General features: G+C 46.9%; 8 protein-coding genes across 11 annotated transcripts; 3 read left to right on the top strand and 5 right to left on the bottom strand.

Moving 5' to 3' along the window:
• Window positions 1-23,708: 23,708 nt before the first annotated feature.
• On the bottom strand, window positions 23,709-40,812 carry IGF2 (insulin like growth factor 2). The gene is made up of 4 exons (XM_066320884.1): window positions 40,291-40,812; window positions 32,553-32,715; window positions 25,633-25,799; window positions 23,709-25,185 (listed from the first exon to the last, which is right to left on the bottom strand). Exons 1-4 carry the CDS (start codon window positions 40,390-40,392, stop codon window positions 24,940-24,942), a joined length of 678 nt encoding a protein of 225 aa, XP_066176981.1. The 5' UTR covers window positions 40,393-40,812; the 3' UTR covers window positions 23,709-24,939.
• A 19,378-nt stretch (window positions 40,813-60,190) lies between these two features.
• INS (insulin) lies at window positions 60,191-62,888 on the bottom strand. The gene is made up of 2 exons (XM_066322256.1): window positions 62,692-62,888; window positions 60,191-60,430 (listed from the first exon to the last, which is right to left on the bottom strand). Exons 1-2 carry the CDS (start codon window positions 62,876-62,878, stop codon window positions 60,294-60,296), a joined length of 324 nt encoding a protein of 107 aa, XP_066178353.1. The 5' UTR covers window positions 62,879-62,888; the 3' UTR covers window positions 60,191-60,293.
• A 15,239-nt stretch (window positions 62,889-78,127) lies between these two features.
• TH (tyrosine hydroxylase) lies at window positions 78,128-94,367 on the bottom strand. Its single transcript, XM_066320896.1, has 13 exons — window positions 94,269-94,367; window positions 89,679-89,882; window positions 86,716-86,890; window positions 85,852-85,940; window positions 85,565-85,632; window positions 83,769-83,819; window positions 82,906-83,051; window positions 82,467-82,602; window positions 82,274-82,343; window positions 81,922-81,978; window positions 81,238-81,333; window positions 80,941-81,074; window positions 78,128-78,644 (listed from the first exon to the last, which is right to left on the bottom strand). The coding sequence occupies exons 1-13, from the start codon at window positions 94,356-94,358 to the stop codon at window positions 78,485-78,487; spliced, it is 1,476 nt and encodes a 491-aa protein (XP_066176993.1). The 5' UTR covers window positions 94,359-94,367; the 3' UTR covers window positions 78,128-78,484.
• Window positions 94,368-150,225: 55,858 nt separating this feature from the next.
• Window positions 150,226-151,258, bottom strand: ASCL2 (achaete-scute family bHLH transcription factor 2). Its single transcript, XM_066322254.1, has 2 exons — window positions 150,642-151,258; window positions 150,226-150,542 (listed from the first exon to the last, which is right to left on the bottom strand). The coding sequence occupies exon 1, from the start codon at window positions 151,169-151,171 to the stop codon at window positions 150,653-150,655; it is 519 nt and encodes a 172-aa protein (XP_066178351.1). The 5' UTR covers window positions 151,172-151,258; the 3' UTR covers window positions 150,226-150,542; window positions 150,642-150,652.
• A 7,901-nt stretch (window positions 151,259-159,159) lies between these two features.
• TSPAN32 (tetraspanin 32) lies at window positions 159,160-190,168 on the top strand. The gene is made up of 8 exons (XM_066320882.1): window positions 159,160-159,311; window positions 161,237-161,351; window positions 162,609-162,706; window positions 169,259-169,333; window positions 181,883-181,984; window positions 183,467-183,559; window positions 185,659-185,742; window positions 187,883-190,168. Exons 1-8 carry the CDS (start codon window positions 159,246-159,248, stop codon window positions 187,976-187,978), a joined length of 729 nt encoding a protein of 242 aa, XP_066176979.1. The 5' UTR covers window positions 159,160-159,245; the 3' UTR covers window positions 187,979-190,168.
• A 6,365-nt stretch (window positions 190,169-196,533) lies between these two features.
• On the top strand, window positions 196,534-232,059 carry CD81 (CD81 molecule). Of its 2 annotated transcripts, none has more exons than XM_066320939.1 (8): window positions 196,534-196,552; window positions 208,812-208,926; window positions 220,857-220,954; window positions 223,798-223,872; window positions 226,798-226,905; window positions 227,481-227,576; window positions 227,914-228,003; window positions 228,664-232,059. In XM_066320939.1, the coding sequence occupies exons 3-8, from the start codon at window positions 220,889-220,891 to the stop codon at window positions 228,724-228,726; spliced, it is 498 nt and encodes a 165-aa protein (XP_066177036.1). In that variant the 5' UTR covers window positions 196,534-196,552; window positions 208,812-208,926; window positions 220,857-220,888; the 3' UTR covers window positions 228,727-232,059. The 2 variants fall into 2 exon arrangements, with proteins under 2 accessions (XP_066177036.1, XP_066177035.1); XM_066320938.1 differs by lacking the exon at window positions 196,534-196,552 and adding an exon at window positions 198,554-198,711.
• Window positions 232,060-238,801: 6,742 nt separating this feature from the next.
• On the top strand, window positions 238,802-243,268 carry TSSC4 (tumor suppressing subtransferable candidate 4). 3 transcript variants are annotated; one of them, XM_066320902.1, is made up of 4 exons: window positions 238,802-238,922; window positions 239,334-239,463; window positions 240,289-240,361; window positions 241,420-243,268. In XM_066320902.1, the coding sequence occupies exon 4, from the start codon at window positions 241,508-241,510 to the stop codon at window positions 242,546-242,548; it is 1,041 nt and encodes a 346-aa protein (XP_066176999.1). In that variant the 5' UTR covers window positions 238,802-238,922; window positions 239,334-239,463; window positions 240,289-240,361; window positions 241,420-241,507; the 3' UTR covers window positions 242,549-243,268. The 3 variants fall into 3 exon arrangements, with proteins under 3 accessions (XP_066176999.1, XP_066177001.1, XP_066177000.1); XM_066320903.1 differs by lacking the exon at window positions 238,802-238,922 and adding an exon at window positions 238,958-238,974; XM_066320904.1 differs by lacking the exon at window positions 240,289-240,361.
• A 2,221-nt stretch (window positions 243,269-245,489) lies between these two features.
• TRPM5 (transient receptor potential cation channel subfamily M member 5) lies at window positions 245,490-281,401 on the bottom strand. Its single transcript, XM_066320881.1, has 24 exons — window positions 281,285-281,401; window positions 280,139-280,319; window positions 278,916-279,082; window positions 275,977-276,157; window positions 273,516-273,580; window positions 271,408-271,599; window positions 269,995-270,097; window positions 269,017-269,135; window positions 268,029-268,379; window positions 265,823-265,954; window positions 264,553-264,676; window positions 262,929-263,074; window positions 262,080-262,192; window positions 260,607-260,702; window positions 258,068-258,326; window positions 256,792-256,910; window positions 256,254-256,386; window positions 253,655-253,829; window positions 251,516-251,684; window positions 250,636-250,814; window positions 250,074-250,206; window positions 248,189-248,261; window positions 247,265-247,355; window positions 245,490-246,220 (listed from the first exon to the last, which is right to left on the bottom strand). The coding sequence occupies exons 1-24, from the start codon at window positions 281,399-281,401 to the stop codon at window positions 246,120-246,122; spliced, it is 3,519 nt and encodes a 1,172-aa protein (XP_066176978.1). The 3' UTR covers window positions 245,490-246,119.
• Window positions 281,402-282,504: the final 1,103 nt, after the last annotated feature.

Genomic DNA, 282,504 nt, shown 5'->3' with positions numbered 1-282,504 from the left:
GTCTTTTATTTGCTTGGCCACAGCACCAAATTGGAAGCGGTGGGGCCATCTCAAAAATCAGAGGGGATTTTGACTTTGCACATCAAAGTTTGGGGACTGAGGGTTATGAAACATCAGATGACTAAACTGATCTCATGGGATATTGCCTTCCCTTGGGTGAACATGCTCCCAAGGGTTTGTTTCATTCATGCATTAAATTGAGTGACTTCACTCTTGTTAACTGCAAAAATACAATTTTTCTGTGCTTACTACAATAGCTCAGCCACAGCCTGGGAGTTTTGGTAAAGAAGAAATTACTCTTCACTTTAGGGTCAGTCAGAAAAGCTTCTTTGACACCAGCTTTCTTCTTTTTCTTTTCCCAGTTTTTCACCTTGAACCCATTGAAGACCAGGAACCCCAGTTACAGAATGCTTTTGGCATCAGTGGACTCCTCCTTGCCACGCATTGTGCAACCCTGCAGCAGCATGGCAGCTCTGCATCCTGGCACAATCAACTGTGAAGGCATAGGGACATCAAGGAAAGCAAACTGCATGTTCCTCCCCCTTGGCTCGCCTCTCCTAGCACTGCAAGACACAGAAGTTGAAAGTTAAGCTTTTGAGTTACCAGCAATTTCCACTTTGGTGCATTATTGACTTTGCTGCAGTGCTTTTATAAGCCTGTTTATAAGACAATAGACAATGGGAGAAGTTGCTGAGGCTCCCAGTGGACATATGTTGACAATAATCCCCTGTAACAGAGGTCAAATGTGTGTTCTCAGAATAGCAGAGGGTAACTTGCTGCCTGAGGAGCGTCACACTGCAAAGGAACCGATACAGAAGAGAAGTCTGATTGTCTGGGCCACTGAGTCAGCTTGGCCCAAGAAGACTAATTTTCCAGGAGATCTGATCTCTTCACTTACTGCAAGGACGTGACAACATGTCTCTCCCACTGGCAATGCTTATGTGTACGCAAAGGTCCCTGTAGTCATAGATATAAAGCTGTTTGAAATGATTTGAAGTGTAAAGCGGCAGCACCACCCTGAACGTCATGTTCTTGACCAGGTGCCCCCGTTGGTGGAAAGCCTCTCTCCAAGTGAGACATGAGAGTGAATCAGACAACAGTTTCATGTGGGTGGGGTGGCTCTGCACAGTATTGGGGGAGTGAAGAAAATATAAAATGCTGTGTCCTATTTTTAAGAAGTTGTAACTTAGCTTTACTTTTCCCTCCAATGAAGTCTCCTTGGGCGGGAAAGCATTTTTAACACGTGGTTTGCAGAAAGAAAAAAAAATTACTGACCTAGTGGAGATTTCATCTTTTGCTGGCCACTCCAGCTCCTTGCAGCTGCTGAAAATAATTCAGAGCTTCATTTTTTCAGTGGCTGCAGATACACTGAATGTGCACTGATAGCCAGAGGATGGTAGGATGGCTGACTGAAGAGGACAACCCACAGTCATTTGTGTCAAAGACTAATTGCTGGCAGGCAGGCTGCTCAGATTTGGTTTCATGTTTTGAGAGCCTGTCACACCAAGTTCTCCCTGGTCCTACAGGAGCTGTGCTGTCTTCAAGGTGTTTTGAGTAGCAATGTGAGCACATATGTGAGCACTGGGGCAGACAGGATGGTCTGCACAGGCTCCAGAAGCATTTTTACAAACAGAAACTCTCTCCTTGAAAAAACATGGGTGTCAATCTAGTGAAAATACATCCATCTACAAAGTGATCCAAAACTGGCTGTGGGACAATCCAAGTCTCCACCATGTGCCATCTCCACAGCAGCAGGGAAGTGGAGTTGCTAACGTGCAGTGACAACAATTGTCCTATGTTTAATGCTTATTTTTACTCTTCTTGCCTCAATTTTTCCTGGCACATGAATGGCTGAAAGCAAAGGCACCGCACCCTGGTGTGGTGAGGGATATTACAGTGGGAACACATGCCAGGGTTGCAATTAGATTCTGAGTCTCCCTTGATTGGCATCACAATGATTTTGTGACAAAACTTTGTGAACATCCAAAGCTCTGGGCCAAAAAACAGGTGTTGGTTTCTTTCCATTCTGGAGCCCTTTAGTGAGCAGCAAGCAGTGGAGACTGGAAGCAGCTGCACTGTATAGGTCATGTTGGTGGGCTAAATACATTTTCTTTTTCAGCAGATTGTGTTGCTAAAGCCGGTGGAGTCACTTAAAGACCTTGAGACGTGTAAACTAGGACCACATGGCCAAGCTAGCAGAGGACATTGCATCCTGGCCAATCCCTCATGCTGCTGCACAGCTATGTGCCATTCAACTCACAGACTTGGCCTCCAGTTCAAACGGAGATGGACTGGGGTGTGAAGAGTGACAGGGTTAATGATACCTAGCAGAAAAACTGGACAGGTAGTGTTTCCAACGAAGTGTGTGACTTCAGTATTTCCCAACCAAAATATTGGTTCTTCTTGGTTATTGAATTTCTGCAGCCAAATTCACAGCTCAGCCATCCAGCGCAGTACGCTCACGTCTTCACAGCAACTGGCTCATTTTGAGCAAAGTTCCTTGAGGGGCTTTTTTTATTATTATTATTTTCAACTGTCTGGCCTAGAATATATAGGTGGTAAAATAATTATTGGATCACTGGAAAGATGTATTTTTTTGTGGAAATCCTCTTCTACCTTCATAAGTTCCACTGCTAGTTGTAAGTTTTGCCTACAAAAAAGGAAACTAGCAGTGACGATCATGACCTGGACACCCCTTTGCTGATATAGTAACACCTTGAAGGTCTTGCTGAAGGAATGATTTATTTAGGTCTTTTAAATTATCTGCATATCTGTTTGATGGGGACATTCACTTACTTGAAAGTTTTGCTGTCCAGCCACATAAGACGCATCTCCAGTCTGTGCAAGCCATGGGAGAGGAAAAGATTTACCTCGCCATGCAGTCTAATTATAGCAGGTAGTTGATGTGTCTTTGTATGCTCCTTAGTTTTTATGTCAAACCCTTCATAAAAATGCCAGAATTCTAGGAGGAGTGGGAAAAGTACCTGTACAAAGTAAGCAAATCAGCATAGAAAGTAAATACCATCTGAAGACCCTACTAAAACACTGTCCTAAAAAGGGGTTACCCATCTTCATCTTGTCTGAGTTGGAAATAATATTGAGATGTTTCTTCTCCATTCCGTTGTAGACAGGTAACAATGAAAAGATTTTGCAGGTATTTAGACATGTATAACCTAGGGAATAGTAGAATTGTAGAATGGTTTGGGTTGAAAGAGACCTTAAAGATCATCTAGTTCCAAACCTCCCTGCTGTAGACAGGGACTCCTTCCACTAGAGCAGCTTGCTCAGAATCCATCCAACCTAGCCTTAAACACTTCTAGAGATGGGGCTGGAAGTGAAGCCCCATCAACAACTTCTCCACAACTTCCCTGTGCAACCTGTTCCAGTGCCTCCAAGTAAAAAAAAAAAAAAAAAAAAAAAAAAAAAAAAAAAAAAAAAAAAAAAAAAAAAAATTGTTAATATATCATGTAAACCTTCTCTCTTTAAGTTTGAAGCCCCTGGTCTTCTTCTAGAAAGTCTTCTAGAAGAGTTCTAGAAAGTCTGTTTCCATCTCTCCTGTAGGCTCCCTTCAAGTACTGGAAGGCTGAAATTAGTTCAACCCAAAGCCTTTTCTTTTCAGGTTGAACAACCCAAATGTTCTCAGCCTTTCCTCATAGGAGAGGTGCTCCATCCCTCTAATTAACATGGTGATGCTCCTTTGGACTTGTTCCAGTAAGTCCATGTCTTTCCTCTGCTGGGGATCCCACAGCTGGATGCAGCACTCCAGGTGGGACATCGCCAGAGTGGAGGAGAAGAATCACCTTCCTCAACCTCCTGGCCACGATTCTCTTGAATCCCAGAATGCGATCCCTTCACTTGCATCATTAATGAGGATATTAAATAACACTTATCCCCATACAGACCCCTCAGGGACATTACTTGCCACTGTGTCCATTTGGACTCTGAGCCATTGATGTGACCAAGCAATCATCTTCTTATCCATCTAACAGCCCTTCATCAAATCCATCTCTCTCCAGTTTAAAGAGAAGGATGTTGTGGGGGACCATGTCAAAGGCTTTAGAGAAGTCCAGATAAATGACACCTGTATCCCTTCCCTTGCCCACTGCACTCCATCATAGAGGGCCACTATGTTGGTCAGGCAGGGCTTCCCCTTGGAGAAGCTGTGCTGGCTGTCTTGAATCACCTCCATGTTCTCCAGGTGCCTTAGCATTTTCAGCAAAGAGTTTGGAATTTCTTTGCAACCATCTTGGAGGGGAGGGATGAGCAAAGAAAAAAAAATCCTTAGAGTTGGCACTGCATCCTATACTTTAGCTACAAGCATTACACTCACAGGTCTCTCTTCTCACATCTGAAATGGACTCCACAGATATTTTTGTTTCTGGGACACTGCTATGGGGAGCAAGTGTCCCACCAAAGCCACTGATTCAGTTGCCTTGTCAGCTGAGCTGTCCTGTAAATGAGAAAAGCAAAATTTTCCTCCACCCTACCAATGCTTTAAGAAGTTGCTCAGAAAAATTTGAAATGCAAGAGGCAGCAGCAGTCTCATGTTAACTCACAGACTCCAGATATTATACAACCTGAAGCTTTCCTTGCTGCCTACACTCACACATCCAAACACTGTTGCACACGTGCAAAAATCCGTGGTGATTTAACCTTTATTTTATCAAAACGGAATGTTTGATTTACAATCAGCCAGGAAAAAAGTACTTGCTCCTGACAGTAGCAATTACTTCAAACCTAGATCATGAGACTCTGATATTCAGCCTCTTGGAGAAGAGGCAGAGGGGCCTGGTGTTGGTGGACACTTTGCTGAAAAACAACTTTGTCCACTGGTCAAGACTCTATGTAAGGATGCCACTTAGCAGTGAACAGTGACTTCACCTTCAGCTGTCTATTGAATTTTGCTTAAGAAAACAAAATCCTTGGCTTGCTCATCTTAGACACTCCATTACTTTTAATGTAAGTTAGCTGATTTGTACTCATCTATGGCATATTATCCCAAAGCCTCTGTAACTGGTCATGATAAGGTGATCCCTCCCAAGTGATCAGACTACACTGTTCCTCTTTTCTTCTCCTCTATTAGTAGTGGAGAAAGTGAGGAAGACAATGGGTAAGGCTTTTTTACACTTATCAAGTGAATATGAGATATTATTTCTTGAGATATTTTGCAGTTATTTTGAATCTCCCAAGTTCTGGCCTAGGCTAGTTCTGCATTGCCTGTCATGGGAACAGCTAAACCTTGGTTAAAGAAGATTCTCCTTCCAGGAAACTGAGCTGGCAGCAAGGTTTTAACAGATGGAAACTGGAATGCTTCATGGTCCATGAGCCATGAGATATTTGGGTGAACTGGTTCCTACTGGTTCTTTTGCTGCTGTCTCAAAATCATCTAGTTGCCTGCTGTGTTACTCACCATGTGGCTGAAGGCATCAGCCCCTCCATTCTGTCCTCACCTGCATCTCACCATTGCCTGTTGGAAGTTATTATCCTTTTTGATGTCTGAACTGCCTGGGCGGTTGCCTTCTGAGCTACTTTCAGTTCTTTGCCAACCAATCTGAAGGGGCAGCATCCTGCAGCAGGAGAGTGGTTCAAGATAGTAAGTTGTCCAGCTGGCTCAGTTGCTTTTGGAAGATGTGTGATCATGCTGTAAATAGAACCATTTCCTGTGCTTTTCTTCCCAGACTTTATCTTGTTTATTCATGTGAAAGGTACCTGGGGAATAGCTGCGCCTGGCCTTGGTTTTAATTTGTCTGTATTTCAGCAGCGTCATGTCATTACATTGGTGCAACATCAGAGTTGGAGGAAATTCATGTGGGTGACCTATTCTTGATAGCCCTTTAAGTGTGGCCAGATGGAGCGTGACCCGCTGGTGGCCACACATTGCACAGTGAGGAGCAGAAGTTACTGTGCCTGGCCGGGAATATATCAGACCTCTCATCACAGCTTGCTTAATAGATGGGATTTTTCCATGAAGCATAAGACAGAGCAACCAGCTAAAAAGCTGTAGAATGTTCCTTGGAGGTCTCTGGCATGCTGATCAAGCGAGGAGCTGCTCTCTGGCTCCTTTCTTCCAGAGATGTTTGGGGAGCCTTAGGTTAAGCAGATGAGTTGCAAGCATGACCCTCTATGGAAGAATCTGCAGTGTGACTGCATGTGCATGGGATTTCTGCTCTTGTCCCCAGTCATTGTAGCTTGGGAAAACTGCATTTCACTGTGCCAATTCCCCATGTGTCACCCGTAGCACTTGGAGCAAGAAGCAGCTTTGTACAGCCATATCTAAGGCACTGACTTCATTAGCATCTTTCCTGCAAGGATCTCAAAACTCTTAATTCAGGGAAATTTTCTCAGGTTTTGCCAAAGGGCTGCCTAGAGCCAAAGGACAAAGTGATCTTTGCAGGAGCACTTTCAAACCAATCTTCCTGAATGCTTTTCCAGGACCTGTTAAGGAATAGTGCTTGTATCCATCAGTCTCATATATTTCTGGTTTTTCTGGCCACTAAATATTTTTTTCAGTGTGTGACTGAGAACCCTCCACTTTAGGACTCAGGGGAGCACTTAACTCATGACTGCTTCCATGCCACCATGTACCACCATTAAGTCAAGACAGTACAGGAAGGAAATGTTCTGAGCCACTCAGATGGTAACTGGGAAGCTTCACCAAATATTTCACCGGGGCAATCCTAAGAGCCAAAGGATGGCCACCACCCACTTTGGGAGGCAGCAGTGGGGTGGTGAAATGCTCAGGGCTCTTGAAGTGTGCCCCAGTATTGAGGCAGTCAGGAATCCCTTCACCTTCACCCAATATTAGAGGCTCAGGGTTAGAAGCAAGCTGGTTTATGGGAGTGGTCCTTCTGAGCATGAGGCACGAGATAGCCTTAGATCACTATTTCCCATTTCATTACCACCTCATATAAAAGGTTTTAAAGAAAACCTTGGTTTCTCACAGCCATTTAAAAAAGCTGTAGAAAGGAAGATAGAGTCCTGCAGCATGTTGGGGAGGTGGGATTAGCTGATATTCAACCACTCCAGCAGTGCACTTGGCTCAACACCCCTCACAGCCTTCCACGATTTCCAGGGCCTGAAGATCTCCTGCAGCTGGACCTATCACAGTGGTTTGTCCCAGGTGATCGTAACAAAACACAACTTCACTTTCTAGGATTAAACTCCATTATTTCCTTGCTCTTAAGCAAGTTGCAGCTCTCTGGGGTCAGCAACAAGTCGGCCAGATCCTGCTTTCAATTGCATACAGATGTAAAATGCAGGGTAACGTGGTGCTCTGCTATTCCCCCTGGGCTGAGCTACTCTGCTGGATGCTGTACCTTTCCCCACCCATTGGGAGGCCAGACAGATCCCCTCAAAACAGCACAGTGACCCACTCCCCAGTGTTGCATTGGGACATTGTGCGCCTCCATGCTGTCTGGCCCTTCCACGGCTGGGAAAGGCTTTGGATGGAATTCATTCATTGCAATCAAAACCCAACAAGTACTGGAAGAAAGTTCAAATGTATGTGAAATAGCTTGTCCAAAAAGCTGGCAAAGGCAGCTTATTTTTCCTGTCTTACAAGAAGTTATGCAATCAAGTGATTAATTACCCGTGGCACAGTCTGAGGGGTGAAAGATTAATACTCCTGGAGACTGCTGCTGTTGACCTTGTGTTATACCCAGCATGGGAATAGCCTGAGCTTCCCAGAAGAATAAACCTTGCCCAATGGTGAGATTGTCTTCTTACTATAGTTGAGTGAAGAGGTTAAAGTTTTATTTTTCTTCTAAATTCTGTCCATCCAGCAGGAAATAGTACCATCAAAAGTCTCCCGCCCATCTCCTGGAGAAAAAATAAAGCTCAAGTCTTTTATAAATCCAGGGCTGTGCCTCAGCCAGCTGCGGCAGTGGAGTGGGAGCCCAGCCTTGGACATGGGCGCAGTTGGGAACTGCTGTAGCAGCATTGTATGTGTTAACTGGTTTCCAAACAACACTGGGAACCATTGCAACTGGTTGCAGTTAGTCCTGGGGGGATGAACCTCAAATTCAGTCACAATTGTAAACATTGGTTCTTGCCTGCACAGAATGCTCATTAATGCACATTGTAATATTATTTCTTTCCTGGGGGAAGAAATCCTGGGGTGTGACAGAAGTTAAATCTGTGTGTGGTTGCGGCACTCATTCATTCATGCTGCTTGTCATGTGCAGCCCAAGGGTGCCACGTTTCTGTGGCGTAGGAGGATGTGCCTTCTCCAGCACATTGCTCATTCTACCTTTCTTCCTCTAAGCAAGCCCAAGTGCAGCAATTACTTTCTGGTGGAAATTCTGCACTGGCTTGCTGTCGTCAATCTTCGCTTACACCAAAAGTTATCTGGTACTTTTCCTGAAAGGTTGCTTTTCAGTAGCTTTTGACTTTGCCAAACTAAGTGTTCACTTCAAGATGAAGCTATTTAGCCAGGGAGGGGTGAAGTAAATCGTCAGTCATTCTAGTCACGTGACGTGCAAGGAAAAAAGTGTAGCTTTCCCTACATATAAAACTTTGTCCACTTTGTTATTAAGTGTTTTCAACACTGTTCTTTGGAGTGTATCTTATCATATCCTGCTTCTCATGGCTCAATTTGCAGTGCTAAATACTCTTATAAGAAAACAAATGCTCATTATTCAATTTTAAGCTATACTCAGTATAGAAAGAGGGACTAGAAGAAAGAGCTTGTACAATTTTTCTTTCTCAAGTAGTGGTTTCCATCAAAGCGACTTGGCATGTGAAAGCTCCTAGTGAAGGAGAGAACCAAACATAAGAAAGAAACCAGAAAAAACAGGGCGGGGGGCAAGGGGTTACTTCATGTGCATTAAATAAAACCTCTCATAATCTTTGGTCTTGTGAAAAGATCTATAGTGCTGGTGCCAAATAATTCCTCCCAGCAGGAAGACTGGACAGCAGAGAGGCTTCCGGGGCCAGTGGGAGCCTCTCAGCTAAAACAAATGGAAGGGATGGGGCCAAAACAGTGAGATGGTGAATGGGGGCTGGGTGGAGGGCATAGAAATGGACAGCGTTTACAGCCTCCAAAAATGCTGCAACAGACCTGACTTGGTGCAAAGTGGAGCCCACAGCTCCTCACGTAGTCAAGGATGGCATTGGTGGCATGACTTGTGTCTCACTGTCAGTCTAGAAGAGCTTGTGCCCATGGCCTCTTATCCTGCCACTGAGCATCACTGGGAAGAGTCTGTTTCCATCTTTCCTCACCCATCAGATATTTATACGCAGTGTTAAGATTCCCCTGAGCTCTCTCTCCTCTGGGGTCAGCAGTCACAGGTCTCCCAGTCCATACTTCTGTCTGAGATTATTCTTCTCCACGTTCAGGACATCACATTCCCCCTTAAACATTGTGAGATTCCTGTTGACCCACAGCCTCCTGAAGTCCCTCTGAATGGCACCACAACCATGTGCTGTTTCCATAATTTCCCAAGGGTATCCTCAGACCCGTCTTCCAGGTCATTAATGGGGAAGTTTAACAGTGCCAGCCTCAGTATCTGTCCCTGGGGTGCACCACCAGTGACTGGCCTACAGATGGGCTACATGCCACTGACCACAGCCTTTGATTCCAGCACTTCACACAGATTTCAGGCCACCTCACTATCCATTTATGTCATCCATATTCCATCAGTTTGTCTGTAAGGATGTTATAGGAGACAGCGTTGAAAACCTTGTTAAAATTGGCATAAATAACATTCACTGCACACTGAGCCACTCATCTCATTGTGGAAAGCTGTCATGATGGCCAGGAATGATTTCAGCATATCAAATTCACCAGAGCATGAGGTTTTGAGAAACTGGAGAAAGGGAACCGCACCTCATCTCCCTCCGGCCTCAGTTTTCATAATAGTTGGAGGGAAATTGGTGTTTTAGCTTTTGTTGTAACTAAGAATGTCTGTCTCCCTTCTGGGGAGTTTTGTAGGAAAGGCAGAATTTACTGTAAAAGCTTAGTTATGTGTGCTAGAATTTTAGTCTCTGCTTTGGCATGGATTTAGAGAAATAATAATCATTTAAAAATAAACCTAGCTATTGTATTTAACCTTGGCCCATGCAGCCAGTGATATTTTGTAAGACGTTCCAGCTATCCAAAGATTCTTTTCACCGAAGCTTCCCTTCAGGAAACAAAATAAATTAATGATACAAACAGGAAGCAGCTGTCTTTTCCTAAATAATAATTAAAATGGAGTCCCCTTAGCAGTGAGAGGAATAAATGGGAGGGGAAAAACCTGAAGTATTGTTGGTTTAATTTTGACCAACCTTCAGAGGACAGACTTAGAATAATGACACAACTTATGAGGCTGGGAGGACCTATTTTCTTATGAGCCATTTTTGGATTTGAAAAACAGATAAAGGTCTTCACAAGGGGCAGATGAACAAGACAAAGGAATGTTGCTCTCTCAAGGCACACAGTCTGTCCTCTTTCAGTAGTACTCACATGGAAAGAAACATTAATCATCGTAATCATCGATGCTGTTCTTCAGCGGCTTTCATCTGCTATCAGCAATCACTAGGAAATTCCAGGGTGTTCCTGGATGTGCTTTTTTTGTTGTTTTGGTTTTTTTATTGTTTTTTGGGGTTTTTTTTGTCTTTGTCCCAGACTGTTGACTTGACACAGTTTCTTGAAATTCCACTTTAAGAAGGAAGAAGGACAAGAGAGATGGAAATTCTCATCTCCTTCCAGCTGGCTGGGAGGAGGAGGTGGTGGCAAAGAGTGTGGTGGCTCCTGCTGTGGCCCCAGAGCTTGGTCTGGTCAGGGCTTCCAGATGTGGAGGGCTCTTGCCCCTGTGGGCTTAGCAGCTGAGCCTGTGGGTGACCGCAGAAACATATTGGCCAGGGGCGAGGAAACCATGGGAGAAAACTATGGCCAGCAAAAGCCACAAGCAGCACACAAACTGCCACATTTTATCTGTCATCACCACTGGGTGAAGCAGTACGTTGATACACCATGGCAGTGTTGGAGGAGGTGCATTTCTTAACAAGGTGAAATCACAATTTATTTAAAATTAGGTTTGAGTTTGCTCCATCTCAGGAAAAAATGTCGGTGTTTAACCGTATGACAGGGCCCTGAGAGATGACTTGGGATACATCTGCAGTTGGAGTTCTGCCATTTGCTTGAGTAGGTGGGGCTGGGTGACAAGTGGCACTGGTTATAAAAGGAGTGGCTTAATGTTGGTTTTTATGACTGCAACCAGAGAAACAATGCAGAAAAATCTGTGCCATAAGCCCAATGCGTTATCCAGTGTCACCCCCAAAATACTGAGTTGGTGGAATAGACAAACCTTGAGATTTATTTATAAGATTTCATGAAAAGAGCCTTCTGTCCACTCCCAAACATATCAGGGTGGATGTGGCATGGATTTACGGGTGAAAAAGAAGATGGCAGAAAAATGGGTGGCATACCTTATGACTCCTTCTGGTATTTGAGGGTACCATCAGATTATTTTAGATCTTTAGAGGCATGGAAACTAAAGAAAGGCCCCATGCCAGAGGCATTTGTCCACAAATCAGAGTTGGCACTAATTTTGACTTAAATTTTTTAAGAACTGTTTGCTCGTAAATAGAAGGGCAATAAGACATCTGGACCTGAGGAAGATTTTGACATGGTCTGTTAAAATCTCACTGTGCACTCAGCAACCCTAATATCTATACAACTTTTCTTCCATCTTTTCCTCATTGTATCTTGTCCAAAAAGCTGGTATTCTCTGAGTGAAGTGAGCAGTAATATATGTTCATTTTTAACTGGGCACAGCAGTCTCCTGCCAGTCACATGTCTTTAGCACTAAGGGGACAGAGCTAATCTTGTGGCAAAACTGCAAAGGCTTCTTTTAGCAGCACAGAACTCAAAAGTGTAAGAAAGTTCAGCCAGGACTGTCCGAGACACTTAACAGCTTTCACTAGGTCACAGGGAAAACTTTTCCATGGAAAATTTTATCTCGAGTTACTTTCAGATAAAGATGGTGTACTCACTGTGACCAGGGAAATTCCCATTGATGTTCCCTCTGTGAGAAGGGAAACCTGTTATGGGCCTCTGAAGGAAAACATCACATTTCAGCTTGAGGTTTTTGCAATTCTCTAATGGAAGTACAGTCCTGTCCCTGCTGCAATATCCCATAGTAGTTAAGATACAGACTCTGCATCTTTCCTGCCATGAGGCACACTGCAAGAATAACACAAGCCAGGGATGGTCATTCAGATGCTCAGAAGGAAGACAGGTGAGCTGATGTGTTAAGGGCAAGCACAGCTGTCAAGACAGAAAACTTCAAGGACAACAAAAGAAGGAGTTAATATTTCCCTATTGGTATGGAAGTGCCTCCACAGGGTCCCAAGAAACTGAACAGCTGGCAACGTGGTTTTGCATGTGCTTGCACATGGCACTTGCACAGGTGAGGTTCCTAGTAGTGATAAACCTCTGAAACTTGGGAGAAAATTTCAAGAAAAGACATTTTAATCAATGTTTAGATTCACAAAGCACATAAACCCAAAAAAGAATAGTATTAAAAGGGAGACATATGTCATTTGAGGCCTCTTGACTCCTGACAGTACATGTGCCCTCATTTTTAGTTTCAACTAAATTAATCTATTAAGGTACAGGAAACCTAATTTCATATCTGACTCTTCTCAGGCAGACACTGGAATACCAAAAAAGGGAGCTAGGTCTTTCTTACAATGTACAATTCAAGGGAAGTGAGAGGTATTATTCATGTGGGTGTGACCTGATGGCCATGCTGATTCACTCACCCACTCCAAAGCCCTCCCTGTCCTTCCTAAGCCTTGCAGTTCTTGGCGCCTGCCTTTACAAGGGTCCTTATTTGGTGAAGAGGGCTACATATTTTGGCCTACTCTCTTTCCTCCCTGCTACAAGTTATTGTTGTGGAAATGGATCGCAGACGGGTGGGGTTTTGCCTTTTTTTTCTTTTCTTTTTTTTTTTTTTTTTTTTTTTTCTTAAATAAGGGTCCAAGCTTCTAAGAATAGCTTCTACCATTATTTGAGCAGCACCAAAAAGTAATAGGAGTATCAATAATGCTCATGTCACCTGAGGCATGTCACCCATTGTGACAGTAGTCCACTTTTGGAGATCTCTGAGTGGTGCTCGGCTAATTTTGAAACTTCCTCAGTGGGAATCCACAGCTGGTGTGACAAAAAGAATGGCAAAGTTAGGACCATAATTCTGCATCAAGTAATCACTGCAGTGCTGCAAATATGCTGATACTTGGACATCATTGGCCCCAGTTTTGAATGGCAAGAGAGCTAGGGATTTTGTTTCCACAACAGATGGCTTGCTATGATATCCCAAAAATCTTCATATATTCATCTCAGAAGATAGTTCTTGCTGCAGCCATGCATGCTTCTCCCTCTAACTGTCTGGGAGAGAGAAGAGGGTAGAAAGCTACAGGTATATGTATTTTCTCATGTTCTTTCTTTTTTTCCAGACCATTTTTTCCTACATCTCCTTCAGAGGTCACTGCCATTCTTCTTGCTTTTAGTAACAGCAGTTTCTCAAAGCCATAGTGAGAGACCCAGGACAGGAGAGCAGCTGAGAAGAGGTGAAGGGAAGGCTAACAAGGCCACTTGGTTGTTATTCAAAGACTCATCTTTCAAATACTGTTTTTCAGGGAAGAGAGGGGTGAGAAAGGCTCTGAATGTTGTTGCTACAAATAAAGCCTTTACAACATATCCCAAGCAGGATGAATAAAGTCCCAAAGCAGTTCATCTGAGATATGTGCAGATTTACACGTCTTGGCAGCTTCAGCAATTTTTAACACAGATGTCAATGAGGACTCAATTTCCATAGCCAAGCCTGGTACCAAGTGTTTGACCAGAGCAGAATTGTAATTCACTGCAAACAAACAGTTGGGTTCAGAATAATTTTGAAACTCTTTGCTAAGATGGGAACAAATAGGGCATCAAGGAGGTGCGAGAGGTAGCGGTGACTGACATTAATATTATTGCCAAACACTTGATAGCATCAAACCCTAAGAGCAAGTGTATTTCAGTCATACAAGCCTTAAGCTGTTAAAAAAAAATCTCTCTGCCAGCAGTCAGGATCTTCAGCTGCTCAGTCAAATGCAGCCTTAAAAAAGGTGTGCACCTTGAGCTATGGTGAACAGTGGGTGAGGGTGGTGAGCTTTGGGAAGGAACCATGCAAGAAACCATCTTTTCTATATATGAAGTTACATAAGGGCATAAAAACAGCTCCACTGGGTCAGACTAAAGACTGTCTAACCTAACATCCAGACCCCAACAGAGCCGGTGGGTAGAAGCCTAGGGAGACTAAGAACAAGGGCAAGCATATACAACACTTCTCCTCAGTGCTCTCCCAGACTCCAACTATTTTCAGCTCAGGACCTTCCTGAGCCAGAGTTTCTATGTATTTAGTAATTCTCAGAGGATTTCTCTTCCATGACCTCTCCTTGAATCCATGCAAGCTTCTCATATCCACAGCATCCTTCGGTGAGTAGATTCACAGATCTACTGCCTGTTGCATGAAGAGCCATCTCCTCCTGTTTGCTTTTCAGCCTGTCTCCTACTAACTTCATGAAATACTGCCTGCTCTTGTACAGGAAGAGACAGCAAAGCTTGAACCATCCTTGCTTCCAGGCCACTCACAAGCTCAGAAACCTCTCTCATATATCCCCTAGTCGTTCCTGTTCCAGCCTGAAGATACCTGGCTGAGTTGAGAAGGATGATAAACCATAAGGTGCGACTTGTGAAGGACTTGGGCCATTTTATTGTCCAGCCTCCTTTGCCTTCAGACTCCAAAGGGTCTTTTGCATCTTGCACATGTGAATGAAAGCCTCCAAATTCCTCGGGGTTTGAGTTCTAGCACTAATGCTTCAAGCACCATGCATTGGCAGAGCTTTGAGAATATAAATAATAGCCTGCACTCAAATTCCAGGCAGGAACAGTTCCTAACCATGCACAAGCCATTCCTGGAAGTTTTCCATGATCCCATCCTCCCTTACACCTCCCCAGTTTTTCCAGCAACCCATACTCCCAGATTCTCTTCCAGGGGTCTTGTGAGGTTATTCATGTCTACAGGCTGCACTTTGTAGACAAAATTGTGGCATTTCTGGCTATGACCAGTAACTTATCCTTTTCTGTCACTGTGCTGGCATGTAAATCCATGGTGAGTGTCCAGGGAAACCAAGAGCCTGCCACCTGCATAAACATTAAAGAGCACCTACCAAAAGCATAGCGTGCTCTCCCCTCTGTGTGTGTGTGTCACAGTGACCTCTGAACAAACCATCTAAAATAGCCCCATGCATGGAACCAAGAATAGAAAGAAAGGAAGGATGCATTTTATATAAATGTAGTCAGAAGGTCTGCAAGACAAATTGCATTAAGTGGTTCGAAATATGAAGAAATATGACTCACTTCCAGAAGGAACTGTTTTTGCTGGGCTGGACTGAGAGTAGCATTGTGGCTTAGGCATGTACATGGTTGCTGTTGAGGCTTTACTGACATCCACAGGGATAGGCTGGACACCTAGGAAACTGTGTGATGGGCATGCAGAGCAGGAGTGCTTCATCAACATGAACGTGAGGGAGCTCTGCAAGCAGAGGATGCACTTGTTTATCTGCACTGCAGACTTACACATAATATTTCCAACCAGTGGTATACTAACATAAGGATTCTTGTCATGCTCTTGACAGAAAAAATTCTGCAAAGCACCTTTTCTAAGCAAGCAGAAACCGCCTGAATGGTTCAGAGCAGTGCTGTATTTAATTAAACACTGTAGAGGATGAGGTAAACGTGTTCAGAGACTAACAAGCCGCTAGCAGAAGTCTCCTCTGCCCCCCAAGTTATCATCACTTAGCTCCTCCGAAGCATGAGGGTTTAGTGTTGTTTATCAACACTTCCCCTGCGAAACACAGCTCTGTGTACCCTTATTTGTCACACAGGCAGCATTCTCTTCCCAGTGTTTTTCTTTCACTAACTCCTTGCAGCAACGAGCGATTTCACTGAATTAATCTGTGGCTGTTGACGACATTGAGTATTTTATTTCAGACCATCTTTCCTCTCCATGCGTCACTGCCTGCTGAAACCAGGGTTGCTGTTGCATGTAGGAGAGCTGAGAGATGTTCTTCGTGTGCAGCTCCATGGCACGTCCCTGCCCCACTGTGCCAAGGGGACAGCAGGGGACAGGTCCTTCTGCCCTGGCCAGGTATGCAGTCCTGGAAGCCTGTTGTGGTCCAGCTGAGCAGGACCCAGCTATCATTAACTGCCGGCTGCCTTGAAACTGAGCAGAGTCTGAATTTTCCAAAGCCCTGCTTCCATCCACATCTACTGAGGACAGGAATGCAAGTTCACCTGGAAACCGCCTCTCCCTTTTAAGTGAGCACATTTTTGAGCTGGTTAGGTATTTCCCATCTCTAGATGTCACATTTTTTCCACTGACTCCGCAGGCAGCGCCAGGAGTTTCAGCGAAAGCCTAAAATCCATCAGCGCACCAGGAAGTGCAGGAAGCCAAACACCGAAGCTTCGCATCCCATTTTCAGCAGAGGGGTCAGAGCTGTGTCTGCCCTGTGGCGCGACGGCCGATTTACCGCCATCCCTTCAGCGCCGGGACAGGAAAGCGCTCACAGACGCGCTCCATCCCCGGCGCCCCCAGCCCTCGCAGGATCCCCGCCCTGGCGCGGGCGCAGCCTCTCCGAGCGCGGGGGCTTTTTCCTGTCCCTCTTCCCTCTGCCACCTCTGAAGATGATGGGTGAGCCAGGCTCTCCCGCACATGCCGAGGCCGGTGGCAGGGTGGCACAAAGCCGGCATTGTGCACGCTCGCCGCCCTGAGAGGCGAGCTAATTGTCTTTCCTTGCTCGGAGGAACAATTTGCTGGCAGCCAGACTTGTGCCATTATATAACGGGAGATAGTCCGACTTGTAAACGGATCTCCAGAACATGTCTCTCTTCCCTTATTTTGGAAAAACAATAAACTCGGGGCTGGCTGACACCTTGATGCAGCTTGCAAGGTCTCTCCCTTAAAGGAAGAAACTCGCCCAGAGTATCACCTCCTCTTATCCGAAGCAATGGGAAGTCAGCAGGGGAATCCCAGGAAAGGCAGGAGCTTTAAAAATAAACCTGGAGATCTGCAGGGCTCCTTCAACTGCACCTCATGCAATGCAGCAGGCTTTGCTCTGACTGGGAAAGGAGCTGTGCAGGAAGGCTTTCGATAAAAAACCCGGAGGAGCCCAGAGAGCTAAGGAGGAGGAATTTGATTTCCATTCTCACTTTCCCTCCTCCCCCTGCACAGCTCTATCCTATGCTAACCTGCCATAAGCAGGTGAGAGAAAGACAAAAGCCATCCTCACCTACTTTCATTTGCATTTCCATGCATGACTTCCAGGATGGTGAGAGATGCCCAAAGGCATCTTCTCCCGGTGATTGCCAGAGTTGAAGCTGAAGGGCGTCATGGTGTCACGATCGCTTGTGCTCCTTAGGCAGCTTTTCCCCTCCCCATTCTGATTGCTCTAGATTGCCCATTCTGGATTGAACTAGTGCCTGTATCCTCCTTGGGAAAGAAAAGAAACAGCTCTCCCTTTCCGAGTTTCATATTTCTGTAATTTTGCACATGGTAGTATTAGTGGACAAAATTTATACTTTGAATAACTGCTTCTCACTGACTGCAGGAGGCAAATTAATCTTCAAGTTAACTTCAGTGCTGGGCTCCCCAAACAGCCGTTTTGCTGACTGAGGCTGAAACAGGGAGCGAGGATGGGGTGTCATTATTTATTAGGCTGGAAACTCTGAATTTTCAGTGTGAAGACTAAAAAGGCTGAGAGGCAAGGACTGCTAGAGCCTGGTCAGAGCCTGCCTGACAGCAGGTGTCTGCATAAGGACTGCACCTTAGTATCCCAGCACCAAAATGAGCTATATACCTTGTAATGATTCCTCCTTATCTCATCTTTCTTCTGCTCTCAATGCTAAGCCTGTCTCTACTGTTTCTCTTCCCTGCCTCACTTTCCTGGGGCCTCCAAAGCTCTGATCATCGCATCCCTCCCCCAGAAAGAAGATAGAAAAAAAAACTGGGAGACTGCTGCTCTATTATAACTTGGCAGCTGCTAGCTCTGCGCGTCCATCTTCCTCCACTCCTCTCTCCCCCACTGTTTGATTCCATTTCATAAATAAATACCCTGCGTATTGACGTCAGTGTAGGCCTTGAGAAATAATACTCCTGCCGCTTTCTCTGCCATGCACGGGGAACGGAGGGGACAGGGAGGAGGAACAGAGGCAACAACATCTTGGAAGATGAAGTCTTAATATTCTCTTAATTGTCTTCCTCCCTTCTCAGCTATGCCCCAGCTGCAAAGAAAACAAAGATTACCATTATCAGTGTGCCCTTCTGGCTTGAGACAGGACAATCAAGTATCCAAAATTCCTGTTCCTCGCGATTTTTTCTTTTTAGTGAGGAGGGAAAATGGGGAGAAGTCTGTCCTAGAACCTGGAGGGGTAAACACCATCAGTCTCTGTGGTCCTGACATGGAGCTTAAGAAAAGTGTCCCCAAAATGCTGTCACCTTGGTGAAATGAAGGAGTTGGTTCCTCCATCCAGAGACAGAAGACAAAGACAGGGTTGCCATTGGAATAGGTGTGATCATAGGTGGCTTCATCTGGTATTTAGGAAGTGGTTTCTACCAACCAGAAGTGATAAGTCACCATGGGCCTGCCAGTAGAAGCAATGAGACGAGAAACTTGGATGCTTTGGGAGAAGATATCTAATAATAGTTTCTTTAGATAACATTTGTTTGCAATGACAAGCTTTGTAATAAGCTCCCTGGCTCTTGAGTGATTTTCTAAATCAGTTCCTTTCAAGTTCGACACAGCTGAAGGATGTGGTCTTGTACACAAGGAGCATGACCTTCATTTAAACAAGCTGTTGGGGGGACAGAGAGGCACAGAGACTGTGCCAGTACTTCTCCCGTGGAAAGGCATGCAAATACATTGTTTTACATTGTAATCATAGGTATCATTTCACCTCACGGACTTAAAATTGTGAACTACGATCTTTCTAAAGCTGGCCAACAAAGAAGCACAAGCATGTTTAAGAACAAGATGTGATAGCATTGAAAAGTTAGCATCAGCTGAATTAATTCCTAGTAAATTTGAAAAATGAAACAGGTATTTTACTGCTGGTGAAAGGGTACAGGTTTTGCACTTACCTCAGTTGCTCTACCTGTGAGTTACTCAGGTATTTGAATAGTGTCTTTTTCCATCTAAAATTGTGATATGCTTAATACTTTCTGTCAAAGCTGTGTGTCATGTCGCCCTTTGCAGAACACACGCGAAGACGAATGTTCTGCCATGGGGCTCTCCTCTGATCACCGTTGCATGCTGTGCCTGTCCTGGAAACCCCAACCCAGGGCTGCAAGCAGCCAGATGAAGACCAGAACACCCCATTTTGCATGTCAAGTTTGACTTGCCATGCTGCCCAAGTCAAAAACCACCCTAGTGTTCAGAAATTTCCTGCCTTCAGCCTATTGCTGGTCCCTGAGCCAGACCCTGGCAGGTTGAAAACCTCAGCTTTCAGTCTGCTGTTGGCAGGTACACGAAGAAGGCAAGGAAAGAGGCTCTCGCAGGGCTCTCTGCAAACTCTGACATGATTTTAATGAGCAAGTGCATTCCTTGGGTCGTGCACAGCTGGGAGCGCAGCAGCAAAGCAGGCCAAGATTCCTGTGAGGACTTGTGCCTTTCCAGCAGGTTGAAGTTATGTCTGCCACTGCACACTGCCTGCTGAGAGTCAGAGCATCCTTCAGCAACCTGGGGGAAGGAGAGCCAATGCTGGCACCTTGGTGGGTACAACAGACCTCTCCTAGGACATGAGATCTATTTATCTTTGAAAACCAGACTTCCACCTTTGTCTGCGCTGGGAGCAGTGGAATTGCTGTGCTACCCCTGCCTCGGGGTAATTTATGACTCACCTGCTCTTTAGAAAATAAAGTGGAAGGGGGAAAGTTATCAGCTGCCAGGAGATTGTTCGAAGTCCTTTGCTTTATTGATGATTTATTTTCATTTATTTTATCAGTGGAAAGCACAAAAGGTGCAGAAAGCACCTGAGTCTTGCCTACTGCTGAGCACATGGGTGAAATAATCCATGGTACAACAGTCCCTTTTTCAGGTCTCCTCACAGTCACATAAACAATCAGTGGACAATTATAGATGCAATAAAGAAATCAGGTGATTTTAAAAAACAACAAACACAGTTTTTCCCCTTCACCTGGTGCAGCTAGGTCCTTCATTTAGTGCAGTGAGGTACATCACTGAAAGGCTTTTGAGAACTGGCAGGATTGAAGGGATGAAGCTGCTCTGAGATACAGAGGAACCAGTCTGGAGGCTCAGTCTATTGTGATAGCACTAGTACAAAACACTGAAAGCTAGGTAACAGCTCAACTGCAATCTGGATAAAAAAATTAAAAATGCTAAGAAATAGTGTAAAATGTGGAAGAAAAGGGAAAAGTATCTGTTGCTTAGTGGTGGTTTTTTTTCTTCTGTGTGTCCCTGTGTCCAGACAAATCCAGACACTGATTTTTATACCTTGAAAATACTGTGGCCACTTCCACACAGCAAGTTGGACCTTCTCTCTTTCCCAGTATACCCCTCTGCATATCACCTGGGAAAATGCCCTCCAAAGAGATGTTTAATGCAAAAAACCACTTGCCTTTTGCTGCCCGCAGAGCTACATGATAAAGCTGAGACCCAAGGGCCAGAGTTGGGGCTGGGCTAGGATGAAGCATTAGCTTTTCTTGCTGTTCCTGGGTCTCTAAGCAGCATTTAGGACTTCTCTGCTGAAACTATCCTTTGTCTCCTCATCCTCTTGCATGTCAGCAGAGCAGTGGGTGGAGGTCCCTGGACCAGCTGGTCTGGATGTGGAGGTGCATTAAAGCTCAGGCATGCCAGCTGTGCCTCCCCAGGGATCACTGCCTGTCACTGCTGCAGCCTCCCATGCTCCTGCAATCCAGCAGCTGAGCACTCAGAGCTGTGCCTGCACATACAGGCATCATCACAAAAATCAGAGCTAGTTCTGACATGGCAGGCTTGGGTTTGTTCTCAAGCCTGCTCTCTGAGATTCCCAGGCTAAGCCCATGACTTAGCTGCCACCTTGCAAAGAGCCTTTGCAGGCAGCAGAAGATACTTGAGACAAAGCAAAGGTCCGGTTTCATCCAGACCCTCACCCTCTGGCCAGGATGATGCTCAGAAGCATGTCCTGCCTCTCCTTGCCAATAAAGGCAGCCCTTGACAAGCCAAAAGGCAAGATTGCACATTTTGAAATCTCTTGATATCCAAAGAAATGAGCTGTTCTGGTCTGGCCCCTAAGCCTGACAGGATAAGGCAAAAAAGGGTTTTGGAAGAGTCGTGTTTGGAAGCATCATCATCACCCTTATGGTGCTTCCAGCTTTGCTGCTTTCCTTCCTGGGAAATTCAGCAAGGTATCTGGCTGAAGGTTTTCTTGCTTTTTAATCAGCTCTAACCACCACCCATGACAGTGGCATACACAACAAAGAGCAGAAAAGAAGCCACAAAAAAATCAGTCCTCTCTCTTCATAGAGGCACATTTTAATGTGAAGGAAACCTGGGCCAGGTCCTGGAACATGGTCAGAAAGCCAGACACATCCTTTCTCTACCTGCAATAAAGTACATGTCCAGAGGAAGCAGTCAGCCCTACATCTGTACAAAACCCTCCCTGACCACCTGCAAAAATCTCAAAAGGAAAAACTATGTGAAAATTTTTTGTTGCTGTTGTTTATTACAAATTTTGAAAAGAAACTGGTTTAAAAAATGTATTTCCAAAGGTCAAAATGAGCAACTCCAATTTTGAGATGGAAAATCTTTTCCAGTCCAAGTAATCTATGGGAGGAGGTTGGCCTTGGCAAGGTCCTTCCCCACACCATGAGAGAGATCTTGGCCATGACAGTGGGGCTGCACAATCAATGTGGTGTCAGACTGATTTACCAGATGCTTGGGCACTGTTTTACCCACAGCTGCTCTACTACCAAACTGGAACTGCAGTGCTTTACCTCCTACTTGCAGTGGTTCATGATGGTTGTATGTGATGAAAAGCAGATCTTTGGGATTCGTAAAAACAAAAAGAGAAGCTGTATCTATCCCAAGAAACCAGAGAAACTCCATCAAGGAGTTTTCCATCAGGAAACCCAACCTAGACACAACATTTCTTTGCTCTCTTTTTGCCAGCCATCTTCAGTTCCCATCCAGCTTTCAGGTCCCTGGGAAGAGCCCTAACTGGTAAAAGCCAAGTAAATCCCAACAGCTGCCGGGAAACAACCCCAAATCTCACCAAGAAACACTGGGCAGACAATTCAGGGTTTCAAGGAGGCATCTGCCACAGGATTGAGGTTTCATGCTTGTGTTTAAGGGTATCACAGGCTCTCTCGCAGTTTTGAGCTCAAAAAGAGGAGCTGCAGTGTGCTCTGTTCCTCCACAGGGAGCAGCTCTTGGCATGGCCTTCTTCCCACCCAACTCTCACCCAGAAGCAAAAATAAATGAAAAGTAAAAGAAAAAAGTCAGGCTTCATATTCTGGATGGATATTTATTTGCTTAACAGGTTTTCTTTTTTTTTTTTTTTTTTTTTAATTTTTTTCTTTTTTGGTACAAAGCATCCAGGAAAGCTTTTACTTCTCTTTTTAAAAAATAAAAACTAAGTTTTTTTAAAAAAAGACACATGAAAAGGAAAAAAAAAAGTCAATTATTTGCAATTTCTCTGTTTTTATTCTGCCTTCCCACCCCACCCACTTCCCTTCCCCCCTCCCTAATTTGGACTGATTTTCATTCTTTTCCACATATATTTAATAAAATAAATAAAGGATTTTCTTTGTCGTGTATTGCAGTGCCATTTTTTTAAACAAAGGCTTCATGGCTCAACATTGCAAGGTAATAACAAACAAAAGGATTATACATTAAAATCCTCCCCCTCTCAAGACTCCCCCTAGCCCTCCCCTCCAAACCACGAAATAGAATACAATTCAAGTAGTCTTTTTTTTTTTATGTTTTAAATGTATGGATATATAAGACAAAGCAAGTACAGAACTGGTTAAACAGAGTGTCCCCATTTTATTAGCAAGTGAGAGTATATTAGGGAGATGTAATTGATTCCCCCCCTTTTATGGTTCCTAGACAGATAATATATATTATTTTAAACCCAACCTATTTTACAGCCCTCTGCCCACCTCTCAAACCCATCCGCTCACCGAGTCCTGAGCCTCAGGCCAGAGACTTGCCTGTCCCCCATCCCGTGCAGCATCCCCAGCCCTGCAGCCACCCCGGGGCAGGTGCAGCCCATCCTCCCGGGCCCCCGGCAGGGCGGCGAGGGGACGAGGGCAGGGGCCGCGGGGCAGGGACGCCAGGGGCCGGCGAGAAGGACGCAAAGGGCAAGAGAAGGAAAAGGAGATGGCAGGGCGTGGAACTGCTGCTTGTGCGGGGGCTCGGTGTGAGGGCTGCCTGCTCACTGGACCGCCGGCACTCGAGCGAGGACAGGGAAGAGCAAGATTCCCCGTGGTTGGGGAAGCCAAGCTCCAGGGAGTCCAGTGGGGTCTACACGGCCAGGGGGGTCCGTGCAGAAGCAGGTTCTTGAGTTCTAACTGGCAACACCTTCACCATTCAAAATAGTTTGTCTCCAGAACAGTTCCCTTTTAGTCTAAGTTGCGGTGGTTGTGTTGTTTTTGTTTTTCTTAAACAAAAAAAAAAAAAAAAAAAAAAAAAAAAAAAAGGATGCGTGTCGATGTATTCTGTGTGTGCGTGCATCTGTGTACATGAGTAACAGCCAACTAGCTCATATGGTCATGACCAAGCTATATTTCAGAAGAGAAAAGAAACACATTTATCACACTTTTCCTAAAACGAAAAGCTAAAATTTCAAGTTCAGTATTCGCTATCTTGTCCTTCCCTCCCCACCCTCCCTTGCTATTTCTGGGTTTTTTCCCTTCCAACTTACTTTAGCACCATAACACATTTTAAACATTACAATCCCTCTTCAGATACTACACAAAATGTCCCATAAAAATAGTGCTTTTTTGCCAAAAAAGTTATATAATATATTATATATATAAATCAACTAAATCCGTGGCAAATGTGCAATGCAGACGCCTCTTCCATTTAAAGTGAGCATCAGCTCACTTTTTTTCTTTTTTTCTTCTTTCCCCTTTCCTTTTCCTTCTCTCTTTCTTGATTTCTCTCTCCTCTTCCTCTCTTTCTCCCGTCATCGGTGATTTCAAAAAAGGTGCAAGTCGATTTGGAATCTTGTAATGAAGCACACACACAAAAACGCAGATGGGGGCTCCTCGGAACTTCTTCTCAGGTACATTTTTCTTTTAAAGGTGCAAAAGAAAGTTATAAAAATAAGAAAAACCAAAAGAAAAAAAAATAAAAAAGAAGAAAAAAAGTGGGGTGGGAATGAGGCAAAAAAATTTTATCCCTCAATGTTTCTCCCCGTTCTATTGGGTTTTTTTCACTTTATTGTCAAGAAAGACACGGAATGGACACTTCTCGAGAAAAAAAAGATTAAAAAAAAGAATTTAACCTCATATCCTTTTTTCCTCTTGCTCTTTCTTTTGTCTTCTGGTGTTGGCACCGGGGATGTCACGCAGCACCCGGCAGCAAAAAGTTCAAGTGCCAAACTGTCCCTTTGCAAGTACAGGTTTGGAAATACTGGGGGCGCGGGGGAACGAAACAGGTGTGGGAAACGAAACAACCCTCCCCCCCACCCCAAAAGGAAGATGCCGTGGGAGCGGTGCCACTGGCCACTGCCGCCGCCATCCCCTCCTCACTGTGTCAGTTGTTTGGTTGGGGCCGGAGCGGCGTGAGGGTGCCCCGCCGCCCCGCTCCTCGGCTCAGCGGCCCCGGGGACGGAGGGGCTTGGGGGGGCGGGAATCGCCAGTCCTCCTGCCCTCCCCCAGGAGATCAAAAATTGAGACAGCTGGTCAGGGTTCATTTCTGGGGGCCAGCCGTTTCTGGGGAGGCTCGTGCCGCCGCTGGGGGCCTCTGGCTGGGCAGGGAGATGAGGGGACGGTGCAGCGCCTTGGCTTCCTCGGCCGCCTGCAGCCCCTCCGCCTGCCACCGGTACCGGCGGGCCCGCAGGATGTTGGGCGCGTCCCGCTGCCGCCGCTGGGAGCTCTTCTTCTGCCACACGTCGTACTTGGAGTACTTGCCGTGCGAGGGCTTCTGGAAGCTCTCCTGCAAGGAGAAGGGATAGTAATATTAGCCTCCGCTCAAGCCTGCCCACTCTCCAGATGGGGATTCCCTTCTTGGACCTCCATCCCTCCCATGGAAATATTGCCTCATCCCTGGGAACAGTCACAGAAAGGTTGGACAGGGCTCTGAGCAACCTGATCCAGTTGATGCTTATTGCAGGGCAGTTGCACTAGATGACCTTTAAAGGTCACTTCCAACCCAAACCATGCTGTGACTCTGTGACCCACCCGTGGTTCCCCACCTTACTAAGAGCTGACTTTTGGCAGGCTATTTGGCACAACTTGCCAATGGTGGCTGTCTCTCAAAAGCTCTGCAGAAACATCAGACCTTGCAGCTGGGGTTTGTTTTCTCCACCCATGGCCTTCCTGTCTTTTCTCTCTCTGTTTATTTCAGAGGAGGGCCACCACCATCCCTGCGCAGCCTCCTCACCTTGCTGAGCGCTGGCAGGCCCGCCAGGGAGGTGGCAGAGAGGTCACGCTCTGACTTGACAGATTTGGCGCAGTACGTTTCCAGCAGAGCCAGGTCGCAGCTCCGGAAGCAGCACTCCTCCACGATCCCCCGGTTGATCCGCCGGTTATTTCGTCCCACTGGTCTACCTGCAAGAGCAGAGACCCTGGCATTAGCCACCAACCTGGGCTGGACCCTCTCCCCAGCTCCATGTAGGCATCCCCGCCACCAGAGACTGGTGGGCTCCACATCCTTCACACACAGCAGCGCTTCTCCCAGACCAGCTGACACGCGCCCGCAAACCAGCCAAGCCTCACGTTGAGACTTTCCCAGACAAATGCTACTGATGCCAACATGTGCCTCCAGCAGCAGTTTAAAGGCACTGTGAAATGATGGAGGTTTATCTCCCTCCTGTATCTCTGGCACGGGTGGCCTTCTCAGGCATAGCTGAGGCAAGGAAGCCCAAGCCCAGCCTGACCGCCAGCGCTACACTGATTACTGCGACCGTCTCCGATGTTGATCCTGGCAAGCGAATTTTATTAGAAAGAAGCAGCACAGTGTTGTGGCTGCCAACCTCCCTCCGCCGGATCAACACTCAGGCAGGTGAAGCGAACCAAGGCAGTTAAATTTTACCAGATGGGACAGCTCTGAGACAGCTGCAGAAAGAATACAGGCTCCCACACCCGCCAAGACAAGCTATTAAACTTAATCTTTTAATAAGGGTTCCTCTCCCATTTCTGCCTGCAGAAGGATGCAAAAGGCCATGTCTGGTGCAGCAATGACCAAGTGCATTTCATATCACTGCTTAACGATGGCCAAAGTGCTGCAGAGGAAAAGCTTACACCAGTTTTACTGTGTTTCCTCCCCGTCTTGAAATAAAAGAGATGGGTAAAGTTGAATTTCTGGTGCAAAGCAAATTTGCTTGGGGATTGTAACCTCCAGAATGTAAACTGGCCCCAAACAAAAGGATTTTCTCCATGCTTTTTGCACATAGCATGTTATGCTCTTTTGCTGTTGTGGGGTTTGCAGCCAGACTTTTGCACACTGCCATGAGCACCTCTCCCACGGGCAAGGTGCTCTGAGGGAGGGAAACAGAGGCCAGCAACAGTGGGGCTTGCAAACAGGAGCCAGTTCCACATCCCAGCCAGGAGATTTTGGGCATAGGGAGGACTGAGAGTGAGTGGTGTAAGTGTGAGGTCCAACACTGCTCACTATGGCGTGCTGAGCCCTCACCTCCCAGCTGGCCTGCAGGAACACAGGCGACTGTCCACATTGGCCCTGTGCATGACCCGTGATCCTCATCCCTTGCACTCCTGATGAAGCAGGCACTCAAGTCATAGGCTTTGGCAAAGACCTAAGGCTGACTTATATGGAGCTGACCACTTTCCCTGGAGAGTATCCCATCCTAGATGTCCACCCAAAGTGCCTTGGGACAAAGCGCAAAGCAGAGTTCTCTGCATACAGGGCAACCCCACGTGTGAGAAGCAGCCCCAGACGTGCGATACAGATGTCCATGTGGGATGCAGTCCTGTGCATTCAATGCAACCCCACATGTGCAATACAGACACACATATTCCTCCATGCATAGTCCTCCATGCACAACAGAGCACCATGTGCACAATGTTGACATGCAAAACACCAGGAAAATGCCTCACTGCTGCCACTCTAAGAGCCCTGGCAGGAGAGCACCTGCTTTCTGTCAAAATCAGTTGTGTTACCATAGGCCAGGAGCCCTCTGGCCCATGCTGGTACATCTCCAACATGCTCAGAGGTCACACAAACAAACACAGCAGCAGTGTGCTGGCTGATGGGGCAGCTGACCCATACCTGCCTTTGGGAGTCATTTCAAACACTTTGTTTTCCATATTCGTCCCCCTTGTGCCATCACCTTCCTTTTCTTTTTCTCTAGAAGGATTTTAGGCATGACCTTTAACGAGCCCCATAGGGAGATGAGAAGGATGGCTCCTCCTTGGCAAAGGTTCATTGAAGGGAACTCTGCTAGGAGTTTAATTTTCTCTCTCGTGGTCAATAAACACCCTGGATTGGGCCCTCCTCCCAGAAAGGCAGGGCAGATGTGTTGGTGCCCACAGCTCAAGTGATGCCAGAGTAGGCAACCTGGGTGGTGATGACCAAAGGAGACAGGGACAGCAGCCAGCTCAGGGCTGGCTGCATGTATTCTTTGTGCATGCAATGCCCAGTGAGATCCGTGGGAGAGGTGCACTCCACCAACACCCTGCATTGCACATGGCCCCTGCTCAGCTCCTATCAATTCCAGTGCCCAATTCAATCCATGGCAGGCTGCTGAAGCATTAAGCTGCTCCACAAAGGCATCCTGATATGGACAGAAGGAGTGTTTAGAAGGGAAAGAAAAAAAATTCAAGTCTCCCCCTCTTGCTAGCACATCCCCTAAGGGCTACATTCACACTCCCGCTGAACAGAAGGTTGCACAAGTGATGACACACATGGTTTGAGGAGAAGTTGAGGTTTTCAAAGGTTACATATCTCCTCTCAAAAACAGAAGTTTCCCACTTGCAGTTATGTGTTTGTTTGGAAAGAAGAGGGGAGGAGAAAAACAATGAGGAAAGCGGACTATCTTCACCGCTGTACCTTCAAGGGCAATTTCTGGCCTGGGTACGCACAGGAAGATCATGTCAGCATGTGTTTGCAAGTGCCCAGGTGTGGCACCACCAGGGTGGGCTCCCAGCAGGGACCACCACAGTGACACAGCCTCTTCGTCCCTGATTGCTGCCCCTGCCTGGCCATCAGGCACTCGTGTGGCCCCCAGCCCCAATGTGCTGCTCTTCTCTCCTGCATAAAGCTGCTGCAAGCCGTTCCCCTTGCCGGCACCACTGCCAGCTTCACCATGACTCTCCAATAGGGCACGTTTCCCATTACATAATTGTCCGTACAGACCTTGCCAAATGCCACTACAATCCTCCGGGGGGAGTTACTTTAGGAAAAAAATAAGCAAACATAACAAACAGAGATTTAGTCCCAGAAAGTACCTGGACACAACAGCACATTGCTGGCTAACAGCAATATTGCTGCTGACCTGGATTGGGAAGAGCGTTTGTTCTGTAACATGATTTACACAAGGACCAAAGGCTGAATTTCCTGGCTTTTGCCCATGGGTGGTATCTCACTGTACTGCCACTGCCAAGCCCAGAGAGGGTTTTGCCGCTCTGTCCCTTGCCCACAGGGGAGAACTGTGTGGGCAGCAGGCTGTGGCTTCGCTGGGGCACGCGAGCCACTTCCCATCACAGCAGCAACCGCTTCCTCCTGAGGAAACATGCTTCCTCTCGGCCTTCAATGAATGGCTAGGCTCCCTTCTTCCCAAAACTGGGCTTCACCAAAACACTCTACAGCACTGCTGAGGGGACAAGCCCTGAGATGCAAGCGCAGCTACACAAAGCCCAGCAGTGTGAAGCCCTCCAGCTGTCTGGGGTTATTCCTACCTAGGTATGGGCCATCCTGACCAGCATCCCAGAAGCAGCACAAAGCCAGACCCATTGCTCGGGGAACGCAGAGGCCACATACCTGCGGCTCAGCTATGCCACTGTGCCAGAGGCAGTGGCACTGCCACTGCCATGGGGAGCAGGAGGGTCTCTTCTCTAGCATAAAGACCTCACTGCTCCTGGCTCCCCACCCTCACTAGGGCCGAACAGATGCTGCGGGGAGGGGTTCACGGTGCTGGTGCCACCCTGGCTGGGTCCCCTCTCCTCCGGTCAATCAGGCGGTCAGCCGAGTGGAAGGGGACTTTGGGTGTAAACAGTCCCCGTGCCCCTGTCGCAGGAATGTTGGGAGCAACAAGGGGGCCTTTGTGCAGCACCGGGCCCCGTCCCAGTGCCCCCGGCCTGGCCCTCCCCCACCCCGGCACCGCACTTTCCCCCCTGCTTTTTCCTAGTATTATTCGGGAGCGGCGGGTGCGCAAGAATGTGCCCCGTCAGCACAAGCGGCTGCAAAGAGCTAAATTCTTATCAGCTGTTGGAAAGGAGGAAACAGGAGCTGTTGTTTACAGAGAAGTCGGCCGCCTCTCCCCCTGCAGCCCCTTCTCCCTCCCTGCCAGCGCTGCATGACAGCAACTTCAGGGCTGAGGCTTCCTCTCGACCTGCCCTGCTTTTCACTCCTCACTGCTGAGGCTGGACTCAGCATCCCTCCGTGGGCAGTGCCGCTGTCCCTGGGTGCTGGGGAGCAGAGGTACCAACCCTGCCACAGTGCCATGGCAAGAAGCCACCACCTTGACAGCAGCTGCCAGCCAAGCCAAAAGACTTAAAAGTCTCAGAGAGGAGGCATCACCAGTGCAGAGCAAAGCATGCTCAGATTCAGTTGTAGCTTGCCCATGCATGCCTGGGATAGATACAGAGCTGGCATAACCATGTCCACCATGTTCCATGGCTAGGTAACCTCAGCACTGCCGGCCCTGCGCCTGTTAGTGAAGATCTTCTTTAACCCCAGCTCTTGGAGGCAGCTTCAACACTCTCGGCCCAAAACACCTGCTAGCCGTGGTGCCTCCCAGGACACCATCACTACATGCATCCCCCTTGCACTGATGCAAAGATCACTGTATCTCACAGCCAAACAAAAATGGTATGAAAATCCATTATTGTTTTTTTCCAATATTATCAGTTGGATGCTTCAAATACCCTTGTCCAGGAAGCAGGCCCTCTGGTACACACAGGACAAGGCTCCCCAAGTCATTTATTTCCCATGTGAACAGCTGCTTTAGCACAGGCTGCTCATCAGGTCACACATCCCGTGCTGTGAGGTGCTCAATACAAACTCAGGCCCAGTTTTAAGATGTAAACCCACAATGGTGCAACAAAATTGTGCCCTATTGCATCTACATGATGACAACAGTGTAACCATGTGGGTTTAGGAGTGAAGATGAACATGGTCAGAAACAATCTCTTATGAGGCCAACTAATGGAGGTAGAGAGGGAAAAATTAAATGAAGTGGGGATGTCCAAAACCTTCATCAAGTGGAGGCGTTGCCCAAATGTCTTCAGCCTTGCATGGCACAGGCTGATCAGATCCTGAAAGGATTAAAATATTGGACTGTGCCTCATCCTCAGTACCTGGGCTCACCAGAAATATTCAAAAAGGGGAAGTGGGGAAGGGGGACAGGAGAGGACAAAAAGAAATAAAGCAAGAACCCCCTTGTGAGCACCCGACTGGCCACTTGGCACCAAGAGACTTGTCTGCCTTCAAAAGTATTTTTATTTTGGCCTGGGCAGCTGGGTTACTTGAGGTGAAAGGAGGTCAGTTTGACCTTAAAACAAAAGCCCCATTCCCTTTCATCCCCAGAGAGAGGGGAGGAGGGAAGAAAAAGCAGGGAGAGAGACAGATGCTCCTCTACATATAGAGGGAGAAGAAGAGCTGTGAGAACAGGAGAGGCACTTGCCTCCTTGCCATGCTGGTCGGGGAAGGGGGGATGAAAAGAGGAAGGGCAGCTGACACACAAACCCTTGCTGCTTGGCTCCATCACAGCAAGGAAGTGCACCCAGAGCACCTCAAAAGTGTCCCCTTCCCACAGTGCCCAGGGAGCCATGAGAAGATCCTGCTGCCCAGCTGGAATGGGGCAGGGGATTGTCCCCAGAGAGCTGCAAAGCCACCTGCAGCCCAACCACCTGCCCAAAACTGAACCTGAATCCCTTCCCAACCTGAGCCGTGCTGTGGCTGGGTGTACGGTCCCTGTGTCTCTCTCTACCCAACATCAGGAGGCAGCAGGAGACAAGTCTGGTAAAGCATCCAGGTTGAGAAGGGACATCCAGGTTGGGAATGGACATCCAAAGTCCCTTCCTAACTTTGCAGCACCCCGTTGTTCCCTGCACAGGCAGACTGGAACAAGAGGGAGGCTGGTTCTCAACTCCACTCCTCAAAAACACACCCTGTTTACTTGAAAGTGACTTTTTAATTCCTTTTCCCAAGGCAGAGGCAAGACTGCCAAATGCACCATGTGCAGCTGGTATCTCCATCCTCTTCCCCATTTGGCTTTGCATCTTTCCTGTAGTCAGTCACCCTTTGGCTCAGTCCCCAGTGGGGAGCAAGACACAGTGTCTTCCCTCTCCCATGCAGAGCAGGGGACCAAAACACCAGAACAAAGTATCACACTCCAGGCACCTTTGCCCATAGATTACTGAGCATCCATTGTCACTGGTTTAGTCTTCATCCTCCCTGTTTACACCAGCTAATCCATTGTACTGTAAGTGGCCCAAAGACCCAAAGCATCCTGGTGGAAAGCCCGCTGCAGCCAGCTGGTCTGAAGCCATCTGTATGCTGCACATAACAGCAGTGCTGCATTTTATTTTTTTTTTTTTTTTTTTGCATTAGCTGCACTGCAAAGGGGTAAGACATCACTCTTCAGCAACAAGTTCACCAGAGGTAGCTGCGAGGTCACGAAGCTACGCCACAGAGTTTTGGGAGCAGCTTAGAAGGTGCTGGCTATATCCAAGCAAAGCCTACCCGGGAGGGGAGAGCGCCCAGTTTCCTGCCTGCTGTCAGGAGGCAACGCTTAGGCAGCAAAGTTTCAAAATAAACCAGGACCCAAGCTCAGCAGAGCACTGGCTGCAGACATCCCTCGTTATTGTAATGACTTGCCCTTAGCACTGGCGAACCAGCCACATAAGGTTCCCCAGGGACATTTGACTTTCCCGAGCATCATATGCGGGACCCAGCTTCCCCATGGTACCAGACAGTCCCCAAATCCAATGTCAAGTTGATGCGTGTCACCCTGACCATGCCCATTTTCTTGCTCCTCTCCTGGCCTACTGCCACACACAAGGAAATCATGAAAAGCTCCAGCCTGGGAAACCCCTCCTTTCCCTCCCGGCCCGGCTCTGCTGAGGCAAGGCGTGGGGTGGGGGCAGCACCCTGCCCGCTGCTGGCGGCTGCCCAGCACTTACTGAAGTAGAAGCCCCTGTCCCCGCAGACGAACTGCAGCGTGTCCACCAGCTCCCCGCCGCAGAGGGTCTCCGCCGTGCCGTAGGCGGCGGCCGAGTCCAGCGCGTAGGCCAGGAAAGCCAGGAGCAGCAGCAGCATCCGCCTGGCCGCGCACATCCTCGGCACCTGGGGACAGAGGCACAGCGTTAGCACCAAGCGCGGGGCAGACCCCTCTCTGCCACCTCCCCGCCAGCCCGTGCCCCCCCGCCCACAGCACGCCGGGGGGTTGATGCCCAGACATGTCGGGATGCTGCTGCTGCAGGAAGGACGGGCAGCGCTGCGACAGACGGCCGCTGGGGTGAGGCCAGCTCCCCGCGCTCGGCCCGCCGGGCAGCGGCTACGGGCAGACAAGGCTTGCATTGAAGCAGTTTTTCCATTGAAAAATCCCACTTCAGCCTACCTCTAAAAGGTTTTTATTTCCCCTGCTCTTTCAACAGTGTGATTTTATTTTTTTAATTTTCCTCCTTTATAAAAGGGAATTAGTTCAAATTATTATCAGTAGATGGGGTTTTTCTTCCGCTTCTGATGACAGGTTTTCATGCTGTGCATGAAAACATGTCCAAACGAAGTGAAATCAAGTGAAGCTTCAACCTGTCCCAGAGCTGCTTTTGAGGAAAGCTGGGAAGAGCAGCTTTTGTCCTGGGCATAAGAGAGAGATGAGGCTCAGGCAATCAAGAGGCTGATTGCACAAGCTGTGTTTGCTGACAAGCGTTGGGACTGAGAAGACATCCCTCAGGAATAATGTGGTCCCATGGGAAACACACCTGAGGCATCACTAGGGAGGCGCAAGGCAGTGTCAGACAGCGCAGAGCATTAAAGAAACCTCCCTGAACATTTGCTAACTAGCCCAAAGGCTCGACTCCAGCAAACAGCTTTGCCTCCGTATCAGCTTCTGCAGGTGTAAAGCAAGGGTGCTATCGCCCCACTGGATGGGGCAAAACCCATGAATGGTTCAAGGCATTATAGTCCCTCAGTGATGAGCCTCATGATACACATACAGCCAAATAACGCTGGGTTTTGACCAGACAGGCAAGCTCAAAATGAAGAGAAGCATATCAAAATAGCAGACGGTGGGTGGCAACCCTAATCTCAAGCAGAGCATCCCCTCTCTCCTTGCCAATATTCAACCAAGACACTGGGTTTCACATCCAGCTTTCATCACCATAGCGTCTGAGCAACTCGAGAATAATATCAGTTAATGAATATTACCTCACCCCCCCGGGATGCTCGGAGATGGAGCCGAAGCCCAGGATAGATTAAATGACTCGCCCAAGGTCACAGGGGAAGTCTGCAGCGCAGCCAGGAAATTAGCCCAGGTCCCCCGAGGCCTCGATACAGTCCTGCCAGCAATAAAGACACCCTTGCTCCCGAATTTTTAGTAGCACGTAGCTCAGATTGTCACCACTGAAATGCATCATGCTTACAAGCAGTGAGCTCTACTGAGCAGCAGGAGGGACAGGAATCAGCAGCAGGAAAACCAAAACAGAGGTTTCAACGTCTGGGTGGGCTGTGGGGGACGTTCCCCCTGCTTGAGTTTTGATGGCCTTAGTATTGCTCAGCCTGTGCTAGGAGAGATCAGAAAGACTGGCAGAAGCCCTTCAAAGCTCTGGACAAGAGAGGCAGCAGCTCTGGGAACAAATGGTCTCAAATCAGCAAGTGATGGGACCAGGACCAGCTTTTCCAGTAGCAATGGTCCCTTCAGCAGACTGCAGGGGCTTTGTTCTGTTACACAGTCGGAGTAGAGGGATGTCACCAAGATCTGACACCATGCTGCCAAGCTGCAGTGTTTTACCAGCAGCACCTTTTCACCTCGATTTGTTTAATCAAGTGGCCCACAGGTGTTTAGTGGGCCTCTCCAACATGAACATAGCATCACTTTCACCGCTGGAGTCATGCTCCTGGTGCTACAACATCTGGAGCCAGATCTCCAGCTGACAACAGACCAACCCCCTTGCTCCTGTCCCTTTTTCAGCCCTTTTTTAACATGCAAATCCCAGTCGTTGGGTGTCCCCAGGTCTCAGGTAGTGCCAGCCCTCATTGCTGGGGTGATGGATTTGCCACCAGCCAGTGTTGCCATTGAAGGCACTCATAGGGGATCAGGACACCCACATGCTCCCGTGTCCCCAGTTAGGCTCATGCTGGCTGTGGGCACTGTGGCTAGTGAGCAGGCTGCATGCTGGCCTCCCCAGGCCAGAGCCAGCTCTGACACAAAGGGGTTGACTGGTGGCACAGGTAACAAACACCATTTTTCCTCCACATTCAGTCTAAAGAAAAGGGTGAAATGCTCTGAAGCAAGGGGAGAGTAAGATTTTGTCAGTGGGTGATATTTGATGCTGGGGAGACCTGATACCTTCTGTGGAAAAACACTTGTGCTCCTCAGAAAGTACCCACTCCTGCACAAGCCATACTGCAAGCCCCTGGCAGCCTTTCCTGCCTCCACTGCAAGCTCCTTCCAGGTGCCCACACACCCTGGAACTCCGGCCAAGAAACACCCCTGAAAAAGCAGGAACAGGGAGAGCCCCAGAGCCATCCAGAGCACGGCTAATGTGGAGGTGTGAAATGCAACTAAGTCCACCTTTGCCCACGCACCAGCCACCAGCCCTTCCCTCTGCTGTCACCTTGGTGTCTCCCTGCTCCTTCCAGTAGCTGTGTAATGAGAAACCAGTCAGCAAAGAGCATCATTATTTACTACCCAGTATTGCAGTTTCTCTCCAGCTTGATGGAGCTGCAAGCCCTTCCCTTTCCCTTTGGCCCTACTGGCTCTGCTAATGAAAAGCCCCCAGACGTCACACAAAGGCTACAGGCACTCCCAGGGTGCCATCACTGGCTCAACAGCCACCTTTCCATTGATCCTTCCCCTCCCTCACAAGCAGGGATGAGCAGACCCATGCAGGAGAGCTTGCACCCACCTCGCCATGGCTGCCAGAGCAGGTGCTGCTGCCCATAACAGGGGTCATGGCATAGCTGGGTACCTGCAGACCACGACCTGATTGGTGCAAGCACGATTCCAGCTGCACAGGTTGCAGGAACTGAATGACTGCTCAGCATGATGAGTCTAAGCCATGTGAATACCTCCAAGATTTCATTCTGGAAACCTGGGACAGCACAGCTTTTGGTCTCTAAGCATCAGGACAGGCATAGTCTTCTCAGCTGTTCAACAGGAGCAAGTTCATACCAATGGTTGGAAGAACATTCATATTTTATTAGAAAGCCTCTCTTACATGAAATGGAACAGGAATAAGGCAGCACAAGGGAAGTGGGCCACTTCCCTACAGGACAAGGTCTTGTCTCTGCTAGAAGAGAGGCTACAGCTACCACTGTCCCACTCTTGCCAAAGCAGCTTTAACCAGTCATGTTCACTGCTGTTGTTCCTCATGTGCCCAGATAGAGCTTAAAGGTTTTGGATGCAATGGGAATGGCAAGGTGAGACATGCCAGATGCCCAACAACCTGAGCAACAAACTCCTTCTAAGGAGGGCTTGGACCCCACACAGTGTGCAAGAAGGTGATGCAAGAGAATTTCTTGGTTGCACAGGTGACCTGTACCATCCTAGGAATCACACCTGGAGCTCCTCTGAATAACCCACACCTGAAGCAGCATTATCAGTTGCAGAATAGGCTCACACAATGTATCTGCACACACTGCTGGTCTCTCCCTCCCTCTCTGGAAGAGGGTCTGCTTTGCTCTCCATCCTTCATGCCCCTCTCATGCCTTTCCTGGCATCCCCAGCACCCCACACAAAACCAGGCTGCCACTGGAACCAACTCAGTCACAAGCTGCCGTGTGCAGGATGGTCCTGCCTTGGAACTCCTGTGTATTCCTGCCTTCCAGCACACATCACCGCACCCATGTCCGGGGACCCCCAAACATCCCTTGGCAGGCCTCAGCCAGCAGAGAGGTCCAGCAGAGAGGGTTCTCTCAGAGTGGCTGTGGTGTGCTGGGAGAAAGCCCGAGGGCAGGTCTGCAGTGGAGTCACCCTCCCACCCGAGACTGTTAAAGGATTTTTTCAGGATCTGCTGCTGAATCAGCTGGATCGACAGTTTCTGTCCAGCTGCTGGGGAGTCGGGGGCCAAGAGGCCACAATGTGCTAAAAGGCCCAGTTGCCAAGTCTCAGAGTACAGCTCAGGCATCCCTTGCATCCAGGCTTGTGCTGAGCAAACCAAACCACGATGCCTCTTGGGCAACAAATATCTCCCCGAAAACAGAGACAAAACCTCCTGTCTGACCTAATTCCTTCTTCAGTCTGGCCTTCATTGCAATTTAATATGAACAGAACAACGTAGGAGGGAATTGACAGATGGCCCAGTCTGTAAAATTTGGATTTGGACAGCAAAAAGAAAAAAATAAAAAATTCTTGCTTCTTTGCGGAGCAGTGCAGCATTTAAAATGGACCATGGCAAAAGAAAAGTCATCAGCCCAAACCCAGTGGCACATGCCAGAGGGGAAAAACCCAGTTTACACATCTCAGCATCCCTCACACTCCACCCCTCCAAAAAAAAAAAAAAAAAGGCAGACTGATGTTTCACTACTCTGATTGCCTGTGAGAGATGCTGAACATCTGCCTCTCTGCATTACTCCTCTCCATGGACAGCCCCAGGAGAGTGGGGAGCTGACCCGGTTCTGAGCGAGGCAGTCCCAAAGGAGCAGGATGTGGGCATGTGCCAACCTCACAAGTGCCAAGTGAATGCTGCTCCTGCCCATAGGGCAACCCAACCTCACCCAGGGCGCTGGGCCATGAAGCCCCGAGGTGCCAAGGAGCAAAGGGATAATGGAAGCCAGTGTGAGAGGCAGGTGCTTTGGCAGATGAAAACTACCCAGGAGCTGCATCTTGGGCAGAGGCACTGGGGTGAGGTGCCCAGCAGTACCTGAAGGCAGAGGAATCACCTCATGTTATGCCACAGAAGAGCCTCCCTTTTCACCTGAAAGAGAAAGGAGATTTACAACCACCCACAGCTTGGAAGAAGCAAGCTTGAAAACGCAAAACTTTTGACCCTGAGTTGTCAGGCGAATAAAAACAACTCAGGAGAACCAGAGGTTTTGCTGTCTAGCTCAGGCTTGAAAAAAATAAAATACCTTCTGCTTCTTGGCACCTGGCTCGCATGACATTCATATGGCTGAGGCTGGCAATACTGCTGCTATTTTTAGCCCTCACTTTTTTTGTCTTCACTGCTCGTCCCCATCAGCAGCCCACTCTGCCCCACACCGGGGGTCACCTTTCTGCCTTCCATCCCGTGAGCCCAGAGAGGCACCTGCCTCGTCTGCCTGTGGGACAGGGGCTGGGGCAGGGAAGCACTGCCTGCACCCCATGTCTATACGTGCTGCAGGAGAACTACTGTGCCTGTGGAAAAATCAAGCTGAAAGAGGTGAATGGGGTATTCAGTACCATTTACTCACCCCACTGGGGAGTAAGAGCGTATTGCATAAATTTTGGTATGCAGCCCAGAAATATTTGATTTATTGTATTAAAAAAAAAAAAAGGAAATGCAATCTTGCTTAACTCTTCTAAAGACAGCTGGCAGGACCCAGTGAAGGGATTTAAGTCTGTTTTAGTAGCCTCACTTAACTCCTTTCTTTATTGTTCCTCTCTCCTTTCTGCATTCCCTTCCAAAACCTGGAGTATATCAGGGAAAGTTAACAGCAAGTTAAGCTGTTAAATCAGGAACTGTGGTGACTGGAGTCTACTGGCAAGTGATATTCCCACAACACGTTGAACTTGCTTTATGTCTTGGCAGAGCAACTTTAACCCTTTCAGAGCCAGGCTATAACACCAAGGCAGACTTCCTCTCCTGGTGCCCCCCACCTCTACTGACCCCTCACACAACCATGCCGAGGGAGGCCGGTATCGCTTTCCCCACTAAGACACTCATCAGCTTTTAAAAGCAAAGACAATCCAAAGAAGGATCGGAGAGGTCAGCCCCAGGACACGAGCTGGGAGAGGGTGGGCCACTTACAGTGCTCGTATGCACTGCTGGAAACACACCAACTCCTCGGTCCCTCTAAAAATAAGACCTCACCTGCTGTGTTTGCTTTATTTAAAAAAAGAAAAGTACAGAAATGCTTTTCTCTGGTGCTCCGTGAGGCAAGCTGGGCTCGTGCTGAAGCCTATAGGAATCAAGGGGAAGACACGCACTGACAACTCCGGGTTGAGTGGTCAAAGCAGCAGCCCTCCAGCCAGGCTGAAAAAAAGATCACCTGTCAGAAAGAGTGCTGGGACACACACGCAGACACATTTTGGGTCTCAAATTTCATGCAGCGGTAGGAGGGGATCCGCGGTGTCAAATCTTTTATCCCTTAATGAATTTTCACAGGAGCTGGGATAGCCCCTTTGAAAGGCTGAGTGAACTTGTGTGGGTGTCAACAACACGGAGCAAGATTTACAGCTCTGACCCATTCACCCCCACCAAAATTGTCAAGTTGGGTCCAAAACAGCACAGTGGAACTCAAATCAGAAGTGTCAGTCAGTTTTATATCTCCAGATGTCCTTAGCACAAAGTCATCCTTAACAAAACCCCACGACCCAGGCTCCTCAACTCCACTCTAAATCAAGGCAAGAGGAGGAATAAAAATCACAACACGTTGAACTCTGCAAAGTAAAAGGGAAAAAAAAAAAAAAAGCCACCCACATACACACACAACCTGACAATAAACAAACCCAAAGAAAAACAGGCCTCAGTCTCCCAAGCACATCCCAGCATTTGGAAGAAAACTACAGATTTTGTATAGGAAGCCTGGGTTGAAAGCAGAGGCTCTCCCTTGGTGTCTGTTTAAAACCACCCACACAAACCTTGTTTTTACACTTGATTGCTCCACACCACCCTGGCGAGACCTGGCGTATCAGCAACCCTGCTGAAGCACCCCTGGCTGGAGGCGAGGCAGCCACATCTGCTGGTACAGTTACGCTAAATCCGAGTTCCCTCATGTGCCCCAATTCCCTACTGCTCAACTGAGTGCTAAAACCTTTCCAAGTTGCGCTCTTAAAACAATTACTGTAGGGAAAAGCAATTGGGAAGGAAGCGGGAGAAGAAAAAAACAAATTTAAAAAAAAAAAAATCACAGAAAGTCGAAGGCTGCACGCCAACCATTAACTTTCACTCCATTTTGGCTTCGCTTTCTTGTTTTTCCTCTCTGTATTTTTATCCCTCCCGAGACCAAACACACCGCAGTGTTTTGCAGAAGAGAGTTTAATAATCTCGCCGGTCTCCGGAGCCGGAGAACCGCCGCTCCCCTCCCCGCGCGTCTCCGGGCTCCCGCAGCCTCCCGGCGCGGAGGGAGCGCGGCGGGCAGCCGGGGGCCGCGCAGCCCTGCGTGACCTCGCATAGCCCCGGCCCGGCCCCCGCACGGCCGCGGCCGCCCGCACACGCGCGCTGCCGCCCCTCCGCCGCTCCCCACGCGGGACCGCGCCTCCGCCCGGGCGGCAGCATCCCCGGCGGCAGCATCCCCGGCGGCAGCATCCCCGGCGGCGGGCGCGGGCGGCACCCCGGGGATACCCCGCGCACCCCACCGCAGCGGGGCCGCCCCGCCGGCCGCGGCTGGGCCGGCGCTCGGGGTCCCTCTAGTGACACGCGTGGGGACGGCGGGCAGCGGGGCCGGCGCGGCTCCGCTCGGGATGGCTCAGCGGTGCCCGGGGCGGCTCGGCTCGGAGCGGCGCGGGGAATCCCACCGTGCTCTGCCCGCCGAGGAGCAGCGCGGAGCGGCGCTTACCTTGGCACTGCCGCTGCTACTCTCAACTTCTTGCGGCGGCGGGCCGGGGAGGAAGGCGGGCTGCCGGCAGCGCTCATCCGTGTGTGCCCCGGCGCTTGACATGCTGCTCTCCTGCCCTGGCAGCGATCGCGGCTTTGGCTTGCCTTCCCCGCGCCCCGGCACGTTCTCCTCGCCTTGCCTTTTTGGTATGTCAAGTCCCTGCTGGATTTTGTCTGAAGGATGTTATTTTGTTACGATCAGGTATTTTGTTAGTCTAAAGAAAGAGCGAGCGAACGCTTTCTTTTCCTCTCCTTTTTCCTTTTTTTTTTCTTTTTCTTTTTTTTTTTTTTCTGGGTTGCTTTTCGCCCTTTTTTGTTTTTCTTCCCTTCTCTTTCTCTCCTGCTTTGGCTGCCCCTTGGGTGGCTCTCACTTTTGTGTTTACTGAGTGCGTCCCTTTGGTCGGGGCGAAGGGGCCGGCTGCCTCACTGCCCGCTGCTCCCGGCTGCTGCCCCACGAGCGAGGAGACAAGCGAGGCGCTCCGGCTTTTATACCTTTTATACCCCCCCAATGGGCATGCTCTCCCGGCGAGCACCAGCCCGGCCACGCAGCCAATAATGTTGCAGAGCGGTCTAACCCCCTCTCTTCCCTCCCTCCCTTCCTTTCTTCCCTCCTTCTCCCTCGTAACCCTCCGGAGTCCAGTTCGGGAGGGAAGAGGGGACAGAAAGTTTCTGCCGCACGGTTTCTTTGCGTGCTGCTACCCGAGGTGGGGGCTTTGGCCCCTCTGCCGGCCCCGGGTGGGAGGGGGGCTACGCGCATCCGCGGCCGCCCCGCAGGTGAGGGGAAGAGCTGTGGGTCCGCACCCCGAGCCCCTGCCCAAAATCCCGGGGAGCGCCCCTTGAGCGCCTCTCGCTGCGAGGTGGCGAGCCCCGAGTCCCGGCGGGGTGGGAGAGGGGAGATCGCTCTGTCCGTCCTCTCTCGGGTCCCGCTCTAGGTGCACACGGGCACAGGTGTCTGCCGGCCGCCCAGCAGCTCTGGGGAGCTCCCCGGCGAAGGCACGGGCATTCCCGCCCGGCCCCGTGCCTGCCCCGCCGCGGGCAGCGAGCCCCCGCCGCCACCCTGCGTGTCCGTGCGGACAACATGGACGCTGCCCCTCCGCGCCCGGACCGTGCGCCTCGCACAGCACCTTCCCGCCGCGCTTCCCGCTGCCTGGGTCCCCTCTGCTTCCCGCCGGCTCCTGCGGGCGAGCACTGCCGCCTCCAAGGGACTTTTCCCAGGCTTTGCCGTGCGTGTGTGTGTGTGTGTGCAGCAGCGCGGGCAGAAGGCGCTCCCGCCGCTCTGCGCTGCTGCAAGTCAGGCACACCGGGCTGCATCGGCCGGCGCTCGCCCGCTCCCCAGGGTCTGCCTTCCAAGCCCGGCCGGGGAAGAACCCCGCTGGCTTCCAAAGGCAGTCCCCAGGCAGCCTCCGGTGCCGCACCCCTGCCCCGGAGGGTGCCCCGCTGCACGGGCGCTCACCCTTGTTGGAGCAGAGAGCAGCAGGGCTACCTGACACCTCAGTGGCAGGTTGGCCCACCTCAGGTAGCGCTCGCCGTAGCTCGTGGTGCGAAAGGGCAAGAAGGATGCAGCAGTTCTCACCACAGCACGCAATAAAAAAAAAACCGCACCTAATTTTTTTGCTTTTTTTTAAGTTTGTACTTTATTTTCCCCCCAAAGGATGGGAGGTTTGGTCCATCTCTCAGCAGTCGGAATTGTCCTAAATGTGCCCAAAAGAACGTGGGCAGGATTATCCTTTCTCACTAGGCTTTGGGCATCCTTTCCTCCCTAGCATCCTTCTGTTTGCTGTGCTGTCCTCTGGGATGTCTCGCTGCACATCACACCCAGCCATCCTGGTGTCAGGGTTGTAGGCTAAACCAAAACATCGGCACATCTGGGGGATACTGAGGATTCCGTGCACATCACAGACTCAACCACAGGCATCAATTTTTAGCTCCTACACTGATATTTAAACACGTAAAGAAGTGACCTGGCCATCAACGAGACTGAGCATCTGCCGGCATGTGCCAGAGCTCCAGATTTTTCCTTACCTTGGGCTTTTGGAGTTTCTCTTAGATGTTCAGGACATAGTAAATCCGAGTTGTGGGTCCTCACAAACTGCTCAGCAGAGGTGGTCTTAACAAAGAGCGAGCCACCTTTCCTCCCTGCAAAAGCAGAACCCCATCAAAGGAAAAGACCCAACCTTGGCAGGGGGGTCAGCAGGGCTGTAAGCTACTGTTAATAGATGAAGGAGCCCAGCTCCCTTCCCCCAGCTCGCCACAAGGACCTCCTGAGAGTAGACAAAAGAAAGCTTGGAGGGTTAATCTCCCTGAGAAAAACAAGTGATTTTCCAGTAAACAACTGCAATAGCAAACAATGGGGGTGAAAAATAGCGATCATAAAAAAGTCGGTTTGGAGGAAGAGGCGACCCAGGAAGAGAGGTGTCCCTTGGCCGGGGGAAAAACACGGGATCAGTTTGATGAAGATTCAGCAGCAGCAGAAGCAGCAGCCACAGCAAAATAAACCCCACAAGTTGCCACTGGATCTACTTGTGTTTGTGCCTTTTGATCTTTTAATTGCTTCTTAGTTATCCTTCAGTGCAAATAAATAGTGCATTGTGTCAAGAAAGAGGAGGGGGGCGGGGAAGGGAAGAAAGAGACACAAAAGAAAGAGCTGTCGCCCAGAAGAGAAAAGGAACAGGTTCTTTCTCCCCACCTTTAAAGGAGTGAATATATCCGTCTTGGGTGGGGGGGGGGAGGAAGGGGATAGGATTAGAAATCAAAGCGAAATTGGAGAGAAGCACATTAAGCCTCGGGCATCCTTACAGTAGGAAGAAAAGAGTGAGGTGGTAAAACCCTTCGGGAGTTTATTCGGTGAGTTATGAGAGGATCCACGAGTGTAATATTGTTAAAGGTCAGCCGAAACCTAATTTAAACTGGGGATGTGTGACCTCCGCCCTTCATTTAATACAGTCATAAGGAACATTACACTGCAGATAGCTGGAACAATAGCTGCCTCCACCCCAAACTCCAGCCCTTGGCTTTGCCTGCGAGGAGGGCCGGCAAGAGGGAGCAGCAGAAGGACCAATAAAGCCAAGGACGCAGCAAACCTGTGGACAGGGAGGCAGAAAGAGAGGGATAGGAAGGCCTCTAGAGCACAGCACGGACCACCAAGGGTCTTGCAAAATCCCAGGAAGCATTTTGGTTTGAAAGTGGATGGGGCTGCAGCAAAGCATCACCTGAAAACATTGAAAATACAGTAAAAATAAACCACTGCCCCTTGCACTTGTCTGACCTCCGTGGCTGTAGGTGCAGTTCAAGAGAGAAATTACAGTTGTGGGTTCCCAGTAAATTTGCAAGGAGCGAGGACGGTGTTCACAAAGCAAAGTCAACCAAAGCAAGCTGAAACTAAGTGAAGCTAAAGTGGGAGCTGAAATAAAAGCAATATCTGAAAGGTGCCCTGAAACGACCAGGGAATGTCAGGGGCTCAGAGGGAAAACCTCTGCTGCAGCAGAGGCTCGGAAGGACTGGGGCAGAGTGCAAAGCCTCCTGGCGGTAGTGCCCGTCTGAGCTGATCAAAGCGGCTCGTGGGTGGCCACCAACATGTGGCGTTGGGCCGGAAAGCTTTCCAGGGAAAGGGGGAAGAACCGGAAAGCTTGGGCCAGCCTGGACCATGCAGACAGGGATGTGAACTTCAGCAAAGGCAGAGGAATGTAAATAACTGCAGAAAGATGCCAAGATGGATGCTAGAGATGCTGCTAGGGAGGTGAGCCAAGCAGATACCTTCAGGGAAGGGAACATTTGCATGACTTTTCCCTTCCTCTCCCACCTAGAATCCAAAGAGAGAAGAGGTCACCTAATCCCAGCCCAATCAAGACATCTTGTGATGCTCATTTTGTCTATTGCACAATTACAGCCCAAATTACAAGATGGGCAGAGCAGGAATTTGCGGTGCATGGTTCAGGTGCTGTGCCTGCAGCACTACAGAGGCACCCCAGTTTGTGTTCTCATACATCCCTCTAAATTCTCCTGTGTCAACAGTGAAGACAACCAGGAGAAACCAGAGTGCTTTACTGACATGCCCCACAGATCTGGGTTGAGATGTCCAAGATGAGCTGAAAGGAAGGTGAGGGTGGGCTGTGGATCACTGAGGACTAGAAGAAGTCATCTCTAGTGAGACAAGACAGGGGTTAGCCAGAGTCCTGTATGCAGCTGTTTACTGGCTGAGGAGTGTTTGTCCCAGAGCATCTTTCAGTGGCTTTAAGAAAGTGATACCTTTTGCTTTGTACAACCCAAGAACCTGACAATAACACCGTGTCCTTGCATGCTGAGATATATTGATCCTGGGGCACACTAAACTGTTGGAACGGGAAAGATTCACTGGCAAAGGGGGATGTGATATATGGAAGGTCCCTGCAAAAAAAATTGAAGTCAAAGAACTAAGAGTGAGAGAAATAATTCACCTGGGACCCCTGGTCAACAAGGAACAAACAAAAGCAGAAGCTGGGCACGTCTGTTTTAGGACTCCTGGCACTCTTGGGTAGCAAGAACATTCTGAGGCCATGCTCCCAGCCCAGAGGGCTTCTTCTGCAGGATTGTTTTATGGGCAGTGAAAAAGCCAGTTACCCTTAGGCATCAGCAGGGCACCTTTTTTGGCATGTTCAGAGAGAAAGAGGGACTCTTATATCAACTCCTGCCCAGATCTACTGATGCTTTGGAGCACTTACTGAACTAAGGTGTTCAGGAGAGGTGTTGGCATTTGCTTCCTAAGGACCTGGAGGTTGCTGAGCAAAGCAAAAATGAAGTTATTCTGCCGTAAGTTATTGCACTGTGCCAGAGGAATTTGTGACAGTGGTAAAAGGCACTGTCAGTGAAATCAGGGTAGTGTTTTCACCCCTCTGTTTATATGGAGGACAAACTATGCATTTTTTATGGGCTGAAAAGACTTGATATTCCTGTAATGTCTTTTAAAATTCAACATCCCCAGTGACTAGAGAAAAGCTCCAGTGTGAGCAGCCTCACATGGCTCAAGAGGCTGCAGGAAGGAGTATGTGGGGTAGAGAGGTGTCCTTGTGGCCAGGTGTGAGGGAGGAATTAAAAAAGGACAAATGATGTTCAGCAAGTGAGACTGGGTGGGTCTGTTTGTAGGGATGCTGTCTGCAGCGAGGTCCAAAAGGAGGACTAGGAGCCCCAGGGTCGGATGATCCCAGAAAGTATCTCCTCTCTCCCCATCATCTGTAGAATGCAAACCAGCAAACATCTCCTGGTTATACTTGGTTGCCAAGGAGGGCTCCGGCTCAGCTAACAGCTTCCCAAAAGGAATTTTCAAGAAGGGTGGAATAGGGTAAGAAAGGAGAAATTCCTGCCCTCTCCCCAGCTTCTTTTCATTGCAGAGGGAGCAAAGAGGGCTCCAAGTTTTGTCTGATTATTTGTGTCAAAAATGTGCAACAAACAGAGTAGCAGAGAAGTAAGATGTGTCTGTGCCTACATTAACAGCTAAGCACATCACCATTTCCTGTTTTCCTTTTTTTTTTTAAGCATTGCCATCAAAATACCCATTGGAATGTCATGGGGAAGAAGTAGTCTGTGAATGTTTAATGACCAATAAAAGCTCCAGCAGGTACAATTAGTTCTTCCAAGCAGCAGGGGATGAGGTTGGCTCTTTACAGCATTGTACAAATATGGGTCTGTCTACAGAGCAAGCTCAGAGTCAAAACATCCAGCAAATGAAACGTATTACAGAAGACGGCAGGAAACCCTTTGGACTAGGATTTTTTTGGGGTGAAGACTGTGACCCATCACAGTGTCCCTGCAGGAATGGCCTGATGAGAATGTTCTGGAAAGGCAGCACTAGTAGGAAGCATCCCTGTATTTCCCAGGGAGGAGCTGAGCAGTGGGAAGGTGGTGTGCAGGGACATTACTTGCCTCTGAGCAGGAGCACACCATGTCTTCTCAGGGTGTCAGTGTCTCATCTTCCAGCAAGGCACCCTCATCCACACCACTTTCCTCTGTTTGCACTTGGAAAACTCAGGGATCATCCTTAAAAATATTTTATCCTGCTCACTGGAGTATCAGTATGAACTGGTCAGTCTGGCTGCATATTGCTGGATTCATGAGAGAAAACAAATGAGCTTTTAGTAAGGTCTTGCCCAAAAAATGAGACATCAGCTGTTTCTGAGATCCTCTCCAGCAGCTCCAACAGAACAGCCATCACTAGGCGGCTAGTGGTCGCCAGTGATGGGCTATGCCAGAGGTGATTGCAGTCCTTATATGCATCAGTTTTCCCTTGGTGCAGCTTCTTGAAGACATTTCCCTTGGCTTCATTGTACAATCAGCTCAGAAAAGCTGCCCAGGTGATCAGGGTGGGATTTCCAGCCCTTCTTCTCTATGGATGCAGCTCATGCATTTCCCATGCACCCTTGGGAGGTGCATGGTTTGAGCACCCTTTCAATGCTTTACAGAAAATCAGACACAAGAGCCAGCTGCAAATACCACCATGGGATGGATTGTTTTTCCAAGTGCCCAAGGGAGCTGATGGCATGGGGCACAGAGGGTGACACATTTTAGACAATAATTGTGGGGCCCTTATTTGCCGCAGAGAGGTGGAGTGGTGCAGATATGTCTCTGTTGTGTAATTAATGGCTTTGAAAAAAAAAACTCCGAGCCTGTTGGCTAAGCCCAAATACCTCTGAGGGGTTCTGGAATCCCAGCTATGTATCTTTCAGGCGTTTCTTCCTCTTTTTTCTTTTTTTTTTTTTTTTTTAGTTTTTTTTTTTTTTTTTTTTCTCCTTTTCTTTTTGCATTGCTGCTCTGCTTCAGTGCTGGTCTTTGCTCGCAGCTCTCATTGTCTTTGGTTGGAGGGTTGAGTGGCAGCATCTCCTCCAGGCTAGGGCTTCACACCTTATCAGGGATCACTTCTTCAGGCCAGGGCTTTTTGGGCAGGATAAAGGTGCTGCCAGGCCTGGAAACTGATGCCCTCGTGTCTGAGCTGAGCAGTGAAGACCCCAGAGTAGGATGTAGGGCTGGGGTCCCATGAGCAAGTGGCTATGGGCATGGGGACACGGGCCAGCATGGGGGGGGGTCATACAGAGCCTTCCTCTGCCACTGCATCCACACGTCACCACGTCACCTTGGGTTAGCCATTTAATTTTTCCTCTGGTTTTCATCCCCATGTACCAGTTCATGACAAGGATAAGTCTGTCCCCTGTTGCCTAGTTGTCTTTTCAGCTGAGACATCCAGCACCTACAGCTGGCTGGGGCTGTATGGGAGTTTGCAGTAACTTGCACCCTCATCTTATTCCCATTCCTGATGCAGTTAACACAGGGACATCCTATGCCCACCCATGCTGCCAGTGTCCCCTCCAGACCACACTGCCCTTACCCTGGATGATGGATGCCCAGTGGGATGGAGGAGGTGTGGACAATTTGTTTTCTCGCTTAAATAGAACTCTCTCTCATAATCATAGTGAAGGAGGGGAGGCAACAGCTCTTGGCAAAGCAACTCACACTAAGTGCACTTCACTAGAAATGTTTATATTCTGCTGCTGAAAAATTCACTGAGCGTGGCAGTAGTGTGGCGTGATGCTGGCAGAGCCAAGCTGGATATTGTGCCCTGAGCCAGGTCCCAGCCAGTGTGGGCCTGGGCATGTCACCAGCTCATAGCTATTTCACCTTCAAGGACAGGTGTATAGCTGGGGTTGGCATCTCTGAGTACTGTCACAGGGCAAATAGGTATAGCACAATCCTGTGTCATGGGGAGGAAGTCTTTTTATAGTGCCCGCTGTGTTTCAGAAAGGTTCTGGTGAGAGAAGCAAGGATTTTCCCCACAATCCCATTCCTTCTGGAGCAGGAGACCTCACACAGGGTAGGACCCCTGAGACTGCTAAACTAATTACTAATTGCTTGGAAGGTAACCCTCCCCAAAAAGCTGTGCATGTAAGCTTTCTAAAACAGCAGGTGGTATGCTTGCGTAGCACGTGCAGGCGCCCGCGTGTGTGTGTGTGTGTGTCCAAATGTATTTTTGGGCTGAGGGGGAAGCGAGTGCTTGTCTGAGTAGGTAGAGCCAAATGGCAGGTGATTCAGATGCTGCCCCCTATTTCCGGCATCACTCCGGTGGTGTCACTCGAGTCCCCCCATCTCTTCATCAGCCAGAGATAACGGGCTCCAGGGACGCCCTCTGTGGAGCCGACGTGCAAAGGGTTAACTGAATTCCCAAGGCAGGTGGGAGCTCAAGTCAGACTGGGTGATATCGCAGACATGTTATTTGAAAAGCTAAGAAATTGTGGAATTCCTCACCTAATCCAACTTCCCCACAGTTTAAAGAAAACTGCAGTGAAAGATATCACCACAGCCGAGGGAGACCCCCCACGAACCTTTCCCTGCATAATCCATGTGTGGATATAGGCTCCATCAGCCACCTCCTGTGGCACTGGGATTCTAACCTCGGTGTGTGTGTGTTCCTGGCGGAGCTCATGGGATGCACACCCTCAGTGCCTTGAGCTGGAGGTGACTCCCTGCCTGCATGTGACACTGCTCGTGTGCAAGACCCTCCCCAACCCTGTGACAGCCCCTCTGCCTTTATCTGAGCCGTGCTGCTGAGACAGTGGTAGCAGAGAGTAATTAAAACACCTGCATGAGCAAATGTTCAATGGGACAACACAAAACTTGTTGGAAATAATGCTCTTGACTTCAGCTGCTCCCAGTTCAGGGCATCCCTAGTTATGAGAGGAAGTTGTATTGAGCCCTTGTAGCTATTCAAATACCTGGACATGTCTAATGATCAGCAAGTGTAATTACAATGATGGGAATCATGTCCCTGTTCAAAATCTGCCCACTCTCCTCCCTTCACTTCTCCAGGTGGGTCCCTTGCTGAGCCATCTCAGTCCACCAGGTAGATCTTCCTGCCAAAGAAATTTTTGTTTTGCCTGAAAGTAAGTTGTAGAGCTTTTTGTTTAGATTTTTTTTTTCCGTTAAAGGCAACCATCTCAAATATGTAGAGATCACACGGGTGTTTTTTTAGTCAAAACAAGCACAGTAACCACAAGAGGTGCCAGACTGGAACAATCTCTTCTCCACGAACCTAATCCAAAGTGGAAAAAAAATAAAAAGATGCTTTCCAGAGATAGAATGAATTCCTTTGTCTCTAAAAAATTCTGCAATGGATTGCAGGCATCCCCTTTCCTTTTAGAGGAAAGTAGCTCTCCCTCCAAGAAACCTCAGTGTCTGAGGTGGGGCATTATTTCAGGCCAGACCTGCTGGGTCCCACTTGGGGCTCCAGTCATCGGGGATGATGAGTGCCTGCAACTGCTGATTCCTATGAGCTGCTTCAGTATCCCTTTCTGGGGGAACCTCACTATTTCCAGTGAGTCAGCCCAGGGGCTTGGGCTCATTTGAGCAGGCTGAGTACTACCCTCACTCACTGATTAACTTACGTGAGCATCATCTCATATTTGCCTGAATCACTGGGGTGTCTCAACATCTCCCTTGCCAATCCATTGAAACCCCACTCGTGTAGGGCAGCAGGTCCTGCCTGCCCTAAGCCAGAACTGTCTTGAGGAGGACGATATCTCTGGGGATACCCCCCTGATCCCCCCACACACAGCAGTGCAGTTGGGGTGCAAACCCACTCGGGTGGCTGATGCTTCGTGGCCGCTTTCTCCCACCCACCGCCACCCCCGCCGTTCCCAGAGACCCACATGAGAGCAGTAATAGCACTGTCGGGGTATACAAAGTAAAAGATGACTCACTGCTAAGCCTTTGCTCCCACCTTCGGGAGGCAACCAGATAGGGAGTAATCTCCTGGGGAAGGGGGGTGGAATTTAAGTCAGACCGATTTTTTTTCCCTGAAAACCTTTCATTTAGTCTAAACAACCAGCTTGGGATGTTGGCACTTGGCTTTTAAATTAAGCATGCTTTTCTGGGCATGATTCTGCCCGGATAGCAATGGCTGGAGCCACGTTCTGGTCGTCAGAGTGGAAACAGCCCCAGATCCCTGCAATAAAATGAAAAACAGCCCTTGAGCTTCAGTAACTGCTTTGAGGGGTCTGTCCTGGCTGATGGGTAACTCATGGAGGGTGAGATCCAGGGAATGGCGATAGTTTGCAAGTGGGCTACATGACCTGCCCATGGCCGCTGAGAAAGCTGGGGCTGAGGAAGACACTTCCACCACACTTGGAGGGTTTTGGTGGTGATTCCCATCTTTTGCGCTGCTCTTATCCCTGCCATTACCACGTGGCCTTTGGTTACCAACATGCCAGCTTCTATGTCCTACCTCTATCTGCCCACTGGTTTCCAGCACCAGGATTGTTCCTATGGTGCTGTTGCAAGACCATCTGATAGGGCAAGAACCTCCTGAGGTCTTATGCCCAGATGGTGGATGGAGCTCCCTTGCAAGCAGCAGCATCTCTGCATCCCAAATCCAGCTGCCCCAGGCGCAGAGTTAGCTGTGGGATGGGGGGTGGAGGTACAAGAGGCTGCAAGAGCCACTCAGACCAAACACAGTGAGCCACGTAGTGTGGGCACTTCGCTTGGTTCCACCTGGCTGTGCTCTACCTGGCTCCAATGTTCAACACCTGCCTGAGAAGACTCTGCTGACACACATTTTCCCAAACAGCATCAGCTTTCCCACCTGCCTCTTCTCTGGCATGGCCACAGCAGAGGCTGTGGGGAGCCAGCCTACCAGACACAGCCTTTTCTCATGATACAAGCTGCTCCAGGGCTCTCTGACAGACAGCCCTCTCCCCCACAGGCTGTTCCTGAACTCTGCCACCCTGCTGCCATTTGTGACTTTGTCAGGAAGGTAAAGCGAAGCGCACAAGCCAGGATCCCAGATGGAATGGGGAAGAACAGCTCTACCATGAAGCTGGGAGACCTGCAGCCCTGACAAGAGGTTTCTGTCAGGAAAGCCCTGGTGTGTTGAACCTCACTGTGCCCCAGTGAGTGCCCAAGCTGGAGCCCACATTTCTGCTAGGCTGCCCAGAGGATGCTCTTTTTGGCATTCAGATACAGTTGAATAAAATGGTTTGCAGCACCGGTTGCAGGGGCAGGGTGTGGCAATCAAGGGGAAAGGCACCACAGCAAAGCTCCTGCCACCCTGCAGAATGGAGTTTTCTTCTGCTTCTGCACCAGCCATCAGGTGTTGTCAAAAAGGGGATTTGCAGTAGCCCATGTGGAAGATATTACCGACTAAGACTGATTTTAGAGGGCTGCTTTAGGGAAACTAAAATGGATTTACTGACAGCTTGGTTGTTCTTGCTGCTTCGGAGTTAATCATAATTAAAGTCCAAATGAATCACTGCTTGAGCCATTTTGCATTGCCTTTTCTCCCTATTCCTTCATTGAACCTGTCACAGGATTGGCCCTTCTGTCTACATGAAGGCTTCCCAGTCCTGGTTTGCTGTGAATGAGACAGACTCAGCTTTTGAAGGAGTCATCCACATCACAAGCATGTGCTGCCTTGCCTCTCAGATTTATTTTGAGTAACTGTAAGCTGGAAATACCAGGCTGTCTTGGGTCAAGGCACCTCCACCTACAATCTGGGACCAACTCACAGCACCTGACAGAGGTGGGACAGACAGTATCTTCTGCTGAAGAGCTGCATGAGATTTCTCTTGACCAGGGAGGAAGATTGAATTGGAAAGTAACTGCAGGTAGGAGGGAACATTCCCTTCCTATGGGTTAGTTCTTCTCATTTGAGCCTGGCGTTGAGAAGGGAATAGTAAGACCAACAGGCTGCCTGGGCTGGTGGTAGGGTTCACTGCCACATCTCAGCTGTAATGGGGTATGGCTGCAAAACCGAGGAGTTTCAAGCAGAGACCTTCTCTGGCCTTGGCTCTATTCCGCAGAACATATGTCATCTTCCATGGATTCAAATCCTACAGATCTTCTCTGTTGACAGCTGGACTATCCCTCTGCGTAGTTGCCTCTTGCTCACCAAACACCAGTCCAGATGGGCTTAACTTCACCTTCTAGACATTAAATCTCAGAAGGCATTTGGCCACTGTGCACCATCAGGACTTTTCTCAGAACCACCATCTTGGTTGCCACCTAGTCTTTCTCAACTTTTTTTTTTTTTTTTTTTTTTTTTTTTTTTTTTTTTTTTTTTTCTTCCCCGGGTATGTGGAGCAAGCTTCCTGGCTCTCCAGTAGTAAAGCAGATTTCAGACAGGTCAGGTCATTCCTGCTGCTCTTTTCTGCTTCTTCCCCAAGCTCCCAGCTCCCTTTCATCCCTGATGTATTTAGTGGTGAAAATGTGTCCCATTGTCCTTTATCAGATTTGCAGTAGGGTTCACATGCAGTGTTAATCAGCCTGCGGTGGTGCTCACCATGCACAACACCTTCCTAACACTCAGTGCTAGGCTTTCCCCACTTAAACCTCACCCTGCAAGTGATTTAATGGAATTTATCTCATCCACATCAGAATCCTCTCATGGGCTTGTCCTAACACAATCCAGAGACACCTGACTTCTTTACATTGCTTTTAGTTATTGATCTGCTTAGAGACAAGTTGCAAAATTGCCCATTGGTGCTTGAAATGCCTTCATTTAAAAATCTGGGGAATCCACACGGCTAGGAAGGGACCAGGCATGAGTCTTTGATGGTGAGCATTAGGGAAACTAATTATATTTCTAATACTGTGTGTGAGTGGGGAGCCCCCATCACCACTGAGACTTTTAATGGAGAATAATTTAGACCCTTTCCCTAACAAAAGAGACTGTTACAGATATTGCCAGATGTTGTCTTTAATTTACTAAATTGATACAAATTGCTCTGTTTCGCCTAAAATCAAATGAAGATCTGCTTAAAATGTTTGTTTGGTGGGCAGAGCCAAGCCTAAGCTTCCCATAACTCCCAGCCTACAGACTGCCTCCTGATTCCAGCACCTATGTGAGGCACAAGGACAATTGCTTTGGAAATAAAATGCTATAGGAGCGATTCCTTACTAATTGAGATGCAGCAATACTTCATCTGGAAAACCTGAAGCCCAAAGTTAAGAGCCCAAAGCCAGAACTGAAAGAATGGGGGTGATTTCCCTTGGCAGTTTAGAACACGCTCTGCAAAATTCCTCAAGTCTAAGGGGCTCAGGCATGTCTCTCACTGTGGATCCTCATCTGTGGCTCATCTAATACCCGAGGTTTCCAGGAGGGTTCATGGCAGATCTGTTTCCCCATCCTCTCGCAGCTGAGCATCACCAGGCTGACAGCTGAGCCAGGGAGAACCTTTGTTTCGGCACCCCATCATTCCCGCCTTGGGTTTAGTACATTTTCTCGGCACTGCCCAAGCTGTCCCTGCGCGTCCTGGAGCTCTGAGCACTCCCTCTGCTGGCTGTAGCATCATTTCATAACCCTCATTAGTGCCTCATCCCCCGTGAGGAGGTGCTGTCTGGGGTAAGTGATGGCTGTCCCCAACAGCAGAAATACTCGGCAAAGTTGTATCACGGCCAAGGATGAGGACCAGGATCCCATGAAAGGTGATGTGTGGGGGTGAGGATCTGAGCACCGGCCCTGTGGTGTGGAGATGTCCCAGTCTGAAACTTTAATGTTTCCATTCAGGATATGTATCTTTGCTCCGGCAGCCCTTCAGTGCCACGGCGAGCCACAAGAGCCCAGGGTGTTGTTGCACAGGGTGTTCTTTGCAGCTGGACGTTATTGCAGACCTCAGCCTTGATCTGCTCGAAAAGGTGATTTGTGACTTGAAAACACAGGCCCGTGCAACCCAAGATGGGTCATAGGTCCCTGCTGCATCAGAGGAAATATTGGGCAGAGTGCACAGAAAGGAGGTGGACTGCAGGGTGGCAATGAGCTGGCGCTGAGGGTGCCCTGGAATGTGAGTGAAGTTGGCAGTCCCAGCTCCAAGGAGGCTCAGAAAGGCAACCAAAATCTTCCTTGAAGGAATACCACCTTTAAACAAAGAGAAGAGCAAGGGCAGCATCGGCAACCCAGCCCATCATCCCTGCAGGTCTCTGGCCATGCCAGGAGTGGCCTGTGGGTTGAGGGGCGATTTGTTTTCATTGCTCCAGCCATCTCCTTGCTGCCCTTGGTGCAAATCCTTACTCCAGCATCACATCTCTAGTGAGTTTTTTCTCCAACACGGTCTGTATTTATCCAGTTTTTCTCTCCCATTTTTGCAGGTCCCCGGTGGCCGTGCCACCGTGCCCTGCCCTCGGCGGTGGTGGCAGCAGCTGCAGGCAGGGGCGCGGGATCCAGTTGTGGGCTGACCTGCGCTCCATCCCCTGGCAGCAGCTGGGACTGCAGGAGAAGGGAAAGCTGTCGCAGGAATCTGGCTTTTAACAAATTCCCAACATTTTTGTGTTGCCCTATTTCAGTGACAGAGCCACGGATAATTGCTTTGCTCCGAACAGATATGTGAAACCTCGGGATCTTTTCCAGGTTGTGAGAACTGTGAAGCCCAACAGGAGAGGATGAATTCCTCAGGAAAGGTTCGAGAAACTAGAACTGCACACAGGCTAAAGGGAGGAATTGGGAGGTTAAAGTCTTTTTGGAGATGAAGAAGGCTGTGATGTGAGGTTAGCACGGTACAAGGCAACTGGCTTGAAAGTTGCTCCCAGTCCTGTGTTCTTAAATGGGGTGCACAGAGAAATGGGGCAGTCAAAGCAACAGCTCCACAGGGTGAGGAAGGGCAAGCATCTTGAGAATGATATCCGGGCTCTGTAGTTAAAACCATAAAGGAAAAATGGGCATGATGTCAGTGCTCAGTGCTGCTCAGTGTTCCTGGGGTGAGGTCAGGGATCTGGCAGGGCAAGGGAGCTGCTGCTGGAGGAATGCTTAACAAGAGGGACTTCAGCCTTTGGTGGTCCTGACAGGCTTAAGGCATAAGCCAGGCTGAGCCAGATGACCCCTCTGCACCCTGGATGCAGGGGCTGAAGGGTGACCTTGTCCCCTCCCTGTCACACCTGAGAGAAACACCCATGCTTTGGTGAGCCAAAACGCTGTGGGAGCACAAGGTTTGCACATTGAACACCTGCCTCAGAACATCTGCACCAGGACTAGGACTGAAAAATAACCTGTCCACATTTCATCAGAATTTCACGGGAGAAGGGTTTTTCCTTATTTGGGGTTGAAATTCATTATTTTGGGACAAGGTGCCAGCTTTTGGAAAAACGTGGCCAGGTTTAGGCTGCAGACACACTGAAAAAACAATTTCAGAAGCAGAAGAGGAGCAGACTGTGGTGTGCAACCTGGGCATGCTTTGTCTAGGTCTTGGTCCTTTTTACTTGGTGATTTCTTTTTCTTGCCACTAAAATCAGTAGAAAGCCAGGGGGCAAGACAGCATTTATTTGGGATAAGTTTAACAAATTTCCCAAAATACATAGGAAAAGCTTTGAAACTTGGGTGTGCAAGACCTGCTGGCAGGCAAGTCTGCAGAGCCGGGACCCTGCTGGGTCTCAGTCTCCAAAGTGGAGGAGGTTTCTGATAAGGGGAAAAAAGGGTAGAATTTTTTCCATTGAAACTTCCACAGAATGGTTTATCGTAAGTGTAGGGTGGGTGGTGTCATTTATATTTGATTTTCCGTTTTCTGATTAGAAAAGAGGAAGCTGCATTATTTTCTGACAAAAAGTTACATTTCAGAAGTTGGCAGTTATGTAAAACACCCCCACTGCCAAAATCCAGCATTACAAAGCCCAAAGGACAACGACCTGGAAATCAAAAGCCAAATTTATTTTTGTTATCCATTTTCTTCCAACATCTGAAAACATTTGTGAGAAATTTTAGTGTGAGCAACCACATGCATTCTGGAGATCCTGGCAATCCTGGCATGTACCAGACATGAAAATAAATACATAAAGTGGTATTTTGGCTGTCTTTTTTAGCAACAGAAAGGAGTTGGAGGAGTTCAGGAGGTTTGTCCACCTTTTCTTGACAGCCCTGAAGACGACTGAGAATGGAGGGAAAGGATTGAGGGATGGAGGGAAATTACTGAGTCTCAGATCATTTCCTTGTGTACTCCTATGGGCTTGCTTTGCTTCCCATTATTGTCCTGGATCTGCTCCTGCCTGCTCTGCCCAACAGGACTGGGGGGCATGTGAGAGCCAGCCTGGCACTGGGCTTGGAAAAAACCAGCCTCCATCCTCCCCACAGCATGCAGGAATAATTCTGCCAGAGACAATGCGCTAGCAGTGACTTTCCAGGTCAATTTATAGCCTGACCTAAAGTTTTCTTCCTGCCCAGAGGGAAAGGAGAAGGAAGAAGGACTATTTTTTGTTCAAGATAGGTGTCTTTGGTGAGGTTGGTCTAAACCAGAGTGATTTTGAGGTCTTAACACTGAATTTTCTCAGTGCATGCTTTCTAGCTCAAGTCATTGCTGCAAGTCTGTTATTAGGGATCACTCTGCAGATAAGGAGAGAGGCTGTAAGCAGGTTTAAAATTTCCTAAAATGCTGATAAGATGGTTAAAAAGAAATAAATCCCAGACTATAGTCTGACTATTTCTTAAAGTGAATCTTTTAAGTTCCCAGAGTGACAGAGAGCTCTCTATCTGTGGTTTCCCGGAAAGGAAATAATACGGTTGGATTAGCTCCGGGAAAGTGGCAGCCTTCCCTTTCTCTCCAGATAAGCTGGAGCAGCAGAGCCCATCCAGCAGCCTGGGGGACATGATCTGCCACCCCCTCACCTGGGACCCCAATGGCCAGTGCCCTGCAGAGGCTCCCCTCCATTCCCATTCCTGTGCACACCCTTCCCCTTTCCTCGAAACCATAGCGCTGCCCTTTTGGATGAGGGTTTGTGCACGTGGCAGACGGGGGCAACTTTGGTCCTTTCTTTTCTAGGCAGTGTTAACAACTCAGCAGCCCAAAGAATTTGCCTTGCAATCCCCTCTGCGGCTCAGCTTTCTATTCTCTATTCAAGCAGCATGAATGAACCGAAGCCTTTATTTGCATTCTCTTCAAATTGCCCTCCACCACGAGCATGAGACCTTTGGAAGTTTGTTGTAAGAGTAGCAGAGCCAAGATATTTTAGTCAGGCATGATGCCCCACCGCTACCGCAAAAATCACTTCAGAGCAACTGCTGAGTCAGAATAAAGGGGACTGGATGCATTTACTTCCCAAAGATCACAATGCAAAGCCTGGCAAGAGGAGAAGAAGGGAGGGAGGTCAGTGGATGCGGCATTCCCTGTCCTTGAATCATTTCTCCTGCAGGGATTCATAAGACCTGGCATCTCCCAAGCACATCTGAGAACAGGGAATGGCCTGGGCAAGGGCACAAGGATTTGAGGGAGAAGTTATAAAGAAATTCCATCCTAGACCACCATTAAAGATGTTGGGAAGGACCTAAATGACACTCACTGTTGGGTTTGTGTGGGGTAGGGGGCTAAAGGTGCCTGCCCTGCCACAGCACAGGATCAGCAAGCCAGCAGCATCACGTTTGCAAGCCAGGGAGCCTGTGCTCCATTGTGGAAAATGCATAGGGTTGCCTTTAGGCTTTTTTCCCTGGAGTTCCAGAAAAAGGGCAGAAAGTACCTTTGTTCTCCTCTGGCCTTCACCTTACTGCAACTTTTAAAAACCAAAGAACTGGCCCTTTATGTTATTTTCAGTTTGGGAAAGCAAAAGTATAGAGTTTTTTTTTCTTTTAGGCTTTCTACAGTTTTAAAATCTATGCATTATTTTTTCTCCTCCACCTCCTGGAGAGCAGTGTAGCACACCGTAGGCCACTCGTCTCCAGGACAGCTCTTGCTTTGGGGAGGAAGGAAGCAACATCACCTGTATGTGCTCTGCAGAGAGCTCAGATAGCTTGGGTCCCCAAAGTGGACATGGGGACATCCGTCCCTCCCTGACCTGAGTGGTCACCTTCTGGAATCTTTCAGTAGAAGCAAAAGCATCCACCCTTGTGTAGCCGAGAGCCTGGTGGTTGTCTTGTTGTCTTGGGCAATTGGATGCAGAGGAAGAAGAACAGGCACCTGAACCTTCTACGTCCCTTCATTCTTTCAAATCCTGTCTTGCTAAAACCAGTCCAGTCCTGCGGGGTGTGCTGATCTTGATGAATCAACATTTTCCAGCAGAAAAAGTGGCATTTGCAATTTCCCAACAAGTCTTAATTGAGAGCATTCAGAAAAAGCAAACAAACAAAGGATCAGACCAAACAATGGCAGAGGGCAGGAAATGAGCTGGGCATCTCTGAAGAGCTGTCCTCACCCGAGCAGAGCATTGCTGCCAGGGCAGGAGTGCCAGCAGATAAACAGGGCTGTGCCAGATGGAGGAACCACTATGGCTGGATGTCCTTTCCCTCAAGAACATTCGAGCAGACCTGAACATCTGCCTTGGGTGTATCTCCTGGATGTATGGGATTGCTGATGCTTGGCTGCATGCCTGAATATGTTGGTGGCCCTGCAATGAGCAATAGCTCAGCTTTTTTCTTTACTTTCTTTTTTTTTTTTTTTTTTTTTTTTTTTTTTTTTTTTTTTTTCAGTAACACTTTTCCTGGTCTCATGGTTCTCCAGGACAGGTAGGAGAATTGCTTTGAGGGAGTCCCCTCTAGAAACCACAGGGGCAATACAGTGTGAGGTTTGGTGGGAGCCAAGTAGCTCAGGAACAGAATACATCTTGCTGTGCTTTTGTAACCACATGATTTTGGCCTGAAGCTGCTTGTCACAGCTGAAAAATCTACTGCTGGGAATATTCAGTGGGGGCCAGCAGAAAGGGTGCTGGAGAGGCATGAAAAGGTGGTCAGGGGGAGCAGGACTGGCTGAGTAGCACTGCAACACTGTCGTGGCACCTGCAGGAGGAGGCCCCTCTCTTGGACTTTTGGCTGCATCAAGGGAATTTGTATGGAAGGTCACCACAGGGAATCATGAGTGCTTTTAGATTTCATTTTTTATGTCTGTATCTTCTTTTCAGCAGCTCCTCCAGCTGCTCTTCCAGCCTTTCAGTTTGTCGTGGTTTGGCCAGTTTTGTGCTTGTGATAGGATGGGGAGAAATGCATCCTGGCAGGCATGAGATGGCAGCTTCCATCTGTGCAGCTCCACTGGAGGCAGTCGGAACTGGTTTGGGAAATGAGGCTGCTAAAACCACAGGCTCCTCTCGGACCAACTTTCAAAATCTGTCACCAGCAAAATGCAGCCATGGCTGCTGCTGTCACCTCTGCCAGGCTGAGCCCATCCCACAGAGTCCCTCTGCATGGCTTTCAGTAGCCTGCCACAGGAGTCCCTCGGCAGAGGGAACACAGCCCTTCCCTACACTCTGGACACTCTGGCCTGCTGGCACTGCTGGGCAGATTTTCCTCACAGAAAGGGGCAGTTTTGGGACTGGATACTTGAAAGAGGTTTGCAGCACCAGGAGCAAGGATACTGCCCAGCACATGGCCAGGAGATTCAGACCTCTTACTGGATTAAACCCACTTTCAATACGTGGCTTGTCATATCCTTGTGAACAACAAGCACATCCCACAGCAGGGACTCTCCCTGGGCCTCCCACAAGCAGAAATAGGAACTAGACACACTTTCTGAATTGGCCATGGTGGTCATCCATGGTTTTTCTGAGTACAATGAATAGGTGACATAATTCTCTGCTTAATCTTTACTGTTTCCATTATGTAGCTGAGGAAGTTCGGTCTCCAGCTGCCTGGCTATATTTGGGCTGTGAACTGCAGGAAGTTGATCAGCAGGACATTGTTACAGATGTAATGTTTCCTTAGCAAGAGAAGTCTTGTTCAAACCTCTCTGCCTTCTCCTTCTCCAAGTGCTGGGGGTGCAGGAGATATCCCTCCATATCCCTGATCCAAAGCTGTGTAATACCTATCCCCTCCCTCACTCCCATGGAGTTCATTCGTGTGGCAGAAGGATAATCTGAAGTGATGGCTGAAAACTGCCTTACCCAAGCATGGACACCGACACTCTAAAGCAGACGAAAAGATGTGGACACAAAAAGATGAACCAGCGCAGTCCTTCCAATAGATCCACAACATTTATTCAATTGCTTTGAAGGTGCAGTAGCATAAGTGCATGTTTCTGCCCACAGCCCATGAGCTCCCCAGCGCCAGCCCTGCTGCTAATTGCAGTAGTTTTCCAGCTGGTAGAGGGAGCAGGTGTTGTGGCAGCATTGCTCAACAATCCCTCTCTTCACTTTCTCAAACTCCTCCTGCTGGAAGGGCAGCTCTCCCAACTCACCATGCAAGGGACCGCTCACTGCCAGGGAAGAAGCAGAGAAGTTGTGGGACATCACACAGCATCAGCCCCAGCTCTTGAGCCCTGCAGACACCCCCTTATCAGGCACCAGATTTTTGATCCAGCGTTGGTTGGAAAATGGGAAGGAAGTCGCACAAGTTTCCCCAGGTTGATGCTGCTTTTAGCACCTTCAGGCTCCCTGTTTCCTCTCCCAGAAAAATCCTGTGGTGTTCAGAAGATGCAAAGCTGAGTGGCTGTTGGCAGTGTGAGGGATAAAGGGATACAGGGGCTCTACTGGGGAGGCTGCGTGGAGAAGAGAAATCCTGCACCCTCCCTGGGGTGAGCAACTAGTAATTGAGATGATAAAATGGGATTGTCTGCTCTGTAGAGAAGAGTTTGGGACTGCAGAGCCCTTTAGGCAGTTACCCAGTCTTCTGGGAGCCTGGGCAGACAACTGGTATATTCATGGGATTGCGGGACAGTCCAGTTCTGAGGCTGGGTGCATTTTCCAGCTGTTCCTGAACAGCCTGATTCAGTTGGCTGCCTGGATATAGCCCCAAGCTGACAGCAAAAGCATTTGTGTGTGTCTGTGTTCACAGCTGGGGGCAAGTTTTTAGAAGCAATGATAAATTAGGGTATTTGGACACAGATAACACTCAACAGAATATCTTATTTGTGGGTGAGAACTTGAAAACTTGTGCACAGATCAGTTCAGGTTTTAGTTGCCCAATAAAAATATGGAAAATGGTAAATAAATCAGTGAGTTTTTCCTGCAGGAAGAAAACAGCCCTTAACAACAAAGAGAAAATGTCTGGAAAGTGAGAATGAGATGTGGTTTCTAGGGCAATACAAGTACAGTACGAGATGCAAAATCCCCAAGCTCCCAAAGCGGGAGGCAATGAACAAGGCACAAGAGTAACACAAAATCATTATTCTAGTGTGCTAGAAGGGAAATTTGGGAAAAATTTTGTCCAATTTAAAGTAGAAGAGGAAATAGCTAGTCAATGTTTTGTGATTTACTTGTCTTCATCCTTCAAGCCAGCTGTGAGCAGACTGTAAACATAACCAGATTGTGTGACAAAGAGGTGGTGTCTCAGGCAAAACTCCTGAAAAGAAAGAAGCCTCAAAAGAAGGATAGAAAGAAGTAGAAAATCCTCAAATACTTGGATTCTGGCTGGCACGATTAAAATTCTCTGTACAGTATTTAGGTAATTTGGCTAATGAAACCTCCAACCCATTTGTGGTGGTCTCCAGAAACGAATAATCAGATAATGGAGCCAATGACATCCCAAACAAATCATGGCAACCCCTCTGCTAGGGCATTATCTTGTTTCACCTTACAAATACCCCTAAGACTGTTTCACAGGATGGTTACATACACAGGAGAGGGAATTAGATACGGATAAAAACAGTAGGTAATGGGAAGAGAAATGGTGGGAGAGATGTACTGTAGCCAGGGGATGGTAAGAAAAGGTCAATCTTGAAACGAGAGGATTGAAATGGATGCAATTTGGGAAGGGGTCTCTCCTTCATCTATTCACCGTCTTGATTAGAAGCTTGGAAGACGGAATGTTCAGTGTGCTTCTCCAGGCCTCACCAGTCTGCAAAGATGTGGACAAATGTTTAAAGATTCAGAAAATATGACCTAGGAAGGCAGTAGGGTTGTGTAGCTGAGGAGAGGTCAAAACTAGACGTGGGAACATGACTCAAATATTTTGAAAAGCAATCATAAAGATGAAAGGACTCTTTCCCATGTCCACAATTGAGAATACAAGAAATAATTTACAGCAGGGGATAGAGGTTCAGGTTAGATATTGGGAAGAAACACTCAAGAAGAAGGTCAGTTAAGCTTGGGAAGGGCAGCCCCAGAAGGCAGAAGAAGCTTTCTCTGTAGAGGTTTTTATGAATGTGCCAGACAAACATGGCTGGGAAACACAATGGGGACAGCTGATCCTGTCTTGGGGCAGAGAGAGGCTTCTTGAGTCCCTCCCACCTTTATTTTCTATGAATACTCCCAGGCTGGTGTAACAGCCACACAAAGAAATATACAAGTTTGAGCTTTCAGGCACAATTCCTTTTGCCTCATAAATCCTTTCTCCCTTCCTGCCCTCCCGTCTGCCTTTTCAACCTGCGGAGCTTTTCCCTGGCAATGTGATGCTGCTGGTATGCCGAAGGCATTCCTGGCATTCCCCGTGAAGGACATTCCCGGTGCCACCGTCCGAGAGGGGCAGCTGCTGCATCTCTCACCACAGAGCACGGCTTTCCCCGCCAGCCCCACTCACCCAGAGGCTGCTCTAGGTCCCGCCGCGCCTTGGGCTGGTAGAAGAAGCCCCGCTCCCCACACACCAGGTAGAGAGCCTCCACCAGGTGGGAGCCGCAGAGGTGCTGGTTGACGGCCCCGTGGCTGCTCCCGGGGCCGGACAGGGCCAGGAGGGCCAGCAGGGGCAGCGACTGGATCCACAGAGCCATGGCGGGCAGGATGAGGAGACACGGGGAAGTCTAGGAGGTAAAAAATAGGTGGTAATCAAGCATCCTACGTCTTTCAGCTCCTCAGGCGTGGAAACGAGACCAAAGTAGGAGATAGGCCTTCTAGTTTGAGAAGGAAGGAGAGCTTTCTGCCACCAGGATTTACAAAGTGACATTAAATGACTGCTAACTATAACCATGAGTCCATCTCCATGCCCCATCAGTCTCAGGCTCCCTGCTGTCTTGCCTCAACAGAGCCATCCCACCAAGCTCCATAGTGTACATGCCCTTGAGACCCCTTCAGAGGGAAAACCGTCTCTGCCCATTCAGAACGGGCTGTAATGTGTGATGATGGCCCAAAACCAGCACAATGTCCTCAAAGACCTGAGGAGCCCTTTTTCTTCGGTCAACGAGCCACACTTTTCACTACCTGCTTCATCAGCTTAAGAAGACAGGTCTGCACAACAGATAGAAGGTGAAAGGCAGGCAATCCAACTTACCCAAGAGGTGGCAGCAGGAGGTGGAGAGAAGTTCACTCTGAGGGATGAAGATGGTTGATAGTAATGTCCCCGTTCCCTCTTTCCTGTTTTTATATGCTCCATGTTAGCCCAAGCAACGCAAGAGCCCCTCCTCCAAAATTTGTGTTGTGCAAATTCGTTTGCCTCGGTGTAGCAGCCGCAGGTCTTTATGCAAGTTAAGACAGAAGGACTGTTTGCACTTTTCGTCTCATTTAGTCTGCTCTCTTCACTTCTCCGAAGCTCTGTTCTAACCCATCAGTGACCCTTTTAGCAGGACATAATGGTGCTATTACAGCTGCAATGACTACTAATGACACTAATGCTGGCAATAGACACTGTTGGCATTGAGGTGGTTCAACAGCTGTTTCTAAAATGTAAAATTGAAAGCAAACATGTTAATCTGTTTGATTTATATCACCTTGGAGAGTATGCAGCAATGGGACCAAGTGGTTGATGAAATCATGCTACTGTCAGGTGTTAGGAGAAGGAAAACACATTATTGTGCTCGGGCTCACTGGCCACACTGTGCACAGAGAGGGACACGTGCCCAGAGCTTGGGCAGGGGGAGGAATAACATCTGCATTTTGCAGGAGACCTTGGGTGCTCGTTTTTGCTCAGCACAGGGCCAGAGTTTGAGCATTTGAAATTGTGTCTGTGAAAAAAAAATAAGATTTTGCCCCTTCTCCCACTGAAAGGCGGGTTCACTCCTTCACCTGTCCCTGGAAATTTCTGTTTGGGATTAAGCAAGGTAAAGGCTCAGGCTCTGCCATTTGCAGGTGGGGCCGCTGAGTATCTCAGCTCTTCTCTCTGGGGCTCTGTCCAAAACAATGCCTTCATCACCAAGAAATATTTCTGGTGAATCCCAGTGAAAAACAGGAGATATCTGATTATCTCCATTCCGGCTGGTAAGTTTGCTTTTAAAAGGATGGTGGGTTGGCAGTGGTCCACTGGCTTTTATGGTCTGATTTTGGCTACAGATCTAGCCCTTGCTCTTTTTCACAACATCCAATTTTTTAGTATCTTCGTGCTCAACTTTTCTGCCACCAATAAAGAGCTTGTACTTTTTTCTGCTTAAAGTATACTTTCTTTTTCTTTCCTCCTTTTACCTTTTTCCTGCTTAAAGTATACTTTCTTTTTCTTTTCTCCTTTTACCTTTTTTTCTGCCTGAAAAGGCCCATTCTAAATGCTGGTGATGAGATCATCTTCAAACTTCCCATTGCTCCAACTTTTGAGACTGCAAGTGCTCAGGACCACTGAGTAGGAGACATTTTCATCTGTTAGAACTGTCTTGCTTGTTTAACTTAAAATAATCCTGATTTTCCATACCCAGGACAGATCAGAAGGAAGTTCATCAAAATCAGTGCAAGGCCTTAAGATTTGAACCAGGCCTTTGATTCGTTGAATAGTCAAAGCGATTTCATCCATCAAGCTTTGGGAGGTAGGAAGTGCCATATGCCCCTGTCACGGCTTTGAGTGTGAAGTATCATATGTTTGCTAAATGACTGTGATTGCAAAAAGGCTCCTGAGAAGCTCTAAATCTCTGATGAGCACACAGGGATGGGACTCATTTGCTCAAACGGATGCAAGACAAGGTTATCAGTTACATCCCCTGCCATGTAGGTCTTTCAGCCTCCTGCTAATAAATCCAAGTTGCGATGCTCAACTACAGCTAATAGCATTTCTGCACAATGTGTAACACTATCTCTGCCTCTCTTCCCCTCAAAAAAGATATTGGATGTACTTGGATGACCTAGTGGTATACCCATGGAGAGGAGCTCAGGTTTCAGCAAGATAGGAGTTCAGAGAATTCACTTAGTGAGACCTTCTTACTACTGGGTAAAGGTGGGGAATTAGCAGCTACATAGGATGAAACCTGGCATTTTACCCCAACCGAAGTAGGTTGCCCAAGCCAGCAGCAGAAGCCTTGTGTGACTTAGGCTTCCTCCAGAGAAGGGACCTGGAATCTCACACAAAGAGGACGACCCTCGGAATTGCCCACCAGAGCCCCTTGGCAATCATTTGCCTGCAGTCATCACAGGGCTTGAGGTTCAAGAGACCTCGCTCAAGTGATTACCTTGGAAAGGCTCCTGAGCAGGGTGCTCCCCAGGTTAATCACATGCTGAGATTTAGGGCTTGCCTGCTTGCACTTCTGAATGTTACCTGAGCTCACCTGAACTCATGCTTTATTGACAGAGGGATTTTGTAAGGAGGCTCCTCCATTCACTCTTGTCTCACTTCTAGGTAGCTTCCCTGCCAGACTCTCCCCTTCCCTGAAGCTTACACCACTGATGTCACAAAAAAGCAGCTTCATTTTGCTTTGAAAGTACCATGTTCTTAGCTTGTTTCTTCTCTTACTCTTGGCGGAACCAAATCCTGGAGATAGCTTCAAAAAGCTCGTGGCATTCCTGCAGCATGCCGCAGCAGGGGAAGGGCTGACTGTACCCGAGTGTTCAGGAATTCCTCTTGGCTCACTGTAGTTTGGGTACAGAAATAAGCCAGAAGATTTATTGGAAGGAAAAAAGATATCATGCTGGCTCAATGTTCAGCACAGGCCAATTTTTTTTCTCAAAAGTTTCCTACTACGATTTTTTTCCCCTTCCAAAATATGATCACTTTGATTATTTATTGGAAAACGTATTTTCTTACCATAAATGGTCCTCTGGAATATGAAAAATGCTAGCAGTCATATAAATGGATATAAAACGGATACAAACTGCGGAAAGTTTTGTCTTAGAGGGAAAACTCCCATGTCAGCAGCAAACTGAGAGAGGGGGCCAACAAGGGAGCCCATTTCTAGATGGAAAAGCTTATTCCACAGAAAAAAAAAATCTCTGCTTACTCCTTCCAGGCTGGCTTCCCTGTGATTTTCATGTCATTAGGCAGTGATGAGCCAAGCACCCATCCATTGTTTCAGCTATGCATGCCTCCTGTGATCCCCCAGATCCTCAGGTCCACATAGGGCTCACTTGGCTGAAGGGTGGGAGTGGCTGGGTGGGAGTCGGCTGCTCCTGCCTTTGGAGCTAAAGCACCTCCAGACGTGAGTCAAAACCATCTCCCTTCCTCACATCCCCCCCAAAGCCTAAGCAGTTGCATCAGTGGGAACAAGGTTTAGGTAATCCCCAGTGTCATGTAATAGAGTTTTACAGTCCCCTGCCAGCACAATAAAATCTTTACTACTGTAGATGTCTTGCCTTTTCAAACCCTGTCCTGAAAAAATAACAAGCCTACTACGGGGGAACTAGTTAACAAGTTTGTGCAAGTTTTAGTGACAGCAAAGGTCACGACTGGAGGCAAGTGAGTTCTCAGCACCCAGGGACCCCGAAATGCCACCCACATCCCCCTTGCTGCTCTGATGTTCCGTGGTTGCTGCCACTGTCCTTCCCATGCCTGTGTGTGCCTTGTCCTAGAGAAATAGCAGGGATCCACACAGCAGCGACCATGACTCCTCTTCCCTGTGGGGTAAATTCAGTGGCTTTTGAAGCAAATAGCCCCAGTGCTCATCTGTGCTGTGTCAGCAGCCTGTGGGAACACAGCCCAAATCACCCTGAGGGGTCTGCATTCCAAGAGCAGGTTTTGGGGGTGACCAGCATCCTCGGTGCTCTCTGTTTCCACGCGGTTTCCAGCTGCTTTGTTCCCACTGACATGGCCAAGGACATGCACAGTGGCACTGGCGTGAGATGAAGGGCAGAGAGGTGAACCTGGCACTGAGGAGGGGGGATTAACCCTGAGAATACGTGCAAAGATGCCTGCAAAGGTGTGTGGCCTTGGGGAGAGAAGGGGCTGCTGTAGCAAAGGGTGGGGCCTTGGCTTATCTGGAGTCACACAATGAGAGATGCCCTTGCTTCAGAGGGGGCATTGTGCAAACAGAGCAGGGGGATGCTCACTGTGATACAAGTAATCTCTTATAGCTGCTTCCATAAACTAATCCTGGCTGCAGGCCATGTGAGCCGCCCCCACTGCCCCAAACTCAAGCAAGATGCTCCTGCTGGATTCTGGACTTCACAGTTTTCCAGGCTCTTCCAGGTCAGGAACATTGTCCTGCTGCTTAGAGCATGAAGGATGGGTTTATAAAACAGCAGGGGGTATCCCAAAGCTCAGTGTAACCAACCAGGTCTGACCCATTGGTTCCCACCAGCTCTGGGTTGGCTGTGAAGAGGAGAGAGGGCTGTGAGTACAGGCACACCCCTGGAGATGCAGCTCACTGGAAGAAGATGCTCCAGGGAGCAATTCCAAAGAGCCAGTAGCTTTCCTTAGGGAGCAAAGGAGGTTCCCAGCCGTGCTGCAGCTCTGAGAACAGCCTCCTGAGGATCAAACCCTCTGGCCACCCCTCCTGAGTACATAACACCTTTCACAGGGAAATGGCCCCCTTTGCCAAACCCAGCTCACCAGGGACCACAGAATTTGCAAATTAGTTTGGCTGCACCTTGCTCAAGCCCCCCTGGCCTCTGCAGGCTCAAACCTCTGCACAAGTGCAGCTATCCAAGTCAGCTCAACCAAATTTAATGATCTCCAGCGTAAATCTCCCAAAATCTTTCCCATCCACTTTGGGAAGGGCATATGCAAGGTTATAAATAGAGACGGAAAAAACAGCTATGCTTCTTTTAACCCTATGAAAATATTAACAGCCACATGTTTTCTGAGAAGGTAAAAAGGAAAATAGCACCTAAGAGCTGTTATTAGTTCCTAGAAACAGCTATTAGCAAACGCAGCAGAACTAATTAGTTTGTTTATCAATGAGGAGAAGATTAAATCTGTGGCTATTAATGGCCCAAAAGTAATCCTTGGTGGAGATGGAGAAACATTAGAAGAGGTGATGACACCCTGCCAGAGGACAAGTACTGAGAAACAAAAGTAACAAATAACTTCCACTGAGTGGAGGAGCACTGGAAAAGTAGCCTGATCAGCACCAATCTAAAAATACCCATTTCCAGCACTGATACCACGTCTGTCCTTTGTGTCGTCGAGTCCATGGGAACAGAGAGGATCTTGACCCAGCCCTCAGGAAGCAGCCATGAGAGAGAGAGGCCACTGAGTCTTTCAGGGAGTTTTCTCCAGTGTCCAAAATTGTAGGCACTAAAGTCTCATAGTGCCACCACCACGGTTTCCACAGCAGGTGCCATCGAGGGTATCCCTTGGACCTGGAGAAGTCTTTGGTAAAATAGAGGAGAGGATGACCTGGTCCTTGGTCACGGTGCTGGAAAGGATGGGCAGATGAAGCAGAAAATGCTGGACGCTAAAACTGGGTGCTATAAGCAGTTGAAGCAGTTGGTGGGTAAGGAGGGAAATGCCAAAAAACAAAGGAATGTTTTTTACTGGCTCACACTGGATCTGTCCCAGCTGTAAAGTGGTCTCATAGATTGAAAAGAAATCATTGTGTCACATACTTCTGTGTTTTTCATCACTGTGCATTGACCTAAACCCCCATTTTTCTCCATGACTTCTGGAGGTGCTGCTTTCTCCTTCATCCTTATGGGGTACACCTCAAGCTTCAGCTCTTCAGGTTCCTCCAGCTGGGTTGGGACCTGACACAAGGGCTGTGATTTTTTTCCTCCTTCCCCTTAGCCCTGCAGCATCATCCATGTGGCAGTTGGTGTTTTGCTGACTGGCACAGCTCTGTCTCAAAGCACCTTTCCTAACTCTGCATCTGGCAGTAAAAAGAAACTCACCATTGCTCTTGTGAGCTGTGGTTGCTCCCAGGCATCCATCTTCCTGGCATTGTCATTTGTCTCTCCCAGGATGCTCTGCTGGGGCCAGGAGGTGCCGAGGACTGGCAGCAGGGCTGGACCCCTCTGTAGAGTGTTCTGATCTCCCCTGCCACGGAACAGGAACTCCCAGGTCTGATACCATTAATTATCGCTGGGTAAGTGGATTGTTTTGAGCACTTAAAGCTACTTTAGGGATTTGGATGCACGTCGGTAACTAGTCCATAGGCTTTCCTATGGGTTCCTAGACAAGGAGGTGTAAATCCTGCTGATAAGGCTTGTTAGTGATAGGGGGCTGGGGAGGGGAAGAAGGGGGGCTGTTTGGAGCCAGGCACAGGGATCTCCGGGGCCGGGAGGGTTAAGCCCACTGCTGCAGCCCCCTCCTCCTGCTGGAGAGCCCCTGGCTGGGGGGAGGCACTGGGGTGCTGTGGGCAGTCGGGGTCAGGCTGATTTACAGCAGCAGAGGAACCGGGGCTGTTAATTCAAAGTTGCCGCTTATCGGTGTTTAGAGAGCAAGCTCCGATCTGTTGGTTAGCGATTTGGCCTTTGCTGTAAATAGAGGGGCCCCCATGCTTTGCTCTGACATTTTTGTCTTATTATCTTGTCTCAGCCTCCGAGGGAGGTGGGAGAGTTATTTAAGGCTGACCTTAGTGGAAGGAAAATGAACAACTCCCTTACCCCACCTTGTTATTCTCTCACAGTCCTGAGTAACAACTGTTGCATTGAAGATATTTAATCCTCCACCATCCCTGAAAATATTTTGTAGATCAACTCACCCTGCTGTGCCCAAAGAAAATAATCACAAAGACACCAAGTAGAACTAATGTCAGGAATAAAAAAAAAAAAAAAAAAAGGATTTTCTATCATTATTCCTCCAGAAAAATCAATGAGGATGGGCCTTGAATATATCAGAGAATGGAATTGACCACTTAGTCTGTTCAGTTTTGCATTGCTGTAGTTCAGGTTTAATTCAAATCTTTGTATCACAGGTTTGAAAAGCAGTTGCTTCTTCCCAACCAACTAAAGATAAACCTCTGAACATAATATACAGAAACACATATACAGTGGCTAGTTGGAGCTGGAGGGAGTATTTTGGATTTGGCAAAATTTAGATTGAAACCCAAACCCTCTACAGCTCTGGAGTAGAGCGTTCAGGGCATGCACAAGGAGTCTGTGTGTGTCCCATCCATCCCTGTTGTGGTGTGCATGGTTTTTGGGAGGTTTGCTGTTTACAGAAGTAAATATGTGGATGTGCTACAGTTGCCCCTGAGGGATTCACACCTTACACAAGATGTTCAAAGTGAGTTTGTTAAGACACAGCAGAAGAAATCCTCATCCATTTGGAGCACAGCACTTGCTAGACTGAAAAACATCTAATCTCCAAACGCTTGTTTTATTGACCTGTCACCGCCAACCCCACCAGCTGCACAATGAGAGTGCTGCAAGGGTACAGTAGCACATCTGGGGTGCAGACATGGGGTTTTTCAATCCCTTACCTAATCTTTGCAAACATCTCTATTCAGTTAAAAACGACAAAACCAGAACAAAACAAACAAAAAAATCACCACCCAAACCCCCCTCCTGATCAGTTTTCAAGGTATTTCAGATATCTTCTGCTTTCAGCTGTGCCAGAAAAATGTCAAAAGATCATCTTTCCACCTAGAAAACCTAGCGTTCTTCCAAACATTATTATGAACAAGTGTTGGAAAACTAAAAAACAAATTCCTGTAAATGGAAAGTGCAGTACCCATTCTTGTTCCTTGGGGAAAAAAACAAGTCTGATTTGAGCTGGATTAGCGGCACGAATGACAGCTCAGGTCAGCCGCAGCCTTATCCGAATCAATTCCCCTCTCCGGGGAGGAGGTGCGTGTGTGTGCGCATACCTTCGGCTATAGGATTTGTAAATAATTGAGTTCTTCTGATCCCCACCACCACAGCACAAGAAGAAAGATTTGGTCCTGAGGGGGCTGACAGAGGTTCAAGCCCCAGATCTGCCACTTAGACGCTTCTTCCCAAAGCTGTTTAGGCATGTAATTACTTTTCCGGCTCTGTGCCTGGTCTGAGTCTCTGATTCTCTGCCTCCTTTTATCTGTCAGCTTTTTACAGGGACAAGAGTACTCCTCTACCTCCCAAGCATGTAATGAAGATGAATTCATTACAGCTGTAACACTTTAACGAGCACTGTGAAGATACAGGGTATCCTTACAAGTCCTAAATTAGGAAACTCCCTCTCAGAGTGTGCTGGGGTGCCTGGATGCACGGCCCAGATCTGCGCCGGCAATACATTAATCCACCTCTGTGCATGATTCTGGAAGGGATTTTAACAAGAGAAAGGGTCTGGCTTTCATGTAAAAGCCAAGCTTGCAGCAGTAACTGGAATTAGTTTCCTTTAACATGAGGATAACTCCGTAGTAGGAAACACTTATGTGGGCTATCTTTTGGTCTCTGGATGTGCATCCCAATTCCTGGGTGTCCTGTACCCCATCCACTTGGATGCAGCAGGCACAGAAATAGTGAGAAATGCTGGGATAAAATCTATTTAGTGAAGCAAAGTTCCCTGGTGTTTTACTGTTTAAAAGAGACCTCCCAACTACTGTTTCATGAATAATTGTGCAATTGGTAATATCCTGCCAAAGAAAGGCTTAGATCATCTTGTCTGCAAAGCATTTTCCACCTCCAAATAAACATTTTGCACGAACACAAGTTGCAGGTCTTCCACCATGATGTGTCCCAGGCTGGATTTTGCATACTGCCCACAGGCAAGGCAGCCAACCTGAATCTGGACAGCAGAAGGATGCAAGAGTCAAACTCAGGATGCTAGACCAGAAATATATTTTTTTATTCTTAATATCATGTGAGCAGCAGCACGATTCCAAAAAGAAAAATAATTCTGTTTCATATTTCTTTACACAGAGAGACAGACAGATCCACCCACAGCAGCAGCAGCAGTGACAACAGTGAGACCGCTCAGCGAGGCACTGAGACAGGCACACACCAGAGGGGTGCTGGGGCCTGGCTCTGAGGAAGGCTCTTCCCCTTTCTTCCTCCCTTACCAGCCCATGCTCCATCTGGGGGAGGGTTTCACCTGGGCTGACCTATCACTTTGGTTTTTCCCAGTCACTTCTTGTAGGGCTTAGCAGTCACATTTGGTGAGGTCTGGGGGAATGGTGTGAAGGATCCCATGACCCACCCAAAAGACATGAGCTCGTGCTTAGCTCTAAGCAACCATCTAATCCTACAAATCTGCTCCACAGTTAGGAAAAGAGAATTCATAACATCTTTATGGTGAAAGGTGTGACTGGGTAGATCCTCAAAGTCTTTATCTCCGAGTGATCTCGAGGCCAAGCTGTATGGAGCTCTGAGTAACCTGAAGGTTCCCTGCCCGTGGCAGGGGACTGGAATCCAAACCATTCTGTGATTCTATGATCTCATTCAAGGCAACTCTACAAACCTAGCCAGCCTTGTACACAATACTTGAGGGATACCTTAAGATGAAATTGAAAGCATGGGAAAAATCCAAGACAACTCAGGAAAAAGCCTAAAACCGGGAATCCTGGAGGGCTGCAGGAAATCCCAACAATATCAGAGATTACAGCAGGGGCTGTGGGCGCCTCTCTAGCCCACAGGAAGCCGATGGGTGATAGAGACCAAATGTTTCCTGATATGAGAGTGGATGAAAAGAGACTCAAGTATTCACCGCTTCTATTAGTGGGACTGTTACGGGAAACAGCAATAATCTATACCAAGGCAACACCAGAACATCAGCTGCTTCAACGGGAAAATTGTGTTTTGAAAGGCTCTATCCAGTGACTTGAAATAAGCTTGTCTTTAGAAAAGGAATACCATCTAGTGGCCCAAAAAGGCAATAAAGATGTGCAATGATAATTAGAGAATCAGATGAATTTAAAAAAAGAGAAGGGAAAAACTACAGAAGTAAGGAGGGTGATTAACATATATAGTGCAGTGATTCGCCCTGGAGCAAGGGAGAGCTCAAAAGGGACCTGATCATAGTAAATGCAAAGCTAAAATTAGACACTTGCAAAAGCAGATTGGGATGCAAAAATTAAAAATAACTGCTGGAGCTCCAGAAAGTGGTGTAGAGAACTGGATCGGGAGCCATCACAGGAAGATGATTTCAAGGATGATATGGGCAAATGGGAAAAGAAAGTGAAGTTGAGAATAACAGCCTATCCCACAAAGACTCCAGCTGCTGTCCCGGGGTAGATGGGTATGGCAGATCAAACTGCTGTAGCTGTTAAAATGAAAAAAAAAAATGACCCCAAGGCAGGTAGCTGCAGATATGAAGCCACTGAAAGGAAGCACAACAGTACAGAAACCGCTTATATTTAGAATTAAATGGAGATTAAGTGGTAAATTGATTAGAGTTTGTGCTCCACCAGCTTTTAGCCATTGTACGTCGGGCACCTTCTTGATAAACCTTTAATCTTGCCACCAGGGACATTTAATCAAATTGCCCAGCAGGATGGTAAGAGAAGAATCCAATTGGAACAATCACTACTAGTCCATAAGCTCGAGGAAGATGGAGAGTCTTTAATAAATTTATAGGGACCTGCTCAAATGTTGTGGACATGAGCAGCAGGACATGATACCATGGGGATACCACCCACTCCCAGTGGAGCACAGGAATCTCAGCCCTGAGGCTGAGCCAGGTGCCTTGGACAGCAGATGAATTAGGAGAGGTAGTGGCACAAATGCACCCCCACGATTCACACTATGTTTCCATATGGCAAAATGCAATGGGGAAGAAGCAATTGACAGAGCTGCTTTCACATTAAGAGACAAAAAATTTACCTTTACTTGCACCCCACAGGGCCGAGCACCTGCCCTGCTGCACATGCTTGTGTGAGCAAAGGGTTTGAACGATGTGTGTGAGGGACAAAGAAAAGAGATTGCCTTATGTGATGATATTTGGGGAACAGCATCTACAGAAGAAGAGGTACCAGAGAGATGTAGCTGAGTTTTAAAATTCATAGACCAAACGGGATTTAATGTCAAATTGAATATGGCACAATTAAAACAACCTTGAGTTAAATGCCTGGACTCTGAAACTGGTGAAACAAGAAGATGGATAAATGCTAGAAAGGTTAAGCTTTCTGTGAAATAAAGACTCCCACTAATCAATCCCAACTCTGAAGAGTGCTGAGAGAATTTAATTTCTTATGGCAGCATATCTATAGCTGTGCTAGTATCTTATGGCAGTGTATCCATCTTTGCTAATAGCAGCAGAGTGTTATGGAAATGACAGGAAAAGAATCAGGGAGGGAGCTGGAGTGAAGACCAAAACAGTGCCTTATCTGACATGAAAGAAGCTGCTTGAAAAGCTTCTGCACTCAAATTCCCAGTTAAAGGAAAATTATTCATAACAAGAATTTCAACATGAGCTGATACTGTGGGAGCAGTGCTGTTACAGAGAAATAGTGGAAGAACATGGATACCAGTAGCATATGAGTCCTTCCCGTGGCTGGACCAAAATTTCCTTGGCCATGAGAAAACCTGGTCAGAGGCAGTTTGGGCTGTGATGGAGTTTGAGGCATTTCCCCTTGACAGCGCCGTTGTACCCCAGTCTGCTCCTACTCTGCCTTTACACACAAAGGGAAGAAATGGATATTAATGTGGATATCCTTTGAATGGAAACCAGGAATGAACCAAAGTACTGCACACTCATGGGAGTGCAACATTTGAACGAAGAGGAAAAATAACCCAAGACATCCCTATCAGTGGAATGAGGGAACAAATTATGGGCAAACTAGAGAAAGGATTGTGCCAAGGAACTTACAGGCTTCTACCAACATCGATCTACAGAGAGCTTCTATCTGGTAGTAGAACAAAATACTGGTTGCTTAATGGGGAGAAAAGCAATGGCAAGAATGTGATGGGACACCTATGAAGAAAACAGGAGTTCTACTTTACAATCTCAGAGGGACAGTGGGAATAAAACATACGTAAAGGAGTTAAAGTAATGTGAAGGCTACAAGCAATACTGAGAAATAATTTAGTGAGCAAGTAGGTAAACTAACTCAGACTCCGTTTACTGCAGCCCCAACCAGGCGTCAGCTAAAAAAGGTGTGGCCAGTTGGATAAGAGCATTCTACGCTTCTTTATGTAGCTCATGATGACAGTCTAAGGTAACTGACATCATGAGCTACATAAAAAATGTAGGGTACTCTGAAAAGAGTCCAAAGAGTTTATATTTGGTCTCAAATGAAGTAAGAAACATAGGACATAAATAAAAATTGCATAAGGCATGCAAAAGTGTATTAGTAAAAGAAAGCTGCCAACTCTACTGCATTGGCTAAACTAAAGACTGCGACAAATACTGCCAAGGGATCACCTCAAGAAACTGTCACAAACTAAAGAAGAGTATCAGTAAATAAATACCTTTCCTGGGCAGGCTGAGGTTCTTCCATCTAACAGGAATACAACTGCTGGAACTGTAAAAATACTGTTACAGAAAATTGTTCATAGGTGTGGAACAGCACCTGAGACAGGATAAGATGAACAGAGGGGAGGGTTGGGAAAGGGGGAGGTTTTAAGTGAAGAATTCGAGTCTTAATATCTAGCCTGGGGATTAAGCAAGGACTGTATAAACCCTACCACCTGCAATCACCCAGAATGGTAGAAAGAAATGAGGTTGGATCATTAAAAAGAATCTAAAGACAATCTTAGGACAATCTCCAAAATAATGTGCTAAAAATTTAACCTCGCTCTCAGAAGCTTTAAAGCAGGCTTGGCTTACAACTCTACCATATTTTGTTTGGATAGCCTGTCTCTTAGTGGCCCTGTGTCTAAGAGAATAAAATATTATGGCAAGATATAGAAGAAAGCAATGCTCTGGTAGAAGAAGCAACATGAGAAAAATGTGTAAAATGAGAGAGCAAGGCTCCAATTCATATAGGGCTTCTGAAAAAAGGAGCCAAGTAATGTATTTGAAAACAGATAAAAAGGAACAAGGCTTAGAGACAAAGTGAAAGGGGACCTATTAAGTTACTAATAAGATAAATCCTCTAAGATATTAAATAGGTGAGGGCAACAATAAATACAAACGGGTTCATGTTTCTCAGATGTCTCCCCAAGGGGCCAAAAATTCTGGAATCTGTCACGAATTTGTCAAGAACAGAGACATCAAAAATGGCCCAAAGAGGGCCCTCTGGCGCCTGTGCAGCCGGAGCCCCCGCACTCAGAGCCTGCCCAGCTCAGCCTCGTGTCCCAAAAGCAGGGGAGTGCAACTCTCCTGGTGCTCCCCTTCCCCCGGCTGCAGCACATCTGTTTGTGTGCTTGCATACTCACGGTGCTAGGGTACTCTGCAGGCTTTGCTGATTTTTTATTTTTGCAGGACAGCAGATTTTACTACAGTTCCTCAAAAAAGCAGCAGCTGACAGAGTCAAGGAACAGCAATGCAAACTCCAAGGCAAGGCAGAGGAGTTTAGATCTCCTGCAGTTGCAAGGATTTCTAAATTTGCTTTTCACTCCATATTAACATGTTCGGTCTTTTTACAAATTCCAGTAATTTTTGGTATTTATGAAGGCAGATAATGATTGTGAAGTGCTGTGGAGACCTAGAGATGATCTTTACAGTTCTGGAGGCCAGACCAGAAAGAAAATGCCTCCACAGAGATTCCCTGCCCGCTCCTGATCAGGAGCCTGGCATTGCTGCAGGGTTTGGAGCATCCTTACTGCTCTCACAGGCAGCAACCCAGGAGCTGGGCACTACCAAAGGAGAGCAGAAACAGCAACCTGCAGAGCAGTAAAGTGGCACTGGTCTTGTTAACAAGGTCATAACCCATGCATTAACTACACAGACTTAATTGTTACAGCTTGCCTGTTTGTTTTATATTTTGTTTATTTGTGTTTGGTTTTGTTTTTGCTTGTTTTAGACTGTTTTTACTGAAGTGACCAGTAAGATTTTCATGGCTAGATAGCTACATTATGACCTAACCTGCTCTAGTCTTGCATATCTTGATCCAGCTACTTAATCTAACAGTAATATCTGAAGAACCCAAATGAAAAATTGTTACAGCTCTTAAGGGAGTCTTGAGAGTTACAGCTCATGATCTGGATCCACCCAGATTGGGAAATCATAGCTGCAGTTTTGGAAAAAGTGCTCTAAATGACAATAACTGAATGAACTCAGTAGCTTTATCAGTTTACAGGAAAATCTGAAGAGAAGGAACAGCTTGAGGAAAAGCAGCTAGCCCTGGTGTCGAACTGCTGATTTCAGTAATGGCCTTTTAAGCAATTTAGGAGGAATTTAGGAGGAAGGGTCAAATAAGAAAAGAAACAGAAAGGAGAGATTGAAGCAGGCAGGAGACTAAGTGCTGTCAGTAGCTAAGGAGTTAAAATTTGAGAGAACTGGGGGTAAAGCACATATATGTGGAGGTCTGAAATGGGATAAAGAGTAATGGATTGTAAACTATTATGACTGAGCCACAGTAGAAGTAACACTGGAGAACAATGTTTAGCCACGTTAATAGCCATAACTTCACTGCCAAGTCTTGCAGTTCTTTAAAGAGGAAATTATAAAAATCATATATCGTGGATAAGGGTGGCAGAAGTCGACACAGAAATGTTATAAATGATCATGCAAACAACTCTGTGTAATTCTCCCCTTCGCTGTCCCCCACAGCTGTTTAGCAGCCTCCACACATCCCAAGCCCAGCTCTGATACTGCACAGCTGCATAACCTTGGGCCAAACTTCTGAGCAAACCGCTAAGTTATGAGACAGCCTGCAAGAAGATAAGAAGGGCAAAAGCAGGGGGAGGAAAACCAAGAGCTTTGGGTCAGATCAAGCCATTAATATCTACACTGGAAACTGCATAAAACTGGGTTTGAGCACACAAGCCAGATGTTTACCTTCCTTGGAAATGGCCAGCAGTAGCATTAGCCACACACCTGCGCTACATCAGGTGATACTAATATTAGGATAACTAAGAACAAGACTCATGGAGTTGCTTTGGGGATTGAAAAAAGGCAGATTATTTTTTTCTCGAATTGCAATTAAAAACTTATCTCATTTTGTTTTCTTTTAAAATAAAGTAGATTTTCTCCTCTTCCTTGCACCCAGGAACCTAGCACACAGCTCTTGACTTGAACTTTTTAGCTTGGCCATGCTTTTTGTCTCTGCTAAGCCTCTTCCAGCAGTCAATAGAAAAGCTACCCAAAAAGCCAGCAGGCCTTGGGTGCATCCCGCTGCCCTCCTCCGAGCTGGCCCTACATACAAAAGTGGAAAGCTGTTGGGGTTGCGTGGAGACAGGCAGCAGTGCCAATGTTTGGAGAGGACAGGTAGGAATTATCAGCTGGAAACTAGGTGAGGGCAGGGTGGGCACGGTGGGCTGGGCTGAGAGGGGACAGAAATGGCTCAGTTCTTGTATTAACTGATAACATTGAGCGCGTTAATCAGCGAGTGCAGCTCATCCCTCACGCTCTCCAGGGAGTGGCAGATCGTCTGAGGGCTGTCCAGGAGCTCGATGCTGTGGGTGTAGGGCTCGTATTTCACCGAGAAGGGCCGCTTGATGTGCGCCGCGTAGCTCCTGCAAGGGAAGGGTGCAGAAGGCTGGGTACAACAGATGGGTCCTGAGTCTCCCTCGTACTTACCACCATTTACCCGGGAAGATCACCACAGGTTAATGCCTCCTTTAGGCAGAGTTTTCACCTTTCCAGCCCCATTACAGCAGTAGTTGAGATCCCTTCTGTTTGTCAAGGAGCGCCATGAGTTTGACTGTGGATTTCTGTGGGCTGTACCGAATAGGAGGGGACATCAAACCGGTCACTTCCATGGCCATTGCCAGGCATCCTCGGCTGCAATTCCTCTTTCAAAAAATGCCAAGGAGATTTAGAAGCTAATTGCAGGGAAAGCCTGTGGTATTATCGTATTATATTACTAAATCCTTTCTGACATGCATTTACTGACTAATCTCTGCTTGGGGAGGGGGGAACTAGCTGTGTGGCATGTTAAGGATGGACTTGACAGGCAGTGGCTCAGACCTGATCTAGAGGATGAGCACACTGTCACCAGAACTAAGGTGCCTCAGCAAAGCTGCACTGCTGTACCCTAAGCCAATTGCAGCCTGAATCTCAGTGATGAACTTGACTTTACCTGATATCTCTCAAGAGCAAGACCTTGTTGCTGCTTTTCTAACGGAGAAATTTGTGGTCAAGTGAAAGCAAATCAAGGGTAGGCTTTCCCCAAAGTTGCCCACATTCACTTCCAGCACTGAGATTTGATTACTTGACAAGGGAGGGTTTTTTCACGTGGGGGTTGTGTGACTATGGAAAATCTGTAGTTAGGTGCTTATGGCTGCAGCCCCTTGCTGGAAAGGCTTGAGAACATGAGGAGCCAAACAGCGCTAACAGGCATGCTCCTGTCCTTTGCTGAGGCTTCACCCTTTCGCTCCTGAATTGCTTAGCTTAGGCTACCCTCTTGTGGCTACCGCGGGTTTGCTCTGGCTCTGCACAAGGGCTCGGGGAAGCGCAGCCCTTTCTCAAAGGGAGACAGATGTTCCTCTAGCCATGTACTTCATGCCTAAGCCGGAATTGGAGGGATCTGGAGGAAAACACAGCACAGAGGGCCAAGGGGAAACACGGTCCAAGGCGCAGGCTGGCGCTGCCAAGGAGCTGCTATGCCATTGCAGGAAAACAACAAAAAAAGTGTAAACAAAGGAGGTTTCTGCATACTCACATTGTCCTCCTCTTAAAAGATGTGGTTCCTCTCAGTTCTACCAGGCAAAGTCCTGCTCACCTCTCCTGTTAATGTCATCAGCCGCAGCGATGGCTCATAGCACAGCTGCTAATGGCTAGAAACCTGCTCTCCAAAATGAGTGTGCTCACTTGACACCTTTTAAAGCATATAGACAGAGCATGGCTGCTTGGAAGGGCACTGGGGGAGTGTGTCCTTCCTGAGAAAAGAGGTTTTTCTCCAGACATAACTCTGATAGTCAGGCCCATGGTGGCAGCTGCCAGTAATGCAGAAGAGATGACGCTTTAATGTTTTCACCTCACAGAGTAGCATCTGTGTGGTCTCTGAGCTCTTTAAGAGGATAATTTACAGTGCTTGTCACAGTCAAGACCCTCTAGCCTAATCTTGGCTGTGTATGTGGTGTATTTTCCCATTTTAAATGCAAGAAAATGACTCATTAGGCAGCAGTTTTGTTTTTTTTTTTTTTTAAACAGCCTAGTGTGTGTGTGTGTGACCACGGGCTCCCCCAGTGCTTGCTTTTGAGCAGCTGGACTCCAGGTTGTATGAACAGTGCAAGTGAGGGTAATAAAAGCAGAAGTTGAAATATAGCAGCCCTCACCACATTATTTATATTAAATACCCCTCTTGCAGGAACTGTAAAGTCATGTACGTCATGTTCTCCTCATCCTGTCTCTTTCCTAAGCAAAGATAAAAACGATCTAGGCAAAGTTTTCCTCTGTCAATCAAAGCAATCCAAGGACTGAGATTTCTCCTGTGGGCAATTCTGGGTATGACCAAGAAAATGCTCTTCTGAACGTGTCTGTGGGTAGAGCTGACCCTTACTGTCCTCTTTGCAGTCCCATGGGATGGGGAAACCCCATTACCATGGTGGGATGGTGTCTGGGGTCCACTAACACATGTTAACCAGCCTAGGAGGCAAAAGTTAATTTTTTTCCCCCTGGATAGATCAATTAATGTCAACCATGTTCCCTATAGGAACTGGAGAATTGCTTTACTTTGGAAGACCTGGTCAAAGCTTTCAGAGCACTTCTGAGAACTTGGACTGAAAGCAGTCATAATGTCAAACCCTAATTCAATATATAGCATCCTAATTTCCTATTGTTTGGGTCTTTCTCATTGCTCAGTCCTACCTCAATTTGTTTTTGGCATCACTGAAGCTCTCGGACACAAAATAAACAGGCTGGTAGTTCTGGTCCTGGTAGGGCTGAACAGCTGCAGCATCAGGGTCGAAGTCCCGCACCTCTGGTTCGTCTGACAAGGAGTGCTGTGGACATGGCAGGAAAAATCCAGCATGAAACTAAGGGGATTGGGGAGCACATATGGGCTAGGCAAAGGTGGAGGACAGACTGAGGAAAGTCATTGTGCAGAAGCAGAAGGTGTTTTTCTCTACAGGGTCTAGAGCAGAGGCAAGTTATGGTGGGACTTACTATGAGCTCCCCATAGGAAGAGAGGAGCCCAGCTCCATAGGCTTTAACTATTCCATTCTGTCTGCAGAGCCCAAACTCCACTGTAAACCAGTAAAGCTGTGAAAAGAAAAAGAAAAATTCCTGACGGACACAGCTCCTCATCTTCATTTCTGACATCTCTGTCATTTCTGAGCCCTTGAATCATGGCCAGGGTCTGGGGTTGTTTAAAGGAACAGGCACCTGCCTCTTTGTCCCCTCTCCACACTTTGCTTTCAGAGAAAAGTGCTAAACTAAGTTGCTGCTACACCGGGACAGAGCCTGTCTCCCTAGGCTTGTTCCATCTGCCCTGAGATGCTGTTGTTTGATGCCCTTGGAACAGGACAGGTCACCTTGCTGAGGGAGAGCCAAAGGAAGCAGATGTCATTTAATCCCATCCCAAAGAGTCCCAGCAGTGCTGCTGTTAGAAATATGATGCTTGATGATACTACTGGTGCCTGAGAAAATTGGGTTAATGTGCAAGTGAGCTCTGCTGTTTAACTGATCTCTGTTCTGCACAGTCATCATGAAAATAGCAGGGCTGGGGCAGCTTGGGTGGGAGCTCTGAGCCTGCAAATCTTGGAATACTAGGCTGGACCAGTCCCCTTGATACCACAGAAGCACTGCTGGAGATGTTGTGCCCCCCATCCAGCAAAGGGAAAAGCTTACCGTTGCTAGTTTCTCAATTTCTTCATCAGTTGCTCCCAGAGATGCCAGCCCAATGTCCTAGGAAGAAAAGGGAAGGAGCAAACATCAGGAGAGGTTTGATCTGAGTGCCTTAGACATTGATTTCTCTGTTTTATTGCCTCAAGACCACACATATTGCTGGCCTGCAATGCCAGGCATCTGCTGGGACTTCATCATGCTCAGACTAAAACCATGTTGTTGCAGAGTCAGTATTAGGGTCTTGGTCCATCACCAGAAATCTGGAACACCATGGTTAATAAGAGAAGAAAGGTTTAGGCAACAACATTGGGGTTTGGATTCTCCACCAAGGGGGAGGAAGCAGATAACACCTTACCTGAGAGAACTGGGCAAATGTCTTATCAGCCAGCATCGGGACGTGCCCCAGCAGCTCGTGACAGCAGTCCCTGCCGATGGGAGTGGGGAAAGGAGGAAAACACAGTCAGCAGCAGACAGAGCGGGTCTGTGGGGGGAGAAGGGTGACTGCTGGCCAGCTGTGGGCAGGGAGGCCATGGGGCCGGGGTACTCACGGCTCGGGGGAGTGCATGGGCGAGGAGGCGTGGCGGATGTACTGCGTGCACTGGAAGACGCGGAAGGCCAGGCTGGCCAGGAAGTCCCGTGCTGAGAGCAGGCCAGCTACCGGCCGCAGCTGGAACCCGGTCCTCTCTGAAACAGCACACACCATCTGGCAAAAGGGCTACACCAACCTAATCTATCTGCTCCTACCATGAACATCTGCTCTTCATGTGCTCGGTAGGACTGTTTGGCCATGGTCCTGCCCTTCAGTCACAGCCCGCTGTGTTTAGCTACAGTCCCCATCACTTGGGCTCTACCTCTGCTCTCTGTGGGCAATGCATGAGCCATCAGCTCTCCTCCTAATTCTCAGCTCACACACCACTCCTTTGGGTTCAGGCTGTCCATCTGCCCACTGGCAGACCCCGATCCTGGGTCCCCCAGGCTCATACCCACCTTTCAGGAAGCGGGAAACCTCCTCCAGCTGAGGGATGTTGTTCTCATTGTAGCCACAGAATTTCTCCAGTAGACTGAAAGCTTCGAGGTACTCCTTGCAGGCATGGGTGGGGTACAAGCTCTTCAGGGTGCTGTACACCTCCTTCCTTCAGGAGGAGAAGTGGCAGACATTCAGTGGTTAATGTGCCCAGTCCCTCTCCTGTGCTCTGGCTGTGCACTATCAGGGACTCATGTCTTTAGGCTCTGTGTCCTTTTGCCTTTCTCCACCCAAGTCTATGTCTCTGCACATTGATGGAGGTATGCAAACGTACAGACACACATTCAAATGAACCTGCAAAGGTAGCAGCTGTGTCTGCAGAGACCTATATAAAATACTATATAAAAGGTATTAACTGGAGTTAAAATATTCTCTGTTGGTTAACTCCTGAAGTTGCACTGTGAAGACTCAATAGAACCAGGAGATGACCTTGTTGAGAAGCCTGTGTACTCAGCTCACATGAGCTGGCCTTGTTTTCAGAAACACTCCTGCAGCAACACTCCTGTTTCCCTAAGTGAGGCCCATGAGGTACCACACCATGGGCATCATACTTCTTCCTGCAGCTGTAATAACTGCTCTTTGTTTGGAGGCTGCTACTGAGCCAGGACTCCAAATTATCTACCTTGCTCTGTGGAGAGGCTCCTTTGGAGGAAGCTCCTGTGGGCTGCAGCATGAAAGTGTTTTTTATAAGCCATTGAGTAGGATGCTTGCACTCCTGACACGTTTTTCAAAATGTCATGCCTTAAATGTTTGGGTTTTGATTGCCAGCTTCTAGTGGTGAAGCACTAACAGTAAAGTCAGCACTAATAATGGGATCAGCACTCACCAGGTAGCTGTCTCCTCTGCCGTGTACTCCACATGAGGGATTGGGTCCCCACTGCAAGGCAAAGGCACCATTACTGAGCAGAGCCCCAGCCAGGCTCCTCTCCCCTCTGAGAAGGAAGCACTTTCGAGAAGCTCTGCATGGTGGTTATCAATCTTCTTTAAAAACCAAAGAAGGGGGTGACAGGAAAGACAAAGCCTTAGAACTGGGTCATTTGTACAGGTGTAAAAAATACATAGATGCAAAGAAAAGCATGAGTCAGAGATTATAAATGAACAAGGGATGAGCAAGAGTTTAGCAGGCATAACATTTACCAGGAAAAATAATTGTTTTCGCTGGAAAAAAATTGAAAAACTTTGTGTGTGAAAATAAATTAATTTCATATGTCTGGACTTCAGGGAGCTGATGGCTCCAAGAATGAACCAGTGGCTAGGAAATAAAAGCAGATAATAAGGAAAACTAAATGCATTTGACCTGGAGGAAAATATATTGTCAGCAAGATTAAGGATTGGCAGGAAGAGAAAATCTCAACATTGATGTAAATGGGCAGTAATGAAAGAAGATTGACAATTTTGCTTTTTCTCATCATAGTTATCAATTGTATTTCCTAAATCTTTCTTTTTTGTGTTTGGACAAATGAGTATTCAAATATTGGAAAGCACAGTTCCTGAAAGGGTGCTTGGAGGGATGCTACACATAAATGCTCATGAATACGCAGGCTCATAAATGCCAACCTGCAGGTGAGATGTTAGAGAAGACCTCTTAAACTGGTGCCTCATCTTAGGACAGTATTTATCCCTGTGTCACTTGGGGCTCTTCCTCTGGCACCCTGACTGCATTTAGTATTTGAACAGGATAAAAGCATCTCTGTCCATATTCTGGGCTTCAAACTGGCAAAGAACATGAAAAACAATAGCAGAAACCCTTGCTGGGATCACACCAGTTGCAGGGATTGCTCAAACAGGTGACCCAGATAATTTCTGTAGTCTGCTTTCAGCACTTATAGTCCTGCTCAGAGAGAGAATGCTATGGTGAAAGGCGGCATCACTGAATAGGATCTGGGGAATATTTTACAAACCTGACTGAATATAGACTCTGTTTGATGCTGTAGTGAACACACTGAGTGCTATCACTGTGCACATTAGAATAGAAGTTTTAAGTAAGAGCACAAGACATGCCTTAAATCTATATAAGACAATGATAAGAACATTACTGGAATCTATTTAATTTAGCCGATAGAGTTAGGAGGTGAATCATTTAGCCTATAAATACCCTCATAGCAAAAAAAAAAAAAAAAAAAAAAAAGGCAGTATTTTATCTAGTAGATGAAAGGCATGTGTGATCCACTGGGTAATAGCTAAAGCTATTGAAGTCCAGCTTAGAAATAAAACCCACATTTTTTTCACAACTAGGATAATGAACATTTGGAACAAATTTTCTTGGCATGGGGCAGCTTTTTCAGTACTTGAAACACTGAAGCCAAAACTAGATGCCGTTCTAAAGAGATGCTGCATTTCCAGATGAAGTTTGAGGTCTGATGGATATATATATGTGGCTTTTGTTATGCAGGAGGTTTATTCTTACTATACCCTTATCAATGTAGGAATTGATGACAACAGATATTTTTTTAATTAAAGAGAGACTGGAATGCAAAGAGAGAAGAGAGACATGAAAGGAGCTGAAAAGGCTGAATGGGGAGACATAAAGGAAGAGAGGTGTCATGCAGGTAGCAGAATGACTTGCCAATAGGCTCACTGACATGTCATCATCCCCACATGAATGTTAGGAAGGAGACTTACTGCTTATAGTGAAAAGCAATCTCTGCTATTGATTTTCTTCTCTGGCGATATACTTGGTCAGAGTAGCCCTGTGGTGACAAATAGGAACAGAGACAGGACTTTTAATCAGTTACTAAAGTTTCTCACCCAGGAAAGTTCATCAGTGGCTGGAGAGGTGTCTCTCAAGGCAGCAATCCACTCCAGTCCCCTGATCAGGTGCACTAATTCCGGGAGTGTTCCCAGCTCCCTGCCTCTCAGGGATGGCTCAGGAGCTCAGCGTGAGGGGGTGCACACACAGACTGACTCACCGGATGATCCAGATCCAAGTCAGGGTCAAACTTTGTGACCAAGTGATGGCACTTGTCCAATTCACAGATTTTTCGGGGAAACCAGTGAACTGTGGAGAGAGAGAAAGTGACAGTCTGTCTGTGGAAGTGAAGATCCCCTAATGAGAAGGGGCTCTGAGGCTGAATAAGATACAGCTGATCTGGTGTACCAAATACACACATAAAACATGGCACAGCTACTTCCAGACAGTAATTTCACAATCTCAATGCTCTTTTCCTGGAGTCATGTCTAATGCCATGGTGTCATGCATTTCATGACTTCCTTGCCCATCTCTCAACAGAGTATTTTGTGACAAAATTGAAGAAGATGAAAATTAGATTTTACTGAATGGTTCACGTTAAAAAACACCCAGAGATCCGGCTAGTCATTGATCTCTAGGGATCTCTAGAGATATTCTCCTACAATATTATTCTGCAATAATCATCCTGTCTTCAGAACAGGATGGCACAGGAAGTGTCTTGTAGATTAGTGCTTGAATCTGTACACGAGGTCCTAACACATAGGTAGAAAACTACTTTGCATTTATAATATAAAATGCTGGAGTAGCAATGGAGTACTCATCAGGAGAGATGTGAACAAAGCATGAAATTCAACCTCATATTTCTATTTTTTTTTCAGTCTTTTACTAGAACAATGGGCTATGAACAATGGAGTCTGTTGAGAAAAGGGCAAAGAGGGAAATTACTTTCAGGATTCAGGTATCCCAGAGGCAGACCCTTCTGGTTTGCTAAAGTTCAGCACAGAGCAGCCCTTTCCCTTTACTTGTTTCTACAGGGGAGCTCAGCCTCTCCACACAAGTGAAAATTTTGGTGTAAGTTCCTTACATTTGTCTTCCTTAGTGGTCCTCACATCTTCTGCTACCCTCTTGATGGAGCTAATGAAAGTATTGAGGTCAGAGCTATGGACTTCACAGCGCACAAAGTATTCCAGTTCAGCGGTCCCTTCACGGGGCTTTCGGCTAAGCCTGGTCTCCAGGTGGTGAATTTTAGCTTCAAATGTCTTTTGAGACATGGAAAGGAAGGGAAAAAAACCCATTAAGCAACATTTGAAACACCTTCTTCTACTACACAAAGATGGACACAAATATGGACACAAAAATATGGAATGGTTTGGGTTGGAAGGGACCTAAAACATTGTCTCATTCTGACCTCCCTGTTATGGGCAGGGACACCTTTCACTAGTCCAGGCTGCTTGGAGCTCCATCCAACCAGACCTTTAACACTCCCAGGGATGGAGTATCCACAACCCTGGGCAACCTATTCCAGTGCCTCATCACCCTCACAGTAAACAATTTTTTCCTGCTATCTGACCTAAATCTACTCTCTTTCAATTCGAATCTGTCCCCTCTCACCTGACACTATGTGTTCTTGCAAAAGGTCTCTCCATCTTTCCCTGAGACCCCTTTTAGTTATTAGGAGGCTGCAGTTAGGTCACCAAGAAGCCTTCTCTTCTCCAGGATGAACAATCCCAGTCTGGGATGGATTCCTTCTTGTCGTTTTCTTCACGCTCCCACCTCCCTCCCATATAAACACACTTACCCCTTAATTCCACACTTTTTTCCTTCTGCACCAACACCGAGGCTGTTCAGTAACTACCACCAGAAGACTTCCACCAGGGCAGAGAAGACCAAGAGAAGCAGTGGATGCGGCAGAGCGCGGTGCGGGCCCGGCGGGTGCCGGCGGCGCGGCGCTGGCCGTGGTGCTGAACGCCGGGGCAGCCCCCGGGGTCACTACCAGCGCTGATGCCTTCGGGGCTCGCTATAGGAACTGACCCCCCTAACCCGCGGAATAAGGAGATGAAATGATGCCTGTAGTCTCCCAAGGGGCCCTGGTAGACTTGTGGGATTTTTCTTTAGCTCAGTGAAAACTGGCAGTACGAGCCCCAAGGCTCTAGGCAATGACCCAGCCTTCCCAAAGTTCCCTCAAGACCTTTGATAGAGGAAGGGACGTGATTTCTTTTGTTAATCAGAGGCAAAACGATGAGAAGGAACAGATGCAATGCCACAGGGAAATTAAGTTTAGGATGGTGTTTTTTAATGTACCTACCAACTTTACTATTACATTGTCCCCTCAACAATCGATACCTTTGCATTAATCTGACAGCCGTGATTGCATTACCTATGCTTCAGCTGCATGTAACACATACAGAAGAGTGAATCCAGCTTCCCTGCAGCCTGGTTCATGATGAGGCAAATGTCATTATGCCCGTCTGCTTTCATATCTTGTACCTGCATTGCCAGAGGGATCTGGGAAATGAATCGTCCTCTGTTGGGACTTGACATGCTTGTCTTTTTATTATATTTAAAGCTCTCTCTGTGACAAGCTCAAAGAGCTTTTTTTGCTCCAGGAAGAAACAAACAATATTTGAACATAAGCTGCCACAGCTTCTCGCTTGATGTTTTAAAATTTGTTTAAATTAGAGTTTAAATGCAGCATAACGTGAAATCTACCAAGTACAAGAGCTTACACATCTGTTTCATACCCACTGAGCAGCCTGTTGAATGTTATATTGATGGATTTGTCATGCTCTATCTGGCATCTGTGTGCTTCTGGGAAGGACACCCCAGTCATCGCAACACATGGGTTTTGTCTGAAAACTTGTCATAAAGGTTCTTTCAGTCTTGTCACAAGAACCATATATTGCCCAGAAAACAGCTTTTCTTGCAACAGTCCTTGTAGAGCAATTGTAATTGCTGAAGATCTAAATGTTTTTCATAAAATTATCAGAGGTGATACTAAATGGGCAATGAATAACTAGAATGTCCTACAGTTTCAGGGAAATACTTATCCCCCAAACACACTTTTGTATGGTCACAGTTTTAAGTAGGAGGTTTATTGTATAGTGTACCTAGCCCCAAACAACCTGCTGGGACTGGACCTGCTCTGAGCAGGAGGTTGGACCAGAGACATCCAGAGCCCTTACAAGCCATGTGACTGATTAACAGGAACAAATTGTCCTCTTCTCTCACTGCTGAAGTCAGTGAAATTAAACTACCATAGATAAAACACATCTCAGAACCTCAGCTTGCAAAACACTTTTGAATCATCCTGGATGAAAACACACTACATGAATGCAAGCTGTCATGCTTGGATTACTGTTTAAATAGGCAGACTTGTCTCAGTCTTTGCATTCATGGCACTGAGATTATATATAATGCAACATTACATTGCTGGCTAGGGGGGAAAAGCTCAGTTACTAGTTTTCCTTGGTAGTAAAAGCATAGACAGGATGCATCTCTGAGAGGAACCGTCAGAACCTTTAATATGTGAATCAGAATAATCCTTGAAGTAGAGAGGTAATTTTGAAATCAAAACGCCAGTTTTACACCCAGGGCAAAGTTGTTTCTGTAACTGTTTGGCTGAGGACCAGTGTGGTAATGACCCACAAGTGAGGTGAGTTTGTCTGTAGACAGGCAGGGGACACAGCTTGCTTTGAATGTGGGATCAGAGCCCTGTGCCTGAAGTTGAAGTACTGAGCAGTGCGGAGGCTATCAGAGTATGCTACAAGCCATAAGGTGTGAAGTGTGAAACTGAAAATAATTAAGCAAAATTAAGGCCAGAGCTTAACAAGAGAGAAAGTTTTGCCTCCTTCTTAGTGATGGCAAGTGAGGACACACTGTGGCATCAGCAAAGCATGACTTCAGAGATACCAGACAATTAACTGATAATCTGCAGTAGGCACACCTAGTCAGACTCCTCTTGATTACACTGAAGTGATGCTTCTCACAGCCCAGTCATGAAACCTTAAGGGTGTTCCTTGAGTACCACACAACAGGTTATGTACTCACCTCAAATACCTTAAGGACACGGGACAGTGGTGAAGTCTTGGCTCCCTTGAGCATGAAGAAGAGGTTCAGCATGGCTCTGCCATCCTTCTCCTCAAAAACAATGGTCTCCGTAGCCTCTGCAGCATCAGTGGCTGCAGCTGCAGCCTCTCGTTCCTTCCTGGCATCTTCAATGAGGCTTTGACGTCTTCCAATGAACCGTGGAGACTGAAGGCAGAACAGAGATAAATAGCACTGCTCACAGAGATGTAGGAGATGAGAGGCATTCCCAGTAGCTGGATGTGACTGGTGTGTGACAGCAGAGGAAGCAGGGAAAGGCTGGACTTGCCTGGCTTTGCAGAGGAAGATCTGCTCATAAGGACTGAGGTTTTAGAATTGAACTTTCAGAAATGTGCAGCTTTGGGGAAAAAAAACTGTGTAAAATATCTTTTTAGCATAACTGGAGAGTGGGCTTCTCCCCTCACCTCCCTTAGTAACAGTTTTCAATACCCTCCAAAAAAGCAAAACCCAGAAACAATCTTATGTGGTTTTCAGGTGTCTGATGAACTCAGCTGGAGAGACAACAGATAAACCTGAAGTCATCTGAGAAAAGATACTTTGTGAAGGACAGGTGAAGCTCACAGCTGTGGCCTGGCCAGGAAACATGAAGTGTTTGCAGGTGTATTAGCAGGGCAGCTTAGCAAAACTGCTCCTAGGATCCAATATGACATTTACTTTAGACATTAAGTGGATGCTTATCCACTGAAGTGTAATTGAAACCACAGCCATATACCCCAGAAAATAAATTCCTCCCACTTATCTGTAGATTTGTTTTGTCTCAACAAACTCCTGCGGATTTCCCTTGGAATTGAACCTAAAATGCAACTCTGTGCCTGAGGTCATGTTGGGACACCTGTTTATATTTATAGTGAACTGCAAACTATTTCAATCACTGCTGTTTCTTTTGTTATACAAATAGCTTATATACCAACTTATTTGTTCTTGGTCTTTTTACGACCAATTTTCTATTTCAAGGCAAAGCATCTGGTTCCAGTTTTCTGTGTTCAAGATCCAAACCAGATGACAAACCTCCAGAGCTTGTTGAAAGGAACCTGGGGCAGCACTGAAGAAGGACACCGAGTGGGACTGGCTGCAGTTTTCCCTGTGATTGCATTGAAAATATTTAGAAAAGAGACACATGCTAACTAAGCAGTGCTTTCCCTACCTTGTGAAAATTAAGACTGTTTTCCTTTTAAAAAGACAGCCTGATTGACTACTAAGTTTATTTTCTCTCTGATTTTCAAAGCCCACTATCAGTAACTTATGTTTCTTGGGAGAATCCTCTTGAATGTTTTAGTGGTATAAAGCTGACATTTTAAACACAGCCTCAAAAACTCAGCACATCGAGGCACCAGCCCATGCACCTCTATCTGGCCCTTTTTCAGCAAAGATATCCCTCTGAAATTATATTTCCTGATCCACCTCATTCCTCAGGGCACAGAAAAACACCTTTTAAGAAATAAGTGCATGCTGCTGCTTGTCTAAATTGGTGGTATTTGTGCCCAAAGAGAGCAGACATCTAACAAGTGACCTCAGTCATAACTTCAAAAATCTTGGGAGCATGTGCTCGGGTTTAAGCATGTGTTTTCCATCCCTGCAGTGTTTTAAGCTAAGCTGATGTTTACTTTAAAGTGCCTGCAATAAGCAGGGCAAACAGCCCTGTGCCAGCCACAGAAAATGAGCTCCACAGCCATCCCAAGCCAGGCAGTGCTTTACCTAAGGGTGCTTTGTCATACTGTGCCCCGAGGCACTGCGGGATTTTACTTCTGGGTTAGAGAATGGTAGAGGAGGGAAATTAGACCCCCATATTTAGGCTGTAAATCAGGTTAAAATCCAGCAGGGTGGGGTTTAAAATGCCACAGTTGGGTAAATGGAAAGCTGCACCAGGAGAAGCAGACTCGACCAGTCCCACACCTGTGCTGGGACTGGGTGGCCCTGGGAGGCAGGAGTGGGGGCTTTGGTCCCTGTCAAGGGGTCCTGGAAGTTTTTTAGCCGCATGATGGCATAGTTTAAGTGGGTAAATGGGGAAAAAAAATCAAAACAAAGCAGGAAAAGGCTGAATTTTGCTTAGGAGAAGAGGGTTGAGAGGGATCTGCCTGCCTGCTGCCTCCTCTGCTGGGTGGAGGCTGCCTGGCTGCATGTTCCCCACCTCACTGTCTTCAACTCTGCCCCTCACATTTATGATCATTGGGCTATTATCTCCTTTTGCTGGAAATTAGGAATGTGGCATACATAATAACCAAACTGATCCCATGATAAATGCCTTTCTTCCTTCCAAAGGCACCGTTATATGGCATTTCTGAATTTCCTTGCAGACTCGCTCCCTGAGTGCCTATCCAGCTACAGTGAGAACTGTAATTTGATTTTGCAAAGCATTTATTTGCTAACCAGGGCCTGACTCATCCACCTCTTCTGAAGGTTAGTTTGCACCTCTTATGAAGGATTTGTTCATTTTTCCTTCCTCGAATTTGCTGCAACTCAGAGTGCCTAGCCCACATATTGTCATTAAAAATACTGTGTTCTGAGCTATTCTGTTGCATTTTTTCCCCACCTCATTATTTGCAGCAATCAGGAAGGATTGTGAAAACATCCCACCCCTGCTTTCCTGGATGCCTTTTCCTGCTTTTTTGGCTCCAATGGCTACCTCCTGCCTGGCTCTGTAACCAAACTCTGCCCCAGCTACAGTCCCAGGGTCTCTTGCAAAAACTATTAACAGCAGAAAAACTTAATACGGAACCAAAGGTTTTTCCACTGAGTTTGATGTTTGGCTGGCCCAGCTGACATGTAAAATACCTGCTGGTAGAGGAGTTCTGGGATTGCAAAGGTCTTGATTTCCCCCCCTAGTTTGCAGTTTCCCTGTCAAGGGAACACCTCAGACCTGCTCGTGGTGATGTGATGGTAGGTGATGACTGTGTGGCAGATAACCCACAGTCACAGTGACAACGTGAGGGCCAGGGACATGACATGTCACATACAAATGCAGAGTCATGCCTCTTGCCAGGGTTGTGGAGATGTCCTGTGCTAGGTGAGAGCAAACAGAAAAGCTTTTCATGCATCCAACTCTCAGAGCAAAGGGCAGGTCAAAGTTTTAATTTTATTGTTTTCCCTTTCCTGAAAATTTTCATTCAAAACCAAACACAGGCTAAGGTTTTATGTACCCTCGAGGCTGGAGGAGCCACTCACCCCGAGCAGGTTGCCTCACTCTTGTCAGTCCACCTGTTGAACCTGAACTCCCCTGCCCCCTATGTTCAGTGGCCCATTTTTTCACAAAACACAGAGCAGCACCCCAGAGGGTGTAATAACCAAACACTCTTCACTTCTCCAGACACTGAGCATTTCAAATACTGATTTTACAAGTTGCCTTGAAAATAGCAGGTTTTCAAGGGCCACTCAAGTGTTCATTATTTCGCTGGAATGAAAAGGACTGTGTCAGAGGGAAGTCTTCCCTGATTTCCATTTATTAGAGAAAGCAAGCTTACCTCCTTGTTTCATAAATGTTTCCCTTCTTTTCCAGAAAACTCCACTTTCCAAAACACCTTTCTGCCACTGTAGTGGTTGATTTTAGTGAGGCAGAGCATTGCACAGGGTTAAGAGGAGAGTGGGTGAAAAAGGCAACAGGGAGAGAAATGGGGAGCTCTAAAAGTGACCTGCTGGAGTCACACTGCAGACATCTGCCAAACATATCTGCTACCTAACCTGTCTCTATTCCTAAGTTTCCTCCTGCCAAGCATCCTAAGGGGGTCCCCTCCTGGTGCACCCATTGCCACTGGCTGCTCTGGCTCCTGCATTGTCACCTGCTGCCTATCCACATCTTTGCCCCTCAGGACCATCCAATATTGGGAGTCTTCAAGCTCATCCTGCCTGGCAAGGTTAGAAGTTAAGAGCTGAAATGTCCCTGTCCCTACAGCAAGTCTGATGGGCTGGCCAGGCTTGGCTTTCTAAAGACACTTGACAGCTCAGGGGAAAGTTTTCTTTTCCCTTCCCTGACACATTCAGATCTCATATGTGCAGAAGCTTTCCCTGGGCTAAACACAGGGCTGAGAACACACCAAGGAGGACTGGGAACAGAAATGTGGGAAGGATGTTCTGGGGGATAAACTGGATACAACAGCCATGAACAAACAAAGTTAAACTGCCTGTTCCTTGTGTGCTGCATGAAATGACAGACCCATTATTTTTGTTATGCTAGAACAGGTGAAATCTCTGCAGTTTAATGCCTTGAAAACTGGAAATCATTAAGATCTTCAAGTTGCCTTTCACAGGGGGATTCCTTGTTATTCTTGACTTAGGTCTGTGGGTTATTCACCTTATTTTGAGGTGGTTTCATTATTTCAAGTTTTCAACCCCTTAAATGTTGTCATTTCACATGTATCAGTATGTAGAGAGAACAGCTGGAGTAATTTCCCTTTGCCAGCCTCGAGCCCTGACGTACCCGTGTTGGGGAAGTCCCACAAAGTGTTGGTCCATCTGTCCCTGCCTGCCTCTGCCTATAGCTATGGAAGAGGTTGTGATTTTTGGAGGGGGAGGGAAAGAAGTGGGGTAGGGTTGTCTTACCATGATGGCCTCGGCTTGCTTGGAGTCCAGCTCCGACACCGCCCTGCGGAAGCCTTTGGCTGCAGAGGTGGAGATGTTCGGGGTTGGCATCTTTGCTCTTCCACGAGCTCTGCTGTCTGCTTTCCAGCTCCTTGCCAGCTTTTTATAGGGCAGGGCTGACGTCAAAGACTCTTTCAAATCTTCTCTTCCCCTGCCACCTCCCCATCACCACCTCCCTCCTTTCTCCCCCTCAGGCTGAGAGGAGGAGGGGATTTGAAGGAGAGAAACGTGTCTGTCCCATTAAATCTAATCGCTACAAAGATTGCAGACACCCTGCCTTCACAGACCAGACAATCCCCCACCTGTTTTCCTGCATCCAGAAGATTTCTTCTCTGATTTACCCCTTCTCTCCTTTCCCCTTCTCCCCCACTTCAAGTTCATTCTCGATACATGTTTCAGTCCGACACATTTGCTTCCCCAGCTTGGGAGTTGCATGAAAGGATTTTGATGTGTGAAAGGATGAAACAAAAGGAAGGGAGAGATTCAGCCCTCTCCGTCCTTTTTTTTCCCCCTTGTTTGCCTTGTCATGGAGGCAGTAAAGTAATAGGAAAATAACACTGATTCCCACAAGGCAGCTGTGGGACTGGATGCAGTTCTCATGTATGCACCTCCCGGTGCCCGGCTACTGACAGTGCTGTGCCTTCCAGGGCTTCCCCACCACCTCAGAGCCTGATTTGGCCATGTCACTCTGGCAGCAGGAGGGCAGAATCTGACTCCTCAGAAAGGAAAAAGGCTTTAGAGAAAATAACCTGGAAAAACCCTCTCAGTCCTGCCTTCCTAAGTGCTTTGCTCTTCTTGCAGTAATTCCTGAGAGACCAAATGCTTCAGTACAGCTGGGGCTGTGACAGAGTGTGACAGGTCAGACCCATCCCAGGGTGTCTGCTTTGTTGTGAGTAAGACTGGCATTTTTCTCTGGTTAGATCTGCAGCAGCTGTCCCACCCAAACAAGTGCTGAAGGAATGCATGGCCGTGCTTTGTGCAAGCCACCACCATTCTGGTGACAAGCCACTGACTGGCACAAATCCCTGTGGCAAGGAAGCTGGTGGCCTTTCACCAGCTGACTGTGTGAGAGCTCACCCACAACCTTGCTGACCACGGCACTGACATCTGGTAGGGTTGGTGGCTCATCCTGCATTTTGCAGGACAGCTGAGTCCATCCCAGCATGCTGATGATTTTTGCAGTGCCAAAAGCTTTGGAGGACCAACAACCCATGGACTTCCTTGAGGATGCAAAGCTGTTGATGCTTGCCAAACACCAGGGAGCAGGCAGCAGGACCAACACTGCCAGCCCCACCAAAGCAGCTTGGGAAACTCATCAGTAGGAGTTGAAGCTGAAGTAGGCATTTGGCAGCAGCTAAAGATTGGTGCAGTATTGAGAAAAAAATTGATTTTAAGTCATGTGGAGTATCTTCTCTTATTGCAGGTGCTGAGGGCACTTGGCTGTTCAGTACAGGACAAAACAGAGGAAGGAGTTAAGCAGCCATCATGGCTCATCTATCCCCAGCTGCCGTGTCCTCCCGTGTGGAATCACCTCACACACTGAGAACAGCCCTTGCTTTTGCTTTAATTTCATCTCTAATCCCCCCTGAGTCTCCTAAAGTGTCTATTTGCTCTCTGCTAAACTCTGGATGCTCAAAACACAAGATAAAACCCCACCAAACTAACCAAGGGTAATGCTGCCCACTGGTGCAAGATTTTCTCGGAAAATGTTTTGGGAGCAGGTTCCAAGGCACTCCCCTGCCCAGAAAGTAGTCAAGGAGCACCACTGCAGGCTCAGTCACCTCCTGTCTGCTGGGGTGGCTTTGGAGACCCTCTTACTGGGGAATACAGATTAGCACAATGCTATGGTTGATTTATTTTTGTGTTGCTGGCTGAGGGTGAATCATGGTTGCTGGATAGGCTGGGATGCCAGGAACAAAACTCTGAAGACTGTAAGGAAAAAAGGACCCACTCCAAAAGAGGCCACAAAATAACACTCAAATGTCTTTTGTGGCAGGCACCAGTGAAGAGACCTCAGTGGGGATTCTGTGACACCATTAATGACAGTAAAGAGGGCAAAGGACAGGGCTCTTCCTCACGATCTAGGATGAAGTGGCAAGGATACTAAGGATGAAAGGCCATAGTTACGCAAGGTACTCCAGAAATATTCAGTTAAAACTATTCAGAGACTTTCTAGTGAAATACCCTGTTAAAAACACACATTGTCAATGAAGGGCCTTGCCAAGATTGGACCAGCTTCCCTGGGATTTCACTTGGAAAGGAGAAAGGGACTTGGGTAGGAGGAGGGTTACAAGGATTGCATTTGAATATATTTACCAAATCAAGTTTTAACTGTGGATGAATTCTTCTGGCTTGCACTTTAAAACAGCATGTAGAATATGGAATTACAACATTTTTCATTTGAGGTTTTCAGTTACATTTAAGAAGAAAGATGAAATTGAAATTAATTTATTAATTTCATCCCTTTTCTTTCATGCTGTTTTCTTACCTTAAAGTCAGAAAGAGAAATCTTTTTGCTATACCTCTTATTTTTGGAAACTCACTTAGTTTAAAGGTCTCTTTAGAGAAGTATCTGCCAGTGATGATAAACCTAAAATCAGCCATCACAGCAAGTTCCAGCTATCCAAATTTGTAATAAATTTGCTAAGAGGATAGACTTAAAATGTCAGTTCATGTAAAGAACTGAGAAAATTGGCAAAATGATAAACAAGGGAACAGAATGAGCCACTCAGTCTTCCTGCAGGCTGTAACCTATTCAGAGATCACATACGAAAACTCTTCTGACAAGCAGAGGCTTTAAAATCTGCCAATAATGTCAGACAAGTTTTCATGATTATTGTGTGACTAGATGGAATTTCTCTGAATATATCTTCTGTTTTCCTTTTATGTCATTATATGATGTTACTTCCCTTGTGAAATTCAGTACTTTATTCAAGATCATCAGCCCTTCTTCTTAGTTATCCCAAAGCCCTTGATTTTTAATCCTCTGTCTTCCCACTAATCTGCCTGCCTCATCCCTGTCTTGATGAGAGACCTGCATTGTATGGAAATGCTGTCCAGCATGGAGCCAAAGTTCTGCTTTCCATGCAGCCAAGGGCAAAATGTCCAGATTGCCATGAGGGAATTGCCATGGTAAGAAGTTCACTCTGATAAGAGTGGGAAATTCAGGTTGGTTCTCCTGTCCTGGAGGAGCTGACAGAGAAGGGAAGCTGGGAGAAACCATGTGGCAGCAGGTCCTCCTTCTGGACAGCAAAGTGGGTGGATGTCCTTCAGAGCAATTATCAGCACAGCTGCAAAAGGACAGCCTTTACTTTTTTCCCAGACAGTCCAGTGCAAAGCTGTTCAACATTTTCCACCTGTATCTTTTGCAGGCACATTCCCATCTTTTTGGAATCCAGCCACATCTTAGAATTTTTCATTTCTTCACGTGTCTACATCTCTATAAACCACCTGCCTGGGTCGATGTTTAAGTTCTGCTGACATCAGACCTGACTTTTGGGAGGTGGAAGCCTATTTGGTTAAACCAAGACAGATTTGTCTCAGCCTTTGTCATGTTTGACTAATTACCAGATTTGCTAATAGAGAAGGGGAGCCTTTAGGAAGCTCTACAAAGGAAATACGACAGATGGATGGGTCTTCTTCATGGCTTTGTTTTTTATACTCCAACCACATGACCATCCTTGAATGTGTGTGGGTGCCGTGTGTATCCAGCTGTGTGTTTTAAGGGATTAATCCGACATAAAGCAGCCACAGCAAACACGGCTGGACACTGTTTCACTGCACCAGTCTCCAGACAGAAAAGTCCCATAAACTGAGATGCTCTAACTGTGCTTCCCTCAAGAGTGAAGCAGACCCAAAAACAATCCAGGAGTGACACTGAGGTGCAAAGTACTGCTGGCCCTGTGGAGGCTCGTTTCACCTGCCACTGGATGCAAGGTTGGTGGTGCAGAGATAGAAACAAGATACTAATATCTGTGGCTGGATCCCTGCAGTCAGTTTGTGCATCCTTAAGCATTAGGAGGATATAGGTAGAATAATCTCCATTTCTGGGCACCTTGGGTATGGGGACCAAGGGGAAACTCCACCTGTCAAACATCCACTGCTAACTGTGAGGAGCTGGAGAGACCTCCACAAACCAACTGTAGTCTTGATGCAAGTCCCAGGGTGAACCAGTGGCAAAGGCATTGGGCAAGCGTGAGGGTCTCTCTGCTGGGCCAGGGAGCTGCAGGGACAGGGTTTGTGCTGTGACAGTCCCCCAGCAAGGCCCAAAGAAAAGGACAGGGTACTCTAATGTGAGGGCGAGCTGCCATCTCCCATCACAGCCCTGGTAGCCATGAGGGGTACCCAGGTCCCCTGGCTGCTCTTTCTTCCACCCACCCTCTCTCTCTGCCTCTTCCCCTCCACAGCACAAATAATTACAGCCTACTGTAATTTTGGAGCAATTATAGGGGGGTGAGCCAGTTCCATCAAGAGATGTTTTTTCCTCTTGTCCTTTCACAGCTCCATTCAACATCTCCAAGTGCCACAAAGGAGTTTAATAACCCATAATGACACCTCAGGCCTTCACATCATTGCATCCTTCCTGAGACTGGGCCAGCACTGGGAGAAAAAAAAAAAAAAAAAAAAAAAAAAAGAGAGACATAATTAAAATCCTCACCTCCCTCTTAACTTTGCAGCCTCCTATTATCTAGAAAACATGGACTTCTGTGCTCACGCTGTGTCACGAGAGATGAGCCCCGGGGAAGGGGGGCTGCAAGCAGCAGAGATGTGCTAACTGTCCAGTCAGAGCAGAGAGATGCTTTGTGCCACTCTGGGAGAAAAGCTCTGCCATTCCCTCTGCTGCAGAGGGAACCTCTGGCACATGATGTGTCTCCATCCAAGGCAAAACCAAAACAGACAACCTTGTTAAAAAAAACAAACCCAAAAGGCAAAACATGTTCAAGAGATGGTGGAGTAGGGCTATGCAACCTCCTCCAACAGCATTTTGCCTCAGTGTGTGCCAGTACATTTTCACAATGTAGTGTACAGGAGAGATCTGCTCCACAGGTGCCAACCAATGGCTTAAGGACCAAGGCCAATACCCTCAGCAGCAAAATGCAGACATCCATGTCAGAGATTCCATGTTTCAGAAGGCCAGATTAGCCTTTAGCTAAAACTGAGAGTATTCCTGCAATCCACAAAAAAATGTCCTTCTGCCCCTACTTTGAAGCATGAGGCTGGCTGGTCTCATACCTCTGTTTTCATCTCTGCACTAAGACACAAAATTCTGTACTCATATTGTTCAAATCTTGCCTCAAAACCCATTGAATCTCCACTCATTGGAAAACAGTGAAAATAGAATTCTGGGATGTTTTTGCAGCAATCAGATTTTCAGAGGAAAAGAACCTGATTTCTAGGAAAACAGTGAATTGTTTGGGGAAAGTTTTCAAAGGGACTGGAGGCTACCTGGATGAGGGGTAAAAGAGCCTCTTCCCAGGAACTGAGAATTTAGCCCTGAGTTTTCAGAAGCAAACTCAGCTCTTTCTTTTGGTAAATGGACCTGGAACAGACAAGTGAAAATTCAGAAATATCGTATTGATGATTCACCTGCCACTGCAGAATCCAAAACAACCATCTTGTCTCAGATCAATGGGGAAACACTTAGGAGCAATTTTCTCTTCGGAAATGTGGCCAGCAAGCAGAGAGTCAGGAGCAGGTGGTGGAATATAATGCTCACCTCTTGGAACATGCCATTTAGTGGTGTTGTAAAATTAATTGATGACACCTCTGGCCAACTGTTTTTCAACTTGTGGACAATTACTTTAACAAGATCGTCAGGGAATGTCATCTTTGTGCAGAAAAGTAATTTATGTGTATTGCAACAGATGTTCTGCACCACCAGTACTCCTGATTTTATATGTCTGTGACATCAAATATTTTAGTCCCAGTTCCTGGAGTTTACTTTCTTAAAAAAAAATTAAATGCAATCCTTTTGAGAAGTGAGGAAAGACTGAAGAACTCCAGAGGATGAAAAAATGGAAAAAGCTTCAGGAAACAGTAATTATCATATGGCACAAGATTTTTGAATATTGAGTTTGACAGTGAATTTGCTTTTTTGGGGGGGGAAAAAAAATTATCCAGCTAAAGAGCAGCCAGAAAGCATCCAAAATATTATGACAAGAAGAATCAAACGTCCACAGCTAATTCTATTGCCAACTATGAACACAGAAAACAGGGACTGCCTTTCTGATAGCTCAGCTCATGGCCGTGGGCAAGTCATTTGACTCACTGCTTTGTTTCCTGCCTTCTGCCACCAGGCTGGTAATTGCTGTGACCTTCAGCTGTGAAGAACCAGTTAATGGTGGGCAAGAGATGCAGAAATCAATAGAAATATTTGGCTCTCACCTCCTTTCATTCCTCTCACCTGATGCCTGATAGTCCATCAAGTCTTTGCATTGCTGAATACATGTGGAAAAGGGACTCCTGCTACTGCTTATTTTTCTCCAGACCCTTGGAAGTTCCAGCACTAAGTGGTTTGCAGTGACCTCAATTTTTCAACTCTTCCTGTAGATGAAAAAAGAAATTTAAAGATATGTCCCCATTTTATTGCCAAGTTCATTAAGTCCTGCTGTATTCATTCCTGAAAGCTGGTTTTGGGGAATTTAGTCTCTTCATGGCTGGTGACCATGGTGTCTGGCATGTTTAACCTTTTTGCTTATTCACCCATGCCATGGAGTAAGACAGAATTTATGTAACTCAAGGCAGCACCAGAAAGGAGAAAGATGAGCCTTGGTGAGGTACCAAAGCAAGTTTCCACTGCCCTTCCAGAAGGGAACCTTCCCTGTGTGTTGGACTGGTCTGACTGTGGCCAAAGCTGAAGACAGAGGACCTGAAGGGACTTCAGCCCACAGTCACCTGTGACTTAGAACCTGACTGCAAGGCTGCACTGTGTGGCTGGGATGAGTCTTGGCCCCATACCTGCTCTTGATCCCTTCCTCTGAGTGTTCTTTTCCCCTCAGTTTCCTGGCCACACATCCCTGCTGTTCCAGCTGTGGAAGCAAATGATGCTAAAAGAGGACAAGGGTTTTCCATCAGTCCTTTGTCAGTGTTTGCCCAACACACTCCCATCTTCATGAACACCTAACTTCTTTGTCACAAATATATCTTCCTCCCCCTCCTCTCACCCCTTTTCTCATCTTCTGTAACAACAGCTCAGGTCACCAAGGCAGACCAGCAAAATGTAGCTCAGTGCCACTTCCATGTGAACAGCAAATTGTCCACTTCTTACCCAGTCAGTTCTCTCTCTCCTCAGGCACTGGAAGATAAAAACCATCCACCTGTCAAACAAAAGGTCTGATGTGATTTTAGCATTACGTGTCACACAAAGGGTCTCGGACCTATGAAAATGTCACTATATTGACTTCATACAAACGTTTATTCATCGTTCTGTTTATACACAGACAGCTGTTTTGCATTCAGCATAGAACAGTGAGATTTATTACAAAGACACAACCAGTTCTCCACTAGAAATTATCACCACCATTTCACAGTGAAGTCAGTGCTTTCCTACTGATGCACATCTGCTTGGGATCTCATCTGTTATTTCTAACAGGTAGTCATCAAGTAAATAAATACATGAAAAAGAGCATGAGAAAATATTTTCCTCTCATTTTCAGAGGATGAATGTAAATGCATCATCCATGGCAAGGTTCATTCCACCCAGCAGGCTTAAGGGGATGACTCATCAAAGCTCTGTGCTTCTCTTCTGGATCTTCAAGGTGTATCAACAATGTTTTATTGATTCACAGTCATGGAAAGTAAAGAAAGAAAAGAGTCTGGGATCTCTACTGGAACAATATGTCTGACTTCAATACTTCTGCCATTAATCTGCTGGGATGACGCCACGGAAAAGCATTTATGAGATTATTTTTCCTATCCTCCCAAATGGTGGGACTGTTGGTTACACACACGGATCCCTACGGATCTTTAGATTCATACAGGTCTTAGTGGAGAAGAGAACAAAAAGATCCATAGCTGAAAGTCAGGCAAAGAAGAAAAGTTCAAGTCAGCAGCAGGACACCTGTTTTTAATAGCGATGACAAGCCAAATGGGCATCGGGAATGCCATGTTCCCCTTTGCCTGAGCTGTCCTAACCAGAACAGGTGCCTCACATGAAGGTTTTGTCTGGGACAGGACAGGGTAAGACTAATTGGGATGGACAGCCTGTGTGCTGTGCAGGAGGAAACCCAGCTGTGATGACCCACAAAGCTGGGACAGGGGTACCTACTGCCCCCAGCCAGGAAGCCCCAGGAAGGCAGAGCAGACCCCTCCCAGGACCCACTAGCCCTCCATGGCTGAGGTCTCCACCATGCACCTGGCCAAGACTGGACTCAGAAACCTTGCATTTGTCCTGACAAAAGACAGGTAAGACTACATCACCCCTGCAGTGGCAGCCTTTGGCCTTTCCCTACGTACCAGCCAGGAAAATTAATATCTCTGCGTCACGTAGTGTGGTAGATGTTACGTGGCTTGAGTGCTCATCCTTCTCGCTTTCCCTTTGGTGCTGGCAGTGCCTGCATCAGGAGGTTTAATAGTACTTTCCCTTATTTAATTTACATCAGGGACATGCTGGATGGCAATGAGGTGGGATGGTCCAGGAGGAAAAGCATTACAGAGAAGAGGCTAAAAACCGCCTGGATCTTCATTGTTCTGTCTCCCTTCTCATTCCTACTTCCGAAACATCACCAAAAGCAAATAAATACCTTTATAGGAGGAGGATGTGATTTTCTCCTCTTTCTCATATTGCTTCCCTGCCTCTCCTGTGGGTTTGCCTTCCCCCACCTCCCCCTTCGCTTCCTCCCTAGGTTTGACCTGAACAGCAGCAGAAGCCTGACCATAGCCTGAAGGGATTTGCCTTGTGCCTTTAGTGGGATGCAGTTTGGTTTTCCTTATCTGTCCCCGGTAGGGCCATGTGTTTTTTCTCTGCTCCCCCTCCCTGCAGATGCGTGTTGAGGGCAACAAGAGACAAGGGGTCCTTGTAAGTGCCTTATGATAATTGCAGAGCAGCGACTGCTCTGAAAATCTAAATTCCTCCCTGACATTTCCAGTCTAAAGCTCCCACTGACTCAGCTGCTGCTTGTGATATTTAAACAAGGATTATCTCCTTTTTTATTCTTTTCTTTTTTGATAATGGGATGGCAGAAGGTTAGTTTAACACTTTCCTAAGGTTGTTTTGGCTGTTACAGATCCCATATTCTTCAGGACTGTAACCAAACCTCTGCTTCCCAAGTCACTCATGTGGCACAACTAGGAGGATCAAAGGCTTCTGTCATAAAAAACAGGGATCTTTCTACAGACTGATATATTTTCCAAATTTTTCTCCAGAGTGATCTATAGCAAACCTGAAAATTTACCCCTTTGGGTGTAAAAGGATGTATCCCATTTGATTCAGCACAACTGCACCTAACATCCCTCCAGGTTCCCAAGCATTCCATCTTACAGCAGTTTTCTGTCCACTACAATAGATTTCATTGTATAGGGATGCTGAGAAGCATCTCCACAAAAGAACCTCAAAGAAAGCGCAGGGCACTTTTTGACTCCCAAGAGACACAAATGCAGCATCACTAGGCAGAACATGCACTAATGAGGGCTCTTCATCTGTTCAGGAATTACCCAGCAGTCAAGGGACAGCACAGCAAGTAAATAATACCCCATCCAGCCCCTCATTCCCATCCTCAAAAATGGTGTCCAAAATGCAGAAAATTGGTCCCCTCCATGACAGCACAAAAGAGACACCCAGCCCCAGCTCTTCCAAGAGTCCCCATCATCCCAAGAAAGCTCTCCATGTCCTAAAGGATGCTCTGGGGTACAGAGGCTCCAGAAGGTTGTCATGGGGATCATTCTCTTGGAGTTGCAGGAGAGCTGTAGCCTCCTCTCCAGCATTCAGAAATGGGAGCAGGATCAATATGTCTGATAACCCGTTATTAAGGCATGCACTGAGTCAGAGTCCCCTGCCACTAGCTAGAGGTTAATTCCTGAAATTGGCAGAGAAACTGGTGAGGATGAGGTGAGGAGGAACCAAAGGGAACTCAGAGGAGGTCTAGACTGGGGTGCAATCCCAGCACCACATGCAGAACCAGCTTCCTCTCCTTGTACTCGAGTTTTGCAAATAACTGAGCAAAAGATGAGCAGTCCTTTCTGCTTTTCAAAGAGATTAAGGGGTTAGGAGGTGGGGAGGGGCTTCCCCACACCCCATTGTGGAGGCTAGGGTGGGGTGGACTGGACAAATTGCAGCAGTGCAGGTGTGCTTGAAAGCATGGAAGAGATGGGCACATGGCCATGGGCTGGACCCAGTGAGGCTGAGAGTGAGGACCTGGCTTTGCACAGGCTCTCCATAGCGCTGACAGTGGCAGGGCCCTGATGTCTCTCCATGTTCCCTATCACACTGCCACAGTCAGGCAGAGCAAACATCCCTCAATGGAGCTGTCCCCACTGTGCCATCAATAAGCACTGCGGGCCAGGAGCAGGGACAACTGCCTGGTTTTCCCCCTGTTTCATGACATAGGGCTGCTTTTCAGCCCTGGCAGCTCCTGGAGAAGGCCCCTGTTGAGCCCCTGTTTAATCAGGACCAGCACTATTTGAAATGGCTCCCTGCTGCAGGAGGATGATAGCTTGGGGCATCTTAAACGAGCAAATGGTGCAGAGCTGGTGTGGCTCCTCTGTCTGTTTTGGGTCACCCCCCTCCCAAGTGCCAGACCTTTCTCAGGTGGACTCAGGGACATCACCCAGGGCAGGACCAATGCCATGCCATGCCATGCCACACCTTGGATGGGCAGAACACCTTGTCTCCCTCTCATGGTCCCCCCTCAGCTTAAGCACTTGCTTCCACTCCCAGGGTGTCTCCATGGCAATTTGCAGCTGCCAGGCAGTGGAGAGCATGGCTGAAATAAAATGCTGCTCCCTGTTTTACTCCTTGAGGATAATATTCCTGAGAAGGAGTGCTCTTCTCTTCCAGCACAGCCTGGGGACCCACCAGTGGCATATAGCTGTGCACAAGACCTCCTCTCCTGGCACTATTCTCCCTCCTAGAGAGCAGAGAACAGCCACCAAACCACAGTCAAAGAAGTGAAGCTTAGGCACAGAGAGATAATGGGGTAAGACTGGTTATCCTTAGATTATCCTTCCTAGCTTCTTGTTTTCACAAATTAACCTCTCCATCTGGTCCAGATCTATTTGAAAGGCCTTCTGTGCAAGCAGCTCTTAGAGCATGTTTGGGGCTAGTCAGGTGAGATGGAACTTCTCTGTCAAGGAAATCCATGCTCCAAAACACATTGTGGGTAGTTCCCACTGGTGTCTTTTTGGTAACCTCTACAGACCCAAAAAGGACCTGGGGACTCCTCATTCCCGAGAAAGGCTTAAAAACTAGAATAGAAATGAGGTTATCCTCCATTCCCCAGGTGACATGTGACACACTGGATGGCCAGATGGCCGTGGTGCCCTTCCAAAAGACCTTCACAGGCTGAAGAAGTTGTCAGCCCCAGCAAGTGACAGTGCAAAGTCCTGCCGCTGCAGGGGAATCATCCCATGCCCCAGCACATACTGGGAGCCAACTGGCTGGAAAGCAGCTTTGCACAGAAGGTCCTGGGGGTACTGGTGGGCCCAGCTGAACCCAGCCCCATGCAGCTGCTCTGCCTAAGCAGGGAACAGAACAGGGCAATCTTGAGATTCCTTCCAACTTCAACCACTCTGCTGTTCTGGGATCATCAATGGAGAGAATACAAATGAAAAGGAATATAGCAGTGCTTGAAAAAAAATCCTCTTCGAAAGCCCACCTGAAACAATGCCTCCCCCAAAAATTTTAAAAACCCTAAAGCAAGCAAAATAAAAGAACAAAAAAAGAAGGTCTCCTTCCCTCCAGCTGGTCAACACACTTTTCAGATTGCTGGGAAAAATTTTATATAAGGACCACTCTGTTAATAATATGACACCTCACTACCTGTTTCTGATTGCCTTGACACATTGCAGCTACTTCCAGATCAGCCACGGGGCTCTGTGGATCCCACTGGGGCCCTGATGCCCACGGGGCAGTTCTGAGTTGTGGAAATGGACTTGTGGCAGGGCAAGCGAGCACAGGGACAGGTGACAGGCTGCTGCTTGTGACGTGCCTGCTGGCCTGTCCCCTCCACTGGCACAGAGTGACTCAGTGCTCCAGGCTGGCCCCACGCTGAGTCACAGCTGGGGAATCTTCCAGCACATCCTCCAGCCAGGTGGACTGGGACAAATGGTGGCTCATGGGATTCTTCAGAAGGTGGCTGTTCTTTGTCCATCACTGTAAGGGTTTTGGAGTTCCTAGAACAGGAAGGTGCTGCATTTCTGTTCAACAGTGGCATGAAAAGTCATATTCACATATTTTCTAAGGCCTTTCTCTAATCATGACAGCCACACACTGCTCCCTTCCCTGTGTCTCATGATGGTTGTTCTATCAGGCCTCCAGCTCAGGGTGAGAGAAACAGGCTGAGTTTCCCAGCGGTGCCTCCCCAGCTCTCATGATCCCTCTGTTATTCTCCAGTCTCACTGTAGGTGGTAGGATTGACCATGGGTAGGTCAGTCTCTGAGCTTCTACTCCTGCTAGCAAGGCCTGAAAAGCCGACCAGTTTCTCCCAGAGTCTGCAGCTGTGCAAGACAAAAATTTCTGCTCACATCCCTACGTGCACGGCTGAAAGAAACTCCATTCTTGTGTTTCTTGAGAAGTGGTGGCTTGGAGAACTCTGCAAGATGGTCCTGAACCTGGAATCTCGTTCTGAGGGCCAACTTGCCTTAAAAAAGGAGGTAAAGCTGATGCAGAAATCTTCTGTGTTTATTTCGTATGCAGATCAGGTATAACGTCCCATGGCCATCTCCACCCTGCCTTTTGGTCAATGGTCTCAAGGAGATGTAATCAGAGACACATCTGGGAGGAAGCGAAATCCAAACCATCCTCTCAGCATCCCTGACTCACCATCCACGAAAGGAATTGGTCAGAAGTGTTCCTGATGTTGCAAGTTTCTCCTCACCCTTTCTCTGAAGCCTCCCTTCTGCCCCAGGTTGCTGGTGGTCAGCCAGGGGTTGAAGTGGGAGGCAGAAGGCTGGAGCTGCTCCCGGGGCCCTCATGCCAGGCAAGGCAGGGAAGCTTTGTCGTGATGAGGGGACACAAGAAAGGAAGATTGCAAAACTTTGGCAGCACTCAGGCATGCTCCTGTCCTCCTTTCCACTGACAGATGCTTCTCACGAACTCAGATGTCCTTAAAGAAGTGGTTTCCTGAAACAAGAGGGACTTGGAAGAGCTTTCTGCCTTTCAGTAAACATTCATTTGTTTAATGGGTGGAGATGGGCATGAGGGAGCCTGAAATCTCATTCCCCTGTTGAATTTCCAGGAAGCCAAGCATGCTGATTCCAGCTGGATGCACAGCCCCAGCCCACAGAAACCTCCTGTTCCCCATCTTCTCATGACTGCATGTTTGCTCACTCTCTTTCACCCTCGTTTTCACACTTCCGATGAGATTCTGCTTCACTTCAGGGTGACTGAATAATCTCTGGGAATGGGCATCTGCTTCTCCTTCCCCATCAGCCCCACCTGCAGCCCAGGGATACACCCTGACAGCAGACAGGGAACAGCTCCAAAGATGAGGTATCCCATAGCAGGGCAGGGCTTGCAACTTTCCCGCTCCCTTTCTCTGCACTCAAAACCCATTCCACTCAAAAAGGCTTCAATTCAGACCCCTGTATTGAAGCGATTGTTCTGGGCCCGATTTTTGGAAAAGCTGGACACTTAGGTAACCTTTGAAAAATTATCTGCTGTGAAAAACAGGGCCACAGGCTTCATCTGAAACTGTTTCTAAAATGCTTTAAACCCCTTGTTCCTTGTAATGTATTTTTTTTAAATCTGCTTTTTCCTTCTTTTCTCTGTTGTTACAACTTTCCCTGTAAGTGGCGGCATGGGTCAGTTTTGCTCCACTGCATTTCTTTTCAGCATTAAACGGTGACCTGCTGAAGTGGCTCAGGGATGTGCTGGCATTTTGCAGCCTTTTATTAGGAAGCAGTCCACCTGCGGGTGCTGAAGAGGGCTTAACCATCGTGGTTGTCAGGAGGCAGGGAGAGGCGAGGGAAGGGTAATTGAGGGTTTAGACAGTGCTTGGCTCCTCCAGACACCTACCATCAAACCCAGGCAGGGCTATTGATCGGCCTCTCAAGTGGTCTGCCTCTCCTATTAGCACTGTCCTCGGCAAGGCACAGGCTATTGAAGAAGTATAGATTTTTGGTTGTGCTCTGTAGTGACACCGGAGGCAGGTGGAATTGGGAGGCACGAGAAAACAGCAGGACGTGATCTCTTTATGGGGGAAAAGACAGGGTTGTTGCCCCCTTGCAAAGGCAAGCACCATCACCTTAGGGGTGTATCCGAGCTGGTCTGGGACAGTTCCATGGTAGATCTCTCTCAAATAATGTAGTCTTAATTGAAAGCACTCCAAATTACAGACTGAAAGCTGTTCTGTATAGGGACGTGAGCAATTAAAAAACAAAGAGGAGTTAGCCGTGCAGTTAAAAACCATGGAAAACTCGCCTTAAAGAAAGCACCCTTGGTAAAAGAGAGGACGGCATCCTCTTAGGGCAAGGCAGTTTGATATCTTAACCAGGGGTCTGAAAGAAAATGATGGTGGCTGATAAACTTTATAGATAGGAACGACCTGGTGAATGCAGAGAAATCCGTAGTGTTCTGTGTAGTGTTTTAAGGCGGAAAAGAGATGAAATAGATTACCTGTGTTAGACAGGGATGATCTGTGTCTGTCTGAGGCTTTCAGGATAGCGTGGGCTGGATAAACAAGTGACTTCCTCGCAGGGTGCACCATGAGGGCTGCAAGGTGCAGGAGCTGGATTGGAAGGCACCATCCCAGCAGTGAGGAGACCCTCACTGAAACAGTCTCGTTCCTCTGAAGCTCCTGCTTCCCTGGGCGGGTATCCCCAGCCTGGTGCGTGGACAAGGAGGCTGTGCGAGCGGTCTGTGATCTGCTTTGAGGCCCCATCTGCACCTCACACGCTTTGCCCAGGAGATGCTGGACAAAATCAGAGGCACAGACAAAATAAGTGACAGGGCACGGCGGGGGCTGCGCCTCAGCGGCGAGGAGGGCCGTGCTGCCGGTTCAGCCCGGGGAAGGCGAAGGAGAGGCCGGGGTTTGGGCGGTGAGGTCCCGGAAGGTCTGAGCCCTCGGCGGGGCCGAGCCGGGAGCGGCGGGAGCAGCGGCGCAGTGCGGCGGGAGCGCACCGGGCGGCGCTGCGGGTCCGCCGGCAGCCAGGGCACCCTGCCTCCGCATCCCTGCTTGCTCCCCGGCATCCTGCCCTCACACCCTTCCCTGCTCCCCGGCACCCTGCCCTCACACCCTTCCCTGCTCCCCGATATCCTGCCCTCACACCCCTCCCTGCTCCCCGGCACCCTGCCTCCGCTTCCCTGCTTGCTCCCCGGCATCCTGCCCTCACACCCTTCCCTGCTCCCCGATATCCTGCCCTCACACCCTTCCCTGCTCCCCGGCATCCTGCCTTCACACCCTTCCCTGCTCCCCGGCATCCTGCCCTCACACCCTTCCCTGCTCCCCGGCATCCTGCCCTCACACCCTTCCCTGCTCCCCGATATCCTGCCCTCACACCCTTCCCTGCTCCCCGCCACTTTGCAGCCCTCCCTGCTCCCTAAAATCCTGCCTTGGCACCCCTCCCTGCTCCCCGCCATCCCGCCCTCGCAGCCCTCCCTGTTCCCGGCCTTGGGTCCGCAGCAGAGGCGCTGCTGCCCCGCACTCGGACACCCGCAAACGCCAGTGCCAAAAGGGTCGGTGCCAGCCCGAGCGGCCACGTCTGGGTCTCCCTGTCCCGGGGCTGCAGCTGTCCTTGTGTCAGTGTGAGGATACGGCTGCAAAGCCACTCTCCAGGCCCACAGCAGCCCACAGCCGAAGTGTTTGATGGTTTACTGCAAGATTTATGACCTGGCTTTTTTTCCTTTGAATGTATGCACTGCTAACGGGCCACGAAGATGGTTAGAGGGCTGGAGTGCCAGTGGAGACAGGCTGAGAGAGTTGTGGTTGTTGAGCCTGGAGAAGAGGAAACTCCAGAGAGACCCTAGAGCAGCCCCCTAGTCCCCAAAGCAGCCTGCAAAAAGGCTGGAGAGGGACTTTTTACAAGGGCATGTAGTGAGAGGACCAGGAGGAAAATGGCTTTAGACTGAAAGAGAGCACGTTTAGATTAGTTGTTAGGAAAAAAATTCTTTACTGTGAGAGCGGTGAGGCACTGAGTTTGCCCAGAGAAGTTGTGGACTTCCTATCCCTGGAAGTGTTCAAGGCCAAGTTGGGTGGGGATTTAAGCAACCTCATCCAGTGGGAGGTGTCCTTGCCCATGGCAAGAGGCCTTGGAACTAGCTGATCTTTAAAACCCCTTCCAACCCAGACTATTCTATGATTCTGTGAAATGCCCTAGGACATGGTTTGCAATTGCAGTAAGGTTTTGCAAGTGAAATAACCCAAGGAACGAACTTCTTACTTGAGGAGTGACAGACTTCTAAAATATAATGCAAAGATTTGGTAATCCTATGGCAGGCTCCTGAGGTTGAAATGCTCTTCATTTTGTGACAATCTGCCTTGAAAATCTCTGAGGAATTTTAATCTGAATTCATTTTAACAAAAATTTCTATAAAATTTGGTTCTTTTCTTTTTGCTCCCATCCAGCCTGCCCAGGCACCCCATGCCATTGCTGAACTCTGGTTGTTTCTGATCACTGGAGACCAGCAGAGATGTGGGAGCACACAGATGACAAGATGTTCAAGAAGGCATTTGGGCAATGATTTGCAGCCGTCCTTTCCCTGGATGTTTGGTGACCTCTCCATCAGCCTTGAAATGGAAGATGGGATTTTTTGTAGTTAACAGATCTCATTGGCTCCCTCTTCTCTCTTGGGGCAGGAGGGTTTGAGGGATTGAGCCATGACAGTCAGCAGTTCAGGCTTTTAGGAGGTGTGCACCCATGGCCACGCCTCAGACATCCCTCATGCCTTAGTAAAGCTGCTGTTGCTGCTGTTTTGACACTGGTTGAGCACGGCCCTGAGGAGGAGCTTATCCTTGGCTGGCCACTGGAGAGCATTCCTGACCAGGCACATCCCCAAAGGACAGGTTAGTGATAGCCATGAGCCATGCCCAAGCTACCTCTCTCCTCTCCTGATGCTTCCAGCCCTTTGCAACCCGCTCTTCCACCCTCTGAATCCCAAGAAAAAGAAGCCTTTGCCTGGCACATGGATATTCATGGTTTCTACTCTCTTTGTGACTTTGTGGCTGCAGGAGCTCCCTCTGCCAGCACCGAGGAACTGTGTGGTGCTTTCCAAACATGCTGAGCAGATGCACCTACCCAAGAGTTCACCATGATTGACACGATGCTGCTTCAAAAATATTGGAGTTTTTAAAGGTGCTTAAACATTTTCAAGGCTGTCTTAAGGGTTTGGATTTCAACTCCAGCAGTCAGATCTAACCACGTACCCAGTCTGTCCCACAACATGGTTACCACTGCAGGATTAGAACCTTTCTCACTCACTGATGCATTTCTCAGCCCTTGTTACTGTGCCATGCACTCCTGTTCCGTGCTGGTTGCACTGTTTTCCAGTTTCAGTACCGAAAGGACTGTGGGAATCCCACCAGGCTGTGGCAGGCACAGGCTGCTTCTCTGTCTCTTTGCATTTCTGCTGCTGAGCTATGGGAGGAATGCAGCCCCTCTCCTGAGAAGTGACATGCAGGTAGGTGAGGCAGGAAGGTGAGGGAAGGAGGGGAATTGAGAAAGAAAAACCTACATCAAGTTTGCTGCAAATGAGAGGGTGTCACAGTCTTTTTTTGCCTTGTCACTCAGCTGGAAGAGGGGAACAATTGTTTCCCCCTTGGCATCAGCTCCAGCTGATGAATGTGTATCTCCTCAGAGAGGAGTGGCTGAGTCTCCACCACATTGCCACCCCCCACTCCTGCCTCTGCACCCACTCCTTTCTTTTAGTTCTTCTGTGGGGAGCAGACCTCTGGCAGTGAAGAAGAAGAGGCTGAGGTCCAAAGACAGTCATTGCCCTTGATCATGTTGTATGAGTTTGCACATAGAGTATCTCCATCCCAGCAGCACTTTTCTGGGATGACCAGGAAGAGGTCAGAGTAAACAGGTTTGGAGACTGTCAGGCAAGCATCGACAAGGTCATCCTACCTGTGACTTATTCAGGGAAGTGGGAATCAGAATCTGAAAGGAGGAACATGCTGTGTTCAGCAACTGTAATCAATCAGAACTGCAAACAGCACATCTCCAAGTCAGGGAAGATGCACACCACTGGCTATCAAGCCTGTAGGGTAGGACTTGTCCAGTCCCACATATTTAGCCATCATCTCCTTTAATAAATGCCTCAAGGGCAGATTCTTGGTAGCCCTTAATAATAGGAATAGCATTCATTATGAAAATGAAGAATAAACCGTCCACTTCAGAGTTGGAGGGGCAGGCAAAGTTTTCAGGTTCACAGAGAAGATGTGGGGTACAATAAGAGAAGTGGAAAGGCAGCAGAGGCTGCAGTGATGCTCCATGACAGGAGACTCTGTGGCAGTGAGGGGGCCCAGGCATTGCCCCAGCCCTGCCGCTGACCCGAGCATGGATGAGATCCAGCTACATTTTACATAGCCAGATGTGTGTGCATCTTGCAGAGCTGGAGGCTGAGATCTGCCACGGGGCAAATTCCTGTCCCATGAGGGAGAACATTATTAATCTAACTATCAACCTTGCAAACTCATCCTGGATCTCACAGTAGTTTTCACAGGCAATTGTTTGTAGCAGGTCTCCCTCAGCAGCCACACACAACCTTTCTTATGAAGGTTTCTTTCTTTCTTTCTTGCTGCTGTTTATTCCTGAGCAACGTGCTCATCCTCACCATCTGTCCCTGCTTATGGCAGTGTAAGCTCACTGCTCGATCCTTGTGGTGGACTGAATCTCAAAGGTGTTGTCTTTGCAAGGTTGGGGAGCATTAAATGTCGCTTCTACCACAGCCAGTGAAGGAGACTTAGACAGCCAGGTGCAGCAAGACCTCTTGTTTCAGAGGAACCCCTTGGCAGAGACCACTCAGCAGAGGGAACCCACAGCTGAAAGACAGGCAGGGTGAGAGTGGGGGAAGGAGAGGGAGGTACAAATTCCACCGAAACCCTCCCAGGCACTGCAGCAGCTCCCTTAGAGTCCCTGCGAGCCCTCCTTCTGCAGCATATAAATGGTGACCACAGGCTCTGCTTCCCAACAGCTCCAGATGAGCTTCTCCTGCTTCCCTTCAGTCACAGGGGTCCCTGTGGATATACAAAGCAGTGGGTTCAGAGGTCCTCTGATGCTCTGCCAGCCACTTACTTACACAAAAGCAGGTACTTGCAGCAGCGCCACCTCCTTACCTGCTTTTCATCTGTGAAGAGGCAATTCTTCCACCATTTAAAAATACCACTTTGGTGGATTTTCCCTGGCACTTGCAAAGTTGCCAGGGAAGCTGAGTGCCACTTCTGTAGATTGCTCAAGCAGATGCTGTGTGTAAAAGTGTCTTCTGTGTTAGAATAGCATCCTGCTTCCTTGCCTCCAGGCTTGTTGGGAAGGGCTCAGGCTTCCAGGTGATCTGGCAGACATTTGGGCTTCAAGAACTCCTGCTGGTAATGTACAGCTCGCACTGGAGCAAACCCAGCCACAGGAGCACAGAGACACCAGGGGTTGGGTACCTCTCCTCAGGGCTCCTGGTAAGTGCTGCCTGCCAAACAGAAAAATGCATTTCTGAACCCACAGTAACTTTTTCTTCCACACCATCTTTTCAGCCCTTTGGCCCCCTTCAGGGAGCTGCTGAGAATAGCAAATCATTAAGAATATTTAGTTTTTACTTCCCTTGGACCTAGATCTGAGCTGAACCAAGAGTTACAAAGGGGTTTCCTTGGGGACTGCCGTCCTTTTCTTCTCCAAGTGCTCTCCCTTCTCCTTCCTGGGGATCATACTGCAAATAAACTGCAACTGTAGCACCATCTCCAGCAGCTGCAGAAAGGAAGGCGAGAGGGGGGATGGATTCATCCTCCAGAAAAGAGAAAAGCCTCTCTGCATGCCTCTTTCAGGCTGTAAATGGTTAAGTGTTGGGAGAGATAGGAAGCAGCTCAGAGACTCGCCTAGAGAACAGCACAGGCACAAAACACGATTAAAAGAGCAAAATGACAGCTTGTCACTGGAGGGCTTCAGAAGCTAGAATAAATTATTTTAAAAAAATAAAAAAAAAAAAATAAAACCAGTATATAGATCCATGAGGAAGTCCCACAATGGCTGGGAGTGAAACCCCAACCCTCTGGCATATGGGGTGGTTCCCAACTGTTTTCATCTGCATTCCACTGCCCTCCACCCCCACTTCTCCTCCCTCCTGCTGGATGCAGCGACTGCAGTGGGTGCCCTCCAAAGCACCACAGGGGACAGAGAGCTTGGCTATGCTGAGAAATGACACTCAGAGACAGAAGAAGAGGAAATGTCAGGGTGTCACTCTCTCAGGGTCTAGGGACCCGTCAGCCATGGGGGAGCACATGCTGTGGGAGGAGCTGAAACAGCGTGGAGCCTTCTGTCTGCTTGCCCTTCCCACTTCAGTGGTCCAAGAGCAGCTGGGATGCTCAGCCACTGCATCCCTAACACAAGGATGGCCGAGCTGAGCCAAGGGACACCCACATACAGCACCTCCCTCTCTGCCACACCATCTCTTAGTTAAGAAAGAGTGTAGAAGGGGACTTCATGGAGTTGTGCTGGAAGTGGAAGGGAGCCCAGGTCAATGGTCAACCTCTGGAGCTCCTGTTACAAGTCCCTGGGTGTTTTCCCCTCAGGTCCCCATACCCTGAGCACCAAACAGCCCTGGGAGAAGCCACACCAGCTACTTTCCTGATGCCATTCACCTCTGCACTGCAAGTGGGTGGACACATCTTGTTCTCTTGTAAAACGGTGTATTAAATCCCATGGGAGGGCTCCTAGCAGTTTGAAGGAAATGAAGGACAGCATGGATGCTGCTGGAGTATAACAAATATTTCTTGAGTATACTTTGTGGTTACTTCTGTCCCAAAAAGCTGTTTTTCCTCTACCCTTGCAGGCAGCACAGGTAGTTCCTGTGCCCCAGAAGCTGTGCTAACACCAGCTGGCTGCTTGGACATCACTGTTCCTGGTGTGACTCTTAGAGAGTGTTTTGGACCCCAAAGAGGTCCTTCCCACTACAGCAACTTTAAGGTATATTACCCAACCTGCAGTTCAGTTAATAGCTCACAAGCAAATTTTCTAAGTCCTCCAAGGCTTTTCTCACCTGTTACCAAGTGTTTGCTTCTTTTGCAGATTGCTCTGGTGTTGCTGGGGCGGGCACAGAGATGGACCCTGCACAGAACTGCTTTGACACCCAACTTCTGCTTGCTGACCCCACCAGGGCAGCTCTGTTCTGTGATGGTGGGTGCTGCAGCCTGATTTTAGGGCTTCAGCACCCACAGTGAGGAGGCAAGGGCACAACACAGGGGCTCTCCAGGCCATGGGGCAGCCAAAAAGGTGTTTTTCTTCCTTTTACCCTCCATAAAGTGCTGGTTGTGCAAGGAACTCAGGGCATGGCAGGGAAGGGATCTTAAGCCTAGGGACAAGAGCTTTCCTGTCCTTTAGTCACAGGGCAAGTTTCCCCTTTGATCCTGTTAAAATCCCACACCTCACTGTCCTATGGGTTGCCCACAGCATTCCCACGCCAACAGGCCAGTTAGAGTAATACACCCAAGACCCATCTTTTGTCTTCCAGGCTCACTTCCAGCATGGTGACGGGAACGGGACAGAGACCTCACCAGCAGCATCTCCACAGGCTCTGGGTTTGAAGTTATTTATTGATCTTTGGGTATGACTGGGCTGTTTCAGATTTGTGTTCAGTCAGGGGAGCACAGTTTTCCCTCTCAGCTGGTCGGCAGTTCAGGAGTTCTACAGCCAGTGCATGGATCCTAGCCCGGGGCTGCTCTGATCAGGGTGAGATACAGCCTTGCCTGGGGCAATGTGGTTTTGAGCCTGCCAAGGTACAGGCTTCACAGAGGAGGAGAGGATGGAAGGGGAGAGCGAGTTTGGTTTTCTTCTGAGCCAGCTCCAGTTTTGGAAAAGTTGTGTCTGCTTTTGAAGCCTGAAAGCATCCCCTCCCCTTCTCCAGGGGCCTCGAGTGCCCCTGCATTAACCTCTCCCGTGTGAGGTACCCCCCCTAGGTTTTGAAACTTTAATGTCATAACCTGTTTGTCCTGTTTAAGGCACAGGGTAGGGCTGGGGAGCTGACAGACCCTGAGCAAGCTAAGCCTCCAGCTCCCCTGCATCCTCATGGCTCAGCAGCAGAGAAAGAGGGGGAAGATAACTCTTAGAGCTTCCACATTTCGCTGTCTCAGGGTGGGCTCTTCCCCCTTCAAAAAAGCACCAGTATGGCATTTGGATGCAGGTCTTAGCTCTGTGAGGGCTTAGTGGTGTGTTCAGCATCCTGTTGATCTGAGGGCTTTGCCCCCAAACCTCAGCCTAAGCGTGAAGGCTGCTTACAGCCATCCCTGAGATGAAAAGGCTCCTTCTCTATCTCCAGAATAAGGCTGGCATCTCCCATCCTGACCCATGTCAGCAACTTGTGCACACAAAGCTGCAAGGCTGGGAGTGCTCTGACACGGCTGCAGCCCAGCTGCTTGGCACCAGCACACCTGACTTGGCACAGGCCAGCAGCCAGGGATGGGTATAGAAAATGCCCTGCTTGCTTCATCATCTCTCTTTGCATGCCCCTGCCACTGCTCATCCTCAGACAGACCCCAGTGAAGTCCTTGCAGCAGACAGCCATCAGTGGCAACACAGCAGGTGCATACACACTGTTGGTGAGCATTGCTGTTCACTCAAACATACCCTGGAAACGCTCACTGTTTCCATAAACCCAGTATTTACACCTTGATACAGTCACGGCATGGCTAATGAGGGAGGTGAGTTGTGATGCTCTTGGCATCCATAAGATAAACAGCCAAAAGAGAAATAAATCACATTTTTCCATGGCAGCAATGCTGTATCCAGCACATCTTTTCTGGGATTTCTGTTACTCAGGATCTCTGAGATTTTTGATGCAACTTGTCACTTGAAAAAATGATGGGGCTTCAAAACTTTCTTAATGGAGCAGAACTTTTATCTTGACATAGCCAAGACTACTTTCAAATACTTGAGGTCCCATATGTTTGTAATACATTTGTAGAAATAAGGAATTTATGTTTTGTTCTGTTCTTTATGATGAAGATAGCAGCTGTGTATTGTTTTGTGCCTGAGTGTTTTAAAGCTGTGCCAGACTCCAAATTAATGCAGTCGGGAGTGGTCCAGCACTGAGCCCCTGGACAGTGTTGGGGCACCCAGGCTGCAGGATTTGTTAAGGTCACAGGTGAGGTCAGGTGTAAATTCTCTGCTTGTTTGCTGGTCAAGGCCTGACCCAAACCTGTTATGAGTAAGATGTCTGAGCAGTTGGCCAGACTTTAAAACCCACTTGAAATGGCAGTGGGCAGTTACCTGTTACCACACCTTGTTTTTTTCAGTGAGTCCCTACGACTCCTTTTGGAAATGTGTTTTTAGCCCAAGAACAGATATGAAAGTCCTTTGGCACAGACACAGGCACGTAGAGACGTGAAGCCCTTGGACCTGGCACCTCCTGGGGAGGCAGCTTATATGGCTTGGTGGCTCAACACGTGCCCCAAATGGTGCCAAGCACTTTTGCCTTTTGGAAGTGACAAACAGAGAGCCGAGCACTGCCGCCACCTGACAGGAAACATCTGCAATCAGTGAATCATAAAGCAAGCCGGTCATGTTTTTATCTTTGTTTTCTTTTTCTTTCCTTTTCTTTTCTTTTCTTTTCTTTTCTTTTTTTTTTCTTTTTTTTTTTTATGACAAAAATAAAAGTTGTAAGTTCACTTTGAAACTCCTTCTCGACTTTAGTGCCTCGGAACTTAAAACAAAGTGGTTTATCCCCCCTTCTGATATCTGCTTGCAGGTGGCAGAGGCAGGCTCAGCCTGATAAGATTACTGATAGGGGGGCAATGCGGGCACAGAGCAAATGTGCTCATTAAGCAGGAATCTTAAGAAGCCGGGGATATTTGCCTAATGCCCTCCTCCTCCTCCCCATTGTCTCGGGGCCCAGGCAGTAGCTGGTCGAACAGGAGGGGGAGCAGAGGGGCTGGAGGCAGAGCCAGGCTGGCCAGGCATGGCCAAAACTCGAGCAGGCACAAAGGGTAGCAGGACTCAACTGGTCCCTTGCCATCGGGATTGTAGCCCAGGTTGGATGTGGGTCCCTAAAGGTACTCAGGGCTGCCTGGTGAGCCTAAACTGAGCAGCTACACCAGACTGGCTTTGGCACAGTGCCTCTGAAGACACCACTGCACCGCAGAGTGCCTCTGGATTCAGTGTCATCGTGGCTTATGCAGTGCAATAACTTGCCCTGGTTTAGCACATGATAAACGTCTTAGTCACGGGGAGTGAAGATAGGGAACAGGCCTGCAACAAGTACAGCTCTGTTCCACCTTTATTTGAAGACCAATTGTTAAGCAACCCATTTTCGTTGGCCTTTTTAGTGGTTTAGTGGTTACACCAGACATGTTTCACTCTTGCCTTTTTCTTTTCAGGAGGGCATAAAACTGTCACGGTGAAAGGAAGTAAGTTCCTCAAACTGATTTCTCTGTTTTCTGCTTTTTGGCCAAGCATTTCCATACGCCTGAATTCAGAACTTCCTTCTTCCGTATTTATTGTTAATTAAAATAAAAGCAATAGCTGTTTGCCATGATGGAAATAAAGGGGGCACAAAATAATGCTCATCATGGATGGGGTGTCCTCTCCCTCCCTGCTCTGCTTCTTCCCTCCCCTGATGGAGCAGGTGAGACAGCCAGGGACTGTCTCAGGGGCTGCTCCACCTTGTACAATTTGAAGTTGTACATGTCATTGGAGAGATGTAGCCCTAAAGAGCCTAATCGTGGAGTGTTTCAGACAGGCTAAAAGGACTACAGGGAGAACAGCACCATGTTAGAAAGGGCACAGATTCGGGAAACTCAGAGTCCTTCATGAAAGGGTATTTCTTACATTTCCATGAGTTTATTGGCTACACAGCAGCAGTAACAACACCAACAAAGAAATACCTGGAAACTCAAAGCGAGGCTGCCATAGTTTGGTATATATTTGGCTTGATTACATTTCTCAGCTTGACTCTAAACTTCCTTTGGGAACTTACCAATAGGTAAGGATAAGTCCCAATCTCCATGGCTTCACCCCTCTCCATGCAGTGTGTCCTCTCTCTGGCACAGCCCTCTCTCACCGCATCTCATCTGTCAGCTCTATGGCAATTACTTAGGGCAAAAGATAACATGCAAACACCTAATTAGTATTCAAAGTGCTCTGCAATATCAGCTCATGTAGCCAGTATATAACAAAGCACAGAGACCACAGATCACAGCCCATTGCCCAGCCCTGTGACTTGCCCAGGGAGGTGATACCAGCTGTAAACACGAAAGCTGCACGATCTCTTTTGCATGTTAACCAAGCAGGCCGGGCAATCACGGACACAGGAACACTGCCTTGGCTTCACTGAGCCTCCTGATTTGCTCCTTGGCCCATACTTGGAGATGTTTCACCTCTGTCTCCTCCAGGATTATCTTTATAGTGGTTCAGGTACTTCTCCTTCACCAGCACAATCAAAACTACCAAGTTTTTCCCCGTCACTGATCCCTCACTGAAATGCACTCCTTAATAGTTTGCAAAAGCCACCTCCAGCAGCAGGACAGGGCCTGAGTGGACAGGAGGGAGATTTCACAGACCTCTTACCAAAAAAAGAGTGGCACCTCTTTGTGTGCCACGCTGAGGACTGCACAGCTGAGTTGCCAGGTGGAAAGGAAAGGTGCCATCCAACATGATAAAGCACAACCCTACAAAGATATGGAGCAAACAGGAAGGGATGTATGGAAACAGAGAGCACAAGTGAAGGATGAGAAAAGGGGTTGGTGTGGCCTGGAGAGATGAAGGACAGGACTGAGGTGGGCAGGGAAGCACAGGGCACAGGAAGTTCAGGGAGGGATGAATGACACAGACCGACTCCTTCCCTTGTTAGAACCTTGATTTCTGCGTTCGCACACGGGGCTGGTGAGGGAAAGGGTGTATCTCCTGCAGCAGCACAGGTGTGGCAAAGAGCCCTGCAGAAACAGACCCTTTTTGCTTTAAAGAGCACAGTGTGCTGGCCATAAACAGGGTATCAGTCTGGCCCTTCTAGAAAACAAACAAAAAACCACCCCAAGTGAAACTCACTGACATTCCAGAAATAACAAATCTGCATCCCCCGGTGTCTAAATCACACAGGCGGGAGCTCAAGCTGGAACACGCTGGCTGGTTTCTGCCCCGTGCCGCATTTTAGCCAGCTCTCCAAAGCAAACTGAAAGCCCCGGCTCCTCCTCCCGGGGAGCTGAACAGCCAGCAATAAAGAAAGACACCCTAAATTACTGCCAGCAGAAGAAGTCTTGCTCAAGGCTGTGCGGTGCCTCAGCGGGGATCCATGTAAAGCAGCCGGCGTGAGAGGACGTGACACGACCTGCCGCAGGAATTGTACTGAAACTCGGAGCATGTCAGAGCAGGAGAGCATCAGGGCAGTGACTGATGAAGATTAGCCTAGATAGCGAGGGGGAATGGTATGTCAAAGAAGGAGGGGGGAAGCGATATGGCTACAGGGAAGGGAAGGCAGGGTGGAGCCAGCGATTCGGGCTGGTGCCCTGCCAAGGTACATATATGTTAATTGAGCAATCCTGTTCCTCCGCTTCCCTGGCAGGCAACAAAAGGCATGCACACCTCTATGGAAAGGGTGCATGAGGAATGCTCCACCAGCAGCACGGAGCTGGACGTCAGCAGAGCCCTCAGCAGACAGCCCCCTGCCCTAGGATGGGCCAGGGCTCACTGCAAGTACTGCCAAGCCTAAGGGGAGCTACCTGGGATAAAATAAAATAAAATAAAATAAAACAAAATAAAATAAAATAAAATAAAATAAAATAAAATAAAATAAAATAAAATAAAATAAAATAAAATAAAATAAAACAAGGCTGGTAAGCCAGTGGCAGTCGTGAAGAAGAAGGATTATGAGCCACTTATGGTAGGACAGAGGTGGAAGGGCCCACAGGGGTTTCAGAGTTGCTGAGGATGAGGAAGCTGGTCAAAAACTCCTGCTGCAGCAAGGAGAAGCTGGCTGCTGCCTCATCAAGGGCCACTGCTTCACCCAGACACCTTTACACCCAGGAAGGCAGAGCTGGGTCCCATCACCAGTGCAGTAGAACCCTGCCATCCTTTTCCTTGGCAGCCTTCAGCCCCGGGGCTGCTGCCTCTGCTTATTAGTGGAGTTATTATTATTATAGTGATTACTAGTTTTGGCTCTCCAGTCTGTCTTCACCAAGCAGTGGGAATAACTGGGATTTCCTGGCACAGAAGAGGAATTTGGGAACCTGCCTTCTCTAAAGGAGAGGAACCTGCTGTGCTCTGCTGCACCAGCAGGGATGAGGAATATTGCCATTGCAGCTCAACTCACCAGGCTTCACTGCTCCTCTTTTGAACCCTTCTCTCTAGGTTTGCTGCTGATATGTGGGAGGGAAGGGAAGGGAAGGGAAGGGAAGGGAAGGGAAGGGAAGGGAAGGGAAGGGAAGGGAAGGGAAGGGAAGGGAAGGGAAGGGAAGGGAAGGGAAGGGAAGGGAAGGGAAGGGAAGGGAAGGGAAGGGAAGGGAAGGGAAGGGAAGGGAAGGGAAGGGAAGGGAAGGGAAGGGAAGGGAAGGGAAGGGAAGGGAAGGGAAGGGAAGGGAAGGGGGAAGAACTTTACTGTGCAAGTGACTGCACACTGGAACAGATTACCCAGAGAATTTATGAAGCCTTCCTTACTTGAGATATTCAAGAACCATCTGGACACAATCCTGTGCCCTGTGCCCTGGGATGGCCCTGCTTGAACAGGGAGGTTGGACCAGATGACCCCCTGTGGTCCTTTCCAACCTGACCCATCCTGAGATTCTGTGAAAACCTAGGCAAGCACAGAGACTCATAATCTAAAACTGGGGTTTTATCAAGGCCAGCAGCAGCCATTGCAATCATTGATGCTCCTCCCTACAAATCATCTCAACAGTCACCCAGATTCATAAGTCAGCACATAAAAATAGTGAAGGAAGCCTTCATAACTTCTGTGTCCTTCCACATACTCTTTGTCTTTCTTTGAAGGTATTTTTTCCTAATTGTCATGGCTTGAGCAGGCTTTTCCATGGCCACTGAGGGTGCTGAGTGCCTGGGAGGAGGGTTTCAGAGCAGCCCAGCACCTCTCTGTCACAAAGCTGCAGTACTGGTGCCCTTTGGTACCCAGGCTGTCCTCCCAGAAGGAGGACCACGAATGTCCCCAGAGATGGTTGGGGTCTAGGGCTGTCCTTGAGAGCTGTCATAATGCATGAGCCTCGTTTTCGAGTCTCCTTTACATGTGCCCTGGCTTTTGTTGCTGTTGGTATTATTAGTTTTGTTTTCTTGTAGCAGATCCTGATGGCACGATTTGGATGGCAGGAAACTCTCCCTCCTCTGAGCCAGTGAAGAAAAGGGTATTAATTTTCTGTGCTGCCTGCCCGCAGCCCACTCATCACAGATGATCCTTTCTGATGGAAACCCAGGACTGGGGGCCATGGAGCAACCCAGGGCAAGACCTTCTGTTGAGAAGCAGTGCTGCCTGCAGGAGGAGTGGGGCTGGGGCCAGCCAGTGGGTTGGTTAGCACAGGAATATTCCCTGGGGCCACTGCTGCTCCATCAGGGAAACATGATGCAAAGCACGAATTAATCCCAAGTAGAAGGGGTTGGGGTGGCAGCTCCCTTTCCCTCCTCCCAGGGATTTCTGCTGGTGTCTGCAAGATGTAAACAGCTCTTAAGAGCACTTACCAAATAGGAAGCACTTGTACCTCTCTACACAAGTATATATTTCAGACAAGAGGTGTGCAGGATTCTTGCTGCATTTCCGTGCTGCTGGGAAGCACTGGGACAGGTTTCAAGGAGAAAGGCTGCATCTGGCTCATTTCCAGCTCTGTTGTTTGCCCTTCCCTAAGGAGGGCTAAAATACAAATAGGGCACCCAGAAATAAGGCATCTATAGGTTTACACTCCTCTGTTCCTAGAAACAATGCCAGTCTTGGCTGCTGCCTGGCACTGGGAGGGTGAAATGCAAAACACAGGGCAGCAGAGCTGACTGACACAAAGGGTGTCCTGAGCTGGAAGCCCTCTGACTGCAGTGAGAGTGATGGGTGTCTAGCCCTGTCTCTAGTGGGACAATAAGTGACCAACCAGTGTGTGACATTGCTGGGCATCAGGCACAGGCTGCACAGGGCTTTTGGCACCTTCTCAGCCAGCCCAGGTCCACCAGAGCAATGTCAGCTGTGACTCACAGCCAGCACTCCCACTGTCCTTTCCTCAAGGTGCTGGGATCTGTGACATCCAGGCAATCCAAAAGACACCTTCTGTACATGCACTGCAATTTTTGGGGCTGCCAGCAGGTCATCTGTTGGTCACAGGTTTCAGTGAACACCACTAACTTGTCCTTCCCTGAAACAGCCACCATTAGACACTGCTGACACCCAGCATTTGCATGGATTTGATTATGTGGCAAAGTAGACTGGAGCCTTTCTGTTAAGAAGCCAGGGGCAGAACATCTCATTTGCCTCTCCTCTCGTTCACTTCCTGCCTATGTGCAAACTAAATTTGAGTGATGGTGCAGCAAAAGGCACCCTTGGCAAAGCACAGCCCAGGAGGAGCACAAAGCAGGGGAAATCACAGGTTTGCCATTTCTTCACTGCAGTGTGCTGTCTTCAGGCTCCTTGGGGTGTGCAAGGCAGCAGGCAGGCCAGGTCCACAGGATCTCTGCCCAGCCACCAGCATTTCTACACCCTCCTGACCCAAAAGCAAAATGGTAGTGATGACTTGCCAAGAAATAATTGCATGAATTTTCATGAGCCCGGTTTTCTTTCCACTCTCGCCTATGTCCACTGTTTGACCCTTGGGGAAAAGGCATAAATGAAGATCCTCAGACAGTTCTGTCACACTGATGGATCTATCTTGCCATTTGAATGCACAAGGGAATTGATGCTTTCACATTAATGGGGTGAAATATGCTCTGTTCCTTGAAGTCTGAGGCAAGAGCAGAGCCTCTGAGCTTTCTCCTTTCAATAGCTACAAAATGCCAAGAGAAAGTCGAACTGACCCTCAATGCAAATTATATGATACTGGTGAAACAGGAACACTTCAACCAGAAAGGTTTTAGCTCTAAGCAGCACGGAGGCTTGTTTGCTGTGAGGAAAGCATGAATATGAGAAATCAGGTGTAGTGCTTAGGGCTCTACTTAGGTCCTGCGGTGGTTTGACACCAGCTCTGCTCCTACTGAACCTCTGATTTCACACACACACACACACACACACACACACACACATCTTTTCTTGCTCTTTTGTTTTCAGCTGAGATGAACAACAACAAATGGTCACGAACCAGCAAGACAACAAGGGAGAAGGAGAGAGGACATGCACACTCCTGGTGGTGAAACAGTGTTAGCATGAAGAAAGGTGCAAAAGGCACCGCCACAAACCTGATAAAAGGGAGCTGACATGCCGGGACCTGTTGAGGCTTAGAGAGTTGTTTGTAGCATGTGTGTCATTATTATCCCCACGTGTCCCAGAGACAGAGAACCAGCATGGAGCAGAATGCTAGCCAGTCACAATTGCAGGGTGGGAGGGAATGTAGCAGGACAAATGACAATCATCTTCATCCAGGGACCAGACACACAAGCCATCCACACAGCAACTGCAGCAAAGACACAGATGCAGTGAGTGAGCAGTTGGATTTCTCAGTAAAGTAACACCATCAAAATTATACAAAGCTGGACTTCAAAGATAATTTTAAGTGGCACCAGAATTTGGGCAGTTGAAACATGTACTGTTCAAGAAACATGGTTAGTGTGTGCACAGGGCCCAGGGCTCACTGCACAGCTCTCCTCATGTTTTGAGGACATTAGAGGCACCTGTTTCTGAAGACATGGCCCCAGGGCTTAATTTTATAGCTACCTTCAGTGATAACCAGTACATCCAAGCAGTCCAAGAATGCAGTTACACACGTGCCAGCTGCAAGCAGAGCAATAGCTCATGAAATCTTTCATACTTTGCAAACAGAGACCAACCTTATCATCTCTGTTGATATATATTTAAAAAAAAAAGCCAAGGCAGGGCAAGGTGGATTGAAGTTCCACAGGCTGTGCAGAAATCAGTGGTGTGCAGTGGCACTTTGGGTACACCAATGACCTGTGCACAAAAGAGGTCTCAGGAGCCACCCAGAGGACTGGATTTTTCCCTGGCCACCTGTTGTTATTTAACCTCAGCTGGGATGTGAGCACTACAGCGCTGCTCACTTACTCCCCCAACCAGTGGCATGGGAGGAAAAGAACTGGAAGAGTAAAGTGAGAAAGCTCATGGGTTAGAATAAGAGCAGCTTAATAATTGAGCCAAAATATAACAGTAATAATACTAAATTGTAATAAAATGAAAATAGTAATAATAGAGAGAAATAAGTCAAGCATTGATGGGTACCTACAGACACAAATAAGTCAGTATCTGAATTGCAGACTGTAATCTAGAATGCTTCTAAAAAGCTTAGGTGCCTCATGGCCCTGAATCATCTACAAACCCCAGCCCTCAGCCAGCATTGCCAATACATTCTTGGCCAATATAACATGTCTGAAGAAACAGTTTAATGAATGTTACATTCAGTAAAATGTTACACCATCAGTATAGCTCCTTTGAAGAGATCATTTAAGGACACAGGTAGCAAGAGAAGCAGCAAACATACCTGCTATTCCAGGAAAAGTTACTGCAGAAGGAAAAAATGACAGATTATTGTTACCAGTCCTCTGCTGTGACAATGAACTGCACCTGGGGGTACAAAATTTCTCTTTCCCTGGGTCACATTTGGCGAGATCTCAAATCAGAGAAACTAAACCACAGCCCATGGTGAGCTTCCTCCTGTTTCCTTGATTTGCTTCACTCACATGACCTTTCACAATCAAAACTTCAACTTCTTCTCAGCAATGCTCTGAAGAGATGGTCTGGGAGAGCTGTGTGATCTGCTTTAAAAATGTTTCTTGTGACAAAGCTTTTATCACTCTGGCAGTGGGGTGGAAATCATGATTATTCTGGTCTTGGTGCAGTTGAAACTGAATAATAATTTCACAGAGCAGCTATTAGGATAAACTTGTAAATGCAGTGAACAGAAGTGTTTTGAATGAGTAGATTATGGTATGTGTGCTGTCAACAGGGCTTTCCTCTTCTGTTTCCAAAGAAACCTCTCAAAGCAGGTCAAAGTCTGGGCATTTTGGGGATTTAGCCTTTGTCTCTACTTGCAGAGGTTGGCACCAGGCTTGCACCAAGCCACATCTGTTGGCAAATGACAAAGACCTTTGCTGACAATTGGTGGGACCACCGTGGTCCAGCATCACTCCAGCAGGACAAATACTGAAGGCAGGAAGACCACTGGGATGGCAGGATAGGGTTTAGCCTTCTCACTGTGAATTGGAGTCCATTATACGGCTCAGGGATGACAAGTGGCACATCCCCAAAGGACAGCTTCCACCACCACGTGCCAACACTGCAAACCATCCACAGGAGGAGACTCAGGGGAGCAGTGAGAGACATGGGCACACCAAAGGCCACATTCCCTTGCCTGGAGCAGAGAGGATGGATGGCTGGGATGGTCAGTGGTCGGAAGGGTCAGTCAAATAGGAGAAAACTACACATGCTCTCTCCAGTCTGACTCTTGTTTCCTGGAAGAAGTTTTATTGCCACTGAAATGCTTCATGCTCTGTGAAGCCCTTGCCAGCTGGAATCGTCTCTTTGCACCTGTCTTTTTGTTTACACAAATCCCTTCTCTAATAGAGCTAATCACTCCGCTTTGATAAATCTGCCAGGCCCCCGATATGAGCTCCCCCCACGCTAAACAAACAGACCATTGTCTCGGCAGGGCCAGCCGGCCTGTTAATGGTTAAACTGGGAGAGGGCAGGATGGGGGGAAAGAGGCATTGGCCACCAGCAGCCTTTCTTTCACTCCCCCAAAACCTGCAGGTTTCTCCATCTGTTGTGGGGGCTTGAAACTCTGCCTGGGTCCCTGATGTCAGCTGGGGACACCAAGCATGGTCTGACTGCTTGGGGGTGTGTGATTCACTGGGAAGCATCCATGGCCAAGATCTAAGATGGGATGACCATCTACAAAACAGGCGTGATGGGGCAGAGAGAGGTTCTTTTAGGTTGTACTGAGGAGGATATTGGGCAGAGCAGAAAAAAGTTAAGTCAGTCTGAAGCCAGAACAGTGAGGTTTAAGAGTGTCCCAAGTAAGGAAGGTTGACTCTAAAGAGAAGAAAGCTGGAGACAGAAAAATGAAAGCTTGGGCATTAAATAACTAAACCTAGTTAAAAGCAAAGAACAGGAGATATTTGACTTCACTAGTGCTTTCCTCCAGCAGGTCTCTTCCAGCTTTGGAGACATGTTCAATGCCAAAACCTTGGAGTAATGCAGCACCAACAGAACACTGCATTGTTCCCAGTGCTCTGCTGCACTCACATAACTCTCATTTAAAGTGGGTGATGCTACAGCAAATACAACTTTGCTGCAGATTTCTCTCCCTTGAGGAAGCACTGTATGAACTGCTTCCCATCACAGGGCCTTGGCTGGTCATTTTCCAGCTTGTGTTGCTGAACTGAGGAGTCACCTTGGGTGACACTGCTATCCAGACTCTTCTGCATGCATAAGGTGAGCAAATGCAGAAGTTTTGACATGCTGTTTCATGGTAATTGAGCAATGCCTGCAAAATTTGGTCGTGCCATCTAGCTCCAAGGCAGAGCAGCAAACAAACATTAGCCTTTGCTGATATTAGCTGCATCTGTAGGAAGGTGTTTGAATGCAACAGCCAGGAAAGCTCTTTAGCAAGTTGTAATCAGCCTTGCGGTGTTCAGATGAAACCAGTATACCCTTTACACCAGCTAACAAATCCATCAGCACCGGCGGATGATTTCTGGATTGCTTTGCTTGGGCCTGCTGTGTGCCTCAGGCGAGCATTATTTGTTTAAGCAGGGAGACAGGAGGTGCCCCGGAGGCAGCTCTGGCAGTCTCAGTTACAATCCAAGCACCAAACAAGGATCCAGCCTTGTGTCCCATCTGCATTTGCATGGTGTCCAGCCCACCCACATCCCCACCACCATCGAATAACCCTGTGTGCCTTGATGTCCTTCACGGCTGTAAGGGAAGAAGCAGCTCTCAGGTTATTGTTGTTTGGAGAGGCTGTGCATAATGGGTACCCGTAAGATCTCAACCTAAAATGTATTTATGTGTCGATTCTTTAGGTCCTTGGTGCTGTGCTCATGAGAGGCAGAGAGCTCTTCAGCTGAGGCCGGCACAGGTTGCAGGCTGGAAAAGGGTAGAGGGAAATGGCAGCAGCGCTGCCACAGCAACATGCCGCCCTGAGCCCCTGCAAACCCTGATGCTGCTTTGCGGGAGGTGCCACACGCTGGAGACCCGGAGATTAACTCCCTGCCGGGAGGGGTGAGGTGGCTTACCGTGAGATTGCCAAACTGTATGATTAGGGACTTGTTCGTGCACGGTCTAATCCTTCTCCACTGCTTGTGTGGGTGCAGGAGCCTTCCAGCGCCTTTATACCCACCCCCAGAACAGGACAAAACTTGTGCCTGAGGAACTCGGCGATGCAGGGGAGCTGCGAGGTCAGGAGCCTGGCAGCGCTCGGCAAGGGATTACACACGGTACACGGAGAGAAAACAATAGCAGGAACCAAGGGTGATATAAGACACTAAGAGGTTTAAACCGCCGATAGCTTTAGCGAGCATTCGGCTCTCGGGCATCGCTGAGGAGCGAAGCGGCAGAGGAAGGCAGAGCAGATGAAGGTTTCGGGTGCCGAGAGCGGCTTTACTGCAGCACCCACCGCCGCCAGGCATCAGCCAGCGCCTCCCCAGCCAGCCGGGCACGGGCACACCGCGAGCACACGCGCGGCAGGAGCAGGGCTTTCTTCCCTTCTTCCCCAAACAATTAATGTCAATGCGGAGAGGCAGGTGCTCCTGGCGCCCTGCCCTCCCTTTCTGTTTACAGAACACTCCTTGAAGATTATTTGTGTTGAAATCGTTCAGCTTTTCTCTCTCTCTCCATCTTTCTGTTTTGTTTTGGTTTGGTTTGTTTTCCCCTCCCCGCCCCTTGTTAGCATTCTTCCCGGCAGTGTCGGTGCCCCGCGGCCCGGCTGCGCCCGAGCGGCGGCGGAAGCGGCGGCGGGGCCGGGGGGAGCCGAGCGGGGCTCCCCGCCACCGTCCTCCCGCTTCTTTGTGCCCGCGGAGAGCGCAGCGAAGGGGGCCATTGTCCAAGGGCTGCCGCTGACCCCGCCATTTCCATCTCAAAAGCCGCTTTCAAGGGAAAGGGGCAGCTCCCGTGCCCTCGCCTCGCCGCGAACCCCCTCCTTCCACCTTTCTCCCCGGCGGTGCGCTCAGGCTGCCTGGCCCTCCTCGCCCCTCCTGTCCTTCCTCCTCTCCTCTTCTTCCTGCTCCCCCTCGCTCCGTGCCCAGCATCCTCATTCTCTCCCCGTTCTCCTCCGGCTCGGGGAGCACCCGTGCAGGTTGTCCCGGGTGAAAGAGAGGGGAAAGGGGCGAGAACAATTGCGGCAGCTCCAGCCACAGCCCTCGGTGGGATGCAAGATGCTCGTCTCTCCTTGGAGCATGAAAAATCCCAGCTGTGGCTCTGCAGAGCCTTTTGTTACCCATCTCAGCCATAGAAATCCTTCAGCCATGTTTATAAAGAGATAGCACGGGGTCAATGGAATAAGCACGGCCTCTTTTCTTCCAGCCCTCTTGAAAGCATGCCCTTTTAATGGTAAAATGCATGAAAAATTAGATAGCTGGGTGTATCACCTTCCTGAGGGCTAGGTACAGCAAACCCAGCGGTTTACAAACAAAGAATCACACAAGTTCCTGCATTAAACATCTTTATTGCCTTTCAAATCCACTCACTTGGGTGCACATTTGTACTCATCACCCCTGCGAGGCTCGAGGCAGATGGAAGTGAGGCTTCAGGGGCACCCCACACTCCCATCCACCCCTGGCTGGTCCTCACTCTAAATCCCACTCAGGGACCATACAGGCACTGTCAGGGAGCTGTGGCATTTTGGAGTGAGTCACCCCGGGGAGGCAGACAGTCTATCGGGAGCTTTATGGTTCCCTTCGCACCATTTCAAAACAGAAAGTGGCTGAAACAGGTTTGAGGCAGTCTTTGAAGGTTGCAAAAGATTAAGACAAAAGACAGTGCACCCGTTTTTTAAATGTTTGGGTTTGGGGGTTTTTTAATGAAAACGGACACTGAAATCTGTCGCAAAAATTCCCATTGAATTCATCCCCACCAAAATTTTGCTCCACACGCTGGGGATGGCTCTGCTCAGCAGCAGCCTGTGATCCCCCTTGCAGGGTTGAGGGGGTCTTCCAGCAGCTCCCCATCTGAAGGAGTCCATCACTAAATGCTGAGTGAGCATCCCTAATGTTCACTCAGAGGAAGAAGGTGACCTTGCATGGCATCTGCATCCACTCAGCACCTCCTCTGGGCTCCCAAGCAGCAGTGGTCAGGCTGAACTCTTGTTCTACCCAGTCTCTGAGTTTTGGTAAACAGTGATGAATGCTCTGGTTAAACTGTTGCAGCAGTACAGCTCGGCCAAATATTTCTCTGCCTGTAAAATAAGCAAACAAACAACCGTTTAAGTTGATTGTTGGCAGGAAAAAAAAATGGCATATTGCAGAATAAACTCCTGAGGCATTAAGAAACCACGCAGAGAAACTGTCCAGCACAAAATGAGACATGCAAGCTTTTATGCTTTGCAGTGTACAGCCAACACGTGAGTGGGACAGCTGAGTGTAGTGGCAGCAGAGAAGAGATTTAACACAGACTGGTGTAGTATTTCCAGCTGGTTCTTTAGTAAGAGAGATGCTTAAATCTTCATCTTGAAACGACAGGCCAAACGACTTTCTGTCACTTTGTTATCACTTTGTTTTCTCTGCTGCTGCTGGTGCTCCTCATACAGCAGTCAACATTTCTGCTGACAAAAGTAAGTCTAACTGTGTCGATTTTGATGGTTCTTTGTTCCATTTATCCTGGGATCAACACCTCTGGCAGATTTGTCATGGCAGAGATATTCCAAGCAGCCAGGCAGTGAAGGCAAATGCCCCATGAGCCCCTGGGCAGCTGCCCAGCAGCCAATGCAGCCAGTAAAGAGCTGCCCAGGAAACTGCAAAGCGCTCCTCTGCTTGGCTGAGGCTCTCAGCTGGGCTTGCAGGCAGTGAGGGAGCTCCAAAGCCACCATCAGGTTTCTGGAGCTGCAGTTCTTCCCTGCCAACACAACAGCACCTGAATGTGCAATTTCACAGATCAGATTATTTCCTTTATTTTTAGCTTTAAGTTTCATTTCCTATCCACCCTGGAGCACTGCAGGCTGTGCCTTTCTGGCGATTGCTGCACAGCTCAGATGCTCCAAGTCACCCCGTCTGGAGAGCCTGGTGCCCCCAAAGGTCCCTGTGGCAGAGCCAAGTCCCCAGCAGCAGTGTGCTGCTTGTCAGGTCGTGTTGCTCATACAAAACACACAGAACTTGTCCCCATTGCCACCACATTTCCCCTGGCAGGAGGAGCATCACTCCAACACACTGTGCACAGGCACAGCATCCAACCCTGTGCCAGAGCCAGTGTTGTCCACACAGACACAGAGGAAAATGAGACTTGGCCTCCTCCATATCCTACGTGACAGTGCAACAGCAGCAGGGACCCTGCCCACAACACGGGATCTAACATCCTGCATTTTCTTCAGGCATCTCCATGCCAGTGTCAGGATGGGGAAGAGAGGTGCCCATTACAATGCTCTCCACGACAAGGCAAGCACCTGAAGTGTTCCAAAAGCGGCTTCCTTTTGAAACCAGAATAAAAGCCAGCGAGCAGTTTCAGCTAATCCTTTCCTCTTTGTGTACCTTGCTTGTGTACATGGTTGGTTGGCTCTCCACGTGTGCACAGGGTAATGTTAAACTCCCCCAAAAAAAGAAGAAAGCAGATCAGAAAACCAATCCCCCAAGGAGAACTGGAAATCAGTGAATGGGTTTTAGCTGTGCATTTTGTTACCCAAGAAAGGCGGCTTTGCAAAAGGACTTTCTAACTCACTGTCTGGGCCCAAGACTTCCTTGTAAAAAGCTGCTGGGCTTGTTGCAACATATTCCAGGTGTGTAAGTGATGCCCTGCCTTGTGCCTTTCACAGTGCAGAGCCTGGGGCCTTGAAGTGAGCAGGGAGGAGAAGGGAGGGAGAGGTGCGTGTGTTCAAATTAAATGAAGCAGAAAGAGAAAGCTGGAACCCACAGTGCCTGGGGCACCACTAATTGAACAGGTTGAACCTGATAAAGTGCAAAGAAGGCAGGAGGGATCCTCGAGCTCCTGGCTGGTGATATAGAGCCAGAGCCAGCCATGGTTCAGGAAGCCATGCTTGAAAAGCTCAGGTGGTGGGAGAGGGGGACAAGGTGATGAGGCAGCTTATTTGGGGCTGGAGGAGGGAGACTTCAAAAGAAAAAACTAATTCTTGATAAGCATGACAAAGGGAGGTAAATGAAAGCAAGGACAGGCATACTCTTACTTTTACTCTGCTAGTTTCTGGGGTCCCCAGCAGCAGATATCAGTGGGTGTCCCTGTCTGGGATCAGCTGTGTCTCACAGGGGCACATGGGGACACAGAAGTGTGCAATGAGTGAGCGCAGTGCTGCTCAGCAGCCCTATGCCCAGGGAACCTGGGGGTACTGCCTGACCTTCTCTCTGGAGATCTCAGATAACAATGCATGCAGTATCCATTCCATCCTCAGCAATGCCCCTGTTGCAGGGATGTTGTCCAAAAGCCAGGGCACAGGGACAGCTGTATTCTCCTTCTTAATCTCAGAAGAAACAGAAAGCATCCTACTCTGCAAGGCACCCACATCACCACTTTCTCACCCTCAGGGTTCTCCTTGGTGCTCTGCCCTGTGTGGGAGCCAGTGGTGATGGGGCACTGCAAGGAACCATGCTCATGCTGCTGTGGTGAATTCACATCCATTCTCAGTTTCTGCTCCTGTCTTGGCCCTGTTTGGAAGGAGAAAAAGAGAAATCCCTTGACTTTGCAATGATTTCAGGGTCTAGAAGATCATGCCTCTTTGATTTTTTTTCCTTTATTTTTTTACCACCTTCTTCCTGTCTATGGCCCCTGCATCACAGAACAATGAAAAATAGCCTGAAGGGAGAAAACATTGCACTGTGGAGACCTTTGTTACTGACTGCAACAAAAACAGGTAATGTGTCCTTTCTGGACCTGGTTCCCAGCCACTCTGTGAGCTCTGCAGGTCTCCTCCACTGGTGGCCACATGGCACAAGTGGTCCAGTGTGGTCCTCAGGACACATCTCTGATCCCTGCTGCTTAACACAACGCAGTTCAGCTGCACCTCAAGGAGAAAAGAACAGTTTTGTAGGGATGAAAATCTAGCTTGAGGTCCTGCTGTTTTGCGGGTAAGCTTTCAGGGCCTGGCCTCTGCCCACCTGGATGCTTGCTCTCTGGACAGTAGTGACTCCAGCCTGCTAATTCAGACCTGTAGGCATTACTGCAACATAAACTGCAAATACTCATAATAATAATTAATAAGCATGCTGAAACAAAAACATTCTCTGTTTAATTAACATCAGTCTTCAGCAGCTTTATCTTGGGGTGAGTGGCTACTTTGTTGGCACTCTGCCTTCACACCTTGCCTTACCCTCTGTGGCTGGGGCAGGCGAGTCTTCCCTGTGTAAATGGGAAAGTTGCTTTTTTGCTCAAGCTCCTAGCAAATGACTCTGAACCAGCATCTTGCAGATTGCCTCTCACCTGAAAGTAAGGCTACAGCCAAAGAAATAGCAGCCAGAGAAGTTCAGTAACTATTTTTACCTTGCTGTGGATAGTCTGAGTACATCCAGGGACAAGAAAACAAAAAGTGGCAAGGTTTTGAGTGGTCAGGCTAATAAGATAATTCATGGCTTGAAGTAAGGAGCTGGTACCACCTTGGGACAAGGGACCATGTGGCCTGACAGAGCACAGCACTACAGGTTCAGAAGCAGGGGGTTACCTGCAGGCTGCAGAGCTTCCTCAGCATAAACTAGGCACTGGCTGCTGACATCCAAAAAACCTCAGGTACAGCGAGGGAGCCACAAACAATAGGTGCTGAGTACCCATCTGTGTCCCCTAGGTGACAGCCAGGTTTCAGATGGGGTAAAGTCTCTGGAGCAGGAGCTCAGTGACTCAGGGACATGGCACTGGCCACACTGAGGCAGCTGCATGCCAGCAGTGAGCTCCAGCCTTGCTCTTGGCTCCCTCCCACCCCACTTATCACGGGGGCTGAAGGCTCAGCCCTTGACCCCTCAGAGGCAGATGAGGAGGAAAGGCATCCCCATGGGGCTGTGTCCCTGGTGGGAGCAGGGTGGGCGTTTGCCGGTCCCCTGCTCTGTTCTCTGCTGCTTTGAAGAAGCACATCTGTAATCTTTATGAGGCCTTGGAGATAGGAGCATTCCACGTACACGTTGAACCACACTGGCCATCTGCTGCCCTCTCTCTCTGCTTTAGCCCAGATCCCTCCCCAGTGAACTCAATCTGAGCTGCAGCCATTGCTGTCTCAGTGAAGATTTACAGGAGTGGACCTGCCAACAGTGAGCCAGGTAAACTCAAGGTCCTGGGCTCTGTGCCTAAGGCAGTTGGGAAGGAGGTAAAGAAGGGGAGAACAGTGGAGGGATGCCTGTGCTGGGGAGCCTGGGCAGCAACAGCAGCTGAAAGGAGGGCACGACAAACACACCAGCAAGGCTGGCACTTGGATTTCTCTTGCTTGGCTTCAATCTGCTGCCATCCTAATGCTTTGTGCCTCCAAGAAATGTCCTGCTCTGCTGCAGGGATTTTGGGGAAGCATGGACCGGAGAGGCCATCAGAGCTGGTGCCAATCCAGGTGAGTGTCAAACTTCAGGGTTCTTGTTGCTGCCCGTTCTGAAATGAATGCTAAACACACAGAGCACACATCATGGAGGGCAAAACAGGGAGTACAAGGGAAAACTGAGGGCTCTTGACATCTGAGCTGCCCAGCCTAATGGGGCTCTTGGTCCAAGCTGGACACTGGTGGCTGCAGAGTCATGTTCCAGCAGAACTCAGCCAGGGCAGCACAAACGGTTTGGGCTTGCCAAAACGGGGCCAGGACAGGGGTGCTCTGGCAGCCTGGTGTGGGCAGGCTGCACTGTGGGCCAGCCATGCCCTCTCTCTCCGTTGAGATGCAGAAGATAGGGCTGCTGCCGCCCATGTACACCAGGGATGAAGAGCTACATGCAGGCTCTTGCAGGATCAGGCTTCCTGATGGGGATCTGCTGTCCTCCTGGCTTTTTAATGAGCACTCCTTGTAATCAGCCCTGTAAAACTCAGGGTGGGGAGCTGTTACTGATTAATGTCTGTTGTCTCCAGGGAAAGTGGAGCGGGGGATCTGCTGGCAAAATCAGCCTCAAAAGGAGCTGCAGCACAGCACAGTATAGCAGAGGTACACACCCCCAGCACGTGTGTGTACCCACACACGTCCTCTGGCTGCCTGGTGTGAGGTGCCATCACCAACCTGCCCCTGCCACCACGTCCTTTGGTCTCTGTGGGTTCTCAATGTTCTTTGCAGCCGCCTGCAAAGCGAGAATGATAGCAGAGGTGCAAAAGTCCTTTCTGGTGATTAATACATCATGTGTACAAAGACGGTCTGTGGTAAACGGAGGCTGGAGCCGGGATTAATTGCATACCTTGAAGTGGAGAGATTTATGTAAGGAAACAGACTTGGCGGGCTGCCCCGCTCTGGGCTGTGTTTACCTGCCTGTGCCTCCCCACACCTGTTGTGCTGCAGCAGCAAAACATTATTTAATAACATTTGAGGGGAGATCTTAATAGTCATGTGTCCTCCTTGTCTCGCCCCACCTCCCCAAGTGCTGTGGCCAAGCTCAGCCTTGCTAGTCAGGCTCCTGGGCAGCCAGTCTGTCCACTCCCCACCAGAGCACTCGTGCGAGGGGCAGCCCCGTGGCACCCTTCAAGCACGCGCAGCCTGGGATGAGGAAGGATGGGATGGCTGCAGAAGAAGATGGAACAGGCTAATGCTGAAGGCCAGCCCCTAAAACTGATGGCAACCCAAGTAGTTCCAAATCCATGAGCAAACCAAGGTTTCTTCCTCCTGAGCTTGAAAACACTGGCTGGACACACAAACATTTGCATGCATGCAGGACTGCATGTGTATTTGTGGGTATATAAATGTATGAACAACAGAGTTCAAAATGTTTATAATGACCATTCAAATGAGAGACAAATAATGGGTAAAACCCTGTTCAGAAATGCTTGAGTGAGGCTGTTTCTTTGGAGGGATTTGGCTATTAATTGAAGTTCGTTTGTTAATTTGCATCCTTATCTGCAAGGGACAAGACTAAAAAGGGCCCCGTGGGCCTCTAAAATGGGAGCATGTGAAGGTTTATTTCTTACCAACAAAGCCTCTTGGTGATTATAGGCAAATGAGGGAGCACTAAGGACTTTTGAAGGAGCGACAGCAGAAACATATTCCACCCGCTGGAGAATGACCTCACTCACTAGAGCTTCCCTCCTGGAATTACAAGCCCTAGATTGATCTCTAGTTGTCTCTACCTAAGGTGCTGGCTGTTTCACCTCCTCCCCTGCTGTCACAACAGGTGTGTGACCCATGGGATGACCACCCCGAGCTGACAGCATTGCCTGCCTGTGAAATGCCAACTCCAGCAACAAGCCACCACCACGAGCAAACCCTCACGCCCAGAGCTATAAACTTTAGCCTCGAACACCTCCAAATCAAAACCACCCAGCATCAACCCACACCGTGGCAGTGTGTTAAGTGCAGGTGCAGTTCAGAGGGTGTCATTGGCTTTTCCTCCTTAGCCTGCTGCAGTGTGCCAAACCACAGCACGAGGTGCACTCTGCTGCTGTGGGGAGAGCCACACTGGTGTTTGCAAGGATGTCAGTCTGCTCCAGCCAAGCAATCCCAAATACAAGCACTTGGCACAAGCAGAAATGGGAACACCTTCCCTTTCCCCTGTCCTCCAGCGGCAGCGATGAATAATCCGAATCCCAGCTGAAGCCATGAAAAGGCATTATAAGAAAGTAAGAAATCATTGCCGTCACTTCCTGAAAGCAAGGACTCTACTCCGTCCTGTGTCGGTACTGCACTAGCAAAGCTGGGTCTTGCTACACAGACAGGAGAGAAAACAGAGGGAGGTCAAGTGAAACTCTGTCCCCTGTGCATAGCTACCCCACGGTTTTACACTTTCTCTTCTCCCACAAGGCAGGTGAACCAACTTCTTTTGGCACCACTGTTGTCACTAACCCTGACTGTCCCAATCGCGATTCCTCTCTGCATTATTGAAGGAAAACACTGGGGTTTGGGTTTCTTTTTCCCCCTACGAGCAAAGTTCAAAGGAGCGGCTGAGAACTCTCCATTTCAATATGAAAAGAGCAGGGGAACTGTTTTCCAGGGCCCAGCCCCCGGTACAAACTCATCCCGCCTCATTTCACCCGATAATCTCTGTGGGGGGCTCCGGAGGGGGATGGCCGGGGACGGGGGGACAAGGTTCCCCAAGGTTAATCGCAAACTGCTGCCGCATTCATCGCAGCCGAGCCTGATTGATGGGCACCATTAATCACTGCCCGGAGAGGCTGGAGGTAAGGCAGGAGCGGGGGAGGAGGGGATGGCGGAGCGCTGGGGACAGGGAAACGGTGCCAGGACGGGAGCTGGTGACACTAACACGGGCTGGGACACAGAATGGCCACATCTGTTCAGCGACAGAAAATACACATGGCAGGGCTTCTTTCAAGGAACAGAAGCGTATCTGCCCCCTCACTTGCCGTGTCATATATCCGTGCCCTCCTGCAAAGCAAAGGGCAGGAGTGGAGGCAGAGAGGGGATCTCTCCAGCCTTTTAAAAGTGCCCCTGGTTTTCAGTGGGGAATAGAGATGGGGGATTCTGGCAAGGAGGAGGGCTCAGGGCAAGGTAGGGGTGGGCTTGTGTTGCAGTCATAAGGCAATTAATAGATTTTCCATCTTCTTTATGGACTGAAATGCCTCTGAGTTTTTTACAGAAACAATGAAGGCAGTAAAAGCCACCCAAGTGAGGTCAGACGAGGAGCTTGTGTGGGCGAGTGACTCCATTTGGAGACAAGATACTGGCATACGCATTTTCTATCGTTCCTGACAATTTAATATACTCTTTCTTTCATTCTGGCCCAAGCTGTTGCTCACATTTCTAAGCAGGCTGAGGGTCTGTCTGTAGTAATGAAGTGTGCAGCAGTGTTACCTACCTGACTGCAAATGACAGCTGGGACTGGCAGCAGGGCTTGATACACTCCAATGGGACCTGTTGCATTACAGAAGCTTCTTGTGCTTTGCACTGCAGATGTATGAGCTTGGCTTGGACATCTGTGCCAGGAGGCTTGGGACGATTTGCTTGTCCCACTGCAATTACTTCTGAAATGGAACAACTATGGCACAACTCATATTACTGAATAATGTGACATTTCTCATTTCTCTTCTTCATCCCACCTTCTGCCTCTTGCTTTGGGTACAGGGGTCAGTGCCTTGAGAACATGCATACACACCAGTCCTTCTCCTCACTACTTGTCCAAAGCAACAAGAAGGAAAGCCTGGTTTCTAATAGGAATATCCTGCAAGTATACTTTTAAAATTGTCTCCCTTTAAACAGCTGGTGTGACATTTTCAGTTTTGCTCTTGCAATGTCAAAGCCAATGTAACATATAAAAATCCTGTGACTGCTAACACACGAGAAATATATTGCCCAGATTTTGCTGGATCCATTTAGTGTCATTTCAAAATATTTCAAGATGAAGGGTTGATGCCCAGTTCATGAGGCTGTGGGCTTTTTCAGTCTGTCCCATACTGATCAGGTGTGGTGACCACCAGCAGGGAACTAATTTCTTTATGCTTGTTTCTAATACTGCCTCAGAGGGTACAGATGCGATGTAAAGGCCACTGGAAGCTGCTGCAGCCTGGATTTCAGTGACCTTTGGGGCGAACAGATGTTATTTCAGAGATGACTTCTGGGATGGGGGGAAGTGCTTCAGCCTCCATGAGCACCCAGGTATATAGGGCAAGAGGCAACTCCTCTACCCATGACCACCTAAAGCTGGCTACCACTGACGCATCTCCTCACCACAGACCCACCTGTGGATGTTGGGAGGGCCAGGCATCACCCAGAGGCGGCTGATCCCATGTCCAGCAGTCATCCTAGGGCAAACAGAATGAATTGCTCTCAGAAAATGCCTCTGTCTTCGTGGGCTGCTAAAGTAGATGAGTAGTCAAATAACTAACTTAAAGTAGACACCACACTCCTTGCTGGCCGAAGGGAGGTGTTTGGGCTGAGTTTTTATCCTCTCTCATTACAGCCAAGAGTGCCTCTTTCACCAGAGGCTGTTGACTTTCAAACAGAGTTTCTGCAACATCCACCGACAAATAAGAAGAAATCATCAGAAAATGTGGTTTTCTTTGATCGTGCATTATTCTTTCCATAACTAAGGCTGTCAGGCTTGTGGACAGGTCATTTTTTTAAGTATGACCACCTCTGATCCTCCAGCAGGGCTCTGTAAATCTGGGATTATGCTGAATTAGTTTACTCTCTGACAGCTATCTCCTCCCAGCAGCACATCTTCCTTTCTGTGCTTCTGGCCATGACTGCATTTAGTTCTTTCACAAAAAGCATAAGAGTTTCCCCTCAGAGAGTTAATCATCAATAGCTGCATTACATTAAACGTTTATTTTAATCTGAATTACATTCCCTGTGTTGACCAGCATTATAAGAGATGTAAATCCCAGTTCAAGTAAGAACCATCATTTCTCAGTTGCAGTGATTCTGGGCACTTCCAGCACGGTTCACAGCTCTTGGAGACCTATGGAAAAATTCAGGAACCTGAGCTTAGGTAGCCTAGGTGAATACATATCCATTGTCATCTCCACCCAACTTTTACTTCGGGATCTTGCTACTGCCTAATGAAACTTGCCTGTTGATCTGCATAAACAGGGATGAGGGTGTGCCAGGCATCTTGGAGCGGGCGGCTTCTTTGTGTGAAGGGAGGCATGGTCCTTGGGTCTGGAAACATCTCTAAGTTGTTTTGCCATCCTTGGTGCATGTTCCAACGGCAACATTATTGTAAAACATCTTTGTGTTTACTTTGTGTACAGAAAAGATAAAATCAGCATTTATATGCAAACATGAACCAACAAGGAATTTCAAAATCCTGCCATTTCACTCTTCTGAGAAGAAGAGCCAGAGTTATTGTGTAACCAGAAACATCTGAAAGCTGGGGATTTTCTGGGTCTAAATTCAATTTAGATTATAAGGGACTAATTTAGGATCTGACTGTATCACCTTGGGCAGCCAAAATAGGATCTGAAATACATGGAGTCGAGGGCATTGGCGTGGAGAGTTCTCCATTTCGGACAACCTGGGGCACTGTGTGGACCTGAGCTTTCCCTTTTCAAATAAAGCTGGTGAAGTAACACAAGCCAGATACTCAGTCAAGGTGAGCTACCTGAGCCCACTCAGATATCCTTGTTTGCCCTGGGGAATAGGGGGCGTTCATGTGTCCATCCTAGACCTGCCTTTCCAGTGTGCACAGCTGGAGCAGAGCTCAGACGCAGCTGGAGCACCAGCACATCTGCTTGTATGTCAAGGCCTGAAAGCATCAGTCATGCAGGATAAAGACTTTCACTGGGATTTCAGAGCTGGAGCACTGTATTGAGCCACAGTGCATTTATGATTGCTCGAGAGCATGTGCCAGGCTGAGGGCACTGGGAAATGTGGCAGAGAGCAGAAGTGAAGCCCCTGCTGGACCAGAGACCTGGCAGGTGACTGAGTTCTGCCAAAGTGAGCAGGCACTAATAAAGATGGATAAACCACCAGGAGCTAAAGGGAAACATGCAGAGGGGAGAAAAGCCAGGAGAGAAGTGAGCAGCCCTCAGGCACAACAGGATGGGCTGTGAGTAGGCTCATGCTACACAGAGCCCAGCAAATGGGTTTTTCCTCCCCTATGAACATCCCCAGTGCAGGCCGTGGCTGGACATTTGCTCTTCAAAAGCCTGTGTGTCAACATCCAAGTGCCCTTGGCTACCCCAACTCAAGCCTGCCTCTGTCCCTCCTATGGGGCTGGCTGACATGGGCATTTAAACGAAAAGGAAATAGGGATGCACTCTCTTTTGGGGTGAAATCCGCATCTCCACTTCAGCTGTGGGATGCTGGGCAGGCTGATCGACCCTGGTGCACAAGCCACTTCCTAATAACTCTCTCATGCTCATTCCCCTGGTGCTAGTGGGGCTGCAAAAGGAAGCACCTGCCCCAGGGCCAGCACTCTCTGTCCCAGCTTCTACCCACCCCTCGCCTCGGGGTTTATTTACCCGGAGGCGCAGGGATAAATGGGGATAAGAAGGTAGAAAAGGTCATCTGGGTGGTGGCCACAAAGGGGGACATTGTGCCTCCAGGGAGGGGGTGGAAACGCCCGAGGAGTCGGAGACACGGGGTCACTTTGATGCAGTCTGGATAAAAGAGGGAAGGGAAGAGAGGAGGGGGAGCAAAACAGGGGGAGGGGACGACACCAAAACCCAAAAGGCAACAAAACCTCTCCCAGCTGGGACACAAGTCAGGATGGTCCCTTTATTTAGATGGATAGAGCCAAGCACAATGTGGGGCAGCCGGGGGCCACCCTGCCCCTGTCCCTCACCAGCCCTTTCAACGCCTTCCTCCACACTCCTCCCCTCCCTCCTCAGCCTCTCACTTTCTTCCATATTTTCCTTCCTTTTTTTTTTTTTTTTTCCTTTGCTCCCTGTGCTCCACCTCCTCCTACTTCTAGGTTTCTCCTACGGTGAAAGCCCTGAGAAGGAAAGTGAGTTGATGTCTGATGCAAAGTTAATTTTAAGTAGAGATGGGGAGGGGCAGACCAAAGGCACTGGAGAAAAATGGACCTGGGGAGGACCCTGTGAGGAGAAGCCCTCCCTATACAAAAGCCATGACGCCTGTGTCTCAGCAGAGTCGTCTGGTCCCCAAGCTGTGTGCTGCAAATCCCTGGGCAGAGAGCACCCAGGGCTGTTAATGCCACACAGATCCTGCCTTCTGAGATGTTTTAAGGAGCAGATTTTGAACATCAAGGCTACCCCCATGGCTGGAGGAGTTTGGGGACAAGCTGCCACACACATCTGTACCTCTACTTTTTCCAACCTGCTCTTTTTCAGCTGACCACCTGACTTCTCCTCAGGCTGACTTGCTATCACTTGGTTAAGGAAGAAGCAGAGCCCAGAATTTTTTTGGTAGCTCAAATGTCATCATTGCACTTTGATGTATCTATAATCCAGACGTACCTTAAAATGAAATTTTAAACTAAGTTGACCCAGAGTGAAGTCTTTTCTTCAGCAAATGGTCTTCTGTACATTTTGACCATGAAGAAAGTTTCAATCTCAATAAAATATTCAACATTCTGGAATGAAAAATCATTGTGTTCAACAACTCCCAGAATGGACCGTTTGCTAATGCAAATGCTTCACTTCTACAATCCTTCTTATTCACTGCATCTGCTTTTTTACAAAGAATGGTCACAAATCCTGTCCCCCCCAAATATGCCAGAAGAAAACATCATGTAGGCAGGCTGTGTGGCCTCATGTCCCAGTCTGAGTCCCCAGAAGCCCTCTCCCTCTGCGCCCCCTCCAGCTTTCTGCTCCTTCCATGATTTCTGCAATGAGCACACGAAATGCATCCTGTGTCCTACATCCCAGACTCCACCAAGGAACATGATACAGCCCTCACTTTCTGTTTTACTGCACAGAGTAGGTTGGTTATGATTTCTGCTAGGCCTGAAGGAGTGCCCAGAGGCTCCTTTAACAAGTGGTGTGTTTCTCTTTAACAGCAAGACTTGCCTGCCGGCAAGCATTAGCACTCTTCAGCATCATAAACAGTCAAATTCAGCTTACACCACGTCTGAACTTGGCTTAGGCATTAGTTTTTCTGCCAGTACATCACTGTTTTCAACTCCAGTCAGCACTGTTTTGAAGTTATTACTGTCTGGTGGCTGGGGTTTTTTTGGTGATGTATGCATCCTAAATGAGCTTTGTGGTCTCCCCACTTCAAAAGCTTCTCTGCTCTCACCTCCCTTTACTGGCTGTCCTCTAGCAAGACCAAAGACCAAAGGGTATAAACTATCTCAGCAGCACTCTGGGTCTGTGCAGGGATGCAGCCTGGGGGACACTCCTGGGGGCTGCTGGAGAGAAGGTTTGGGGAATCAGGTGAGGAGATGGTGCAGAGCTGTGCTGGTTCACCCAGACCCAGTCCTCATCCTTGCCTCCATCCAAATCACGCCCAAATGCAGCATGGGCTGCAAACTTCAAGCTGCTTGAAGCACATCTCACCCTCTCCATTGCCCAGTTTCCTCTGGTGTCTCCTGGGTGAGAAGACACAGGAGCACCCTGGGCATTGAATCACAGGTGTTTCCCTGAGGGGACCAGTTGCTTCCAGTGACACCAGCTGGCTTTCCTTTGGTGAAAAATAGCCCATGGTGAAGGCAGGCTGGTGCCAGGAAAATCAGAGTCAGCAGCTTGTGTAGAGGGCTTTGCAGGTACTCTGCTAGTAAGGGGATGATAGTTTTTGCTAAGACTTCTAAGCTACGCTTTTATTTACTCAGTGGGTTTCACCTGCTTTTTCTGTGGATGGTTCTGCCAAAGTGACTGTGGCTCCTTTGTGGAACCTTCAAGGAACTGTACGTAGGAAACAGAGTGAAAGGGAAAATGTGTTGTAGTATGCAACACTTCCTACTAGTATTTAACACACATCCTGACAAAATTCATCTTTTCTACAAAAAAAAAAAAAAAAATCTTGAAGTGCTTCATTCAGGGGAAAGATATTTGCTGTGTTATAAAAGTGTCAACATTTCACTTACAAATTGGTCATTCTTTTGGCAGTGACTTTAACAGAAAATTCCCCTTGGGGCTATCATGCCTTTGTTGGTTTCTCTTCCCTTAAAAAAAAAAAAAAAAAAAAAAAAAAAAAAAAAAAAAAAAAAAAAAAAAAGGCAAACAACTTAAAATGCAAGCACAATTTACTGGGTCTGATGACTGGATAACTGTTGTACTGCAGGCTGTGAGTGCTGGGGCTGAGGCCAGGAGATGAAAGGAGAGAACTGAGGCCTCTCCAGCAGCGAAGTGGATGCTCACAGGTCAAAGCCTGAAGCACTGCCCTGGTCCCTGCAGCCTTACCACAAGTTTCTCCTTTTCTGATGTTTATGCTTCTGCTGTTATGAGCACCTACCCATAAACAAAAGCATTTATGGAAGGGGAGGGAAGGGTGTCACAGACCAACACTTGGAATCATTTCTCTGTGCTTCTTGCTCTGATTTAATGCACTATGCTCTCCACTGCTGACCACTTTCTTACACTCCCTTCTCCCTTCCATTTGTGTGTTTCTCTACATGACTGTTTATTTCTCCTCTCTTGTACAACAAAGCTGATGGCTTTGGCAGATAACAAATGTCTGTCTAGTTTTGGGTTTTTCCTGCTCACCGTGTGTGGATGCTGGTGTTGGAACCTACCATCTGCCTGGGGTTTCTCTGAGGACCTCTCTCCTGCCTCACCTGGAGCACAGCCGTGATAGGGTTTGTGAGGGTCACTTCATTTATTCTTTTGCCACCTTGTTGTGCCCAGGGACAAAAGACAGGTGACAGCAGGAGTAAGGGGGCAGGCAGTGACCTGCAGAAAACAATAATTTTGTCATCCTGATCTGATAAATGATCTCTGTCTGATTGTAGGCTCTCAAGAACAGGAGAGACTCTCTAATTTACAGCAGAAATCTCAGTCTCTGATGTTTTTGCAACACTTCCCCTAAGCTCCTTTTCAGTTTTCCCTTCTTGAAGATGGTGACAGCAGAGGTGCAAACCAGTCCCTCTTACTGGGAAGGCCCTTAACCATGGAACCTCCCTCTTTTTTTACCAGCTTTACCATTATTCTGAGTAGATCTTCATTATGGGAAGATAATGGGTGGAAGAAAGTACTCAAATACAATAAAAAGACTGAGAATCTGTAAGTGTAAAACCCCTCCACGTTCTCAGATTCAGCCACAAGAGCATCCACTCGCTTCTCCAAAGAGTGAGCTCCAGTGATCGGCTTGAGAAGACCTGCAGTGAGTCGCGGGGCTGCTCTGAAAGCACCTGGCACAGCTCCTCTGTTCCTGTGTGCCAGAGTGTGCACAAAGCCCTCAAGGAGCTGGGCGTTGATGGTGTCCCTGGAATTCTGAGTTATTTGTTATACTGCCCGATAGCCTCCTTAGGGTGTGACATTCACCTGTGATTACACCTGGTGCTGCTTTCATATTGTTAGTCCCATTATTCCCAGGTATGCCTTTGGCTAATGCTTTGTTGCCGGCAGTTTCTGGGAAGCGAATGGAACCCTCCTTGGCCAGTGCCCAAGCTGGGCAAAGCCAGGCCAGCTCTGCCTGCCGTCAGCTGTGCAAGGGGCTGCCTTTCACTCCTAGCTACGCACCCTCCCAGGCAGCTGGCCCGCATCCAATCCAGATAAGAACCGACTGAAAATTGTTGCTGTTAGCCAGCTATTCTGTGACCTGCATGAAAGGAGTGCAATGACCTCGGGACTAGTCCCGGCACACAGCCGTCTGCCCACAGACCGTGGCAGCCCAAAAGCCTCGCTACGCACGCCAAAGGCTGGCAGGACAAGTATTTTCTTGGCGGCTGCTCCTCACCGATGGGAGGGGAGGCAGCAACAAGCTGGTTCGAGGGAGCTCGCCTCGCTGCCTGCCGTCCAGTAATAAGAGCTTTACGAGGTGTTAATGTCAATGTGAGTTGTTTTACACTGAAACCAATCGTGGGCTATTTTCTGCAGACGATCCGTGGCCGAGGGTATTTCTTGGTGATATCTTGCGGTGGTAGGAACAGGAGAGAGCCCTTTTCCCCTGGTCTCTTATCTCCTAATGTTCTCTTTTCTGTGGTGCTGAGCTCTTCCGAAGCCACTCTCCCTGCAAGGAGGACTAGCAATGCCATTCTGCCATGGGGATGCTGCAGGGCATCCTCCTGCCTGCGTCCTCGGTTCTCCTGTGGGGTACCAGCCTTCAAGCAGGCTACACAGGCCATTCCTTCAAAATTATTTTTAGTAGTATGTGAAGAAATTTGGAAGGAGTGTAGCCATGGGACCGAAGTTGAGGTTGCCCAGGAGGGACAACATCGTCATTGAAACACTACTGGGCAATAATGCATCAGACTCTTTTTACCATGTACTGGGCTTTAAGGGGTTTGGGTAACAAGAAAAGTTTCAGCCCAAGTAACAAAAAAATGCCAAGGAGGGGACCGTGGTTGAAAACTGAAGGGTTCTTTCCCCTGGGTATAGGGGCAGCTAATCTTGACACCATTCTGCAACTTGTTTCTGCTTTATAAGCCGTGTCTGTGGCCTGTGAAATGCTGCTTGGAGAAATCGGAGCCCACTATTGGTGGATGGAGATGTGAGAGGTTTACAGAACTGTGCTTTGTATCTGCACATTGACAAGGGTGTGCCCCCTGAGGTCACCAGCCTTTTTTGGTGTTTTTTTTTCTCAATTCTCAGAATTCCTCAGCATATTTTCTTCTGCCTAAATCTGACTATCTGACTCTCCTGCAACCCTGTACATTAGGTTTTGGTTTGTGTCTTACTGGGAGCTGGGGTTTCCATTTTAGGCGCTGAGTTTCTAGCTGTACATCTAAAAAGAAATTACGTTCTCATCAGAGGCATTCCCAATCCCGGCCACAAGTTCCATGTAGCAGTTTAAGCAGGCACCCAGGCTTCCTGGAATCCCTCAGGGCAGCTCTTGGTTGATGGGAGCTAACCCAGACACTGAGGGTCACATCATCAAGTGTAGCTGGCTCCTCCAAGCAGGGGAAGTACCTGGATGAGACAGATCTGCTGTTACTCCTGTTGCTGACAGGTGACGGTCATGGTCAGAGGGCTTTCATCTCCAAGTGTTTGAACTGTCATATATTTTGCATAAATGGAGCAGAGTTCTAGGTGTGAGTTTTTAGGGTCAGAAATTTCCTCAACGGGGTCCGAGCAGCCTTCAAGTGGTGCAGAAGATGAGTGAGCTGGGCTGGCTGAAGGTACCCACTGCAACTGCCACAGAACCTTCCTTGTATCCTCCCTAAAGCTTCCTTTAAAGGGCTGAATGATTCAGTACCCTTCTCTCTGCTGTTGCAGAGCCCTCTTCAACAGGTTGATCTGAGAATGTTTAATGACTTGTCACCATGACCGTGGCTGGGGAAAGGAGTCCCTCTGTCCATCCTGTGTTTCTAAAACACACATACATATTTTTTTCTGCACCTTCTTCCCCTTCAGCTGTTTGGAAGACTCATGACCACTGTGAGGGTTTTGAAAGAAAATTGTGCCTTTCTGATTTCCCTCTAGTTTTGACTGAAGCACTGACTGACAGCATTAAGGTAATGTGATGCTGACTAAGCTCTTTTTCCCCTCCTAATATTAGTATTGCTTAAGTGAAAATCGCTTACAGCTAATTTCTTGCCGATAGAGTTACAGTTGATACTGCTTCAAAGTTCCTGCAATGGTATCTTGGGTGCTCAGATGTACCTGGTAACAATGCTGGGAGTTACTTGACTGAGAGCCAAATACTGCTTTTGGAAATACTAAAACGATCAGTTCACCTAAGGAAGGAAAAAAAACCCCACCCCTGCCAAGCAGTAGTATCATGCTTTAAACAAATGCATTCTGCAATAATGGGACACTGGTGCAGATCAATGCAGCAGTCCCAATTTCTAACCTGCCTGGAAAAGATGACACGATGTTGGTTTAGGCTGAGTATAAATATGTGTCCCTCTCTATGCGTTTATGTTTGGCTAATTTTTTGGAGGTCATCTGTGAGGATGAAGCCCTTAAACTCTCCCTGGGGAAAGGTACCACGTTACTCCCCCATTCCACTAGGCCTCCCTGCTGCTGCCAAGCACAGCCCAGGACAGCTCACTTACCTTGCTCCTACCTGGGGTACTGTTGAAGAGCCATAAAGGGTACAAAACCTTTTCAAGACATTTATTAAACACTTGAATTCCCTGTGCCGTTCAAAGAGACTGTTTATTAGAGCAACTTTTATTAGGGAATGAACTTGAAGCACAATAACTATTGCTCTTGATTGCAGGCTCCTAAATGCTGTGTGCTCTTAGAGCCTTCATTTTCCCATGGCTTGTTTTGGAGGGCTTTTTTCCCTCTTTGAATGGACTCATGTATGTGGAATACCCTTACAGATCTCGATTACAGAGCATCCACTGTAATTACTGAATCTGGAATTGCTGAGTGATACTCCTGAAAAATTTTACCTTCCCACTACTAAGGCAGCAGAAATTATACACAGGGTCCCTGTAAAGTAGGTCAATTTTAATAACCATTTCTGCTTTGTGTTCGTTCAGCATGTTCTACAGGCCAGCCCATTTTGCTCCATTCAACTTCTAACGTTCACTACAGCTCTTTAAGGAAATTAACAATCTCTGCCATAGTTTTCCATGTCATCAGCCCTGTGTTTTGTTTCACAGCTTTTTTACCTTAAAGATGCACAGTTTTTACCTCTGGCTCACCTCCCCTGAAGCAGGTCTTCGGCATGTAGTAATGGACAGAGCTTATGAGTCTGACTGTAGTTTCCAAGGAGCAATTCACATTTGCTTATTGTCTTTAGATAAAGACTGTACATACAGCTCAGGTTAGAATAGGACAATGTGGGACACTGTGGGTTTCATGTGGTTTTTAAAGGGAAACACAGTTCTTAGAGGTGCTGCTCCCCTGAATAAAGGCACCCCAACCTACCTCCTAAGAGCTGCTGCCAGGACAAACAAACTTCAGATACCCACTTCCTCCTTACCTTCCCGTGACTCTCCCATCATCCCAGCCTCCTGCAGCTGCACCTTCTGCATGTGCAGGACAGGGGTTACCAGCACCGAGCCTGCCTTGTCTCCTATGCACATCTGCAGCTCCCCACACAACTTCCCTGCAGGACCAGCTCCAAGTGCTGAATTTGTAACACTTGAATGGGAGGGAAAAAAGTAAGCCTGAAGATTATGCTATGGTGCTTATTTCCTTCTGCACATGAAACCTGGTCCAGGGAGAACTGCCTCTCTGCTGTATTGCTTGTTACTCCCCTCTCCCACCCCTTCATAGTTAAGTCACCTGGGACAATTCTGGCCAACACGTATCTTACAGCCCTCAAGCCATTTATAAATAGATTTTTATTTATAAAGTCAATTTACATAAAATATGATACTCTCTTAAAAACTGCATATGTACAACTTAAGAAATCCTAGCAAGTGCATACAAAAATGCCTTCAATAATCTTTTTTTAAAAAAAACTTCAGTTTTCAGAGAGGTGGACCTTCACACCAGGCAAACTCAGACATCACGTTAAAACACAACATAACTTTACAGTCTTTTACCAAAGTGTTTGGAGAGAATAATTAAAAAAAACAATCCAAACAAACACCTTTTCATCTATACCATGTATGTTCCCAAAACATTCCAGCTGGTAGTGTTCAAGAACGAGTGGATAGGACCTGCTAAAAATAGAACCATCTCATCCCTTTTCTCTAAGGTTTCTTGTACAAAAATAAGTCTTCATACACCAGTGTCCCTATAGGCAGTTCAAGTTACATATAAAATAGAATCTGACATGATAAAAAATTCCCTCCCCCTCCAGAAACAAGGAAGCATCAAGTGTTTCTAATTTCTTTTTTTCTTTTCCACCCCTCCAAAGCAACACCGGACAGCAGCGGCGGGGGGACGCAGGTTCGCTCGGGCATCCTCTCCGTGGGTCGGCAGCTGCCGGCGAGCAGGCGGAGCCGCTTCCCCCTCACAAGGAGCGGGACCCCGCAGTCAGCTACCCCATTGCACTTTCCACAGTCACAAGACGACGGCTGAACCCGGCGAGGAAAGCAGCCACCGGGACCCCGCCGGAGTAGAGGCCAGTACTTTCGAGGGGATGCTGCTGCTGCCGCCGAGACCGCGGGTGGCGGCGTGCTGCGGGCTGAGCGCGGCTGCGGAGAGACGGGAGGAGAGCCCCGGTGGGTTCGTGCCCCGCTCCCCCGAGCGCCGGGGGAGGACGCGGTGCCCCCTCCCCTGCGGCTGCCCCTCACCTCCCGCCGTGTCAGTAGCTCCCCAGCCAGCTGGTGAAGTCCAGCAGCTCCCGCTCCTCGGGGCTGAGCGCCGCGTCGTAGCCGCTCTCCTCGGAGGAGCAGGGCGAGCCGGGCGCGGAGGAGGCGAAGGAGGGAGAAGCGGAGGAGTAGCCGCCGCCGCCGCCAACTTCCCCGACGGCCACCCGCCCGCGGCCGTCGGGGAAAGAGGCGGCGGCGTCGTGCTCGTCGAGGAGCCGCTGCAGGGCGCGGATGTACTCGACGGCGGAGCGGAGGGTCTCCACCTTACTCATCTTCTTGCTGGCGGCGCCGTGCGGGACGTGCTGGCGGAGGGCGGCGAAGCCCAGGTTGACGAGCCGCACGCGGTTGCGCTCCCGCTCGTTCCGACGGGCCACGGCGGCCGCGGCCGCCCCGGTGCCCGGCAGGGCGGCGAAGGCCAGGCGGCGCTTGCAGCGCAGCAGCTCGGGGGAGGCGGGCCGCCGGCGGCCGCGGGGTGCGGCGGCAGGCAGCGGCGGCAGAGCCCCGCCGTTCATCGCCGGGCGGCCACGGTGGCGGCGGGCGGGGAAAAAAAAAAAAAAAGTATATATCTAAAAACAACCAAAACTTTTCCAATAATTAAAAAAAAAATAAATTCGAAACTAAATTTAAAGCGAGACAAAGGAGGCGCGTGTGGGCAGCGCGGGGCAGTTCACCCCCATGCCGGTGCTCTCCCTGCGCCGCTCCGCGCCTCTGCGGCGAGCCCCGCTGCCGGCCGGCCCCTTATCAACGCGCCGCCGCCGCCGCCGCCGGGCCCCCGCCGGCCGCACGCGCCGCGCACGCCGCGCCACGCGCGCCCGCCGCCGCCGCGCCCCCGCCCGCGCCCTCCCCCGCGCGCGCCCCCGCCCCCGCGCGCGCCCGGCGCGTGGCGCCGCCGGCAGCCGCCCCCCCCACTCCCCTCACACACACACACACATAGAGATACACACACATAGAGATACACGCACATAGAGATACACACATAGAGATACACACACACCGCCCCCCCGCTGCAACCCTCCCCTCAAACCCTCAAACCACCGCCCTCTGCCCTGGCAGCTTTTAACATTTTATTTTAATTCAGTTCTTACGATGATTGCGCGGGGGTGGGGCCCCACTGTCGCCCCGCCTCCCCCGCCCCTCACAGCGGGCGCTCAGGAGCAGCCCCGAGTCCCCGCCGCCCTGGGCATGAGGTGGAGGCCCCCGGAGGGTCCCGTCCCTTCAGGGGTGCCACCGGCCCGGCCGCAGGGCGGGCTCCTCGCGGGCGCGGTGTGGGGAAGGCGGGGCCCGGCAGCGCCGCCGCTCCCAGCGCTTTCCCTGCGGAGCGGCGAGCGCCGGCACCTGGCCGCCGGTCCGTGCTCCCTGAGAGAGAGACGGGACGCACCGGGGCTCTGCTTTGTTACGACCACCAAAAGTGTATAGTAACAAAGAATTCTAGCAGTGGTGAGGGTCGGCTTACCAACGCCGTTCTCTGCAGACCAGCTTTTTGGGCTTCGATGGGAGTTTGAAGGATAAAGGCATGGAGGCAAGAAGGAAAATGCAAAGGTTTTGTAGCTCGGGGGTTTTCAGCCCAGCTTCCTTTTGCCATGCCAAGCAATCCTCCTTGTCTCTCCATCAAGCCCTCCGCCCAGCTCCGGTGGGAAGAGCAGCAGGGTAAGGTGCTTTCAGGCAGCTGGATGGAATGGGGAGGACAAAGGAGCTTCCTCTTGGAGTCCTGGGAACTTGTGGGAAGAAATAACATGCATGGCATTTTGCTAAATAAACAGGGTGGATGGAAGGGGAGCTACATGAACCTACTGCCCTGGGGCTGTGTCCACTCTAGGCTTCAGGGTGTGCTGTCCTCGGGGCTTTGCTGCTATCCAGCCTTTAGAGAGAAAAAAAAAAAAAAAAAAAAAAAAAAACCCCAACAGTGTGAGGCAGTTCAGTTACAGGGCTTCACTTTTTGGGAGTGAACATAATCCCTCTCAGGAAAATGCTCCAAGCTGGTTCCAACTTGGTGGCCGGGAGGTGTCATCACATTGACAGGTGCCAGCAAGGCTCTGCAGCATGATTTGGATATCAAAGGGTCTGTATTCCCCTGTCTGTCCTGAACCACTTTGCTGCTGGTCCTCAGGTGTATCTAAGCCAAAAATTGTAGTTCAAAGAGCTATCTGTGATTCCTTGATGTGACACAGAGGGGGCTTTTTTAGTACCTGAATGGCGTATTTAGGGAGCAGCAAGGTTCTATTATGTTGAAAGAGAAGTATTTTTCCTGGGGATCTGTTGCAATGGCAGTAGCTTGAAGGAACCTGCCCCACTGCAGTGTCACAGACAGCTGAGCCGAAATTCCTGACAGTAAGGAGCCTGTGAGCACTTTGATTTTCTGGTAGTCAAGCACGCAGGAGCCTTAGCACCCAAATTCAGCAGCTCCTGAGACATCCGTGGCCATGCTGTAGTCCTGGGGGTAAAGCAATGAGCTGCCCTACAGCTTCTCTGGAGGACTTGAACCAAGAGGAGCAGCTCAAGGCATGCAGTGCAGGTGGATTCCCAGCAGTGCAGGGGAGCTGCTTGTGCCTTGCTGGCAGTGCACAGACTGCTCAGCTCAGGCAATGTCATGCACTTGTCACCAGCATCTGCAAAACTGCCCTGGCTGGAGCAGGGGGCTTGCCTTGTGCTCATTGTCAAACATAGTCTGTAGTCAGTAGGGGCATTAATGCTGTGGAGTAATACTGATGTCCTTTTATTACCTTGTCTTTGATTTCTGTTGAAAACCCTTCTCACAGGAAAGGGGAAGCTGCTGCCCTCGAAACTTTTCAAGAGAAAGCCTTCTGTATCGAAGTGCTACGCTCAAGAGTAATAACTGGATTTTTATCATATAAAAATAGCTACAGGGAAATTTTTTCATTAATAACACACACCAGTAAACCCAGTCTCAAGGGAGAGCATGCAGCCTCCAGCCACAGAGATTCCACATTCAGCTCAAGGATGAAGCTGACTTGTCCGAATTGGCTTCAGGGCTGCTGGTCACAACGTTTGTTTCCAGCCAGATGTGGGCATCGGGTCTGGGCCTGAGCACAACACACAGCAAGTGCTTACACTTTGCTAGCAGTGCAGCTGACTCCCCAACAGTCTGCAGGAAGGTAGGTAGGAAGGTACATCTTGTACTCAGATAAATGCAATCTCCTTTAAAATCTCTTTATAAAGTTAATGACTATGTAGGGATCCAGTAGAACAAGACATCATTAAACACTGTCTGTGTTCACAATCAACTTCCTGATCATAATCTGGGGAGAGAGAGCATCCAGTAATGTGCTACCCTTTCCCAGAGAGTGGGGAGAAGAAATTCTCCTCTCCTGGAGCAGGTAAGGCAAAAATGATAATTTCATGGTTGGTGTGGACACCTTGCAGTTCCATGTGGCTTCAGCCAGTGTGCTGCAAGCTGGCCAAATTACCTTCTGGGAGAAGGGGAAAGGGCCTATGGAAAGGGCCTCTACACTACATGTTAGTTCTTGCACCTGCCAAAGGTGAGAGCAAAGCCCTGCCCCTGGCTTGGCACATGTGTCAGCAGGAAGGCTGCACATGGGCTGCTGGGTCAGTCCATGCATTACAGCCTGCTCACATGAACTTTTTAGGGTATTTTGCCAAAACTTTCTGGACTTCAGTGGAAAGCAGTGGAGGTCCTGTTGCAATAAAACTTGAGAGGATGAATGCCAGAAATAAAGGGTGGTGGGCAGTTGAGCTGCCATGTTCCTGGTGAGCCCGTTTACCAGGCTGGGCTGTGCTCACACTGATTTTGCTAGGAGCAGGGCTAGATAGGGCAGGGCTTGCATTGTGTCTTCAGGGTCTATCACCTGCACAGCTGGCTCCTGGGCAGTTATGGTTTGCAATTAGATAGCATGTGAAAAAGAAAAAATAATTTGAGTAGAGCAGTGTTCTTTAGAGCTATGAGTATGGTTCTTTCACTTTCAGTGGAGAAAGAAGTTAATCTGACAGGGAACTCCCTGTTTTCACCTTATGCTCTTTTTCCATGTAATGTTTCTCTGGCTTGATTAACTATTTTCAATAACTCTTCTGACATTTTATTTGCTCATTTATAATAATTTAAAATTGCCTGGGAATCACTAGAGGATTTCTGAGACACACTTTGAAAATAATAAAAAGTAAAGACGTGCTTTGGAAATATTATGATTTCTCTCTGGGTTTGTGTCTTCCAAGGCAGCCTCCAGCCAGCCTTGTTTCCATTCACAGTGGAGTTGTATGGTGCATGTGAAGCTTGGCAAAGCCCAGCTCCTCCCCATTTTCTTCTCTCTTTCCTTTTTTGAAAAGAGATGGCCCCGGGTTTAAAAGTTGATTTTTAGCTTTGATTGTGTGTCTGTGCTATATGAATGCTAAGCAGCCTTTACAATGCATCCTTGTGATGTGCCTGGGAAGGCAGACACAGGCTGTGAGTCTCCCTGGCCTCCCGTCATCCCTGTGGCTGCAGTGGGGTTTGATATGGACATGTTTTATTTACGAGCGAGCTTTAGGGTGAATCCAGCCGTGTTATGGGCAGTAGCTGAGGGGCCGAGTGGGCTGAGCCACTGACACTTGTAAATCTGACACATTTGGAGCTGCTTTCTGCTGTGGAGGAGAGGTATTTTCCCCAATGGTGGCGTAGACTGGAAAAGGAGGAGGCTTCTGAGAGCAGCAGGGACCTGCCACAGGTTTGTCCTGCCAGGATGATGGGCGTAATTTTGGCTCCTGGGTGACATCCTTGTTCTTGCTTCCAGCCCATTCTTTCTCAGGATGAGTAGCAATGCCCCAAAGCCAAGGGGGAAGATTCTCTTCCCTGCTGCATTGACAGAGTTCGAGCATCTGAGGCTGGGGAGATGCTGTTCCATCACTGGTGGCTGCACTGATTGAATGAGCGCCAGAAAAGTGGATGTCAAGAAAGCACCAGCATGAATTCAGCCTCTTCTCCTCCATTTGTGTTTAGTGTCACAAGTTCACTCCGTGCAACATTAACACATCAAATCCCCCAAATCTTTCAGAACATCCCTTTGACAAGAGTGGATGTCATTTCTCTCCAGGTCAGAAGAGGGTTGGGGGGTTATAGCTTTGCAAAAAGAAAATTATCTGGCTTTGTTCCCTTTTTTAAATCAATCCTTCCCTTCCAGATTAGGTGTCACATCCCGCTGAGACCCATGCAGCTGGGGATGCTGGTGTGTATTTTCATAACAGAAACCTGCAAGCTGCCACAAGGCTAGAAAGAGAGCACCTGTGCTCCCTGGGGTATTTTCAAACTCACTACCATCTTTCCATGCTCCAACTGATAACCAGAGATAAGGGTAGGTAGGAAGCTACAGGCAGGAGCTGTGGTCACCTGTGGTTTTTTGCACTGCTTTTGGGAGTGATAAATTGTGCCCTTGCAAAGGGGAATCAATTGATGAAACCTTTCAGGGTGGGCATGAGGCTGAGCCTTGCTGGAAAAGCCATGCTGCCACCCAGCCCGTGTGCTGGCTGTGAGGGTGGTTCCCTGGCATGTCACCAGCCCTGCCTCTTTCCCCTTGGGATGAGGCTGAGGAGACACCCTGCTTATCACCAGTGCTTTCTGGGCAGAGAGGTAGTTGCTTGCCTGCTGAGGCAGGTGTGTGCCAACAACAGGTCACCCAGAGGAAGTTTAATCCCATAGAAAGTGAAGTGTCACACAGATTGCTTTGTTGATGGGCACAGGTAGGATAAGCACTCAGAGTCCCCTGTTCTCCCTTCAGCAGTGCCCTTCCATGTCCTTAATCACAGCCCAACATCTTAATATCCCAGCTCTACTGATGCTCCTGCTTTCTTTTGGGTGAGGGAGTGGCTTTCCTTTTGCTCTTATTATTTTTGTGATGTTAGAAATCCATATATGCTGTACCCCGAACAGGAAGCTTCCAAGGCATACCCGTATGGGATAGAGGGTAAGAGAGAGGAAAGAGAAACAGCAGAAAATCCCTCCAACACCTGAGCCCAGCAGGCAGAGCAGTTAGTGGAGGGAGTGGGCACAAAGGCGGGGCACCGAGCACTGCAGGTGGGGGAAGCATCAGAAGACATGGTCAAGCTACTCAGGAATAGTAATTTTCAACCAAAACAGAGGAAGAAGCTGTTTAAACACAGCTCTTTGAAGCTACACAGCTGCTTTCAGAGCTCCGTGAGTCAGTGAAGGTACCCGTTTTTATGGCTGGAGACAAAAGGAGGTAAGGACATATTTTGTGGGAAGACTAGCAGCCCTTGCGAGGCGTGTAGATGACGATTTTGGACCTGAGGTGAGGTGCTAGGCTCCTGCGGGAACTGAGGAGATTGTTACGGAACTGGAGTGGGAAATGCTCTTCAGAAAGAGCAGGTCGATCATCCCGCCCTTCGGGAAAGGGTTCTGCTGGCCTGTGGGGACCTCTAGTGTGAGACTCGGCTTCGCACAGGTCTCTGCGGCTGCAGGTGTTTGGGACTGGGTAAAGAAGTGGGATCTAAGGGGAAACAGAGGTGGGCTCCATGGGGTTTTTTCCGTCCGCCGCTGTGAAACAGGCTCCGGGCGTGCTCAGGGCAGGTGACACGGCTTGGTGACTGTCGCTCGCGGCTGGGCTGACGTGGCTTGGTGCTACACAGAGAGCTGTGCTCGTACTTTCTTGCAGCCCATCCAGATTTAACCTGTAATTCCACCGGTGGGCCAGCACTTTGTAGCAGGGATCCTTCCCCTTGAAAATGCAGGTGGTAACACCCCCGTTTGTCCTCTAGTACCGGAAGAAGTGACAGGTGGTTACAGTTCTGAATTCCGACACAATCCTAACTCTGACAGTGTCTTATAAGGCATTTTCCCCACCTGGTCTGTTCTCAGGGATCCTGCTGCTGAACGTGGGTGGTTTGGCATCAGCTGCCTCACCAGCCTGTTGTCCTCTACCCACTGCCCTCCTGCCCTGCTATCCATCCATTGGTTTTCTTTCCTCAGATGGTCTCCAGCTGGTGGCCAGAGGAGGAAGGTCTCTGTACATGGGTGCCTCAGTGTCTCCTCCTGGGCATGAGGGCAGGGACCCGTGAGCCATGAGGACAACTGTTTTTCTGGCACTGGCTGTGACAGCTCTCACTGGAGTCTCGGGAGGCTGCAACCAAGATGCTCTGCAGGAGAGCTGGAAAGCAAGCTAGTGATGTAGTCAGAAAATCATGACATGCTTCTCCCCATGCTCATGGCTTTGTGCAACTCGCCTCCTCTCCTCTCCTCTCCTCTCCTCTCCTCTCCTCTCCTCTCCTCTCCTCTCCTCTCCTCTCCTCTCCTCTCCTCTCCTCTCCTCTCCTCTCCTCTCCTCTCCTCTCCTCTCCTCTCCTCCTCCTCTCCTCTCCTCTCCTCTCCTCTCCTCCTCTCCTCTCCTCTCCTCTCCTCTCCTCTCCTCTCCTCTCCTCTCCTCTCCTCTCCTCTCCTCTCCTCTCCTCTCCTCTCCTCTCCTCTCCTCTCCTCTCCTCTCCTCTCCTCCCCTCCCCTCCCCTCCCCTCCCCTCCCCTCCCCTCCCCTCCCCTCCCCTTTGCAAAATGCATCTTCCTTCCTTTTTTTCATTCCTCTCCTTCTTCGTCATCTTCCTGTTACTGTTGCAGGATGGTTTAACTTTTTTACACCCTATGTTTGCCACCTGGGGAGAGTGCAATTATTTTTTATTGGTCTGTTTCACCTGTTCTCCACCAGTCTGGTTCCAAAAGTAAGGATGATTGAAGCACTCATTCAGGCTCACTTTGGCCAGCCCGTTCTTGAGGCTTCTTTGCGATTTACATTTAAGAAGTATGCATTCAGGAGACAGCTGGTTTTGAAGTCCAGAAGTCACCTGAGTCTTCTGCAGCCACGGGTCCATGGACTCTTCCAGTGCTAGGAGAGTGAAAAAAAGGAAGAGTTAAAATGTCCATGGACAGTGAGGGTCTCCTGAGCAGGGGGTTATATGTCTATGTAGCCATTTTCCTGAATAAAGTACTACCAAATGTGTTTTTTCCCCTTATCTGCAAATGCAGGTTCTAATAGAGGCTCAGCCAGAGGTTATTGCCATTCGGTGGTTTTACATGGGGAGAGAAGACTCTTACACAGATCTGTCTGGGGCGAGGGGTTAATCACTTCTTTAAACAACAGGTGCGTTTTGGGGGGTTTTTTGGGGGGTTTTTTGGGTTTTTTCTTTTTAAATCTTGTTTTCCTAGACGTTTTCCCAAAATATTATTCATGCTGATTATTAAAAAAATGTTACCAACAATGTTTATCAAGCAAAACTGTATCCCAGTGAAAGTCAAAATCAGGATATTTTGACACTGACTCTTGACTGAACAGTTTAATTTCATTTTTTTTAAAAGGAGCTTTTGCTCCAAACTCCATGAAAAGTTGTTTCTCTGTATGCCTTTCTTTCTTTCCCAGGTGGCTGTGCGGGAGCTGACAGCAGCTAACTGAGAGCCTGTGCAGAAGGTGACTGCCCTAAAGAGGATTTAATAATCAGGCAGGAGGAGGTGCATCAGCATGTGGTGGGGACTCCACTTCCTGAGAGGCCCCGCTGTGGCCATGCCTCCCTTTGGTGGAAACCCAGGCTTTATCAAGAGCCAGAGGGACCAACTGCCAGCTCTCTCTGGGGACAAGCTGCCATGGGACTGAGGTGCAGGATGAGGACCACCAAGTGCCAGCTGCTGGTGACCAGCCTCTGTGTCATGGTGAGCAGGCAGGTTTGGGGGGATCTCTGCAGAACCGAGGTGAGCTGTTGCCTTTCCCATCCCCACTCTGAGGGGAGATGGTTTTCCCACGTTTTGTTTTTGGCGGGTGGAGGGCAAGCACAGCCAACGGCCTGAGTTATCATTGCACCATGGGCGGTTATCGCTGGCCACCAGCATCACCCCCCCTCCTCTGATAGACTTCTGGTTTCTCTGGGCTGTCACACCACTGAGGCTCTTTCACAACTCAGCAGCTGCCTCTAAGGAGAGAGAAAAGGTCGCTGCTGGCAGAATGATTGGTTTTCAGCAAAAAGATATTTGCTCCTGTCTCCTTGGAACAAAAGAGAGAGGATGGACCTGCTACAGTCATGCTTGCTGCTGGGAGGGTGGTCAGCTGCAGGTGGGAACAGTGAGGATATGAAACTGCAAGGCTTTGGTGGAAGTGTGAGTGAGAAACCTGTGGATCAGCACTGCAAAGTGAAAGCAATTCCAGAGACTCTTTTTATCAGCTTTTGAAGCAAATTCAAGAAGAGTTTCTGGACAACTGCTGTTAGAGCTGATGGGAAATGGTGAAAACTGGAAAACACTTCTCGTGGATGCTTTGACTTGTATGTTCTTGTTGACTTTTCACTTCATCAAAACTTCCCAGCTTAATAATAATAACAACAGCAATAACAATAATCTGTATTTAGTTCAAAGAGGGTTGGTGGCTTGTTAAGCGTGTAATTAAACGGTAATACCTTATTTTGGGCCACAAATGAAGTTTCTAGTTTTTCCAAATTTCTACATTCCAAGACTGCAATGGCTGTAAGGTGGTTCTCTCTTCCAAATAACAGAACATGCCACTTGGAGAACATGAACATCTGAGCTAACTGATGTTGCACTTAATATTTTGCTGGGCATGGGTCAAGATATGCAGTAATACATAGTCTGAAGGATCAGAGGGTGACACAAATTAGGTTAGACAAAATGCTATGGTTTGGATGGATTTAGTCTTTGAGACTGTAAGCCTCCCGCAAAACCTCTTAGAAAATGTCACACAGTGGGGATTATGTTGAAATTGCACTGTCATGTTTGACACAGGTATAGCTGCCTCGTTTTTCTGTATTGTAAAGGCACAAAACGATGAAGCCTTATCTTCAGAGCTAGGAGTAGCCTTACATTTTGTATTTTCCAGGCTCATTACACTAGATTTGGATTTGGATTTGGTTTTGTTGCTGGTGCCTTTGTCCCAGCTCTGCCACCAGTCATGCCGCAAAGAGCCCAGCCCTAGAGCCAGGTGATATCAGAAATGTTCCCTCTCCATCACCTGGAGAGGTGATGTGCAAGTAGTTACCACCTTAAGCATACCGGTGCTCGCAGGGGTGGGACAGAAACAGACAGACCAGCAATACCTTGCAGAGACAGAAACCACCCCAGACAGCTTAGAGTAGTACAGGACTCAGATCTTTGCACTCTACCATAGGAAACAGAGCCAACGGCAGGCAATGAGACTGGTAATACCAAAGAGCAAAGCAGAGAACTTCATCCCTGCTCAAAACCCCTCTTGAAGCTGGCAGCCCTCACAGCCACATGTGCACAATTTAACAGAGTGGGGTGGCACTGCACAGGTGTGCTGCAAGAGCATCAATACTCTCAGTTTTCTTCTTGTGATGGAAATTTAATCCATAGGTACTGGCCAAGAGACTGTGGGCTGCACAGTCTCACATGCACTCATGACGCAAGAGAGAAAAACAGCTTTAGTATTTTTAAGTGTCTAGGGTTTGTCCTTTTATGTGCATTTTGGGGTACACGTGGTGGTCTCGGAATGATGAGGCTGTCTGCATTCGCATGGGGTGCAGGAGTGTCCAGATACACCTCAAACCTTTGTGTGCACCCAGCAGGAGCTGCTGTGTTGTAAATCTTTTCCTGAAACCCTTCTTTTCCAGCTGCTGGGGCTCTCCATTGCCACGCTGAGCACAGTCACCCACTATGGGCTCCATTTCACCCTCATCAGCAACATCTCCCTGGACAGCAATGCCTACAGGGTCATCCACCACACAGGTACATTGTGGTCACAACCCAGTGAGACCTTTGGTGATACCTGGAGCTGCAAAATTCCTTACTGCAATAGAGGAAAATTCAGGGGTATTTCAACAGGAGGAAGGAGCTGGGTTTTGGAGGCTGCTTTAGAACTAACACAGTCCCACAGGCACTTTCTTTCCCCAGATCAAACCTGCTTGCCTGTAACCAAAGGATGCTGTGGATGCACGGGGTGCTCAGGTGCTTCTCTGTTTGTACCTGCTCCTCTGTTCTCCAGCTCTTGTGCTGTGGTAACTCAGGAGCTCCTCAGTCACTGCACTGGCAGGAGACTGGAAGCACGGGAAGGGGAACTACAGGAGTTGAAGCAGAACACAGAAAATTGAGGCTAGGAGAAGAAATGCTTGGCAGCACCTCAGGCTTTTCTGAGGAAATGTGTAGTATTTTCACTTTCACAAGGGAGAAGTATAAACTGAGTAGGTACAAGGCTAGAGCAAAGATAGCCCAGATACTAACATATGCTGCTCACCACTGCTGCACTTGCATCTGCTGCTTCTTCCAAGCTGCACTCTGGGCTTAAACATGCTCATATCCTCTCGAGATCCTGGTTCTCAAATTCAGTTTAACAGGGCAGGTATAAAAACTGTGTTAGTCCAAGGCTAAGGTACATTCATTCCCTATTCCTACACATAAATGTTGGCACTGACTGCAGCCTTGCAGGCTGTCCCACACTAGCCACCCATCTCCAGCAACGCTTCCCCTTGTCTTGTTTGCAAGCATTCCCTCTGTTTGGTTAGGCTAGCAAAGCCCTTTGCAGTGCTGTGGTCCCTGAGCCCTGCCCCAGGCTACTGGCTGTGATCCTGCCTGGGTCAGGAGGAAACCAGAGGGTGAGTGTTGCACCAGATTAGCAATGCCCAGAGTCCTGATAGAGGCTGTGGGACAGCTGCTGCACACCAGCACCCCCCATTTGGGGGGGTATCCTTATCAGAATGCTGAAGTGATTGGCAGCTTCTGGTCTCTTGGGTGGACCAACACCGTTTTAGGCTGCTTCACTCTGCTGGAGCTGTGGAAACCACTCAGAGGCTTACAGCCCTGCCAGACATACATAGCAAAGCATACAGAGACAGGGGGTATTGAATAAATTACAGAAAAATTTCAGTTCTGCAACCTGGTCATTCGGGGCCGGCTCCCCAAAATGCACTTTTTGGCCGCTCTCTGGCTTAAGCATCAGACCAGGCCTCTGGCATCTGACCATAACTCCCACGTCTGTCTTCCTTCCAGCTTTCTACTTTGGGATCTGCCTGAGCATGACGCTGATCCTGGCAGCCCTGCTGAGCTCTGCCGCCACGGTGCGGGAATCGCAGTGTCTCGCCGCCATGGTGCGTATCCATGCCTGCAGGGACTGGCTGGGAGGGGCTTTTGGTCACCTGAGGCTGGCCCCACAACGTGTGCTGCTGGGGGCTGCGTTGCCTTATGCCTGGGAGAATGCTCGCCTGGGGAAGGAGGGAGGTCCTGTTGTTCCACCTTGTGCTGCAAGGGGACGTTTTTGAAAAAGTGAGACCTTGCAGAGGTCTTCTGGCTGAGGATTGCATCATTCTGTGCCTGGTTTCTTTTGCCAAGGTCCTGTGTATGCAGCTTTCAGAAGGTGTTTATCTGCCAAACAACTAAGGTGATGACAATTCCCAGAGGATTTTTCCCCCCCTCATCAAGTCAACACATGGTTTGTGTGGGGAAACCTTAGCAGTGTGATTTTGAGTCTCACATGGTTCCCCTGACTTGTGACAGAAAAATTAGCTCCTCTTTTTTCCCACCTCACTGCAAACATCCATACAAAGCAGGGCAGCAGGCATGGAGGATTTGGGTAGGACCTTGATTTTCAGCCTACAAGGAGAGGGTGGAAAAATAACCTAAGAGTTGAAATCCCCCCCTTTTTCCTCTCCATCAGCCTGTTTGGGCTTGGACCATGTTGACAGTAGTAAACTGCACTGTGAGCTAAGCTCCATTTCAAAACAGAGCCTGTATGTGGGGCTTAGCCTGCACAGAGCAGCTTCCAGCCTTGCAGCTGGAGGGATAAGTGACAAAGTGCTCCTCACTGTTTGTTTTCTCATGTGAAGGGCAGGAGTTAACAGGTAGGTTGTTGAGTATGAAATCTTGCTTAATATAAAATAATTGCATTGCTGTCATACACTAACTTTTAAGAGATTGATCTAATCTGTGTAATTGGGGGAAATGATACTCATGGCAGAAATGAGAAGCTGACACCTGAAAATTCAGTGCAAAACAGCCACTGAAATTCATGTTTTCACCTTCTCAATGCATCATATTCCTTTCTCTGTTTGAGCTGCCCAAAGGGGCCTGAGATCCCATGAATTAAGCAGAATATGTGTAACTTCCCTCTCTTTTTCTGAAGTGTCTTTCATGTGTGCCTGCAGTTACCACATATAAACCAACAGCTGGGTATGTAGAGATCCGTGGAGAATGTCATGGCTGCCTGAAGATACAGTCAAACTTCTCTATAAAGTTTATTTGTTGCCTTACTCTTTCGTATACTTTGGGACATGCCACTTCATAGAACAGGCTGTTAAAATAATAATAAAGAGCGCCAACATATCCTAAGAGAACTCCAGAGCTGCTGTCCAAGGGCCACACAGTGCTGTTCTCCCTTCCCGTTGGAACGTGGGTGATGCTTTTCTTCCAGCCACCCATCGTCTCCCCCAGCCTGGCTGCTTCGGGGTACCACAGCCAAGCATTGCTCCCCAAAACAACCTCTGGCTGGCAGAACCCTCAAACTGGCTATTTATTTCTGTGGCTCCTAGTGCATCCTGTTGCCTTGTTTTTAGCTTCCACAGTTTGGGTCCCCTGGGGGATGTGGCCGTCTGCATCCCCTGATGGCACGTTAGAAGGGAAGTCACGGTGTCGCTGCCCTGCGGGGAGCAGAGGAAAGGTGCGAGGTGCCTTCCTCGCAGCTGTGGCGACGAGGATTCATCCCACGCAGCTCTCGGCAGGGATAACGGGATCTGCCTTCGAGCATCATTTGGGCCGAGCCGTGGGGCAGGAGGCGAGAGGCCGCTGGCAGCCGCGCGGGGCCGCTCCAGCGCCGCGCTCCGCCGCCCGCCCGCTCCGGGACGTGCCGCGGGACGGGAGCCGCCTCCGTGATCCCTGCGGTCCGGCGGCACGTCCCCAACCCTCAAGAATCAGCGGGAACCCTGGGAGACACTCAAGAGATGGCCACTAGCAAGGGTATTCTCGGCTCCAAGTCCTCCAAGGAGCTCATCGGCGTCTTAAATCACACGGAGGCTTTGCCTATTCCTATAAATCGCCCCCTCCCCTCCCAAGGATATCTTTCACCTAGTGCCGGGTCGCTGCTTGTTTTGCCCCGAGTTCCCACTCCCAAGGCACACATTTAATCTTCGATCTGCCAGCAAGAAGCGAAAGCAGGGAGAGCCAGCCCTGACGGCTGCAGAGAGGTGCAGTCGTAGGCAGGAGCGGGGTTTGGCCCTGTGGGGCTCCAAAACTGGTCAATGTGTTGCCCAGCCCTGCTGGTCCCTGCTGTGCTGTAGCTCACAGGAGTAATCAGCCCTGCTGCTTGGAGCTTTTTTCCTCCTTCTGCAATAGAGAGTCTTTCATCTTTCCCCGCTATTGATTTTAAAGGACTTTTCCTCCCTGCATAGAGTGTGTCTTATTTAGAAGACCATTTAATTCACCCTTTAATCAAAGAGGGAAGACACCAGACTATTTGCCTGACATCTGTGGCAATCCAGGAAACCAAGCCATGCGTGGGGGATGTCTGCATCGATGTGGCTGGTCCACCACAATGCCACTTGGTAAACCAACTACCCTGGGGAAAAGCTGACAAGAATGCAGATTGGGCTTACAGGAGAATCATTTTTGTCTGTTTGGATTATGTATCATGCTGCCTGGCTGTCTGGAGGTCTGTGTGCCTACAGAGGAGGAGTCTCTGGTCTTTGCAGGCCTTACTGGTGCTGTTCTAATAACAGTAATGGGCGCACAGTGGTTAGAAACCAGGACAGGTCAAATTGGTTTGAGCACACGCATCTCAGGAGATTGTCTTCTAGCTGCATTAGCAGCATCATGAGAACAGAGAGATGCTACTGTGCATCCAGTGCTGCTTGTGAGGAAGCTGGTTCCAAGAAAGTAATTGAGAACTTAAGGGTAAAAAAATATGTTCTAAAATCCAGGAATATTACACTTAAAGCTCCTCTTAAACAGGGAGAATAGCAACAGGCTTTATTGACTCTTCTCCAGCTCAGGTAAACTCTGTTTTCTGGTGATCTACAGCACATCATGTAGTCAATCCTGAATGTAAATATCCTGCAGCTCTCACAGCCCCTGGAGGCCACGTCGCTATTGAAGGGGAGGAAAAGGAAGGAAAACAGCAGTTTTCCTAGTGCTGTTTGCACAAAGGAAAGACTCGTACCAGTGAGGTTTAAACATCATGTGTTGTTACCTGGTCAGACAGAGAAAAGGAAAAAAAAAAGAAAAATCGGGGAGCACCATGCCGACCATAATATCACAGCTGAAATTCTCACATCTGAACTTTGCAGCCTAAAACCCGACTAGTATAGAGGAAAATTTTGTACTCAGGATGGAGCAGATGTTCCAAAAAAATTCAGTGGAAAAAGCCTCAGTGAATGCCCAATATAACCCAGTTTTTCATCAAGACTGATGAGCTAATAGGGCCAGCCAGCACAGAGCACTGTTTGCTTTATTATACCCAGGTGTAGGCAAGTGTGTAGAGGGTCCTTAATATCACTGCAGCACATTTCAGCATCTTCCTTTCTAATTTAATCTGCCTCCTGTGTTCTCTCTCATGGTGCAACACTTCTGAGTGAGGCACCTGTGTGCCAGTGGCAGAGCTGGTGCTGAGGATAGATTCCTCTTTCAGACTGATGTCACTGACTATGTTTGCTCTGTGAAAGGGCAAAAACATTGTGTGCTTTTAGATGAACTGGGTCAGGCAGGGAGGGACACAACCTGATGGATGCCATCTGAAGTTTGCCCCCCCCCCCCCCACCCCCGCCCCGCCATTCCGTGCCTCTGGGTGCTGCAGTCTGGCAGGGAGCTGGCCTTTGCAATGACCACAGCAGCACCAAAAAACAACAGGAGCAGAGCAGGGCAGAGGTCAGCTCCTTCCCTGAAACTGTAGGAGTTTGACAGAACACAGCTACAGACACAGTATGAGCTAAAGGATCTCCCCCTCATCCAAAGCAGGCCTCCTTCACCAAAGGAGAAGCATCAGAAAAGGCGAATTAAAAGAAATACCAGCCAACAGACAGTGTGCTGTTCCTGTGGATTCCGCCAAGTCAAAGAGAAATTGTTCCTTGAAGCAAGGATGGAAGCAAGGTCATTCATAAAAGAGTAATTGATGTCTGCCTGGTGACAGCCCTCCACGGGGCTGATGTGGCTGTCTCTTGCACAGGAAGCAGGCAGCAGCCTGTGGATGGCTGCAAGGAGCTCCAAGGGTCTGGGAGATGGTAAACCAGCCTCAACCCTTCCATATTTTGTATACAAACTGCACATTGCCTTTTTCTTTTTTCTCCAAATGCCTTCTAATGCAATTAGAAAGTTTCTCTTCCAAAAACCTTTTGGCTGGGAAGGTAAAAAGCAGGCCATAATTCATTTATAAGATGTTCTCGGAGCCATGTAATTGCTGTGCACCAGCTGGATGGAGGGGGAGCTCCCCAAAGGGCTGTGTCTTGGTATTCCCAGAGAAACCAGGCAGAAATAAAGGGAGAGCTGATGCTGAGGGACTGAGATGTGGGGTGGAGCTGAGCAAGGGAAGATGAGAAGGAGGATTTTTATCTGCCGGGGGTTCTGACCTCAGAGAGATGTTGTAAGTGCTGGAGATGGTGGGGAAAGGAACAGAGAGGACAGGGGAAGAAATCGGGGTTGTAACTGGCATCCTGTTGCTCACAGTGTCTGGGTTCATGGTGGGTCACTTGAATTATGACTCTAATGGAATGATATGCAGAAGAGCAGTCACATTGCTATCAGTGCTGGTTTTTCTATCTGACTAATTTTTTTTTTTTTTTTAATTTTCTTGTCTTTGAACTTGATTTTGGTGAAAATGCTGTTTGTTTGGTGGGGAAGTTGTTGGAGGCAGTGCAAAATGTAGGGTGTGGTCCTACTGAGGAGCAACCTGACATGCCGGTGTAACCTCACCTCCTCCCTCCAGTTTTTGCTGTACCTGAAGGGTTGAACACCCCACTCTAGCTGGGTTTTGGTCTGAGATATCTGGTCCTGCAAGCTCTTCCACATCTTCATGACTTGTAACCACCTGGTCATGTTAGTGTTTGATCAGACTTTTCCTCTCATCTTCTTTAGTGTCTTGGGTAATCTCATTTTAGCTCCTAGCAAGGCAACGAGTGATCTCATCAGCTATATGGCCAGGCAGCTGCCAAAAAGAACAAATGAAAGGAGAGACTGTACATACATAATTTAAGATTTTTCGTAAGAGCTGTACCAGGGTTTTCCCCAGTGTCTGATGCAAAGCCTGAAACAAGGCAGCCCCCCAAAAAGTGGTGAATACCAGTGGCAGTCTTATTCCAGGAGCAAAGTCCCCAGGCAGGGCAGAGAAACAGAACAGATGGACAAGAGCCAGCAAAAGGATTTTACTGGCACATTCACTTTCATTTCCAGGATTTGAAGTAACACATTTTCCTTTCTTGCTGCTTATGCATGAGTTTGAGCTTTTTTTTTTTTTTTTTTTTTTTTTTTTTTTTTACTGTATCTTTTAAGCAATTATTTTTGTGAAGCAGAACTGGTAGGAGCAATGTTCTTCTTCCTCTCTTAAGCTTGAATTTGGTAAAATTTCATGAAAGATTTAAACTTTTTCTAGTTATTTCAACTATATCATAGAATGAAAACAGTCAGAGAAAAGAAATAGAGATCTGAATAAGGTGCAGTCAGCTGGGTAAGTTTCCCACATAATGTTGTGTTGAAAGAGGTACAGTTTCATGGAAAAACTTATATGGGCATTAATTTTCAACCAATGTTTATTCATCATCTTTTGTCATTCCTAGACTAAGCTGCAGATTCATATTGGATGAGCCCATTTAGCCTTCAAACACTTTACAGGCACTTTTTTTTTTTTTTTTTTTTTTCATGTGAACAAGATCATTTGGTCCAGCTGTCACAGCAGGCGAGTGCTTTTTATATCAGGGTGTGTGGGGGTTTTAGTCCAGATTTGTTCAAATAAAAACACAAAGCATGTAACTTCCAGCTCTGCAAGCCTAGGGAAGAAGACAAAAGTCAATCCATGTTCTACATAGTTGCTGTTATTGTTTAGACATTTCAGGGTCAGTTTCTGGCCTTGATTATATTTCTGTCATCCTGTTGTCTAACTAGGATGGTGCTGATCTCAGGAAGGCAGCTTGGCCATGCAGCTGCCACTTTGCTCACAGACTAAGTCCAGCTCCTCTTCCAGAGCAGGTTGATTTCTATCTCTATCCCAATTATTTGCATCTTTATGGACTAGGATCTTTGAAGCCAATAGCCAAGTTTTAAATGCATGGGGACTGAATCCCAGGAGGAAGGAGATGTTATTCTGGAGCACAGTCTTGCAGCAGAAGGGAAGCATTACTGTAAATATAATGTTTTATACCTCCTCTTTGTCCAAGAGGAATTTGGGCAGAATAGATTAACTGCACTGCAAAAAGCTGCCTGGTTTTTTGGTCAAACTCTTCAGTTGGCCACAGTGCAATTAGAGGGTTCCTGATGGGGAACCACATTATTGTCCATCTAATTTCTTTTAAGTAACTGACATTATGAGGGATATTAAAAGAAGGTGATGTTTAAACTTTAATGAAACTTGCTCAAACAAGCATATTAAATATGTCCTGATTGTGTTTGCAAATGGGTATTTTCCTCCCAAGGCTGTAACTGTTGGTATTTTTCCTCTTTCTCCTCAGGGATTTTTCTGTTTTGCTCTGGCCTTTTGTGGATTGATCCCAGCTGCCTGCTGGAGATACACACACAGCACAGAGGTAAGTGTTGGCTGCTTGGAAATACCACCAGCATCTCATCAGAGATTTTTTTTTGTAGCAAATATTTCTCCCATAAAAGGAACATCTGGTGTTAATTAAGCCATCCATACTGAGGTCTATCACATCCATGCTCTGTTGCATCTGTCCTTTGGAAGAACAGGGTCACCTTCATCAGCTGCCTCTTTAATGGGATCATCTGAAGGGAGAAGCCCATGGAAAACCTCCTGCAGGGTGAATGCTTCGTGCTGAAGGCAAAACAAAATGCACGTCTCCTTAGCTTTGGGAATTTATTTTTTTTCAGGGGATGTTTGCTTTGTTTTGTTTTAAATGAGATGCTTGACTTTTGAAAAGTCATTTCCAGCTGGTTCTAATTCCTGCTAACGCCAATTGGGAGGCTCTATTCGAAAGCAGTGGCAGGTTGTTCTCCTGGCAGTGGCCAGGAGAAACACCCAGGAAATATGTTTATTAACATGTAGCAGTGGTATGTGGAAAACACAAGAATGAAAAATGGTGTTTTGAGTCATACTGGACCAGAAAGAGAAGAATGCAGGAGGCTGAATTTGGAAGAAAGTTGGGTTTTGAATTGTTAACCCAGAGCTTGCTGATGCTGTGGTAGATGGGCAGTGTGGGAGATACAAGGTGATGGGTTAGTTGGTCTTAATTCCTGTTTTTGCCTCACTGCACTCAAAAACTACAAAATTTAAGAGACTTGGGAATGTAAAAATTCATGGCATCTTTCTTTTGAAAGCACAACACTGGTATTTTTGGCAAGTACCTAAATAAGTCAGAGAAGTGCTTGGAACTGTGATGGATGTTTCATGCAGTGGCTCAGTCCTTGTCTCTCTTTTGCTCCTCTCCAGCCCTAGGCATGAGCCATAACCTGCAATGTTCTGGGCACCGATGAGGATGCAACATGAAACATAATCTCAGTGAATTAGGGATTGATGCTGCCCATATTTTTAGGGTTACATATATTGGGGGTGATCAAAGACCACTCTGGCCTTGAGATTTCCTTGGAGGAAATTTCCTTGGATGGAGGAGCATAACTCCAAAATCCTGGAGACTCAGTTCATACTGGGACTGTGGCAATTGCCTTTGCAGGCACAAGGAGCCCTGTCCTGTAATGGTTCAGTGTCCTGTGCATAAATTAAAAACCAGTCCTTCTGAAAGCAGAAGTCAAGGTTAAGGTGAGGGATAAGGTCCTGCTTTTCTAGAAAGTTTTCCCAGGGCTGGCCAGTGCCCAAGTAGTTGAAAATTCTTTGAAATGTGCAGGTGGCTACACTGGACCAGGCTAAAGTTGTTGCCCAAGGTAGGAGCTGTTGGCCAAGGAGATTTTTGGTTGACCTGCTGTTAGCCAGGGTAGCAGCATGAAAATCCAGCAAGCACAAAGCAGTGCTTTTTCAGATGCCAGCAGCTTGTGGCCCAGGTGTCTACTGATGGCACCTGCTGGTGCCTTTGCCTTTAATGTTCTCCTTGGGTTTTTCCTCTGTGAATTTGTGCAACTGCTTTGGAAAAGTTAGGGTGAGTGCTGATAGTACAACAGCATCTTTTATCTGTACACGGAACTGGCTGAAGTGGATTCAATCAGAGCTGAGACATCCATGAAAATAATGTCTTTCTACAGCCTCTTTATTTTTTTTCCTTATTGTTTCAGGCAAAACTACCAACATTTATTACATTCCCTCTAACAGTTTAATATGGAAATAATTCGATTTTCATGACCAACACAGAAGGGAGCACACTTTCCTCCTTTTTCTGCAGATGTTAAATTGTACACTGAAGCAAAGGCTGTGTCAGTAAAGAAGAAATGTCATCAGAAACTGTCTGGTTGGCATTGTGAAATTGTGTTTTCTAAATAGACTATTTATTTAGTTTTACTGTTAATCTACATACATGGTGCAGGGCATGAAAAGACTGCAAGAAAAAGGTTGTATGTTGGGTTATGTAATACAGGGATGTGCCATGCAAACATATTTTGCTGAAAATATTTAAAGGAGTATTGCTTTGTATATCTCCTAGGCACCACATCTGTTTTTACTTCAAATTATTTTTACGGGTTTTTTTTTTTGCTATGAGTGCCCTGCCCACAGATGAACCCACGGTTATGGTTAGCTTTGGTAATTGGTTTGGTTTCTGTAAGCAAAATAGTTCCACTAGGCAAATTAGGGGTTTTGTAAAAGGTTGACTTTCTGGGCAAAGAAAACCAGCAGTTTTTCTACAACAGAAAAAAAAAAAAAACCCAAAAACCATGAGAGACCATCTTGTCTTTGTCTGCTTTCTAAAATCTAAGGAAAAGCAGGGAATATAAATGAGGAAGATTTAATTAGAAGTGTCACTTACAGAACGTTGAAAATTTAGTTTTGACTGAAAAGTAACCCATCTCACTAGAGAGAGAAATGCAGATGTGAGAGAAAAATATGGGTGATGGAAAGAAATACAGATGTGCCTGCCTCTCCAGGACAGGAGCACAGTGATACAGAAAATTTAATGAAGCAGGGAGAAGGCTTCTGAAGTCTCATTATAGAGCTGTTTTTTTTCCCTTGTCCTTCTCAAAATAAAGAACCAAATTCAAGCAGGTGTCCTCTGCTGCCTACTGCATGTCAGTACTTTCAAAAATAGTTAATTGTGGTAGTCTAGGGGGGTGAAATCAAATCCAACCAAGTGGGTGGGTGTCTTGTAAGCCTGATGGGATGTATACAGCTATCAAGAAAGGAACAGAACTGAGATGTAAAACTGAATATGGGTGAATATGGCCATTACACATGCCTGGATCACTAAGAGTGCTGAGGGGTACTGCCTCCATGTTCATGGCTAGAACAAAACTTTCAGTTTTTCCCATGAAAAATACATTGACTTTCCAGTGGAATGCCAGACAGAAAATTAAGCTGTTCATTTTGGAAATGCCAGCTGGGAGCTGGTATCAGTAGTTCCCATCCTCTCCCTTCGTGCTGGCAAGGTTCCGAACACAGGCAGCACTGAAAATAGAGTCCTCCCCTCCCTTTGCAAGCTGGGGATGGGAGGTCTCCCCTGCACTAATCCATGGCATATGCTTCAGTGATTTACTCCTGTAGATTAAAAAAAAAAAAAAAAAAATCTACATTTTCTTCATAAAGCAGACTCCTCTTCCAGAAAATAATCTGAAATAGTAAAACCCAATACTCAGTTGAAAAATTGTTTTCGTGGTTATTATCAAAAGACAATGGAAGAAATGTTGTTTGAACATGATGAAAACAAGATGCCTATTTTGCCTGTGTGGCTCTTTCAGGGCCCTTTTTACAGTATTTCCTACAGAGAAGCTGGGGAGGGAGGAAAGGAAGAGTTATTTGTAAATATTTGATATTCTCAGACCTGGGCACTGTAAACAAAATGAATCTTCTCGTTTCCCATTCTTTTCTGCTTTCATGACCTTCTGTAACTTCTGGACATATTCTTTCAGACAGATGTTGAATGTTTTAATTTCAAGTTATCCACATTCCAGATGGACTCGATGTCACCATAGCCTGTTTTCTTAAAGTAATGTATGCCAGATATGCAGCAGTCATGAACCTCAGATTTATCATGCTTTATCCTAAAAAGTTGCATTCCAGTTGTTCCTCTTCTTGATGGGAGATGTGGTCTTGGTAGAGAATTGTTGCAGACCTGTCTGAGGAAGAACAGTGGTGCAAAGTGAACGAGACACTGATGTGCATGGGAGGGCATAGGGGATGGGATGACCTCTACACAAGGTCTTTGCTGGAACTGCTGTGGTAACCACAGAAATCATGAGGTTTTCGGATGGTTTTCAGCCACATTTAGGAAGTCCTGGTTCCTGAAGCCGAAGAGCTGAGTCTTGTTTTCCAAAGTTATCTTTATGGCAGTTCCTTTCCCACAAACTGCTGTCTGTTTAAGTGAGGTCCCTCTGTCATTCACGGCGTGGCCAAAAAGAGCAGGGATGTGGAATGCAGAAAGGGAGAGATATGCCACATCTAGCACAGCTGGTGGGAAGGGCTGCTGCTTCCTCCTCCTGCTCCCCAGCTTCCTTTCTCTCCCCACCCATTAACTGCTGCTCTACAAGCCTGTCTGCATAGGCTGGAGCAAAGCTGTACTTGTAGCTGCCATAGAGAAGATTTGGTACTCTTACTAACCAACAGGAAACCAGAATCATTAAGGTTGGAAAAGACTTTTAAGATCATTGAGTCCAACCTTTGACTGTCAACTAAAGCAGAACACTTAGTGCCATGTCCAGTTATTTCTTGAACACTTCTAGGGACAGTGACTCCACCACTTCCCTGGGCAGCTCATCCCAGTGCCTGACCACCCCTTCAGTGAGGAAATTCTTCCTGATGTCCAGCCTGAACCTGGAATAGCTTGAGGCTCTTATGCTGTCACTTGTTGCCTAAGAGATGAGACACACTCCCAACCATGCTACAGGCTCCTTTCAGGTAGTTGCAGAGAGCAATAACATCTCCCCTGAGCCTCCTTTTCTCCAGGCTAAACTATCTCCACCTCCGTCTCACTGCATTTCCTCTCCAGACCCTTCACCAGCTCCATTGCCCTTCTCTGGACAGGCTCCAGTACTTGAATGTCTTTCTTGTAGTGAGGGGCCCAGAACTGGACACAGAGATCAAGGTGTGGCCCCAGCAGTACCCACTACAGAAGGACAATTACTGCCCTAGTGTGCCCTGGCCATGCTATTTTTGATACAAGCCAGGATGCCCTTGCTCTTCTTGGCCATTTGGGCCCATGCTGGTTCATTGTCAACTCTTACCCAGCACCCCAGCTCCTTTTTTGCTGGGGCCATTTCCAGGCACTGTTATCTAAGCCTGTAGTGCTGCATGAGGTTGTTGACCTCACTTGACCAAAGTGCAGGACCTGGCACTTCGCCTTGCTGAACCTGAGGTTTGGGGTTGTGTTCTGGGCCCTGCTGTGAAAGAGGCCAGAAGAGTTTCTATTTCACATCACCTTCTGCTGTTCCCTTTCTCTGCAGCAGCTGAGCCAGTTCTTCTAGCAACCCTGTGGCCCTGGCCCCATAAGCCAGGATGGTAGGGTGGGTCAGTGACACTAAAATTGCTGCAACATAAAAGGAGTTTTGCAACAGAATGAGCATTTTAATTACAGAGATTCAGTCACAGGTAAAAGAGGAAAATGGATTAAATTACAATTTCCCAACTCAGGAATTTGAAACTGGTGCAAATAGTTGTCCATATTTCTATAAAGGCCTGATTCCCTATGTCCTCTGTATGAAGAGTCTGCTTGGATTTGTAGTAGCATTTGCAATGATATGGTGACCTCTTAATTATCAAATGGTTTCTCAGGTTGCTGGGTGTTTTCAAAATGAGTTTCACCTGTGGCTTTTGGCTCCACATGAGTGGAAAGGCATTAGCCCCTTTGTGCTGTGCTGCTTGTACTTCAAGAATAAATGCAAGGATTTAGCTTTTTATGGACAGGGAATGAATACAAGCCATTAATCTACATCCTGATTCTCCTGCAGCATTGCTCTTCTTCCTTCAGAGGAGTTTATTTGCTCTCCCCTCCTCATGCTGGGAAGTGGAAATGGAGTCTTCCATGCTTTGTTAGCAAGCAAGGTGGTACCTTTTGAGATGGTGATTTTCTAACCTGTCAGGAACCCGGGGTTACAAGGCTGGAATTAACAGTTGCAGCTGTTAAATAACAAATACTGCCACGCCTGGGTCTTGTTCTTAAACAAAGCAGCTTCCCTCCTCCGTCCTCTGCATATGGAACCAGCACTAGTTTTCTGTCTGTGGGTCTCCCTCCCAAGCAGCACCTTTGCAAAGGCAGAGGCACCATTGCCTGGGTCTCCAGGAGGGAAATCATCTCTTACCGTGCATAAAACCAGCTCATGCATCTTGTTTCTGCAGGTATGTAAGGAACAGTGTATCACTTCCCAGTTAATTTCTTGAGTGGGACTGTAGAGGTCCTTCGTCTATGAGCTTCCTAGCGTGTGTTTGCGTCTGCCATCGCTGCCTCTGGTGTGTGTTGGGGCAAAGTCTTGCAGGGGCTGAAATGCTTAAATGCAGGCTGAAATCCTAGAGATTTTAATGGGACTTAAACGCAAGCTGAAGGTGTGCTTAGGTGTTTTTCTGAAACCAGACCTGAAGCATACAGATAGGTTCCTTCTGAGCTTTAATTCAGGGGGGCTGGATCAGGATTGTAGCCCCTAACAGGAGTCTTCCAAGAGCATTGACGAAAATCACTGATGTTGCTGCGAAAATGCTGTGAACTGTCTGAAACGTTCCTTGCTCTTGCTGTTAATCTAGGAGACACAATCGCTTTAAAAGCGCCAAGCTTTTCCCAGTCTCTGAATTCCATGGGAAAAACAAAAATGGGGGGAAACCCCTCCCTCTTCCTTAACGTTTTTAAATACTGTGCCTCTTTCCCAGTGTTTATGTTCTCACCACTCAGAGACAGCCCACTCCCCCCAGCGAGACACTGCTCTCCTTTGTCTGAGCCTCCACACAGGCATTTGCACTCACGGCTTCTATAATTTATGGCTGCCCCGGCGCTGAACCCACACGGCCCCGTTTGTGCCGCTTTCTGTGGCAGAGCTGGAGCTCCCGTCCCCAGCCCTGGCACCCGAGGCCGCTCAGATGGTTGCCATTGCTGCCACACATCCAACTTTCATGCACCTGTGGGATGCTCAGCACAGCCACCACCCACTCAGAGGTGACAGGGCTGCCCTGGGACTGGCTCTATTGCTGATACCACTGCTTTATAAGCTAAAAACTGTTTGCAGTGTTTCACCATAGGTTTATAAGCCAAAACTGTTTCGAGTGTTTTCAGTGCTTTCTGCTGGGAAGCAGTCTTGCCTGGCACTGGTTTCAAGAGCTACAGGTGAAAGCGCAGGGATGGCTGAGCTAATTTGACCCAGGTTTTGAGGAGGGGATGTTCACAAATTGCTGGGTTGTGTGTTTTGAAGACAGGAACACAAAGGGTCAGTGTGGGCCCTTGGCAGCCTGTTGGCTTTGCAGTTCTGTTATAAAATGGACCGAAAAATTAATGGGTTTTTTTTAACAAAAAAACAACAAACAAGGAGCATACATAAAAATGCTAATTTAAAAAACCCAACCTTAATATACTGGTGATGCTCACAGGTGTGCAGCCACAGATCTGGAGAATTTAGGGGAAAAAAATCATTGTTGATATTGATTAACTGCCTGCCTGGGTTTTCAGCACTTCCCTATAAAGCATCTGGTGCTCTGTCACAGACACAGAGCAATGCTGTATCTGAGTAGCGCAGAGGTGGCCTCTGGGTTTAATGGCTTGGCTGAGCACACGGCTCTGATGTCCCCCTGCCCATGGGCCAAGAGGGATGTAGAATCTACTGTTCTTTTGGAGATAGGAAATGAGGAGGTGAGGTGTAACAACTCAGGACTTTCTCATGTTGTAAATGTTTTGTTCCAGAATGGGATGGAACTGCTGAGGCTGGAGAGAGAAAGGGTTTTTGCTTTTCCTGAATGTTTTGTTCCCCAGCAGTTTTTGGTCTGTCTCTTTCTGTATATATAGCAGAAAGTAGTGAGAACTCCATATGATTTGGCTTCAGGTTTTTTTTAATGTATGTATGTATAGATAGACACAAAATCTGTATGTGTATACAGATCTGGGGAAAAAAACGGTGAAAACTGTTTGGCTGAAAGCCTCATCTGGATCTTCTGGCATCAGTGGTCTCCAGTGACCACTGTCAATCAGAGGGGGAGCAGCAGCTTCTTATCTTGTGCCATTTTTCCACAGGAGACCTCAAAGAATGCTCTGATTTGCAGCACTGGCTGAATTTCTGCATCTGGGAATAACTGGCTAGAAAAGACTCTAAAAGAGAGGAGCTGATGTGCAATTAAGAAAATAAAAATGTTCAGCAAGCTGCAGTGACTGTGTTAGATAGGGCTTGGTCAAGCATGGATGGGGGAAGCTCATCTTACCGTGTGTTTTATCCACATGGTGGGAGTTGCTCTTCAACCTGGTTAATGCCTCCAGAGTGGCTTTCTCTCGTGTGTTTCGCTGCAGTTGCATCATTGCTTTGCACTAACCCAAGCTGTTGTGTCTGTCCCCACCCCTGTTTCTGGCACACTGTGAATGCATGCATTTCTGCACACTGCGGACAGCAAAATGCAGAAGTGTCTTTTCTCCTGAAACAAGGAAGAGTTTTGACTGAGTTCACTACTTTATTCCAGTTTCACTTCTTAAGTGACTAGCTTGCAGTTCATAGCTGAATGTGGGAGTCTGCAATGGCCACCTCTAGAGAGACATTTCTGGGTGAGGCTGGTGAGCACATCCTCCCTGGTGATGCTGAAAGAACATGAAGTGCTGAGGTTGCAGTTTCTTCTGAGCCTGCACTGTATCTGCTCAGTTTGATTCCTCAAAGGCACAGACCCACAGGAGAGGAGGATCCTCCTCCTGCTTCCCACGCTTGTCTTCCTCCTCTGCTGTGTCAAGAGTGTTCCTGTTTATTGGGAAGGAGGAAGGTGGGTTTGTTATTGAGACAATCCTGGCATCTCCTTTCACTATATTCTCCTTAAGCTTTGCAGAGGGATTTTTACCCAACAGCAGTTGCAAAGGTGGTTCACTAAAACTGCTAAAACATAAGTCTACATTAGTTTCCACCTAAGAGACACTTCCAGGTTGCCTAGACACAGGCATTCACTGGCAGCAGAATTGGGATTCATTGGCACTTTTGGCTTGCAAAGGCATCAGGAATTGAAAGCAGACCTTGTCTCGTCTTTCTGTTCCAAAAAATGATCCTGATAAATAATAATAATAACCTAAGTCAAAAATGTCAGTTTTACTCTTGAAGGCAGTAAGGTGGAAATTTGCTTTAGTTTTAATAGCCAAGGGCAAGAACTCTAATATCTTAGAGTATGTGTCTTCCTGCAGTCATACATTCTACTTCTTGGGGAATAAAGGATATAAAGGATAATAAAAAAATCTCAAAAATTCCTTTTTTCTTTTACTTAAGGTGAAAAATGGTACTTACTGAGTCAGTTGGAGTCATCTGCATCAGTTTCAGTGGTGATTTTCCATTTGTTGTATCCAGCAACCCATCAATATCATTCCTAAATGAATATTTCATCAAGGAATGCAGAGAGAAGTGGGAGGCAGCAATTATTTACCTGATCTAGAGCTGGAAAATTTCACCCAGCTTCTTCCAGGAAAAGAATTACTGTAGGGTATGACCTCCATATCACTCAAGCTGGAGATTTTTCTTAACCAAAGGCCAGCTGATGCTTTATCTTCAGCTCTTGGTGTTTTTTACTCATGAGCACTGCAGGCTCAATTTCCCTCCAAGGGAAAGCTTTATCCAGCAGAACTCCTCCAGCAGTGGAACATGGCATGTCACTAAGAACAGGAAAATCCACTTGACTATTATGATGCTTGTGTGTGGGAGGAGTGAAAGGCCTTTCAAAAAACAGATGGACTTTCTCTTCTCCAGCTGTATCTGCCCATTGCATCCTAAGTATTGTTTAAGTGATGGGGCACAGCTCTTTAGCTTAGAGCACGTTATTGACAGTATAGTGAAAGCACTCAAACTCAAGAGTCATACTGTTGCTTAAACATGAGAGAAAGCACCCTGATTATTTTTAATATGTTTTCCCCCAACAATCAGTGTAAGATACAGAAAAAAGAAAATTGTCTTGAGGCAATGGACTCGAAATTGCCCATCAGGGGAGTGTGTGATGGGAATCTGTTGAGGATGACAATTGAGTACAAAGCAGTGCTGTGGTCTAGATCTTCACTGTGTTAGGAGTGGATCAATGGAAAATATGGAGATGAACTTCTGCTGGGTGTAGCAATGCTGCAAATAAGTCCTGAAACCACCTGGTGACTGCCTCACACTTCCAGGTTTTAATTTTTACATCATTAGGCATGCATGAGCGAGCACGATATTTTGGGCTGGATAGATGCTGCCGTGCATGACCCATGCTTCAGAGCTTGGCTGCAGCTCTGAGTATCAACAAAACCCCATCCCAGGCAGCTAAGTGTGATGTTTTGCTCTCCTATGTCTTCTCTTATTAAACCAGACCTCTTGTAAGCTCTGTGGCACTGTCTTCTGCACAGAAGGAAACAGCCAGTGATAAATACTGAGATTTCCTACTACCTACCTCTGAAGTATTTAAATGAGAAAGCTGTCTGCAGTAGTCTCTGAAAACAGACCACTATGTTGTATGAAAACAGCAGTTTCTCCCTCAAAAAAATATGTTCCTAGCAAAAATCAGAAAGATGATGTGGTGGAACTACAAGCAATTCACTCTTTAAAAAATAGATTTAGAGTCTGATATTCCCTTACTAGGATCTGAATAGCCTATTCAGATAATGTCTGGATATAAATGCTAGATATAATTGCTAGATATAAATGCTGAGAATGACTAATCAACAAATTGTACTCTTAGGCTTGCCCAGACACACATTCTGAAAGGAAATTATTGCTATTAAACATTTTCCATTTAATGACTTGTGTTTTCAGCTCTTGGAGGCTGCTTGACAAATTGAGAATAAAAAAATCAGTAGGTAACTGAGAAGTCAGCTCACAAGCAAGCCCAGAAATGGTGCATTTGAAGTCTTTAGTAGTCATTATGTACCTGGAGATTACCATCATCATTCCCATCGCTGTAGCTGAGCTGGCTGTGAGATGATGACTGCTTGTGGTTTCTTCAATTATTGTTTCCAACAGCTGAAATAATTTTCAGCCACTGTTTTGTTATGAGCATGTTGTTCCTTCAGTCCTTTCCTATCCACTCTTATCCTTCAAACAGCTACCTCTCCCTAGATTTACTGGCCCAGGCTTCAAGAGACCTTTAGAAAGTAGTTAAACTTCTGGATTGCTTTCACCCCTTGAACCCTTGCTTGAACAGCCACTTGCTTGAACCTTTTTGGTTTTTTGGGGTTTTTTTTTTAAGTCATCCAAATTTAGGCCTTTTGGAAGAAAGCTCAGCATCCTGACCCTCATGGTAAATATGAAAAGACAAATATTGCACAAGCAGCTCTGTTTCCCTAACCAAAACACATATATATGTTGTCACGGCACAAAATAGTTTTTATTCCTACATCTTAGCCTGGGATCAGGATATTCAAAAGGTAATAATCTCTTACATTAAAAAACCTGCTGCTCTGTTGTTCCTTTCTCCACAAGAGGAGCTTAAAATATTATTCTTTTTTCATTATTGTTAATCCAATTCTTTCAGTGGAAATGGACGTTCTTTTTATTGAATCCATTTATTTAATTGCTGCCTCTGGAAAGCTATTTCATGGCCCAAAGAAGTTAGAAAGGCTTGGATGTTTTCCTTTTAATTGGGTTATAAGGTTTGCTGAGGGGAAGATTGGTGCAGAAGTTGTCTAGAAATCTGGTCTTACTGTTGCACTCACCCCACTTTATGCACTCTGATACACCGGGGGACAAAAGGAGCATCCTCCTTCCTCACCTGTGTGGGACAGCTCAGTGTCACACATTTTGCTATGGAGTATTTTTTTTCTCGGCCCATAATATCTGAGCTTTTTCTGTCACTGGACACTTTTATATCACATTGATAGCCATAGAAAATAATTTGATATGTGCCTTCAAACTCTAGTCCTGGAGGCACAGAGCCAATCTGGATACAAATAATCTTCTCAACCTCCCCTCCCTGGTTATCACTCTCTGTTTGTTGCTTGTGTTTTGAGAGCTGGGCAGGACAGAGCAATATTGCAGTAATAGATGTAACCACCTTGAATGATCCTGGTTTCACCCCTGAGCAGAGAGTGCTGGGGTTTTATTACTCAGAGTAATTTCCAGGTGTGAACCCTTAGACTGAGCTGCAAAGCCTCACTGAGAGATGGCTCTGATTCCAGAGACTTCGCTGTGTGGCCACTCGCTCTGCCTGTCTCTCCCATTGATTTTCTCTCCTGAAGGACAAGCACTGATTGCTGGCCCACTCGGACCAGTGCTGCTCAGGAAGCAAGGGAAAATGAAAGGAAGAAATAAGGCTTTGACTCCAGGCACTGAAGGCAACTGTCATATTTTTTTTTTCCTCTGACACTCGAGTGGGAGTTGGCTGGGATCTGTCAGGCTTCAAGTTCTCAGAGATTTGGTAAATATTTAGGGTCTGACTCACCACTGAATCACTTCCATTGTTTTTTTTTTGACTCTGGTCAGAGAAATGGCTCTGCTGCTTAGATAACACCAACCCTCTGAGGTCCTCTCACCTTTGTATTCTAGCATCTCATGGTCATTTGTGTGTGTCCTCACAGTACCACCTTCAGGACAGGGAGATGACATCAGCCCTGGCTGGCAGAGGGACTCAGAGGCACACTGGTCACAGGCACCCAAAACAACATTTTGTTGTTTCCCTGACACAAAATCCAAAACTGGCCGAAAGCTCCAGCCATCAGCTGGTGAGACCCTGGCTCCTTAGTGCAGGAGGAGTTACACATCTGCTCCTGCTGCTGCCTGGGGGTTATTTTGTAACTGTACTAGTGGTATTGCTATACCCGGGAGAAATCTGTGGAAATCAAGAAGAGCACAATTTCCCGCAGAGATGACGGTGATCAGTGTTTTGTAAGTACAAACTTCTGCTTTCATTGCAGGTGGAAGATAGCATGATGGATGTGTATGATTTTGTGTATGAGGAGGTGAGAAGGAACATCTCCAGCTACAGGAGACATGAGCTGACTGCCATCCATGAAGCAGTAAGTTGTCTTTCACCTGCAGGAAAAAACCTTGTCCTGGGGTATCTTCCTGAGGCTAGGGCTGACACCTGTGCTCTGTCTTGTGAATGCTGCAATGCTATTTTCCCTCAAGAACTGAGTCCTCCAGCCTGCTGTGGGGTCTGCTCCTCCCTTCCTGTTCTTCTGTTCTCAGATCTGGCCAACCAGATTATCAACAGGAAGAAAGGGTCACCTCTCTCAACATCACTATGGTGCAAGATCTACAAAGCTTCCTCCCTGCAGCTGCCATTCTGTCTCAGCAGCCCCTGTGACTTGCTCCCTATCTGTGGTACAAGAGTGTGGATATGCAGCTGGCCAAGTAGAGAGGAGGGGGCAGGAGTTCCACATAGTCCAGCCATAGTATTTGCATGTGATTATTCCTATTTACCCTCAAGTTTGTGTCTGAGGAGCACTGGAGGCTACATGGCCTCTTACAGAGCTGGAGACTGCTATCAGGCACTCAAAACAACTGCCCAGGATGCTGTGGGTATAGGGCACTTCTCTGCAGCTCAGCAGGTAGGCAAGGGTGGTTACCCAGAGCACAGGGAGGACACTTGCCCCAAAGCCCTGGGAGATGAGTGAGGATGGTCCCCCACAGAGAGAAACGCCTGAGTTCCTGCTGAGTAAAGGAGATGCCATTCCCTCACACAGCAGGGCTTGTTTGGGGAGTGAGTTCATGGCACACAGCAAGGCTGGATGGAGAGGTCAGCTCTGCTCAGCTGTTTCCAGACACCTCCCACACAACTCCCTGTATCCTTCCATGTTTTCTTAAATCATCATAACAAGTACTTTTCAAAGCTGTTTCCGTCTGTGCTTCTCAAAACACAGAAGAGGGCAAATGTTCCACTTTGCAGTGGTGGTGGTGGCCCTCAGAGCCATGGCCAGGCATGAAAGTGCTTCCTCTCAGGGTTGTGGAGCAGCATTCCCAGGGTCCCATTCAACAAAGAGAACCAGGCACAGTGCCTGGCTTCATCAGTTGCTTACTTGAGTTGCCACTTGACTTGATGGAGAAGCAGTCTTTCTACTCCTCTTCTTTTTTCCTTTCTGCCAGAGGTCCTAACTGTCCAGTGCACCACAGCTATAGGAAACCAACTCCATGGTGGGTGTTGCTGGGGATTCCCTCAGCCCATAACAATCACTGGAAACATGAGCCTGTGCATCCCTGGGCTTTCTGGAGCAGCTACTGTGAGCATTAGTGTGACCACAAAGGGAGGGCTTGGCCCCAGTCCCAGGCAGCAGTCCTGGAGGAGCAGGAGCACAGTCAAAGCCAGATCCATCCACCTCCCCTGAATTTAGCCTGCATTGCTGCCATTGTTGATTCCTACGTGCTTTGCTCCTTGCCACCCTGGTTGGGTAGCCCTGCCTAGGGCAGCAGGGGCCCGTTGCCAGCACCTCCTGCTGCAGCAGCTGGTAGCAAGGGGAGAGCCCTGGGAAGCAGCTGGCAAACTTCTCCCTCTCTTCCAGTTCCTGTGCTGTGGGAAGCACTCTCCTTTTGGGGACACAACCATTGTTGAGAACAAGACGTGCCCGCCGGGCCAAGTGCACAATGAAGAACAGGTAAGGGAAGGGTTTCTTCTACACCATCGTGGGGTTGTGCTTCTACTTCCTAGCTATCAAAATCTCACTGGTGCTGAAGTGTTGGGGTTGAAATGGGTTGGGATTTGTTTTGTTGGGGTTTTGGTGTTTCAGTAACACTGGCCAGAGTATGGGATTAGTGCATTCAGCTCTGGGGTCCAGCACAGGAAGGACATCGACCTAGTGGAGCAAGCCCAGAGGAAGTCACCAGAGGGATGGTTTATCTGTCCTATGAGGAATGGCTGAAAGAATTGCTTTTGTTCAGCCTGGAAAAGAGATGGCATAGAGGTCACCTAATTGTGTCCTGGAAAAGGAGAAAGATGCAAGAAAGATGGAGAGGGACTTCTTGCAGGAGAGTATAATGACAGGACAAGGGGGAATGACTTGAAACTGACTGTAGTTTTATACTAAATATTAGGAAAAATTCTTTACTGTGAGGGTGGTGAGGTACTGGCACAGGTTGCCAGAGGATTTATGAATTCCTCATTCCTGGCAGTGTTTAAGGCCAGGCAGAATGAAGCTCTGAGCAATCTGGTCTAGGGAAAGGTGTCCCTGCCCATGGCTGGGGGGTTGGAACTGGGTGAGATCTTTAAAGGTCCTTCCAACCCAAATCATTCTATGATTCTGTGAATTAGGAGGAAGAGCTCTGTGGCATATCAGCAGGTCTCAGACTCACAGTGCAGTTTTCTTCACTGCTATAGAAAGCTTTCAAAATTCTTGTGTTTACAGCCTTTCACTTCTCTCCAGCATCCTGCTGTGCTGTGCTCAGAAAGTGTGAGATATGAGTGTGTGCTTGCACAAAGTGTGAGATATCACAGGCATGTATCAGACTACAAAAAAACTGTTTGACTTTTCCACGGGACACTAATTTCTGACACTTAAAATACATTCCAGTAACAGCAAATGTGGAATTTGATGTATTTCTTTTTTTCCGGGGACATTATAAATAAGTATTAAAATTAGAAGCTCATGAAGCAGGGTGTTTGATGCCCAGCAGTAGCTTCCTCAAGCATCTTCCTTCATTCCAGCTCTTTCAAGTATCTCAATGAGGCTGCTGGAGAAGCCACCAGTAGTAGACCGTTGTGCACTGAAGCTACAGCTCCATACTCCATGAGTAAATCTGTTGCACGATTACTTTTCTTCCACCAGAGTAGCTATAGCTGCCAGCATCAATAGATGGTGTTTCTAGGAAAAACAAAACCACGCTGCTGCAGCGGTACAAACACGTTGTCAGTGGAAGATATCAAGTGCTAACAGCACACGTGGTGCACAGGCGCAGTCAGCCCGCAGGGGCAGCGTCTCAAAGCACAGCCTCCAGGAATGTCACATCCCAGGGCAGGGCCACACTCGCCTCAGAGAGCAGGAAGGGAGAGCAGACCAAAGCTGAGAGCTGAGCACCGTATGGGCGACTCATTCCTCCCACTTAGTGGTCTGTGTGTCCTCCGCTTGGGAGCCGGGGAAGTGAGTGAGAGGATGTGCTTTTTGTATCACAGGAAACCGCAGAGTTTGGTGGCAGCACTATGTTCACTCCTGACTTTGAGCGCTCTTTCCTCCTCCTGCAAATCCCCTCATCAAGGGCATGCTCTTGCATTTCTGAAATGGCTGTCTTGGCTAACACCTCGGGGATTTCTGTGGGGCCATTGGCATGCTTAAGGCTAATGTATATTCATGCTTGCAGCACCTCGCAAAATCGAGCTGTTCATTAGTAACCTTGGGGAATGCATTTGGCACCACGGTGTGTTCTGCTTTTCTATCTTTCCATTTCCTTCTTTCCGTTTTTCAGTGGGTGCAAAGAAAAAAGCCTTTGCATGACCACACTCAAGCATGCATCCCCCACAGTCCAAAATGCATCACGCCAATAAAACCGTAGGCGTGTTGTAGTAACAGAAAAGATACCACAGATGTTTGTCTTCCCAAGCTGCAGCAGCAGCAAAAAAACCCGAGAGAACTTCCCAGCTGTGCAATGCTGCACCCCTTTCTTGCCTCCTATTCTCTCAGGCTGTGGAAGTGCTGTTGTGGGGATAAAGCCCCCCACCAAGGTGCTGCTGTGCTTCAAGGGGTATTTGTTTCTCTCTTCCCAGGACTGCCTGCAAGAGATCCAGGACTTTCTGAAGAAGCATATGGATTTTGTCTTCTCGCTCCTGGGCATTGGCATTGGCTTAACGGTAACAGTGTCTTTGTCTGTCCTTTCACATTTTAGCCCTGAAAGGCAGGATTCAGTGAGGAAAAAAATATCCTAAATTGGCCCCCAGAAGCTAGGATTTTGGGTGATTTTGGATGCTGGCAGCAGAGAAACAAGCAGCGATGGAGTCTACCATGGAAATTGGGAAAGGGTCAGGAATCTGGCCAGGCTGATAAGTGGAGGGGTTTTCCTGCAGGAATAGGCTCACTGCATGGTTTTTGTGCCGTAACGAGGCACAGCATCTGGAAGTGGGGAGCAGGATGCAGCAGCAGTTGCATTTCATCCACTCAGGCTTGCCTGCATGACCTCTCCTGGGAGTGAAAGGTTTGTGGATTATGCAGGAAGCCAGTAGCAGTGGTAGAAAAGGAGATGCAGTAAAGTCTCTGTATTTTAGGAAACTTGCTGCCTTCTGGATCAACCTGGGAAGTTGCTTGTGCAGCCAGAGCGGGAAGGTCTTGAAAGCTACTGAGCACCAGCAGTGGAGCTGGAGAGCTGTGCAGAAGAAGGTCTCATCCTAGTAATGACCACTAATGAACCTGATGAGGTTCATCTTGGGCAATGCGTGGGTAAATCACAGGCTCATAAGGAGCAGGCTGCAAAGGACAGGGGAAGAATGTGTTGTCTGAGCTCCCAGAGTCTGTTTTTGAAGGAGTAACATGCAGAGGAGGAGTGAAATCATCTTCAGATGATAGCTCATGTAGTAAGGCTCTGCAGTTAATTTGGGGGAGAACAAAAGAGAAAATGAAATGCTGCAAGAGGAGCATGTCTTTCAGTGATGAGGGAGCTCAGAGGCTGCTCAGGGGATGGTCTCTTTGGAGTTGGAGAGGACCACTAATTATAACCAGCCTTCTTGTTTGCCCACCCACTGCTTGGCAGCCTGTGTCAGTGTAATTACCTGTACACAAGGACTCTGAACACGTGGTGATGCACACCAGAAAAGAGCATGTGCCAGGAGACTCCTTTCTCCACCATAAAGGCAGGTTTGATCTGCTGTGATATCTCCATGCTGCTCCCCAGCTGGGATGACCTGTCTTGACTGAAAGTGTATTTGGAGATTGTTTACTGCCTTGTGTACACCTTGGCACAATTATGGATTTGAAGATTGTTCTCTATCTAAATAAAACGCAGAGGAACAAACTATTTGTATTTTATACTGCTGGCAGAAAATTAGGAAAACCATCAGGCATTGCTTTGGAGCTGTAATTGTAAAGTCATGTGTAAATATCTGGTGTCACTTTCCAATTTTTCTCAATTATAGGAAGAATTTCACTGCAGCTATATTCACATAAAAGCAGGAGCACTTCTATAATAGATATACTTTTTTCACAGCTTGATGCTATAGCCAGATAAGGCAGCTGTCTTTGAAGCCTGTGCTAGAGGAAATCTCGCCACACGGTTCACTATTGTGATGGCAGGATGCAAGGGAAGCACGTAAAGAGGGCTATAGCTGCTCTGATGTCGCTGTCCCTCAGCCAACAATGCACACACATCCCCAGATCAAGCTGAAAGCAAAGGCACTAGCATGTTAGGGCATACTTGAGGAGAGAGCACATTGTTGCAGCCCTCATTATCCTTCCCACAGCAGCCTTCCCTTGGATATGTTGCCTATGTTAATCCTGGTGTGTGATACACCAGGCAGAGTATCACAATAGAGAGGAAGTACACTGTCCTCTGGATTCATAACTGTTTGGGGTTGGTTTAGGGGTTTGTCTGTTTGTTTGTTTTGTTGGGGTTTTTACTTCAAACAACACATGGCTGTTGTGGTTTTTTCTCCCTATGGTATCTTTACAAAAGCTACTATTATGAGAGAGATCTGTTTGTTTGCATAGAGGAAGATTCTGTGGATTGAAATCTGAATTTCCTGGTTTCATTTTATTTCTTGGTATTTTTAAAGCCAGGTTTGAGCTGTGCTATGCTAATTCCCATCAGATGTTTTAACCATGTGTTGCCTCTTTTTTTTCTATCTCCTATGTCAGAAATGGTGCTCACTACTTCACTGAAAACCATCTCTCTTCAGAAAAATGTGACAACAGGCAATATTTATGACTGCTTATTTGCACAGATGGAGCATCATAATCAGTTACACACTTAATTGTATGTCTGTCTCATTTATTTCTTTTTAGGTTTATGGGATGATCCTAACTTCATTCCTCTGGTTCTCCATCCACTTCAGCAGCAACCTGTACCGGAAAGGCAAATATATCCTGCGAGAGAGGTAGAAACCTGATACATGGGCATCCCTGCCAGGCAGAGCCAGCTCTTGGCACTGGAAGATATCTGAAGTCACCCACAAAATGCCCTAGGAAGGTATTGTGTGGGGTCAGGTGGTGGGATGTGTGTCACACATTTTCCTTTCCTGCACTACTGCTGGGCTCAGAGATGCAGATTCCCTTGATGGGAGACATACAGGCTGTGGCTCCACAAGAAGGACACAAAGAGTTCTCTACAACCAAATGGAGAGAAAAGCCCAGCAAAACCCACAGCATTAAACTAAACTTCTGTCACCTGAACCTGAACAGTTCCCTGTGACCACCAAAGATGCAATGTTTCTAGGAAGATGGCTTAGGACCACAGCCCAGGATCAATGTTGCAGTATGAGTAAATAAATGACAGGCAGTGTGTCACCACCAATGGGAAATGGTCTCTCCCGGCCTGAACACTTGCAATGATTAACTTTGGGCATGTTTCTGATCATACTGGTGCACATAGGCATCAAGTGACTGTCAGCTAGTTTTCCCTTTTTCAAACATTGCCAGATTTGTAGAACTTTTGGTAGAGATCAGGACAAAAAGTCAGAAAGTAGTGAATGAGCTTTGAAACAACTGACCAAGAGAAAGACATATTTCTGTTATTCCTCCTTTCTAATGCAATACAACTCTTTTTTTATTATTATTCTTAGGATTTAGTCAGCCTCCTAAATCTTGATGCCACACTGATTTCACAGGGGCTTGTTAAGCCACACCTTGAGTCTGTGTCTAATTCTGGTCCCCTCAATTTAGGAAGTATGTTGAGGTGCTCGAACATGTTCAGAGAAGGGCCAGAAGGCTGGTGAGGGGTCTAGAACAGAAGCCCTGTAAAGAGCAGCTGAGGGAGCTGGGGTTATTTAGCCTGGAAAATAGGAGACTTGGGGTGAACTTATCACTCTCTACAACTGCTTGAAAGGCAGGTATAGCCAGGTTGTGGGTCTCTTCTCCCAGGCAACCAGTGACAGGACAAGAGGACACAGTCTTAAGCTGTGCCAGGGGAAGTTTAGGCTAGACATTAGAGAAAAATTCTTTACAGAAAAAGTGATTTGGCATTGGAATGGGCTGCCCAGGAAGGTGGAGTCACCGTCTCTAGAGGTGTTTAACAAAAGACTGGACGTGGCACACAGTGGCATGGTTTAGCTGACCAGGTGGTGTTAGATCATATATTGTATTTGGTGATCTCCAAGGTCTTTTCCAACCTGGCTGATTGTGTGATTCTGTAACTTCTGGCCCCAGCTGTGTGTTTATCAGGCTTTGCTAACCCACTGTGCACCTGTGGTAAAAGGACTTTGATATCACACACACAAACAGAAGTTTAAATCCATAAGAGAACAGGACTGATCTCCAGCCAGGTCAAACAATACAATGTCCAGCTCCACATCCTTTTTACATCACCTTATCAATAATAAACAGAATTTGTATAAAGCTGTCAGCCTAGCTGAAACAACAGCTCCCTGGCATGCTTTGTCCTCATGTCAAGGAGGCAGAGTCACTTCTGAGCTGAAACCCATCATTGCAATATATGTAGCACCTGCTGTAAATTACATGGCAGTGTGAAATGTCTGTTGAACCAGCAGCAGCTTTCACTCGTCTCATACAGAGTGGTTTCTAGGCATGAAAAATGGTAAGTAGTAATTATTTACTGAGATAGTAACCCTGTGCTGATGTTCAGGACAAGTCCTGGCCCTCAGGCAGGGGCTGCTGCATGTACAAGAACAGCAGTACAACCTACAGCAGCTGGCTGGCATTTTAACCTGGGCTGCAACTACCTTGCGTTGGAAAGAGTTGTTGTGGAGGGCTGAGGGAGGGCTGTCATTCCACGCCCTTGGAACCAGCAGAGCTTCACTGTTGACTTCACTGGAAGCAGGATGAAGTTCAGACTGCCGCATGTAATATTCAGGATACCTCCTGGCGGTCACCAAAACACCTCAGTCTGGCAGGGAATTGGATGTGATATGCACTTTCCAGCATATGCACTTTCTAGTGGGGAAGTATTCATTTATACATGTATATGTATCATCACATATATTGATCTCTGGAAAGAGACACCTCTCTTGTGAGCTCCAGCTGCTACTCTCAGGCCACTGCTATTGCTACTGCTCAGGCCAGCTGGCAGCTCATGTGACTCATGGTTGCTTCAATAAAGATGAATTTCTTTCAAAAGGCTATAATTCTTCCTCTTTTTTGTGCCATGCATGAGGCTGCCTACATTGCTTGGGTGTTTACATCATTAGGGGGACTCAGTAATTCTTTCAGTGCTGGAAAGAGATATTCCCCGGGCAGCTGGTGCTTGCCTGTCCCAGCAGTGTGCTGGAGGGAGAGGATGACATTGGTCCTTTGGGGGAAAAGGAGCAGCTCATCAGCCTCTTTCCACTCTCAGCCAGCTGATGGGACAGCAGACAGGTACCTCTCAGGGAGTAGTGCTAGCAGAGGCAGGAAAAATGCTTAAGGACATGTTTAAGCTGTAGTGACCCGAGTATTTACATGGAAGAAATGTCTATGGTTTCACTTTTTTAAGGTTCAGGTAATCAGGTCTTGTACACAGCTCTGCATTGGCTGGTTAGCTGCTGATATTCTACCATATCAAAAAACATCATAGACAGATCGGTGAAGTCAATGTCATCGGTGTGGGTTACCTCATCAAAGAGTACAGAACATCTCTGTTAAGGCATCACCACCAAGAGTGCTGAAGCTTTAGGTGCTCCACTTTCCCACGTCAGTTTTTAATCTAAAGGCATAGTTATGGACAGGGGTAGCATTTCTATGATAAAGGTATTTTAGTCTGAAAAATTACAGAGGGATGTAATTACAGAGTGGCAGGAGAAAAGAAGAGAAGAGAGTGTCCAGCCACTGGCCATCTCAGAAGCTTTATTGCCATTTCACTGGCTGCTGGAGCTCCCCTGCAAGTAGCAGCACCTTCAATAAGGAGGTGACACAGCCATGCCCAGTTGGACATGCTCTTCTCACAGAGTTTGTGTTGTGCACGGCCACAGGGGCTCCTGCCACCCTGCAATGGCATCCCACTGTGATCTTCAGAAGCAGAAAAGCAGATACCTACAGCTCCTTGATTTTTAGAAAGTTGTTACAGAAATGTGCAGTGTTAACATTTTGTTCACAGCTGTAGAAGTGGTAGCGCTGAGGGGCGGCTTGGTGAAGCCTGTGGGGTGGGTGAGTGTTAAACAGTGGTTTTACACCTCTGCCAACAAAAAGTCCCTGTCCTACGATAAATGTTTTTGCTCTTACTAGTCCCTAATTTTCTGCTAGCTAGGGGCAAATTACAGCTCTTGTGCCACCACAGCAAAACCCCAGGAACTTATCAATAAAGGGTGCCAAGATTTACACAGTGTTGAGAAGAGCACAGAGCTGAGCATTGGGGGTGCAAGCCAGCAGCCAGACTAGGAAGCACCTGCAGAGCAGTGAGCCTTCCTGGGGCTTGCTCTAGAGGAAGCTGTTTGTTATAAGCATGTCAACACTCACACTCTGCTAGGAAAGAAGTTCCTATTTATGTAGACATATATGGGAGAAGAAAAAAATAGAATTTTCAGACCAAAGGTGCAAAGTTAAATATTTAGTTGTGAATTGGCTCCAGCTACCTGTCAATTAAGTTGCAGCAATTATCAGTTATTTCCACTAAGGTCATCTGGGCACTTGCAGTCTGCCTCTTTCTGGCCATGTGCTAGCTTCTGCTCTTAAGTTTTCTTTTTCCTTTTACTTTAGACAGCCCCCCAGCTCCATCTGAGGACACAGGAGGAGGGACCAGCATAAGGCCAGGTTGCTCTGGCCTGCGTGGCCACCTTTGGGGCTACCTATAAGCCTGCAGGGCTGGGGGACATCAGCCCGTGGCAGCAGCAAGCACCTCCTGTGCTGCCTTCCACCTTTCACTGCCCAGGCACTGCTCTGCCAACAGGGCCATTAAATTCCATGGAGACCCTACATGGGGCTCACCATATGCTCTTGGCTGGACTGGCCACAGCTTGCTTATGAGCCAGAGGAGCTTTCCCAGCACCTGCTCTGATGGGAGGGGATGATGCTTAGAGCACTTGTGGAAAGCACAGGTTAAGTAATACAGTAACTCTCCACAGGGATTTGGTGGTGAGGAGAGTGAGAATCTTTCAACCTTGTGGTGTGCTGTCTTGACTCCACACTGGTCTGCTATTTCCTGCCCTTTTGACCGTGTGTTTGTGAGTTCCTACTGTCCTTGAAATACAACTTCCTTGTGCAACAGCCCCTTCACTATGCAGCTTGGATTGATGCCTGCAGCGCACTCCTAGAGAAGACACTGCTGAGTGAGTCCTTCCAAAGCCTTAGAAGCTGGCAAATCTGGGAGGACCCTTGCAGTGCTGGAGTGTAAAGGAAGCCAACTCCTGCCAAGGTAAAGCTGTGTTTTTGAAAGTAATTAAAAATTTTCAGAATATTTTTGAAAGTAATAGTTGACAGACACATGTTTTTCTAACCAGTTGCAGAAGTAATGCATTTGGAAAAGCAGCTGTCTATAATTCTCCTCTAGAAATGCAGCCAGAGGTGGAAGATGCCCCACACAGATCTCGGCCAGCAGAGCTGACAGCAATTGAGGTCAGAGGCTGCTGTTGCCTATACAGTTAGATCACACACATCCTGCAACTTTCACGTGAAGAGTCATTGCAGCTCTCTCTGTTAGTGAAATGCAGTTGGGGCAAAAAGTGGTGTATTTCTTAACTGTGTAGTTCCTCTTTTGGGAGAATGAGCAACTGGCAGCAAGAATCAAACCTGTCCACTGAGAGATGTAACAATGTGTGGGACAGCAGGGCAGAGGCTGAGAGTGAAGAGGGAGATCTCTGGAGAAGTCTCAGAGGCTGTTTTGGAAAAACACAGGCCATGTGCGTTTTGCAGCTTTTGGCTGGAGCTGTCAAACTCATGACTGACTGGAGGCCTGCTGGTGAACCCACTCCACTCCCCACCAGGACATCTGTCTCACCCCCAGCACAAAACTACTGCTACCTTCATCACATGGCATTTGAGGGTCCATCAAATAGATCTATACCTGGAGACAAACTGCATATCTACCCCTGCCAGAAGGGTCAAGGGGAAAAAAAACCCCGCCTCTTTATCTGGAAGGGATATATGTGGTAGTTGTTCAGCTTGCAAGGAAGTGGCACATCTTGGGAGAAATAAGTTCAGACAAGCCTAGAGGTACCCACCAACAGTTAAAGCCCTGCTGTCTTCTAGTTGCTATTCCCTTGGACTCTAGCAAGCAAAGAAGAAAGGTCCTTCCCAGCATTTCTTGCCAGGAAGATGCATATATCCCTGCATTGCTCACCCTGGAGTCACTGGCAGTCAGCTAGCTGGGTTGTTTATATTATCCCAAGACAGAATCTCTCATTCTCCCCTCAGCATCACTAAGTGCTATTGTTTAACCCCTGTGTTCAGCAGCTTGCTCATAGACATGCTTGGTTTCTTTTTAGCCCTGTTACATCAGCAATAAACTATTCCAGCCTTTATTCACCTACTAATGAATTATACATTGATTATACAATAAGAGATCTCTGCATCGATGGGCTGGGCTCTTGCTCTCCCACAGGGCACCTCCCAAAGCACAGCTCAGCCCAGCTGTGGCTCAGCCTTCTCTGACGCCTTGAGGAAAATTGATGTTCACTTTTTGGGCTCATGAGCTGAGAAGAGAATGCGTCTGCTTCGATAGGAAGCCTGCTTGGGTTTTTTCACTCCCTCAGCTGGAGCTCCAGCAGGAGCTGATGTTGTCCTTCCCCCTCTCCACTTATATAACCTGACCTATCACCATAGATACGTTGATATAAATATTTAAAGATGGCAGAGAGACAGGTCAGGCAGATGGGAACCATTTGTTGAGTTTATTAGAAACAGAAACTTCAGGCTCAGCTACAGGTCTTTTCTTGCTGCATCCCTCTCCCCTGAGGCTGCAAGGCAAGTGCAACCCCCCACACTGTGACCATGCTTCGACTCAGCTTGCAGAGATGGGCATGGGGATTTTTGGATAAGCAGGCACCATCCACTCCTGCTGGGGCACAGAAAAGGTATTCTGAAAAGGTTCCCTTACATGGGGATTAGATTCCTCCTATTGGTGCTTTTGTACTCCAAGTGGAGGTGTTGGCTGCTCCCCAGGGATGTAGATGGGTCTCTCCTGAGGTGATGGAGCTCCAGAGGCCAGTACATACACTGCAGTTTGCCCTTGCTCAAGTCTCTTCTTTGTGGGGTGTTGGCTGCCAAGGAAGTTATTTCTGTGTGCTCTGGGACTATTAGCCTCCCACAGAATGAACTGAGTTTCTTATCATGCATCTCAAAAATGTCCTATTTAAAGATCTTTGGTGATGCTGCTTTTGTTTGGATTTCTTTTGCCACCAGACGTAAATTGGCGATTCAGGCTATTTCTGTTGTATTTTGCACTAAAAATAAGAGGTAGTGGTTGAAAGCTAACTCAGACCTCACCAGCCAGATGATGTGCATTTTATTCCCATGGTTTATCCGGCAGTTTCGAGCTGGCTGAGGAGAGCAGGGGAGTTGTGCCATGCAAGCCCAAAGCATGCAGCCACAGTATCACATCAGCAGCCATCCTGTGGTCCCCAGTGGATAAGGGGGGAAATCTCCTGGTGACCCTGGTCACTGGTGTTTAGATCCTGCCTTGATGGTAATCAATTCACATCCTGGTGGCCAGCTCTTGGGGCCATGTATGAGCTGGGGAGGACGCATGTCTGTCCTCTCTAAGGGGAAGCTGCTGGAAGGCAGGTGAGTGTCTCTCTGGGCTTCAGGCTCAAAGTCCCAGGGGTTGGGTTTGCTGAGTCCCGCTGGTAAGGGATGTTCTGCTAAACTCGGGCTGGGAGGCAGCAACCGTTCTAACAGACCCTGGTGAGTCATACCCAGAGGTGCCAAAACACACAGGCATGACACTGGCTTTTATAAACAGGTTCACAAAAAAACCCCAACAACCCAAGCCAAACAGAAAGAAACACTGGAAGCGCCTCTGGTCTCAGCTGCTTCACTCTGCCTGTAAACACAATTGGAGAAGCACATTCAAACAGCTGCTTGGGGATGGGTTCATTTTTTTTTTAAATTTGGGATTTGGGGGCTTTTTTAAAAAAAAAAAATTTAGAGTTGTTGTTTGTTTTGGCTTATTTTCTCTCTTTCTGGGATGAAAGGCCTGGGGGGAGGTAGGTGACTTCCTCACAGCCCTGCCTGCAGCTGGCTGCTCTGTGAATGACTGCACGCCCTGAGCACTCGAACCAGCTTTTCCTCCTGAAGAGGGAAGTCATCAGCCCTATTCATAGCACTCACACTCTGTACTGGCATGTGACATCCAGACACTAACTGAATTTTTGCAAATTAGCTTCACTTTTTATAAAGAGTGGCACAGCTACTGAGAGCCTTGGGAAGGTAGTTGTGGTACTTGATGGGCTGTACAGCAAATATTACAGTGTGAGAAATGAGTATGAAACATGAGAAATGAGTATATAACCCCTGAAATCACACACAGTCCTGGGAAACAGTATATGTTATCTTGTCACTGTGCTATGGTGATGGCATTTTTCTTCCTGTACCTAAAGGCCAAAGTTTTCAAATCTACCCAGCTAAGCTGCTTAAAATAACAACAAAAGACAAAGCTTGAAATACTTTTTCACTTCCAGCTTTTGGAGAAGACTTTGTTGGCATGGCCAGTTTAAACCCAGTAGGCTTTAGGCTGTAACTGGGAGCTTCTTGTTGTAGGAGATGATGGGACTGTGCCCCTGCTGCCCCTGCTGCCCCTGCCAGGGCCACAGCTGTCTCTGAGCAACATGTGCTCCAAGAGAACCTGAAGGAAAGTCCCAGAAACAGAGCTCTGTTGGCTCCAAACCAAATCGCTGCCTAATACAATTTTTGGAGGATACATAAAGGTTTACTTGTTGTTTTTCATTTTCCTTCACTCCTCAACATAGGAGGAATAAAGGGCAGAAAGCAGGAAAAGAAAAGCCACAGTGAGGGGGATACAAACAACACAAATAAAAAGCAATCTTAAGCTCCCTGGAAGCAGTTTCAACGCCAGCCTTGTGGCAGTGATTGCAGCTGGGGTTGCCTGCTCTCCAGAGCACAGAAGTTGATTTGAGAGTCATTTTCCCTCATAGGTGGTAGGGCTGCTGCTGTTGAAGCTGTTGCTGGTTCCTTCCTTTCCCACTCAGATTCTCCAAGTAGCATCTCTGAAAGTTTTTCTGGGAACAACTGCCTAAGCGCACAAGAGGCTTCTTGGTTCATATAAGACTTCTGTTTCTAACACCTACATTTTTTTAAAAAACCTTTTTTTTTTACCCTTTTTTTTTTTTTTCCTTGGGTGGGTGGGTTTGTTGTACTATTTATAGCTGTAAAGAACAGAGGTGCAGAAAGGAAGACATTGTGGGGCGCTGTGATGTGTCAAGTGAGCAGTTCTGGGATCCTGCCGTTACCACTTGGAGTGATGAGCAGGAGCCACACAGGATTACAGCTATTGCCGTAACCAGATGGGTCATGCTGATAATTCGGGACAGCAGTTACATGCATAAATAGCCTGGTGAGCCTCTGGCTTTGTTGGTAAGTCTGGATGAGTGAATGTGGCTTAGAGACAAAGGGGTTATGAATCCATGGCAAGCCCACAATCAGGGACATACTCAGCATAAGTAATTAGGGAAGGGGGCCAACTTCTATTCATTCCCGGTCCCCACTGCCATGTAGCACATGGGCTCTTACTGAGGGGCACAGAAAGTTTTGATGAACGTGACAAAGCCCTGGACCAACTCACCCCTGAGGGCAATGGGATGATTTTGGAAGAAGCTGGCTTGATTTCAACATAGGTGTGTAGGAAATGTGTGATAGCTAACAACTCGTTCCTGACTATGGGATGCATGGCTGGAAAGACTCTATCAGAGTGTGAGAAGACTGGCTCAGAAGCTGCTCCCTGAAATCCTTCACTGGAGGGAAGTGCCCAGGCAGGAAGAGGGCAGGTTTCTACATATGATGCTGTGGGCAGGTGCCAGGTTCATATTTAGCTCAGTGAGGTGCCAACCTTGGCTGGAGCTGCTCACTGGTGCCTTTTCCAGGCATCCTCCCATGCTCTGGTTGTATGACTTACTGGTCTGCCCCTGGAGAAGTGAACGAGCTTCCTGGAAGCATAACATGGGGTGAGAACAATTTATATTTCTAAGGATGAGCGAGTGAGCCAAAGTGAGTCTCAGCCGAAAGCTTGGGAAATTTCACTGTGCTTCTACTGTGTAGCTTTGAGAGGGGAGGGAGTTAAATTCCCAGGGCTGTTGATATGTGTGACTCTTTTTTTTGTTTATTTGTTTTTTACTTTTCTTGGGGAAAGAAGGGGGGAAATGAAAGACGAGTTGGGGGAAAAAGGAAATGGGAAAAGTCAGGAAGGAAAAGGAAAAAAAGAAATTAAAAAAAAAAAGAAGAAAAAAGGGGGAATCTCTTTGGTGGGCAGCCCTGAAGCCCCCCAACGCTCTTGTTACCCAGTAACGGAGGGAAAACATCCTAAACTTGATGCAATTGCTTGCAGTACCGAAGCCACAAGCTTAGACAAAAACTGTTCAGCAGAGCAGATTTTAGAGACAAAATTAGAAAGGAAAATGAGGAAACGCTTCTCTGAACGTCAAACTGATAGTTTTAACGCAAAAGTTCTTTGCTCTTTTTTTGGAGGGGGAGGGGAGGATCGCTCATGAATGCACCCCCAAACTTTTCTATATAGAAATACAAAACCTCATGCAAAATATTCACAGAGGTTTCTCCCTGCACCCCAGACTGCCTGGTGATGTTTAGGAGGTGGCAGTGAGTTCTAAGGGATGGTGGTCAGGTTTGGCAGGCAGTGTTCCTACAGCCTTCCAGCACCTGTCCCCGTGACTCCTACTTGTGTGTAGGAAACTTTGCTGTAAGCTGCCCCCGGAGAGTGAGAAAAAGGAGAAAACAAATAAATAACAGCACATATTAAAAAAAATGGAAAAAAGAAAAATGGAGAGAAGAGATGCGAAAAAAATGAGTGAAGATGAAAGAAAGAAGGGAAAAAAGAAAAAGAGAGAAAAGGAAAAAAGGAAAGGGGAAGGAGAAAAGGAAGAGGAGGGGGAAGGGAAGGGAAGGGAAGGGAAGGGAAGGGAAGGGAAGGGAAGGGAAGGGAAGGGAAGGGAAGGGAAGGGAAGGGAAGGGAAGGGAAGGGAAGGGAAGGGAAGGGAAGGGAAGGGAAGGGAAGGGAAGGGAAGGGAAGGGAAGGGATTAAATGAAGGGGGAAAGGAGGGAAGAGAAAATTCAAAAGAAGAAAAAAGAAAAACAAAACAAGAGGGATAATAGAAAAAGAGGGGAAAGCAAAAAGGGAAAGAGGAGTTAGGAAAAAATAGGAAATGGGAAAAGTTGGGAAGAAAACGGGAAAAAAAAAAAAAAAAGGAGAAAAAAAAAAAAAAAAAGAAGAAAAAAAGAGACACAGAGCAGGCGACCCCCAATTTCGGGAAGGCGAGAGGGGTGCATGTGCCAGCCCCCGATCTCGGGGCGTGCCCAGGGGCGTGTCCGGGGCGTGTCCGGGGCGTGTCCGGGAGGCGTTTCCGGGGCGGGGCGCGGGGGCGGGGCGAGATTTCTGCTCCCGCCGCCGCCCCGCTCTGCAAGGCAGCACAGATTTGGGATTTGGGAGAGCCGACGCCATGGGAGTGGAAGGCTGCACCAAGTGCATCAAATATCTTCTTTTCGTCTTCAACTTCATCTTCTGGGTGAGCACAGGGGCGGCGGGGAGCGGGGGATGAGCCCCCCCCAGCCTTTAAACAAGGGGGCTGCAATATGGCTCGTCTGCCTGCGCCTGGGTTTAGCCTCCTTCTTGCCCCCCAGCACTGAGACTTGCTGTCTGGGATGTGCCTTAGGGGCTGCTTCTTGTTTTGTTTTTTTGGGGTTTTTTTTAATTTTTATTTTGGAGGGCGGAGGGGCTGGTTATCCTTTGCCTTTTTTTTATTTTGATGCATGCGTATGCATGTAATTGTACATGTCTATCTATTTATGTCTGTTTTTTAAATAGACATGCAGAGGGGGAGGTAGAATTGTAGGATGGTTTGAGGTCGGAGGAGACCTTTCAGACGCTCGCCTCCAGCCGCTACCGATGTTTTTGGGCGGAAAGGCGGCGGGGGGGGGCAGAGCCGGGGGCGCTCCCGCAGCCCCTCTCGCCGTGGGTCTGCGCTGGGGAAAGCGGCGCTCCGCAGGCAGGGAGGGAAGGAGGGATGCAGGGATGCTGCCAGGCGGATGGAGGGGAGGGAAGGAGAGGGAAGGGAAGGGGAGGCCCTGCCCTGCCGCCCGCCGCAGAGGAGGGGGCGTTCGGCAGACACGGGCGGTTCGGGGCCGGCCCCCGCCCGCAGCTGCCGGCACAGCCCTGGCCCCAGCCCGGCCACCGCTGCCCCCGCCGCTCGGCAAGTTATTTTAGCACGCAAATTCTAGCCAAGCGGCCTGGAGAGGCTGCCTTTTCCTGAGAAAGTTTCTCGTGAAATAATCCATCCAGACGTGCGGCTAATTTAGCAAAAAAAAAAAAAAAGCGGCGTATCCCGGTTGGAAACAGCCTCCGGCAGCGCGAGGTTGGCTGGCAGGAGCCCCTCTCTCCCTGCTCCCGCGCCCGGGGGCAGCGAGATATGCCCGAGCAGGCTGCTGCTTTCGTGGTTTAAATACTCTGGTTTCCATTCCACGGAATGTTTTTTTCTCTCGGAAGTGAGTCCAGCCCCGCTCTGGCAGGCAAAGCACCGTTTGGATGCCCCTTGTCCAGTGCCTTGTGCCCCTCGTCTGACATCCCGCTCTGCTGTCCGAGGAGTTGGGATTTTTCTTTTTCCTCAGTGCTCGCTTACAGCAGCGAACTTAGCCAGGGGGGCTGGAGAAGTGGGAAGGGGGCCGATGGCTTCCAGAGCAAACCCTGCTTTGGCACCTGGAGTTGCCCTGCCTGGCTGGAGCCTGTGCCTGGGGAAGCTCTTTGGGGGGTCCCCACCCCTGGGAGGTGTAGGGCTTAGCCAAGTGGGTGCTCGCTTCAGGCCTGTTCGCCTGTTTGCTGGGTATAACACTGCCCAAGGGGGAGGCGACGAGCTCTGATAACAAGGGCGGTAATTGATACCTGATGTGTTCCCAGCTCCGGCAATGAGGGGACACTTCTGGGTTGGGTTTTTTTTAACCTTTTCCTCCACCCTTAACATGGCCGGATGGAGGCGGGTACGGTTGTCTGTGAAGTGTTGTTCCTTCCGAGTTATCGTGCTTATCCCAGGTTTTTTTCTTGCCTCCTGCTCCCGATTTCCTGCCATTCTTGTCGAAGAAGCTGACGGCTGTGCTTGCGAGGGAGGAAGGATCTCCTGGGTGGCAGGAAGGATGCTGGGGGGCTCTGCACAGCCACCACTTCTCAACAAGATCAGTTGTTCACCTCAGAGTCTTGCAGAAGAGCTGATCTTTTATAAATGGGCATTTTTTTTTCCAAGAGGAGTTGCCAATCTGTATAACTTCCCCGTTATGACTTCGCGTGCCTTTCCCTACCCTTTTGCTCCCTGTGATTGGGGGTAGATACTTCAGTTCCTCCCCGGAGGGGGTGCCTGTGAGCTGGGACCCACTGGCTCCCCAAAACAGCGCCTAGTCCTGGACTTGGTCCCCTCACACTGTCTCCTGTGCAGACGGGGAGCCTGGACTTTATCAGAATTAACAATGCTTTCTGTGGGACGGGCCAGCTGAATGGTGGCTGAATACACAGATCTTGGAGTTTTCAAGCCCTTTTGTGTTGTTTTTTAAACTAGGAGTTGAGGGGAATCTTAGGTTTACCACAAAGGTAGGGTAGCTGCCAATCTGGCACCTCCAGCTGGGGAGGAATACTGCGGTTAACAGCCAAGTGTGATGGCCCTTTTCACGGGGTGGCATTTAAGGACAGAATGTGGTGCTGAGCACCCTCGCTGCAGGCTGGCTGGTGTTGGGAAACCACCTCTAACCACAGGGAGGTGTGAGACGGCACCTGCAGCCCTTTAGTGCTGCCAGGAGGTTCCTTTGCAGGGGCTGATGAGCTCCCCGTGCTTATTTGCTTATGATTTGCCTTGTGCGCGGCTGGCGCTGGGGAAAACAAGGCAGAGGCAGAGCCCAGAGTTCGGCAGGCACCATGCTGAGCTGCACAGGAGCTTGTTCTAGCGCCCGAGAGGAAGAAGGAAGCAATTCTCAGCCGTAGTTACTCTGATTACTTTTTTATGTAGCCCTGCTATCCTGCTGGAGTGTAAATAAACTGACACCCCTCTGGTTTCCTCCCCCTGGCAGTGCAGGGGGAATGTCACAAAGCCGCTGTGTTGAAAATGCAAGAGGAAAAGGTGACCCTGCTGCCAGCTCCTCATTCGTTGTACCTGAGATGTTTCAGTTTTATTTGATGTTTTGGGATTGCTTTTCCTTTGTTGCATGCATTCTTGAGAGGAAGATGCCAAGATTGTGCTTGGCCCAGGGTGGCTCCTGAGGCAGCAGCAGCTGCTGCATGCGCCGCATGGACCGACGAGTCCCTGCCCCAGGAGAGGGTGTTTCACAGTGTTTCACGTGTTTCACAGTGGCACCCACCTGCTGTAGTGGTGAAGGAGGCCATGGTCAGCACCTGGGGGCTTCACCTGCTTAGCAAAACATGGGGCTGGAAAGACAAACGTTTTTCTGTGCTGCCGAGTTGTCCTGAAACCGTGGGCTGGCTGGTAGTGAGTGGACACTGCCCTGTGAGAGGGAGCAGTAGCTGTTCTGGGCACGTTGGCTGGTGTGATGGGCCGCCTGAGCAGGGCTGGGCAGCTGGCAGATGGAGCTGCTTCTCCATCCCATCCCTAGAAGATGGCTGGGCTTTGACTGCTCTCCTGAATGATCCAAACCAAACAGCACAGCTCCGTACATGGGGCTGAACTGACCACCACTGCAAAGAGTCCCTGGAGAGGCTGAAGGAAGCCAGCGAGCTATTTTAAAATATAATTAAACATAACTGAGGAGGAATTGACTTGCTTGGAGAAGGATCACTCAAGCTTATTAGCTAATACAGCCCATGGCAGCTTTCCAGGTTGAGAGCACCGCTGGCTGCCCTAGCAGAAAGGTGTCTAATTAAAAGGAAGAGCTTCCTCCTAATGCCATTTTCCAGGCGCTGTCTAACTCTTCTGTGTGTTGAGGGGATGTCGTACAGTCTGGGTGCAAAGGGAAGGAAGGGCAAGAACAGAGGGAGGGTGGAAGTGACGGTCTGTCTCGACGGGTGATTGAAAGGGAAGAGGTAGAGGAGCTGCATATTGTGCAACACGGAATATGTGTTAACTGTACCCTGGAGCCTGCAAAGCCTGCACAGAGATACTCGGTGTCGGTGGGGAGAGGTGACACTGTGGAGAGGTGGCGCTTGTCCCGTGGTAACACTTTCGCTGAGCAGCACATGTCCCTCCCATTGTGGTGAGGAGGTGGCTGTGCACCATTGCTCACAGCTTTAAATGAAGAATGGAAGATCTCGTGCTTCCTGTAGCTCTGAAACACGGGTTTGAAATAACTGTAACTAACCAAGTGGCCTGCATCTTGTGGGTGTAGGTGTGGGCTGAACACTGCTCCAGTGTCACAGGTGGTGGTGCCTGGCTGCTTGGGCTGCTGGTCTCCCTGGGAATTGCAGAGATCCTGGCGAGCAGCAAAGACCTCATGCTGGCCCAGCATCTTCTTCCACCGATTCTGGTTGGTATCCTGGGACAATGTACAGGCAAGCATATTCCTGTGTGTGTTTGACCCTGCAGCTACTTAAGACCTGTCTTGGAAGGGCAGGGGAGAGGTTTCCTTGGCAGGCTCAGTACCTACACTCAAGTTTTGTTGCTGATACCTCTCTGGGATGTTTTAGGGCACTCTGTCAAGTGAACACAGCCCTTCCATCACCTTCTTCTGGAGTCTCTGCCTGTAGAAGGTTTTTTTAGGTGACGGGAGCACCCTGCCGAGTAGGGGTACCTGATTTCACTTAATGGGCTGGGCTGCAGCTGAAGGGAGGGAGCACTGCTGGCTGGATGGGGATTGCTCTGTTTTCCTCGTGTTATTCTATCAGGCACTGTAATACTTATCTTCTGCAAGAGCATTAACAGTGAGAAACGCTTTGATCCTGCACTGTGGAAGTGCCTTTCACTGTACTATTAGGAAGGAAAAGCACTTGTATCACTATTGTGGTTAAATGCTTATGTATGGGACCAAATTAATTTTAAAGCAATATCTCTAATTGTTTTCCTTTCTGCTGAGGGCAGTTAAACTCTGGGAAGTGTTTAACTCTGCAGAAGGGATCAGGCTGGGAGCGGCCTGTGGGCACGGTGCTCCCTGTCGTAGGACTCTGCTCCTGGATTTTGGTGCTGGATTCCCATTCTCCTCCCATCCATCAAGCTTTATTTGGCCTCTGGCATGCTGCTCCTCTGGGAGTGTTCCTCTGGAGCTTGTTTTGAAAAGCTCTGCAGTGTTGTAGGGCTGGTAACTATAGGCACCACTGGAGAATTTCGCTCTGGCTGGCAGCTCTATTAATAGCCGCTGCTGGAAGGTGTGCTGCTGGGAGCAGAGCAGGGCTGCAGGCTGCTCTCCTCCTCCTGCCTGCAGGCCACGGTGCTCTTCCCAAATGCCTTTCTTGCAATTCCTGGCCTTGCCTGCAAACTTTCAGCCTGGTCTTTAATGGCCATGGAGCACCATGGCACTGGAATGCAGGAGAAAAACCTCGCCTGTGCTGTCACAGGGTCCTATCTGCCACTCCTGCCTGTGAGTGCCTGTGCCAAGATAACCTTTTTCTTTGTGTGCCTGTCAAGCTGCAACTCTGTGTCTTATGGAAGTCCCTTCCCCTGCTTACACCCTCCTAAGGGGCTCCAGGGCATCCCACAGTCCAGCCTAACATGCAGCACAGCCGTTGATCTCTAGCACACTTCACCTTGAAATTTCAAGTGATTTTTGGTGTGAAGACTTGATCTTGTAACACGGAGATAGTCTCAGCATTGAACTCAGGTTCCTGGGCCACCATTCAGCTGTCAGCCCTTTGCTGCACCCCATGCCCTTTCAGCTGCTGCAGTGGATAAGAAATTAATCTTCTGCTTTCCAGGAGGGGAGGTGCAGGCTGTGGGAAGATGTGGTGCTACCTGGGAACATTCCGTGTGTCCCTCTCTCGCCTGCCTCAGTCCTCAGGCTGGTAGTGCAGGAGCTGGAACATCCTAGCACACATCTTGCAAGGGCTTGTACTGCCCTTTCAAAGGTAGTTCCCGTCAAGTTATGAGTCTGTCTCCTTGCTTTTTCTCTACTCATGCTGCTTTACCTGGAGATCCACAAATTACCTGGGAACAAAGCATTCAACTTCAGATTAGTAGTTTGTTCCTGGCCACATGAGGGGCTTCTTGCATGGGAAGATATTTCAACCTTGGCAAGCCACTTTGCTTTTCTGCACCCTGGTTCCCCAAACCTGAAAGGAGGAGGATTCATGGTTACTCCATCTCAGCAGCTTTGCAGGTTGCCTTGGAGAGGAGCCATGGGGAACCCTGCTTAGGCTTCTCAGGTGGGGTCCTGGTGCTGCCCTCACCAAGGGCTCTGCTTGCAGGTGGTGTAAGGCAAATTGCAAACTTCTGCAGCATGAGACCCTGTTAAAAATCTCCAGGCATCTACCTTAATCATAAACCAGCTAAAATTCATTAAGCTTTCTTGGCAGCATCCTGCTTCTTATTAGTAACTGTGGTATTTCCCAGGCATCGTGGCGTGAGCTCTGCCTGCAGCATTTTTCCAGCAAGGCAAGAGCCTCTCCCAGCCCTTGGGCTCTCTCAGGTTGGCAACCAACGACCTGGAGGCAGGATCAGTGTGGCTGTGGGAAATGGCACTGCTAAAATACAGCATCATGGAACTGCTGGCACCTCCACCTCTGTCCTTTGCTGACTTAAGCCACAGGATGTCTGTCTGCTTTGCTCTGGCATGCCCGGCAAGCTGCCCTACAGCCAGAACTTCTTTCTTCTCCTCCTCCCTTCCAGGAAATCTGTTTTACAGAAGGGTGGAGGGAAGGGAGTAGGAGGAAGAAGGCTGGGGGTAGCAGAAGGGACCAGGGAGGTGATGCATATCCTGGCATATGTGAGTTTTAGATAGCAACGGGTTAAGGTGGGGGCAGCTCAAAAGTGGGGTACACCACATTAAAAGGGGACCTTCCTTGCACCCCAAATTCATAAGAATTTCTTGTGGAGAGGAGTAACTAAGCTGTAAAAAATGGGCTTGTTCCCTTGCCCCACAGCTGGATCTAGAAATTTTAGGGTGAACAGCACTTCCATTGGTGAGGCTCAGTCTAGGAAGGAGCCTCACTACGTCCACTGTGGATTGCGCAGCAAACCAGGACTGCACATCTGCTTCCATCATGGTGCTCATCTGGTGATGCCTCCTCACATGGGATACCATCCCATCACCTCTTGGGGATACAGATCCTGCCTTTTCCAACCCCTGGGCAGCATTCAGTGGGGACTTCCCCTGCTGTGTCAGCCAGGAGCAGCATTCCTGAAAAAGCAAGCCTTGGGCAGGCAGGATCCAGCTGGAAAAGTCTAGCTGTCTGTGGAAGAAGCAATAAATCTCTGGAAGCTGGAAAAAAGCAGTAAAGAGGAAACGCTGGAGCCTGCAACACCACCTCTGCTGTGCCGGGAAGCTGCTCAGGGCGTGAGCTCTGGGGCCAGCCCCATCCTGGGGAACATCACTGATGTGCCTTCTACGAGTGCCGTGGTGCTAGCGGCTGAGCAGCAGGTTGGGGAGGTTGGCTTCTGGAAAGCAGGTCAAAGTCTGACACACTCATGGCATTGCTGAAGTGGCAGCTTTTAGATTATTGCAGTCCCCCAAAATTTAAATGGAGAGCTGTGCTGGGTACTCGGAGTGTATCAGAAGTGATGGTCCCAGCCTCTGCAACGCTGCTGTCTGACAAGCTGGGAACACAGAGATCAGTGGGAGAACCTGTGTGAGATTACAGATAGCCACAGCAGAAAAAGCCAGTGATATGTATGAGGGCGTGCAGCCTAGAGACGAGCGTGACGCTGCCATCAGCGACTGGAGCTCCTCAGGCTCTAGTGTTGGCAAACAGCAGTTGTAGGATGGAAGGGGGAGAAAATACCAAAATTTTAACTGGAACAAGTTGTTCTATTAAAAAAGAGATTATCCCAAGCAAGGTACAACGGAAGGCAGAGTTACTGAGGCAAGCTGATAATGTTTTCTCCCTCTTGTTTTCTTTGCTTTGGGAAGAAGGAGTCTCAATTCCATTTTGGGCTTCTTGGTGGTGGGAGGATGTATGGTTTTCATGGAAAAAGTTACTCATCGTAGCTCAAACCCTGTTTTCATTAGTAAGTGAATGTCATTTTCTCTTAAGAAATCCAGCTGCTGTTGGATTAAAGCTTCCATTCAGAGGTCTTCCATGCTCTGTTAAAAATGCAAATGGAGTCAGGCGGTGCGGGAGGGGTATGTGATGTTCCCGGGGCGCATTCAGGATAAAACTGGGAACATCTGGAGTTGGTTCAGCTGGCTGTCTTAGGCAGACCTCACTGCTGGGGTGGGTTTGATGCATTAGAAGAGGCTCCATCCCTCTAGCTGAGGTTCCCAAATGATTAAAAAATATCTTGAGGACCACTTGCAGCCTGTTTTCAGTGCTGTCGGGCATTTCAAGACAAATTTGGCTGGAAAGGAGCTGCTGGTGTCACCCCAACCTCACGATGGGTGGCAGGGCTGGGGTGGCACTGCTGAGTGTGGAGGGCAGCATGTCAGGGCAGAGCAATGTGTCCTTGCAGGGAAAAAACCAAAACAGAAAAGCCTGAAGCCTTTTTTTGTTACGTCTTCCAGCCAGCACAGAAATCCAGACCTTCCTCGGGGTCTCTTCTCTCCTAGCAGCTACCAAGAGAGCTTTACTTCGAGTGGCATGGATTAATTTGGGGAAGCATTCTCTCCTCTGAGAGTAAAAACACAAACTTTGTTATGCCCTCAGACAATGAACAAGCCACACCAGGCTGGATTCGGGTAACTTTGTGCAAAGCCACAACCTGCCTTATTTGGAGCTGGACTTGAGCACAGACTGGCTTTCGTGACTTTTCTCCATAGCCAGTGTTTGGAGAACCTCAGGCTGGCCCCAGTGCAGGAGGGATGAGGGAGTGTGCCAGCAGGGAAGTTGTATTGGTTCTTGTGGGAGAAGTGTTAAAAGCCGATTACTTTGGTGGCAGACTGGGGAAAAGCAAAGATTTCCCTTCCTCGCTGAGAGCTGGTGAGGATTTTTTCCCTCTGATAGTGGAAAAGCCCCGAGAGCAGTTTGTCCTGTGCATTTGGAAATGGTGTGGGTTTGCCCCAGCTTCAGTGGCACTCCTGGAAAAACCTTGTGGCTGGGATTTGTAGAGATCAGCAAGGAGGAAACCACCAGCTGAGCTCTCAAGGGGCAAAGCCAGGCTCCCATCTACAGCCTGTCTTGCACATCCCTGTGCTCCTGTGTTCCTTGTTGTGCTTGCACAGCTGGAGACTTTGCACCTTTACTGAAAAAGCTGTGTTGTTTTTTTTGTTGTTGTTGTTGTTGTTGTTTTTTTTTTTTTTTAATTCGAAAGCCCTGCTGTTGTTGTTTCGTTTGTTTTATGGATTTTCCTGGTGTCTATCATGGCTGTAGCCAACCTGATTCAGACTCTTTTAGAAAAAGCATGTTTCCACTGCTATACTCTTTGGTAGTTTTCTTCCCTTTTTTAAGATGAATGGCTTCAAGGATGTGGGACACTCAAAATTAAATTGGCATTTGAACACGTGATTCCAGCATTTCACAGCGGTGATACTGAAATTCTTAAGGGTTTGGGTTTTTCCCAAGATGTTTGTATTTTTTCCCCTCTCTCTCATGTTTTTAAATGGCAGGGGGATGTCACAGAGGACACAGAGAGTCCTGTTGGAAAAGCTCTACTTTGAGTTCCTCTCAATGACACCTTCCCCGCTGTAGTGCCCCAAATCTGCTCCCGTCTTCCGTGGCCATTCCCAGCCCCTCCCTGAAAGGGAAAACGGTGAGGAAGTCAGTCATAAAACTTCCCATTGTTTGTACATAAATATCCCAGCGGTTGACTTGCTGTCCCATGCACAGAACACCTCCTCCCACATTTGGAGTGTGTCACCTTGCCGTGGTCAGTCCCGGTGTGCACACGTGGGTGTAGGTGTGCTGCTCTTCTGCTGTGTGACGGCGTGGGCAAGGCAGCAGTCACAGCCTGGAACTCCCAAAAGTGGTGTGGTGCTGCTTTGGCCTGACCCCAGGCCTTGCTCCACTTCAATTCCTGTATTAAGACATTAAGGAAATTTTTGTCTGCCTGAGGAACATTATGTGTTTGACTGGAAGCCTGAGCCTGGATAGCGAATTAGTGTGCATGCAAGACTTGGGGGCAGAGGGGAAAAATGGACAGTTTCCCCCCTCCTTTCTGTCTGTACCTCACAGAGAAATGAAATGGGGTGGTAACAGCCCACTGGAAAAAAAGAAGTAACTGGGGCTGATCCTAACTTCTGTTGAAAAGCTCTCCTAGAAACTTTAGTGGCACATCTCCTCCTGCTTGGGTAACGCAGAGCCTTCCGTTGAAAATAATAACAAAGCATAATAAAATACCTCCTGGGAAAGAAATCTGCAAAAACTGGAAAGGGCTTTGCACATCCCCAGAATGAGAGTTTTCTTATAAAGCAGGGAAGATCACATGGCTCAGGATCTGTGAGGCACAAAGCATGTTACAGGGATGATGGTCAGAAAGGACATTCTTGTATATTTGTGGGAAGATAAAAAGCAAGTCTGCTCGAGGCTGAAAATTGCCAGTCTGGCCCCGACACGGCCGGAGCAGTGGGTAACCCTTGCCTCCCTCTGTTTTGTCCCCAGCTGGCCGGAGGCATCATCCTGGGAGTGGCCCTGTGGCTGCGCCATGACTCACAGACAACGAGTATCCTGTACCTGCAGCTGGGGGAGAAGCAGGCCCCCAACACCTTCTACGTCGGTGAGTAGCCGTGGGGGTGCTGGCATTACTGCTTGGGTCTTGTGCCCCAGGGTAGGCTGGAGTGTACCCAAAACCAGGGCAGAAAGCTCCAGGTGAGCAACGAGGAGATAAAAATACCTCCTGTTGCCCTTGTACTCTCCAAAATATCCCCTGCTGTGCCAGCCGAAGCCTTTGATAAAATGCTGGCTGTGGCCCAAGCACAGAGTCCAAATCCACACCAGCTAAAAACTCAAAAAGACGTGTTGCAGTGTTGTGGGTTCTCTCCAGAGCACATTTGGGAACAGAGGGGACTTCTTGGAAGCGTGTCTTGTTTCCTATCCAAAGGGATGTAAAAGTAGCCGACAGAGTGCCTGGCAGTGGAAAGCGAAGCTTGGTGAGCGTGTGACTCATGTTCTCCAGGAGGGGCAGGTGGAGCCTCTGTGCATTACAGTTAAGCTTAGCCTGATTTTTGTTAATTTGACAGCATGCTGGCGTGCTTGGAAGCTGAAAGCCCCTGGTTTTCCCCTGTTCTCCAACATCCTTCAGAGATGAGGGGGAGAGGCTTGCAGGAGGGGCTGGCTGCCAGTCAGGAGCTGGCTTGGAGCACAAGCTGACAGGGCTGGGAACATCGTCTGATCCAATGTCCTGTTCTCACCTGTAGCTAAAATTACTTTCTGGAAAGGGTTTTCCTTTGCATTTCCTTGCTTGCCCATGAAATAGCATGCCTGAGCCCTCTCCCTGGCTGTCCCTGGTTACAGAAGATGCTCCTGCTGTAAGTAGCTGTGAGGTTTTTTCTCTCTTGCTGTCTGTCTTTTCCTGCTTCACACCCAGAGCTCTACTTGCAGCATTTCTCCTTTGTACATCTAATTTTTAAAAGCAGAAAAGGGAGCTCACAAGAAGTTAAACTCTCTCCTTTCCAGGAACCAGTCCAAGCCTCTCTGTCTTTTGGGGGATTTACAACTGATACCTCCTTTGTTGACAGTTTCTCCCCAAACCTGGGGGACCTGGAGCATGAGGCAGAGTCCTTCTCTCCTGCCTGTTGAGCATCTTTTACTCTTCCACCCTTAGTTTGTCTTTGTTCTCCACCTTTGCTGTTTAAAAAGGCTTTGGGGAAGGACTGTGGGTCCCACCACTGCACTGACTTTCCAACACCCTTGAGCAGCCCATTATTTGAGGCTGGCTGTCTTTTTAAAGTTATATTCAGCAACAGATTGGCCTGGATTCCTTCTGGCAGCTGTAATTTCCATGCAGTAATAACAGCAGAGCATTTCTTTCAGTTGCTGCCTCTCCCAGCCAGACCTCTGGAGTCTTAAGGCTGCGATTTCTTTTTGCTCCCCCCCCACTTCTGCTCCCCCCCATTCTTCCTCTCTCTTACAACTGGTACTCCTCCTTTTTCTTCTCTGGCATGCAATATACACATGCACACAGTGTTCTTGCTTTTGGGAACAGGAACCTCTTTGGGCTTGGCCTCCAGAGCTCTGTTGTTTTTTTTTTTCCCTTTGCAAACCACTTTTTGGTGTCTGGCACAGGGTGCTGCTCCCGGGATTTGTCAGGAGGCTTTTAAAGGCCAGCCAGGCTTTGCTGCGGCGCTGCAGGACAGGGGGAAGCAATAAACACTGTCGAAGGAGGAAAACTTCCATCATAGGGTGTGGACTGAACGAGAAGGGGAAGTAGGAAAGCAGGGATTTGATGTCTCCTGGTTTCTTTCTGTGTCCTTTCTGCTACCCCAAAGCCTGAGCTGTTTAAGGCTACTTTTCCAGGGTGTCTGTGTGCTATGGGAGAGGAAAAATAATGGATTTGAGGGCAATGGGGAAGTGGGACAAAGAAGCTGTGGGGAACAGTGAAGCTAGAGAGTACCAGGCATGATACTTCAGGCTGCAGCAGGAGCAGGAGAGGAGCAGTCCTGGCCCCCAGCTCTCAGACTGGACCATCACAGCAGCCGCCCCTGCAGCCCCCAGGACACAGGCAGCTGTTCTCCAGCCTCTCCAGCCACAGGGAAGGGGCTCGTGTGGGCTGGGGTTTCCCACAAGCACTGCCCCTCCTCCCCAGCACTTTGGCACTGCGTGCACAAGTTGTCTTGTGGGCTGGCTTGGGAGGTTACTAAACGGGCCCTTGTTCCTGGGCTTTTCCTCAGCAGGGCGTGCAAACCCTCTGATCCCCTAACCACTTGTTAGCAGTCCTGGCTTTTGACACTTCCATTTTGGCTCTGGATCTAATGCTCCAGCAAACGCTTTAACTGCTTCTGCACTGTAAAGACCAAGCAGTACCAGGGATGGGGATAGCTGGAGCACCTTAGTTCCTCGCTTTCATAACTATAAAGGAAAATACTTGTTCTTCATCTGAGCTTGGCTTGTGGTCTGATATGCACTTACTTGCTTTATTTGAAGTTCAGAAACCAAAATCCTTCTTACTCTTGGATAACACTGTGTCTGGAATGCTTCATCTGTCTGGAGGCTGGGAAGATGTTGGTCACAAGGCCAAAAACATCCTTCAGGATAGCTAGAGGCATTGATAAATTGCTAGCAACTGACTGACCACTTCTCAGATATTGACTGATCCTGAACATAAAGTACCATTGAAAAAAACCCAAACAAACAACAAAACTATGATTCAGGATGTTATGAGAGCCTATAGAAGGCTGAGCTGGTCTCTCTCTGCAGATACAAATTGGAACAGTTCTGATCTATCCACAATAAATTAGTGCTGTGATCTCAAGTGGTTTTTGAGAGCACCTGGGGATCTTGGAGAGGCAAGAGACCCTGGGATTACTACTTTTGCCCTTTCTTTGTGGGATCACAGTGGGAGGAAAAAGCCAGGTTCCCCATCCTTCAAAGATTTGGTTATGTGATGCCTGGAGATGGCTGTCGTGGATGAAATGCTTTGAGGAGAGCAGGAACAAAATCCTCAACTTTTGTTTGCCTTCAATCCACACCCCAGGATTCCCCACTTTCCCTGGGCTGCCTGTGTGCTGGGGCATCACTGAGTGCTGGTCCCTGCTGCAGCCCTTCCTGTGCTTTCCCTCAAGCTGCCCGGCAAGGAACGGAGCACAGCAGCTGGATGATCTTGGCTCCACTCTCTCCTGCCAGATCCAAAATAGGAAATCTGCCTCCAGCTGCTCACAGCAAGTGACAGGGCAGCACGACCTGTGGCTCCAATTAGCTTGGCCCTGGGAGCGGGGCCAGCCACGATGAAGAGTGCAAAAGTGTCCTGAGCTGGGGTGGGGTTTTCCATGTAGCTTTTGGGGCGAGGGAGGGCTTTGCTTTGCCTCTGTCTTGGTTTCATGTGTTTTATTAGTAAATCCTCTGCTGGGCAGTGTCTCCTCCCTAGAGCATGGTGGCACAGGGGAGGAGTGTGAGGTTTTGGACAGGCATGCAGTGGTGGGGTAAACCTGACCACTGAGGCTGCTGCCACCACTGCCTCTCCCTGTCATCCTGCTGGGTGTCACTGTCCCAACAGAAAGGCAGGAGGGGTTTTTTGGTGGGGGAATTGCCCAGGTAATGTTTATCCAGCTCCCAAGCCAGTCAGGCAGCGAAGCCTGAGGGAGGCAGGTGTGGGATCAGTGACTTGGGACTAAGGTGGTGAATGTGCCTGCGATTGCTGCTGAGGCATGGAAGGAACATCAGCTAGTGAGAACACAGGCTTCCTTAAGAGGTGAATCAGACTGTCTCCACCATCCTCCTCAGAACAAATACAGTCCAGGATAATGATTTCTGCCCTGGAAACAAGTTCAAGCTGCTTTTCACGCAGACTGGTCTGGAATAAATGGGCCAGAAAGCACAGGGAGGCTTTGAAGTCTTTCTTACAAATGAGTACATGTCTGAGTTGAACTGCAGCTGCTCACAAGCTTTCATGGGTGTCTTCAGGATTTTGGAAGTCCTGTCATGAGGTTTTGCTGGGCTCAGGGAAATCTGATCCTTTCAGAGAGGAGGGATTGCTAAGTGGCAGTATAGGGCAGGGATGGGGACATCTCTCTGAGCTTTCTCCAGGTTCGCCCATTGTCCTTAGAGCACATGAGGATGCCTTGGCCACTCTTGCCATGGGTCCCAGATGTGACCAGCAGTGCAGGGCATCCCAGCTGATCACCCAGACAGACTTGTGTTGGCTAAGTGGTTCTGGAAGAGCTATCCCTTCTATCAATCATTTAATTAGTCTTTTAGCTAATTTAGCTTAATAAGCTTTTTCAGGACTGACTGGGATGAGAAGCAGTGATTTCTGGGAGGTGTTCATTGCAGAGGGGCCTCAGCAGAGCTCCAGGGTGTTGCAAAGGCTCTAGAGGTCAGCAGTGCTACAATGGCTGTGGACCTGCCATGAGCAATGAAACGGTCTTGGTTTCTGTTTCCACTCCCATCCTTGCTCCCATCCCTCTGAAAATGTTAGGCATCTTCTAGACATGGTGCCAATTTCCAGACATTTTAGGGTAGACTCAACAGCTTTGCTAGACTTGTTGTGAAAGGGCTAGAGAAGAGCCTGAGACTCCTGGTCTGTAATAAACACCAGTCCAAAAACCACCTTCAGTCTTGGCATGAGGTGCTGCAGGGATCCCTGTGGATGCACACAGCTGGTGCAGGACTGGTTTCTTCTCTCAGGCATTTGTGCTCTACTTTGTCAAGGTTCCCTGTGTCAGAGACTTTCCGCCAGACACGTGAGCTGTGGCCAGGCTCGCGTGCTTGGCAGTGGAAACCAAGGTTTGCATTTGGCCCTGAACCACACTGAGGAAAATGGATTATTTAAAAAATAATATATGTGGATTTTTAAAAATAGAAGTACAGGCATTTTTTGTCTTGGAAATAAACTTACAGTTAAGGACAATTTAATTATTTTGTTCCTTAAAGGAAAAAAAAACCCAAAAGCTGAGTTTTCCTTGTTCTAGATTTTCCTCTAATCACTGTCAGATCAACTCCTTCAGTAATACTGGATTTTTTCTTTAAAATAGCAGTTTTAAGGCGAAACACATTTTTAGTACTTTCCTTTCTGGCTTACACCATGTATCTGACAGTATAGGGTTTTTTAATATTCTTCTTATCACAGAATTCAATTTCTGGTAAGAAAGCAACATGTTATTTCATTACATCTCCATTTAATGGTAATTCATTCTACCTTGGTCATGACCAACCTGTGTTTCATTTACTCTGCACATTAAAACTGGTTATGTCTTTAAAAATACATAGATACTATCAGATCTATCCAGCTACAACTAATGTAGTTATTCTTTTCTGTTCTTTTCTTTTGTCCTGTCCCATTGGCTTTGCTGCTCTGGACCTGTGCCGGAGGTGACTCCTTGCTCTTCAGAGCTGTAGCTTTGACAGTTTTCCTTAGAAAACCTGCGCCATGTTTGAAGCATGCAAAACCTACAAGGAATCCTCCAGTGGGATTTGTGCTCTTTTCGTGGGTGAGATCCCAGGACACATAGAAATGTCCGGACATGCTGTAGGCTGGGGTAGCATAGCATGGCCAGATATTCCAGGCTGGCTCTCCTGTGCTGTCACCACTGTCCATCCCAATCCTGGACATGTGTCATAGACTTCCTCCAAGCTTTTGCAGGTGTGTTGAATTTACAAAACTTGAGCGTACAAGTTTTACAAAACTCCTTCTAGTGTTTGCTGAATAGGCAAAGGAGAAAACACGTGACTGTGGCATCGTGTGTGTGGAATGGATTTGGGTACAAGTGTGTGCAAGGAGGGACTTTCTTTGGGGTTTTCCCCACCACCCCTTTAGTTTTTTTGACAGAGGGGTGCTCGTGGTTTCTTCTTGCCTTGTTCTTGCAGATGAGGGCAGCATGTCCAGGCTTTCATCTCTCCGTGAGAGCTCTCCATGCTTTGTGACCCTGTTGCTCCATCTGGAAGTCATTAGCAGCTACAGAGCAGCAATGTTTTCCTTGGGAAAGGGGGTGGAGAGGAATGGAAGGGCTTCCCACTTGTCATCTTCCAGAAAACCCTTTTTCCAGTCCCTCCCCCCCCCCCCCCCCGCCCCCGCTCCTCACTTTGAAGAAAGCACTGCCTGCTCTGCTGGGCCAATTCCACCAGGCAACTGGACAAAAATGTCTGGGAGACCCTGCTTTGCTGGCTGGCTCACACAGCCATCTTTTTCCTGCCTCAACCCTGCCCTGAAGGGACTTTCCGCTCTCTGCCTGTCTCTTGCCCCCAAGCTGCCAGGAAGAACATCATGGCTGCTGGGAAGGGTGTTCTTCCACAATGGGTGGTGTGGGGTAGGAGGGAGTCTCCCTGCCATTGTTTAATGGTCCCACCCTTCCCTGCAGCAGCACTGGTGATGAGCCCAGTGAAGTTCAGCATCTCCAGGCCAGGAGCAACAGCAGGGTGGCACTGAAGCCTCCCTCCTTTCCTCAGAGGCTTGCAAAACTCTTGGATGTGCAGAGTCTCCCTGCAGGAGCCTGTTGGGAGAACAAACATCTCTCTTTTGTCTGTTCTCAGCCCCTTTTTAAAGCCCATCCCATGGGGAGGGCAGGCACAGCTTGGAGAGCTGCCTGGCCTTCCCAGGAAGCCTGGTGTCATGCTGAGGGGGATTTCTTATTTGATTTCTTTTTTGTCTTTTGAAAACATTGCCGTGGTGACCTGGGGGCAGTGGCTGGTTTCCATTTAGCCTAATGAGTTAAGGATGCTGGGAGAGGATTGAAATGAGGGGAGAGGTAGGGTGCTGTCCAGGAATGCCCATGCCTGGAGCTGGACAGCAGCATCTGATGGGCATGGGAGGAGAGCTAGCCAGGGCTGGCCTGCTCCCTGCTTGTGTTAGAGGGGTGCTTCTCTGCTTGTTCCTTCTTTTATTTGTTTTTTCATCGTGTCCTTTTTTTAAGACTGTTTATTTCTTCTTGTTTTCTTTATTTCTCAGCAGGGACAGGACATGGGTTTTACAACCCTGCAGGCACCAGCTATGCTGCTTTAATGCCAAAGCAAGTACTGACACTGAATACTGCCTTTTTTTGCTCCCTTTACTGCTCGCAGAACTGAGCATCCTGCTTCCTACCTGGACTGAAGGTAAAAGGCCCTCCATGGAGGCATCATCTGTTGGAGCTGGGAGCTAAGCTGGCCTCTTGGCTGCTTTTTTTTCCCCTCTTTCCCACCTAGCATCAAACCAGGAGAAGTGCTCAATTACAATCAGTTCCCTGGCTCTGATGTTTGGGGGCTTTCCTAAAGCTTTGCAAGATCCCTGCAGCCCAAAGCAGCACATGCCCTGGTTGTACTGGGGAAAGAGGGATGGTGTTTGGTCCACTGCTGCTGCTTTTTCTGATCATCATGTCCTGATCATCCTCAAGGGGGAGGAGATCATATCATGGTTCCTGTGCTCCTGCTTTGAATTCAGATGAGGAGGTGAAGCTAAGAGTGATTGGTCTCTCTCCTAAAGCTTTCTGCTCTAAGGCTCAAGCACAAAAGGAGAGAGAGGACTCTAGGCAGTATTGACACCATTCCTCTGACTTCTCCAACTCCAAGACACAGGTCCTGAGGCTCACGGCTTGCTTTGGTGTGTGGCAGTTGCAGGAATCTTTCTTGCTGCTGCTTTATCAGAGAACCTTGCCATAGGGTTAGAAATCACAGTGTAGTGCTGCTTAAGGATGTGGAGGTGCCTTGGTACCCTGAACACCTATACATGATTTGCTCACTGTATCTGTTGCTGCAGCTCCAGCTGTTTGTTCTCTTAGGTACTGCTGCTGTGTGAGGGGGCAGCATGGCTTGCAGTTTATACCTCTCTCATTTTACTGTTTGTTTACAGCAAACAGCGCTGCTTGTTGTAAAACCCCAGAGAAAGCTGCAGTAAGAATGAGCTGGGAAGTGGCATGTGAAAGGCAGATGGAGCCTTGCTAATGCCAAATTGTGCCAGTTTGGGTGGGAGCCCCGAGGGAGCAAATAGCGTTATAGTCAAGAGTTCCTCACCCAGGAGAGGATTTTAGGGGTTAACCAGTCTCTGATGCTTACACAGAGGAAGGGGAGGCTTGTGAGGAGTCTCCTCTGACTCTGAGGAGGATAATGTGCCATTCAGGATGGGGATGACAGGTGCCTTGCTCACAGACACGGAGCCCAAAACCACACTAGGCGTCATCGTGCCCTGTGAGCCAGGAATGCAAGCTAAGATGTGTCAGGCTGCTTTCTGGGAAAAGGGCTTGGTCGTTCCCGTCTGCACCATGATTGCTGTGAAATAGTCCCCCAGCTGCCTGGCACCCAGGCTGAGAGCAGAGACTCCCCCACCAGCCCCATTCCTTGAGGGGAAGGATGGGTGTGGGAAAACAAACACCATTCAAAGCATGTGGTTGGGCACTTGGATTGCCTTCCTTTGCTTTCTCTGCCTTCAGCGTAGTATTTCTGTGGAGAAACACCGCTGGCATTCCTCATACAAGATGCTATTGTTGCAGTAAATATTTTGTGCTTGTTTTTAAATAAACTCCAGTGCAGAGTCCTGCTTTGCTGCCTCCCAGGAGAGGCTGTCGTGCTCTGGCTCTCAGTAACAAAAAGCAACTCCGTAACAGCCGCTTTTTTGTGCCTGGGAATGAAGCTGGCCTTTATTCCAAAAACCTTCCAGGGGTTGGGTGTGTGGGTTTTTTGTTTGTGTTTGTTTTTGTGTTTTTTTGTTTTGTTTTGTTTTTTTTTTTTTTTTTTTTGTTTGCTGAGCTCAGGCCAGTCATGACTGCCCTCTCCCCTGCCTGGCTGAGCATTCCTGCTGCTCCCACCGCACCGGTTGCATCCGCTGCGCTCCGCTCAGGAAGCTGCACGTGATGCACACCTTCTTCCCTCCCCTCCTTTTCCTTCTTGCTGTTTCCTCACTTGATAGCAGAGCTGGCTCTGATGAGGAGCTGGTGAAGTGAGAGCAGGGAGAGAAGCGGGAAGCCGGGGCCTCAGCTTGACAGTCCAAGGTCTGCGCAGCCTGCCTGGGGTGGGAGTTCAGCAGGTCAGGATTGGTTTTGTTTTTTTGAAGCTGCCAGAAATCCCCGCAAGAAGCGAGTACAGAGGTCACTGGAAAAGTTCTCTAAAACAGCAAATGTCTGTGTTTCCTCTTAGTCTCCTCCATCAGTTGAGGGTCTCACTGGGCTTTCATTTCCTAGTTTTCAGAGCAAAACTTTCCTAGCCAACAGTGGGTCCTGTGTTTTCCTGATGATCTCAATATCAGAAAAAAAGCTTTTATAGTGAGAGCGATCACTCACTGGAAATACCTCCCTAGGGACCTGATAGAGTCCTTATCACTGAAGGTTTTCAAGATATAATTGGGCAGGGTTCTACATAGTCTCACAAAAGGTTGGATCAGGTGATCATTTGATGTCCCTTCAACCTGGGCTGCTCTATGACTGATCTCCTGGCAATATTTGTTCAGCTCAGAAGGTGCCTTCAGTGTTTATTTTGAAACAACTGAGAACAAAACCTTCTGTCTGGTGGAGACCTGGTTGTTTGGGTCACAACATCATGTTGCTTGGTCTTCAAATGTGCTGCATCTGCTTGGTACCCATATACTGGGGTGGTTAGCATGAATGGGGAAATGACTTGTCCCTAGCACAGCTTTGTCTTCTCTCTACTGTTCTAATGGGAGAAGAAGTCAGAAACTGCTGCACTCAGGGATGAGGAAAGTTGATTTTCTGACTTGTGATGGAGACTGATCAGTTGAACTACCCAGCATTTAAAAAAAAAAAATCTGCCCTGGTTGGGGTTCAAAAGCCAGGCCAGCAGCTTCCCCAGTACAAGTTAGAGTGGCGAGGGCTGGTTCTTGGGCATTAGCAGCTTCTGGTGACAGTGAGCAGACCGTTTTTTGAGACACCACTATTGGTATGTTGTTCTTTGTGAGACAGCAGTTATGCAGCATCTGACAGTCTCCATCAGTCTCTCTGGGGTTTGGCAGCTGTCCAGCAGACAGCCTTCATTGTACAGGGTTTATTCATGCCTTCCCACCACCTCCAAGCCCTTTGGGGCCCCTCTGTCCTGCACACAGCCCAGCCCACTGTTCGCCATGCCATCTCCCTGCCCAGCTGCTCCACCTCATGTTATCTCCAGCCACTGGGACAAAACCACCTCCTTCCACTTCAGGCAGCCGACAGAACTTAATCTGCTGGCCTGTCCTTTCCAAGAAACTCTCCTGGGAGGTTTATTCTGCTTGTTTTTCCTTTCTTTGCACACCTTCACCTAAGGAGGCGTCTCATGCCCACTTGGGGAGCTTTTTGCCTGTTGGGTTTTCATGGTCCCTGGGCACTGCTGAAACCCCTTCAGAACACATCAGGAGGTGCGACTCGCACCTCTGGCCCCCATTGCTGACAGGGTCGCCGCAAGGATGTTGGTGTCTCCAGCCACAGCTCCCGCCAGGATTTGTGAAGAGGGGCTTCCTGCGAGGTCAGCTTGCTCCATTGTGGCATTTCCCCTGCAGCTGGCTTCCTCCCTCCTGCAGTGCCTAAAAATAGAGTGAGCACGGTGCTGCTGAGAAGCACCAGAGAGTCCCAGTGCCGGAGCTGCTGGGGCGGCGTTTCCGTCGCTGCCACTCGCCGGGTCAGCCCTTGCGTCGGCGCTTGTGCTTTGGGTGTGCTCGTGGGTTTTGTGTCAAAGAGAGAAGAAGCAGGAGCCAAAGTCCAGCCTTTCCCAAGTTTGAAGACTCTGTAAGGGAGTGTTAAAAAAGTGGAGACCGTTATTGTGTATGTGGTGTTTTAGAGAAGGGTTTACTTGACTTGACTCTGCTCTCAGTGCATGGCCTTAAGATTTCGCATTTTAATTATCAGAAGATTGTTTAAGAACTACAGAGATAAGAAAAACCTTAAACATCACAAGCATGTACAAACAGTTTAATCTTGAGCACTGTTTATATGTTAGGGCTGTTGCTAAAGGAGAGCTGACAGTCTGATTAATAACTATAAAACATTTTCACTCATAGCAGAAGAAAACATTTAACTGAAGGGATGTCTCTCCCAACCACTAGTAAGAGTCCCTGTGTTGCTGTTACCTCTGGGATGCCCCATGTTCTATCCTCATCATGATTCTTTTTTTTCTTCACTGTCCATTAGAAATAGTGGCTGCAGTCTTACCTGATTTGTAATTTTTTTGCGTGTATCAAATTGCTTTTGAATGGGAAATAAGATTCACTTAGAGAGTAGTCGAACCACAATACTTGAGAATATTAGTTAACCAAAAAAGCACTAAATATAAGAAAGGAGTACACCAGCAGAAAGCTGTGTCAAATTTAACTGAGCTGGTACTGTTTGACTGAGTAATCATCATGGCTTCACCGGTCTCGTGGTTGGTGACACCATGGTGATTGCTCACGGCAGCAGACTTGAGCCTTGAGCTAAGCTCTTGTTTCCTGAATGAATAAACTTTTATTCTTCTCTTTTCTGAGCCACTCCCCATGCCTAATTTTAAGCTTTGAACTAGTTATGGTGCAAATTGTCTGTGCAAATTCAATAAATTAAAGTAAAAAACGTTGTATTCTCTGTGGAAGAACCTATGACAAAAAAAAAAGGCACCAGATTTTAGTGAAATGCTTAAGCAGTACTTTCCCCTTGGTTTTGTGGTTCATCTGCCTTTAAAATGTAAGCCAGATAAATATTTGTATGATGTTTAATATAAATAAACCATGTGTCTTACTGTTTATTTTACAAGAGATGCTAACTAATCATTTTCCTCTCTGCTTAAATATTTAAAACAGCATGCCAGGGGAACTCCATGCTGCAGCTCTGAGGATCCTGTAGAGCCCTTGTCTTGCCTACATCCTCCGCCTAGTGCTACTCTCAGTGTTTCCTCTCATTTTGCAGGTGATAGAGTTATTAAAGCTCCAGTATTGGCAGCTTCAAACACTTTGAGACCCAACTCACGTACATTGTCCTACTGTGTCTGCTGCCACCTCTACTCACACCTCCTCAGCTTTAATTCTGCACACCATAACTATCTGCCCCAGGAGCCAGAATGTCCAGCCAGGCATGAGGGTGCTGCTGGACAAAGCTGTGCAGTAACCTGTCTGCCTCTGGCTTTGCCTTGCAGGAATCTACATCCTGATCGCAGTCGGAGCTGTCATGATGTTTGTGGGATTCCTGGGATGCTACGGTGCTATTCAGGAGTCTCAGTGTCTTCTGGGAACGGTAAGGAACACACAGCTTTGGAAGTCACTTGGCACCCTGATTGCCCTCCTTCCCTTGCCGGAGTCTTTTCCAACAAGCAGGGCTGGGAGGATGTGTGAGCACGGAGGTGGGAACCTTAGCAAGGAGTAAGGCAATGCCGGTGGCTGAGGGCATCTCTGCCCAGCCTGTGGAGCTCTGGCTGGGCTGACAGGTCCTGCCAGCAATGTCCTGCCTGTGCCTGGCTACAGGGCAGAAGGCGTGAGATCAGCAGGATTCTTAGAGACTCTTTCTCTGTTAAATGTGAATCCCCACCTTCCTTTTATCGCCCCATGGTCTGGCTGTCTTACCAAGCACCCACTAAACCCTCTTTCTTACCTGGTGTTCCCTACAGCATCCCCTCTCACCCTGTTTCAAGGCTGCCTGTAGCAATTCTAGTTCTTTTAAGGAATGATCTACTATTTTTATCTGTTTGGACAAGGAAACAGCAAAGACTTTCCATAATTTCTTAGTGAGAACATCTAGGTACATCCTGGAAAATCCATTACTGAAGTGCTACAGGCGTCCTTGATGTAAGGCAGCAGCTCGGGATTCCTGGCATAGGATGAGCTTAATTGGATAAAATGTAGCCACACCAAAAGCCTTTACCTTGGGAGCAAGGGAGACCCATTTATTTAAAACAAGTTCTCACATGTGGTTCAGTTTAAACTTGATGCGTAAAAAATAAAATTGGAAGGATATAACATATGGTTGTTTTTTTTTTTTAAATTCGAATGACTTTACAGCACTTGGCTTCATTGGGCTGGAGGATTCTTGGTAGCAGTGTAGCAGCTCATGGGTGTGGGCTCAGCTGGGACAGAGGGAAACAGAGCTGCTTTCCCTCACTCTTGCAGATGACTTCACCTCTGGTTGCTGCTGATTCCCCATAACAAGGGGAGGTTTCTTCCCAGTGTTGATAAAGTGCTTCTGAACACAGAGAATGGGAGCTCCAGTAGGAGTTTGCAGGCGTTATCCTGGCTGCTGGGAATGCAAGGAGCCTGCACACAAATATGACAGGGCTTGGTGGAGCACAGTTTGGCAGCTTTGGGTTTTTATTTTGTTTTGTTAATGGAAGTGATTACAGACCCTGAGCCCTCACTCCCTCCTGAAGTCAGAGGATTAGAAGGGCAGATGGTACAACGTACCCGAGGTCCGACAGGGAAACCGGCTGCTCTGGCTGAAATTAGCAGCTCTAGCTGCTGTGCACTGCCTGTTTGCTCACACCTTGGCTTGCCAAGAAAAGTCTGGAGATGCCTCATGAGGATGCTTTCTGCTGGCCAAGGCTCCCACTGTGTTCCAAGGACGTTTCCAGGCAGTGTCCTCATGGTGTTTAAGGAGAGCAGCCATGCTCCGCTTTCCTCCACCTAGCTGTGGGAGTGACTCTGGGCTTGCTGCAAAAGGAAAAAGTACCAGGAAGCTCCATGCTGTTAAAATCCTGTGCCAAAGGTGGCATGGAAGCTGAGCAGGAAGACCCAAGGAAGACAGGAGGGAGCCACTTGGCATGGAGCAGGCTCTGTTCCCGGGAAAGGGGCTGGGACACAGCCAGGCCAGAAACACCCCTTATCTATGTTCCCACAGCATCAAGCTGTATCTCCTGGTGTTCTGCAGCCAGCTTACAGAAGAACTGAATCTGCAGGAAGTTGTCCCTCCAAATCTGGGATAAATGAACCTTCACTGAAGGGTAACCACTGCAAGAGTGAGCCCTAGTGCTTAACCAGACTTAAACAGTGGCATTGCACTCACAGTTTAGGGTGATGTCAGTCCTTGGGGGAGATGTTCCTACAAAATTAGTGATAGATAGATGTTCACGTGGGAGTTAATTGTTCAGGAACCAGACAAGGATGTTGGAAGTCCTTTCCTGCTGTCAGGTTAATAGTCTTGTTTCTATTTTGCCTGATTATCTTTTACTTTTGCATGTGAGAGCCAGGCCATGGCATCATTTTGGAAAATCCTGTTTCCTCTGTTGTTGGAGAAAATGTCCTGAATATGTTTTGAACAGAGACTGCTGAGGAGCCAAGGGTCGTTTTCCCACCCTATACTGTAATTTTGTCTTTCCTTGACTGCATTCACCTCTTTTGCTTCTTGACTTCCATGGCAACTTCTCCCACTTTGGGGCATTTCCCAGGAAGAAGTCACTGAGTGATGTTGTCACAGAGGTGATGTTGGCTGCACATGGAGCATTCCTCTCAGTGCCTTCTCATGTGACCCTGAAGTATGAGTGTACAGCTTCCCACTCCCAGTCCAACTGACCAAACATCACAACGTGTTCCTGGGATCTGAACAAAGAGGGGGGATGGCAGGGAGGACTGCTGGAATTGCACAAACAGGGTGGGTCTGTGGGAAAACGTCAGTGCTAGTATTTATGCAAAAAACTGCAGTAGCCTTGCAGGGCTGTGGATGCCAGAGAGCAGGCCATAAATCACACCCTGACACCCCCAGCTCCTCGGCAGCAGAAATGTGCTTTTAACCCTGCACTGGCAATCCCAGTCCTCAGAGCATTTGTGGCAGAGCAGAAACCTTGTCTGGATAGTCCTGCAGGTGCATGAAGCGGAGCAATGTATCTCTTGTGGTACACAGGGCATCTTTGTGCCTGCCAGTCCCTTTGTGGGAAAGGTTTTGCTAATCCCTGCTCAACAGTGTGGACATGGGGTGGTGTATGATGAGTTACAGGAAAATGTGTTTGGGCTCAGTGCATGTATGAGAGAGAAAATGGTTTGAAGCCAGCTGACACCTTGCTCTGATTTGTCACTGGAAGTGCTGCTCCATACCTCTCCCCACCTAGCTGCTGCAAATCTGTTAAGGATCCCTCTCTTGATTTGTCTCTGCAGTTCTTCACTTGCCTGGTGATCCTGTTTGCCTGCGAAGTTGCGGCTGGAATTTGGGGCTTCGTCAACAAAGACCAAGTAAGACTCTGAAACCTGTGTTTGTGGGACTGGGAGGCTGGGGCAGGACCACAGCAGATCCCAGCATGAGCTGTTTTGCTCCCAGACTGAGTAAGGGGGACTTGGATTAGCCGTGTGACCTGGGCAGGCTGCCCCAGTCCTCTTGGCCGGGCTGGTGAACTTTAAATGTGAGCACTTGACGGTAGCAGCTGCCCCTTAGGGTATGTAGTGTGATGTCTCGAATAAAAATAGCCTGTCTCACTTGGGTCTCCTCCGTGCTGTCACACTGTCAGTCACTGAGGGAGCCGATTCATGCATGAAGTTGTGAAGGAAAGCCATCTGCACGTCCTCGGTGCCAGGGAACAAAGAGCAAACCAGCCTCGTAGTGCCAAAGGGCGGGAATACCGTACAGGGAGAGCCTGCATTAATGGGATTGCTCAGTGCTTCCTGCTCTTCTCCAGTATCATATAACCTGCTGCACGCCGTTTGTCTGCCAGCACTGGGCTTGCTGTGATCCATATGCTGTGCACACATGTGGGGTACAAGTCCTGTGTCTGTCCCAGGCACCCTGCCAGGGACTGCTCAGATAAGGTTTCCTAGCTGGAGGAGCTGAACTGAAGGGTAGAAGTGAAAATTGCAGCTTTTCACCTTCTGTTTTTGCTCCCCTTCCCTTCACTGCGGTCACATGTGCTCACACACACACAGGTTTGGTCTCGAAATGCAGAACTGCCTGTGTTTGGGAACCAGGGCTGTGCTGCAGCACGCAGGGCGTTGATCACTGGGCCTCAGGGCTTTGGAGGAGAGAAGGGGACTGCTTGTGCTCAAAGCCAAGGTTAGACTGGCAGAATAGGAAATGTGTTTACTTTCCTAAGAGACATAAGCCAGCTGTGTCAGTAGGTGCTGGCCTGCTCAGCTTTCTCATGCATGTGGACAGTGGCTTGCAGGCTCAGCCTGAATGGGAGCACCCTTTCAGTCACTCAGGAGAGAGCACAACTTCACTGGAATAAACTCTTCTGTGGCTAAACATAATAATATGCAGGTAGGGTGCTGTTTCCTGGCAATTTTAGTGAACTAATGAACCTTTGCAGAGAGGCTGTGCCTCCGGCAGATGTTAGTTTATGAATCCTGAGGAGTCCGAGATGTGCAACTGCAGCCGACAGCAAAAAAAAAAGTGAAGGCTGAGTAAGGAGGGACCCCACGGCTGTTGTGTCCCATCCTGGGAGAAAGCACTTGGAGCTTTCTCACATAGAGCTGAGAAATGTAGGATTTTGCAATACAGAAATGATGACCTCAACCCCCAAAGTGAATTTTGCAGTTTAAAATGAAGGGTGGCAGTCTGTTGGCATCAGCTAGTTTTGCAGCCTTGATGATGAATGGGCTGTTTTGAAGTCCCTGCTCACAAGGCAGTCTTGCTTCTCCCTGCCTTGGTTGGGAGCAGCTCAGGCTGGGAGGAAAGCACTGAATGATCCCAGCCACTGAGAGATATTTCCAGAAAGGACACTTTTTCCACAAAGATGAAGGCAGTTTCTCCCTCAGCCTGCCTTCTTGGAGATGCCATAGACTCAGAATGGGGAGGCAATAAATAGGATTTAAAAAAACCCCATATTTTTATATACCAGAATGAAATGGTTTGATTGGAGAATATCATCCTCCAAAGCAAACTTTTTTGAGTAGTGATGAAGGAGTTCTGGGATAATTGATTGAAATCATGCATCATCTTGCTATAGTTTCTTTTTTGGTATGCTAATCCAGCTTGTGCTGCCAAGAGCAGATGTTCTAGAAAGCATTTTCCCTTTCTTGCTTCAATGTTTTTCTTTTGCTTCTCTTCCATGCTTCTCTTCTTTCATCTCACTCTCTCAAATTATTGAAGCATGTTAGAGGAGAAGTTACAAGGCCAGTTCCCCTAAAAATTAAGAGATTTTTGCACTGTGGAGAAGGCCCTCATGGGTGGCTGCAGTTCACCAGCCAGGTGGCAGGGTTAGAGTATAGATAAGGTGTCTCATATAATCACTTACAGGACAGCAATGTCTGTAGGGACCCAGCCAGGGTTTTAAATCCATCTAAATGCACCTAAGCTTCCTGACTCAAATGTGTCGGCTGTTAGGGACACGAAAGAACCACACTCACTTCAGGTTCAGGTGAGCAGCAAAAGAAAGCAGTTTATTATGATTTGGGGTTTAACTAGGATTTGGGATTTGATCAAGGATTGGGAGATGAGAGGAGCACCTCTCTGACCCCAGTGGTCAGTTCAGCAGTCCATCCAAGAGAGGTATGCAAAAACAATCTACTTTTTTTATGTTACATTCTTGAGAGACTCCACTAGAAATATGTAAACAAGATCATCAGAAGGCTAAAGAATCAGGGCAACCCAAATAAGCTGTCTCACAAGGCTTTAGTGTGCAATCTCCCAAATTCCTGCCATCCCCTCTGAGTCATTCAGTAAGCTGAGGTATATTTACAGATAGCCTTGCCTGTGCACCCCACCTCCTCCTGACTTTTCCAACGTGTCCAGCCTCTGCAGCCTCAGTGGGAAATGCGTTGCCCGCCTGTTTTGTCTATGTGTGGTTCAGAATGAGCTGTGTCTGCATTTCTGAGCCCAGCAGCACATCCACATGGGCTGAAGGCTATCTACACTTGTGTCTCACCCTCCAGGCCTTGGCTGTCTTTATCTCCTGGACAAAGCCTGTGGAGCCCTTAGATAGTGTTGGCTGGAATCTGCTGGCTGGTGGATGAGGTTCTAAATATTTGTGACAGCTGGAGGGGCTGGAGCCCCATGAAGGACAGGCCATTTTTCATGTGCAAACAAATGGAGTCCAAATCTATTCAAAAACTGCTCATGTTACTCCAAGTGCCATTAGAGGGAACCTGCCTGTTCTTCAGGCACATCTGCTGGATAGGTTTCCTCCTCCTCTGACTGAAAGGGAGTTTTTCCTGTGTCTCTCCTAGATAGCCAAAGATGTGAAGCAGTTCTATGATCAAGCGCTTCAACAAGCACTCATGGGAGAATCAGATTCAAACAATGCCAAAGCTGTAGTGAAGACCTTCCATGAAACGGTAAGGTGGTGGGGGTTGTGCTGGAGAATTAATAATGGAAGTCAGGCAAATGGATGGAAAAAGCAGAGTCCAAAGCAGACGATGCTATGTGCAGATCTTAGCCTTTAAAGTTTGCTGTTCTTACACATTATGAAGCAGAGTTGTGCTCTCTTCAGTATTCTCTCCATCACACGGTGCTGGGAAGTCTGGACCAAATTCTAATTAACTTTAATTTATCTCAGCACCCCTGATTTAAGTAAAAGTCAATGGAAGAAGAATGTAGCTCTGAGGAATTAATCCTGATATTTGGTCCATTCAGCAGGAAAAAAAATCCCTGGAGAGAGTTGGGTTCACTCTCCTCCAGAATATCTATGCCAGATCTGTCTGTGGGACTATTGTAGGAAGCAGCTGAATTGCGCAGGAAAAAAAAAAAAAAGTTTGGTGACTTATTGCTCACCCTTGTTTCCCCCTCCCAAGATGCCTCCTCAACCTTGGGTGGCTTCAAGAATGTGTAATGGTGGGGAAGGCATTGCTTAAGTATTTGCTGTCTCCTAATGTTGGCTTTCCATTGTTACATTTTTCCTCTCTCCATGTAGCTGGACTGCTGTGGTTCCGATACTATGACAGGGGCTTTCACTCCTGTGTGGAGGGAAGACCTCTGCCGAAAGGACTCCCTGAAGAGCCTTTTTGAGGTAGGCACAGCTGCTCTTCAAGTCAGCACAGCTGCTTCAGGAGACCTTGGCTGCCAAGGAAATTTGGAGATTTATTGGGAAAAAAATAAAGGATAGAGATTTCATTTATTTGGAGGTGTCATAGAAGGATGTTAAAGGTTCCCATTTGGTTCTTCCTTTGCTGTTCCTGCTTGGGGAGACTGTCAGGTGAAGTCAGAGTGGTGAAGTCCAGTTGGAAGTCCTGGGGCTGTGCCTGGGGACATAAGTGGGACCAGGGGGAAGCTGACCGTCCTTTCTAGGTGCTGGGGGCGGGTGAGGGGAAACCAGGCTGTCTGACTGGTGTGCTTCTCTGCCTCAGAACACAAACTGCCACAAAAAAATCGATGAGCTCTTCTCCGGGAAGCTCTACCTGATCGGTATTGCTGCCGTCGTGGTTGCTGTGATCATGGTAAGTGTGACAACCTGGTGGGACAGGGAAAAGCCACCTCGGGGCACTCTGGTCTTCTTCCAGCTGGGCTGGATCTATCCTTTCCTCTGGATGCCCCTGCAATTCCAGGTGCACCCCCTGCCCTATGCACCACAGAGCTCTGGAACATGGCGAGACCAAGGGCTTCATCTTCCCTCTGGGGAGTCGGGATGTTTAGGAGAGGCACCCTGGCAAGCTGCAAGCCCAGCCAAAAGGGCACAGCACCACTTAAACCTGCTCCAAAACCACTTGTTCTACAGGCTGTCATGTTTTGTTGCTGGAGTCTGCAGTGGGAAGGGATTTGCTTGCTTTGCTACGTTGGGTTTGCTCCCTAGTGAGGGCTGGGTGCTGTGGGGGTGTAACATGGCATCTGTGCAAAGGCTGGGTTGTAGTGTTGGAGAGATCTTGAGGCATTTGCTGTGTAGCTGGCAGCCAAAAAAAACTTGTCAGGTACCACCACTCCTGCCAGTGAGAGACAGGAGGACAGCGCCTTATCTCAAACTGGCCAACTCTATATGAAAACAGCAACAAAGACATAGCATCCCTGCCTTTACCTCTGGCATGAGAGTGTTAATGTGGAGTGGAGGAGCTCCTGCATCGTACTGGTTGTTGCCTCACTGGTGCCCCTGTGTCTCTCAACAGATCTTTGAGATGATCCTGAGCATGGTGCTGTGCTGTGGCATAAGGAACAGCTCCGTCTACTGAGCCGTGAGAGCCGGGCAGGGGAAGGGGGGAGCAGGGCAGACGGCGCTAGAGGGGACCCCAAGTGCCACCGAGTGACCAGGAGACATTTCAACAACAGACAGAGAAAATGATGTATATAAATGCTTCCAATATTACCATACAGTACTTATCATTTTTATTTTGAAGTACTTTTTTTTTTTTTAAATAAATAAAACTTGCCCGTATCTTTGTGGCTGAGTTAGTTACACATCAGTTTTGTGTGATGGGAAAGCTGCTGTAACAGGAGATCAAGTCCTTCCTCCCCCTTCCCCACCCCCCGTAACTCAGAAGTAACATTGGTGGAAGATGTGTGGAGGAGAAGCGTGCAGCCTGGTCTCAGAAAACTTTGCCTTGGTTTTACCAACTTTTTTAATTGGATGCTGAAGCAGAATTTAGTATTTTTGTTAATTTGTCCTCATCTTTTCCAACCATCACCCCAGCTCCCTGGTGTTTCCAAGCTTTTAGTAGGGAAGCCTGGCTGACTGTCCAAAACCTGGGATAGAGGAGGGGGAAGGATACAGCTTCCATCACCTGGGTGCAATGTATTCCAGGGGAAACACAGGCACTGTTCCTCTCCAGCCTGTTTCCATTGGTAGGTCAGTCCTTAAAAGAAGTCATGCTGGAACTTTTTTACTCTCTAGTAAGTAAAAATTTTTTTGGTTTTGTGATTTTCTTTTTTTTTCTTGAGGCTATAACTTTATAAATTGGCTCAGTTCCATTGATTCATTGCATTAAAAGATGAGTGGCTGGGGGTGAATTTTAATCCCAGTTTTTCAAATATAACAGACTGAAAATTACTTTTTTAATGTCCTTCAGTGTTTCATTATAGACATATATGTCAAGGAGAATCTAGTTCTATATCAAGTTTCCACAGTTAAGCTAATGCTTACATAGAAAATATATTGGAAAAAGAAGAAAACATGAAAAAAAGTCTGTGACTTTAGAAATCCTGCTTTTATGTACTGCAGGATGATGCTTGGGTGTTCCCAACCATATGTGTACATGCTTAAAATTTCATCTTTGCATGACTCTCTTGTTCAGTGAAATTATTCTTAATTATAGCATACTGTCACACACTGTAATATTGCTGAGAAATTGTCATAATATGATTATGAAAAAAAAGGTTATTTTTAAGATCTTCCAGTTATATTAACAGCATATTAGCTTATAAAATCAAGGTAATTTAGCATGTTAGATTGCACCAGTTGAAACACATTCTTGTGATCTGGTAACTTTGGTTATCACTTCGATGTCTGTGGCTTCTTTTATATGCCACTCTGTCACCATGTAGATAGAGGGGGAGAGTGACCCAGGAGCTATGTAATAAAATCAGAATGTCACTAAAAAGATGATCTATATGTATAGTTCTATAGATATATATTTTTAAGAAAAGCCTTTTCCTTAGCCGTACAGGCACTTGAGCTGGAAATTATAGTATCTCTCAGCTCTTTTGCCACCTTGAAGCAGGTAAGGGGAGGAGTTTAAATTAGTGATCACTTTTCCCACTTCAGGAGTATTTCTGTTTCTTGAAGTATTTCATCCTCCCCCTTTGTCACAACAAAGAGCTTCATATCTGATAGGGAGGGAGACTTGTGATCATCAGTGATTTTAAACTAGTACCATGTCCACTGCTTGTGGCTGTCATGGCTGTTGCCACTACAGGATAGAAGATTCCTGCACTGGGGCAAATTGATCCATTCAGAAGTTTTTCTTCCCTTCTACTCCCCCCTTTCCTGTTCCTGCCTTTTAGTATATAGGGCCTTTAAAAAGTATATAGATAAATATATATAGATATATATATATATCAAGTTGTGCTGGGTAAAGAGGAGGAAGTGCTTCAACAGATCTTCATATTGAGAGGTTGGACAGCAAAAGATTCAGCCTTAGAAATAGCCTTAAAGCAACACTGCCCTGAATGTCCATGTTGTGCACATTGAGAATGAGACGAGGTTTTGCAGTAGGTAACCCCTTCCCCTGCTCCCCAGCGTAGCTCCTTCAGGTCATCTACTCTGTTATGTGGCCGTATGTATCTGCATCATCCAAGCATGTGTGTTTACATCTGTGTGCATCAGGATTGTCAGCATACAGACTGGATGTGTAACTTGCCACCTTTTTTGTTGACTGTTGGTAAATGTGTATAAATATGCCATTAAGCATTTCAGTTCTGTTTTCTTTTCCTTATACCGTATTTTTGATATTGTTCAGTATTCAGTTGATGCTGTGTACATAGCTGGAGCTCTGTTTGAAGACAGACTGGGTCTCGATGCAGGTCAGGTGTGTCCTCAGACATTGTACTTGAAGGGTTTGAGTTGTCCCAGGCAGGAGCAATTGGGAGAACATGGTACTTGGAGAGGGAATCTGAGATCTGGGAGAAGAGGAAGAGCGGGAAGTTTGCTCAGACTGTACACCACAGGGATTGCAATTCACCCTCTAGCTCATTTCAGAGGTGGCTTCCCATCGTGCAGAGTTCCAGAGGCAGCTTCCTGGCCATCTCCTGTTTCTGTGGCTGCTACAGGAAAGGTGCTCAAGGAGGGGAACAGCTAGAAAAGGGTCGTGGGAGCAGGGCAGAAGAATGTTTGCAGAGAGGGCAATGCTTTCTTTAGTTACCAGCTGAGTCTCCACACTTGATGGAATGGTCCTCAGCTGGAGGAGTCAGCCCTGGGAGATCAGGGACAGAGAGGAACCATCATGCTTAAAAACAATGGAGTAGATGAGAAACCCTCTCTGAAAATAACTGCCCACTTGGGTCTCCTGTGAAGCTGGACCTGAGTTAACACAAACTAGAAAGGGGAGCTGTGAAGGGCTGAGGGGACTTGCCCCATTGCAAGCCCTCAGGATCCAAAAGCCATGGGGCTCTTCTGCCAGTTGGTCAGTCCCAAAGTTGGCTGAGGTGAAGGGGGAAAACCCACTAGGCAGGACCCTTGCACTTCTGCACTTCTCCTGCATACCTGTGCCTTTGTGTGGGCAACATGGCACCCTGTACTGCTCCTCTCCACACCCCAAGAAAAGGATGGAATTGCAGCCTGTAAACACAAACCCCTCCCTCTCCATGGAAGCATCCCTCCCGGAGCTAGTGGCAGCTGAGAAAATGGCTGTGAGCTGAGGTGGGGACGAGGAGTGTCAGCTGTCCAGGTCTGAGTTCAAAGACCGCATGGAAAGGTCAAACAGAGCTGCTGACAGCTTAACTGAATGCTTGGGATTTTTTCATACTGTGGAGCATGCCACAAAGCAGTGTGTTTAACTTCTTTCTGCCTTTTTTTTTTTTTTTAAAGAAATGAAACAAAAATCAGTTTAATAAACATTTCTCATAGTGTGCATAGTGTGATGAACTGCTGCAATTTTACAACCAGTTAACCTTAACACCAGGATGCTTTGTGAACCAGGCTTCAACAGCATGGGATTTTACAGCCTCTGGGAGGGGGGCCTGCAGGCAGGTTGAGTATACATCCAGACTGGTGCTGAGGGAAGGCAGAAAGGCTGCTTGCCACAAGTGGTGGCTGCTGCAGTTGTGCCCTCTCTCAAGGGAAGGGGGGCACAGCTGTAGGGCAGCTATTGTGGATTGCAAAAATAGCGACTGTGCTGAAATTTGGTGTTGGGAGGGGGGCAAGGGGTGGAAGTCTTGTACACACTCGAGGGGCTCCTCCTAAAGTGACGAAAATGGCCCAAAATGCCCTGTGCTGCCATCAGGACAGGGACTGGACTGGTCTGCTTTCAGTGGATGGTCTATTAATGCCACCATTGCTGCTCCCACCTGCCCCTCCGCACCATCAGGGGAAAGGCTGGCTGAGAGCGAGGTGGGAGGCCGGGTGCTGTGATCCCTCAGTTGCCTGCCTGCCTCTGTCCTCTTTTGGACTTCTCACGGTGTTTGAAGCAGGAATGTCCTGCGGTGGCTGCCACGCCCGTGCTGGTACAGAGAAGGAGGGGATGAGGGAGAGCAAGGAGGGAACACAGCGTTGAGCTGCTGTAAAGAAAGGCAAGCCCTGCTCCCAGCGGCTGTGCCTGTGCTGCGAGATCATGCCCATCTGTTGTTCTTTCACTTGTTTACCTGAATGTTAATGGAGTCGGACATAATGACTTCTGGAAAGAAAAAAAAAAAAAAAGTGATACTGAAAAACAATAAACAAAAAAAGAAACAAAGCAATTCCCCCTTGTTAGTGGATTTTTAATGATGTGTTGTCAGATCTTGTTTCCTTCCATCGCGTACTGATTGCTGCCCCGTCTTCCAAGGGAACAGGCTTGTCTCATTCTTGTATTAAAGCAAAATTTGGGCTGCAGGGAAGACCGTCCTCAGCTGACCCTCTAGGTGGTTTCCCATGAATGTGATGCTCTTTGCTTCATGCCTTAAAATGTTTTGATTGTGACTGTATCATTGCTCCAGATGCGGATAAAATTATTCCAGCCTCTGGAGCTAGGATTAAGCTGATGTGAGTCACTTGTCAGACCCAGGCTGGTGTTTGAGGGGGAGAAACAATAGTGGAGACTAACTGGCAAAGCACAGCAGGTATTTGGCATCCAGGGTGTGTGCCTTGGGAATTCAGCCTGGAATTATAGCTGGGATCTTAAACCTTCCCCAGCTAAATGCCCCCTTTGTTTACACTCAACTCTAAGTATGAGCATTGATGTGCTTGCAACAGATGAATATGATACTGGAAGAGAACTGGGTAAAACAGGCCCCTTTAAGGTTGTGTGGAGATATGGGTTATCCTTGGAACACAGCAGTCCTGCCATGTCAGAGCATGTGAGGCCACGTGGATAACCCACTGTGAGGGGAAGGGTGGATGGAGTTGCTTGCAGCTTGTTTGTGCTCATACTGCACAGACAACCCTGGGTTATGCTTCTCTTTAACATTTTTCTCCAGAGGTCTGAAGGACCTGGAAAGTCACTGGAGACCTTACTGTGGAGTTCTGCTGCCTAGGAATGTGACTGTGGAATTTAATTTTTTTTCTTGTGGAACAAGATTTTTCAGGAATTAAAAATACAAGCATGATTTTTTCTAAACTAAACCATGCCAGGATTTTTTTCCAGTGGAAATTCTTTTCCTCCTCCCTTCCCAAGCTGGTTTATTTTTTTCTTTATAAAACCTCCTGGGGTGTTTCTAATGAGAAGTTTCAAAGGTATTTTTTTGCTTTGGCGAGCTCTGTTTTGCAAGCTTCTTCTCTGGGCTGTTTGTTTTCTAAGTAGCAATGAGCCTAATTGTCTCATACTAAGACAGCTGTGATTAACATGCATAAATTGCTTATGTCATTCCCTAATCAGAGGTTGTCGAAGCTGTAACCAAGAGTTGCAATATTCTCACAGGAGGGAAGAAATCCAGCCAGCTCTCCCATGCCAGAGCTGTCTGTGGTGGAGGTTTCTGCAAAGCACCCTCATTGCTGGATGTGGCCGCACCCTTCTCTGCCTGCCAGCTCCGCTTGCCGGGCTCAGGGATGAAGGATGTGTTAGGGGCTGTGCTCACATTCCTGCTCTGAACCACTGTTTCCTTTGCTGGGCATGACAGCACGTCCCTTCCAGTTAGGGCAGGAAAAGAGGTGTCTATTTCTACAATCTCATTCTCTCTCTGTGCTGTGGTAGGGCTGGGAACTGTGGCTGCTCCAGGGGAGTCGGCAGCAGTGGAATTACAGCCCCGAGGGAGGAAACATCTGCCACCAGTGGGTGCTGAAGCGGAGAGGGAAACAATTTCCTACCTGACCAGTTCTTAAATAAGTGGTAGACAGAGGCTAGGAATTCCAAGTCCCATAAGCACCTGAACTAGATAGAGGCTGCAATTTTTTCCCAGACCACTCCTCAGTTTCAGCCTGGGGAGCATCACATTGCCTTGCACAGAGCATAAGCTAAGCAACGGGACGCAGAAGTGCTGTTCGGTGCGACCCCTTCAGCTGACCTCTGGCGGCCTGATGCTTTCACTTCAGTGCTCAGAGACCTGGAGCAAACAGAAAACACCTCCCAGGTGCTAAAACTGCTACAAACTGAAACCCACATTGTTTTCACACTTGCAGACACATTAGAGGGTATATAAACTTGCAACTACTGCGGGCTGCCTGGTGTTTCTCACTGGATTTAGATGACCCAGCTGAAGTGCCAATGGTTGCAAGTAACACTTCTAATTACAGTTTAATCACACCTTTTACTTTTTTTTCTTCTGAAAAAAGTGTTTCTTGGCCCTGCTTTGCTAGGGCATTCCCTCATGCCAGAACACAGCTTTGCTGAGTACTGAGAGGTGTTGGTGTTGTGCCAGGTGAGATGGCAGGCGCACAACGCCCTGCCTGCTGGCTGCAAGCAAACTGCTGAGATTTCCTCCAGCAAGGACTCCTGCTGTTCATGCAAGGCTCAGTGTTGGTTGATGGAGCTCCCACAAGGAGTGTTGGAACAAGCAGTCTGGGGAGTTTTAGGGTTCTGTGGGGTTTTTTTGTTAATGTTAATTTCAAGGCTCCTCAGCTGGTTCCAGTGACCCTTGTCAGCCTTTCATTACACAGGAGTATCAGGCACTTTGGGGCAGGGATAGGAAAAAAGAAAAAGCATAAAGATTGGGAGAAGGGTTTTCTTAGCGCAAATATTCTGTAGTGAAATCAAAATGAACAGACACCCCCAACTGTTTTTGTTTCTTTTTAAAAATTGGAGTAATTGCAGAGAGTATTAATTTTGCTCATAAAGGACTTCAGTTCCTCCCACACATGCAATGTCTCTAACAAAAAAGGGGCTGTGGTGTCTCTCTGCAGGTCCTCTTTAGGCTGGCAATAACATTGTTATTGAGAAGAACAGAGTTGATGAAGACCTTCATAGCCTGCCTGCATTAAAACTCACTCCACAGGGACTAATTTTATGTAGTTACCTTAGGGGAAAATAGCACCAACATAGGTAAACAGCACTGGAATAAATACAATCTGCTTGCAGGACCAAATGAAAGTACAAAGTAAAACAAGTAAGCGAAGCTCAATGTAGAAGAAAGGTGATTTTCCCTTCAAACTCACCCCACAAGGGATTTCAAGGCCATTTAAAGGATTTCATTCTGGCAAACAGGAAAGGACAACTCATTTATTTCCTTCAGGCTGTACCAGTCTGGCTTGGTGTGACTGTCTTCTCCCAGCAGAAAAGGCTTTGGTGGTCATGACTCCACTTTTCCTTTTTGCTTGCAGAAAATGCTCCTTTCCCAACCCACCTCTCCTCAAAGGCTCCAGCATCAGCTGCATGTGGCCACATCTGAGTAACCTCCATGCTCCTTCCAGATGCAGGAGATGTTGAAAATGCATCTTACTGCTCCATCTGGCTTGCAGGATCTGGGTGGCTGCTGGGGAATGGCCTGCTGCTTTCCTATAGCCGCGAGGAGAGGGACCAGCTGTCCCTGCCCCAGGCACCTACCCCAAGCTCCGAGGACAGGAGCAGCAGCAGGAGACTGCCAGGGAGCAGCGGAAACACTGGACGGGGCCGAAGGACAGATTTATTTGCAGGAAAGGAGCATGAGGCGCTCATGATGGGGCTGAGGCTGCTGTGCATTTTCACATGCCACCCCCACACACAGGGACATGCTGGCTTCCTGCAGACACACAGAGCCATCCCCGCAAATGAGCGGCTCCTCGGAGCCTGCACGCCCATTTGGATGATGGCCTGTGCTGCAGATGAGTTCCACCTTCCAGTCCCCTCTTCAAGCCACCTCAGTTCAGGCCAGCAAGGGGAAAACACTTTACCATCTGTCGGTCTGCAGACTCTGACTCATTATTTTTATTTCAGCTGTCACCAAGCAATAGCGAAAGTCCCAACACACCAGCATTTCCACTGCTGCAAGCTGCCTTGTCCTCAGCCACCAGAGAATGAGCAGCTCAGCCTCAATTCTCTGCTGCGTGCAATATTAAATATCACAGATTCTATCAGAGAATAGGCAGAGTTGGAACGGCTCCCCAAGGATCATCACGTCCAACTCTTAAGTAAATGGCCTGTATGGTGATCAAACCCACAGCCTTGGGTTTTATTAGCACCATGCTCTAACCAGCTGAGCTTATTTCATGAATAAAAAAACAGGAAGGAGGAAAAGGGTACATTGAGGTTCCTTAATCATCAATGCACACAGCATCCAGGCAAAATGTGACAACTTCTAGCCTCTAGAAATGGAGACATGGGGCTTGTCCCTGAAGGCACCCACATCCACAGGTGACAGAGACACTGGAGGTGGTGTTGCCCTCTCCTACCCCTTTAAGCCCCAGATCTAACAAAGAGCCAAGGTTCAAAACAAGACAGTGCCATTGTCTGCACCAGTCTGTTTTACCCTGCCTGTCTCCACTATTACAGAAATAGGACGTGCCAGTGCTTACTCCACATCCTTTTTTCTGCCTGCTCCTTATTAAGCTCAGACACTCCCTCCTCCTGTCTCCCCAACACCCTTAGACCGTGTTGCACAGCACTGGCAGCCTTTACCCAGGTTTACTCTTCCTTTCATTTGCCTGTTTACCGCTCTCCTCCTTTCCATTCCTGCTCACCAACTACAAGATTCGTGTTTTCCTTTCCTCCCTCCATCTGGATACCTATTTGAATGCCTGTGACCGTACTACCATATGCGTAAAAAAAAAAAAATACAATCACCAAATGGGGAAACACCTCTAGAGCTGTTCTAAAACTACAGCATGACGCCGGCTAGATGGAAGACATATTGCAATAACCTCATCACTGCTGCCAAGTGTATTCTGAACACAGACCTTGTGTCATAAATTACTGTAATTAGCAACACTCCAGCAAGCAAAAGTATGTATTTAAAAACTGAGGATGCATATGAAGTGGCTAGAGTTTATATTAGGGGTGAGTCATGGTGAGGCCCAGCTTGGAGGGAGCCAGTGAAGCCTCTGCAGCCACAATATTGTTTAGCACAACCCCTCCCTGGCACAGCAAACCCTTTTTCCTGAACACAGGGAAAACAAGCTGAATACTGAAGCCTCTTGGGAAATGTATTTGAGCTGAAAATTTGAACTTTTTGCTGAAATAAGGGGAAAACCAAAAATTGAGCCTCTTTGGCCAGCACCAATAAAAGATTCTCAGACGGAGCTCTACTTCGTAACTCACGCGCAAAAAATGTTCTTCTGGGACAGAGAATGGAAACTTTTTTTGTTATTATTTGGATGGATAGTGTTTTTATGCCTCAAGTGACTTGGGGTTTTCTGGTTTAAGAATAAACACGCAAGAGAGAGAGAAAAAAAAAATGCAAATAACACAGAACAAACAAAAAACTTCGGATGCGTTCGTGGTGGCCAAGCCATGCTTTTCGATGAGAACATAAACTATGGCACCGGGTTTTTTTTTTTTCCAAGATTGCGACTGCGGAAGGCGGCGGCGGGGCCGTGCCTGCCCCTTACGGCGCCGGGCAGCGCCGGCACCGCGGCTCTGCGGGAGGGCACGGCCCGGCACCGGGCACCGAGCACGGCCCGGCACCGAGCTCCCAGCACGGCCCGGCACCGAGCTCCGGGCACGGCCCGGCACCGAGCTCCCAGCACGGCCCGGCACCGAGCTCCCAGCATGGCCCGGCACCGAGCTCCCAGCACGGCCCGGCACCGAGCTCCGAGCACGGCCCGGCACCGAGCTCCCAGCACGGCCCGGCACCGAGCTCCGAGCACGGCCCGGCACCGAGCTCCGGGCACGGCCCGGCACCGAGCTCCCAGCATGGCCCGGCACCGAGCTCCCAGCACGGCCCGGCACCGAGCTCCGAGCACGGCCCGGCACCGAGCTCCCAGCATGGCCCGGCACCGAGCTCCCAGCATGGCCCGGCACCGAACCCCGGCACGGACCCGGCACCGAGCTCCCAGCATGGCCCTGCACCGAACCCCGCACATGCCTGGCACCGAGCTCCGAGCACGGCCCGGCACCGAACCCCGCACCCGGCCCGGCACCGAGCTCCGAGCACGGCCCCACATGGGCTGCGAAATGTCGGCGCCGCGGTGCGCCCTGGGAGCTGTAGTCTCTCCGCTCAGCACAGCTTCGCCCCGCTCCCCGGCTCGCAAAATGTCCCCCGCGGAGGGAAGACGGCCGCCTACAACTCCCAGGAGCCCCGAGAGAGGCGGAGCGGGGAAGGGGGCGAGAGGCGCCGGCCCTTTCCGCGCCGCTCTCCCCGCCGGGAGTTGTGGTCCTGCCGCCGCTGTGGCCGCTCCGTGGAGCCTGGCCGGGACTCGGTGTCCCGGCGCGCCGCGGGCGGAGGGGCCGAGGTGGGAAAGGCGAGCAAGGCGGTGGAAGGTGCTGGGGCTGTGCGGTGTCTGGGTATGAGGGCTCCCCATTCCATTTTCTCCCCCTCCCTTCCCCGGCGGTTCGCGCAGTGTGCCGGGCGGCTGGCGGTGCCCGGGGCCAGCGAGGGCCGCGTGTGGTGCGGGCGGCTGGCATCCAGCAGCATCCCGGGCCGCCAAGGGCGATGGGGCTGGGGCGGCACCGTGACCTTCCCCTCCGCGGGGCCGGTGCCCAGCGGCCCATGTTCTTTTCCCTCCTTCCTGTTCCTTGGCGCGGGGGCCTGTGGATCCCTGTCCCGGGGGCCTGTGCGGGCTCCGGCGCGGTGCTCCCTGCGCCGTGACAGCAGGCCCGTGGCCGTGCTTTGCGGTGACTGAGGTCTCCCGTCCTCCCCACAGCAGGCAGCAGGAAGACGCACAGAGTGTGTTTGAGCAACACCAGCATGGAGGAGCCCGCTGGGAACCTTCCCATCCGGAGAGACGTCATCCTTTCCGAGTCGTGCTGTGATCATGACACCATAGCGAACCTGTGAGTGAGTCTGATGTGCTCTAAGGGCCAGCATGTTTGCCCACTAACTTTGTTGAAGCTAAAACGTCTCCTTGGGAGCAGATTTTCTCCTTTCCGTGTAAGTGCGCTCAGACAAGAGATGCCCATGATGAACGCTTCTATTGCTGTCTGAAAACAGCTATTTTATTTAATTATGCACTTTAAGGCCTTTTCTGAGTTGTAGTCCTTGCTTTTCATGTGTTGTGAAACTAAGCAGACGACTATCATTTTAAGAAGATTATTTCCAGCTAGTGGTTACATGGAGGGCAATGTTTTCAAAAGCAGCCGTCAGATCCTTTCTGTCAAAGACAGCCGGACTTGACATGGCACTCCTCTGAAGGTTCTCTGTGGCTTTTGCTTCATGAAAATCTGGCCCTAACTCTGAACATGACCCCTCTTTGAAAACAGGATTTTGTGTTACCCAGGTCTTAATGCTTAGCAGCACTTACTGTTTGCAATGCATAACTATTATTTTTGTATCTTCTTAGCTGCATTTAATACTGTTTATTTAGTACTGGCATTCTGTATGTGCAAATTACAGCTTGAAATTTTTTTAAACCTCGCTTCTGTTCTACAGGATAAAGTTGGCAGTGTGAATGTGGAGACTGGGTAAATATAGTGGTGCCTGCCTTATTAGGCTGTGTGCTGTTGTTCTGCCAAAAATTCAATGATATCTGCAGACATTTATACCACCATGAGTTTGTGTCAGATTTAGAACCCAGTTCTGCAGCTTTGGATGATTCAGGGGGACAGAATTATTTTTAAAACTACATTTCCAATATCGTGATGGAAATGTTTGTTTTCTAGGGTGGAAGTGCTGAGATCTTTGGTGGCTTTAACTGACCCTCAGGAGGGGAAGCTGACTCAGTCTCGAGAGAAAGTGAGTGACTAACAGACTTTCCATGTCTGTTTACTGCATCATTTCAGAAGAGCCTATAATTAGGTAGTAAAGCTTATTCTAATAATACGTTAGAACTGTTTCCATAATTCACGTGAGCTGAACCAAAACGTGTGTGTGCGCCAGCTCTGTTTCCAGTTGCCCAGCAAGTGGTAGCTTGATCATTGACCACCTGAATTCAGCGAGGTTCCCTTCAATCAGGTGGCACTGTCACATATTCCAGCTGCTCCTGAAAGCCAGGCTTCAACTCGTACTGTCATTTACTGACTGAAGGGCCAGCTCTTCCAGGCCTATGGTTGCCACCTCTTCTCGTTTCCATGTGTGAGCATGGCATGTGTGATTAGTTTTCTTAATCCAATGGGTTTGATTTCTTGAGCTGGCTCATTTTCTAGTTCCTGGAATCTAGCAATGATTTGAGAGCATAAAGCCAAAGGAAGGGAGTGGAGCTTTTACTTTATGCCACATTAAAGCAGAGTTGAAACAGTGGCCCTGATATTTTTGTAGGGTTTCTGTCACTGATGGGGATCAGTGATAGTGTCCTTTGTAATGGGCAGAATGTGGTGGCTATTGGGACAGCAGGTACAGTGCTAATGCAATAAGGATTGTACTGGCCAAATCAAAGTGTGAGAAATTGGATGTGTTTTTGTGGATTTTTACAGTGTGAATAAACACAGGATGTAATATGCAGAGGTCATTGCTGTCTCTTGGAAGATGTATAAGACAGCTCTGTGGGATTCAGATTAACTCAAGAGCTTTATGTTCATCTTTTAGTAATTGGACTTGATGTAACCTGTAATGAAATTTGGTAGCATTACTTTCACTTACTTCATATTCTTGTATCCAGTCTTGTGTAAACCTTTAATTTTAATGTGCACGCATTCCTTAAATAATGTTTTCATTTGAAGCAAAATTGCTTGAGAATCCCCAAAGCACAGCTAACTGTTATATTGCAGTTATAATTACTTTTCATGACACAGAGTGATGGTCCCATTCTTGGTTCTCATTTCACAGTTAAGTTTTTATGCTCCTTTGTATTCTAGGCACTAATCTCGCTGGGCATTTGGAAAACTGTGTTTAGAGTTGTTCCTGGGCCTACATCAAAGACCTCAGTGGAGTGACAGCTCAAAGATGGGAGACCAGGAGGCAGGTGAACCTTTTCTGGGGATAGTGGCTGATGATGGCAGAGACTACGAAGGAGCTCTGCCCTCAGACACGGTGTCGCTCAGCGACTCTGACTCCGATGACTTGGGGCTGCCGGGTGAAGCAGAAGTTGATACAATATCTCCCGAGGAGCCATCTGTAGATGAAGGGGATTTCAGATCAGGAGAGACACCTGACTCTTCAAACAGCGGTCACAGATCTCCTGTCCAGCCGTTCCATCTGAGGGGCATGAGTTCTACGTTCTCTCTCCGCAGCCAGAGCATTTTTGATTGCCTGGAAGAGGCAGCCAAGCTGTCTGTGCCCTCAATGCCTGAGGATAATGTTGTTGATGGGAGGTTTAAACGTCCATTGCCACCAACCACAGTTTCAGGTAACATGGTCCCAGAAAACATGGGAAGGCAAGCCAGACCAGTGCAGGCTCCCAAAACCTCTCCTGCAGTGCCTGACTACGTGGCACACCCGGAACGCTGGACCAAATACAGCCTAGAGGGAGTTTCAGAGTCCAGTGACAACACTAACAGGGCCGTGGCCATGGAATTTCTGTCTGGTTTGAAGAAAACAGGGGAGCAACAGAGCTCGGCTACTCAAGATAGCTACACTCCATCCTTCAACCAGGACCCCTCCAGCTGTGGAGCTGGGAGGATTGTCTTCACCAAACCAACTAAAAGAGGTGTTGATGGACTGGAAAAGAAAACATCAACAGGGGAGGATGATAAGAAACAGATGAAGACAGATCTGAAAGGAAAATCTCTTAAGACTGATGACGTGAGGGAAGAAGATAAGGTTGAGCTGGGGCACTTAGACAGTGACAGTGGAAAGACAGCAGAGGAGGAGGAGGAGTGCATGATGGAGGGGGACCAGAACACAAAATATAAACCTGATGCAAGGCTTAGTGATGCAGGTGAAGAGCCATCGCTGGGACCAGTTGGATTCCACTGCAGTAAGAAGAAAAGCAGGAAGAATTTCCGACCTAAAGTAGATGATGAAGGGGAGGAGGAAGAGTCCTGAAGGATGAAGCACATTGGAGACATCCCAGGACTTGTCTTGTTCATTTTTTTGTCTTTTTTTTAATTTTATTTTCTAGTCTGAAAACCATGTGATAGCTTTTTATCCAACAGTTTGCATCATAGCCATCAAGAACGTTTTATATTGTTAGAAATTAAGCTACCTAAAATAAACTTCAGACTTTTTGCTTATGGGTAGAGGTCCATGGGCAGAGGATAGCCACATCCTGGCAGGAGAGAATAAAGTGTGCTCTGCTTGAACAGCTCCATGGGTCTTGCTCTGGAGCTGAAGTATCCAAAGAAACAGAAGTGTTAGCTAAAAGGCTGCAGGACTTCCTATTAACTCCCAGTTTTGGAATAGTTCCCAAATCCTGTGGAATCCTGGGGAAAAGGTGATAAGCTCATTATGTAGAGATTTTTAAACAATGAAAATAAAACCTAGTCTTCCACTGGACGTGATTTGTCCTGGCCCTGTCCCAGCAAGGAAAACCCTTTAACGTTTTTGTTTAAAAACATCCTTCTCTAATTGCCATTGAGGGTAAAAGCCCAGCAGTGCCCAGTCATATGATGTGATGATCTGCACCTTTGTATGTCCTTTCCAGGAGGTGCTGCTTCCCTATCAATGCTGCATGTGGATTGGGGTATTTGTGGGAATGAGATGTTTATACCAGAACTGGAGACTTTTTGTTCTATGTGATACAATAAACTTTCAGTTGTAACTTGATTTCATCTCTGAACCACACTGAGTAATGGAGCCGTAAGAGTTTTACCAAACATTTTATTTGAATTCAAAACTGTCTTGAAAACCTTTCAAAGTGTTACTCTGACTTTGCCATCTTGTTAACTTCTCCCTCAAGTCTTATAGACGCTAAACCTCACATTTTTAACATTTTCAATCATTTTACAATGTATAATCCCCTCATAGGATGAGTCATCTCATACAATGAATCACATTGTAAGGAATGTCAAATATAGTGGGTTTTTTCCACAGTGATAGTAAATTTAATAAATAAGGTTGAAATATTAAATTCTTTGAAAGGTTACATGTTTTGAAACTCAAATTAGTTTCGGTCAGTTTGAACTGGCATTTTTTTTGTCAGTATTCAAATTGAGCCAATCCCAAGGGTAGTATTTATAACTGTGTAGTGAAAGATTACTTCTTGAGAGTTTATGATATTTGTTGATAGATTGTGCTTGCCCAAAGTCTGAAAGGTGTTTGAGGGGGTGACTACCACTGGGGGGGGAGTCCATCTTAACAATAATTAAGTGGGAGGCCCAAATCACTTGGGCTTTGTGTTTAAACTGATGCATCATTTGGCAGAAGAAGCAGAAGACAGTGTAAAAGGAGCAGTTGTCCTCCATTTTTCTAAACTCACCTTTTAGTTTTCAGAGCAGAATGTATTTTCTCACAAGTGTGCAGTTAGATGCACATTATTTAGTGGGTCATTGGTAAATACATTGGTTGTTCCAGTGCATGTGAGTGGACATGCACAGCAAGTCAAAATGGATAGATATGCCAGCTGGTGGATGGGGTCCGCCGCTTGGGACCCAGAGAGCCACAGCCACCCCAAAGGATGTCTCGCTAGAAACAGCTCCTCGGGGGGTCAGGCGCTCCTCAGCTGGACAGAGGGGCTTCTCAGCATCGGGCAGAGCAGTGATTTTTCAGCTCAGTGATTTCAGCTTTCAGTGATTTCAGCTCAGTGCTCTTAGCTCCTGCCCTTGTGAGTTAGCCCCTCTTTTAGCTGGCTGTGGTGAGAGAGAGAGAGGTCTCGTATGGAATTTCCGCAGGTGGTACTTTATTGAGAGGGTACCAGCGAAAGGGATCCAGGGACGAGGAACCTCTGCCGACCAGAGGAAACTCGGGGGTTTTTATGGGACACCAGGGTGGGAGGAAAAGGGTACAGAACCAATCAATTGTAACAGATCTACATAAAATCCCGAGGGTGCTTGTGGGTCTCCAGACAGGTCACCGTAGCTAGGAGGCCTGTCTTTTTGTCCTGGTGGCTCAGGGTGAAGTTGCAAAATTCTTCCTTGACTCCTCAGCTTGGGTCTCTCCAGGGCAAAGCAGCTAGGGCTCCGCCCACCCCCACAGATAGATATTGGGTTCCAGTGGATAATTAGTGTGCTGATCACGATAAAAATAGTAGCCATTTCAAAGTGGAAGCTGCTGCCAAGAGCAGGGAATGCTGGTTGTGAGATATGTTATTTCTTAACAAAAAAATGCAGCTCAGTACTACAAACTTATTTGGTTTATGAGTTCTGCTTGCCCAGGGTGAGGAACAGGTAGGGCTATCAAAATTCCGTCACTGCTAATGGAGTCACAGGCCTTGGGCACAGCTGAATAAGCTGGACAAATGCCTGTTTCATGAAGCCATCATAACAAGATTAATATCTGTTAATAAAAGGCTCATTTTTGTCAGAGCTGGGATTTATTTTTTTTTCCACCTCTGGTAACAGAAAGCTTTTGTCCAATCTACAATTACATTGCATAGAGACAATATTACATGTGTGAGGAAATGCAGTTGGAGCTTATCAGTGTCAGACACAGCCCAATACTCCCCCCTTCTGATGCTGTTTATATTATTCCAAAGAAATTTCCCCTTAGAGGATGATATTGATATTTTAGTGGTATATCTCGCAAAATCCTGGTAAAGCCAGTGAGCATTTGTATGCTAAAAATGTACAAGCCAGTTTAAGTAATGGAAAAAGCCACAACCAGCCCAAATTCCTAGACTGCAGGATAATTCTTGGTATACATTCTTGTTTTAAACTCTTGTAAGTGATTTCTTTCTTCCCCTTGACCCCTGAGAAGGAAAAGTAAAATGAAATCAGATGCCTAGATGTAGAGGAGGCATTCCATGTGATGTGATACATGGAGGCAAAGGCTCCTTTCGAGCAGGAAACTGGCAGCAGCTGTGATGGGGCATGGGAACAACAAAAACGAGGTGATTCCGGTCTCTGAGGTTGAGTGAGGAGTCCTTAAGAAGGAATACTGGCAAAAGAATACCTCACAGGAGCCAGTGTGGGAAGAGAAGCTGGTGAGTGCAATTGTTTGAGAGTTGTAGGAACTCCAGGAACTGTAGGGATTGTAATGTTTCAGTGTTCAGGCCCTTGGAAACTATTTCTTGATTTCCTTTTCTAAGCAGCTCAGGAGTACAAGCTTGATTTCTTGGCCAAGGAAGGAGTTTGTTTTTAAGTGCGTAAATGATTGCCCTTCCAAAGGGAGACTCCCTTGAACAAGAGAAGTGTGGAATTTGGCAGAGATGATGGTGATTGAGGGTGTGGTATCTGGAGAACAAATGGTATTTAGAAAATAAGGTGGTGGAGTCACCCTGGAGGAGAAGGCTTTAGTGCTGTTTGTGGAATGGTTTTGGAGACAGGACTGAGTGCTATGGGAGCAGCAGGAAAGAAAGCCCAGGAAACTGAAGCAGAAAGACCCAAGAAATCCTCAGTAATGTCAAACACTGATAGCGTATAACATAGCCTGTTGCCCTTAGGCCTTCAAGAGACTAGGATTTTACTTCTACAGTAGTTCAGTAGGACAAAAGGTTTAATGTGAAGAAATAGAATAAAATTTAATTATCAATGTATTCGATGTCAGTCTCAAACTGATCTGCATGCTCTTCTCTTTCACTCCTTTGCAGCAAAGGCACTTCTGTGCTGGCACTCTTCACACCTAATAGGATTGGAAAAGTCAAGTGCTCGTTTAAAAGCCTTAAGACAAGGGGCACATAGTAGTAATTGCTTAAGAAACTTTAAAATGTTAAAAAAAAGAAAACACTGTAGATTGTATTACTTTGCATTTGCTCAATAAGTGATAAACATAGACTTACTGTAAGTTACTTATATTTTTGATTTTTATGTAGTTACAGTATAAAAATGTCTGGGAAGCCTGCTATGGGATGGAGTGTTTTTATTGGAATACTGATAATGAGGTAACTGACTTAAGTATTTTATAAACTTTGGACAGAATTAAGTAGAGCTTAAGGTTAGCTCAAATCTGAGTGACTTGAGGTCTTGTCTTGTCATGACTTTGAGTTTTCCAGCTCCTTCTTTTTTCCATGGAGTATGTATATGCTCAGTTTATGGACTTCGGAGGCTATTTTGTGTAATAGATAGCAATAGGTAGATATTGAAATATGTCATAAAGAAGGATATCCAAAATCTTTATTGTGTTGGATATCCTGCAGTGGCTGAGAAATAGTTCCTGTCTCTAATAATTTAAACTCCATACAGTGGAGCCTTGGGACACAGGACATGGTCCTTAACTGACAGAAACAGGTACAGCTTTAAAGGCAAATGAGTTCTGTTAATTAAAAACAACTAGGAGACCTGCTCAGTTTTTATTTTTAATTATTACTGATTTTAAAAGGCATTTTAAATACCTTTTAATACTTCAGAAGGATTATCTCATGGACTCGAGAAACCCCCAAGGCAATCCTCTGTTGCAAATAGATAGTTGTTTCTGTGCTTGAACTGGGTGAGAATTATTCTAACTCACCCTAAGTGATAGTCCTTGCCCCAGAGCTTCTAAATGTATTTTACAAAAGGTACTGTTTTCAATCTGAAGTAAGAATATTCTGTTTCCTGTTTATATTCCCATTACCTCTTGGAATCTCCTTATGGGGTTATTTTCCATTTTTTTTTCTGCCATGCATTTTTTTAATTACAGTGTTCAGCTGTATTAATTAGCTTTTCCATGATTGTTTTTAGTACTTACATGTGTAGCTTGGAGCTGGTTGAGTGCACAAGAGGTTGGTTTTGGTTAAAACCTCTGCCATGGATGAGATAACAGCTGTACAGTAGCAAATCTAGAAAATAGGTAGTGATTAAATACCTGCTCTTTTTTGTGAGTATATTGCATTACCTCAAGCTGGCACAAAATTACTAAAGCATTCCTTGTGTGTTTCTGTTGGACCTGGATAGTCTGACTTTTTTCAGGAAGCCATAAAAGGGATAAGAAGGGAGCAGGAAACTGTAGCAGGAGTATTAAGATAAAGAACTTTCAGCGAGGCCAAAATTATACAGGGGAGTCGTAGAGATAAAGAAAACAATAAGAGTTGTGCTGCAAAGCAGGTGGTTTAACGTTTTCAGACTGTGTAAGAAATGTTGTTTGTTTATATTGCAAGAGTTTGTCATCAAAAGCACAAGGCAGAATTTCCTGCTATTATTTGGATTTCATAATTGTATGCTGGACACTTCCCTTTCGAGATGTTGGTACCTGGTATCTTAAGAAAATTAGAAAAGCTGATGTACTAGAAGATTTGGGCAGATCAGACAGAATGTGTGTATTTTCCAAGCTGACGTTAAAAGAAAAAAAAAGAATAGGAGAAGGACAAGAATGGAGGGGGGAAGATGAAGTGTTTCATTCCAGAAGCATCCTTAACAAAGTAAATAAACACTATCAAGTAAGCTACCTAAGAGAGCAAAAAATATTGTATTCCCTTTTCTCCTTTCTACAGGACTTTAGAAGTTTTTCTTTACATATGTTTACCACCAGAAAGCAATAAGGAAAGTGGAACCATAATACAGATCCCTTTTTCTGTCCCTTTATCCCTAAGTAGGATCTGCCAGACCACCATTAAATGAGAGAAAGATGGTGAAATCCTAAAGCTGATATAAATGCCTAGAAAATACTACTTACCTGGGATTCCAGAACTTGAAATCGTTTTTCTTGTTCTTTCAACCCATTGAAATACTTAGACAAATTATCCACCCTGTGGTAACAAAGCAAACACCTTGAGCAAAAAGAAGAGGCCTCAGAAGAAATCATAAAACACAAACCACGTGTAACTTCACTACACCCGTGGCCCTTCACTGCAGTTCTGTGCTGCTTAGACATCCCACAGCCCCCTAAAAGTTTTGTCCTTTTGAGGTGTTCACAGAAGTATTTTTTGGGTAGAGCAGCGTCTCTGGAACACTCCAATGCACCTGTTGTCTGGGGACTCACAACTGACAGGTCCAATTCCATTGGAAACTGATCCTGGTGTGAGAACTGAGGCTACAACAGAGATAAGCTACTTAAAACTTACGCAAGCTTTAATTTCTGGAAACTGGCTTGACAGTCAAATGCCTTTTTTCATGCAGTCCAAAGGAATTGCTTAAGAAACTTCCATAAACTTCCATATAGTGCCTCCAAATCACTGAATTATCCCCATGCTTTCTGCATCCTTCACCTGTTCTCCCATCAGTTCCTTATTCTTAGCATCTGATTCTTCATAGGCTTGGCAAATCCTCCTCTGGTTTCTCCTAGCTACTCTTTGAAAGTTTCCTTCTCACAGGCTATGCTCTAATCCCATCTATGTGAAAAACCTGCTGCTGGGCTGGTCTAGTTCATTTTGAGATTGGTTCAGTGCAAACAAAGTTCAAAGAATCACTTCCTGAGGGTTTCCTAAGATTTCAAAATCACACTACTACTGCCTAAGTGCAAAAAGAAAAGCCATGGGGGTAGTGGTATTCATCTGAATCTCTTCCAGTCTTTCTTTGGCTCTGCTATACCTCAAATATTGTGAAGCCAGGTGGATTCTCACTTTTCCCCTCCACTAACTTCACAAAATACCATCTTTATTATTTATTATATGAAGGATATAGTACCCTTTGTTTGGAAGCAATTGCACACATACTTATTGCATTATCTCAACAATTAAGCTCTTACTCCTAGTCTTTGTCAATGATCTGCTTTTGAGAATAAAGTTTACACCTGTATAATCATTTTAAATTATTATGAATTACTATGAATTAGAGGGAGAGGAGTATTTTCCAAGAACACAAGTATGCTGTTCTGGTCTCCAGCTATTCTGTGAGTTGAAAAGATGGAGGTTTATTTTGAAAGAAAACAGACAGCACAAGAACATTTCCATGAAACTTTCTTATTATGGTAACTTTTACACCCATTGCGCCTCTCTTTGAAGTCTGTTTTATTGTAAGAGAAAACAGCTGGAATCGGTGTTAAAAGCTTCTTTAAGGAGTGCTTTTTTTGTCTTAGATGTTTCTGTTCTCCCTGCATATAACTACTTTGTGTCTCACTTAAAGGATTAAACCTCTAAAAACTAATTTAGGACTTCTACTTTATCAGGCTAAACCAATTCAAGTGATATTCTTACACAAGTGGAGACTCGGTCTCATGCCATAAAGGCAAAAAAGTATTTGTTCTTCTGCATCTGTGGCTAATTCAAGGTATCTTAAACTTCCATTCAAAAGTCTGTTGTATTCCTACAGGGGATGAAATTACATGTGCTTCAGTCTAGCACACAAACTGGTTTTCCACCATTTTCTTCATGAATAAGATTTTCATTGAGCTTGGCCACAGATTTGACTGGAATTTGCAGGTCTATAATTGTACATACTTCAGGAGTGACAAACACTCCAACACTAGTGATGCTGGCCTCCCACATTTTTTCATGAACTCTGTATTTCCTAACTGCGTTCCAGCTGGACCCTTTATAGAAGCTTTAAAAGAACTTCATTGCTGAGCTCATTGAAAGCTGGAGGCTTGCAAGTTACTCTTACTGTGGGTCAGAGTAACTTACTTATTAGATGTGGCCTTCAGCCTTTCTTCATTGCTTTCTTTCTTTTCTTGCTCAAGGTTTACGAGATAATGTTCTTTTTGCACCAGCTCCCATGTTATGATTTTTTGATCAAGGCCCACTGGAAGATCTCTTTCTGTGGGGAAAATAAGATAAGAATTATATTCTACCCCTCTTTCTCTGATACTAGTAGTGAAAAATTGATATGCTAAAGGAAGGTTGGTTTTAGGGTTAATAATTGCTAAAACTCAGAAGTAAATGAAGTAAATATTCCTTAAACCTATCAATTGTTAAAATTCAGCAATCAAATCCCTGTAACCCATTTTATATTGCTACCGTTGTTGTAATAACTATGTTGCATCAAGAAATGCGCTGTGGGAAACTGTTTATAGTTTAAATTATAATTATAAATTAGAATTACATTTAAATTTTTTGTTTGTGCTCTCCTGGCACTCTTAGTTAAAAATAAAGTGTGACTCTTGGCTTAAGCTGTTTTGTGTGTGCACCATGTCCTTGGAGAGAGTCAGGCTCTACAGTCGCTCGATCACATTTGTTAACAGCTCACCCAGGTGTTTTTTCTTGTGTTCCATTTTATTGAAGAGTCTTCTGAGGACCAGAGTAATGTGGTTGATAATGATAAATGGTGGTGCTAAGGCAGGCCGGCCATGGTATTCCACAATCAGGTTGTAGCGCTGCACTTTCCAGAAGATGTCTGTATTGCCCTGGACAACTTGAAAAGTGTAACTGTAATTTGGGAGGAGGGAATAAAAGCATGTAACTGTTTTCACCACAACAAGCTAAAGATGAATATAACAAAATTTAGTCCTGTATTTGCCTTAAAAAAGGAACTGCAAGGTCATCAAGTACTGTTAATTAAATCTAAAGTTTGTGCAAATTTTTAGATATTACAATAATTGCAGTTGCAGTCTTCAAATGTTAAAAGATACGTTTGTTTTGTTTGGCATTTTTTTGTGGGTTTCTTTTTTTAAAGAAAGATAATTCTACTTTGCTTGGGGAAGATCAGCAAACATGCCACATCAGTTCTTCAACCAAATGAATCATTATTAGCTGTGTTGACAACAAGCATTTCCCTGATGTGCAAATCATCCACTGTAAAGTCTGCCAAGTTTATGGCTGCTGTACACCTGCAGATTTGTGATTCCACACAGCCAGGGACTCAGACCCTTCTGTGCATGCTTAATTGATTTTTTAGCAGTAAAAGAGGCCTCTTTTCTCCTTGTCTCCAATGTGGCTAGATTAAGGATGATGAGAAGAGCTTAAGAGCTATCTGATCACAGGATTCTGCCTATCAATCCCCAAGTAATATTCATGAGGAAAATTACAAGTGTATTCCAAAAGGAATAGCCAGCAGTGAGGTAGTAAATATGGGCATCCACTTAAAGCTTTGCAGCCTCTGTCCTGACACTTAGTGGAATCACTCTTGCCTGAACATAGCAATCAGGAGATTCATAAGGAGGACGTTTGTGACGAGTAGGAAGATGACCAGCAGGAGTATGACGAGCCAGTTGGCGTAGCTGTTAGGGCAGGATGGTGTGTTCTCCTGCAGAATCTGCAGTGGGTTAAACGTGCAGTTCCTGGGATATGTTCGTGATGCTGTAAAGGAAGATGGAGGGAAGAAAAAAAAAAAAAGTTGTGTCAAATCCTAATGCCATGTTTTTTTCTTTGATTTTGTGGAGGTATAATCATGTTGTGTACGTGAAAAGACATTGCATTGTTGTGCAAGGTGTTTGCAGCCCTAGGACACTGCAGACCTCCACAGCTTGGCTGCTCATTTAGTGGCAAGATGTTTGTCACAGCTGGCTTTGTAGTAGTGTTCATCAAAAAGGGATTGTATTGAAAGGCCTGTATCCTTTTTAAACTAGTTTTGAGTTTCAAAGTCAAACTACCTCTGAGTTTGTGCTCCTCCACATTTTTGTGTCCTCATGCGTGGCATGTGGGTTAGAGGAGAAAACTCAGTAAAAGCTGTGAATAGGGTTCCTCATTCTAAATTGGAAGTACTTTGTGTATCTGAGCTTGCAGTCAAGGTTAGGAAGAAGATCTGGTTCTGCTGCATCAGACTAGAGGTCTAGTGCTGCATTCTGTCTCCAGCTATGAATTAAACCCACAAGTTTAGAGTAGCATAATGATATTTACTTTTTTCTCCTCTATTTTTTTCCTAGTAATCCTTTTCCCTGATGCCACATGTAACCCCCTGGTTACATTCAGTACAGCACGTGGTTATATCAAAGCTCACCAAGCTGGGATTTCTTTCACCAAGGGCACTACCTTATACTTATCTACACTGAATTTCATTTGATTCAGCGTTCATGAGGCTCCTCTGCCTCTCTTAGGTGTCAGTTTTTGTCTTTGCTACCCAGTGATGTAGTTTTGTCAGCAGATTTTTTCCTCCTTATTACCCCTCTCCCTTTCCATATATTTCATAAAGATGTTAAACAGAATAAGACCCAGAGGGCCCTAGGACAAATTAATCCCATCTGGAAGTTGCCCATGTAATAGGTTCTTTTTTTCTCTGTTATTTTAACCAGTTATTTACCTAGGTAGAGACACCCACTGGAGTTTCAGTGGTGAGAAACATACCTTTCTAGGGAGTGCTACATCTGACATTTTGGTAAATGAGTTGAATTATATTCCAGAAATTTGTTTCTTTCCAATTACTTTAATGGCAATAAGGGTGACTGATTGTGCTGTACATGCTTATACCATAGGTATTTAAAATGGACATGAATCACATTCCTCTCTCCTGTGTCATTCAGGCTTTTTGGCTTTTTTAAGACATGCTTTTTCCTATTAAACAGAGTGAATATGAGAGAATGCTTACTGGTTTGCTTCTGTCTATGGCGTTGTTGTTGTTCTATTTTATATTAGTCTGTTTGAATCCCACTTCATTATTGCCAGTGACATTTAGCACTCTCTAAATGCTGTGATGTTACTGCAGATTTCTTTGGGAGGTGGTCTATTCTGTATTTTACCTGCTTACCTTTCAGAAATGTTGCCTTTGAACTTTTATGCTTAATTATTTCTGTCTCTCATTATTATTTTTATGTTGTTTTGTTTACAGTGCTGCACATAAGCAATTACTAGCTTTATTTGATTTGGGCAGCTTTATCTCCAGAGTAAATAAATGCTCTGGAGTAATTTTATTCAAAAACATGTGTTTGCTTATGGGCAGGGCAGTACTGCTTCAACACGGTCACATTAAACTACTGCCAAAATGTGTGGAGGTGCTGTTATTTATTGTTTGAGTTTACACAGGGTTATCTGAGTCTAGGTTAAACTGAAAGGAAGTGGATTGAAGTGAAAGCAGGCATGCCAGCCTTTAAAATTGCAAATCCTTGTGTATTTCTGAAAGCTTATCTAACTAGGGCCAGCCCTTATGCTTTAATGTAACTCCACAATGCCCATTATCTCTTTGCAAATACACTACTTGTGTGACAGTAATGTGTAAGCTTTGGCCCATAGGACAAAGATTTTAAAAAAGGGTGATACTCGGAAGGAATTCTATGCTCCAATCCAGAAGTGTGCATTCAAAAATGGCCAAGTCATGGAGAAAGAAATTTCCTCACTGTCTATTTCATCCAGTGGAATCTGGCCAAATATCTGCAGGTAGGGACGATAAAGAACCCTTCTGAATATCCACTCCACTTGGCTGTCATCGGGATGAAGCAGAGCTTGAGTTGTCACACCGTAGGCAATGAGCCACACGCTCAAGAAAAACAGAAAGAAGAAAACGTCCTTCATCTACAAAAGAGAGGAGGAGGGGAGAAAAGGAGGGTCAGTGACTGTGATAGCGTAATCAAAGAACAGTAGTCTTTCTGTATGAATATGACTCAAATAATTCTGTTTTTTTAGAAGCTTGTTTAGGTTAAAGGAGGTGGGATAGGATCCAGTTCCATGCGCAGAAGTCCTCATCTGACCTTGTTGTTACCATATTGTCCTTGGCTTGCAGTAAGCATTCTTCTTTGATAGCTCATTTAGATAAAGAGACATTTTAAATTAAAATCTTGCTTTCCAATCATCAAACATTTAAAAATGAAACACATTTTATCTTCTAAATGACTGTCACTTTTTATCTTTTAAGTGCAAATTTTCTGTGAGATATCTCAGTATCATGGACTGCTTTACTGTGAATTACAAGAGTTCTGCTGCAGCAGAGAATCCTGGTAGCAGTCAGTGCTCATTGATGAATACTGAGCCACTGATGCAGCAGGCAGAGAAGGCTGCAAGGATCAGGTTCCTTCTGTCTTCAGTTTTCAAGCTAAGTGATGCATCTGAAAGATTCTTTTTGGGGCTTCCTGCTTTTAAACATTGTGTTTCTCTACAGAAACAGAAGTAATTGAATCCTAGAACACTTACTTAAAAAAAAAAATCTAATATGCATTTCAAATGCAATAATTTTTCCCTGGTGGAAGAGGAACACTTCATCTTCTCCCCATCTGATCTGACAGAGTTCATTAGGGACTGTAGATTCATTTCAATTAGATTATTGGATTGTACAGTTACCCAAAAGCATAGGCATTTCAGAGTTCCAGGATGTTACTTGAAGTTCTGATATGAAACATTGTCTCTAAGCCAGGCAAGACAGAGTTGATGTCTAACTTCTATCAATCTGTTTTGTTTTCTGGATGATTTAAAATTTAGGAATGCTGCAGGGCTGTAATGGTATCATGGTGATGGGAGAGCGGTGACAAGTCTGGGACTATTTTTTTCCTATCTGCAGTCTCTCTGGCAGTGAGTATTGTTCTGGAATGAGCATTGTTCTGGCATTTCAGTAATTACCAGACCTGTTTCAGTAAATCTGTAGCAAGGGTATAAAGGGGAAAGACAGTAAGAGACCATCTGGGATTGCTTCTCTGTTCAATAAGGGAGACAGTTTTGCTGGAACCCCCTCAAACCCTTCAAGCAAGTTTCATTTACTGGAGTAATCTTCACTGTTTCTTCCTTTGATGTGAGGTTCAACACTGAAATACCAAAGCTGAGGCATCGTGTTGGCTTGGGTGGGGTGAAGATGAAAGGTCCCTGTTAGGGTTTTGTCTAGGCTGCTGGTTTTGTTCCTGTTGGCATCTTCCCAGTCCCACTGTTCTCTTGCAGGACTTCAGGTGCCAGCAGAGTGGACACAGGTGAGATTTGTTCAAGGCCCTGGTTTAGCTTTGCAGGCAGCAAGGGAAAGGTCAGGAGCTGTACATCTGACTTGTTCTCTTATAGTAGAAGTCTGCTAATGCCATAAGTTAGATAATGAGCAAGAGCAAATATTTATTTGCCATTTACCCTTTTGGTAGTCCCACCAAATGTCATGTTAGAGTTCCAGTTATTGCATTTGTAGACAAATCCAAATACTTGGTAGTTGTGTTTATTCAATGTATAGGCTTGTTTAGACTGTAGAGCTTTTACTGAGTTCTGCTGTGAGTCACGAATCAAATATTTGTAGATTTTGTAATGGTACTTACGATTAGATGAACACTATTAATCAGTTAGTATGAGCTAATTGACCTGGAGGATTAACATACCTAAATAAAAAGCTATTTCAACATACCAATGCATACCCAAGCACAGTAACTGTAATCCCAATGTCTCATTTCCTGCAGGAGAGGGGTAATAAATAAAAATATTTTATCAACATCTTCCAACATCTGCTCACAAAGTACTAATATGTTTTCATTGTAACAGGGAGCTAAAAAGTACAAGTAAGAATAACTCATGTAGGAAACTTAAACTATCCTTTTTTACTGATTTATTTTTTCTGCACTTGCTGCAAAAAACATATAATTTATTTCCCCAAGTCATTCAGTGGAAGCCTTGCCCTTCTGTACATGGCTGTCATGTGCCTGAGGTCTTTGCCCTGGTTGCACACAGCTCAGGATGTAGGAGGAGTAGCAGTAAGGCAAAGACTGCTCTTTGTTTGCCAGATCTGAGGATAAAGCATTATTAGGTGAGGTCCAAGGATTAGTAAATTTGGACCAGCTTACTGCACTACAGAGCTCTTTGAAGGGATCTGTTTCAGACATAGCATCCTGTAATGAAATACAGGAATATGCAAAATGACAAGCCTTAAAGATGTAAAAATAAAGACAGATTATGAAGTTATTTCCTTTCTAAAGACAAGATTTCCTACTTTCCATTTCTTAGAAGGCACAAGTATTTATCTGAGACAGACTGCACACTTACCATCCTTTCCACAATTATGATCTTTGGTCCAAGTTGTTTGTGAATTGCAAAAATATGGATAAGTCTTAGTGTAAACACCATAAAATCAATGGCGAGTATTGTACGGCCAGCTTGGAAAGTTGAGTTCAGCATCCTGCAGAACACATGGAATGAAACATCAGCTCTCAGCAAGCACTGCTAATGTCTGCACAGTGATAAGAAATAACCAAAACATGAAGGAACACTCTTTTCTCTTGGTGTCAATGAGATTTGTTAACAAATTAAAAAAGGTACCTTGAGTAAAAGGGATTTTCGAAAACAAACAAAAGCAGGACTTTTCGGTACATGTCTTTGAATATATCAATATATATTTTTGTTATCTCTGGAACAACTTCCATGATTTCCACAGGATTTTAGAGGCTCCTGCTGTGGAAACATATCTCAAAGCTTGTAAAAATGAATGTTAGAGCCTGTCCTCTCATACACATGAGAGTCAGCTGATGTATGTAGCCCTTGGTACTGATGCTCGCTGCTTCACATGGAACAAAGAAATATATACCTGCAGGTTACTCCAATTATGAAGAGAAAGATGGTCACCATATCACATTTATTCCAGTTGTCTTCCACATACAGTTTAAATTTTTTCATTAAATTTGTGTCTTCATCTGTATAGAAACTCTGAAAAAGAGAAATAACCATTGGTATTGATCTCTTCCCACTTTCACTATTTCCTGCTGAGTTTTAACATAATACCTGCTGCTTTTTCTCTTTGGTTGCAAAGAGCAAAAACAAATTCTAAGTGTAATAAGGAAAAAAAAAAAGCCCTGTTAAACAAAGCAGCTTCCAGTCAGAATTCAGTTTCTAGGCACTGCTAGCTAAACAGTATGAACAGATTTGGCATTTGTGTACTGGAATTGTCAGTGAAGGTACATTTGATTATCTAGACAAGGAGCTGGCTTTCTTAATTGGGTTTTAACCTGGCAGTCTTCATGTTTTACAGGTTTATAATCTAATGTTCTTTGATCTAGATATATTCCATGTTCTCCTCTGGTTATGGCCTTGCTGCATAATTTCAAATAAATTTTGACAAACTTTCCTGTCTCTTTTGCTTAAATAATGAACACCTACCGGTTCTTCCAGAGTAAATGATAGTAACTGCTCTTTTTTTGTGTCTAAAGAGAAGAGCTTTATGCACCCACAGTTGGCAACACTTGCACCACTGTTATTATTTCAGTTTTTAAACTGAGGACATTCCAAAACCAGTAACAGGAGACTAATGGAGAAGGGCTTTTGGAGGTTGGTGGTTATGTTTGGTTGGGGTTTTTTTTTAAGAAAAACAAACCCAAAAGAGATCTGCTAATATTTTGAGTTGGAAAGTATTTTAAGAAAAGCCACAAATAATCTGAATTCATTTACTTGTGATTTTTTTAAACAGTCCCCAGCGGGGAAGAATCTCCTAAAAAGATGTAAAGCTGTCTACTGTGTTTCCAGGTGTAGAATATAACTTCCAACTTATATTATTTGTGGTAAGAGGACCTAGTTCTGGAGAAAGAAATCAGAGAGGGACTTCACAAAATGAAAAATATCTGAATGCTGGCAGCCCACTTGGCTTGGCTAAGGCTGCAGTAGGATGGAAAACCAAGTAGAGCTGTAGGTTTGTATGGTGGAGGAAGAGCTTGTTCTGGGAGAGAGAGGTGAAATGTTTAGGGTAAGGTAAGTTCTGTATTGTGCACCTGACACTTGCAATCTCCAAGCCTGTACAGTGATAGTGAATCTGTTGAAAATGCTGCTGCAGGTTTTACTGTGTTGTTACTAAGGTGACACAGGTTACTCACCTGTCGGATCTCTTCCAAGACAAGGGTAAACACCCAGAAGTAGAGTACAATTTCTTTAACAGATGGACCCTGAGGTGGGGGTGGTTTAAAGTCCAGTAAAAGGACATAAGTAAACAGAAAGAGAAAAGCAAAGTACATTATAACATTCCCCATAAACACAGTTACAGGGGCACTCCAGAATTTTCTCCACTGGGTAAACATGAATGTCGCCCATGCTGTGTTTGCAGAAGGGTTCTGTTTTTCCAATGTGTCATTTCCTCTGCAAACCAAAAAGAATACATACTTGGTGACAATCTCCTAAAATTAGTTCATGGGAATAGGCTCAATATTATTCTATATAAAGCTTCTTGTAAGATAGCAAGAGGCAGATGCTGGGGCTGGCCAAGGGAAGGCTGTAGAAGTCAGAGCAATCACATTACCATAGCAGAAATAGTTGAAATCCAAAAGAAGGTTTTGAAAAATAAAGTCACATCAGAAGTATGTGCACATTTTTGTTATTTCAGTTTAGTTGTATTAATTTTATTTGTTGACTTCCTTGTGTTCCTGCATGGAGTGCAAATGCACAAGGACAGGGGGAAGGGTAATTGCTCTTTATAAACCGAAATAATAGGAAAGAAAAGAAAATGGCCAATGAATTTCTGTGAGTCAGTTCTTAATTATTTTGGCTCTAAAATTTTCTTACATTTTTTGCCAGTGGAAGTTCTTGTTGTTGCTGTGACTTTAAACTTCTGGCCCAGTCTCTAAGCGCTGGCTCATAGTAAGCCTGTGTTTCTTGACTATCCTTGCTGGAATCTGATAGACCTACTGAAGAATGCCTTGCTCCTTTGCAGAACTGGCATCTTGCCCTTTGTGGTTAAATTAGAGTAAGTTGCAAAAAAAACAATATAGAAGCCTTTTAGCAAAAAGAGTTGACCTCATAAATTATGTATTAAGGTTGCCTTTGAGTGTGGTGGAATGACGCAAGTATTTTGGTAACTGAAGGGAAATTTGACCTGTACATCTACAGCTGTTTTGCTGTGTTTTGGAACATGAAGTGGTATCTATTGACAATGGAAATTATCCTGTGAAGAAAATGCAAGTTTGATAGCAATTTGATCTTTGTGTGAGGATTTGTTTCCACATAAAATGCTCTCCTGTGTAAGCTAGGGATGTTATCAGACCTTTAATTTTGTGATTCTTACTCTGAGAAGTTTGATCTCCAACAAAGGATATGCACACTAGGGTATGTTTTCAATTTCACCTCACAGAAAATAAACAATGACTCTTCACTGGTTTTTAATTTCCTCTGACGATCTTGCTAATTATTAAATACATTTGTTACAAGGAAAAAGTTCTCTCTGTGGCCAGTCTTTTCTATATACCTGATTCTGTACTGCCTCTCAATTTATGACATCAGGAGATACATTCCCATGGTAACAGGCTAATATCATAAACAGATAATTGCAGCTTTACTGTAAGATGCTGAAATAGATCTGGGAGGGAAAGAGCCTCTTTGTTAAAATAAATTGCTAGGATAATAGCAATTGGAACATGGAATGTAATGACCAAACCATGCTGCACTCAGGATGTAGAAGTGCTTTATGATATTGCTTACAAATGGCTCCCAAGAGGCAGGTGCTTTTACACCTATTTTATAGATTAGGGAGGGAGAGAGAAGAACTAATGATTTTCTCCAGTATACCAGCAGTTAAATGCCAGAGGTAAAAATAGAACCTAATAACTGACTTGGTGCAGGACTTCATACTGAAGCTGATGCTTCCTATCTACTGTTCACATATTTCTGGAGTTCCCTTTAAATCATGGAAAAGCTAAGTGGCAATTTAGCACTATTTACCTATTTAGAGGACTTTGTGCTTATCAAAATCTTTATACTGACTTAAGTCCTTGTGGTCTCCCAGGTTTTGGTGATGAGTGTGTTGTAGAGGTATAGGGGGGACTCTGTTCTGAATCAAAGGTCTATGACTGACCACAAGGAACTGACAAAACCTTTGTGCTCAGTTACCCATTCGTGTCATGCTCCCTCTAACTCATAAGGTTCCTCAGGGCTCATCTGTTAAAATATAGATTAAGACCGTGAGAAGCTGACTCAATTACCAGTTTCCCTGGTACTGATGGATGCAAGCACACCTTTGTAAGAAAGTACACAGGGATGTAAGGTTTTGCTGAGAACCTTCTTTCTGCTTAGCTCAGTAATCTGATAACTTCCTAAAATCCATTGTGTATTGGTCATCATGAGCTGATGGGAATGTCAGGAAATGCTATTTGATTCCCAAGTCAATTCTTTGTTCTGTAGAAATTACCTGCTCAGAAAAAGTAAACTGGTGTCTCCTTAAAGCAGTGCTGTATCTCTGCTTATTTTCTGTATTCATTTAGAGAGCAACAACAGCAGTAATCGAAGGGCACAGCACTTCCTGAGGAGTAATGACTTCCTTGGCCCTTCAGCTGCTCCTTAGATCATTAACTGGTTGCTAATCCACAAGTAACGTCCTGTTCTTTGACTGCTGTCATAAGTTGCATTGGCTGATGGTTTTAAACTTACCTGTCTTCTTCCTTGGAGAAAAACGGAGTCCTCTCTGAATCCAAACTGTCCAGCTCTCTAAATGACTCTGGCTCATTCTTCGATTGGTTTTCCTCACTGTAAGGAAACAGGCTCATTAGTTAAAAGATGATGCTTAGGCATTTTTCACTGCTGAACTGACATTGATACAGAACTGCTAGCATGTGCTTATCTTGGGTCTGCTCTGTTGGGGAGCTGTTAAAAAGGGCATAAACTTTGCCTTTACAAATTCTGTTTACTTTTAAGGAGGAGGCTGAACTCACCCACAAGATTCAGAGAAGTGATAATTGGCGTGCTTCACAAAAATGGAACAGGATTCTCAGTTTCCTCAAACTAGTAATGATTTGAGCAGAAATAAACCCCTCAGTCAATCTTATAAGAGAATTGCTCAATGTTCCATTCCTAATTACTCTTAGTAGCAATTAAGAGGAGAAATGCCAGAAGCAGTAGGAGACATGTGGCAGTTCTTGCATTTCCAAAGAAAGGAGGCAAAAAAAAGGAAATTTGGAAAGGATTGCTTTGATTATAAATAATCATTTAAACCTTTGAGTGAAAAATTTGCCAAAATATCACATTAAATAAATTTGTAAATCTGGCAGCCAGAAGGTCATCTTTAGTGATACTGGCAGAAGGCAAATCTTATGTCGGCATTGCCAAACAAGTTTTCCTCTTGCTTTTTGTGTAGTTTAAGAATTAAGAAACATGTATTTCATAATAACGTGTCATTTCATATTGCCAGTTCTTATGATTTGTATATGATTCTCTGGATGTTATAAGGGTTTCCTAAAGTTTCAGATCCTCAGTTTTTATGACCATCTGATCAGCATGGCTGCTCTTTTTTTCTTTTCTGTTTATTTTATTTAGTTGGCTGGCTTTTGTGGTGTGGGGTTTTATGTTTTGCCTTGTTGGGATTTATAGTACATGGACTGTTTTTTTCAAGAAAACCCAAGATTGTAAGGCACTGAATTAAAAAATCTTAATTGATTTTGATTGACTGATAATTTAATGTCAGTCCTGTGTTTTTAAGCTTGACTTGTGGTTATTAAGGCTTGTGGCTGATAACACTGCTTTGTGACGGCTGTTTTCCTTGAATAAGATACTGAGGTTTGAGCCAGGCATCTCCAAATCTAGAAACAAATGGTGCTACAGCTGCAGATATTCTACACATTGCTGTGTAGAATCTGGAGCTGACAGAATTCCAACAGGCTTCCCTGTGGGCTGTGCAAAATAGAATGATCTCTCTGAAACCATGACATTGGTCTTTTAAGTATGTCAACAGGCACAGGACACATGAATCACTCAGCCCTGTAGAAAACTGATGTGGTTAGGTGATATTAGGTGCTGTTACTGTATTAATCACTTCAGGGAGAAAATTTGAGTCTGGATATTTTTTTTAAGGATTATTTTTAATTACTTACTTATTTATCTCCTGCACTCAAATAGCTATATTTATACCTGAATGATATTAAATTTGTGTAGATTAGGAAAGGACACCAGAATGCACAGATTAACTTGAGGATCTGTGTGCTTGTAGACATGTCTCCCCACCATATTTTTGTCAGGAAGGCCTGAAAGTGAAGAAAAGAAGATGCTTCAATATCAGAAAAAGATACTTGCAGATGAAGTTACACCTATGTTCAGTGACTCCTAAGACAGTGAATGCTCTGAAAACCTCACAGTTTCAGAGCAAACAGGTTCTCTGTGTGTCCTTCTGCAGATGTTGAATATGCAAAGAGTTATTTGGAGACCAGTGGAAAGAACAGCCAAATGGAATTAAACAACATCTGCAGTACTAAGGAAGCCCAAGTCAGGCACTGGGAGATAAAAGCAGCATCACTCTTAATTTAGCTTTGTCTATGCAGAGAGAAGTCAGGTCGTGAGAGCAAAGCTGAATAGTAATTTAATTTCACTTTTATCCGTGAGCTCTCTCTTGAATCTGAACAAGGAGTTACCTCACATCTTGGAGCAGCTTCATTATGCCCCAGGCAGATTTACAGTGCTTTTCTGATGCTTCTCTGTGAGCAAGGAAGGAATAAAAAGCAAAAAGCACACGATGGATTAAGGGCTAAACCTTCTTCTCAGCACACTGGTCTGTGTGCCAGCTGGATGAGAGGGTGGGGAAAGGGGAATTGTGCTGCTTTGGCAAGGCCATGGTATAATGTCCTCTTTGTCTGTTACTAGGGGGAGAGAAGAGTCCCTTCTCCCAAGAATGTTTCATAGGGGAGTATATTCACTGGGGTTGTTCAGGTCCTGTGCTGTCCTCTCCTGTGTCCAGCTTAAGGCCCTGGGGCATGTAAAACTTACCTGGACACCATCATGTGCAAAGAAAGACTTTGCATCTGCCTCTGTAGCCAGCTGAAGGCATGTGGTTTTGCTCCAGTACTGATTTTTCCTCACCAACAGAGCAAATGCTCTCTCCTCGCTGTTGTGGTAGCATTCATTAAACAGTTCTGCCGTATGAAGGAAACATAGACAAAAAATAAAAAATGTATCTCTTGGGTGATCCTCTTACACCTTGAAGGATGAGCTGTCATGCTGTCCTCATTCTCCTGAACAGACTAAAGAAGACAAGCAGCTGAGCTTTGTCTTGTAGACAACAAATCCTTCATTTTAAGACCGAGCTACTTGACATAAAATAATATTAGACTTGGAGGAGTGTTATGGCATAGTTGTTTCCTGAGAAACTGGTCCTGGAGCTTAGAAACCAGGATAAATTTAAACAGTCAAAAAAAAAAAACATAAAAAAAATCAAGATCTTCTCCTTAGACAAGATCTGACTTCTTGTGTTTGTTCCATTTTACTGATTGACTTGATTATCTCATTACCTTTCCTAAGCCAGCCTCCACCTTGTTACACTGTGAGGCTGGGCAAAAAGATCAAGGGCACTTAAAATGATATAGACATCTTTTCTAGTTGATGGGGTATTTATCATTCTTAAAGAAAGTTTGCTTTGCATAATCCAGGCCAGAAATTAAAACTGAGCATCTGATCTAATACTTATCTAAGCCAAGAAGCAGAAGTTCTATGCATTGGATTAGGCCCCATAATTCCATAACTAAATTACTTGAGCCCTGTGATTATATGAGAAAGGGATTTTTAATTTTTGTGAATAACAATGGCCCAGTGAGAAGAAGGGAGAATGTGATCTGTGTGCCAATAATGTAGCAATGACTGCTTGAGCCTTCAGCTGCTTGATGAACTATCTCAAAGGGAGAGGAGCCTCTGTGTTTGTTTCCATGTGGGGCGTACTTTAAAGCCCTCTCCTCACAGCGGTGAAGGTATGGATTGGACTGAAGTCAGATCAGCAGAGAAGCTTGTGTGCACACATCTGTTTCTAAAGCAAGCAGAGGGGAGAGGGCTCAGCATTCCAGCATTGCAGATGCCTGGATCTGACTGCTGTAGGGAGGGGCATCTTGTCTGCTGCGAAACTAGCCTGAGCCTCACTGCAGTTTGCAGTGCACTTGGCCCTCTTCTGGGTGAGGTAATCCTAAATTATTTTTAGCTGCAATGACAAAACTTAAAACTTGTTGCTCTAGTGGCCCTTACAGAGCAAGCTTGATATTGCAGGAAGAGCAGACTGCTGTGAGGCTGGAGGTGTTTTGGTTATTCTACTTTCCACATCGCTGTAACACGCCTTGTAGTAAGATCAGACAATTAAAATACCAACAAGCAGCAGGAGAGTATCCGTGCATCCCAGCGGGCCTGTCTTGCGACAGAGATTTTTCCAAAATGAGCGAGTTTTAAGTCTTTCCTCTGCATCTGAATGTTTGGGACTGCCTGTGCTGCAAGGCTGTTAAATTATTCATGACAGTTGACCTTTTACAACTGAAACAGGTTTGTTTTTTTTTTTTTTTTTGTCACTTCCTTGCCTTCCAATGGCAGTTCCTTCTTAAATTTTCAATGCCATTCAAAAAGTGCCATTACTTACCAACAGCGAGCTGCTCATACTTGGCCTCTTTCATTATGCAGGCTGCTTTGGTCTCCGTCTCCAGGCGGGACATCTCTTTAAGGATCTTGCAGGCTGCCAGAGCTGAAGATACACCCTCCTGACCCTGTGCAATTGAAAGGGACGCTGCTGTCACCCTCCAGTGGAGAGCATTTCTGAACAGGGAAGACCTCCACTGTGCAACACATCCAACAGCAAAAAGTTCATGCCTTTCAAGGAAAATCTCCCCTCCAATCCAGATTTGAAAGTGGAAAATGCTGATCAAAATGACAGTTTTGATGGTATTTGAGAATTAAAACCACATATTGTGGCTGCCCCATCCCTTGCAGTGTTCGAGGCCAGGCTGGACGGGGCATTGAGCAAACCAGTCTAGTGGGAGGTGTCCCTGCCCCTTGCTCCGGGGTTGGAGCTGGATGATCTTTAAGGTCACTCCCAACCCAAACTATTCACGATGTTCTTTCTTGTGCCTTGTAAGCCTGGAGGCTTCAGGGTCCAGGCTCTTAGAGGGACCTGATTAGCGATAGCAATCAACGACTGAAAGGCGAATAAGGCGCTCTGGAAACAGCAGCACATCCTCACTGTGTCCCCATCCCTCCAGCGGGGCTGTGCCGTGCCGGAGCTGTCGCCGACCGGAGGGAGCACGGCTGGCAGAGGCAGGCCCGTGGCACGGAGCAGGGCTGTGCCGTGTGCCCGGGGAGCACCATGGCCCTGCGAGGAGCCGATGTGTCCGCACGCACACCGCCCGTGCTGCGCCCCTCGCTCCCCGCGGGCCAGACGCCCCCCTCGGGAAGGTCAGCGATGGCGGGAGAGCTCTCCCTCTCTCTCTGTGGGGGCAGGGAGGCTCCCAGATGTGCGGGACAGGGCTGCGTGGTGAAACAGGGGCCGATTATGCCCGCTCGAAGCTCAGCCTTGGAGCATGCTGCTGGCCGCACATGCAGCACGTCAGCGAAGGAGGCCTCCTTGCCCCGTCCGCCCTCCCGGCACGCTCGGGGCCGAACAATGGCCCATTGTCCGAGGCACGAAACCTGCTCCTGGCAGCCGGGAGCGGAGCTGCAGCCCGGCCTGATTGACTCCTGCTCTCCCCGCGGGCAGCAGCCACGCCGAGATGAAAAGCCCCATAAATGCCACCTCTGGTGTTGTGGAAACAAACCTATCTGTCACCCGAGCTGCAAGGCCGAGCAAAAACAAACCAGCTCGTAAACATGAAATATGCCAACGCTTCTACCTGAAGCAGCTACAGCTCCGTGCTTACCATAGCCCAGAAATAGTTTGCCATCTTGTGCCGGTTTTGAAGTACTGCCCATACAAACAAATCCCTCCAAGGATTCTCGCTTTTCTGGTTCATATCCAAGGGGCCAGGTAATCGCTTTGGGTTCGTTTTGTCCTGAAATATGGTTTGCAGAATTTAAAACCTGATTTGCAGTCTCACTCGGCGCAAATGACATGATCCAAGATGCTCCCAGCCTCGCTCACTACTTCCCGTTTCTTAGACCTCTCAGTAATTAGCAATTAGCTCGCTCTGTACTGAGTTAAAGGATCCTTGTGTCCCCGATATAACCCAATATGTGTGAGAACATTCTGGATGAAATGGTTGAAGCCAATGCTAAAGTTTTCAGTGACGTTATTAAGACCGGGGTTTCACCACTGGTGTGTAATATCAGACACGGCAAACCTGTGATTAACTAATCTGGGCTTGCCTTCAATTATATCAGGCTCTGCTCGCCTGCCACAGAGGACACGGCTTCAGAGAAAAGGGAACAAAAGGCATTTTATTTCACCAGAAATAAATCTCGCCAAGGCTCCGTACGGGACAAGAATAGAGTACATCAATACCCCTTTTTAGTCTTCCCTTTGAGAAACCTTTCCCTCATGCAGAGAGCAGTTTAAGTAGAACACTGCTTATTCCTTTAGCACTTGATAAAAAACTTACCTAGAGGAAGTGTAGCCACTTAGGTCAAGTTGTGAATTTTAAATATATTGAAAAACTACCTTTTTTTATTTATTGTGTTAGTTAGAAGCAGGCAGGATGTATTTATTTTTAATTAAACAGGTTTTTGTGAGAATATATTTTTTAGTAGTTTAAATTACGGCATTCTGTTCAAATTTATTTTAATGGCGCTTTTGGGGGATATTGAGGGGGGCTGCTTCTTCAGTTTGTAGTGAGCTATTGAATCAGCTAAATTGCATTGAAAGCCTTGCAGGAGACAAAGATATCCCAAAAGTCTCATCTGTGTCTGTAACTAGTTCTTAACTTGAAAAAAGACACACAATTTGGCAGCAGTGATGCTGATATCCCAGTACTGTGATGCTCTTTCTGTTGCCAATGATAATGGGATTCAGCGATGGGAAGAAGCTTTAAAAGGGAAAAAGCTAGTAGGCAGCAGGAGCTGGTGTCTGAATTGGGCCTTATCTACAGCAGTGAGCCTTAACTCACTTGCTGCCAAATGCCAGTGAGGCTTTAGAGGCAAATTTTTATTTCTGGCAAATTTGTAATCTGGAGTATGCTTAGTGACTTCAGAGGTGAAATGAATAAGAGGTATTGTCTCAAGTTGTTCATCCTTGTGAATGAAAAAACCCTGAGTAGATTCAAACTTAATTTTTCATACTATCAATTAATTTAGCTAGGCTTTATCCAAGCAAAAGTGATTTAAGGTCTCAAATAAAATGATTTTTTTAAAATTAGTTTCTAGTTTTAACAATTTTTAGGTGTAATTAGAACTTGGCAAATACCAAAAGGCTTAATTGTTTAGTTTGTCTGAAACTGAACCTTAATGAAATTTCTTTATACATCCTTGTTTTGAAACCTTGCACCCAAATTTATATTCAATGCTTTTGAAAGCACTTTGGTACTTAGGCATTTTAATGTTAAATACACTGCCAAAATGTAAAAATGATGATGCATCTATTGCACAGCTATGGATTATAGACATTCCACACTATAACATAGTGTGGATTATAGACATTCCATCACATATTGTCCTTGTCATATGGTGGCCAGCACACTTGCCAGGGCCACGTCACACAGTTGTTCCTATTTCTTGTTCTGTGTTCTGGCACTCCATAAAAAGACTAAAATGATCTCAAGGCAAAAATCAAATACTGGATGTTACTGAATATCAATATCTGAGTACAGTTCACTTGTACAGAGTATAAATCTGAGAATAGTTTCGTGTACAAAGATGACCATTTTCAGACATGGGATTGAAAATCTCCATTGGCTGCTTTTCTTTCTGCTAGAAAAAATCGCCTTTCCAGTACTACTTGAAGTTCTGTATGAGAAAAGCAGACCACTATTTTTATGTCTAATTACTCCTTAGTAAATGTCAATCTTATTTGTATTCCCCATACATCTTTAACTAAAGCTGTTCCCTGCCCCACCCCAAAGGCTAGACTTAGTTCAAATAGTACAAATTCTGCATTGGAGGGGAGCAGAACTATGATGCAAAGTTGTGACTCACACATTTCTTCTTGCCTCCGTGTCTGAGGTCTTGATAGAAACCTTTGCATGCATCATGAAGAAAATCCTTGAGAACTCTAGAGACCTCACCAAGAGTGAAGAGGGGGCAGATCTCCTTCTGCTCGTTTTGCTGCTGACCAGTGGGCCCTGCCAAGGTCAGTTTGCTTTCCTCATGTTTCTTCAGGAGAAGTTCATAGAGGAGACATTTCTGAGAAATGGAGCAGTAGAGTCTCTGCAGACGACTGTAGGTCAGGAATTCATATATGTTAGCCCCATTGTCAATAAATAACTTTACGAATTCTGGTTTGTTGTTGACCAGAGCATCCATCATCACTTCCTCCAGGTCACAGGACTAGATTAATGGGGGAAAAAAAATTATATATATATATATATATATATATAAATTGGGGGGGGGAGGGTAATCATGGATGGATGATGAGAAGGGTAAAATTTAACATGAAGATTCTGCACATTTTGTCTTCCACCAGTCAACAGTGAGTACAATGAGAAAGAGGTGGAACTCTCTTCATTTTTCTCTGGCAAAATGTTTGTACCAGCATTAATATTAAAGCATCAACATAAATTGCATGTTGTAGGACTTGATATGAGACTGTATAAACACTGGGTGTTTATACAGCAGTTGAAAACAGTGGCATTTTTCATGCCACCTTCTGACAGCAATATCAGCCTGCTTCTTGTGCTTTGTAAACTTAGGGTTGTTTGCTCTAAAGGTCTATGCAGAAGGGCAGAAAGTCTGTTGCTCTCAAGAAAGAGATGATGACCACTGAGTTACTCCTCTGTCTTTTGTCATTATCATATAGGGGGCCAGAAAGACAAACAACCTCAGGAAGCAAAATAGCCCTGCCCAATCTTTCAGTCGAGTGTGCAGATAGTGTTAAAAACTGAAGCCATCTTTTGGGATGTTCCAGTGTCCTGTACACATTGGAATATACACTGAGTGTCCTCTTAGGCAAAAAAACCCCTGGTACCTTCCACTCCACGTCACTATTGAATATTTCACTTTTAGCAATGTCGACCCTATTCCAGGCCACTGCCAGTTTCAGTTCATCCAGATATTCTTTAGCCTCTTGACTCTGACTTTTACAGGCTGGAAAAAAATAGGGAATGCAAATAAAGTCAGTACTTTATAGTTATGTTTAATTTTATATAGTATTGATACTTTGATTAGCAATGCAAGTTCTCCTTCAGCTATCACAGATCTGTGGGTTGCTTAACTAGAAACCCTTCACAGAAATGTTCTCCTAAATTAAGTAACATTAATATTAAAAAAAAATTTTTTTTCTAGATGAAACCTCTATTAAAACCATTAAGTTTAAACTCTGTTGGATATTTAGAGGGACACTGGCCTGCAGAAAGCAGGGGACAGGACTTGCTGTTGGTTTTGCCTTGTGTCAATTAGCACATCAGGAACAGAATGTCTTTTTCTTTTTTCCTCTCATGCTAAGTTTAAGCAAACACAAGCCATTAAGTTAACAGAAACTGAAATAATTGGTGGCACAAGTAATGTCTTCTTTCAGAAGATACCATGGGGATTTCTTATAGGAGAAATGGATTGTTTCTCAAACAAAGGGAGTTTTGATCTACTTGTGGGTTTTGGTTTCGTTTTCATGGAGGTTTTTTTTATGGTTTAATTGGAATAATATACTGCTCCAGTGTATTTCAGTTCTTTTATAGCCTCTGTTATAAAGAGAAGCAAATAGTGAAATAAAGGAGTAACTAAAATAGTACCATAAAATAGCATGAGATTAAAAACCAAACACTAGTTTAAAGGAAGATTAAAAGAGCTACAGTAACTGCCACAGTTAATTTGTCAATAAACAAATAAAAGAACAGTGTATCAGAAATGAAATCTGATCCAACAGTCAACTGAACTTGCCCTGGGAAAAGAGGAAATATATTTATGGCATAGAAATCAAATAAGATAAATGTTTGTTTATGTATCTTACCTTTTACTAAAGCTTTTAAAATGACTGTGTCTAGTTCTTCTGAACCATCTTGTTCAAAGTTGTGCAGAGTTAGAAGATGCTGGTGTGAAATAATATTTTGAATCTATTTGGAATAGAAACAAAAGTAATTTTAAACATTGTTCTTTGGATGTACATTAGTGCCCAAATGCCCAGGGGAGACCCAAACAGCATTTCCCAAAAACTTACGTTCTAATTGTAAAGCTGAGGTTTGGCAAGAAGGCCGATATTATTAGTTTCCCATATATAAATAACTCCTAAGGCAAAGAGGGAGTTACTGCCTTTTCCAAGTGACCTACCAGGATAGGAGGAACAGAACTTGGATATCCTGAGAATCAGAGCAGTGCTTTAATTAAAGATCCTTCCTTAACTTACAATCTCATTTGAGTCAAAGGCACATTATAGCTAGCATACCACTAGCTCCATTTTACTTCATCCTGCTTTGACATTTAAGTTTTGCTCTCTGAGTTGTTTATTTAAAAGCATAGTCTCTAACGCTTCTCGGAGTAAAAGTCCTCAAATATTGATATATATACCATATTCTTCTCTTTCCTTCTGCTTCTCTATTTATTGAGCTTTCTTCCCTGCAGTGCAGCTGCACTGAGACTTTGTGAGCCTCTGACAATATTACTTTTACATGTCTTTCATCCCCTTTTGTTAGTGATCTGGTAAAGTTCTTCCTAATGGAATTATTATGTGGAACTTTTAAAGCTGAGGATTATGGCAGGGAATGCAAAGAAGATGGAGTGGGCAAGGTCAGGTGGACTTGGTTTATCTCATAGGCACCCAGTGCTCTTCAGTGTTCACACAAGGACAATCTCAAAGTGGGTATTTGTTTCTAAAAGGCTTATGCAAGTGTACTCCAAGACAAAGAGTAAAGAAGATCTCTGACTGTTTTGTCTTTCTGTTTTAAGAACAATAATACTTAAAGAACAAGTAACTGCAATAGTATAATTCTAAACATGTTTCATTCTACTTAATTTATTCATGCTTATCCACCACTAGGTTTCCATTTAACAGCTGTAGAGTATGAATTAGGTCTCTTCTGTCACAGCTGCACAAGCTCCACAGCTGTGGATATAAATAATGCTTCATGTCCTACAGAAGGACTGTCAGGTTCCTGGATGCTGGCTGTTACTTGAGGAAGTAATTGAAGGAGGACAGAGCCCTAAGTGTTCAGCTGAATTACTGAGGCAACAAAGTAGTTTGTATGATCAAATGACCACTTGATTCTTAGCGCTAGAGAGGCATTCTATGACACCAGTGTCAAAGCACTGGAGTTCCCAAAACTTCTGAGCAGCTTCTTGCCAAACCTGGACTGAAGGGGCTACCAGAGCTGCAAGTGTCAGGAGACAGCTTTGTGAACATGACGACTTATCAAACATTTGAACTCACTGTCTCTGTCCACTGGAGAATGTCCTTCCACGAGAAGCTCTCTGCAGGGAATTTCTCCTTAAATTGCTTTTCAACAGCTTCTGGCATGATAAGCTGTGGGTCGTTCATGAATGCAGCTAAGATGTCGGCTGTGCCACCAGACCCTGCTAAGATAAGCCAGGGAGCAGAATTTTCCAACCCGCTGCAAATTCTCTGTAGTTTAAAACAGGACATTTTTAGAAACATTTTAGAATTCATAAGGGAAAGAAAATGTTATTTAAAAGAAGGACTTCTAGCAAACCAGGAATAAATATGTACCTAAGTCAGATTCACTATGGAATCAGTCCAGGCTCCTCTAAGCTATTCAGATTTTTTGAATTCTGTAGCAGGTCATCCATATATAGGCCTCTGACTATGCTTCTTTTCATGACACATCTGCTGAGTAGCTAAGCAACCTGATTTGGACAAACAATGAATAAAATTTCTTTGACCCTGACTTTTTCTTTTCCCCTTGAAGACTCTGTTTCAGCATAGCCAAGTACAAGAGTAACCCTGTACAGAAATTACCAGGAGACTTTTTTGTATAGGCTTCTTTTTTTTTTCCTCTGTCTGCTAAACCTGGCAATATGTTCTGAAAATCAGGAATTTGCCTGTGGGAACACAACACTGGGCTACAGAAAAAAATCCACTGAATCATAGCAGCTACAAGATTTAAAGGCTACTAATTCTATTACTGGTGCAATTAGAATGAGTCAGGCAAGTTGTTGAGAGAGGAAAGCAGAGGCCATGGCATCATAATTACAAAAATGTCTATTTGCTGCCAGTCTGTTTCTTCCTCTGGAGTTATACAAGACTGCACTGATTCAATTATGATGCAGGGGGTTTTTTCTTTAGCTTAGGTATTGAGATTTTTTAAAAACTGTTTGCAGTCTCTGGGGTGTGTGTTATCCATTTTAAAAAATTGATATTCTAAAAAAGTGTGGCCAGTTATCCATTCCCAGTACATGTCAGTTTAGATAGAGCAACTCCAGCCAGTCACTTTTTGTCTTCCAGTCACACTGTTCTGTAAAACTTTGAAAAGAGGATTTACATGTCATAATGTGGGATTTTTCTGAACCAGAGATACTGGAAACACTGCAACATTTAGCTTCTCATGAAAGCAAGCAAGCAAGCTAATGAGGTGATATAATCTTTCTTTAAATAGTGAGATTTCTAATATGAGTGTGTGTTTTAGTCCAGTTGACCAAAGTTATGACAAGATACAAGAAACTGAATATAGAAAACATCCCCAGAAAGGAGTAATTTTTCTGGAAAGGGGTTACCAGCTTGTGTATCAGTTTCAGCACTCAGAAGCTTTAAATTATAGTTAAATTGTGTTTCTCTAAAGGTTTTCTAGACCTAGAGTATTATAAAAAAAAAAAAAGTAAAATTGTAGAGTAAAGTAAAGACTATCTCCTTGTTAACAGGTTCTTTAAGTTGTAGAACCAACATCTTTGCTGATAAGAATCAGCAAAGGATCAAAACTGATCCTTTGCTGAAGAAGATTTGGGATTATTATAAGACAACACTCCAGTCTTCAGCCCTATAATATACTTTTGCTCAGTGGAACCAGGACACTCCCATTTTAAATGGCATGTCCAGAAACCTGGTCTTGTGCTTCTTATGAGCTCTGGGACACACTGTTGTGTTTTTGCTTAACAGCACTGAAAGAGTCCCTTTTTTTGGTGTGTTTGTTTGTTTGGGTTTTTGTTTGTCTGTTTGTTTGTTTTTGTTTTTGTTTTTCTGTGTGTGTGTGTATGTTCTCAAGTAAAAACACAGTATTTCTGTTTCCCTAGATCTGGAGCTGGTTTCTATGGGTTAGTTTTGGGTTTGGATTCTTTCTTCCCACTGGACAAGCTGGCAATGGAAGTTGTAATGATCAGCTGGTGCCTATTCAAAAGTAAATATTTCTCCCAAACAAATACTGTCAAATTTAATATTAACAGAACTCAGTTCTTAATGGTGTATAGATGTGAAATTTGACTTTATTTGTGAAGTGCCAATAGATGTGTTTGCCATACAGCCAAATTTTCCATTAATTACTTGGCACCAGTTAATTTACTTTTCTAAAACTGAAAATAGCTTCTTACCTCAAGTGTGCCTGGTCCTCCATTTACCAGTAAGCAAAGCACAGGGATCTCAATGCTACCCGTTCCTGTGAAATAGATGGTTTAATTTAAAAAAAAGTAACAGCTTTCACAAACCTATTTCTTCACGCAAACCCTTGAAAATATTTCTCCTCTTATGTGCTGCTTTAGTCCCTACATGAACTTGCACAAGGCAGGCAAATGCAGAAGAAAATGGCAAAGGAAGGGAATAACACTGACCTAACAGAGGGGTCCTGGGCTAGGATTCAGGACAAAGGCACCTTCCCCCTGAAAATTTTGTGTGATCCCAGGCAAGCAGTCCAGGCTGTTCTGACTTCAGCTGCAAAATGTGAGTATTGGCACCGCTGTGTGTCATGCCACTGCTGGCTTTTTAATTTATGTGTTTACTGCAGGGTTGTCAGGTTGGGGAGCAATGGAGCTGCATTAGGGTGGGTTGGTGGGTTTCCAGAGAGGCACCTACCAGTGTTTACAGTAAGACACAGCTGGAGGTGAAAAGCTCTCAGTTTGTCCTGGATGTGTCCTGCATGTGCTGGAAGGGGGACTGGAGTCCAGGACAAAAGCCTTATGAAAGAAGGATTTAAGAATAGGAAGAGGCTGACTGTGTAGACTGGATAGGACTAGATGAGTCAGAAACAAATTGATAGGAACTATATATTTATTACTCTGCTTAAACAGCTGAAAGTTTAATTCAGCACAGCCTGGTGTGGTGATTAATAATAGCATAGTCTGATACTTTTGAAAGAGATGCTAATGAAATATTTAACATGTCATGGTATCAGGGGAAGAAATTATATCAGGACCCCTGTCCCAAGCCATCCTCCTACAGAGGCTCATATAGTTTTGGATGGTTTTTACTGTAAATGCTGAACTCTAATGCAGAAGTGGCTACAGATTGGCCTGAAAGAGCTCAGTCAAAACAGTAATATGAGATGAATGCCTCTTTCAACTGGAAGATAAAAAGCATTTGGTTCACACAATTTTTTGATGGTTCCCTTTGTAGATCTCCCAAAACTCAGTACAGATCTCTACTTGCTATTTGTTGTATGTCTTTTGGGATGACTACAGAGATCAGGTTAGACTGAGCTGTAGCCAGGATATGGTTGGCATATGAATGGCATAGTATTTTCACACCTCTCTAATGTGGTGCTCTTTGAAGAGTGACCTCTGTGACTACAGGTTCCTCCATGTATGATTAAGGCTACAAATATTCTTAATTTACCATAGATTTAGATAAAATTTAGCCAGAGGGGGGTCAGGTGGATTCTGACTTTACACTGTGAATCTGGACAGTCCTCAATTGCAAAGAATATTCAGTATATAACAAATTTCCTCTAAAAGAGTTATAGGTTTGTTTTTTTTCTTTAAATTGGGAAATTCCGCATGACCTTATTAAAGTGTTTTACTTCAGTACAGCCACATAGCTTTGCTCAGCTTGTTTATAAATGAGCTCCAATGAATTACATTGGTTTTGTTTATAGAAGATAACACTGAATTCAGTCTGTGCCAGCAAAATATTTGTCATATGAATCAGCATTCTTCATCAGAATTATGTTCCCCTGAGATTTGTTCAATCAGATTTGGTTTGTGAGCAGAAAGAGGCTGCTTTGTAACTCTCAGCATGGCAGCCTCAGGCTACCCTTACAGCCTGGCTATAGTCGCTCCTATCTGAGTCTCCAGGTAAAGAATATTCAGGTGCATTTGTGCTCTCAGGTACCTCTGTGCTACTACCCTATGGGCTGTGTAAGTGGATATTGCATTGATGCACACAGCTGTGAACTAGTCAGCTCTCCCTCCTGTTTCAGCTGTGCTAGCACTGCATGTGTGACACAAACAAAGCAAAGGCAAAAGTAACTGCATTATCTTGACAAGTGAGTTCCTTCCACAAATAGCAGTAGGAGACCTGCCCAATACTTAGTTCTTATGATAAAAAAAGGTCACAGAGATTCAGATAGACATTAGATGCTACGGTGTTTACCCAGGATAAGATTTTATCCCAAAACAAATAGGGCTTAAAATATTTCAGAGGGCTTTGGAACAAGTCTTTTCTTGCAGTGTGGGAGCAATTCAAGACCCTGCGTGTGAGAGGGGATAAAAGCATATAACAATGACTATCAATCTCTTAGAACCACTGGTAAAGGCACTTGAAGCTGGATTTATTTTCCATATGTTGTCTTTTAAGGCAATTTGAGCTGTGCTTTGAAGATCAACTTTAAGCTACATTTAAGGAGACTCAATAAAAGTCCAGATTCTTGGTTCAAAGAGCAGCTTTCATACTTCGAGTGTTACCACCCTTCTGCCTCTTACTTGATGACAAATGTGTTGACTTGGTCTTGTCTAAGTAGGCCACTGTCTGATGTCAGCACTGAGTTACCTTTGATAAGGCCAGGGGCCCGCTGTGCTATCAGTATCAGTCAGATTAGATGGCTCTGCAGGACCTGCTTACCCCCATAGCCCGTGCGCTGCTCCGAGATGAACTTCTCCAAGGTGAAGAGGAGCTTGGTGGTTCCGTCCGGCTCCTCCGGAGTGGCGTGGTCCACCAGAATCAAATGGGAATGGTTGTGATCCAGGGAATACGGTGGGCCGTGGATGTTGTCGTCTGACTGGTAGTGGACAAGACTTTCACTCTAGAGAGAGGAGGGGAGATGTCAGTGCTCTTTGCAAAGCCCAGCCGTGATTTAACATCCTTCCTCTCCCTTTCTGGGCCGTGTGTGCCCTGACACAGCTCACCACCCGTGAGACTCTTGGATAAACCAGACCCTTTAAAAAAAGGTGAAGATGGAAAATCTATTCCTTCTGGAAGCAGCCAGATTTGGCAGGGCTGATAGCTGGAGTCCCTGAAGTTTCCCTTCTTGGCCTCTGCAAAATATAGCGATATCAATCATCTCCTCTGGAATGCAGGTTTTGGAATTGTTTATTGGACAAATGGAAAGGGGCCATGAGACTTGATGATTGTGTATGGAGATGTGAAGCCTCAGCTGGTGTAATGAGGGGCAAACTATTAATTTCAGTTGTGTTTTGTCCATGTTTAGGCCAGTGAATAAGTTAGCCTGCTCCATGTTTAGGCCCTGAATAAGTTAGTCTGCTCATGTCCATTGAAAGATCCAATTTATACATAGCTCTATTTAATTAACAGGGTTATATGAAATCTGATGGTTATCCTCAGTTTGGAAATTGCATTCTAAAAGAGAGAGTGGCAGACAGATTTTAGAAAGGGGAATCTCTTTTATTTTGGATGAGTGGTGTTATACATTTAAATTATTTATTAATAGTTTTTGGGTTTTTTTTCATAAACTCATCTTCTAGGTAAAACAGAATCCCTGCTACAGTCTTTTGTTCTAAATATTGAACTACACACTTCGATATGTATACTTTTGTATGTGGACTTCGATATGTATACTTTTTCAAACTCCCCTTTCTTTCTTAATACATTTTTCTCTCTGTTGCCCATCCTCTTTGATACATCACACCTGGCTGTAAATGTCTGGTTTTTCTTTTTCATTTTCATACTCATTGTCCTCTGGCAAGCAGGTAGATTAACACAACTGTTTAAAATCTGCATTTCCTTCTATCATGCCTCTTTACCAATTCCTGCAGTGTTGCTGGGCTAAACTCAGACTGTCAGCTTGGCAGTTGTCACTGTGTATTGCATTTTCCTCACACTAAAAAGCAGTAAACTTGCATGTTTCTCATGAACAGCGAGTGCCACAAATTTCTTTCACTTTCTTCTCTCTCTCATTCCTTGGGGAAAGCTTCTTGACATAGTTAATTTCCTTCAGATTTTGCTTTGACAGAGGGTGTGCCTCTATTCTGCTGCCATGTAACATTAAGCCTCCTCACCAGAGATGTGGCCTTTGATTAGGACCTGGAGGCACAACAACCAATTGAAAAAGGCCCTTGGGGATTTTCCTCTTTATTCTCTGAAAATGTGGAAGTGATCTTTCAATGATGTTTAAAGCATACTATTAACACAGAAGAGATGGGAGGGATCTATTGATTTCAGGGCTTGTTTTTCTCCTTGCTAGTGTGGGTTGTTAGCTCTATTTTACACAACAAGCTGCTTGTGTTTAGTGCCAAGTATAAAGAGAGTTGGGTTTAGATCAACATCCCTGTCTGTAGCTCCTTTATCTTAAAGTTACTGACTAAAATCCAAAGTATCTTTGGGGGGAAGCTGCGCCAGAAGTCATAGGGTCAGGAATGCTCTTTGCAAAATATCCCTTGACAAAGAATTTGGGCTTTAGTTGAGCTGGAGAAAATAAAAAGAGAGTGCACTTGTTTTGTAGCTGCTGGTAGGGAAAGATCCAGATGTATTTGGGTCACTTAGCCTAGAAGGGAGGCGAAATAGTTTGCATTTGCAGACTTTCCTGAACAAAATCCACAAACACAATGAACCGAATTTTTTCCTTTGAGGCCCTTTTGGCCCCCTTTTGCAACACAAATAGGTTAAATTCTTCCAGCTAAAGAGTCCCACCTTTAGAGCACATAGGCGGCTGTCATTGGCAAAAAAAGCAAAAGGAAAAGACCAGTGACAATAAATTGCTGGTATGGTCTGGCAGTGTCTCAGCCTCTGTGTGAGAGAACAACTAGGTGTGAATTCAAAAGGCTGTCTTTGTCATTTATTTCTTAGCTGCTTCAGGGAAGTAAAATAGTACAGAGAAACTGTCATTAAACACCTATTTTATTGTTGTAATGTTTTACTTAGAACAGACTGTATATCCAGCGACAGGAAGGGAATGTTTTTGTTTTTTTCTCACCACTTCTATGTCCATTCAGCAGCAACACTGTCAGCAACAGTTTTGTTGGGTGAGGTTTTTTTATTTGCTGGTGTATTGTTTTTGTTTTCTTCCCAAGAACTTTGATTCCCTTCACGCAATTTGAGAACTCCCTAGAGCTCCCCATAATTAGGTGAAATCCTGCACAGCTCATATTTTTGACCTGTTGTATAGAGCAAGTTTTGTTGTGTATTAAATATCAATTCAGTGGCTACCTGAAAGAAAAATTTGTCCTGCAATATTTATGTCCGGTGTCCCATAAAATGAAATATACTTTTTGCAGTATTTATGTAATATCTAGGAGTAAGTGCTTCTGCAGTAAGTGGACAAGGGAGAAATCCATGAGAAGTCCCTTATTCCGCGGTATTTTCCTGAGGTTCCACCCTGTGCTGCTCGCTGGACTGATGCTAATGCTGCCACCCGCTGGGCACAGAGGGCACAGAATCCTCCAAACATCCTTGAACTCTGGTTCCTCCCAAAACATAGCTTAAACCCCACGTCATTTCTTCTTTGTTTGTTTGAAGTTATACCAAAGTTGTTCTGCCAATTGCTTATCAATTTTTTTTTTTAAGGACGCGGCTTAGATCCGAACAATGGAATAAGAGAAAAATACCTTTGCGTTATCCAGAATTTCTCTGCGCTGGATTTTCCTGAGTGAAGTTATTCCTATGGCAATCACACTGAGTCTGGATGAGGTACTAGCCAGGGCAAGATCTCGGACTGCTTGCACTAAGTGTCTGGTTACTCCCACACGCAAAGCACTGGTGAAAATCCAGGCACCTGGAATTATTTTTAAAAAGCAGTTAGGTGATTTCTTTGCATTGCAATGTGTTTGTGTGTCAAGTAACATTACTTACAGTACTGGATTTAAGGTTGGGTTTTTTTTTTTTAGACGGATAAAGTGTAGACAGATCTTGATGGACTATAACTTTTAGAATGAAAACATATGCAAAATACATAAGAATTTAATAAGGAAAACAAGAAGAAATTAGGAGCTCAACCAAATATCCTTCACGTATCTTCACGTGATGCAACATTGCCATCTGTACTCTGATGTTAATGTGCTCATCAAGAATGCTGTGTCCACTCTGGAGTTACTCACTGTCTACATCTGGGCAGAAACATCCCTGCACTTGGCAAGTGTGAATGCTTTACAAGGAAGAGGAAAGGCAAAGAGGCAGGGAAGCTGTTGACTTCAACTGAGGCCTAAACAGCCTCATGCAATCACTTCTTAGCAGAAGAGCTCAGGCATAATCTGCCTAATCTGGAGTTCTTTCTCCTGTTCTTGTGGCTGTGTGGAGGTACCAAAAAGAGCTCTGGCACTGGGCTGTCTCAATACAAAAAGCAAAACTGGTACAATCTTGTCTAGAACAGTGAAGCTAAACCAAGAGCTTGCTGTGAAATGCTCACAAATATTTTCACGGTATTTTGCAGGTAAGAATGGAGAAATTCTTATTTTTTACCTAAACACTCTTGTTGGACTCAAATTGCTCTGCTCTCCTCAGAATTATTTTGTTATGGCACAAAAGAGGGGTGATTTTATTTGTCCTCATTTTGATGCTTTCTACTGTCTCCTTTGAGAGAATTATATCAGGTAATTTTACACTTCAGAAATGGTTACTTAGAGTAATTTTCTTTGAAAGAACTTATTTTTGCTACTATAATGCAATTGCTTGCATTTTCAAAGGTATTTACATGAAGGTTGCATTCAGCAAAGTCTTGAATTTTCAAAAACAATCCTGTGAGCAGGCTCATTGTCATTACCAGATCACTGGGGGCTAGGTGTGAGAATCCATCAGGAAGACAAATTCCCTCTTTAAAGCCTAAAGCACTCACCTGTGCTTTCAGCTGCCTTTATAAATCCTTTCTTTAATGCATCCCTTAGCCAAGGCTTCATCTGAAAATTTTCTTCTCCCCCTACTAAAGAGATAACCAAATTGGGAGCAGGCAGCTTCCATTTGTTGAGCATAACTTCAAATATGATTCCAGGGTGAATGGTACTCCGGACTTTCATAAACTGCAACAAACATGAGAAAAACCCAATGAATAACAACAGGTGAGAAAGAGACAGTAAACATTCTGTTCATGGTAAATGCAGAGGGAAATTATCATCAACTTGGCTATTTAAGAAAAAATTGTTTGAGCAAGATTTGACAGAGATCTAAATACTTAAATGAATTTAGCAGACTTCTGCATAATTGCCATCTCACTAAGTGGGTCAGCTCCATGGGTTAGTTCTGTGTTGCAGAGTGACAAATCACACTCTCCTTTAAGCTTCCTCTTGAGCTGCCTTTAGTTTCACGGCAGCCTAGCAAAGGGAACAAACTGTAGGTGTTGTTTCTGCAAAAGCTGAAATATTTGCCCGATTTCATATCTATTTTTTGAGGACACGTTACAGGAATCTATTGCTTCTATTGCTTCTTCCAGTTCTGTATATATTTTGGATTTCTGCTTAAGATTTTATGATGAAACAAATCCTCCAGGCAGATTTCAGGAATTCCTGGGAATTCCTTCTGCTCTAGTACTAACTTGTGCACAGGACTAGTGAGGAGGTGGGTTAGTGCATATACATCCATCTCTGCATATCAGCAGAACAGAGAGAGAACTTTGAGGAAAACCTTGAAACAGCTCAAAAGTATGTTTAAAATGTAAAAGTTCTTAATGATTAATTTTTGGTGGGTTAAACTAGGGAAAGGATACAAAAAGGAAGGAAGCAGGGCACTGATTTTCCCCTTTTAAAGGGAAAAGTGATCACCTGTACTTGTATCATGCAATTGCAAATCAAGAGATTGATTTCTGAATATGAAAATGTTTCAGACCACGTTCATGTTCAGGAAGGCACGGTCCCTATGTAGGGCATAACGTGGTGCCTCCCTCTGGCACACTGACCCTCACTGTTGCAGACTCTGCCTTTACTGCTAAGAAGTGACAGCTGAACAACCGCAGTACTGTAAAAGGGTTGCAACTCCTCAGTGCCCATACCTTTCCATGTTTCTTCCCAGAAGCTGTGAAGTCTATTTCTCCTGTGCAGTATGGTAATTCTCTTTTGAAAGCTTCCTCTTTGTCACTGCTGCAGAGCTTGGTTTCCATTTCCTCCATTGAATTCGTAAAGTGGTTGAGCACCAGTGGATCAAGATGTTCACTGGGATGACAGAAAGTTGGTAAATAAGAAGCTATTTAAACTGGAGAGACCACAAAATCCATTAAAATATATCTAGATGAGTTTTTAGTCAAACATTTTACTTTTATTACTATCGTGCCTGTAATGTTTAGCTGAAATTGGAGGTCTTTGTACGAAATGTCTGATGTTATATACAAGAAGGCAGATTCCACACTGACACCGTGTAACCTAAGGTAGAAAAAGGCGTGAAGAAATAAGGCTTCCTGAAATCTCATTCAGCAGACAGAAAGCTGAGTTGCAAAGTGCAAGATCCTGCAATCTCAGAGCCCAAAGGTGACCCCGATTCTACAAAAGAGGAAGAGGAGCCTCAGCCACCAACTCTTTCAGGCAAGCAAGAGTGGAGCAGTGTCAGTGAGTGTCTGAGTCATGGTTTCTTGCTGTCACTGTGCCTTATGCTGCTCTGACCTCTCTTACCTGACAGGAATGCTAAACAACCAAGTGGTGACGTTTGTTTGTCTGGAGATGCTCTCTGCTTCCTGCAGGAATAGGCTATTTATCTGTGAGCCCAAGTATCTAAGGCCAGGCTGTCCTAGAGCAAAGGTCATACAGCAAGAGTTGCTCTTCTGCATTACATGAGGCACTGGAAAGGTCTGCCTGCTTTTCCTATGTTACAGTTTGACTGAACTGACAGAATTACGATCTGAAAAACACAGATTTGAACTTCTGTGCCTTATTTTGATTCTCTTCAAAACAAAAGCAGTGAAATAGCTCTCTCCTGTCTGCCTTCAGCTGCATGTTGAACGACATAGTTGTTTTTTTGTGGGTTTTTTTTTTTTTTTTTTTTTTTTTAATCCTTGTGACACTAAGCCAGCAATGGTAATCAGCACTGTAATAGTTTTTATTTCCTAGTCTGAGAGCTCTGCTGTGGGATTGAGTGGGTCAAACTAGCAAATCTCTTGTGGGTCTATTAGGATGCTCCAGTAGAGGGAGCAAACCCTCCAGGCATTCCCTTGGGCTGGGAAGTCTCCTGGGAGTCTGGATCTCAGCTGCTTCACCACAGCTGCCTCTGTATTTTCTTCCC

This window comes from Sylvia atricapilla, chromosome 6, assembly GCF_009819655.1.
Source record: "Sylvia atricapilla isolate bSylAtr1 chromosome 6, bSylAtr1.pri, whole genome shotgun sequence".
In the NCBI taxonomy this organism is placed as follows: domain Eukaryota; kingdom Metazoa; phylum Chordata; class Aves; order Passeriformes; family Sylviidae; genus Sylvia; species Sylvia atricapilla.
Note: the sequence above shows the minus strand (reverse complement) of the source record. Positions and strands in the feature narration are given on the sequence as shown.

What these genes read in the sequence shown, in the direction of transcription:
- CD81 (XM_066320938.1), top strand. Translation starts at nt 198,646, where the DNA reads ATGGGAGTGGAAGGCTGCACCAAGTGCATCAAATATCTTCTTTTCGTC. An exon ending in CCCCAACACCTTCTACGTCG is followed by an intron (nt 208,927 to 220,856) that starts GTGAGTAGCCGT and finishes TTTGCCTTGCAG; the next exon opens with GAATCTACATCCTGATCGCA. An exon ending in TGAAGACCTTCCATGAAACG is followed by an intron (nt 226,906 to 227,480) that starts GTAAGGTGGTGG and finishes CTCTCCATGTAG; the next exon opens with CTGGACTGCTGTGGTTCCGA.
- TRPM5 (XM_066320881.1), bottom strand. Translation starts at nt 281,401, where the DNA reads ATGGAGGAAATGGAAACCAAGCTCTGCAGCAGTGACAAAGAGGAAGCT. An exon ending in TTGCACATGATGGTGTCCAG is followed by an intron (nt 262,193 to 262,928) that starts GTAAGTTTTACA and finishes CTTCACTTTCAG; the next exon opens with GCCTTCCTGACAAAAATATG. An exon ending in ATAATTGGAGTAACCTGCAG is followed by an intron (nt 256,387 to 256,791) that starts GTATATATTTCT and finishes TGTGTTCTGCAG; the next exon opens with GATGCTGAACTCAACTTTCC.
- TSSC4 (XM_066320904.1), top strand. Translation starts at nt 241,508, where the DNA reads ATGGGAGACCAGGAGGCAGGTGAACCTTTTCTGGGGATAGTGGCTGAT.
- TH (XM_066320896.1), bottom strand. Translation starts at nt 94,358, where the DNA reads ATGCCAACCCCGAACATCTCCACCTCTGCAGCCAAAGGCTTCCGCAGG. An exon ending in GTGTCCTTAAGGTATTTGAG is followed by an intron (nt 86,891 to 89,678) that starts GTGAGTACATAA and finishes ATGTCTCAAAAG; the next exon opens with ACATTTGAAGCTAAAATTCA. An exon ending in ATTGCTTTTCACTATAAGCA is followed by an intron (nt 83,820 to 85,564) that starts GTAAGTCTCCTT and finishes TTTGCCTTGCAG; the next exon opens with TGGGGACCCAATCCCTCATG.
- ASCL2 (XM_066322254.1), bottom strand. Translation starts at nt 151,171, where the DNA reads ATGAACGGCGGGGCTCTGCCGCCGCTGCCTGCCGCCGCACCCCGCGGC.
- TSPAN32 (XM_066320882.1), top strand. Translation starts at nt 159,246, where the DNA reads ATGGGACTGAGGTGCAGGATGAGGACCACCAAGTGCCAGCTGCTGGTG. An exon ending in CGCAGTGTCTCGCCGCCATG is followed by an intron (nt 162,707 to 169,258) that starts GTGCGTATCCAT and finishes CTTTCTCCTCAG; the next exon opens with GGATTTTTCTGTTTTGCTCT. An exon ending in AAGTGCACAATGAAGAACAG is followed by an intron (nt 183,560 to 185,658) that starts GTAAGGGAAGGG and finishes CTCTCTTCCCAG; the next exon opens with GACTGCCTGCAAGAGATCCA.
- IGF2 (XM_066320884.1), bottom strand. Translation starts at nt 40,392, where the DNA reads ATGTCAAGCGCCGGGGCACACACGGATGAGCGCTGCCGGCAGCCCGCC. An exon ending in GGACAGGGGCTTCTACTTCA is followed by an intron (nt 25,800 to 32,552) that starts GTAAGTGCTGGG and finishes CTGCTCTTGCAG; the next exon opens with GTAGACCAGTGGGACGAAAT. An exon ending in GCCTGCCAGCGCTCAGCAAG is followed by an intron (nt 25,186 to 25,632) that starts GTGAGGAGGCTG and finishes TTCTCCTTGCAG; the next exon opens with GAGAGCTTCCAGAAGCCCTC.
- INS (XM_066322256.1), bottom strand. Translation starts at nt 62,878, where the DNA reads ATGGCTCTGTGGATCCAGTCGCTGCCCCTGCTGGCCCTCCTGGCCCTG. An exon ending in GGACCTAGAGCAGCCTCTGG is followed by an intron (nt 60,431 to 62,691) that starts GTGAGTGGGGCT and finishes CTTCCCTGGCAG; the next exon opens with TGAGCGGTCCCTTGCATGGT.